The sequence below is a fragment of the Bombus bifarius genome, unplaced genomic scaffold (genome assembly GCF_011952205.1).
Source record: "Bombus bifarius isolate JDL3187 unplaced genomic scaffold, Bbif_JDL3187 scf7180000007975, whole genome shotgun sequence".
Lineage (NCBI taxonomy): Eukaryota > Metazoa > Arthropoda > Insecta > Hymenoptera > Apidae > Bombus > Bombus bifarius.
The window spans coordinates 37,207-280,999 of NW_022884361.1; the positions used below are offsets into that span (position 1 = coordinate 37,207).

At 31.0% G+C, this 243,793-nt stretch overlaps 46 protein-coding genes, 4 long non-coding RNA genes and 1 other non-coding gene across 106 annotated transcripts in view; 27 read left to right on the forward strand and 24 right to left on the reverse strand.

Moving 5' to 3' along the window:
* Positions 1-8,003, forward strand: part of LOC117217316 (sodium-dependent nutrient amino acid transporter 1-like) — an 8,472-nt gene extending 469 nt beyond the window's left edge. The window contains exons 2-10 of the mRNA XM_033464831.1: positions 1-80; positions 1,097-1,346; positions 2,319-2,556; positions 2,903-3,277; positions 4,245-4,434; positions 5,502-5,678; positions 5,768-6,044; positions 6,448-6,542; positions 6,870-8,003. The exon at positions 1-80 is cut by the window's left edge and continues 7 nt beyond it. Coding sequence (XP_033320722.1) covers positions 1-80; positions 1,097-1,346; positions 2,319-2,556; positions 2,903-3,277; positions 4,245-4,434; positions 5,502-5,678; positions 5,768-6,044; positions 6,448-6,542; positions 6,870-7,043 — 1,856 coding nt within the window. The 3' untranslated portion in view covers positions 7,044-8,003. The remainder of the gene's footprint in view (positions 81-1,096; positions 1,347-2,318; positions 2,557-2,902; positions 3,278-4,244; positions 4,435-5,501; positions 5,679-5,767; positions 6,045-6,447; positions 6,543-6,869) is intronic.
* A 4,671-nt stretch (positions 8,004-12,674) lies between these two features.
* On the forward strand, positions 12,675-16,061 carry LOC117217221 (endoplasmic reticulum mannosyl-oligosaccharide 1,2-alpha-mannosidase). 2 transcript variants are annotated; one of them, XM_033464650.1, is made up of 12 exons: positions 12,675-12,797; positions 12,885-13,070; positions 13,178-13,345; positions 13,421-13,577; positions 13,649-13,834; positions 13,914-14,062; positions 14,149-14,337; positions 14,418-14,605; positions 14,708-14,834; positions 14,907-15,071; positions 15,140-15,289; positions 15,368-15,677. In XM_033464650.1, the coding sequence occupies exons 2-12, from the start codon at positions 12,972-12,974 to the stop codon at positions 15,584-15,586; spliced, it is 1,797 nt and encodes a 598-aa protein (XP_033320541.1). In that variant the 5' UTR covers positions 12,675-12,797; positions 12,885-12,971; the 3' UTR covers positions 15,587-15,677. The 2 variants fall into 2 exon arrangements, with proteins under 2 accessions (XP_033320541.1, XP_033320542.1); XM_033464651.1 differs by having other exon boundaries at positions 12,708-13,070; positions 15,368-16,061.
* A 1,904-nt stretch (positions 16,062-17,965) lies between these two features.
* Positions 17,966-28,023, reverse strand: LOC117217222. Of its 8 annotated transcripts, none has more exons than XM_033464658.1 (3): positions 27,406-27,535; positions 20,419-20,631; positions 17,966-19,472 (listed from the first exon to the last, which is right to left on the reverse strand). In XM_033464658.1, exons 2-3 carry the CDS (start codon positions 20,496-20,498, stop codon positions 19,133-19,135), a joined length of 420 nt encoding a protein of 139 aa, XP_033320549.1. In that variant the 5' UTR covers positions 20,499-20,631; positions 27,406-27,535; the 3' UTR covers positions 17,966-19,132. The 8 variants fall into 8 exon arrangements, with proteins under 8 accessions (XP_033320549.1, XP_033320548.1, XP_033320546.1 ...); XM_033464657.1 differs by lacking the exon at positions 27,406-27,535 and adding an exon at positions 24,073-24,349; XM_033464655.1 differs by lacking the exon at positions 27,406-27,535 and adding an exon at positions 24,073-24,349 and having other exon boundaries at positions 20,419-20,729.
* A 537-nt stretch (positions 28,024-28,560) lies between these two features.
* On the forward strand, positions 28,561-35,385 carry LOC117217275 (probable ATP-dependent RNA helicase DDX17). 2 transcript variants are annotated; one of them, XM_033464771.1, is made up of 8 exons: positions 28,561-28,727; positions 29,157-29,507; positions 29,908-30,561; positions 30,639-30,811; positions 30,885-30,944; positions 33,948-34,190; positions 34,394-34,568; positions 34,669-35,385. In XM_033464771.1, exons 1-7 carry the CDS (start codon positions 28,711-28,713, stop codon positions 34,564-34,566), a joined length of 1,671 nt encoding a protein of 556 aa, XP_033320662.1. In that variant the 5' UTR covers positions 28,561-28,710; the 3' UTR covers positions 34,567-34,568; positions 34,669-35,385. The 2 variants fall into 2 exon arrangements, with proteins under 2 accessions (XP_033320662.1, XP_033320661.1); XM_033464770.1 differs by having other exon boundaries at positions 34,394-34,558; positions 34,669-35,377.
* A 227-nt stretch (positions 35,386-35,612) lies between these two features.
* LOC117217248 lies at positions 35,613-38,272 on the reverse strand. The gene is made up of 3 exons (XR_004489506.1): positions 37,932-38,272; positions 36,903-36,962; positions 35,613-36,835 (listed from the first exon to the last, which is right to left on the reverse strand). It is a non-coding gene; the product is annotated as an uncharacterized LOC117217248 (long non-coding RNA).
* On the forward strand, positions 37,872-43,688 carry LOC117217244. 2 transcript variants are annotated; one of them, XM_033464707.1, is made up of 6 exons: positions 37,950-37,975; positions 38,221-38,276; positions 40,652-40,955; positions 42,155-42,441; positions 42,826-43,020; positions 43,554-43,688. In XM_033464707.1, the coding sequence occupies exons 2-6, from the start codon at positions 38,268-38,270 to the stop codon at positions 43,590-43,592; spliced, it is 834 nt and encodes a 277-aa protein (XP_033320598.1). In that variant the 5' UTR covers positions 37,950-37,975; positions 38,221-38,267; the 3' UTR covers positions 43,593-43,688. The 2 variants fall into 2 exon arrangements, with proteins under 2 accessions (XP_033320599.1, XP_033320598.1); XM_033464708.1 differs by lacking the exon at positions 38,221-38,276 and having other exon boundaries at positions 37,872-37,975.
* Positions 43,689-46,847: 3,159 nt separating this feature from the next.
* On the forward strand, positions 46,848-48,751 carry LOC117217243 (rRNA methyltransferase 3, mitochondrial). Its single transcript, XM_033464706.1, has 4 exons — positions 46,848-47,414; positions 47,556-47,794; positions 47,886-48,041; positions 48,136-48,751. The coding sequence occupies exons 1-4, from the start codon at positions 47,107-47,109 to the stop codon at positions 48,687-48,689; spliced, it is 1,257 nt and encodes a 418-aa protein (XP_033320597.1). The 5' UTR covers positions 46,848-47,106; the 3' UTR covers positions 48,690-48,751.
* Positions 48,752-54,518, reverse strand: LOC117217245 (MAM and LDL-receptor class A domain-containing protein 1-like). Its single transcript, XM_033464709.1, has 16 exons — positions 54,247-54,518; positions 54,098-54,188; positions 53,772-53,939; positions 53,504-53,664; positions 53,251-53,407; positions 52,963-53,157; positions 51,849-52,255; positions 51,576-51,773; positions 51,153-51,510; positions 50,866-51,042; positions 50,383-50,809; positions 49,937-50,281; positions 49,649-49,870; positions 49,191-49,579; positions 48,961-49,126; positions 48,752-48,892 (listed from the first exon to the last, which is right to left on the reverse strand). The coding sequence occupies exons 1-16, from the start codon at positions 54,303-54,305 to the stop codon at positions 48,852-48,854; spliced, it is 3,561 nt and encodes a 1,186-aa protein (XP_033320600.1). The 5' UTR covers positions 54,306-54,518; the 3' UTR covers positions 48,752-48,851.
* On the forward strand, positions 49,085-49,877 carry LOC117217247. Its single transcript, XR_004489505.1, has 3 exons — positions 49,085-49,192; positions 49,271-49,503; positions 49,562-49,877. It is a non-coding gene; the product is annotated as an uncharacterized LOC117217247 (long non-coding RNA).
* Positions 54,519-54,731: 213 nt separating the features above from the next.
* LOC117217204 (OTU domain-containing protein 5-B) lies at positions 54,732-60,084 on the reverse strand. 4 transcript variants are annotated; one of them, XM_033464615.1, is made up of 13 exons: positions 59,940-60,083; positions 59,516-59,858; positions 59,316-59,408; positions 58,457-58,548; positions 58,181-58,314; positions 57,847-57,995; positions 57,611-57,766; positions 57,377-57,533; positions 57,091-57,302; positions 56,877-57,017; positions 56,649-56,804; positions 56,369-56,555; positions 54,732-56,030 (listed from the first exon to the last, which is right to left on the reverse strand). In XM_033464615.1, the coding sequence occupies exons 2-13, from the start codon at positions 59,651-59,653 to the stop codon at positions 55,885-55,887; spliced, it is 1,761 nt and encodes a 586-aa protein (XP_033320506.1). In that variant the 5' UTR covers positions 59,654-59,858; positions 59,940-60,083; the 3' UTR covers positions 54,732-55,884. The 4 variants fall into 4 exon arrangements, with proteins under 4 accessions (XP_033320506.1, XP_033320508.1, XP_033320507.1 ...); XM_033464617.1 differs by lacking the exon at positions 56,649-56,804 and having other exon boundaries at positions 59,940-60,084; XM_033464616.1 differs by lacking the exon at positions 59,940-60,083 and having other exon boundaries at positions 56,877-56,996; positions 59,516-59,653.
* Positions 60,085-60,146: 62 nt separating this feature from the next.
* LOC117217203 lies at positions 60,147-64,295 on the forward strand. Of its 2 annotated transcripts, none has more exons than XM_033464611.1 (6): positions 60,147-60,230; positions 60,334-60,521; positions 60,707-61,000; positions 61,193-63,852; positions 63,935-64,008; positions 64,174-64,295. In XM_033464611.1, exons 3-6 carry the CDS (start codon positions 60,916-60,918, stop codon positions 64,289-64,291), a joined length of 2,937 nt encoding a protein of 978 aa, XP_033320502.1. In that variant the 5' UTR covers positions 60,147-60,230; positions 60,334-60,521; positions 60,707-60,915; the 3' UTR covers positions 64,292-64,295. The 2 variants fall into 2 exon arrangements, with proteins under 2 accessions (XP_033320502.1, XP_033320503.1); XM_033464612.1 differs by having other exon boundaries at positions 60,334-60,403.
* LOC117217207 lies at positions 62,558-66,857 on the reverse strand. Of its 2 annotated transcripts, XM_033464627.1 has the most exons (5): positions 66,375-66,857; positions 65,747-66,226; positions 65,006-65,678; positions 64,677-64,914; positions 62,558-62,683 (listed from the first exon to the last, which is right to left on the reverse strand). In XM_033464627.1, the coding sequence occupies exons 2-4, from the start codon at positions 66,210-66,212 to the stop codon at positions 64,710-64,712; spliced, it is 1,344 nt and encodes a 447-aa protein (XP_033320518.1). In that variant the 5' UTR covers positions 66,213-66,226; positions 66,375-66,857; the 3' UTR covers positions 62,558-62,683; positions 64,677-64,709. The 2 variants fall into 2 exon arrangements, with proteins under 2 accessions (XP_033320518.1, XP_033320517.1); XM_033464626.1 differs by lacking the exon at positions 62,558-62,683 and having other exon boundaries at positions 64,528-64,914.
* Positions 66,858-66,953: 96 nt separating this feature from the next.
* LOC117217205 (glutamate receptor ionotropic, delta-2) lies at positions 66,954-74,129 on the reverse strand. 4 transcript variants are annotated; one of them, XM_033464619.1, is made up of 10 exons: positions 73,908-74,129; positions 69,539-69,909; positions 69,173-69,237; positions 68,918-69,094; positions 68,614-68,840; positions 68,420-68,529; positions 68,157-68,356; positions 67,938-68,043; positions 67,687-67,876; positions 66,954-67,532 (listed from the first exon to the last, which is right to left on the reverse strand). In XM_033464619.1, exons 2-10 carry the CDS (start codon positions 69,612-69,614, stop codon positions 67,040-67,042), a joined length of 1,644 nt encoding a protein of 547 aa, XP_033320510.1. In that variant the 5' UTR covers positions 69,615-69,909; positions 73,908-74,129; the 3' UTR covers positions 66,954-67,039. The 4 variants fall into 4 exon arrangements, with proteins under 4 accessions (XP_033320510.1, XP_033320513.1, XP_033320512.1 ...); XM_033464622.1 differs by having other exon boundaries at positions 67,040-67,532; positions 69,736-69,909; XM_033464621.1 differs by having other exon boundaries at positions 67,040-67,532; positions 68,157-68,272.
* Positions 70,939-74,822, forward strand: LOC117217206 (zinc finger protein GLI4-like). Of its 2 annotated transcripts, none has more exons than XM_033464624.1 (6): positions 70,939-71,076; positions 71,141-71,342; positions 71,895-71,995; positions 72,076-73,056; positions 73,288-73,416; positions 73,549-74,822. In XM_033464624.1, exons 2-6 carry the CDS (start codon positions 71,241-71,243, stop codon positions 73,835-73,837), a joined length of 1,602 nt encoding a protein of 533 aa, XP_033320515.1. In that variant the 5' UTR covers positions 70,939-71,076; positions 71,141-71,240; the 3' UTR covers positions 73,838-74,822. The 2 variants fall into 2 exon arrangements, with proteins under 2 accessions (XP_033320515.1, XP_033320516.1); XM_033464625.1 differs by having other exon boundaries at positions 71,184-71,342.
* Positions 74,823-75,560: 738 nt separating this feature from the next.
* LOC117217264 (iduronate 2-sulfatase) lies at positions 75,561-77,964 on the forward strand. 2 transcript variants are annotated; one of them, XM_033464746.1, is made up of 9 exons: positions 75,561-75,805; positions 75,895-76,072; positions 76,150-76,280; positions 76,384-76,555; positions 76,640-76,789; positions 76,872-77,009; positions 77,100-77,407; positions 77,531-77,640; positions 77,733-77,833. In XM_033464746.1, exons 1-9 carry the CDS (start codon positions 75,620-75,622, stop codon positions 77,743-77,745), a joined length of 1,386 nt encoding a protein of 461 aa, XP_033320637.1. In that variant the 5' UTR covers positions 75,561-75,619; the 3' UTR covers positions 77,746-77,833. The 2 variants fall into 2 exon arrangements, with proteins under 2 accessions (XP_033320637.1, XP_033320636.1); XM_033464745.1 differs by having other exon boundaries at positions 77,531-77,964.
* A 206-nt stretch (positions 77,965-78,170) lies between these two features.
* LOC117217257 (transcriptional regulator ATRX homolog) lies at positions 78,171-86,641 on the reverse strand. Of its 2 annotated transcripts, XM_033464730.1 has the most exons (21): positions 86,552-86,641; positions 86,352-86,482; positions 86,028-86,170; positions 84,696-85,919; positions 83,906-84,650; positions 83,518-83,825; positions 83,295-83,413; positions 83,084-83,229; positions 82,777-83,007; positions 81,798-82,017; positions 81,307-81,716; positions 80,922-81,220; positions 80,542-80,836; positions 80,203-80,483; positions 79,980-80,133; positions 79,555-79,902; positions 79,179-79,476; positions 78,906-79,103; positions 78,710-78,826; positions 78,476-78,616; positions 78,171-78,401 (listed from the first exon to the last, which is right to left on the reverse strand). In XM_033464730.1, the coding sequence occupies exons 2-21, from the start codon at positions 86,366-86,368 to the stop codon at positions 78,354-78,356; spliced, it is 5,742 nt and encodes a 1,913-aa protein (XP_033320621.1). In that variant the 5' UTR covers positions 86,369-86,482; positions 86,552-86,641; the 3' UTR covers positions 78,171-78,353. The 2 variants fall into 2 exon arrangements, with proteins under 2 accessions (XP_033320621.1, XP_033320620.1); XM_033464729.1 differs by having other exon boundaries at positions 83,906-85,919.
* Positions 86,642-88,108: 1,467 nt separating this feature from the next.
* On the reverse strand, positions 88,109-91,141 carry LOC117217261. Of its 3 annotated transcripts, XM_033464739.1 has the most exons (5): positions 90,910-91,141; positions 90,718-90,730; positions 90,442-90,612; positions 89,446-90,367; positions 88,109-89,370 (listed from the first exon to the last, which is right to left on the reverse strand). In XM_033464739.1, exons 3-5 carry the CDS (start codon positions 90,559-90,561, stop codon positions 88,298-88,300), a joined length of 2,115 nt encoding a protein of 704 aa, XP_033320630.1. In that variant the 5' UTR covers positions 90,562-90,612; positions 90,718-90,730; positions 90,910-91,141; the 3' UTR covers positions 88,109-88,297. The 3 variants fall into 3 exon arrangements, with proteins under 3 accessions (XP_033320630.1, XP_033320629.1, XP_033320631.1); XM_033464738.1 differs by lacking the exon at positions 90,718-90,730; XM_033464740.1 differs by lacking the exons at positions 90,718-90,730; positions 90,910-91,141 and having other exon boundaries at positions 90,442-90,702.
* LOC117217269 (LIRP-like) lies at positions 90,443-93,801 on the reverse strand. Of its 3 annotated transcripts, XM_033464757.1 has the most exons (6): positions 93,501-93,801; positions 93,244-93,367; positions 92,755-92,973; positions 91,954-92,236; positions 91,148-91,765; positions 90,443-90,500 (listed from the first exon to the last, which is right to left on the reverse strand). In XM_033464757.1, exons 4-5 carry the CDS (start codon positions 92,234-92,236, stop codon positions 91,593-91,595), a joined length of 456 nt encoding a protein of 151 aa, XP_033320648.1. In that variant the 5' UTR covers positions 92,755-92,973; positions 93,244-93,367; positions 93,501-93,801; the 3' UTR covers positions 90,443-90,500; positions 91,148-91,592. The 3 variants fall into 3 exon arrangements, with proteins under 3 accessions (XP_033320648.1, XP_033320649.1, XP_033320646.1); XM_033464758.1 differs by lacking the exon at positions 93,501-93,801 and having other exon boundaries at positions 93,244-93,410; XM_033464755.1 differs by lacking the exons at positions 92,755-92,973; positions 93,244-93,367; positions 93,501-93,801 and adding an exon at positions 92,315-92,421.
* A 594-nt stretch (positions 93,802-94,395) lies between these two features.
* Positions 94,396-96,457, forward strand: LOC117217270. Its single transcript, XR_004489510.1, has 3 exons — positions 94,396-94,860; positions 94,931-95,047; positions 95,115-96,457. It is a non-coding gene; the product is annotated as an uncharacterized LOC117217270 (long non-coding RNA).
* A 70-nt stretch (positions 96,458-96,527) lies between these two features.
* On the reverse strand, positions 96,528-101,428 carry LOC117217258 (protein O-mannosyl-transferase Tmtc3-like). Of its 2 annotated transcripts, XM_033464731.1 has the most exons (13): positions 101,237-101,428; positions 100,623-100,759; positions 100,329-100,410; positions 100,010-100,109; positions 99,789-99,904; positions 99,542-99,714; positions 99,184-99,439; positions 98,948-99,096; positions 98,549-98,861; positions 98,180-98,470; positions 97,911-98,093; positions 97,539-97,823; positions 96,528-97,451 (listed from the first exon to the last, which is right to left on the reverse strand). In XM_033464731.1, exons 1-13 carry the CDS (start codon positions 101,426-101,428, stop codon positions 96,705-96,707), a joined length of 3,024 nt encoding a protein of 1,007 aa, XP_033320622.1. In that variant the 3' UTR covers positions 96,528-96,704. The 2 variants fall into 2 exon arrangements, with proteins under 2 accessions (XP_033320622.1, XP_033320623.1); XM_033464732.1 differs by lacking the exons at positions 100,623-100,759; positions 101,237-101,428 and having other exon boundaries at positions 100,010-100,238; positions 100,329-100,416.
* A 1,244-nt stretch (positions 101,429-102,672) lies between these two features.
* Positions 102,673-108,928, forward strand: LOC117217260 (neurotactin). 3 transcript variants are annotated; one of them, XM_033464736.1, is made up of 7 exons: positions 102,674-102,917; positions 104,933-105,172; positions 106,150-106,344; positions 106,688-106,901; positions 107,027-107,522; positions 107,608-108,276; positions 108,366-108,928. In XM_033464736.1, the coding sequence occupies exons 2-7, from the start codon at positions 104,960-104,962 to the stop codon at positions 108,751-108,753; spliced, it is 2,175 nt and encodes a 724-aa protein (XP_033320627.1). In that variant the 5' UTR covers positions 102,674-102,917; positions 104,933-104,959; the 3' UTR covers positions 108,754-108,928. The 3 variants fall into 3 exon arrangements, with proteins under 3 accessions (XP_033320628.1, XP_033320627.1, XP_033320626.1); XM_033464735.1 differs by having other exon boundaries at positions 104,951-105,172; XM_033464737.1 differs by lacking the exon at positions 106,150-106,344 and having other exon boundaries at positions 102,673-102,917; positions 104,951-105,172.
* A 2,079-nt stretch (positions 108,929-111,007) lies between these two features.
* On the forward strand, positions 111,008-115,752 carry LOC117217259. The gene is made up of 10 exons (XM_033464734.1): positions 111,008-111,463; positions 111,976-111,985; positions 112,019-112,333; positions 112,403-112,606; positions 112,683-113,237; positions 113,325-113,500; positions 113,592-113,670; positions 113,745-114,571; positions 114,647-114,867; positions 114,949-115,752. Exons 3-10 carry the CDS (start codon positions 112,127-112,129, stop codon positions 115,218-115,220), a joined length of 2,541 nt encoding a protein of 846 aa, XP_033320625.1. The 5' UTR covers positions 111,008-111,463; positions 111,976-111,985; positions 112,019-112,126; the 3' UTR covers positions 115,221-115,752.
* Positions 115,753-115,943: 191 nt separating this feature from the next.
* On the reverse strand, positions 115,944-118,016 carry LOC117217266 (mannose-1-phosphate guanyltransferase alpha-A). Its single transcript, XM_033464749.1, has 5 exons — positions 117,875-118,016; positions 117,135-117,711; positions 116,784-117,060; positions 116,434-116,698; positions 115,944-116,361 (listed from the first exon to the last, which is right to left on the reverse strand). Exons 1-5 carry the CDS (start codon positions 117,915-117,917, stop codon positions 116,261-116,263), a joined length of 1,263 nt encoding a protein of 420 aa, XP_033320640.1. The 5' UTR covers positions 117,918-118,016; the 3' UTR covers positions 115,944-116,260.
* Positions 118,017-118,415: 399 nt separating this feature from the next.
* Positions 118,416-123,735, reverse strand: LOC117217267 (congested-like trachea protein). 2 transcript variants are annotated; one of them, XM_033464751.1, is made up of 6 exons: positions 123,508-123,718; positions 123,048-123,136; positions 122,479-122,593; positions 122,056-122,370; positions 118,953-119,126; positions 118,416-118,839 (listed from the first exon to the last, which is right to left on the reverse strand). In XM_033464751.1, exons 3-6 carry the CDS (start codon positions 122,576-122,578, stop codon positions 118,652-118,654), a joined length of 777 nt encoding a protein of 258 aa, XP_033320642.1. In that variant the 5' UTR covers positions 122,579-122,593; positions 123,048-123,136; positions 123,508-123,718; the 3' UTR covers positions 118,416-118,651. The 2 variants fall into 2 exon arrangements, with proteins under 2 accessions (XP_033320642.1, XP_033320641.1); XM_033464750.1 differs by lacking the exon at positions 123,048-123,136 and having other exon boundaries at positions 123,508-123,735.
* Positions 118,685-121,987, forward strand: LOC117217262 (insulin-like growth factor-binding protein complex acid labile subunit). Of its 3 annotated transcripts, none has more exons than XM_033464743.1 (6): positions 118,685-118,822; positions 119,709-119,840; positions 119,896-120,033; positions 120,099-120,922; positions 120,993-121,542; positions 121,615-121,987. In XM_033464743.1, exons 3-6 carry the CDS (start codon positions 119,935-119,937, stop codon positions 121,786-121,788), a joined length of 1,647 nt encoding a protein of 548 aa, XP_033320634.1. In that variant the 5' UTR covers positions 118,685-118,822; positions 119,709-119,840; positions 119,896-119,934; the 3' UTR covers positions 121,789-121,987. The 3 variants fall into 3 exon arrangements, with proteins under 3 accessions (XP_033320634.1, XP_033320635.1, XP_033320632.1); XM_033464741.1 differs by lacking the exon at positions 118,685-118,822 and adding an exon at positions 119,161-119,538; XM_033464744.1 differs by having other exon boundaries at positions 119,709-120,033.
* Positions 123,736-124,142: 407 nt separating the features above from the next.
* Positions 124,143-127,199, forward strand: LOC117217265 (5'-AMP-activated protein kinase catalytic subunit alpha-2). Its single transcript, XM_033464748.1, has 10 exons — positions 124,143-124,337; positions 124,731-124,844; positions 124,955-125,096; positions 125,168-125,406; positions 125,494-125,700; positions 125,770-125,875; positions 125,981-126,315; positions 126,423-126,586; positions 126,660-126,819; positions 126,901-127,199. Exons 2-10 carry the CDS (start codon positions 124,742-124,744, stop codon positions 126,990-126,992), a joined length of 1,548 nt encoding a protein of 515 aa, XP_033320639.1. The 5' UTR covers positions 124,143-124,337; positions 124,731-124,741; the 3' UTR covers positions 126,993-127,199.
* Positions 127,200-127,393: 194 nt separating this feature from the next.
* Positions 127,394-130,282, forward strand: LOC117217268 (adapter molecule Crk). Of its 3 annotated transcripts, none has more exons than XM_033464752.1 (4): positions 127,394-127,683; positions 127,955-128,135; positions 128,517-128,872; positions 129,050-130,282. In XM_033464752.1, the coding sequence occupies exons 2-4, from the start codon at positions 128,101-128,103 to the stop codon at positions 129,514-129,516; spliced, it is 858 nt and encodes a 285-aa protein (XP_033320643.1). In that variant the 5' UTR covers positions 127,394-127,683; positions 127,955-128,100; the 3' UTR covers positions 129,517-130,282. The 3 variants fall into 3 exon arrangements, with proteins under 3 accessions (XP_033320643.1, XP_033320644.1, XP_033320645.1); XM_033464753.1 differs by lacking the exon at positions 127,394-127,683 and adding an exon at positions 127,719-127,838; XM_033464754.1 differs by lacking the exon at positions 127,394-127,683 and adding an exon at positions 127,768-127,786.
* Positions 130,283-131,760: 1,478 nt separating this feature from the next.
* Positions 131,761-135,047, forward strand: LOC117217281 (E3 ubiquitin-protein ligase UHRF1-like). The gene is made up of 8 exons (XM_033464784.1): positions 131,761-131,959; positions 132,299-132,900; positions 132,978-133,332; positions 133,402-133,581; positions 133,660-133,816; positions 133,878-134,076; positions 134,150-134,578; positions 134,651-135,047. Exons 1-8 carry the CDS (start codon positions 131,876-131,878, stop codon positions 134,868-134,870), a joined length of 2,226 nt encoding a protein of 741 aa, XP_033320675.1. The 5' UTR covers positions 131,761-131,875; the 3' UTR covers positions 134,871-135,047.
* Positions 135,048-135,293: 246 nt separating this feature from the next.
* LOC117217282 (protein CutA homolog) lies at positions 135,294-136,489 on the reverse strand. The gene is made up of 6 exons (XM_033464785.1): positions 136,271-136,489; positions 136,128-136,187; positions 135,998-136,043; positions 135,880-135,929; positions 135,762-135,804; positions 135,294-135,678 (listed from the first exon to the last, which is right to left on the reverse strand). The coding sequence occupies exons 1-6, from the start codon at positions 136,432-136,434 to the stop codon at positions 135,604-135,606; spliced, it is 438 nt and encodes a 145-aa protein (XP_033320676.1). The 5' UTR covers positions 136,435-136,489; the 3' UTR covers positions 135,294-135,603.
* A 1,194-nt stretch (positions 136,490-137,683) lies between these two features.
* LOC117217209 (protein Fer3-like) lies at positions 137,684-140,063 on the reverse strand. Of its 2 annotated transcripts, none has more exons than XM_033464636.1 (4): positions 139,632-140,063; positions 139,113-139,257; positions 138,778-138,937; positions 137,684-138,424 (listed from the first exon to the last, which is right to left on the reverse strand). In XM_033464636.1, exons 2-4 carry the CDS (start codon positions 139,250-139,252, stop codon positions 138,272-138,274), a joined length of 453 nt encoding a protein of 150 aa, XP_033320527.1. In that variant the 5' UTR covers positions 139,253-139,257; positions 139,632-140,063; the 3' UTR covers positions 137,684-138,271. The 2 variants fall into 2 exon arrangements, with proteins under 2 accessions (XP_033320527.1, XP_033320526.1); XM_033464635.1 differs by having other exon boundaries at positions 139,113-139,267; positions 139,632-140,058.
* Positions 140,064-143,916: 3,853 nt separating this feature from the next.
* Positions 143,917-161,905, reverse strand: LOC117217208 (inositol hexakisphosphate and diphosphoinositol-pentakisphosphate kinase 2). 6 transcript variants are annotated; one of them, XM_033464631.1, is made up of 31 exons: positions 161,742-161,903; positions 161,288-161,386; positions 160,881-160,988; positions 158,323-158,523; positions 158,121-158,261; positions 157,951-158,041; positions 157,726-157,880; positions 157,362-157,654; positions 157,085-157,279; positions 156,909-156,995; positions 156,658-156,846; positions 156,490-156,575; positions 156,295-156,417; positions 155,518-155,547; positions 154,550-154,784; positions 154,272-154,480; positions 153,987-154,213; positions 153,790-153,926; positions 152,531-152,645; positions 152,229-152,468; positions 152,022-152,138; positions 151,798-151,955; positions 151,562-151,710; positions 151,204-151,251; positions 148,869-149,222; positions 147,708-147,929; positions 147,290-147,563; positions 147,041-147,132; positions 146,861-146,972; positions 146,427-146,792; positions 145,896-146,352 (listed from the first exon to the last, which is right to left on the reverse strand). In XM_033464631.1, exons 2-31 carry the CDS (start codon positions 161,318-161,320, stop codon positions 145,896-145,898), a joined length of 5,244 nt encoding a protein of 1,747 aa, XP_033320522.1. In that variant the 5' UTR covers positions 161,321-161,386; positions 161,742-161,903. The 6 variants fall into 6 exon arrangements, with proteins under 6 accessions (XP_033320519.1, XP_033320522.1, XP_033320520.1 ...); XM_033464628.1 differs by having other exon boundaries at positions 143,917-146,352; positions 147,708-149,222; positions 156,280-156,417; positions 161,742-161,905; XM_033464629.1 differs by having other exon boundaries at positions 147,320-147,563; positions 147,708-149,222; positions 156,280-156,417; positions 161,742-161,905.
* A 304-nt stretch (positions 161,906-162,209) lies between these two features.
* Positions 162,210-164,651, reverse strand: LOC117217210 (dolichyldiphosphatase 1-like). Its single transcript, XM_033464637.1, has 5 exons — positions 164,387-164,651; positions 163,917-164,017; positions 163,668-163,846; positions 163,362-163,589; positions 162,210-163,294 (listed from the first exon to the last, which is right to left on the reverse strand). The coding sequence occupies exons 1-5, from the start codon at positions 164,496-164,498 to the stop codon at positions 163,165-163,167; spliced, it is 750 nt and encodes a 249-aa protein (XP_033320528.1). The 5' UTR covers positions 164,499-164,651; the 3' UTR covers positions 162,210-163,164.
* Positions 164,652-165,047: 396 nt separating this feature from the next.
* Positions 165,048-175,355, forward strand: LOC117217240 (meiosis regulator and mRNA stability factor 1). Of its 10 annotated transcripts, XM_033464695.1 has the most exons (26): positions 165,048-165,163; positions 165,236-165,346; positions 165,628-165,951; positions 166,053-166,196; positions 166,297-166,578; positions 166,885-167,051; positions 167,804-167,898; positions 167,970-168,165; positions 168,433-168,604; positions 168,681-168,885; positions 168,957-169,036; positions 169,127-169,252; positions 169,336-169,488; positions 169,562-169,960; positions 170,205-170,380; positions 170,468-170,640; positions 170,717-170,928; positions 170,998-171,148; positions 171,220-171,395; positions 171,471-171,854; positions 171,921-172,124; positions 172,196-172,466; positions 172,544-172,917; positions 173,008-173,100; positions 173,179-173,551; positions 173,639-175,355. In XM_033464695.1, the coding sequence occupies exons 3-26, from the start codon at positions 165,667-165,669 to the stop codon at positions 173,692-173,694; spliced, it is 4,947 nt and encodes a 1,648-aa protein (XP_033320586.1). In that variant the 5' UTR covers positions 165,048-165,163; positions 165,236-165,346; positions 165,628-165,666; the 3' UTR covers positions 173,695-175,355. The 10 variants fall into 10 exon arrangements, with proteins under 10 accessions (XP_033320586.1, XP_033320594.1, XP_033320587.1 ...); XM_033464703.1 differs by lacking the exon at positions 165,628-165,951; XM_033464696.1 differs by having other exon boundaries at positions 165,078-165,351.
* A 697-nt stretch (positions 175,356-176,052) lies between these two features.
* LOC117217242 (NADH dehydrogenase [ubiquinone] 1 beta subcomplex subunit 10) lies at positions 176,053-177,075 on the reverse strand. Its single transcript, XM_033464705.1, has 4 exons — positions 176,871-177,075; positions 176,574-176,709; positions 176,346-176,485; positions 176,053-176,266 (listed from the first exon to the last, which is right to left on the reverse strand). The coding sequence occupies exons 1-4, from the start codon at positions 176,950-176,952 to the stop codon at positions 176,142-176,144; spliced, it is 483 nt and encodes a 160-aa protein (XP_033320596.1). The 5' UTR covers positions 176,953-177,075; the 3' UTR covers positions 176,053-176,141.
* A 383-nt stretch (positions 177,076-177,458) lies between these two features.
* LOC117217308 (60S ribosomal protein L3) lies at positions 177,459-181,447 on the forward strand. Its single transcript, XM_033464819.1, has 8 exons — positions 177,459-177,544; positions 177,903-178,095; positions 178,953-179,121; positions 179,382-179,517; positions 179,607-179,793; positions 180,420-180,622; positions 180,855-181,010; positions 181,193-181,447. Exons 1-8 carry the CDS (start codon positions 177,542-177,544, stop codon positions 181,388-181,390), a joined length of 1,245 nt encoding a protein of 414 aa, XP_033320710.1. The 5' UTR covers positions 177,459-177,541; the 3' UTR covers positions 181,391-181,447.
* Positions 177,755-177,833, forward strand: LOC117204017. The gene has a single exon (XR_004487004.1). It is a non-coding gene; the product is annotated as a small nucleolar RNA U43 (small nucleolar RNA).
* Positions 181,448-182,662: 1,215 nt separating the features above from the next.
* On the reverse strand, positions 182,663-184,296 carry LOC117217313 (60S ribosomal protein L23). Its single transcript, XM_033464827.1, has 4 exons — positions 184,188-184,296; positions 183,869-183,952; positions 183,227-183,355; positions 182,663-182,917 (listed from the first exon to the last, which is right to left on the reverse strand). The coding sequence occupies exons 1-4, from the start codon at positions 184,198-184,200 to the stop codon at positions 182,721-182,723; spliced, it is 423 nt and encodes a 140-aa protein (XP_033320718.1). The 5' UTR covers positions 184,201-184,296; the 3' UTR covers positions 182,663-182,720.
* Positions 184,297-184,883: 587 nt separating this feature from the next.
* Positions 184,884-187,011, forward strand: LOC117217310. 3 transcript variants are annotated; one of them, XM_033464821.1, is made up of 5 exons: positions 184,897-185,064; positions 185,335-185,472; positions 185,992-186,315; positions 186,417-186,848; positions 186,920-187,011. In XM_033464821.1, exons 3-4 carry the CDS (start codon positions 186,031-186,033, stop codon positions 186,567-186,569), a joined length of 438 nt encoding a protein of 145 aa, XP_033320712.1. In that variant the 5' UTR covers positions 184,897-185,064; positions 185,335-185,472; positions 185,992-186,030; the 3' UTR covers positions 186,570-186,848; positions 186,920-187,011. The 3 variants fall into 3 exon arrangements, with proteins under 3 accessions (XP_033320713.1, XP_033320712.1, XP_033320714.1); XM_033464822.1 differs by lacking the exon at positions 185,335-185,472 and having other exon boundaries at positions 184,884-185,064; XM_033464823.1 differs by lacking the exons at positions 184,897-185,064; positions 185,335-185,472 and adding an exon at positions 185,475-185,557.
* A 34-nt stretch (positions 187,012-187,045) lies between these two features.
* LOC117217314 (60S ribosomal protein L23) lies at positions 187,046-188,679 on the reverse strand. Its single transcript, XM_033464828.1, has 4 exons — positions 188,571-188,679; positions 188,252-188,335; positions 187,610-187,738; positions 187,046-187,300 (listed from the first exon to the last, which is right to left on the reverse strand). The coding sequence occupies exons 1-4, from the start codon at positions 188,581-188,583 to the stop codon at positions 187,104-187,106; spliced, it is 423 nt and encodes a 140-aa protein (XP_033320719.1). The 5' UTR covers positions 188,584-188,679; the 3' UTR covers positions 187,046-187,103.
* Positions 188,680-189,266: 587 nt separating this feature from the next.
* Positions 189,267-191,394, forward strand: LOC117217311. Of its 3 annotated transcripts, XM_033464824.1 has the most exons (5): positions 189,280-189,447; positions 189,718-189,855; positions 190,375-190,698; positions 190,800-191,231; positions 191,303-191,394. In XM_033464824.1, the coding sequence occupies exons 3-4, from the start codon at positions 190,414-190,416 to the stop codon at positions 190,950-190,952; spliced, it is 438 nt and encodes a 145-aa protein (XP_033320715.1). In that variant the 5' UTR covers positions 189,280-189,447; positions 189,718-189,855; positions 190,375-190,413; the 3' UTR covers positions 190,953-191,231; positions 191,303-191,394. The 3 variants fall into 3 exon arrangements, with proteins under 3 accessions (XP_033320716.1, XP_033320715.1, XP_033320717.1); XM_033464825.1 differs by lacking the exon at positions 189,718-189,855 and having other exon boundaries at positions 189,267-189,447; XM_033464826.1 differs by lacking the exons at positions 189,280-189,447; positions 189,718-189,855 and adding an exon at positions 189,858-189,940.
* A 34-nt stretch (positions 191,395-191,428) lies between these two features.
* Positions 191,429-193,062, reverse strand: LOC117217315 (60S ribosomal protein L23). Its single transcript, XM_033464830.1, has 4 exons — positions 192,954-193,062; positions 192,635-192,718; positions 191,993-192,121; positions 191,429-191,683 (listed from the first exon to the last, which is right to left on the reverse strand). Exons 1-4 carry the CDS (start codon positions 192,964-192,966, stop codon positions 191,487-191,489), a joined length of 423 nt encoding a protein of 140 aa, XP_033320721.1. The 5' UTR covers positions 192,967-193,062; the 3' UTR covers positions 191,429-191,486.
* Positions 193,063-193,660: 598 nt separating this feature from the next.
* Positions 193,661-196,560, forward strand: LOC117217309 (metaxin-2-like). The gene is made up of 4 exons (XM_033464820.1): positions 193,661-193,830; positions 194,101-194,680; positions 195,226-195,363; positions 195,864-196,560. The coding sequence occupies exons 1-4, from the start codon at positions 193,785-193,787 to the stop codon at positions 195,895-195,897; spliced, it is 798 nt and encodes a 265-aa protein (XP_033320711.1). The 5' UTR covers positions 193,661-193,784; the 3' UTR covers positions 195,898-196,560.
* Positions 196,561-198,651: 2,091 nt separating this feature from the next.
* On the reverse strand, positions 198,652-203,635 carry LOC117217306 (CTD small phosphatase-like protein 2). 3 transcript variants are annotated; one of them, XM_033464815.1, is made up of 8 exons: positions 203,019-203,635; positions 201,488-201,722; positions 201,015-201,155; positions 200,706-200,952; positions 200,064-200,620; positions 199,572-199,928; positions 199,389-199,484; positions 198,652-199,310 (listed from the first exon to the last, which is right to left on the reverse strand). In XM_033464815.1, exons 2-8 carry the CDS (start codon positions 201,698-201,700, stop codon positions 199,245-199,247), a joined length of 1,677 nt encoding a protein of 558 aa, XP_033320706.1. In that variant the 5' UTR covers positions 201,701-201,722; positions 203,019-203,635; the 3' UTR covers positions 198,652-199,244. The 3 variants fall into 3 exon arrangements, with proteins under 3 accessions (XP_033320706.1, XP_033320705.1, XP_033320707.1); XM_033464814.1 differs by lacking the exon at positions 203,019-203,635 and adding an exon at positions 202,740-203,012; XM_033464816.1 differs by lacking the exon at positions 203,019-203,635 and having other exon boundaries at positions 201,015-201,343; positions 201,488-201,628.
* Positions 203,636-203,855: 220 nt separating this feature from the next.
* On the reverse strand, positions 203,856-212,582 carry LOC117217303 (protein MON2 homolog). 2 transcript variants are annotated; one of them, XM_033464812.1, is made up of 25 exons: positions 212,463-212,582; positions 212,166-212,297; positions 211,881-212,063; positions 211,561-211,797; positions 211,368-211,493; positions 211,105-211,302; positions 210,780-211,032; positions 210,558-210,711; positions 210,234-210,476; positions 209,854-210,140; positions 209,404-209,774; positions 209,079-209,291; positions 208,830-209,005; positions 208,584-208,746; positions 207,659-207,806; positions 207,327-207,580; positions 207,106-207,240; positions 206,786-207,036; positions 206,538-206,700; positions 206,323-206,466; positions 205,931-206,244; positions 205,657-205,841; positions 205,327-205,570; positions 205,090-205,166; positions 203,856-204,967 (listed from the first exon to the last, which is right to left on the reverse strand). In XM_033464812.1, the coding sequence occupies exons 1-25, from the start codon at positions 212,580-212,582 to the stop codon at positions 204,798-204,800; spliced, it is 4,941 nt and encodes a 1,646-aa protein (XP_033320703.1). In that variant the 3' UTR covers positions 203,856-204,797. The 2 variants fall into 2 exon arrangements, with proteins under 2 accessions (XP_033320703.1, XP_033320702.1); XM_033464811.1 differs by having other exon boundaries at positions 204,798-204,967; positions 205,090-205,172.
* Positions 212,583-213,234: 652 nt separating this feature from the next.
* On the forward strand, positions 213,235-216,227 carry LOC117217307 (T-complex protein 1 subunit delta). Its single transcript, XM_033464818.1, has 9 exons — positions 213,235-213,629; positions 213,958-214,010; positions 214,091-214,180; positions 214,263-214,514; positions 214,601-214,696; positions 214,777-214,938; positions 215,024-215,368; positions 215,450-215,701; positions 215,796-216,227. The coding sequence occupies exons 1-9, from the start codon at positions 213,521-213,523 to the stop codon at positions 216,039-216,041; spliced, it is 1,605 nt and encodes a 534-aa protein (XP_033320709.1). The 5' UTR covers positions 213,235-213,520; the 3' UTR covers positions 216,042-216,227.
* A 130-nt stretch (positions 216,228-216,357) lies between these two features.
* Positions 216,358-222,480, reverse strand: LOC117217305 (folliculin-interacting protein 1). Its single transcript, XM_033464813.1, has 12 exons — positions 222,026-222,480; positions 220,855-221,026; positions 220,652-220,741; positions 220,486-220,568; positions 220,319-220,389; positions 220,094-220,213; positions 219,760-219,991; positions 219,346-219,675; positions 219,200-219,284; positions 217,831-219,131; positions 217,296-217,752; positions 216,358-217,177 (listed from the first exon to the last, which is right to left on the reverse strand). Exons 1-12 carry the CDS (start codon positions 222,124-222,126, stop codon positions 216,965-216,967), a joined length of 3,255 nt encoding a protein of 1,084 aa, XP_033320704.1. The 5' UTR covers positions 222,127-222,480; the 3' UTR covers positions 216,358-216,964.
* A 669-nt stretch (positions 222,481-223,149) lies between these two features.
* Positions 223,150-226,737, reverse strand: LOC117217216 (dnaJ homolog subfamily B member 13-like). The gene is made up of 6 exons (XM_033464642.1): positions 226,136-226,737; positions 225,684-225,905; positions 224,980-225,124; positions 224,525-224,702; positions 224,035-224,206; positions 223,150-223,713 (listed from the first exon to the last, which is right to left on the reverse strand). The coding sequence occupies exons 1-6, from the start codon at positions 226,234-226,236 to the stop codon at positions 223,443-223,445; spliced, it is 1,089 nt and encodes a 362-aa protein (XP_033320533.1). The 5' UTR covers positions 226,237-226,737; the 3' UTR covers positions 223,150-223,442.
* On the forward strand, positions 223,575-224,519 carry LOC117217217. The gene is made up of 2 exons (XR_004489495.1): positions 223,575-223,690; positions 223,937-224,519. It is a non-coding gene; the product is annotated as an uncharacterized LOC117217217 (long non-coding RNA).
* Positions 226,569-227,633, forward strand: LOC117217199. The gene is made up of 3 exons (XM_033464607.1): positions 226,569-226,608; positions 226,870-227,426; positions 227,550-227,633. The coding sequence occupies exons 1-3, from the start codon at positions 226,569-226,571 to the stop codon at positions 227,631-227,633; spliced, it is 681 nt and encodes a 226-aa protein (XP_033320498.1).
* Positions 227,634-232,892: 5,259 nt separating this feature from the next.
* Positions 232,893-238,501, forward strand: LOC117217212. Its single transcript, XM_033464639.1, has 6 exons — positions 232,893-233,073; positions 233,920-234,467; positions 234,805-234,940; positions 235,017-235,195; positions 235,448-235,591; positions 235,809-238,501. Exons 1-6 carry the CDS (start codon positions 232,893-232,895, stop codon positions 236,271-236,273), a joined length of 1,653 nt encoding a protein of 550 aa, XP_033320530.1. The 3' UTR covers positions 236,274-238,501.
* A 2,400-nt stretch (positions 238,502-240,901) lies between these two features.
* On the forward strand, positions 240,902-241,989 carry LOC117217214. Its single transcript, XM_033464641.1, has 2 exons — positions 240,902-241,029; positions 241,530-241,989. The coding sequence occupies exons 1-2, from the start codon at positions 240,964-240,966 to the stop codon at positions 241,839-241,841; spliced, it is 378 nt and encodes a 125-aa protein (XP_033320532.1). The 5' UTR covers positions 240,902-240,963; the 3' UTR covers positions 241,842-241,989.
* The last annotated feature ends 1,804 nt before the right edge of the window (positions 241,990-243,793 follow it).

A 243,793-nucleotide genomic window follows, 5' to 3' on the forward strand; every position in this document is an offset into this window, starting at 1 on the left:
ATAACAGTTCCTACAGCTTCGCCTATGAATTACAGGAAGATCGTAAATTGCCACTCTCTTTGATGCTTTCTGATGAAACAGTACGTTGATTAAAGCCTTTAGAAATTTAGCCTAGTAAATTAAAAATACTAATTTTTCTAACATTAATATTAACACTATATTCCTTTACTGTATAAAGGCTTATACCTGTTACAATGTCTCTGTACATGTGCACACTTGACACATTTTTTCTCTCTCTTAGTTTATTCTTTAAAGCTAAATCTTAATTCATTACTTGTTTAACTATATCTCTATCTTATTTACTATGCAGATTACTATATGTACATCTTCTGTGTCAGTCTTTGCTATTACTCTATTAGTTTATGCAGAAAGCTCTAAACTTCATGCTTCCTTTTATGAAGTTTGCCAGTTCTCAGATTTGTTTTTCTGTTATTATTGTTACTATTTCTGTCCATTTCTTACTTCCTAGTGTGACTGATCTGATTTATATATATTGTGCAGTCATTTGGTATGTGTTTTCTATTTTTTATTCCTTTGGTGTTGTATAGTTAACATATAATACAGTGATATATTTAAATACAGATAGTTTATTGCTTCCATTGCTACTACATATCCTTAACTCTTTTATGTCTCACTGCATATGGAGATTGTTGCTCTGTTTTTGTCACTTTTCCATAGCTTTTGTATATATTTTCTACTATGATTTGTTATGTCTTCTATGTCCTACAATCCTTATTATCATAATTTAATGTAATAATAATAATATACATAATATATACAGACATACATATACATATATACATACATTTTCTAAAATCCTTGAGTATAGTCTTCAGATATGGCATTTGTAAGCTCTGTGCTGGATACAGCTGAGCAGAAAATCTTCCCCAATTTCCAACTCCAGATCATTGCAAATCAAACATTGGTTTCGTTGATCCTAAAGAATAATTTAATAAAATTGTAATATATAACATGATTAATCTAATATTATTATCGTAATTTGATACTTAATATAAACATTAATCAGAATGTTTTACAAATACCGAGTCTCTTTTCTTCTTTTTTTTTTAAATCCCCTTTTTTCAAATTTTCATAGATTACAACGGAAAACGAAATGAAGAGAGATACCTGGGGCAATGGATTAGAATTTCTAATGTCCTGCATCGCCATGTCCATAGGTCTGGGCAACGTTTGGCGATTTCCATTCACAGCTTACGAGAATGGCGGTGGGGTATTTCTAATACCTTACATCATCGTCTTGTTCCTCGTTGGGAAACCGTTTTACTATTTGGAGATGATCATGGGACAATTCAGCAGTAGGTCTTCGGTGAAAATGTGGTCAGCAGGTGTGATATGAAACCAATATTTTCTAAATATTTCATCTATTATTATTATTATTTGATACATTCATTCAAATTAATATTCAATTTATTCTTTGATAAATAATATTAAAAGTATAGTTATACGTATAAAAAGAAGCTATTTTTTTATAATACTTGTGGAAACAACTATTCAAAGTGTTTTAGATTACTCATAATTTAACGCTTTCACACCCTTTGTATTTTAACAGACTATTTACCAACTAAATGTGCTTTACATGTGCTTTTATCAAACTGGTGTTCAATTTTGATACACTATACCTTCTTTACAAAATCAGCAGAAGAATTCGTGTTTCGGTTGTTAATAATTTATACGTAAAACGAGATTTTCCCGCGCAATATTAACAAAATTTTGAAAGAGTTAATTAAATCTTGCAAACTCTCGATCCCATTTCACGACGGGAATTGATACATGATGAACGAAGAATGTAAAAATTTTAGCAGGAAGTGCAACATTGAGGACCGGTTTCGCAAGTTAAAGTCGTTTGTTATATGGATCGTATACCGGTGTATGCTTCGTGTAACAGGTTTAAATTATGGGTTAAATTACGCCCCATAAGTCATTATTGTTTCCACTCGAGTATACTGATCCAGAATTCTCGCATTCTTACCACACGTCAATTGTTATCGAAAGATAAAGAAATCAGTCCTTATTTGAAATATAGATAAACTTTGGAATATGGGTCACTTTAAGAATTTAAATAGCAGAATTCGTATAATTTCAAAAGAAAAGATGTTCATTAATTTTAATATTTTTACTTGAAATTAGTCTTTTTCGATATTGGGTCTAATTAGAGATCGACTCTGAAATTCGATAGTTATTTCCAAAGAATTGAATTCTTGGAATTTAAATTTGGTTTTATCATTCAATTACAATGATAACAATTAATTTTGAAACATTGCCCACTTTAATTTTATAATTTCGACATTTAATTGCAGTGCCTGGATTTCGAGGTGTTGGCTGGGCGCAAATGTTCTCGATGCTCGCTGTAGGAACATACTATTGTTTTCTGATGTCGATAACCCTTTTTTACCTCATTGCAAGCTTCCAGTCCTCACTGCCTTGGTCCACGTGTTTGGAAGAATGGGGAAATTCTTGCGCCGATTCGGGAAGCTCCTATAACGTCACCAAACGAAACAGTACAAATATGACCAGTTCCGCTGAATTTTTCTTCAGGTAAAACCTTTTTAATCCCAACAACTCGAAAGCAATTAGATTTATCGAATATTTGGAATACTTAGAGTTTGATATATTTGGAAATTGCGATGTTTCGAAATTGGAATATTCTAATATCGCAAATAGAACTTGTTTGAATTTGAAATTTTGAATATATCAAGCACTTGGAATATTTGGAACAAGTATATGGAACGTTTAAAATTCGTAAACAAACATAATTCCATTAAACGAACAATCTACTGCTCCATAAAATTATAAAATAACATTAAAAGATAATAATTCCATTAAGATGACATCACTTCGTATTATAATAACAAATCATTCTTTCTTTCTCTCTTACGATCAGAAAAACTGTACTGAAAGAAAAACATACTATTCAGGATGGCATCGGATTGCCAGATTGGAGTCTGACGATTTGCTTGTTTATTGCGTGGGGCTGCATATTTGCTGTCTTGGCACGTGGCGTGAAGAGCTCAGGGAAAGCGGCCTATTTCCTCGCGATCTTTCCTTACATCATCATGATAAGCTTGCTGGTCAGAGCGGTTACCTTAGACGGTGCTGTGAACGGGATCATTTTCTTTATAAAACCGAACTGGGAGAAGCTGTTCGATGCACACGTCTGGTACGCGGCTGTTACACAGTGTTTCTTTTCACTGTCGGTCTGCTTCGGCGGTGTCGTCATGTACTCGTCGTACAATGACTTCAGGCATAACATATACAGGTTACTTATTACTTTTATTTTTTTCAATTATTTCACTCTTTTCTAGAAAATTCAGATGTTTAGCGAAACAGGTAGTTCAACAGAATAACTAACAATTCATGCATTGATTGCTTCAGATATGTAGTACAGGTTTTATTTATTGGATAATTCATTGGAACAACTAAAATCTTTTCTATTTTATTCGTATTTTATTATTCTTTCAATTAATGGTCTGCAATTTTGATCTGCTTTTAGTTCCTTCCATTATTTTTATTTTTATCGTCCTTTGTTAAATCGAATGGAAGGAAATTACAGATTACACGTGTCTTAGAAAATATCGACAAGTTCTTAGAATAATTGATATTGATATTATAGTATTTTCTTAATGAACAATTCTAATTTAATGGAAACTTTTGTTCGATGAAATTAAGGAGATAATACTCGTCCAGCTCTAAGATATCGTTCTACTTAAAGGATAACAGCTTACAAATCCGTATTTCATCTGTAAAAATTTTCTTAATAAATACTTTTTAAAAACAATGTGTCGTAAATAACCATTTGTTTTAATATTAAATATTATAACGAATATTTTACTTTTAGATATATCATATCCTGTGCACTTTTGCTCGTTCAAATTTCTTAAACATGCATCTATTATTCTAAAAAGATAAAAAAACAGCAGTAAAATAGCGTATACATACATGTAAACCAATTTGAAAAAAGTAGTCTTGAATCAAGATTTGCTTTTCAATTACAGTGATATTTTTAAAGTTCTTCCATTGAAACTATGAACTTTAGTAATTTCATTGAAAAAGGACATCATCGCGTAGATTTCTTTTCAAATCATTATCTTTCAAAATCAACGATTCTTTCTTATGAACGCTACTACATCTTTTATCAGAGTAACTCGATCTAACTCTCACGTTTGAGGTTCATCGTAGAAACTCAGAGTGAATGACATTTTTTTCTTTTCCTCTTTTTGCTCCAGAGATGTCTTAGTTGTAACGACGTTGGATACGTTCACAAGTTTAATAGCTGGCTTCACCATTTTTGGTATCCTTGGAAATTTAGCTCACGAACTAGGTACCGAAGACATCAGCAACGTTGTTCGTGGTGGAACCGGTCTTGCTTTCGTCTCTTATCCAGATGCCATTGCAAAGTTTAATGTTCTACCGCAAGTAAGGAATCTAGTACACGTTTAGTTGCTATATAACCACTATTTTTCCCTTTGCGCGATAAACGTGATTTCAAGTAAAGAGATAAAAGGATGTGTTCAAACGTAAAAGAGTTCTCCTATTTCGTTATTTCTGTTTCCTCTGTAGATGGTTTATATTCCTTTTTTATTTCTGTTAGGTTGTGATTCACTGAAAAAAGTGAAATATTTCATTATTACTTAGCTATTACCTGTTATGTGTATTTTATTATATTTACGATAACAATAACTTATTTGTACTTTTGTTCTATAGACTATTACAATAGAAAGTTGCTGAGTTCTTATTCTTTGTTTCTTACACTATATTATATTCCTGCGTTGGGTTCTTAGTTGCTATATTATACAACTGTTTTGTTCTATTATATTACGTTACTCTTAACTCTTAATTCTTTCTTAATAATTACCATGTCGTTATATGCATTATATTAGGCTAATATGGTATATCAACATAGTTTAATGTAGCATATATATATATAGATATACAGGGTGGTTGGTACAAGCGGAAAGAATAAACATTTTTTTTTAATTTTCTTAAAAATTTACAGTGAGATCCGTTATAACGAGACATGATAAAGTGCACGCGTACCGAGCGAAAATTCAAAGTCGATTTTCTCGAAAACAAAGCCTCGAACGAAAAATTCTTATTCTATATTTTCGACTTCTTTTTTCGCGTAGAATCACCCCCTTTCCGCTTGTACCACCAGTTACCAACCACCCTGTATATACACACATATCTCTATAATCCGCTTACAATGATATACAATGATGAGATCAATGATGAGGGTGAATTTGAAGACAGAGTGTTTATTTATATATTTCTATGTTGATATATATATATATCAAATAAGCCTCTTATAGTATATTGGATTGTATTATTATTAACTTGCTGTTATTATTGTTATGTTGAAATCTTATTATTTACTTCTCTGTCAGCAAATGAAATTACATAGAAATTAAATTAGATTAAAAGAAAAACGAAACAAAATTTCAAACCAAGTTTTATACATAACTTTTACTTTTCACAATTTTCAGCTCTTCTCGGTACTCTTTTTCTTGATGCTGTACGTCCTCGGGATCGGAAGTGCCATCGCATTGGCCGGTGCTCTTATCACAATTATCAGCGATCAATTTCCAAATTGGAGGTACATATACATAGTGACCGGTACGTGCATCATTGGATTTTGCGCTGGAATCATTTATTGCACGCCTGTAAGCAATACGTCAATGATCATTTACATTATCGTCAAAATGAACATAATGAATGTGCATAGTTTTTTTTTTTTTTTTAATACGTACAGGGTGGCCAGTTTATACTGGAATTGGTCGATTACTATGCTGGATCCTTTATCGTGTTTATTTTGGCTACTCTTGAGATAACTGGAATTTTCTGGGTATATGGCTTGGAGAATTTTTTGGACGACGTGGAGTACATGTTAAAAAGAAGGCCATCGGTTTACTGGAGACTTTGCTGGACTCTTGTTGTTCCAATATTACTGGCTGTGATCCTAGTGTATACCATAATCAATCTGAAACCTTTGACTTATAGTGGTATCTCTTATCCTGACAGTGCTCATGGTTTGTATTTGCTTTATTATTATTATTAGTTATTATTAACATTTAATTTTAATTAGTACATGGTCAATAACGTGGTTAACAAACCATTTAAAAAGCTGTTTTAAATTGAAACGTGTCTTTATATTGTCTAATATGACTAATGTTATCTGCATAATACAAAATATATTTTATGAACTAAGGTTACAGGAATAAATTAATTCAATTAATTCAATGATCTCTATTATTAATCGTTGAGGCCCAGTTTTCCTGCAGAGGATTAATACGAGTTTGTTATCATTACCTTTTTGCCATTATTATCACCGATGAAACCTTACAATGTTCTGCGAACAAACATAACTCATAATTTTCTATTACATTGCAATTTTCTATTTTCTAACTGTTATATTTACAATTCTAATTACAGTAGCAGGCTGGACAATTTGCACGTTTGGTATTCTGCAAGTTCCTTTCTGGATGATTTACGCTATAATCTCGAAAAGAAATTTATCTCCACTCGAGGTTTGTATAAAAAGAAGATGATTACGTTTAAGTAGAAACTCAAATCCCATAGAAAATTATTTCTATCAGAATTCCATAGAAGATTGTTATATTTGAATCAAAATTTTATAACATAGAAAGTTATCATATTTATATTTCAATTAAAATTACACAACAGGAGATTATAATATTTCAATTAACAACTTTATAATATAGAAAATTATTATATTTAAATTTAAATTTCATCGGAACGCGCCAGGAAATTATTTGGTTTAATTTAAAGTTTCATAAGAACGCCATTTAAATGACAGTTTCATTAAATAATTACCAAATTTCTAAATCTCACAGATGATCAAGTCGGCGTTTAAACCTTCGTCAGATTGGGGACCGAAGGATTCCAAAGAACTGGATTCTTGGATCGAATTTAAGGAGACCAAAAGGAAAATTCGAGAGAAACGTGAAGGTTCCAGAATTAAACAGTTCGTTTATGTAATACTCTGCTGGGAGGATAAGCTCGTGTAAAGATGAAGGAAAACCTTTCACGATAATTAACAATCTTCCTTCCGTCGACTGTTAAAACATTTGTCACGAAAGAGCAACTTCGAAAATGAAATTGTCTGACATAAACTTGGCACACGATAGATTTTGTTGAGAAACGAAGAAGATAATATACAATTACAAAAGTCATACACATCTATATTATATAAATCGATCTCGAGAAACCGTTTAATACGAAAAACATAACGAAATCACTAAGACACAATAGATACGTTCATTTTCGGAGAATTTCTTTCCATTCAACCTTGCCGTCTTAGAGATAATTCGTATCTGCGTATTTTTTCGCTGTAATTAGGTTGTAGACTTGTAGAACAAAACACGATTGAGTTCTTTCTTTTTGTAAAGTAACGACACTCTTTGTTAGTAAGAAAGCTTATTTTTATCACAGATGAACGAGAATTGACGAATATTTAACACTTTCACTGCTGCCAAAGCGACAAGTATTATTTCATAGTATTTCCTTGAATCTGTTAATATGTGTTATAAATTTTGTTAAAGAAATACGTATGTATTACATTAGATTTCTTCTTTTTTTAACACGGTTTGCTTTAACAATTGACACGATTAACAGTGGACCTGAAACTGAAGAAAAACTGAATCTTTCTCGTAGAAAGTATTTGCGGGTGAAAGGGTTAAAACAACGGTCAAGTAAACATAGAATTATAAAATGACAATTTAATAAATTAAATATACACCTACAAATAATTTGAATAATAAAACGTTCGTCGTTCTCGAGCGAAACATAGTTCCCTTCTGGTGTCATATACATAAATACAGTATTAATTATTATACAAGAGATATAGGACTCGTGCTATAAACTGCATTTAGGAAATATTTAAGCGAACGTAGTTTTATTTATTAACATTCGAATAGGTTTTAATCACAATGTATTTTAAAAATAAATAGAGATTAGCAACAATAAAATCTGTAATTAATAAAATACCATGGCTCTCCTAGGTGTGCATTTAGATGTTTCGTAAAAATACTTATTAATTTAAAACAAATTACTGGTGAAAATTATTACTAGTAAAAGCTGTTTGTGATATAATTTGAGGTGTAGGTCGTGATAGTGATAGAAAGAAACACTCGAGTGTATATTTTTTTTTATATTTATTAAAATTTACAATCAATTCTCGCATTGAGAATTTTCAGTGATTTTTCAGTAATTAATAAGTTAATACTTATTATAGATAAGTATTATAATTTGTAAGTAAGTATTATAAATAAGTAAATATTACTTAATTTAAACAACTAATTGAATCTAGCGTTTAGGTCCAGCGGATAGTGTCTCTTCAGCCTGCGGATCTGGTCCGACGTATCAAGTAGTCCAGTGATTAGGGGGTTCCGGTGTTCGTTGACTCTTTTGCTATATCTGTCGCTATATTTTGCTATTTCTGTTGAGGTTATTCGATGTGTAAACAGAGAAAACACTTGGATAAATTGTAAGGCAGAAAATATATTTAAATAGAAGTGTAATAAGTAAGAATACAATTTAAGCTGGTCCAGATCCGCACGCTAGCTGTGTTACCCAATAACTGAAAAACCCCGAAGCCAACGTCGCCTGTCTACTGTTTATGGCCTGACTTCGTCGCAGTCTTTTGTCTACGCACTGTCGATGGCTTCAGTGCTTGAGAAAACTAAAAAGACCAGATGTAGAGTTTTCTTAGAAGTGGTAACCACTTCAACAATTTCCTCTTTGACTGTGAGTATCTTGAGGTCGCGATGTATTGTTTCTTTGGTAACATACCAAGGTGCATCAATTAAGGATCTTAGAGTTTTCGATTGGAAGCGTTGAAGTATTTCGATGTTGGAGTTACTTGCTGTTCCCCATAGTTGGATTCCGTAGGTCCAGACAGGTTTTATTACGATCTTGTAGAGCGTAATTTTGCTCTGCGTGCTTAAGTTGGAACGTCGGCCAATGAGCCAGTAGAATTTTTTAAGTTTAGCCTTGAGTTGCTTCGATTTGTCTATGACGTGTTGTTTCCATGTCATTCTCCTGTCCAGAGTCATTCCCAGATATCTGACTAAATCCTTGTTAGGAATTGTAATATTGTTAATGGTGACCTGAGGGCAGGTTTGTTTTCGCAGCGCGAAGGTTACATGTGTGGATTTATTTTCCACTTTTTCATAGAGTCGAGACCTCGCTGGAGAGTGGAGGATACAATTATCGGGTCTGCGTGGGATGCTAATAGCGCTGTGTCATCAGCAAATGTCGCTGTGGTTATCTCTGTTAAAGTTGGTAAATCGGCAGTGTAGATGGAGAACAGCAGGGGTCCGAGGACACTGCCTTGGGGTATGCCAGCTTCTATTGGAAATGTTGCCATTGTGGCGTCTAAGTATTTAACCATGAATTGTCTATTGATTAGGTAGGGTTTTAGGATGGAGAGTAGGTGTGTGGTAGGGTTTTCTTTAGTTTGAACAAAAGTCCTTCACGCCAAACTTTGTCGAATGCCTGTCGAATGTCTAGGAATACCGCAGAGCAATATTTTTTCTTTTCTATAACCGTTTATTTTCAGGTAATTTTTGTCGGTGAAGTGAGTTTCAGATATGAGTATTACGTCGATTTGCTGTTGTTTTAAGGAGAATTCTAGTTCGTATTTATGTTGAGCTAAACCGTTGGCATTGCAAAGAGCTATGCGTATTGGTTTTATTTTGCGTCGGAGCGTATTAATTTATCCATGATGAGTGTTAATAATGATAGTAAGTTATTAATTTGTTCTGATTGTTTCTCGATTAATTTTTCGAGTCTAGAGAAGTTATCCGTGTTTTGTGAACTGAGAACATTATTTTGAGAATAATCCTTATTAAAGGAAAGGAACATAAAAAAAGAAGTAAAATATTCTATATCATATTTTTCTTTTTCTTTCTATTGAGCATTTGTTTGGAAAATAGTGCTATTTTAAAACTACAGCTTTTTTCTTTTTCGTGGAGGAAACCTTCATAGGCGCCCCGCGCCCTCCGGGGAGAGGGTGCCGGGTAGTGCCGCATTCGTACCGGCTAAAACCTCCACGGTGATCGTCCTGACGATTGGTAGGAGGGCCCCGTCTTTTCGTATTACTGCTGGGGCATTCCTTCGTCTTCTGCCTGATGGTGTAATCGGGAGTCACCCTTGGTTGATTGGGCCGTTAGGAGGGATCACTCCTAACACCAAGCTGCCTGGGCCGTCGTGCAAGTCCGAAGGGGAGACCAGACCCTCTCAGACTCCAAGGACCGCTCTAACCTCCCGATCCTCGGCGGCGAGCTGAATGCGCCACCGTTCCCAAGTCTCGAGCCTTGCCTCCCCCGGACGTCGCGGACCGACCTGCCGGCAGAGGGCGTATTCCCGACCGAGCACAGGCTCTGCAGTTGATGGTACACCCGTCGGAGCGCTAGGGCCTGGAGCTCGAACGGAGGAGACACCGCCATGACAGTCGCCGATGCATACGATATCGTCCGGTATCCCCTTACGATCCTGATGGCGGTCGTCCTATGTAGCCTCCTCAGCAAGAGTAGACTGCGTCGACTTTTCATCAAATCCTCTGCCCACACCGGAGCCCCGTACACGACCCGAGAACGGATGACTCCCTCATACAGTCGGTGCACTCCGACTTCTGCCCCACCGATATTCTGCAGCAGTCCACATAGAGCGTTGGCTGTCGTCGTCACTTTGGGAACCAGGAGCTTGAAGTGTGGTCCGGAAGTCCATTGACTGTCGATGGTGAGGCCCAAGTATTTCATCTGAGGTCCTACCTCAATCTCCTCTCCGCTTATGTCCAAACACAGGTCGGGCGGAGGAGTCCCCCTACGTCGATAGTCATAAAACCATATGGCATGCGACTTGTTCAAAACTACAACTAACAATTATTTACTTGTCACAGGTAAAAAATATGACATTAATAATAATGAAATATGAAAATATTTATGAATATTTTGTAATAAAACTAATTTCTAAAATTGATATTTTGGATGCCCGTCATTACAATTTCAAGTATATTTTCGTGTTAATACGACATGGCTATTTTTGTCAGTTAAACAAGGCTGCATAATGTTTTAATAATGCGATGCGCAGAACTATCCAAACAAGTCTCTAATTGCGACGTTTATTAGAAAAAGATAAACGACATTATCTTAAGGGCTTCAATATTTAAAAAAAATACATTTTATTTTGCGACTATAACGAATACCTCGAAAACTAAGGCCAGCTGACGGTTACATGTATAGGGAAAAATAGTTCGAAATGTTAGGCTTTACGATATATTGCAAAATCATCGAAATCGAAGAAGACGGAACAATTCTACAAGTTCTTCCAAACTTGTTTCCTATTCGACTTTATTCAACTGTTACACAGAGAATCACACAAAGTGAAGGAAAAAAGTCAAGGGGAGCAAAAGAAGCAAAAAAGAAAAGAATTTCATTCTAATAATATGTGATTTGTACTTCTCGATGTAGATAACTTTCATTGAAAACTAGTAATCGCGTCTATTCATATTGAAAAACGACAAATTGCTACTAAATTGTATTAGATTATGAATATAAAATAAACCGAATTGAGATGTTTACTATTTCGAAGCAATAACTCTGTATTGTATGTAAAATTTTTCACATTTATGACGGGTTCTCTGCAGTTCCTGTCAACTTTCAATTGACACCACGTGAAATGGTCTAATTTCAAATTTGAATTCCTATTTCCGCCACCAGGGCGCAGATGGCTCAGCTACGTATCATCAAAGTACTAAACTACTGAATATAGATAGAATATATATCAGTACATCAGAGACGAATAGACGAATATTTCCCAGAAAAAAGTAATTAGTAATTAACGAATATTCAATAAATTAGATGGAAAAGTATGTCTATCCTTGTCGCACACTATTACTCTCCTTATCTAACACCGTCTGAGATATCTTCTTGCTCATTCTATATTCTTGTTAACATTTCTCGATTTTTAGCCAAAGAACACTATATATCAAATAGGAACACTTATTCTGATAATGATTGATAACAAATAAAATACTTACCTTGAATTAAATCTGCGATTGCACTATAAAGGAATGCTCGGGTACCAATGTAATATTAACTGTTATCAATAAGTTATTCCTTACTTTATTAATGATTTATTAGAATCTATCGTTTTAGAGAATCTCAGAAGTTTAGGTAAAAAAAGCACAATTTGCAATCAGTTTTATTAAAATCTTTTATTCAACTTTTTAAATCCAAATACAAATTCATATTTAAATCAGAAACTAAATTCTACACTAAAAATTAAAATCAAGTGGGGATATCAATCTGGCAAGGACATTAACAATGAATCAATATTAAGTATAGACTTTCTTTTACTTTATTTTGAATCATTTACAATATACACTCCTTTATCTTAAAAAATAGAACACTGTTTACAAACATATAGCTATAATTACTTAATATTAAACATTCGTAAATTCTTATTAAGCTATAAATCATTCATAAAGCATTAATATTTAATATTATTTAATATTACAATGTAATGTCAATCATTCATTACTCGTATAACTAAGTATCACATTAGTAATTTATTAAATCTACTGATTAGATTATAATGCAATAAAATTTGATTAAACCAACGTACACGCATAAAATACGATAATGTGTATATAATACTCTTTGCTAAAATTATAGCTTACAGTTATCAATATTTGTAATCGTAATCGTAATATAACAGAGTTTGACATCACGGCATCAATGATTCGCGGTATTCGCACGGTGAGTTTATCTTGCTACGGTTTACCGGAAGAATAATTACCAACTATGTTTAACACGAACAATATAAATGAAGACCTTTATAATTAGTGAACAGTCGTGGGATCATTATTTTTTAAAGTGTTCTGGCTCTTATTATCATTGCGTTCGCCAGAACAACATAACCTCTAACAAAATATGTTTCCGTCGAAGGATCTAGGAAAATCGGATTATATCAGTTTAAATATCCAGGATAGTGCAACATTCTCGCGAGGATCATCACGTAGTCTCTGGAGGGTAAGTCATTAAAGTATTCGTTACCTATACAAATACTATAGATTTCTTTAAAATTTTTATTAAAAAATTGCTCTCAGTGTAAAATTAAAAATCTTTTGTTTTTTCAGCAATGGAATCAATTGTCAAGGTTTCAGAGAAATATTCTTTACTTTATAGTCATTACGATCATATTAGTTATATTTTATCTGTTACCTGGCGATAACAAAAATGGAGTTTTAGATGAAAGTGATTACAATAACATAGAGGTAGTGCAAGATACTCCTAAATATGAAAAGGTATGTTTATTTCAATAAACACTATTGTTGTTTAAAAGAATGTCTTTTTATATTCTCAAAAAATATAATTTCTAGCCAGTAGAAGATATTGTAGTAGATAATGTAAATCAGGAACATAAAGGAGGTGGAGAGGTCATTGAGGAACCTGAATTCCAACCAGAAATAAATCAGGTGGATGATGATCAAATTGGAGAACCACCTCAACCTAAGCCGAACACACTCAAATTTAATGGTAACTTTATATCTTTATAACATAATTGTTAAGCTGATTTTGTTAATAACATTATATTTATTTATTTTTAGGGCCACAAAATAATAGACAAAAAGCTGTAGTTGCAGCATTTAAACATTCATGGAATGGATATAAAGAATATGCTTGGGGATATGATAATGTGAAACCAATATCAAGAAAGTACTATGAATGGTTTGGCTTAGGGCTTACTATAGTTGATTCTCTTGATACTATGTACATAATGGGCTTAAATAATGGTAATATTCATGTTCTATATATTCTATATAGAATTGAGAAACATCCATAAAGTTAATAATACTTACCTTTTATCTACAGAATTTTTAGAAGCCAAACTATGGGTTGAGAAAAATTTAGTGTTTACTTCAAACAGAGATGTTAATTTATTTGAAGTTACGATTAGAGTATTAGGAGGTCTATTATCCGCATATCATCTTTCAGGTGACAAGATTTTCTTAAGTAAGGCTGTAAGTTGTCTCTGATTTTTTAAAGTTAAAATGATATATTACTGAAAGAAATTTGGCTATAAAAATTTACGTACTATAAATCGTAGACAGCGTTAGGAGAACGTATGATGCCAGCGTTTTCTACTTCATCTGGTGTTCCTTATTCCGACGTAAATCTTGGTACTAAAACTGCACATGGTCCTAAATGGGGTCCTGATAGTAGTACAAGTGAAGTTACTTCCATTCAATTGGAATTTCGTGATTTAAGTCGTAGTACAGGAGACCCTAAATTCGAGGTAATTACGGATAAATATTAGCTTTGAATGCGTTATTATTTGCATTATACGTAAGAAAGTATGCGATTGTTATCCTTCAGGAAGCAGTAGCAAAAGTTTCGGAACATGTACACCAGTTAGAAAAATACGATGGTTTAGTACCCATTTTCATTAACGCTAATACTGGACAATTTAGAGATCATGCAACAATTACGCTTGGCGCTCGTGGTGATAGTTATTACGAGTATTTATTGAAACAGTGGCTTCAAACTGGGAAGACTATTAATTAGTTAGTATTTCATCATCATTATTCATTGGGAATTTGTTTTTCTTGTTCTTGAACTTGTCTCATGAATTTATGATAATCATTTAAATTTGTAAATGCTTTTAGCCTACGAGATGATTATCTGTTAGGTATTGCTGGAACTCAAAAACACTTAGTAAAACGTACAGCAATTAATAAGTATCTTTTCATAGCAGAACTAGTTGGAGCACACAAAGAAATAACACCAAAAATGGTAAAATTTTAAATAAAAGCATTTTTAACAGTTTAATATATCATATGTTATTGATAATGGCTGTATTTATAGGATCACCTTACATGTTACTTGGGAGGTACATTAGCTTTAGGAGTACATCATGGTTTATCGTCTGATCATATGGATTTAGCTAATGAAATTGTAAAAACTTGTTATCAAACGTACGCGATTCAACCCACGTTTCTTGCTCCAGAAATCACATACTTCAATACTGAGGTAATTATAATAATTGTCTACTTGGATAAAGGTTATCATAAAAGGATACGAGGATATTATAATTTTAGAACTCAAATGAAGAAAAATCAATGGATATGTATGTGAAGATGAATGATGCACATAATTTACTCAGACCAGAGTTTATTGAAAGTCTTTTCTACATGTGGTATTTTACTGGTAATAAAACATTTCAAGACTGGGGGTGGCAAATATTCCAAGTAAGTAATTATGTAAAAACTGAAATGTGAAACTTTTATTGTGCTCTCAGTCATACATATATATGTATAATTTAATAGGCTTTTGAAAATTATACGAAAGTGGAAAAGGGGTACACCAGCATTGGTAATGTAAGGATCGTTTATAATACACCACAAAAAGATATGACAGAAAGTTTTTGGTTTGCTGAAACTTTGAAATACTTATACTTGTTGTTCGATGATACAAGGCAATTAATAGATTTGGATAGATGGGTATTCAATTCTGAAGGACATCCATTACCCATATACGAATCATAATCAAGTTTGGTCACAAAATTTCATGTATAAATTTGCACCATTAGAGAAATCTTAAATACCTTTTGAGGCCAGTGAATAGATATCCTGATGTCATACACAGATAAGAAATTAGTCGAATTAATGTACTTTAAAATACGAAATAGATCTTCACTTTAGGCTACAGAATCTTCTAGGAATAGTTCTTAAACATTACATTTTCATAAAAGCATTTTTTGTCCGTTAGTCACAGAACTTATGCATCTGCTAGTGATTAACTGTTTCTACTCAATTTTTTACTGATTTCCCAATTCAAAGGTGTATTTTCGAATTGATCGTTATAATCTATTTCATGACAAGTAACTTAATAAAAACAATACAGAACATATTCCAGATCACACTTTTGATAGTGTATAAGAATTGTTGAGTACAATATTTAAAAAAAAAAGTTGAAAATAATTGTTCTCTTACCTAGCCTGATATACCAAATCCTTCTCTTTTTAAGACAAGTAGAATTACTTCATATATTTACAGAATCATTTAACTACAACTTTATTTAGTTAAAAAAAAGACAGAAAACTCTGTAATTGAACTCTCTAATTGAACAAAAATTTTTAAAGTGATACAACCTTCACATAAGAAAAGTTACTTATACTTTACTCTTAAAAATCCTAGTCAAATTTTTTCTTTCTCCTTCCCTTTTTTTCTTCTTTTTTCTTGTTAACAAATGTGCAATATTCTATTTTTTGCATAATCTAATATTTAGTTTTTCTAGTTAAAGTAATTCATTCATAAATATGTATGATACTTGAAAACAAAGATTAATTTATTACTAAGTGATATAAATTGATGATTAGGGCGTTCTATTACTTTTTAGAATTTATTATAGAAATATCTTTATAATAAAATATTCTATACGACATACATGTATATTGTGTACTGAGCAATTTGAATTGTAACTAAAGATTTATAGTAATCTCAACTCATTATTTTTCATCATAATTTAAGTCTTATTTATTGCACATTTTTTGTATAAAATATTAACAAAAAATTTTACATCACTATTACAGATATTATTGAAATAAACAAGAGCAATCAATAAATTAAGATACTAAGAGATATATCATGAAAATATATCACAAAAATATATAACTGCTTCATTTATAAAAAAGTTATTGAGATAGTACTGAACTATCAACATTTAGTGAAGATATTAATGTAGATTTAATTGCATATTATCAGAATAATTATTTTACATTAAAGAGATGAAACTTTCAATTCTGCTTCTAAATTACAAAAAATTACAAAACATTATGGGATAAAAATTTAAACTATTCACATGTATACATCTCACATGATCTTTGAATTTATGTAAATTATGTAAACTAAACTGGATTTGTTAATGATTCATTTTTACTTGTATATAGAATGTTATACAACATGTGGTATCCTCAAGAAGAAATCTTTTTAAGAAAAATAAAGTTTTCAATTTTTCCATTTAAAAACTTGATTCAATTTTCAGAACCAAGTTAGAATATTATTTTTAGACATGCATACTTGTCCATGCGGTATAAAAATTTAGGTAACTTCAATGTTACTAAGCATTTGATAAAATTATCAAAAAGTAGTAATGAACATAAATTTTATCCTTCTAATACATATATATATATATTTGTTTGACGGTCTCATTCTTCAAGTGTACATACTTTCGATTATGCTGTACAATTCAATGTTTGTTCCACTTTACAACAAGCATAATTCATTTCACAGAGAAAATATAAATAGTAGTAACAGTAGTAGTAGTAGTAGTAGTAGTAGTAGTAGTAGTAGTAGTAATAGTAATAAAACTAATTAAGTCAGCTACATATGTTACACTATTGTGGATTATTAAATTGCACTTTGTGTTACTTTTTATTATTTAAATATGTTCTACTTGCAAGACAATCGATGATATGTATTCATATTTTTAGTAATGTTTAAAAAATTTTAATGCCATTGAGAAGTAAACTGTATGAATATACATTTCTTATTTAAAATACAATTATATATAATTTGTTAAATAATTTTACGATTGCGCTATAATCTTTACAATGAAATAATTTCATTATATCTATGTATCTTAATGTTATATACTAATGAAATATAATTTGTTATTATAAAAAGTAGAATTTGGAAATTTTATAATAGTTAAATTTCTTACATTTACTTTTTGTCAATTACTTATACAAATAGCAAGTTTGTATAAATGTGAGTTTTGTAAAGCCTTTTGAACTGATATTAATTGTGAGGCCACAGCAGTGCTTTTCATCTATACAGTATCATTTTGGAATATATTTACAAGATATATTATTTTTATTACTTTTTGTTCAAAATAGTTTGATCATATTGTTTTGGTTTATACGATTATTTTCAAAGTATAACAGGTGTTATTATAAGAATGTATCAAATTTGTTCATACTCTCTCTTATTTGTATAAATTGCAACTTTTATGTACAATTTTCTCCTTATGTGATACCTTAAGACTTTATACTATTTATAAATGTAGAATATTATTTTGTAGAATATTGACTTTATTCAAGTAAATTTGTGCTTTTAATCAAATCTCCTACACAATGAAGTTTTAATATTTAAATAAGTTTACGGCACTTAAGCAGTCTTTAAGGATAATTAGCATTATGTCTCTTCATTCTCTTTAATTTTATAATGGAACAATATGTATGGGTAACGAACTTGTACATATTCCAATATTATTTATATATACATATGTATATATATATAAAAAATTAGTGGCATTGCATGATTTTTAAGAAGAAAATACTATAAGTTAATAATCTATTTTTGATACAAACTATTATCTTTTAATGCTTTGTTTGGAATAATGTATGAAGCACTTAAAGACTAATATGATATCACTATGTAAAAATAGGAATGCATGGATAACTATCATGCAGAATTTTTCTATAAGATTAAATTAATTGCTTTCAGTTAAGACTTACAGCCAAATAATTTTTCTTTAACATTTACATGACTACATTTAATTAAAAATATAAATTTTATAAATTGGAATGAAATTTAACAGTCTATGAAATATCAGTGATTAAATTCTTATAATTATAAGATACTTGATCAATTTGTTATATTAAAAATGATGCACATACTTTCTAGATATAATATATACCTTAACTATAAGATTCTAACTTTTTCCGTTTCATGTACTTCATAAATTTTACAGAATAAATAATTATTTTATAAAAATATTGGATTCTTCAAGTATCATATCAAAATTTTATCATTCCCAAAATATGTTCCTAACATATATTTCAGATCTTTCTCTTTTTTTAGTAATATGTAGAAAATCCGAGATGAGCATACATTTCTTAAATGCAATATAGACATTTAATAATATTTACGAATTAATCATTCGATTGGCAGCCTGAATTATTGGAATTCTATCAAAGCTCAATAATTCGATGGGAAAAGAATTCCATATAATTGACATTCTTTTCGTAACCATGTTAAATCGTGAAATGAATATAAAATGTTTGCTCAACGCGAGAAGAATTCTGGCTGTTAAAGTATTACACACTCGCAACACTGCTGCGTGAAATATATACAATCTACAACGCAGGAGTCGTTTTCGGGTTGAGTGACTGGTTTTGTCGCCTCCGAGTCCATTCCATTCCTCTCAATTTTCGGCTGTGGCTCGGGAACGGGCAATACGGTCTGCGTGATCGGTACTGCATTCTCAATCATCTCCATATCGGTGCCGGCATTCGATAATTTACTCGTTACCGGAGTAGTAGGTGTGGTCGGTGTGATCTTACCAGGACGCGCTTCATCTGGTACATCGTAATCTACCAAAGGTATAGAAGTCTGCAGAGGTGGGGGTGAATCATTGGACATGATGACACTGAAACAAAACTTTCTTTAGATATTTTTTTCAATCTCTACTTTAACCTAAATGTTTCATTTTAACTCAGGAATGACACTGATTTTACATCTACAACAGATATATTTTGGTCATTTAGAGGTGTACATTTAAAATATGTAAACAATTCTGCGAAGATCATAAAAGACCTCAGTGTGCCATTCCAGGGTTAATTCTACTTAAAATCAAACATTTTTCGATGTAGAAAAAATGTTTCAAATGAAAAAGTATAAAATTATTTTGCTTATATCTTCATTTTAATAAAATGATTACGATGTGAGAGAATATGGTATAAATTTTAATTTTGATCAAGCTCGTTTTAGTTTGAGAAACGACGCTTCCTTAGCGTATGAGACATGAAGACCTCGGACTGATACTCGTGAAAAGTTCTATAGGAAAACTTAAAAGGTGTATACATTAAAGATTTCTGTAAATTAAATTCAAGTTATACATCGCCCCATTGATGTGGTCAACTGGTGCTCTGTTATTCAGGCTCGTCACGCAGTTGACCCTGGTCTCTTTACTATTCAACTCAAGTTAGTCTTACTCGTGCTTATCGCAATGCACCTAAAAAATCATTATTTAATTCGAAGTACACTGAATACTTGTTTTCTTGAATGAATTGCATCACGATTACTACGTATCTTGCGATTTATTGCGTGACAATAGAATTACTACTACATAGATCTTTACGTATTACTACTATACAATCAGCAATTATACAATCAATAGAAAAAAACTTTACTTTGGGGAATAACCAAAATAAATAATTAAATATTCGGTACAAAAGTATGTAATAATGATGATAATATGGACGAATACAATAAAGGCGTTCTTTCATTTACGTTACAAAGGGTTTCTGTCTTTTTCTCTCCCCCTCTCTTCTCTTTAAGTACTTCATAGAAAGTGTAAAGAAGAGGACACATACCACCTAGCTTTCAAACACGGTTGCATTCTATTCTTTTCTTCAGACGTCAGAGTGGAATAAAAAGATATTTGCTTGGCCATTTTGTGGATATCTCAGATTTCAACTGATTAGAATCATGCCATCTCACGTAAAAATTTGCTGCCTCGAGATTTGTCTTTCGAATCGTTTATCCTTTTCCATCAACGCTGCGAATAGAGCGTCACACCTCTCCTCCTGTTTTATTCCAAGTTCACACATCACTGATCACAGTTTGCGTTATCGATTTTTCGTATATATCAATCGAGCAAAACGACGAAATTTAAATTTTCCTCCTTTTGGCGTTTAAACATGCAGTATTACGGTGGAGAAAACAAATTAGTATGAAAACATATTAAATTTATTGTCCTATATCGAAAATATTTATGAGATTTTGGATTTAACCTCAAAATAGTATCATTGGATTATAGTTGACCATAGCAATTTATAATAGATTACAAAAATTAAATAATCCAACCCTAAATTGTTATAGTCCTCAATGGTCCAACGACAATAGTTAAGAAATATTAATAAATTATATCTTACTTTTATTATTACTATAAATTAAAAAATAGAAGAAAATTATTGTTAGGAGAATAAAAGCCGCGTAATTGTTACTTCGAGAACGAAAAAATGGAGATACTGCTGCAAATAAATTCCTGCAGCTAATCAAGACTAATTATATGACAGTAGCTTTTATTGATTAACTACATGCATTGTCCATTGAAATATATTTGCTTAAAATAAAACGGCTGAGCTCCGGTTTATGCATTCACGTTTATGTGAAACACGGTGGCTTTCACATGCAAAGTATGAAATTGGAAATTTTACAATCGAAATTGTTGAACTATTCGACAATAAATTTTCATTTACTATTAAAATTTCATTGAACAAAAAAATAAAAAATCACGTCCATATACGATAACATTACATACCTGATTTGCAAAATATAACATTTATTCGCGTTTGAAGGTTTACAAGAACAAGGTTCAAAGTTACAAAGAACATTTTCACAAGAAAAAAGCAGGCATAAAAAGACGTTACATCACGAAAAAAAACTGATCGTAATGAATAAATAACAGAAATAACATGTTTCATTAGCATGTTCAAGACAGACAATCTTACTTCACTTTATAAATTATGTATGTATATATTACTGTTTGAGTCATATAGAAATAATCGATAAAAAGATCGACAGAAAATCGCCGTATCATTTTAATTCTACTTACGATAATTCGATAACATCGATAGTTATCTCGATATTCGAATCACTATTGTTCGTTAAACGGAAAGAGAGTTCATTATAAATATAATTTCTGTATTACTGTATAAATTAATTAATCATTTTAATACATTATTTCATCAAACTCTAACAATAAAGCTGAAGAGTAAGGAATAAGGAAAAGGCAAAATTTAATTAAAACCACTTCATTTATGTAAGTGACAAAAATAACTAGGGAAAACAACTATTTTTAAATCCTACACAATTGAATTGTTAGAATATTTAAAAGAACACCAAATAATGTACATAGCAAACTGTGAACCTTTTTCCTCTTTCTCCTTATGTCATTAATAGCCTGTGCAATGGTGATGTAACCATAACAATCAAAGAAGAAATCTATCTTATCTTTATAAAAAATCCAGCATCACAAAAACCACAAAACTTCACATTTATGTCAAAATTCGTCTATACATCCACCAGTCACTAGCGCAAACATTGTTTAATAATTGCATTTACTATTTGCATTAGTACAGTTACTAAAATTTCATTAATATATATTTAGAAAATTATTTGTTGCAAATAAGAAAGAATTTTTTTATAGAAATATCCTGTATGCCGCGTAATACGAAGAGCTCCTGCTACGATCGAGAATCCACGTTGAACTATTTGATCTTACTTCTAATGCTCTCCCATCCCGCGTGTATAACAGTAGTGTCTCGTTAAGTGGATAGAATTTTGCTTCGTTAGGTGGCCATTTCTATTCCTACCACTTCTTGAGATATCTGGTGTTACGTCTGTCATATGTGAGTATAATAAACAAATGTGTCAGGTGTCGGTATGTCAGTGTCATTCACTGAAGAAGAGAGATACTCGATATTTGCTAGAAACATACATCCCTCGATAACTAGCTAGTTAGCTTTAGCGAAACACTATTGTGTATATACAGTCAGGTATAAAAGTCTACATTCCACTTTGTATATGTATCCCATTTATTAAAAGGAATTAAAAACGTACCTTTTTTACAGAGTTTACATCTACATATGATACAAAATGACATAGAATTTATTCGATATTATAATTTTCGTTAATTTGTAAATAAAACTCAATTAATCCAAAGAATTGCTGAAGGTGAAATCTATGTTATAATATTCAAAATTTAAGGAATGTAGGAGGACTTTCGTGACTGACTGTACTTTTCACGTGGGCCACAGGGACGTATCCTCCAACGAAAACCACCCCTACTTTTTAATCTAAGATCGGAAGAATGGTTCAGGTATAAAAACTCGAGAGGAACTTTCAGAACATCGTCACAGAATATATGACTGCTCTCTGATAATAAATTACTATAAAATATACGAATTATTGAAAACAAATGCAATTGTAAGAAATTTGGTTACGATAACATTGGTTTGCGATATAAGAAATGTAATGATAAATACTTTATGGATATATTATGTTTGACGAAGTATTTCAAATGAAATCTTCTGATATGCGATACGACATAACAATATCTGTAAAGTAAAAGGATCTTATTGGGGACAGCTTAAAAAGAATATTCATCGAATGAAAGTTTCATAAAACCGCAGGCGGGATTAGTATCACTTTTCAGAAATTACATAAGCGAAAAATCTATTATTAGAATTACGAATATAAGGAATAAACAAGTCTTACGAAATTATTCATATACAGGTTTCATCGCATAGTCACATTGAAACTAGTTATCTTTGTAATATATGTTTACATACAAAATTACCGTAGTACTCCATCAATAAAAAAGAATTATTTAAATCAAATTAAGTCGATTTATATTTAGTATTATTATTATGCTCAAATATTCTCTAGTAGATTAAATACTTGTTATAATACCTCAAATTTTCGTAATTGCAATTGGAAGTCACTTATCTCATTGCTAACATGAAGGGCAATTCACTTACTGGATTAGTTTTCTCTACAGTTAGCTACAAACGGATGCTAAAATCTCTAATTTTCAATTGAAATTATCTCAGGAACTATAGAATAAAACTAATCAAAATTATCAGTCTTAAAAGAATAAAATTTTTCGAGATGAATAGTATTATGTTCTTAAATTTTGCAAAAGAAAACATATAAGATAACGAGATCGTAATATCATATATAAATATTCTGTACAAATGTTTTTAATAAAATGGGACAATGTAAAGCTATTACATATAAATATTCTGTATGAATTATTCTAATAAGTGAGAAAATATAAAAATACATGTAAATATTCTGTACGCATTTTTCTAACTAAATATAGGGAAGTTTCAAGTAAAATCAATCGAACGGCGAACAAAGAAAGAAACGAGAACTAGAGAATCGAAATTGACCGGCAGAACGAGGGTGAGAAAAGAATGCTTAACCTCGAAATCTGGGAAATCGGCTTTTGCTGAACTTACTCGTAGGAGCCACGCTGTGGCAAAGGATTCTTAAAACGCATAACTTCGTGATCAGTAAGATAATTATTGAAACAAACTGGCTCGATTACGCCTGTTTACGTTCACAAATGACCGTACACGGAACCGAAATTATATAGCATCTCGATTTCAACGAGCGGCGAGCACGCAGACACACGAAAGACTGGCAAGAGACAAGCGAAGTATACACTAAAGGGGGAGCAGGTGAGGTAGAGACGAAGCTTGCCGGGTGAACGGCGCACAGTGGGGTATATATTTTGTAAAATCACGTTTAATTTAAATAAATTATTATTTTGATATAAAATAATTATAGAGGGCTAGTTTTTAATAAGAAATATAGTTTAACAATCGACCTTGCTAATTTTTGTTAGGAAACTATTTTTGCAGTTCTCCAAAGCTAACATTTCCATTTTCTTTTATTCTGGAAATCATACAGGCGTCATATAGTTTAAATTGTGACTTTACATAAAATATTTTATAGCTAAACGCTTAACAAAATGATTTTAAGATTCTGCAACTCTTTTTTTACTGATATTTCACTCTACAATTCCTGTATCAATTTAATTTCAGATGACGCTAGTGGTAAACGAAAAAAAGACGCAAGCAGTTATGGTAAAAAATAGCTGATACAAAAGTAAAAAGCTCGAATAAATATGACACAAACGTACTTCTGAAGATTCCATAATCAAAACTTGGCAGTATCATCTAAAAGTTCTCGAGAGTCATTTCAAACTTATGTCATTTCGTAGAAACTGTTGACTTCAAAGTATTGCATTACTTCAAAAAGTCGTTAATTTGTGATTTTGCAAAAAATGTCAATGAAGCAGAATTAGAAAAGTCGATCGCTAACAAGTCACGCAATAATAGCAAACGCGCGGTTAGCAAAACTTTTAATTCTCTCGAACTTTCTTCTCGAACGTGACATAGATCTTTTATAATTTGTTCATAATTGCGAAAAAAATTATCTGGTTTTATTTTCATTTATCTATTCCATTAATATACAACTAAGAAAGATTTATTAGTGACGTTAATCTATTATGATCGAAGCACTAGAGACGAGTATCGTCTAATTATTATGTAATAGGAACATAATAGTTTTATTAAACAAGGTTGTTTACAACGCGGTATACTACTAATGAGATGCGCGCGCAGTAGACTTTTGAATCTATCACTTATCTATCATCTATCTATCACAATATACATAATTTCTTTGTTTGTTTGTTTTTGTAATAAATATACATTTTTCATTTCTCCTTACACATTACACGACAGTATAGATTTTCTTTTAGATAATATACTAGTATAATTTAATGATTGAAGATATTTGATTTATGTAGATACAATTTAAATTACAAACGATTGGATACATATTGGTCGAGACCAATGCACCCTTCTTCTTGTTACTGTATCCCATTGCTTAATATATTCAAAGGACCGGATGTATTTTTACCATGGCCAACCTTTTCTCTCAGTGTGTGGTTATGAAGTTCCTTTTAACGGTCTATGAAACTTATTAAAAAAATATTAAAAGTACTGGAGATAATTATTTAATAAACACAGTAAAAAATAACCTAATCATTTTCTTTTTTTCTTTCTACAACGCATTAATTGTACATAAATTTAAAGTATTTAACGTGTGAATAGTATTTGTGGATTTTTATAAAAGTCAATTTCATCACACTTGTTTGCAAATGTATTGTTCTGCATAAAATATCATTAACCTTTTTAAATCGGTACACATTGAGATTTCGCCGAAGCATATTCTCTTCAGTTTGATTATTCCATCTTTTAATGTACATATAAGCAAGGCAACATAAAACCGGTTTTAAAGCAAGATGGGCACAGAAGAAAAAATGAAACCTTTTGTGTCAATAGCTTTCGAAAAAATTTACTAGACATATTATTAGATAAAACTTAGATAAAATTTCGATCTTGTACAACATGAGTACATACGAATAAATGGTATAATTATTAAATGTATCATATGATTAAGAAATTTTCAATCAATTTTTTCTGAAAGTACACTTTTTTAATATACATTGCAAGATGAACATAAAATGTTTATGATTAAATATATTAGTTTTAATCTTTCTTTTCTTTATTAAGTTTGCACCTCTATTAGTAGATTATTCTGCAGTGTTCAGTCTATACATATATCTGTATATGCACAAAATCTAGCTTTTCTTTGTTTTCATAAAAGATAGAAATTATAGAGACGAAAACGAATGTTTATTTTTGAAAGTAGTTTTAACACGTATTACTGGTGCATAAATTGCTCTACATGCTTATTCCGCTTACCTTCAAAGATAACAGATTAAATTACTCCTTTACCTTCGTGGAAGTTACTGGACACCACAAAGAGTCTGACACGAAAAATTAAGATTTGATGAAATGGACAGAAGGTCAAACACAAACATTCCATACAAACATTTTCATAGTTATTATCCATATTAATTACTACAACTATATGACATTAATAAATTATGATTACACTAAAGCAGATATGCAAATCATTCTAAATATACACATGAACATTAAAACTCCTCATTTTCCTATCAATCGAATTTGATTAAAAATTCACTAGACACTGAATGTTTATGCAAATTCTCTAAAATATTATACAGGTGCCATGCTTTGAATAATTTAAATTTGGAACATTATACTGGACATTGAACATTAATATTGAACATTATATTGAACATCTTTTTATTTCATATGCATTCTGTGCATTTTGCAAGTTTAAATTTTCCCTAGGCCCAAGCACATCCGCAGTCTATTGATCATATCCCATTAATATTTTCAAAATACGTTAGTCATACGTTAATATCTAATATAGATTAATATGTACAATTACATATTTATATATTAGCTTTGATCTTAGTTTTATATACAAGTACCAGAAAGAATTCTTAGATTTATTTCTTATAACTAATCAATTAGAATCCAAAAATTATTCCAAGAATTAATCCAAAAACTAAGAAATATCTGTCAAACATATCTCTGAATCCAACAGTAGTATGAACAATAAAAAGTTATAAATAAGTATTTATAAACAGTATCTTTTGATAAAAATTCAAAATATTTAAAATTATTTAAAATATTCAAAATTATTGTATAAGATAATTACGTAAATATTCTAATATACAACGTGTGGGTATACAGAGACAGCAGTAACATGAACGGCTGTCCACGTTACTATTTCAACGAAGGTGATACGAATGTTAATGACATGATAAAGTTATAATACCACAAGGCAAAATCAAAAACTGACATACTATTCCCTTAATCACTTTTTTGTAACAATAAAATGTTTACCTGTCAGATGTGCAAGGAATTTCTTCCGCGTAAACATCAGCACGCGTGGTTATCGTCCCGTTTCTCATCGTACTCTAGTTGTCGCATGACAGAAAAAGGAAGTCGATGTTGATCTTGCAAGTCAGTTGTCGTTGACGCCTCAATGATTCCTCATTGCATTCGTTTCATGAAATCATCTCTTTGCTTTGGCTTATTGGATCATGCATAGATATTCGGTTCTGATTACGTGTTCGATATTCAAGGCTCTCGCATGCATTCATTATCACTTTCCCGTCTTACAATTTTTCAATTGTCACAACATTTTCATATATTTCTTTTTTCACTTCAGTTATGTTTCATCGTAATGTATTTTGCTTCAAACATCAAGTCACGTACAAAGATGCTAATTTATAAATTGTACTTAATTATCGTTATTACATTTAATTATATAACATAGATCGTTCTAAAAATGTGGAAGATATATTTTAAAATTAAAAAAAAAAAAAGATAAAAGAATCTTATCGTTATGAAAGCTATAATTCAAAGTTATTTCACTGTTGTATTCTAAAATATTAATGCACAATGACAATGCACGAAGCGAACCCAACCCCACCTATCACTTCGATGGCTCGAAACCGACTAATGCCCAATGGCAAATGTTCTATCCTGTAGTCTTATAGAAGGACCACCATAATCAGTTTAAGAGAGTAGAAACTTGATAGGTTATTTCGTATCACGCAAGAAATAATTCAGACATTAACCAATAATATTCGCTTTCACCTTGCGAAACAAAACTTTGAAAGAAAAGCTAAATAATAATATAAAAGAGGAGAATGAAATCTTGTAAAGTGAAAATAGAAATCCAAATATAGAAAATATACTGAATAAAAATGAGGATCCTTTCGCTAATAACAATTTTTTATGCATAGATATTTTTTAATTCTAAAAGTAGTGATTTTACTACACAATTTTCAACGATAAATTTAAGAATGATAATATTTATGTTTTTGCGACAATATTAGTAAATTAGTGGAGTCTTTTTAGTGTTCAAATTTTACCCTTTAAAGGGTAAAAGTAAAAATACTAGAATCATTAAAATGAAGATTTTATCGATTGCTGCGCATGCGTAAGAAGCATTACAGTATCGTTACTTCTTGTGATTACGTTGTTTGTGGCTAAAGAACCGCTTTCATTTACTTTACGTCTTTTGATTAGAGTCAAATTTTACAACTTGCTGACATCTTGTGTTTTTTGTATTTAGACAATTATTATTGTTAGTAGAGCTTCGTAGTAAAAAAGAAGAAGGAAACTAAGAGAAAGTTAATCATGGGCCGCTATAGGAGGTAAAGTATACACGCATGTAGATATGTGGAAATATATGTTATCAATATGCTCAATGTTCAGCATTAATAATCGCATATTCGAAATGAATGCACTTGAACTGTAACTGTTTATGCATTAAAGTAGAATAGAATTACATTCAAAATAAGAAGTAGGAAGCAAAAAATAACTATTAAAAAATCCTATGACATTTATGATATTTTTGCGACAATTATAACCTTCTACGTACTTTCAGGTACATTCTGTCCTGGATTTTATATATTTCAAAAGCAGTATATAGCTTACAAGATAATTAAAAAATAATACAAATATTTTTATTTTTATTTTTATAAATCGAAATAAGTTTTTTGCTTGAAAAATGAATTTTATAACATAGAAATAGTAAGATTTATACTTGAGCATTAATAATACTTGTGTATTTCATTTTTTAGTCGTAGTCGTGACAGAGATAGGAGACGTAGATCTCGCAGTAGATCTCGTAGCAGATCACCAAGAGATAGAAGAAATTGGGGCAGTAGTGGAGGTAGAGATCGGGGTGGTGGCAGAAACAGCCGTGGTCAACCTGGAGCAAATTTAAGAAAACCTAGATGGGATTTAAGTCGATTGGAACCTTTCAAAAAAGATTTTTATGTACCACATGAGGCAGTTCAAAATCGTGATTTACGTATAGTTGAACAGTACAGAAGCGAAAAAGAAATCACTCTAAAGGGGAAAAATATACCTAATCCTGTATTCACATTTGAAGAAACAGGTTTTCCAGACTATGTTCTAAAGGAGATAAAGTAAGCATTTTTTTCAGGTAATAATTTTGTTCAAGACAAAAATGCTCCAAATGTATTAGTAGCTATGAAGTGCAAATATTTTACAATGGTGATATTAGAATTTGTTTCTTAAGTTTAGAACAAGTATCCAGTATGTGATGATATGTTGTACATTGTCAAGAATACTATCAGAACTTAAAACTTGCTTATTCTGGAAACTTTACTTTCATCAAATCAAGTAAGAATGGAGCTGAAATTGTTAGGACTTTAAGATAATAAGAAAAAAATACTAAAGAACTAAAATTAGTTAAAATGATTAAAATAGCTACTGAAAATTTTGAATTAAGATATCACGTATTACAGAATGTGAGCCATTGATATAACAGATTATAACAGAGATGTTGTTATTTATAATTTTCAGGCGACAAGGTTTTACTGAACCCACATCAATACAAGCACAGGGATGGCCAATTGCTTTAAGTGGAAGAGACATGGTAGGAATTGCATCAACAGGTTCTGGGAAAACATTATCTTATATACTTCCAGCAATTGTTCACATTAATAGTCAACCTAAGTTAGGACGAAAGGATGGACCTATTGCTTTAGTGCTAGCTCCAACGCGAGAACTTGCACAACAAATTCAGCAAGTTGCTGATGATTTTGGTCATTCCTCTGGTATTAGAAACACTTGTCTATATGGTGGAGCACCGAAAGGTGCACAGGCCAGAGATTTAGATGGTGGGGTAGAGATTGTCATAGCTACACCTGGTAGATTATTAGACTTTCTTGAATCAGGGCGTACAAATTTAAAAAGGTGTACCTATTTAGTATTAGATGAAGCAGATAGAATGTTAGATATGGGATTTGAACCTCAAATTAGAAAGATCATAGAACAAATTAGGCCAGATAGACAGACATTAATGTGGTCAGCTACATGGCCCAAGGAAGTAAAAAATTTAGCTGAAGATTTTTTAAAAGATTATGCTCAAATTAATGTTGGATCCCTACAGTTAGCTGCAAATCATAATATATTACAAATTATTGATGTATGTCAAGACTACGAAAAAGAAAATAAGTAAGAAATTAAACATATCTATAAAGCTGTTGGAAAGCTGAATGAGATTTTACTATTAATTTTATTTTCAATTATAGATTAAGCACACTTTTAAAAGAAATAATGGCAGAAAGCGAAAACAAAACTATAGTATTTATTGAGACAAAACGCAGAGTGGATGAAATAACGAGAAAAATGAAGAGAGATGGGTGGCCAGCTGTTTGTATACATGGTGACAAGACACAGCAAGAAAGGGATTGGGTTTTACAAGGTGAACATTGTTAATTGGATACTTACAATGTTTTGAAGTATAGTTGAAACTAAATTTTATGTTTAATTTTTAGATTTTAGATCAGGGAAAGCGCCAATTCTTGTCGCAACAGATGTTGCTGCTCGTGGTCTTGGTAAGTAAACAATTGTTATTATAATATAATAAAATATCAAGTGTCATTGATCATTTTCCTTTGACACGGAGAATGAATTGCTCTAAATCACATTTCTACCAGTGAGCTTAATAATTACTGCAGTATATGAGATATCTTGTTCTGACGTGATATTAAAAATATAATTACTGAACGGAGAATATGATAAACTTGTTAACTGGAATTAAGAAAATTATCCTAAATAAAATGAGGATGTACTTTTTATCATTTTTCATTTTTTTTATATTAATACAGATAACTTTTCATATAATCAGAACAAGGTTTCATTGATCTTTTGAACCACTTTATGACTGAAAAGAAAATAACTATAAATTTTTTCATTAAAGTATTGATAAGTAAAAGTTAATGAAAATTGTAGGAATTTTTCAAAATTTTAGATATTAAAAAATTTTATTCTTTGAAAATAAATTAAAATTATAGATAATAGATAAGTAGTGTTTTAAATGCATAACGTGGTTCATTCAGCATTTCTAATATTTGTGTTTATTTTGCTTCCTCACTTTTTGCTAAAGGTAATAATTTTTAAATAATACATGAGAGAAAGGTAGTAAAAACAAGTTGCAATTGATTTATAAAGGCAAGCTCTTGATTTATAAAGGTACAGAAGCAATTGATCTAGTTAAAGAGAAAGCAAATGAATTCTAAAGTCAGAAACAAGTACTTGTACAGTTCATAGTGGAGATGTAAGGCGTTACTTTCTTAAAGAATTGAATAACTTCATAAAATGCTGATGCACCATTTTATATTACTATATTTGTAATGTAATTATAACTTGAACTTAAGGTCAATCTAATAAAAATGTTCTATGCTTGCCGTAAGTCACAGATGATTAAATAGAAGTTTAGAGATATTCTTTCCCATAAAATCGCCTTCATTGAGATTATCAGAATTCTGTTAATAATAGTTGATAAAAAGAGATAAAACAAAAAATTCAAAAATAAAATGAAATACTGTAATACAAAATTCATATTGAACACAGGAAGATAATAAGATAAACATGTACCTAACGCGGTTGGATCTTTGTTTGTATTGCAGAGGCACATTGCGCGCAGACCTACGCCGGGTAATGCAAAGCAAATTGGGGGTGCCCGCCGCCTGTTTGTTCGGTGGTGCACTAGTTTGCATTGTCTGCGCTGGCTGCGACGCGTGCCTCTATACGTCAATTCCGTGAAAGGCCAGTCCGGGCCAAATCGGGGTCTACTTTACCTCCTACATACTGGATATCAGTTCTACGCTACGCTGTACGCCATCTGGGCTGGCCAAGTCGTTGTTGCCAGAATAGAATCCCCTGCGCTGGCCGCTCAAGCTAATCAGACCCAACAACGGTCCAATGAGGCGGTGGCATGGTAGCTGATGCCAGAGCCTCTAAGTGTGCCCTGTAGCAACAGAATGGCGGAGGCTGTAGCTGGAGCGAGCGCAAACAGCCAGGCCCTGCCCGTACGTTGCTAGCGACACTCACCCATTGCCTAATTTTAGTATAACAGTAATCTTAAATTAATTGCTATATATATATAGCTGTATAAGCCACCCAGAAAAAAGGTAATTTGACTGTATTAACATTCCCATTCAATGAAATCTCAGATAATTTTTTATTAAAGAAAAACTTCGCTCGATATCTGAATGTTGTGTGATTGTTTATTTGGAAGATATAATTGCCTAGTTGTGTAGCTCAATTAAAAATTGTAATTGTATTTGAATTATGTGTATATCTGAAAATTGATCAAAAAAATTCCATTAAGTGTCTTCTAAATTAAGAATTGCCCAACATTTCATTTAATCAAAAATATCTTAGATTTCCTTAAAAAGATGTAGTACAGTTCAAATGCATTTATCTGGGGGTCTCAATATGTACACTTTTTGCATATACATATGTAACAAAATGTTTTGTAAAATCTGACATACTGAAATGTATGAGAAGTTCTTGAATAAAAAACAAGATAATTCTTGATATCTTCTTGTGATCATCATTTACCAACTTTATATAATACAATAAAATTCTCAAAGATTATTTTATACATAAAATTATCTCCTATATATACATTATGTGAGAATTCAAAAAGTTGTTGATTAATGGTCACACAATACTGCCAAGAACTACCTTGTTCTTTTTCAGTTTAAGAATTTTGAATATTTTATAAAACATTCTATATGTGTATGTATATATATTTATGTATATTTCTATATACATACACACATGTATCACTTTTATATCCATTTGAATTTACATTTCCTTTATCTTCCTGAATCCTTCATGATAACTATATCATTACATATTCACATTATACTAACTATCATATCAAATAAGGTTCTATGTATATCAATTCTGGTTTCTTTTTATTTAAATATTCATATTGTTTTTCAATTATGTATACAAATTAAGAATATTTGTATGTATTTCAAATTAAATATATTTTTATGAAATTGAAATATACTTTTTTAATATAAATGTATATTAAAATAAATATTATTTTTGTTAGAGAAGGGAACCAGAATTGTTTTCGCGCGGAAATTTATTTCAGCACTTTATACTTTAGTTAAAACGCTCTCTAAAGACATAGTATTCTTTTTTGTTCCTTTGATCTTTATTTCATTTTATTATTTGAACGAAGTTAAGAACAAAAGCAAATATTTGTTCTTAAGAAATCTTTAAATGATACGTTTTACAAGATTTTTTATATGCGTGTGTTTCCTTTTCTTTATATATGTACATATTAAAACTTGCTTACAATACATATAGTCAGATAAATTTATAAGACACTCTTAGTTGAGGTGACATAGGTGAATGACTGTAGTACTACCTTTTGGAGAGCGTATTTTAATCTAAATATTACTTTAAAATAAGTGATTGAGATATTTAATACGATATTTTATATACGTCTTGCCATACTACTATCTTAACTGACGTCTGTCTGGGAGGCGGATGCTTTTGGTGATTAACAGCTAATACATAATGCTTTATTTCAGACGTTGAAGACGTCAAGTTTGTCATCAATTTTGACTATCCCTCCTGTTCGGAAGATTACGTTCATCGAATCGGTCGAACAGGTCGTCGACAGAAAACTGGTACAGCATATACCTTTTTTACACCTAATAATTCGAATAAGGCTAACGACCTAATCCAGGTATTAAAAGAAGCGAACCAAGTTATCAATCCAAAATTACTTGAACTTGCCGATAGTAAGAGTGGTGGATATGGCAGGCATAGAGGTACTCTTATATATCTTTTACCTATTAAAATAATCTCTTCTAACTATCATTTACACTAACTTTTTGTACTTCAAAAATCTCCTATTACCTTGAATATGATGAAATACTTAATTTTTTTCACTTAATATTTCCAGTTTCTTAGTATATTTGTAGTAGTTTCTACGTATTCAGAAAATATTAATTAATTGAGTGGATATTTTTAGGCGGAAGAAATAGATGGCGGTCTCGAGGTGGCCGAAACGGAAAAGATCGTAGTTATTCAAGAAGTAGAAGTCGAAGTCACAGTAGGGAACACAACGGTCGTGGTAATCGTCGTAGTTACAGTCGGAGTTATTCTCGAAGTCGTAGCCCTGTTAGCAATCGTACAGGTAAGTAACGGTATGTTCACACCATGCTAAAGCATTTAATTATACTTCAGTGATATCTGTGAAACATTTTCTCCATTTTATATTGTGTAAAATGACTTGTACGTTTACAGAAGTTATTGGTAAGAGCTACTGGAGTAGCGAGAGATGATCTTCCACGGGCAGTTAAAGGCAAAATCAATTGCGTATAATTAATGTTTTTTTACGTCTCTTTTGAAGTACCCACTTGATACATGTCATATAAACCGTAATATTGGTGTTCCACTAACGTAAACATCTAACTTTTTACGGATAATGCTTGTGCATTACAATAGATTATTTTAGAAATATAAGAAGTGTTTTCAACGAACGAGTATATATTCTTAAAATAATAAAATGATGCAATTAATTGAACACATTATAAAATATGTTGATTTTAAAAAGCTTCGTGATAAACCATCCAATCTATTGAAGTCAAAAGGACTCTCGAGTAAGGTTATCGTTTCAAAATGCAAATATCGATGTCGATCTTTGTTTATGTTCTAAATTTCAACTGTAACAAATAAACATAGACTAAGAATGTGAAGTTATTATATCCACATACGTATTGTATTACGTACATATTTTATAATGATCGTTGCAACATTCGACAACATTAGTTAAATTAAGTAAGCGACAATGTGAGTTTAGCTAAATGAAAGATTCTATAAATTGTAGATGATTAATTGTAGATGCATCTAATGTTTATCATCAATTAATTTGTAACCCGTACTCGTGCATTTAAAACTGATGAAATAATGTACAGTATTTAATAAAAATGTAATAAACACATTTTATTAACTATTTGAAAATTTATTCGTTAACTTTCTCTCATTCTTCCCTACTCTTCAAAAGGAAAGATATAAAAATGAACAAAATATTGTATTAGATTAGTTCTTTGAATATTACAAATTCCTGTCTAAAAGGAAATCCTAAATATTTCATTTCAATCATCGCCAAACAAATGTCTATTGAAGGATCTCTTCATCATTCCGACTGTGAACTGATTGGATCCTATATGGGTGAAGCTTATCTATAACACCATTATATTGGCTAGCACCCCACATTTCTTATATCATCAAACAGAAAGTCAAAAAAAGTTGCCTTCGCCAAGCAATCTTCATTCAAATATTGACATAAAACCGCACGATATTAAAACAGAAGTCATTTATCAATTTATTACCACGGAAAGAATATACACGGTATTCTGATATTCCCCGTAACTCAAGCACACGTGTCTTTTTTTCGTTACAGATTTTAATGTTTATAAATCCTACGATAAACAACAACCAGACGTAGAAATATGAAAATATATGCAATAATATACTTTAGACGACCAATAGAGGAAGAAACAAGCTGCAATCCCGAGTGAAAAGCAGCAAAGATTTATGAATGAACTGTAATACAGGTGGATGGGTCGATAGAGCGGCCCCCCGCAAGATCGCACGGCAAGGGCGTAGTAATCGATAGAGTGAGGGTGAAAAGGGATAGAAGCCGGTTCGAAGCAGACGAAGAGCAGCGGAGGCCGTGGAGGGCAGAGTCCATTCAGTAGAAGCAGCAAGGCTGCTATTGATTGCGTGGGTAGTTAGAGGAGAGATGAGTTACCCCCACTTTCGGTCATTCAGCAGCCGCACTGCTGTGACACGGGGTTAGCAGAGGGGAAGGGCCTTGAAAGATCGAGGGGAAAGGTAGAGTGAAGAAGAGGGAACGGTAGCCCGATTACTGGAATGCCGTGGGTGGCTAACAAGAGAGGGGGTTTCACCCCTGTCTTCGATTATACGCACGAATGTAGGCACAACCACTTTGCCCTAAAATTGACATTTACCCCTGTGCTTTTCCAAAAATTCATGCTTTACACGTTTTACGTAAGCTCGTGTCTTTCTGCCACCTCCTTCTCGTAATCGTTATTTCGAAAGATTGATGAATCACGCCAACAACATAAGTACCTACAAAGTTTGAAATTTACTGCTCTGAAAGAAATTGCGGAAATTTCGAAGTTTAATTGTGCCAGCCAAGAAGTCTGTTAATTTGACGTTCGATACCTGTATCAGAGAGTACTGTTGACGTCGTTAGAAGACTAAAAAGGCATTGTTTTGCGTTGATTATTCCATCCCGATAAGACTAGCTCTTCTGGGACAATAATGGTTCTTCATCGAGATATGAAGAAATGAGCGGTGTCGGTGGAGAAATATCGCTAAGTTTCTTTGTCTTCTAGCTTCATTCAATTCTAGATCTTGTTATGTCGTGTAATGAAAAATATATCTATGTGAAAGATAGCGAGGTGTTCATTTCAGTGGAATAGGTACGCATGTTATATGTATACGCATACCTAGTACTGAAGCATTAAGGAGTTTTATCGTACACTAGTCAGCCACGAAGGTCTCCAAGCCTAAAATCATTTTAATTAGTTTCACAAATCTTATAAATAAAATTTTTGATCTTAATTAAAATATCTCTGTTTTACATAAATTTAGATATATTTATGAATTTATTGATAAAATCAGAATTTCAAAAGTGAAAAAATTATAAATGAAAGAAATAGAAAAATGAGATATTGATCTTTCATTTAGTTTATCCGAAGGAACATTGGAAAGAGTTCAATGTTAATTTTTTGGTAAATCCGATAGTTCAGTGACGCAACTACTTCTCATTTAGATTGAGGGTACGGGCTACAACGATTTTAAGTCCCAGGGAGAAACTTGTTGCGCAGGCGGACCGGAACTTAGCGTAAGCTTATTCGTGATCTGCCACCCTAGCCGTACGACATCATAACCCTCAGGTCTGGAAGACTTACTGGCTCTAACAGAAACATAAGAAATTCAAAGACAATATATATAATGTACCGAAATTAATTTTACCTAGTTGTGATATTGAACAATATAATATTCATGGTATTCAATGAATCATGGAGTGAAAGAAAAAAGAATGAAGTCAAGAAGATACTATACAAAAGTAATCTCCAAAAAACAAAAAAATGGTATAGCTCTTCTATAACCATTAGCATAAATACAGTTCATTTTATATTATTAATTTTATTATGTTCAACAAATATAACGTCAAAAGATTAACTTCAAGAAATTGTAGTCTATAGGAAGGAGGATAAAATTATGCATATCTAAAATAGAGAAATATAGGAGATACTAAGGGAATTCTTAGAAAGGAACTTTTAGAAACAGCCAAACGTCCTGACGAAAAGCTCCTTTTGGAGTATGAAGAAGAGAATAGAGAGAAGAAGGAAGAGAGAAAAGAGAGAGGGGGCTCGACAGAGCCCGCGTAGAGGGGTTTGAAACGAACGAAGGGGTGTGCTGTGGAAGAGGGGGCAGCAAAGGAAGGCGAATAGTTGCCTCGATGATACCACCTCTCTCAGTTGTTCCTCGGTTTCCGGACTGCGTGGACTAGCAGGTTAGTGAATCCGACTCTCGTTCATTCACCAGTTTCTCTTCGTTCCACTCTTGACCTCCTTCCTTCCTTGGCACTCTCTCTCTCTTTCTCTCTCTCTCTCTCTCTTCCTCTCCCTCCCTCACCCTCGTTTTCCACCCCGTGTGTCCGCTGGTTCCATTCATGCGACTCGTTCTTTGCTCGCTCTCTCGTTCGCTGCTCTCCTTGATTTATCGAAGTTGCCAGTGAAAAACGTTCTTCCTTCGTAGCTCAGCTACTCGACCACCGATATCCTGTCAACGTGTATTAACGATCAATGTTACAGGTATATTTTCACAGTCTTCTTTCTTCATTTTTCACTTGATTTTTTACTGAGAACAAATTATATTTTAAGGGATGAAAAAACAGCTTCTATCGAATTTTCAATAAGCAGTAGGTGAAACTTATTACTTTACACGTATTTTCCTCTTTAATTAGGCACTTTGTAAATTCATTGGCTTCTGGTTTATTTTAAGTTTCTCTGAAGCAAAGAGTTTTTGCCAGAGTGGAATTAGATTTTTCGGACTTTCCATGTTAATTGCAGAATGAGACGGAGGAGGTAATTTTTCATATTTTGCTCAGCCACGTTTGAAATATAATTTGTCATGGGAGAAACGATGAGCAGGGAGGATATATTCGAGAAACAGCTGTTAGAGTTGGTAACGGAAAGCAGCTACGCGATCAGTAATCCTTTTCCTGAGAAAAGAAAAAAATATGTACATAATATACTAATAGTTTCAATGAAAATATATTTTTTGTTACGTACGTACTTTTTAAAATTTGAGAGAAAAATATAGCCACGAAATATGTAAGAGGTAATCAGTTTCTATTTGTTTAAGTTAGTTCCTTTTTTAGTTTACTTTTCTTCCAGCTTTTTACCGTGTAGTTATTAATGTTTCACTTGAATGATTCAATTGTCATATCCTTTAGTTTGAGTTTTTCATAGCATTTATAATGTGTATACCGAAAATGTAAGAAAGAAAGAGCTAAGTGTGTGAAAAATGATCGAAACTGATTAAAAATAGTTCAAATTCTTCTTTTCCTCATATTAAGAATGGGTATTAAATCTAAATATTCTGTTGAATTTCTTCATCTAATCGAGGAGTCATTGTTCTAGATAGCAATTAATTTCATATATTTTTATATTTTATACAAATTATATCTTTATATATATTTTGTACCTCACAACCGAAGCCGAGAAACAGAATACGAGAAGAAACAGCTATTCTGAATTATAGAATAATGTCGTTCAGATTGTTGCCACTATTCATTAAATTGTACAACTGATTAAAGACACAGAGGTAAGATTTATGTTAAAGAAAGAGGGAGCAGCCATAATAATCAGATGACGTAAAGTACCCAATTCCATCAAGAAACAGTCACTGGCTTCATTAAGTAATGATTAATAATAGTGATAATAATAATAATAATAATAATAACAGCAATGTAAAGAACGAAATAAATTGACAATATATAATAAAAATAATAGTAAAGAATACCAGTGTATAACGAGTTATCCACTTCATAAAGAATTATAGAAAACCCCACGTAAATATAATAAAAAAAGATATACATATAGGTACATATATTTAATCTTTTGACTAATATTAATCTTGCATCTATGTATATTAAAATTAAATTTTACGGTTCTCAATAAATGTTTTAGTATCCATTGTGACTTTTTCCGAGGATTATCTTTTGAAGTCGAAATTGTTAGTTTTTAAAAGAAATCCTAGAGTATTGTTTCAATAGTCAAGCGAGATTAAATTCGGAGAAATAAAGACTGATCCGAGCAGTTGATCTCTCTCCAGTATTCAATTAACAAGTTAAAGCAAGAATACACCATTCTTCATAGAAATTTCATAGCACGAGTGTTGGGAATGATTAAATTTTATGTAGCGCCATACATAAAAAGGAACTCGTAATTGGATAACTATTATCCATTAATCCGAGAAAGTTTAGTAATTCAGTTACTAATGGAAATTAAATTAATTTCGGGAATCCAATACATTCCGGTTGGATGCTATTTCAACATCAATATTAAAATAAATCAATTTCCGCTCATGATTAAATAATATATCAAAAATTACTTTAAACAAATCTATTGCAAAATTTCTTCACTTCACTTCAAGAAATTTCTTCAATTTCTTTAAATCTATTACAAAGTTTGTTCACAAATATACATATTTAATACAGGACTTATTCTTTTGAAAGAAAAGGGATTTGTTCAATACTATATTATATAATTTTTCTGTTTCCATTAATTTTTAAATTTTCCTTTTGCATCATAAATAAATCTTAATCGCTATCGCGCTAATTATCTAATTCAACTAAATTAATTTGTTTCCATCTAAAATTTGATAATCTGTTCAATCAGTTGGAATACTTGATAATAAAAAGAATAGAACAAATAAAAAGAAATATTGTTTAAAATGAGCATCTTAATGTTTTTCAAACACCTCATATGAAAAAGAAACCAGAAGATTATATTCTTCTCATATACTAATTTACAATTTACTCGTAATCCTGATAAGAATTATAATCTTTCTCGATACCAATAAGAAGTTTTTTTTGTATAGATAATAGTACATAAAAAAAAATCACCTTTTCTGTTATTTTGAATTGAATTTTGGATCTTAATTTGGACATTTTATTCCCTAGAAAATGCGTACTGTGGCTGTATGGACCGCTTTTGTATTAGCGTTCTCAAGCAGCCCGTTCGTGGCCGGTATACGATACATCGATCCGATCTCGCCGCAATCAGGGAACACCGGCGACATCGCCGAGAAGCGCGTTGACCTGACTGAGCCAACATGCGAGGAATTGAGGGCAATGTGGAGGTACACCAAGCGACAAAGCAGGGCTGCTAAAACCACTACCGGATACTCTCTTTATCCTGATCCATTTTCGTACAACGTCTGGAAGTCTTATCCTGAACGCCCCAAGTCCCTTCACACCCACCGTGGTAAGACGATCTTACAGGAGTTGCGTATAGCATTATGTCCACTCATTCTACTGTTTACATTATCTAAAAAAAGGTATAACGAAATTTTGTTAATAAGAGAATTACAGAAAAACGATTATAAACAAAAAAAATGCAAAATATTTACTACAGAAAATTTTATATACAAATATCTTTAAATAAACGTATTGTAAAGGTAAGCATAAAATGAGATAGATTGAATAGGGTATACTTAAACTTTAAAGAGAGAGATTTTGGGTTTTTATTTTAATTAAGACAGTTTGCAGTGGATGAATGGAATTTGATATATTTGCTTAGCTTTTTCTATGCGGAACAGGGTTGTAAAAAAATTAACTTTATTGTAAACTGAATGAGAAAATTTAAATTGACAAATACTTGCTTTTTATTTTTTTCTTGTTTTCATTAAACTATTGTAATATTATGTTTTATTTTATTTGCTGTTATATTCATTCTAAGACGGGGAAATTAAATGATTTTGAAGTTACATGTTAATTTGTTACCGTATGGTTTGTTCGCTTAATTAAGGCCTAGCTCTGTGTAGTTCACAATAGAGGCCAAACATAAGCAAAGAAGTAAAATAATCGAATTATTGATGCCTGCCTATACATTACCTTGAGTGCTCTCTGACTTAGACTTGCTGCAGAAAATTCATAATAAAATACGAAGACCTAACTTTATAAAGAACTAAAATAAGTGATACCACTTATTATACAAGAAATATTCGAACAATTTAAAATTAGACTATTCAGAAATGTAATAGAGTTATTTCCTCCTAATACTTATAACATTTACAAAAATTATTTTCAAATGTTTGTTTACAATTTAAATAATTCGATAGATAAATAAAATCAGTTTTATGTTATAATACCAAGTAATACAGAATAATGTCTGACTTGTCCTCTACTGAGACTACTACAATTCAAAGTGATCAAAGGGGCGCCTATGTTGAAGCAACAATTACAAAGAAAGCGTACAATATATGAAAATAAATTAATAAGGAAGTATACAATATTTAGAACTTCTAATCCCATTACAGAGGTTTAGTTTTAATAAAGGTACTTTGAATTTATGAAACATTTTTCTCATTTTGGTAAAGTTATATCTAGAACGAAATTCTTTTATTACTGAATATTATAATCTTTTATTAAATATTGTTCATTCTACCTGGCAATAATGTGCAGGAAGGTATACGGGAAGAGCACGTAACCGTGCAGGAAGTAGTGCTCCAATTTATGGGAGGATGGTACATAAAGCACCAGCAAGCAGCAGATTAAGAAATGGAATGCGACCTCCGGCACGGCCTTTCGACAAACTCCCGCGACTTTTCGGAACAATCAATTCGTATCCGTCGAATCGACATCCAAACATGAAATACCGTACGATTGTTGGTTCCCCTCAGGTCCCTCAGGCGGGCAGTTTTCGGCATTTGAAGGAATTACTCCGCGCTGAACGAGCTCGTGAACTACAGGTTAATAACCAAGTTGAGTCAAATATACTTAAATGTTTGCTAATCGAGTGAATTGCAAAATTAATGAATTCCATTTTAGAAAAATTAATAACATGAAATTGGGAAATAAAATTTGTTGTATCTTTCTAACAATTTTCTAGGAAAAGATTTCTTAAAAATAATATAATATTATCAAACGATTGGCAATATGCTAATTATTCATAACATATTGTTTAAACTGATACTTCAAACTTAGTGACAATGAAAATATCTCATAAATTAGCCAAGTTTCTTACTCGTCTCCAGATAATTTCAAACATTAAAGTAGTACAAATTATTATTTTTTTAAATAAGGAATATTTTTCTATGATTTTTCTTTTTCTTTGACTAAATTAAACATTTTAGGAACAACATAAAGCTGAACAACTCGCAGAGAAGACATTTACCTTCAAGGATACCGTTGACAACGAGCACCCTTTTCATATGCAATCTCGGAAGCAATTTCCGAAGCCGACACTACGAATGCCGACGAAAATTAATTATGAATTCGGTCAAGGTCGACATACATCGAACGTGCCAAATATTGGTCAGGCTTGGACGGTGAGTAACAAATGGCAATGGAATCATTCCATTCATTAAAATTAATAGAGAAACGGAAAAAATAATGTTTCTCTAATATTCATAATTAATAATGTGTTAATGAACATACTTAGTTCATATTTTTCCTTTTCCTCCGTTAATTTTATGTCTTCTCCTTAATTGTATGCATAGTACACTCTAAACGCTTTAAATTACTAAACGCTCTATTAGCTTCGTTCCAAACCTATAACAACTCAATGAAATTCCGGCTTCAAATAAATGAAATCTCGCTCCACATTTTTATATCGATAATGATGTCCTTATACTGCGGATCTTTATGTAGTTTCATATTTTTATGAATATAAATAAAAAAATAGAGCTTAAATGAGGATTTATTCCAAATATTAGAACGAATACTTAAGATATTTTCTATGATTTTGTATATTATATGAATTCTGTATATTTTTGCATCTCTTAATTTTTTAATAGTATAAATATCCTCAGTCTAGCTATCATATTGTATGTAAATGGATTATAACAACTACCTTTTGCAGAGGAGCGGTCCTCAGTCTCGTGAATACTTGTTGCGTTAGTATCTCGACGGACTGCCGACATCTCCAATACGAAGAAGCTATCCTAATGATCAACGTATGAATTCCTTGAATACGTTCGCACGCGACAAGATGGAAAAGATTCGCATTTGCTTTCTTGGCAATCTCCGATACCCCGAAATTTTCGTAAGCCAAATCCTTGCGTTGATAGCAGTGAGTATCGTCCCACGAAAGGGCTTTTCATTTTCGTTCTTCTTCCTCCGTCGTTATCGAAAATTGTTCTTAAGGATTTCATTGTCCTTCATTGAAATCTCGGACCTCGATCTCTGCGTTATCTCGATTCAATCAACGTGTGTTACCTATGCCCGAATAAATGTAAGTCAATAAATGGAACGAATCGATAGAAAGTCGTAACCGGAAGGAAAGAAGTTTCGATATGTGGCAACGCTACAAAATGTATATTTTCTTAATTCGTTTAAACTCGCACAGATTTAATTACGCGGCCGTACCCGCTGCCTGTGTAGAATCTTCCAGATATATAAATTTAATACTATTTCTGAAAATATGGCTGAGGCGGCAACGTAATCATACCTTTGTGCCGCTGAGCGGAGAAAACACGAGCAAAATGTTGCATTTTCCTTTTTTTTCAATTATACTAATATTAGTTATTAGTATTTTTAATTATGCTAGTATTAGTGATGCCATAATATATAAATACTATACTAATATTATTTCTCCCAAATTGATTGAAGATTTCAAACGAGAAAGAATAACGTTATAGCTTATTTAGTAATTATTGTTTTATCTGGCTATATGATTTTATGACAATACTCTTATTGGCAGCCTCTTGGTTCCTATAGTAGACTCTATTCTTAACGTGGTTAGTCTAAAAAATATTTAGACACTTTTAGATAAGAAAATTCTCTTTTATTTTATTTACAGACATCAATATAGTATCGTTTACAATTATTTGAGCAAATATTGGAGATAAGTCGAAGTTGAGGATTATTCGAATTATAAACGATACTTTATGTCTATTACAATTTTATTTATTAACTATATTATTAATTTAAATTTCAATAGAATTAAATAATGATGGTAGTCGTACCTATTCGATGATTATCTATTATGATATCTATTTCTTCTATCAGGATCTTCGTTTATGTTCTTCGAATGTGAAACCGTTTAATAATGGCTGCAACGGTAATCGATATAATACTATAATCGATATTCCAATCCAAGATAGAAATTAAACTATTATGCTCTGGTTTTCTCCGCCTTATTTGAACTTGACAATAAAATAGAAAGACTAATATTTTGAAAATTTTGACAATATATATATATATGTATAAATATATATATATATATACATACTTAAGATAAGAGATAAATAAAGCATAATCAACGGAACTATACCGAAGACAATAATTACTGTTAAGAGATATTCTTGTAATCTGTACGTGCAATCGACATGGATGCGATTTCAATTTTGCGATATATGAGATGTAAAGTGTTATAGTGTATTAAAAATTATAATAATTAAATACTTACATATGAAAATGAAATTTTTGAAAAAACAAAAGGAATGAAAACGCATCAGTGGACATCTTGTTCAACATACCTATTTAAACTATATGTGTATCGATTACACGTACAATCAATTTGACTTTCGACCCTTAAGCGCTCGGCCGATTGCCCGCAAAATTTGAAAGTTAGACTATAACTCACGATTGAAATATTTTGATTACTTTTTCAACATAAAGGTTTTTGTTAGACAAACATATCAAGAACAACAATAATTATGTGAATAGAAAGAAATTTCTTGTTCATGCGAACCAAGAAGACAAAATATTTCAAAAATTAGTTGTTTTTATCGCGTTAATTTATTAGGAATTATGAGACAATAAGTAATAAGGGCTTAAGGGTTCTAATTATATAAAGACAATAAATATAAACGTTTCTTGTAATCGTATAACAGAAAAATAATGAAGTAGGTTAAAGATATTTACGTGGCTTAATCCATATCTCATGCTGAGATTTTAATGACTTTCAGCTCCTATGACAGCGTACAAAAACCAAAAAAAAAAAGAAAAGAACTTCTGAATAATTATATGGAACGGTTTGATACCAATCGCGGTTCTAATATTTGACTATAAATACTTTATACTTATATACATCTCTTTGAATACGACATGTGCGTACACTGCATATAATAACACAACAGAAAAATAACACATACACAAATATTACATCTATGGACACACATAAAACTACGCGTACATTACATGCATATCAGATTACACAAATATATAATAATATATATTTGTTATGCTACTATGACTATTACTATGTTGACTGTATTGATTAAGTTTTAAAGAATGGATCTTTCTGGCCAAGATTCTTCAATAGTGGAATCAGTGCCTGATATCCAAAACTAGAGACTGGTTGAAATCTCTTTGGATACAGATTATGAGCTATATATATTATATATTTTTACCTTATTTTAAACTATTTTAATGTAAGAGATTCTGTTCTTCAAGTGTGTACAGCGACATATAAACATGTATACATGTGAAATTACTAAAAAGAAGAACTATATCTTGGATGATGTTAGAAATAGTATATTTATGTAAACTGAAACGAAATTAATTTAAGATAAAGACATTATTTGGGTCAGAGTATCAAATCTTTTCTAACGTAAATTAATAGGGATCATGTACTATAATAATTTATTTTGTTTACTCTGAATTTTAATGCATGTATTTTGAATTAACATTTGATACTTAGACCCTAAAATTGTCTTTGGCAATTCCAATTAATAAATTAGAGAAAATATGCTTCGAATTTCCTGCCCTATAATTGTTTAATTTGCTCTATATTTTTTCTTATGTTTGAAATATAACTATGATAATATTAGCTATAGCAAATTGAATCCGTGACTTTTTACATTAAATATGTTATCCCAATCATCATACTTATCCTATTCAATTATTTAATCATCATAGAAATAAATGTTAGTAAAAAATTTACGAACAAAAATTGATATTTTTTGGCGGGAATATTTCACTTAAATATTTTATATGATTTGAATCAGTTAGCGGATAAATAGAGGACAATTCTTAAAACATTTAGAAATAACTTTTATAATTTCATTGCAGTGTTAATAATTTCATCAATTGTGAATGACACAAATTAATAATTATTCGGTGACCATAACATTTATAAGTTCCAAAGCACAGAACAATGTTTCATTGACACGTGTCGACATCTAGTAGTTTAAATTTTTATAGCAGGAGTTTAACGAGTCTCGTAAGGCCCCGAACTTTCTAATTCACGCTATTGCTGTTTTTAAACTCTTTGAATAAAACACGCGTGTACATTTTTTTAAAGTTAATTATTAAGTTAATTTGTGTGAATAGTATAATATTTTAGAGAAATGTTTTCATCAAAATATACGTGTTCGGTGCTCTGCACAATTAATAAAGAACTATGCAATGTTTAGAACAAAGGTTATAAGTAATAAAAATAAATATTTTGTATTAAAACGTGAGCAACGATGGTATTTCTAAATATTGCACGTAATACTATTCAACCAATTCGATATGCTAAACAATTAAAGACAGTTAATTTGTGTATAATACGGACGTATGCAAGGTGGAATAGTCGAAGACCGATTGCAATTGTTAACGAAGATGAACTTTTCGAAAGTGAAGATACTACTCAGCCGCAGATTCGCCGAGAAAGGATTTCTGCGAGAAAATCGAGTAAAAAGAAACCCACCCAAGAAAAGAAAAGTGAAAAAACTGAAAACGCTGCGAAAAAGAATTTATTTACAAAACTTAAAGAAAATGAAAAAATTGTATCGTAAGTTGCTTATTTTTGATTTTATTATAATCTTGAATAGAAAGTTATATGTATAAAATATTGAATCTTGAATAGAAAGTTATGTGTCAAAGTTATATGTATAAAATAAAAAGAATTATTTGGGAATTTTTATGCTTATAGATCCTTGATGAGTAATTTAAAGTCACGAAAGAGGAGGGAAAAAAATGATGAGATAGTTTTGGAAGGAAAAAGACTAATCATAGATGCTATAAAATCTGGTGCAATACCGCATTCAATAATTTTCAATGATTCATCTGACATAGCTGCATTAAAACTTCCCAATGAAGTTAAATTATACAAAGTTCCATATACTACAATACAGTTGTGGTCTGCTTTAACCACTTCTCCTGGTTTGTTAGGTAATAATATTGTATATTTTAAACATGCAGCTTTTGTATTAACAAGTTTAATACTTTGATGGTTTTGTCTATATTTCTTTTTGTAATGTAGGAATTTTTAAAACTCCAAATGTACATAAGAATGAACCAGCTGATAATGCATTACCACTTACTATTGTTTGCGATAATATAAGAGAACCAGGGAATTTAGGATCTATTATGAGGGCTGCTGCAGCAGTAGGTTGTGAAAAATTAATCCTAATGAAAGGTATTAGACCATGAATTTATGACATATATATAAATGACATTAGTAATTTTTTAAATAAAGGAATAATCATTAAATTAAGATTCAATATCTTCAGGATGTGTAGATTTGTGGGATCCAAAAGTTCTCAGAAGTGCAGCTGGTACACATTTCCAACTACCTATTCATGCATTTCCAACATGGGATGAGATCCCATTGCTAATTAGTGAGGACAGTAACATTTTTGTAGCAGATAGCACTTTTGGTGATGAGTTTTTGCACAATTATTCAACTGAAATACTTCAAACAAGTTTGCAAATATTTGATATTGATCCAGAAGATTTGAAGTCAAAACTTACAGTGGATACTAATAAGCAATCAAAAGAAGATATGGTACCAAAAAATAAACACCTGATGAGAGATTTCATGTTAAAACTACCTATTCTTCCATACTATTCTGTAGATTATACAAAAAAAGAATCTGTAATTGTTGTAAGTGGAGAAACTGAAGGTTTGAATTTTAATTCCTATAAATTCTTGAAAGAAAAGAACGGTATTCGTATCAATATACCTTTAGTAAAAGGAGTGGATAGTTTGAATGCGGCTGTAGCACTTGGTGTTGTTATCTTTGAAATTAGGAGACAATTTTTCAAGAAAAAGAGCCTCCTTTGATACAGATTTTTTGATAGATGTTACACAATTGTATAAATAAATCCTTGGCTTTTATTTCTGAATGAATTGTGCATTTATTATTTACAGAAGCTTACTTCATATAAGTTTTGTAAGAGATGACATAAAAACAATGTAATATAGATCATAATGAGTTCTAATAGTTTAATTTCCATTATTAACGGGTTGAGCAGCAGCTGGTCGAACTACAAAATTAGAATATCAAAGTATGGTATGTCTCTTTATTTTATTCATTTAGTAAAAAGAATCTTACTTGTACAACTTTGAGGTTGAAACTTTATGTCGTCGATCGCAAAACCTCCATTACTAGCACTTCCTCTTAAGATGAGACGATAAGATGCACGTGCATCTATTGTTACCTGTGCTGCAGTCCATACAGGTCTAGGATTGTTAAATCCTTTTGCTGTTAATGACCATAACTAAAACAAATAAAATATTGATTTTTTAGGATATCCTAGATCTCAAAGAATTATAAATACCTACAGGTTGTTGTTTTCCATCATTCTCTTCATCGTTGCCTACTTCTTCGTCGATATTCATTTTAATAACTTGCAACGTTGTAGATTCTTCAACACCAAAGGCAGCGAACCAAAAAGTGAAACAAACCGATTCTTCGTCGGGTGATGTTTGAATTATGGGAGATCGTAAACGTACATCTGTGGATTGTTTATTTATAGTAAAAATATCAAAGAAAACAAAGTCTCCGGTTGCCCCAAAAGTTTTATCCAATAGCTGAGCTGGACGATGAGCAAGAAACGCACGCTGCCAAGTGACTGTACGCTCATTCTCAGAAGAAGTAATATTTTCCCAACCACATAACCCTTTCTCAAAGCTACAATCTTCTGGTCTCACAGATGCACCAGGTGGTTTCACTACAAACCAGTAATAACATAATTAGTTTGAGGTAGAATTAGAAAAAACAGGATTTATTGAAAGCTTACCAGAACAATTTCCAGTATAGAAAGCAATATCGTCAATGCCAATGCTGCCACTAGCACGATTGGGACCCCAAGTACCCTCGAAAACTACGTTGAAGTTCTTCCTTTCGTTTATATTGATTTGTGCATACCTCCATGTGGGTCCTTGGTTACTATACAGTTGCCAGATTGATCTTGATTCAGTTGATGATTCTTCTGTTGTTTGTATAAATACACGGAGTACACCTTTGAATTTGCATCATTATTATAGGCATATTAGAATAATTAAAGAAAAAAATATAAAATATCTACCTAAGCTTGGTCCGATAGAATCAATGAAAGACTCAAACATAAAGTACCAGAAGGTAACACATAATGGCTCATCACTGCCTTTCATTTCCCGACTAACGAGTTGCGCTGTTCCACCTCCGGATGATCGAGGTCCTCCTCTTGGACGTCCCAGATTAAGGAAATACTCATTTCTTCGATTAACTGTATATCCATTGCTGTACGATTTTCGTTGGTTCCTGGGATTCAGCACTTGTATAGATACTCTTTCCCACTCCACTCGATCAGGATCTCGAGAATTGATCCAGTCACATTCGTCGACTTCGAAGGTGCAGTCTCGTGGTGTAGGTACGGCAACTTGAGGTAAAGCTGAAAGTGTACATGAATGAATATTCGAAAACCAACAGTGATCTCTATTTCGTTTTCAATCAGATCTCTGTATGTATTAACTATTTTTTATAAATCTTTACCTGGACAAGCACCTTGTGTAAAAGAGATGTCGTCAATGGCAATATCTCCCATCTCAGTGTTACCTACAGATGCTTCGAAAAGGAGTTGAAAATCATCCAGAGAGCTAATTGTAATTTGAGCAACGAACCACGTATTTCCAGCGTTTCCGTTCAGACTCCAAATTTCTCGGAGAGCTGCATCCAAATTACGAAAATGACGAATGAACAGTTTTAAAGAACCGATGCCAGAGCCAAACATGTGGAACCAAAAGTGCATACACATAGGTGTATCGGCACTTGATGCGGGAAAGCTGGTGCTAACGAGCCTGGCTCTGTCTCCTGGTCGACGAGGAAAAGAAGAATCTATATACGCATATCCTCCAGCTGTTGATTGGTCTATCGAACTATCCATTGCGGGTCCAGTTGTGGGATTCCCACTTCCACGACTCTATACACGTATTTATATATATTATAGCGTAATAGTGAAATTGATGATAAACTTACAATTGTCCAATCGAAATCATCCTCTGCGTCATTAGCCCAATCACAAAATCCACCAGCAAAATTGCAGAAACCGATACATGAAGTACCTGGCTGTAAATCTATGTCATCTATGGCTATGTAGCCCCTATATAGACGGGCTGGATCGGTAGAATCCACAGGAATTCCTTCGATGATCAACTAAAAATAAATACCATGTTTCTATATGATAATCATAATGTTCTGAATATGAAAACCATGATGCTTTTCTCAAGGAAAATATTAATTCGGGAAGAAAGTTATCCAATTACCGAATGTAACTCGGGATATGTGTATAGCATTTGTGTTTGCTGCCAAACACCCAGGGTATAATACTGAGCATTCCAAATGACACGTTCGTCAAAAATTTCCAGTGGCTTGCAAGACGGTATAGTCGCATTTTCTGGAGTGATTTCTTCAGTTTGTTCTTTCTTAATAGAATATTCATCTACACCTACATGAAGTAGAACTCTCAGACCAGCGACGCTGAGGCCATCCATGCTATACTTAAACATAATACAAGTTCCAACAACTCCTGTACTTCCTAGTTGAGCACTATGCAGCAGTCCTCCTGGAGTTTTTGTTTTACCATCCTTTTGTGGCAGTTGTGATGTTTCAAGGAAGGCATATCTAATTCAAACTTGAGTTACTATACAGACATAGAATTGGAAATAAATATGTATATTGAAGCATACCCTCCTTCCATAGTACCAGTGGTATAATCACTTGGGGGACCACCCATCCAATTGGTACCCATGCCAGTTCCAGCTACCCAGTTTATTACACTATCACCATTTTGCCACTCACAAAGTGTCTGTGCTGGAAATGTTCCAAAGTCACAAAAAACTTCATCTATTGATGCTGTAGATAGTGGTGGTGTGATTGGTGGGTACCTTAAAATGAAAGATACATTTTAAAGTGATTGAACTTTAACAGGTCAATTTTTGTTATATCTATAAATTTCTTACCTCTGCGTTGATGAATTTCTTTGGGCAAGAGTAGGCGGATTAAGTGGCTTTCGTGGCAACGGCATCTCTGTGGTTGGAGGAATAATTGTCCGAGTATATACAATATCTGGTCTAACTGGCCAATGCCTGGGTTCGATATGTTCTACCTCGTCCATAAGATCATGATCTCGATCAATGGAATTGAATGGAAACTGCGTCGAGTTGAAAGCATCGTTGGTGACAAAAGTATCAAAGACATCCTTCGTCTCGTCATTTTCCATACTTTTGGTCCAATTGGGAATGAAACTTTCGTTTTCGCCGCCGACGAGATCTATTTGTTCTCCGAGCATCGGATTTAAAGGAATCCATGAAGAAGCACATGTTAGCCAGTAAAGGCAATTACATACTAATAAAATCAACCACATTTTCTTAATATTTTAGACAATTTTTATTTCATGAAAAAAATAAGATCTTAATATTGAGGTATTATATAAAGAATGTTAAGCAGATACACAATCACATGTTTCATCATGGAAACAACTGAGGATCTTTTTCTATCTTATGTATTTTATTATAAATTTTTCTGGAATTTAAAGTATTTTAAATACGAAAATAGGAAATTTTACACTTTAAATTACATAGCAAGAAGCTAACACTTAACTTCCAACACGGTTTCCTAATAAACAGAAGTTAGAAGTTATTGCGACGTTTATACACGCAGAAGAATGATAACTAAACTAAATACGAACTGAACGGTTTTCAAAAGGTATGCACGTGATGAAATAAAACGAACATTCCGCAGTTCCGGTCTTCGCTTCCTGTCGTTACGCTTTTGATCCTAGTACAGAGAGTCCGAGTTCGATAACCGTTCCCTGTACAATTTCATTAAACTGACTACCTGCAATAATTATCAGTAATTATTATAAAGTACATTATACTATAATATTTATTATGTACAGAATTATATAATAATTATATGAATATAAATATAAAAAGTGACTACTCTATGAAGAAAATCTATATTTAAATATATAACTTTTAGTGTCTAATTTTTAAACGTTATTTACGATTTTAAAAATTTCAGAAATATTTCCGGATTAAAATTTCCATTATTCTTGTTAGTAATACTCATAACTCGTCCTAAATTTAAATATATCCGAATAATGAAAGATACAAGGTAAGGGCAGAGGATCAATTGATCTATTTTCGGCCGACAAAATGGATCTTTTCTCAACATTTTTGATATCAAGCTAACAACAGACGTTGATGTCCCTCGGGGAAGAGGCCGTGGTTTTTCTTCGCAAATCATTTTTATGATTTCTGTTAGACTCTGAAAATTGGGATACATACCATACGTATAAAAAATAGAATAAAGTCAAAAATTACATTGATTAAAATCCGGATTAAATTAATCTAACTTTACCATAGCGGGAAAAGGATGTCTTTTTGAAACCATTTCATAGAGAATGACGCCCATGCTCCATATATCGCATTTGAAATCATAAGATTGGTCCGTTAGCATTTCTGGAGCCATGTAACAAAATGATCCAGCGCGACATATAATTGATGGTTTCGTTAATCTGTACAATAATGATAATACTCCATAAAATTATATAAAAATATTGAACATAAACTATTAATATTTCATAAAGTAAGTTTTTCACAATGAATAATACTCTTTAAAATTTTTCGAGACGCCGAAATCTCCGATCTTTACGATGTCACCGCGGCTTCCGGTTAGCATGATGTTTTCCGGTTTCAAATCACGGTGAAGAATCTTTTTGAAATGGATGTGGTGAACTCCAAGAACGACTTGGGAGAATAAATACAGCGCATCCTAAATTAACATATGTATTCATTAGTATTAACATATTAATATTATATCAAATGTTTAAAATATCGTAGACGAAAAATAATGAGATGTAATGTTTCCCAAGTTCTTACTTCCTCTTTAAGTGGTGTCTCATTGTTTTCTAACAAATCTTTCAAAGTGCCTCGCGTTGCATATTCCATAAGAATGTAACTGTGATTGTCTTCTATCCAAGCTCCATAGTAAGCAACTATATTAGTATGTCTCAAAGTGTGCAAACATTTCACTTCTTCTGATATGTTCTGAGCACATTAAATATGCATGCAATCAGTTATAGTATATAAAATTAAGCATAGAGACAATCTTTTATGTACAAAAAAAAGTTAATTAATAGGTACATCTCCTTGATATGGTGACACAACAATTAATTTGGCCTATTTCAATTAAGAAATTTCCTCACCTTAAAAGGTAGTGCGTTTACATTATCGAGAATTTGTTCCTTAACTACGAATGGTTTAGAGTCTTTCTTTCGTCGTACTAAGTAAACTGATCTAGAAACAATAGACGATGAGGAAAAATAGGAAAATTTAATTTAGCACGAATACATACCCGAAAGACCCCTGTCCTAACAATGTTTCGAATATATAATCATTTATATGCATGGACATTTTTGACAAAAATGATAAAAAACGCGAATAAAATCGAATTATTAATTCACAAAATTAATTTAGCTAAGAGTACTAAACATCAATCAATTTGTTATGGTAGATCAATATAAACAGTTAGTCCAATAAAGTTTGAATTTTTTTCTGGTATGTCAGAAATGTCTATTTCCAATCAGATATTTGAAATTGAATAATATAATTAAATATAATAATTAATTAAATACATTTACTTTTTAAGAAGAGCTATTTTTTTACAAAAAAAAAAAATACAATGATTTTTGATTTGATTAGTTTCGTATTTAATGGCGTACTGTTACAAATTAACAAATAAGATCATATGAAAATCATAAGGAATTCGTTGTTTCTTCATTTATGCTTATAACTTGGAATGCACAAATGAAATCTAATTATATTTCGAGAATATGCATATGACGTGCATAGATTGTGGATTTATTATTATTCATAAAAAGTGTTTACAAAAACGCATTCTTGTTTGCTCACAATTTATAAAGTATTGTTTTAATACTATTTAAAGTCTCTAAGATTCGTTAGCAAACATTCTCTATACATATGTATTAACGAAAGCACATATGCAAAGGTAGGGAAAATTCGGGCATTAAATTACATGTAGTAGTTTTATTCTTCTTTTTTTACAAATAACGCAATAAAGATTTTTTTCCTAAAGCGTTTAGATGTATTATATCATACCACAAAAAAGGATGTAGTGACGCAGTTGACCTGATTGAATTGCATAATTCACAATAGTAAATGCTGCATTCAAGAACACGCAGACAATTTAATATAGATGAACAACGACAAAAATGGGTTATTTTTTAAGACTTGATTGTAAAAAAGTTCCTGTCCATAAGGTGAAACACTGCTGGCAAAACAATATGGCTACTCTAGTTTTTCAAAAAGTGTGCACGTTAACGCGATGTATGTACTCTTTTAGAGTACTCGTGCACACATCAACAATTCTTGAATTGAACGATGCTCACCAAACATTTATTTCCAATGAAAAAAGCAAACCACCTTATACCCTAGTGCAATGCAGAATTAGATGATACTGCAGTATGTACAGAGTATCCCATAAGATGCATTATCAAACTCATACGTCAAACCAACGAAACTGAAGAAAACAATTCTTGATGCTTTTACGTGATCATTTCTTTGTTGATTAAATTTCTTGTTATTAATAGAGAAAAGCAGATGCATCCTTAATAAACTTAAACACTTAAACACTTGTGCTAATATTTGGTAAAGTTATAATCCAACCACTTCTTTGGAAACTCGCTATATGCTTCAATTCATATCTGATTTAAAGTACACAATAACTTCAGCAGAAATTAATGCGATACGATTTGCAGCCGGTAATTAAGTTTATTAGGCATGCATTCAACATAACTGTCGATGACTCTTAGTGACTAATGACCATGTGATAACACTAAGAATTGCTTCATTTTTTTGATTTAGAACTATCTTATTTTTCGGATATATCACATCCTATGAAAAACGCTGCATACAAATGCATATACTTTTGCTTCAGTATTCTTTTGAACTTTATCAATAACGATTTTAAAAATTAACTATTACTAGAATCTAGTATATTGTTAGTATCATTTCCAGAAGAGGCAGAACTCCGTGATTGTTTCAAGCTGTCTAAATATTCCTGCTGTGATGTAGCCAAAACTTGCGAGAGTATGTCACTGTCTTCCCAATCAGTCAAACCTAGTAAATTACGAACATGTTTTTGCATAGCAAAAATTATTCTTCTTGATCAAAATATTTAAAATTAATTATATAGTGTTTCATTTAACTGAAAACAGTAGAATATCTCATGAGGGATTAACGTAACCTAAAAAGTTTGAATAGAAGTTGTTTGGTAAGAGGTATGATATGATATCCTCCTTCAAATCAAACAACTTTTGTTAAAATATAGCTTTAATCCCTCGTGAAATATCCTACTGTTTTCAGTTAAACGGAACATCCTGTACCTATATTATAATTATATATCATAAGGTAACTTAGTTACTGACATTTAATTTAACTGCTAATACTTGACTTACCAAATACTTCGGGAGGAAGACGATTGAATAACGAGATATCCGGTGAAGCATGAGCCTCTTTACTACTACCTGGTACAGGTTCCTGCGAGATTTTAGATTCAAAATCTGAGGCAAGGTGAGACATAGTAGATCCTTGTGTTGACTGGTGTTGCGGAGACCTTTTATTGTATCTTACCGAATCATTTACCTGAAATTATAAATTAAAACATACAAAACATAATATACAACATAATATATATAGGCTACACTGTCTTAGTAACATTAATAACTAGAAACGAACTTTTGGAGAATTACGCAAATTATCTTGGCTAGTTTGAGTCGTGGTCGGAGAAGAAGTGTGGCTTCGTTGTTGACCACGACCTCCATGAGGGTGAAAATGTGCGTGACTGTGTTGCGCACTTGTTACTGTACTTGTACTGCTGCTGCTCGCTGATCTCTTTATTAAATCACAAGACAATGTTTTACTTTACTCGTCTAAAATAATAGACAAAAATTGCATGGAACTTACAGCTTTTCGCATTTCATTATCCCTTAACCATTGCAAATAACTTTCCCTAGCAACTTGTTCTTCTATGGCTTCGTTTGTTGCTTCCCAGTCAGTTGCTTTTATTTTATCTTCTAGCATCGTCTGTGCACAAAAATAATTGTTCTTTTCATTTATTGTAGAAGTTTAAAGTTTAAAACGATATTAAATAGAACAACTAACTATAGTAATTCTTCACCTGCTCAATGTGTAATTCTTCGCTTTGACGAACTGCATCTGATATAAGTTGTCGATCCGCAGCACCAGGATTGTATGAAGGTAAGCCAAGACCAACACCAATTGTAGCTTTATATGGGTCTACTATGCTATTATAATGGCTACCACGTTGATAAGACAATCGTATCGGTTCATTATCACTTTCGACCATCGTATGGAAAATATTAATTGGTTCTGTGTAAAATTACAAAAGCTAATATTAAAAGTACAAAAAGATTAACTTTACCAAAGCGCATATTGACACGGACCAGTACTGTAGCAATATAATTGAATGCTACGATTATACATTTCAGACATAGCTTGCATCTCTATATGATTTCCATGTACATATTCTTGTCGTTTTCTATCTACATATGTGCTAAAATCTTCCGCTACAAAGTGAGAAAAAAATTCTTGATTGGAAGCCTAGAAAATCACACCATATAATTAATAAATTTATTTTTAAATAATGGATTTCTATCATTCTTGTGTTCAATACTTACAATATAATCCATGCAATGCTTCCGAACTACACCATGCATTTCTTGATCACCATAAACTTGATCTGCAACAGCTCTAAATAGACATGCTCCATCCTCACCCATCTTTTTGACGATAAATCCCATTTTTCGCATTCGTTTTTCAAACCATCTATCTCGCTGTAAAAAAAAAATATAATCAAAAAATTTGACAATAAAAATTATCCATTGTCATAACTATCTATCATTTCATAACTAACCTCTTGCCATTCAGCCAGTGTAAGATTATTTCCAGTTCTGCCAGTATATTCATCACCACTATTATATCCATTAGCTAATTCATGTTCTATATTTGCAGCAGTCCCGACAATAGCCATTCGATTATTGGCTATGACACTACCATCTGTAGCTAAGTAAAGTGTATTATTTATTATTTATTTTACTAAGAAATGTTTTCTTATTTTATATAACAAAATTTTAATATCACAGAAAAATGTCTTTTTCCAATATAATTTAAGTTGATCTATGCTTGTTTTAATATTAAGTGATAAATTTAATATATGTATGCATAGAAGAAGCATTACAAATATGAACCTTGTAAGCCACTGCTAGATGCAGTGGGAGGTGTAGCTTGTCTTTCACGTTCTCTTTCTCTCTCCCTGTCTCTTTCTCGGCCCCTATCTCTTTCTCTATCACGTTTTGAACGTGAATTTCTTCCAATACAGCCACTGTAAAATAAACACTCAACATAAAATACAAAACAAAACATAAAATTCTGAATACAATATACTAGACTGAATATATCTAAAATGATAGATAATACAATGATATAAAACAAATTTAGGAATTTTTTGGTCTTTCATACACTACCTATGTGGACTTGCTCGTTGTCTGTGGCGTTTACCATGACTGGGACCACTTCCTTCTTCAAAATGTTTATCTTCTCGACGATCTACACTTGACTTTAATAGAAGAACACATATAAGTGTTGAATACATTATAATATATTTTTATTAACTATAGAGAGTTATTATATACATAGCAAATGACAAATGATATTCCATAAAAAAAGGATAATTTGAAATTCAGGGTATTTATATAAAAATTTAATAATAAAAAAGGAAAGAAAAATACCTAATGTAATGTTAATTCCTTAATTCCCATAGGCACCTATAAATATTACTTTCTTATTTGTTCTATAACATAAGCAAATCAATAGTTTATAGGTTCTAATGCATTCCAGTAAATCTAGTAAGGCTAGTAGTCAATTTAGTATCTATTCCGATATATTAATTCATAATATTGTTGATAGAATTTTGGTTTCATTCATTTTTAACAGTATCTTGAAAAAAAGTATGTTTTGTGTTATTTGGTTTGTTTGCTATCATTTGAGATTTTATGTGCATCTGAAATATATGAATATATTTCATACTAATATAATACTCATGTCCAAATTATAACATATTTTTTTTGTGTACTAAAATAATGAAATGTATACACCAACAAAAGATGTGTAATTTATAATAAAAATAAAAAAGTAAAGTAAAATATATTTTACATGTATCTCAGAGTAAACTCGTAAAACATGTTTTATATCAATAGAGATAGAAATGACAACTGATGAAAATGAAATGACAATGAACAACTGATGAAATATTTCCAATATTTTCTCATAATGTGACCTATGGGAATTGGGGGTTAAAAAAAAATTAGCTTTTATGTTTCCTACCTCGTACGAGCTCCCTGTAAGAACGATAGAACCAGATCCGTGATCAGTTTGAACCCCGTGTAGATCGACCGCGAAACCGTTCGCTGCACGTACCTGTCACGGTTCGCAAAAGGTTGTTTTAAGGTTCACTCTTGCAACTATTTACAACTAGAAGTATTTGTGCGAGTAGTATAGTTGCAATAAAGGGATTATTCATTCACCTGATATGGGCTATTAGGTAGTGTGATGGATCCGGAGGTATGCTCGTTTTGCACTCCGTGAACATCGACTTCGGAAGTGCTGCCTCCTTCTCGTCTATCTTTCGAGGCGTTCGTCTTCTTCTTCGACAGAATGGTCATCTTGCGTAATCGATCGTCGGTGGTCGTTCAGACGCGACGCTCGTTTTAACAAGATTTCAAAAGAGAATCTCGCAGGCTTACGCTCACCGCGCCTTCAACCCCGTAACTTCCTTCCTGATCCACAATTGCTCTATCCACTTATTTATTATTATTCTCAATGATGATCTACCAAGTACACCTCGACGTACGTGGATGCGAATCGATCCTTTAATAATATGTCACTAATTAACTCTTCGGAATTTAAATCAGGACAATATAGCGCTTTGTAAGAAATACAGCATGATACCTTTGATAACCAACTACTACATTAATTCGTGTTATTTCGAATGTTTTGTCAGACAGCCATGACTACACTTGCACACACTACGAGGCTACCTATTGCCAATCTGTCGCGTGGTATTTCCCCTATACCCGACCGTAAAAGTCCCTACGCTAGATATTTATCAGTTGTTTTAAAGAATATGAACTCTATATTGCCTAGGTATATTCGAGGTTTTTTTTCGAATTTTTAATATTAATGAATAAATGTTACATACTTCGATCAGTCAAGTAGAAATTGATAGGGTTAATTTTTCAGGTAAAAGTTTGAAGCGACATTCTCGATAGATTTCTATTATATACAATAGGCAGAATGGAAAACACTGACAAAATTTAACAAATTTCCTTTGCTACACTTTTAGGGAAATAATAATAAAGTTGATTGAATATTTTTACTACAAAGCACACCTGTTGTTACTAAGCTAACTTTACGTATGTATACATATAATACAATACTAATAACATACTTCACATGTGTTGTCACGCTTTCTTGAAAATTTCTACGGTATCATGAGATAACATATGGACAATATAGAAACTGAACTATGATGTATGTATGTATGTATATATATATATATATATATATATCTGTCACTATGATATCAGATTTGTAATAATGTATGTAAGATAATTGTTGTAAAATGTGCGATAAATTTTCTGTTGTCGATATAATCAGCATCATTGACTGAAATAAAATATTTCGTGGAAAATATAACCTCCATCGTTTGTTTATAGAAAGTTGCATCAACACTTCGAATTTCAACCCTCTGTTCAAAGGGTGGTTTAAAAGAAGTACAAAGCACATGGTCGTCATTTAAATTACAAGTACTATAAGAAGAAACTGATATTAACGATAAAACAGTTTTTTTATTACATATAAAATACAAAAAGTAGGTTTTAAATATTTTACCATTTAATTATACGTTCGAAAACAACTATGGTAAATGAGTGCCTTAAAAGATCAAGATCCCGATTACGGGCCATCCGATGCAAGTGATGAAAAACATCAACGAATTTACGAAGAAAATGGTATATATGAAATTTTTTATCAAATTTACGCGATGTTTCTATTGTATCTAACCTGTTTATACTCCATTTATTTTAATATTAAGAACTATCTTTTTGTAACAACATCACTAAAAATTGAATGTGTACAATGAATAAAATATACAGAATTAATTGTATTTATTTGCATTCGCTTTTATTGTTATTTCATTTTAGCACGAAGCAGTACAGCAAGAAAAATAACTGCTATTATTGAAAGGGAATTTTCCCAGGAAATTAATACAAAAGAGAAAGAAGTTTTAGAGTTACAAGAAAGATTGCATAGAGCATCAAAAATCCTTCATCTTTTGCGTTATGTTATTGTTGCTGACTTTTATAATCGCAAACAGTGTCAAAATTCACAAAATGGAGAAGCAAAACAAACTCAAATTCATCCTGCAATAAAACAGCTAATTGGTAAATCGCCAAAGTTATCCGACAGTTCCATTATTTCTACGTCAACAACATCTAACAAAGACAGTTATTTTACCACATCAGAATCAATTTCGATATACTCATCAAGTACCACTGGTGATGCTGCAGTAAAAATAGAAGAAGCTTCTGAACATTATCGATTAGAGAAAAGAAGGAATGAAACGGACGAAGATCCACGGCCAAAGAAAATTCCACGATATATTCCTCCAAAAAGTGAAGTCCCAGAGTCTCAATGTCCATCGAGAGGTATTAGGCACAAAGTGAGGAAACGTATAATTATTGGAAACATTTCAAAATGGATTCCTCCAGAATGGAGAGAAGATGCAGCTAGTCACAAGTGGACAATGTATGTTAGAGGAAATAAAGAAAATCCTGATATTAATGATTTTGTTAGCAAAGTTCGATTCTTTTTACATCCTAGTTATAGACCTAATGATGTTGTCGAAGTTACATCAGCACCATTTTGTCTTTCAAGACGCGGTTGGGGTGAATTCCCGCTAAGAGTACAATTGCATTTTAAAAGTGCTCTCAATAAGCCAATGGACGTAATTCATTATTTGAAATTAGACCGTACTTATACTGGTCTACAAACTTTAGGATCCGAGACACTTGTCGATATATGGATCTATGCAGACTCCCGAAATTCTAAACGAAATACGGGTAAAGTAATTGACGAAGATTTTAATGAGAACGAGCATAATTACGATGTGAAGCTAGAAAATGATAAAGATTCTAATCTCATGTCTGGTTTTATAAGTAACAACATAAATAAAACATTAGAATTAGCAGATAAGAGCAGTGAAGTGGTAGTTAAGAAAGAATCCTCAGAAAATATAGAAATTAATGAAGATTTAATAAATGTGAAAAAACTGTTATTTTATGTAGAACTTGATCATGATTATTGTGGTTCCAAGTATTTAAACAATTCTGAAAGAAATTTAACTATTGATCATTCATCAACAACATTAACTAATTCATTTTTACATAAGATTGTCACAGTAGATAATCAGCAGAAAGAAGATAGAGAAGAGGACACTGAAACTAATAACACAATAACAAGTGAACTTTTAATAAATGGATATTTAACAGACTTAAAGGTACAAGAGGAATTAACAAGCACAAGCATACCTTTGTTAGATGAAGTTAATCGGAAAGTACTTCCTCTAAGTTGCTCCAGAGTTCACTCGAACCTTCGTCCTTTGAAAATTTCTATTCCTCCATTGTTTGAACCATCTGGAAATAGACATGTCTTAGTTCTTCAGAACAATAAAACGATTCCTGTAGATATTGCAGGTATGAATTATGCCCGTAATAATGATTCAACAAAATCAAGGATAAATTTAACTACTTCTCGTGGTATTAGTTTGTTGAAGAAACCTTTAGGTACAGAAACTAAAATCCAAGAACAAGATCCTAATAGAACAAAGGTACAACAAGGATTAAAGCTTCAAGTTTCTAAAAGTATTCTCTTAAATGTAAATTCCAATATACCAGTACTAAAGATAGCTGAGAGAAGAAATTCACCAAATGATCTTTCTTTTAATTTTGAAAAAGAATCAGCTACTGAACAGATGTTAAAAGTGAACAATCAAGAATCGAAGGAATTCAAGTTATCACGCCAGAAAATCACTTTAGGCAAGGATAAGTACAAGCTCCAAAGTAAAAAGGAGTTTTATGACGAAATTATCCGAACAATTGAGGTAGCAAATATTCTGAACGTTCAAGGCCTATTGCGATTCATTGTTAGAAGAATGCCCTTGATAACTCAAAATGCTTCCGACTCCGATTACAGACGACTCCATCCTTATGCCTGCACGAGCGAAGAAGAATTTTTTAGCTATAGTATAGCGAAGCGAAATGCCTGTGAATGGAATCGAGCAAGGATGATACGATATTTTATGAAGAAAAAGCCATTCACGGAGGAAGAATTATGGACCATTAAGGAAATAATGATTTGGGCGAGATTGCACGGTTATACGCCTCTTTGTCCGAATTTGACTATTCGGTCAATAAAACAGCAGAAGAGTTTACCTGTTTCCACAATCGCCAAAAGCATTTCTACATGTACACAGCCTGATACTTTCTGCAAGTGGCTTCAAATTTATCCAGATCAATCGAATGATAATTTGCTTAACTCTAATTTACATCAATCCAATGAATTGGACATTGAGGTTGATGTTGTAAATACTGATGTTGCACTAGAAAGCAAGAAGGGACTAAAAGAAAGAAAAGAGCATAAGGAATTTGTAAACACGAAAATTACAGTATTGGAACTTGAAAAGAAATTAGTGCCGTTTTATAATTTTATTTGTGAAACTGCCAGAGAAATTGGTATTAAGCTAATTTCTGAAGAAATTGTACCTACTGTCGTACATGGCGCAGCTGGTCGAATGATAATGCGGGTATGTTTTACATATATATATTTTTACACAATTTAAAAATCAATGAAAAATTAAATTTCCCACATATTTTATATTTTACTAGGCTGTTGAATGCCTTGCAGAGGATTTAGTCAGAATGTCTTTGGCAAAAGCTTGGGAAAGATGCAGTGATAATGGGTAAATATACTTTTTCAATCAGGCTACTTGTATATATATACATATATTTCGTATAAAATTCACAACTTTTTATGATGCAGATGTCAAATATACCTATTATATACATATATGTATGTATATTATTATCGCGGAATTGTGATAGACTTTTTTTTATTTTATTTGTAGATATCCGAAGGTGATCGTTTTGGACGATGTACGTGGAGCCCTTCTAAATCGTGAAGAATTTGATATTTTTACAAATCACGGATTAGGCTCAAAATATCGGTTAACGGCTACAGATTAGCTTAGAAAAATATAAAATCTAGAGAATTTAATGACTGAAGGAATATTTAATATTAAGGAAATTTAAAAAATTCTGCCGTATTTAACACTTAAATAACATAGGTCTGCTGCAACAACGCGCTCCAATACAGTTCCGATAACGGAAGCCTCGCACATGTACAAATTTATAATTTTGAATAAAGTATATGAAATTTTGTACGAATCAGTAGGTTCAATAAAATTTAAACTAGTTCCTGACCTCTTCTCTGTTATATCTACATATAATTGAATTAACTTCAATCATGCCTCATCTTTTATATTTTCTTCCGAACATGTATATATGTATTTAAAAAAAAATTTAAAAACGAAATTAAATATTAGGTAGCAAATATTAACAGATTTCTCACGAGAATTTGTTTACTGCACAATTGATATCCTGTCTATCGCATAATAACGTAATCATTTTCTTGTAGAGCCGCTTGCATTTCTACTAACGTGATATCTTTTAATCGAGGTGACATGGGAACGTAATTAGACTCATCTGTTATTCTTTGGAATCCTAAATTATTTTTCTCGATCAGTACAGAGCTTTTATGAGATGTTAAAGGCAAACTACTAGGTCCAGACGCCCGAATATCTTGCAACCTTAAAAAGACATATATATGTATATAATAAAAATAAATGTAATATTAAACAAGCATAATATTGAATGAAGAAAAACTAAATGAATACAAACCTGCTTCCTTTCATGGACTCCGAAGCGCACCTCTGACGTGGAGGCAAAGGTGGTGGCTCTTCTGACAGTCGATTACAAAAGAGATTTTCCATATAAAAATTTGAGGCAGCCACTGCACTCATGTCGGATTCATCTGGAATTTCTTCATAAATCCCAGAAGTTGCCGAAATATCAGAGTATCTTCTAACATGATAATGGTCATATGGTTCTGGTTGATAAACATCCTCATTTATTTTACCAGACATTCTATAGCTTATTTCTTCATATCTTTCATTAGATTCTCTTCTCTTAGATAATATTTTTAACTCCATTCTTCCAGTTGTTACTGAATAACTTCGTAAACGTTCATCATGGGATATTGCTCTAATATCACCTTCACTTAAGCTTAAAGGTCGTCCATTAGTTTGCTTGTGTCTTGGACCACGGCCCTGAGTTACCAAATCTTGCAACAATTTACCAGCTTCTAAACAAAACAAATGTAGTTCACCAATTCCAGCACGGAATTTTTTTGATGTATGAATCACACAAATACATTTAACGTCATCTGGTCGTCCTGCCGTGATCAAGTGAAACTGATTTAGTTCATCCCACTCAAAATTCTCTAATATTTCACCAGAATGAATATCCTTTATTATTACTCCTAATGTGTTTGTTATCAAATCACCATACATCCCTGAAAGAAGTTCTGGTAATTAAACTTCAAAAAGCACAGATTCTTTCTATGAATAATGACTTAAATACCTGTCAATCCTGATGCTTTGGAATGTGGATTGTCAACCATAGATATTTTATAAGATCCTGGTGCAAATTTAAGCTTTCTAGGTCTTAATAGCTGTCTAATATTTGCCATCCACCGCTGTGACTCTGTCTCTGAATTACCAGCTAAATAGAGCAATGGTTTTCTATCTTTGATAGGAAATATACCAAAAGCAAATTGCTTAGATCTAGATTGGGTACGGCAAATAATGGCATCCAATGGTATTACTATGAAATTCTCTTTGTCATTTGATGATGAACTATTATCGTTGCCAATACAATAATCAAGATTTACTCTGACTCCTAATTCAGAATCTAACTTTTGAAAGGAACACCAATGCCTTTTCCAAACTTTCCAAGGGCCCAATGTTCTCTTTTTTACCTTATGAACTTTGGACTTGTTACCACAAAACTTGACATCTAGAAATCCACAGATTTCTTCTTCAGCCATTTCTCTCTCCTTTTCTAGAAGATATTTCATTGTTAATATTTAAAAAACAATGATCATTTTTATTTTGCATGAAAGGAAAATATTTATATAATTTGGAAACTACCTAGTACAAGAATAAATGATAGAAGATATGGTTAACATATTATTTTGTGAATTAATTACCTTAAGCTTATTATCAGATGCGAAAGAGAAATACTTTTTCATAAAACAAAATATAATACAATAAGAAATGTCTTTAATTTTCCACAGAAGAGCCAAATCAAGTAATTGGCTACTTTTGATTTCCAATACTAACTATAAAATTTTATAAATACAGAAGAACATAGATATTTACAAAAACGCCCGGGCAATTCAATCAGCAGTATTATTTGTATTGTTTACTAACTTGCTCACTCCCCAATCTTAAACTCAGTACTGCCAACAATGTGAGAAATTGATCAGTCAGTTGTTACGAAAATCAGAATTCCCTAAATAAAATTTCTGATATAATATGTTCAAATATAAATATTATTAAGCCGTTAATAGTGTAATTTAATATAATTTAATAAAAGTTTCCATCAGAAAAAAAAGATCGCGAAAGCTTTGTTTAGAAATACAAAACATCATAAAGATTACATTTTTCTTTTTTTGCCATATTCCACAAGGTTCATATAAAAAGGTTCAGTATAAAAAAATTTTGATCTATGTAATCTCACATAAAAAAATTTACATCCAACGTATATTTTATTAATTTTATAAAATTACAATTTTTAAATAATTTTAGCATTTCAATATGTAATGCTACATACAAAAAATATTTTTGTATTTCTTACATATTTTTAATGTGATCAGGCTGCATATTGAAATAAAAAAGCAGAAGGAGTTCTAATAGGAATTAATTTTCGATCACCGTATGGATTAGTAACCACATAATAACTTCTTCCATTAATAAATTGTTGTTTTCTTTTTATCAAAACATTGCCAGGATATTGATAAATCGCTGGAGGACTTCTTTTTAACATCATCATATAATTTTGTGCTGGAAGATTGCTATTTAAAGGATTTTGTGGTTTTTCGTTTGGACCACAACAAGGCAGATAGCAGCATACTTTTCTTTTACCATTTTGTACTCGGTACAATATAAACGCGTAAATAAATTCAAATAAAAAGATAATTGCAGCAATTGTATATCCACCCACGACAACTTTGTATGTTAAAAGAAGATCAGTATTTCGCAATTGTCTCTCGCTTGAACGAAGATCAACTGGACAGATTTCAGCTAATGGCAGATCTTCTTTCTTCGTACGATGTATGATACCAGTCTCTATTAATCTTAACAGCCTGTAATTTAAAACAATAAAACCTATATTCAAAAAGTTTCTATTAAGAACTCATTTCTATTACAATATTCCATTAAAAAAAGATGGGAATGTAAATAACCATCTTTATTTTTAGTAAAACTTAAGTTAGTAGATTGAATCCAATTAAAACTTACAATCTATTGATACGTTTTTCAAAGGTTGAACCATGGGGAAAACCAAAGGCACGGCTGGTTATTAAAATGCTACCAGGCATTATAACATACGTACAACGCGAGTTATGTTGTAAATGATGACGCGTTTTATTCATATAGTCTTTGAATATTAAAGTTTGCAAGTAATGTGCCTCTGCTAGGAAAAGTCTTTCTAAAAGGAGAAAGTATTACGATCATTTCTTTCTATGTATATTAGGATATTTAATACATACTGGTAGTAACTGATTCTAAAATAGCTCTTGAATGCTCATAGTACTTAAAAACGCCTTTTCCTTGCAATTTGCTTACGTTCAATAAACTCAAATCGTTCTCCTGATTCTGAAAACGTAACAAGATTTAATGTATTATTTTTATACGTTAAAATGTTTAATATTATCAAAAAATAATTCAGTTTAGCATTAAAATATTAGGAAGATCGCTTTACATCTTACTTGAGAAAGAAGAAAATCAATCGTTCGTCCCTTATAGGTGATCCAACTGTATCCCTTGTGAACAATATCTTGTAGGGAACTAATAGAGAGCGTAAATTGAGGCTTTGTAAGAAACGCTGTGAGATTTGCCGTGTAAAAGGATGTCAAAATCAATATAAAAATCCACCATGTAGCGAAAAGCATTCGTGTTGAATCTGCAACTCCAATTACAATTTTTAGAAATTGTAATAACAATGTATTTAAAATTAATCAATGCATTTTACCTGTTGTGGCAACAATATTCGTTCCTTGTTTCAACAGAGAACTATAAACGAACCAGAAGCAAGAGGACAAACTGAAGTTTTCAGAACTTGGATCGTGCCATAATTTTGCTCTATATATCAAAAGATTAAATTAAAATTTATATTAATTACTGATTATATTAGTTATAATAATTATTAAAAAGTTTTTCAGAAACCTCATACTGGCGAAAAAATAAATAATTGGCCCCACAAAAATTAATGACATTAATACTAATAGCCAGACGGTTCTTTCGAATGGTGCCAGAAGACCGGAACCTGTAGCTGATTCCTGAGGTCTCTTCATCACAGCAGTTAATTTCGTTTCATCTAGTGGAGCGCTGAACGTACAATATTGTCCGATTTCCGGTAATACGGGAAGGAACGCAACAGCTACGTCTACTTTCTATAACATGAAATAGATTTCTTTAACAATTAAATCATTGTATTACAATTAAATCAATTATAAAATCTAAATAATACCTTCTCGTAAAGTAAACCAAGAATACCACTACTTTTATCACCCAAAATATGTTCTTTTGGTGGAATAATGGTATAGGTGAAATTTAATTTTGTACTGAGTAAATCAAAAATGTAAAATGCATATCCTTTACCAACCCACTTTCCATTTTCTTTTACAATTCCTGAGAAAGGCATGTCCTACAAAATAATAAACATGTTGTGCATCTTTATAATTAAAAAAGGTAAAAAATACGCTGAATTTTGGATCTAACTTACATTCCAAGATGTTACTGTTAGTTGCGACGGCATTTCTTCATTATTTTTATTATTTGCCACATTATCTATTAATAGAAAATAATGTAAAGAATAATTAGAAATATTTTAAAACATTTTTATTTTATGAAGATAATGGCGACTAACATATTAATCAATTCATTTACGTTTCTAACTCAAACATAGAGAATAATTAAATCAATATGCTTTTTGAATTAGTATACTTCATCAATAACATTTAAAAAATAACGTATAAGCTATTTGATTAAAAGATAAAGAAAAAAATTCTGAAAAAGATGAGAATATAATTTAAAAATTAACATAATTTATTGTATTATTATTAAAAAAGAGTTGGACATATTTACGCACCTTCACCATGAACATACCGAGTATATTCTTGAATGAAAAAAGATGCTATAAGAAGTAACAAATAAACAGTGTGCATCCTTTAATCTAAACTGGAATTACATTGATCTTAATCGATTCTAATTTAATGATCGTATATTATGTTATAGACAATTATCGCTTCCACAATAAAACTAACACCTGTGTAAATCGATACCGACGTGCAGGTCACATCCTAGCTAATAGTGACCCGACCAACGTTTACGTAGTGACTGGTATACGCATTAACGCCTTCGAGTAGTATAAACATGAAAATCGACCCGCTTCTAATAACCTTGCAATCTGCTCATAGTAATCAGTCATTCTTCCGATAAGTTCAATTGTTTCGTACTTTCCTAAAAAGTAATAATGAATTATAAATTATATGTCATATTTTAAAATGAATAGAAAGAAAGAAATATCTATGATCAATAGCGGCATAATTATTTGGAATTGATAACATAAATTATTTTTGTCTTCAAGTCTTTCAAGTCCAAAAAAATTAATTCTAGAGTGGAACGCCGAAATTTTTCACGAACTCAGCAAAATATTTTATTGAAATAAATAAATAGTAATTTAATTTATCCAGTCATATCTACTCTCCAAAAAAATTGTTCGCGTTGAATACATGGTATATACGAAAACATATATGTACATTTGCTCTATATTTGATTTGAATGTTTTACATAATTTAGATTTTTACAATGGACGAGTAATTACAAGGTAATTTTTAAAATGATTAGCCATGGTTCTCATAACTTCAAAAATGATTAATTGACTATTCTGTACAACTCTTTGAAGTTCAATGAAAATTACCATGGATGCAGATTTTTAATATTCAAGAATTTGAAAAATTACATGCAGCTAAATTACAAAAAAGAAACAAATGCGTGCTTTGCTCGTGTATTAGAGATGAAAAAACATACTATTGTATAGAATGCAGTAAATCTATTTGTGAAAATTTTCGGAGCTATATTATTAAAGATTGCCGCCACATATAAGAATTCATCTAAACCACATAGATATTTGAAAGGATATATGTACAATATAGAGTGAAAGTACACTGGAAGTGTGTATTTCAATAGATTCTTTTACGTGATTTACGTACATAAGTTACGAAACAGTGCAGCATTTGAAAATCCACAGTAAGATTAAAAAGAATATGTATACGTTTCAAGGATGAATTCAAATAAACCATTGTTTCCTATCAATAACGTTCTATTTATAATTTCACAATCAAAAACTTGCAAGTATCTACTAAAAATCATATTTAAAAAATCGACAAATGTTTACATCGAGTGTAGTCATTATCGATGTGATTATCGATATGTTAATCTTAAACCTATATGAAGGTAGGCGCAATAAAAGTCGAAAGGTGGGCAGAAAGACTATGGTGAATACGTATTCGCGATAGTAGCTTGAGTATATTGAAATGACAACAAATGATTGATATTATTGGGAATGGTATAATATGAGGTGAAAAAGGGAATATATTCCGGCGCGAACGGGAGCGCACTTTGTTGGTAAGTAGCCCGACAAAGCGTCCCGTTCGTGGAAATGATTGTGTATTTGGGACTTTCATTCAAGGTGCTAGAAAAATTCCCTTCTGAATTCCTGTTGGTGAATGCAGGTTATGTGAGCATCGAAACGCGTCGTTATTCACCGTTTTTATTGCATATTGGCCAGGATGGGCCAGGGTACGGATACATGCACAGATAGGCCTGCTGAAGTTAGCGTCATCAGATTCGTATCTAGGAATCGTACTATCGAGGAAATAGCCCCCAAAAAGGTAAAATCACCGGAGGCATTTAATGGGTTCAATGACCCCTAACTCAAAACAAGTCACTCACCATTTACCTTTATTTGTTAACTTACTACTTTATATAGTTAAAGGAATCTTTTTTATTGATGAGATGTAATAATTAGACTGTGGATTTTATGAAAACTAATATTTTTGAGAATATAATTTAAAAAATAGGACTTCTGTGGAACCTCTTTTTCATACTTAAGCATTATAGAAAGAATTATACATTGGATATTTTCTATATTTTTTCATGTTAGGTGCATTTTGTGCAATTTCACATTTCCAAATTTCCTACAAATACATAAAAATCTGCAGTCTAGTTATAATTTAAATGAATGAGATTAGTAAAACAATTTGATTTTGTATTATAATTTGGATATGAAATGTTTGATGATTACGGTTGAGCTATTATCATCAATATTTTAGGAAGTTTTTGCAAAAATTATTATCTTTTTGTTTATTATATAAATGAAATGAAAAGATTATGTATATTCTTAAGTTATTTGTAATAGATACTTAATCAAATTATGTTTTTAGGAAGTATACACTTGTAAACAACGGGGCTGTGGCAAGACATTTACCAATCAAGATGAATACAAAACACATGAAGCTCTCGAGGCTTTAAAAATTAGGTTTATGTAAGCTGGCTTCATTTGTTATAAAAATTGATTATGAAATATTAGGTAATAGTATAGTATATTAATAATTATATTTATAGCTGTCGAGAACCAGGATGTGGAGAAGAACTGTCTGATCCTGGAAGCATGTGGCGCCATTATCAAGAATGGCATAATAATGAAACAAATGTATTTATATGTCCATACACAAATTGTGGATCTTTACATACAACCAGTATCAATCTAGAAGAACATATCGAAAACTGCCATAGACAACCATCAACGTTGCCCACTGAACCAGAAGTAATATGTTTTGAAGATCCTGAAAATGCAATGGATGAGGAAATTGTACAAAGCACAGAGGAATGTTATGAGAAGAGAACAAATGAATCTTTTGGGATAAAAGTATGTCAGTATGATGATAATAACGAGCAAAATCTTCTCAGAAGTGATACTGCACAGCAACAAAAAAATGAGGTTTCTCATGATCAAAATACTGCAAATGATAGTTCAAAAGAAGATTATTCTTCCATTAGTGAATCTTTAAATGAAGCAGGCACATTTTCTATGAATGAAAATTTAATTCTAAATGCAGAGAATTTTCTATCTAAATACGAGAATAACACAAACAAATGTCTAGAACTGCAAAGTGAACATTCCCAAGAAAAAATAAATGTAGTTTATGTAAATGGTGATATTACCATTACGAAAAATACGAAAAATGAAATGTGCAGTATAAATTCTAGAAATCAAGACCATAGAATTGAACTAGATAATCTAGAAAAGATTTTCAGAAATGAACTTGATCGTGATATTTCAAAATCCGAGGAGAATACTATGGAAACAAACAGTAATTGTTCGGATGATGAAGAATACACTCCAAAGAAGCAACGTATGTCTAGGTACAAGCAAGAAATTTATAAATGTGCGGTTAATGGCTGTGGGAGAAAATACAAATACATATCCCATTATCGTCATCACCAAGATAGTCATAAATTAGCTGCCAATACAATTAGTTCAAATTCTAGCAAATCAATATTGAAATTAAAACAAGGGAAAGCCTCAACGGTCAGTTTTTTCTTGTAAGTTTGAAGCTATTAACATCTACAAGTAAAAGCAGTATCTTTTTTAATTCTTTATATGTAAAGACAGATACGTGTTATTCATAATTTTAAATGCTTTGTCAAATTTATCACATGTGATTTTAAATTCTAGTTTTTATATTGTATCTTTTGCATCTCAGGTAATTACTATTAGTATAAATGTTATCAAAAAATTAATTTCTCCATTTAATTTTATTTTATATTAATTAGATGCAAGATCCCTGGCTGTGGAGCTCAGGTGAGCAATGTAACTGGTTTATGGAAACATTACCAGGACAATCATGCTAATTCAAAACTGCCAATAGTACAAGAAACTGCTAAAAGCAATGAAGTATTTCGGTAAGTTATATTGTCACTTGTTTATGCTTCACATATTATAGAACTGTACTTATTTACATTTTTGATTGAGTATTCTTGAATTTACTGCTAGAAATCTGTTTTGATAGATTATTAAAAGAAAACATGTTTCAGTTGTAAAATACCTGGATGTGAATCGGAGTTTAGTACAACACTAATGCTGTACAAACACTTCACTGAAGTGCATTCAAATGGCATTGGCAATAATGCTAGCACAAATACAAAGACTGGGAATGGGAGTAGTTTTCATTATACTGAAATATTTAAAGATGATACTACTAACCCACAAGCAAATTTTAAGACTGACTTTAAAGCAAAGAATAATATTAATGTAAATGACTGTACGATAAGTACTAATGATCAAAGATCATCATCAGTTGTTAAGAAGGAAACACGGGATTGACTTCAGATAAGTTGGTATTACACGTAAACGTGAAGATAAATAATTGTAGCGGTGAATTAGAGTACTTTACCGGGGCCGCAAACATTCGAATTATAAAGTAAATTATTTTTCCTCCTTCTTTACAAACAGAGATGCGTCTGTCCTTTATTATCCATCTGTTTAACTAGTCACTTTTTATTACGCTTTTATTACTGATTTTATGGGGGACGGCCCTCGTTAACTACTCAAATCTTCGTAATTATAACTTTGAATTATAGGAATGCTAAATAGAGAGATAACTCTAGGGTTATCAGAGTTGTTTTTCTATGAATTTTAATTATTTCAGTGAAGATATTATATGATAACAATTTCATAGCTTTCGATGTTGAATTAAATTTCCAGATTTGCTTTTATGTAAATATCTAAAAATTACTAAGAACTTTGTAATACCTAAAATTTACTTCTTGTTTACGAAACGGCATTATATTACAAATTTACAATGAAAAAAATTGAAAAGAAGTACATTTTCAATGTTTTCAAATATATTTTACTGTTATTATTGTAATGAAAAACAACATTACAGCTATTATATACAAAGTAAATATTAAATCAACTCATTTGTAATCTCTACATTTTAAAAAAAGATATGAAAAACAACTCGAACAAATTTAAAAAGTTAAAACTTAATATTCAATCAATACAACAGTAAATGCAAAGTAAAGATACAATTCCGTAGATTGATAAGCCTAGTGTGGCAAATTTAAAAATAAAATTCTTGAAACAAAAGACCGTTTACTGCAGTAATTTGTGCGCGTGTTAATATAAAACTCTTGACTTTCCATACTAATTTTTACTATTTTATATTATTGTATCATTTTAATGTAATTTATGTTAGGTCATGTCGTAGTTATTGTAGTAGATATTGTAGGTAAATAAGCATTACGTAGCATTTTCATTTATATGTCTGTACATTGAAAAATAAAGTGCAATAGTAAGTTAAAAAGGAGGTTCCATTAACTATAAAATACTTTATTATTTCGTTAATTGAAATATTTTATTTCTTACACACAAAAGACTGTATATGATATATACATGTCGGAGAAGGAAAGACAGCGGGATTTCCCGTCCGGAATGTTGGGACAAACCCCAATACACTAGTCCAGACTTTTACTATAGCCGCCCTTAAGTAATAAAAATAAGAAATAGTCTTAATGTTCCAATCTGACTTTATGACAATGAGTTTGGGCTCGAAGTGACATGGCAGGTCACCGGACGTAGCCACGGTCACGAAAGGGACATGTACCAACGTGCTACTCGATTTGGGTAACTTCCCGATAACTCAATCGGCAATTCGTCCAACGACTCACTAACAAACTAACTAACTCTAACTCTCTCTCTAACTCTGTCAATCCAAAAAAGGCTGCCCTTATATACTCCTGTCCCCGCTTCTCGGGTTAATCTTTGTTTTAAGGAGAGCCCTATAATCATTTCATACCTCTGTCAGGTACATGTCCCTCCCGTGACCGTGGCTATGTCCGGTAACCTGCCATGTCACTTCGAGCCCAAACCCATCGTCATAAAGTCAGATTGGAACATTAAGACTATTTCTTATTTTTATTACTTAAGGGCAGCTATAGTAAAAGTCTGGACTAGTGTATTGGGGTTTGTCCCAACATTCCGGACGGGAAATCCCGCTGTCTTTCCTTCTCCGACATACATATATTGTATATATATAATCTAATCTCAATTTGAACAAAATTACTCTCCATACTGCTATCATTGTATCTTTTAGTGTGATTTATTATGCTTTTTACGTTATGGTTTATAAATTTAATCGTTTGGTGTACAGCTCAGAAACAAAATTTTCTTTTAATAATCGTCGATGATTTAAGAACTGCTTTAGGATGTTATGGTGACGCTAAAGCGTATACGCCAAATATAGATCGCTTAGCGACAGGAGCTGCCATTTTTTCTCAAGCATTTGCTCAGGTTAGTATTAAGCTAATAGTAAGAAATTAATACCGAAGCTTATACATTAATTAAAAAATGTATATATAGATATAGTAACGTCTTTTTAGCAAGCATTGTGTGCACCAAGCAGGAATTCATTTTTAACAAGCCGAAGACCAGATACACTTCATCTTTATGATTTCTATAGCTACTGGCGAAAAGATATTGGCAACTTTACAACATTGCCCCAACACCTAAAAAATAATGGTTATATTACTAAATCAGTGGGAAAAGTTTTTCATCCAGGTTTTTACTTTTTAAGATGCGATGTGTGGATATAAATTGTTTTACATCATTTGATATGATTATGGTATGCTTCACAGGAATTAGTTCAAATAATTCTGATGATAGCCCTTATTCATGGTCAGAAACTCCCTTTCATCCATTTACAGAAAGATATAAAGATGCTCCAATGTGTCAAACGAATATGCAGATGTTGCCTGCACAAAATCTTGTAATATTTGTAATATAATGAGCTATTACTTAAAGAGTATTGAGAAGATTGAAAGAGATGATGATATCTAATAACATTATAAATTTTATTTTTCATATTTTAGTTATGTCCAGTTAAAGTTTCATCAATGCCAAATAAAACATTACCAGATATAGAAATATTGAGGGAAGCTAAAACTTTTCTATCTAATCAAGCAGGAAATAGTAGTCCTTTTTTTTTAGCAGTTGGATTTCAGAAACCACACATACCATTTAAATATCCAAAAAAATATTTAAGTATATTTAATTATTATTATTAATTATTATAATCATAAAGATTTCTAATTAAAGAAGTCTTTTTTATAAAAAAATATTTTGCAGAAAACCACCCCTTGCACAAATTTGAAGTACCTAAACCTTACAAATGGTCAAATAATGTTAGTAGTATTGCTTATAATCCTTGGAATGATTTAAGAAAAAGGGAAGATGTTGCTGCTTTGAATCTTAAATTTCCATGGGAAAAAATACCAAGTATAGTTAAAGTGATATGTGAAAATTTATTTTCTTGTGTGTAATGCACAAGGATATATGTTTATTTCTTTTTAATTTTTAGAAAGTTTTGCTCGGTTAATTATTCAATCATATTATGCATCTGTAACATATATTGATGATTTAATTGGTACATTAATAAATCATTTGGAAAGGTTGTCAATTCGAGGAGATACTACTATTATATTAATGTCTGACCATGGTGAGTTGAAAAATCTTCCAATTAACTATTATCTAAATTTTTCTATCTTTTAAATTATTATTCAATTTTTTACAATTAATATTTATGTAGGCTGGTCACTAGGAGAGCATGCGGTATGGGCAAAATATAGCAACTATGATGTTGCTTTAAAAGTACCATTGATAGTATCAATACCTGGGCTTACATATGAAAAACTAAAAGAAAATACGAACGTAAATAATTCGTCAAAAGGGAATCAGATATTTATAGATTCAATAGTAGAATTAGTTGATATTTTTCCAACAATTGCAGATTTAGCAAATATCTCAATACCTATTTGTTCAAATGAAAGTATGCAAATTACCTGCAGCGAAGGAATTACTTTTATACCACTTATAAGAGCTGCTTTAAAAAACGAGGTATTATTAATTTACAAATTTAAGTTTTATAGCTTTAATAATATATAATTGTTGAAACTGTTTATCTTAGACATTTGTAATAATTTATAGTATATAATATTTATAATATAGTATAATTTATAGGTAATATTATGGAAAAAGGCGGCATTTGCACAATATCCAAGACCAAGCATTGAACCTTCGATACATCCAAATAGTGATGAACCACGTTTAAAAGAGATTAAAGCAATGGGGTATACTCTAAGGACAAATACATATCGTTATATAGCATGGTTATCATTTAATCCTGAAACTATGTCACCAAATTGGAACAATATCATTGCAGAGGAGTTGTATGATTATAGTTATGACAAGGGTGAAAACCAAAATGTAGCATTTCTTGAAGAATATGCCAAATTAAAGGAAAAATTAAAAATTTTATTGCAACATGGTTGGAGAAATATTTTATCAGCTAAATCTAATTTTTAAATTATAATTATACTTGTTTAATTAATTTATTATCACTTTACATACATTTGCAACTTTAAATCAAATAAACTTAGTATTTTTATACATAATTGCAAGCAATATGAAATTTACTTATTTGTTTAATATAAATTTATCATTAAATTAATGTTAAATAAATTATATAATTCATTAATACTCTATTTAAGTAATCTAAGTCAGTATAAAAGTTTTATGGTTAGTATAAATATACAGTTTATAAACACATATTTGTCTGTATATATATAGTGAAAAGTTTATCAAATAAAAAATGCCAATGTTCAAGTAATAATTTTATGCTAATTACTTATAGCAACAATATTATTCAGTTTCATCAATACTGATACTACCATAATACAAGTATAACATACTAAAAATGTAGATGAAAGTATAAGCGCTTAATATATTGAAGCATTTTTACATTATATAAAACAATATAAAACTTTACATTGTATAATTTTATTCATTCCTCTTGATTTTTATTTTTGTTATTTACTGTGGTTGATATTACCTGAAATTGTATCAAGTAAATTTTACATTTAATAAATATTTAACTTTAATTTCTTGTTAATGTATCCACGTTACCTCTATAACATCATCATCAACATCTCCAGATCTAATATCAGTAATCCTATAATCTTTCTGTTGATTGGTCAAATTTTTAATTCTATTCGGTACTGAATAAGATGTTTGAGCCATATTGGGTACTGAAGTTAAGTTTGGATTCTAGTATTCATAAATCCTCAGTTAAATTTTATACAAAAAACATGTTTTATATTCGAACGTTATCAATGGAAAAATTGTAAGTTATTGAAATACCTGATCGATTATTGAATTTGCGGTATTGTAGAAAGAATGTTGTTCCATGTAATTGTACATATTTGTTAATACATTAGCAGTCATCATTTGTTGGGTTTGTGGTGTTGCATTAGGATACTATAAAATGTAAATTATTATAAGCTAATAAATATGAGCAAACTATTTGAGTTATTGACGAAAAACATCATATTCTTACATCCTTTTGAAGAAGTATTCGAAGTTTTTCATAATCCGTACCAATACCCAATGGTGGCGGTATCTTATATTGATTTAACATCATATTATTTGGGAACGCCATTGAATATGATGGCATTATTGGCGGTTTTCCTTTCTTTTCCTCTTCATATTCTAACCAAGCTTGCTTCCTTTCTTCTTCATTCAGTTCTTCCTCTGCCTATTATTAAACAAGATTATTAAGAATATTTATTTTGAGACAAGCAGATTACTGTATTATGTAGCTACAAGTTACTTTATTTTCCAAAAGAGAATCATGTTCATGATAGTTCTCCACAAAATTTTTATATTTTAAAAATATTTCTGCTAATAATCTATCTTTAGGCAAATTCAGAGTAGGTTTCTCTCCATTGTTTCGTTCAAATGTGTACAATTCATTTAAATTTTGATTGCTATAATGACGTTCTATTTGTTGCTCATCGACGACTCTACAAGAAAGTGATAGTTTCGTCACTTGTCGATTGTAGATCTTTTCTTCCATCGTTCCAGCTGCTAGAAATCGATAAACGTAACATGGTTTCTTTTGACCAAATCTGTAAATTATATATATTTCAGTAATTATGAAATCTTATTATTATTGATCACAATGACTTAGAATCACAGGCACGAACCTGTATACACGAAATATACTTTGGACATCATGAGAAGGATTCCAACTTGCGTCAAAAATAATAACACGATTGGCAGCGGTTAAATTAATTCCCAGTCCACCTGCTCTGGTTGAGATTAGGAACAATCTTGCTCTTGTATTTGATGGTTCATTAAATATTCTGCACCATGCGTTTCTATTTTCAGCGGATGTTTGACCATCCATCCGAAAGTAGTCCAACCCTAATGACCAACTTCCAGTATGTCCATCTATATATTCCAAATTTTCACCGTTTTGTGTTGTATTATCGATTTTTTCAAGAAACTGCTCGATTAGAGATAATGAATACAACGATTGTGAAAATACCAAGCTAAAATAATTAAGCAATTTTTAAAGATAGTATGTAAATTATTGTAGACTTTTCTAAAAGTAATATAAAAAGCATACACTTTGTCTCCGATTTGTTCACATTCCTTCAGGATTCCAAAAAGAAGTATCAATTTGGAAGAAACTCTCATATCTTCAAAGTGTTCAAGTTTAACAAACTGTAACCACCATTCCTCTTCTTTCTTTTCAGATTCTTCAGGAATTATTTCAGCTTCTACATATAAAATAAGAACAATATATATATATTTTATAACATATTAGTTTAACGTAAATATAATCTTACCTGGTCTATTATTTTTTGAATTAGTTCTTATATTTTTTGTAACATTTGTATCAATGGTTACAATATCATCATCTTCTTCAGTACTCATACTGGTCGTAGTCTCTATTTCGGCATCGTCAATAAAGTCTTTTAAAGAACCCTCCGAATCACTGATTTCGAATTTTTTTTCATTTATCTTTTCTATCTTTTCTGCATTCATTCGCAAAACCAAAGGATGTGTCCATATTCTTTGTAATGATTGAAAATCTGCGAAAAGAGATCCATTGGCATTGCGTATTCGCCTGAAATAGAAAATACATATTAAATTTTGAAATTTCATTAAAAAGTCATTTCACATACCTTGCAAAATTATCCAAATAATATTGATACATATTAATTTGCATTTCAGTTAGACTGACAAAAATTACATATTCCTGTTTCGGTGGTAAAAATGGTGTTAGTACAGAATAATCAAACCTTTGTACACAACCCTTTAACATCTTATGTAAAACGTATGCTCGTTTTTTCATTAATGTAACATCATATTCGGTAGAATCATCAAATTGACCATTAGTTATTGGATTCCCAAATCTGTTTGAAAATTCTTTCTTCGTTCCTAAAAGATTTGGCTTTACAAACTGTACCATACAGTGATCTGTAATATATCAGTTATAAATGTTTAATCAAACGAATACTGAATTATTTATATATATACTTATTTAATATTGTTCAAGTTTTACATTCTATTAAATTATTTTGGAGTGGTGTTCCTGTAAGTACAATTCTCCGTAATGTTTTAATCTGTTTCATTGATTTACTGAGAGCAGTATCCTCATTTTTTAGTAAATGTCCTTCATCGCAAACTACGACATCTGGACCAGGATTTATTAAGTACTGTAAAACTGCTTCTTTGATATTTTTTCTCATTTTATTATTTGTGCCACTTAGATTCCTAAACATTTCATAACCAATAATGAGTACACCACCAGTTCTTTGCCAGCTTTCCAATTGAAACTTTCGTTCTATATTTTTCCTTAATCTTTAACAAATTTATCAACAATTATTATATGACCATTTGTTCATCATTATCTTAAATGTATTTGTAAATATATTTATGGAACTTACTTAGTCATTTCGTAAATCTCGATGTCATGTTCTATATCCTTTAACCAATTCGTAAATTCATTTACCCAATTAAGTACCGTGCTCAAGGGACAAACGATCATAATTGTTTTAACACCAGTTTTTTCATGTGTTAAAAGTGTATGACCCAAGGCAATTACTTGAAGAGTTTTACCTAGACCCATACAATGTGCAATTATACATCCAGACCCGTTAGAAGAATTTACTCTTTCCAATGATTCAAAGCATGCGTCCCACATGAATTTTATTCCTTCAGCTTGATGGGGTTTTAAACGCTTTACTAAATTTTCATGGACAGTCACCAATTCCTCTTTTGTTTCAGGATCAAAATCCAATACCAACTTATCTACTTTTTCTTCGCCAGCCAATCTTGCTTCATACATCTCATTGTACTATAATACAAAATAAAGAAATGCTTTTTCTTCGTTCTTATGGAACAGAAAATTAGTTAAGAATTAATTAAAAATATGTACCAATTTTTGTCTCTCAGCAATACGTTTAAGTCTTTCTTCCTCTTCTTTGGCAGCTTGCTTAGTATCACTTGTAACTTGCTTATCTTTCATTACTTTTCGGATATTTTTACGACCTTTTTTTCCAGGTGTTCCTTGAGAATTCGTAATATCAAGGTCCTTATCGCTATTTTCATCACTATTACTGGACATATTTTTAATGCGTCTTCTCTTTGGTTTGGTTCTAGGAATTTATAAGGAATATATATGTATAGGAATGTAAAAACCAACATAGAAAATTACTATAAATTTTTTTATACGATTTTTTATAGAAATTGATAGCTTCATATAAAAGGAAAGCATTAAAATAAATTATAGAAAAATATACAATAACTTGCGAAAATTTTAAACCACTTATCAGACGAAAATGTTATTTGTTTAAATGTTATTTTATAAATGAATGTAAGAATATATTAAGAATATTATTTTATCTTTGTTGTTATTTCTAAGAAAATATGTAATTGTAGAATTGGCAATTAGTTTAAAAAATATATAAAAATAGTCTTAAATAATTAATATTTGCTCAGCATAATCTTTTGCTCAGTAGCAGTAGTTCTTTTGGATTAATTAATAAAATAAAAAATAATTTTTTAATACATTCAGCACTATACTACTTTAGTAGAATAGTACCTCAAAAATTTTTCTTTTTGAATGTTCTTTTTCTCCTTGGGCTGTTCTACATAATCTCATATACATTGTAAAAAATATCTAGACTAGAACATTGAACAATTTTCAAACATTTCTAAATCATGTAAAACTATAAATGAATAACACAATGAAAGAAATGAAAGAAATTAATTTTCATATAGTAATCTGTGAGCAACCTCTACACATATGTATTTAATTGCTGTTACGAAATCAGTAACACTGATGGTATAAAGCTTTGTATAGTATTGTATATATATATATATATATATATAAAAGTAGCTATTATAAAAAATACCTTTTCTCTATAATCGAAGAGTCAGAATCAGATGATTTATGTGTCTTACGTTTACGCATCTTTTTTGGTTTTCCTACTGAAGAATCACTATCTGAAGACATATTATCTTCTGACATGGCAGATTTATTTGATTTTGTATCAGAATTTATCACCTGCAGATCTGAATCAGAATCTATAATCTGTCTACGATTTCTTCTTTCGCGTTTTGCAACTTTGATAGCTGAATGTTTGCTATTTCAAAAAATACCATGATTTATTTAATATATTACATAGTTTATTTATTAATTAACCATGTTAAATAACTCACATATGACTTTCTTCTGCCTTTTCTGTCCCTTTTTGTTTCTTATTCCATTTTTCTCTTGCAACATCAGAATCTGAGTCAGAGGAGAACTTCATTGTTAATAGTTTATTTCGCCTCCATTTATTTTTCTTCCATTTGTCATCATTTTCCTAAGTATAATTGAATTAATCAATATCTTAATCTAAAACAAATTAATTGTCATCTTAATTGTTACCTTATCACTACTCTTTTTTTCAACTTTTTGAGTTGATCGTTTTGAAAGATCCTTTGATTTAGTTTTACTTTTGTCCTCCTCACTGTTACTGTTTTCAGAGGTAGATTCTTTTCGTTCACCTAAAATAAGATATATAAAATTTAATTTTATAAATAAATTTAATATGTAATGCTAATAAATAAGAAATGACATTAAATTTAGAAGAAGCTAGTCTAATATTTACCAATATCTGAGTCGGAAGAATATAAAAGAGCTTTCTTAGTAACTGCATCTGCTTCCAACATTAATTCTCTATTAGTTTGGAAATTAGCTTGTATTTTTGCGATTGAAATATCATTGTTTATATCAGAATCTTCCCCTATATTTTCAATTATATCAGAATTTTCCTCTGCATTTTCGTTTTTCAAATGATTCAATAGGGAATCTTCAATTTCCTTTACTTTAGTCTTTTTTGCTTTTCTAGATAAAGAACTTCGTGTCGAGCCAAAAGTATTTTTACGATTGTTTTGTAACCTATCCAAATCAATTAGACTGCAAAAATAAGTATATATATAAGTAAATATATAAAAATTTTATCCCAAGTAATGAAAAATAATTTTTTTGTTTTGTACCTTCTAAGCTCTTTATTCTCTAAATATTGTCGAGATTTTTCTAACGCATTCTTATACTTTTTAAGAGCATTTTCTGATAATTTTTCAACAACAACTTTACAAAATATTTTTAATTTTTTATCTGACCCAGTATAACTTATTTTAGGTAAACGTGCTGGTTCTCTAGAATCCAATGCTTTTTTGTTTTTTGTAAGATTTTTATCTTCATCTTTATTTTTCTTTGAAGAAGTATTTATTATTAGTGGTTTCAATGTAATCATTTTATCATTATCAGAACTTGAATTTTCACTACTGTCACTGGAATAATGTTTCTTACTTAAACTTTCTTTTTTATCACAAGGACTGATAGAATCATCTGAATTTGACTCAAGAAGTGCACGTTTAGCACAAACTTCTTCATTAATGAGTTCATCAGGTTTGTCTAATAAATTATTTTCATGAATAGAATTACTTTGTGTCTTATCTTTTTCTTCTTTTTTATCACATTTTATCTTTTTCGATTGCGATACGTCTTTCTCTTCGAAACTATCATTTGTGCTGAAACTTTTAATAAATTTTTCATTCAGTGATTCATCATTTGTGGGTGTTTCTGAGTCCGATTCTAACATTGCCCTCTTAGCTTGTTCTTCGGCATCAATATCATTTAAAACGTCATTTTTCTTTTCTTCAGTTGATTCTACAATTTCATCAGAAAAAACTGATTTAGATTTTGCATTTTCAATTTTCGTAGAGCACGAGTTTTTATCTGTAAGTTTTGTATCTAATTTTTCATTTGTGAAAGAGTTTTTATCTTTATTATCATTATTTTTTTCAAGTTCTTTTAATTGTAAACCATTTTCATTCCTACATTCATCTCTGACTTCTATCAAATCATTAATGTCTATATCTTCAGGTGTATCTTCAAATATATCATCTATGGATTCGTTCATAGCATGTTCATTTGTAGATGTCTGATATTCTTCAGATGCCTTCTCATTTGCATCAATTACTTTCAAATCATCTCTTGTATAAGTTTTATCTTCCTTTTTGTTGTCTAAGATGGAAGAGATAATTTGATCACTCTTTTCATTGTCACCTATTAATTTTTCTGAAACTTTAGTTAATGTATTGTTTGTTTTGTTTTTATCAACGTTTATTTTCGTATTACTTGTTCCTTCATCAGAAAATATTTCTTCATTATCACATTCAGAAACTGCGCTTGCTGCATTCGAGCTGTTCTCGGATTTATTGGATTCTTCTGTATCCTCTCTCTCTTTTGCTATTTCGTTATCGCTTAAAGAACGAGCTATGTTTTGTACTTTATGACTTTTACTCCATTTTTCATAAAAATTTGTTAATTCTTCTTTTTGTGCATTAAGTTCCATTTTAAGATTGTTGATCACATTTTTTGATTTTTCTATAACATTAAATGCTGATTCTTGGTATGTTAATTCTTTCTTAAAATATTTCCATTTTACATGTTCCATCTGTATTTCATATTCTGAACAAATTACCTTAAATTGATTAAAAATTTTCACAACATGAGACTTGAACTGTAAGCTTTGTTCTTTACTGATTCTAGTCTTTTTTATTAACTGTGATGTGGATTCTTGATTTGACTCAGTGGATATTACTCGATCCTTCCCAGTTTTTTTCATGACACTCAAACCACTAAGAGAAACTTTTGATTTTTGGAATTCTTTGTCAGAACTAGAGTCTGTTTCTTTTTGTTTTGACTTTAATGATGAATGTCTTTTTGTCTTCTTTTCAGCAGATTTCTCATAAATTGCATCATCTGAATCACTAGAAACTGAATTTCTGGTTTTATTCTTTTCTTTTCTTATATTATTAGAATCAACTTTCTTATTTCTCATAATCTTTTTGTGCCCATCATTTTTTAAATGTTCCTTGCCTTTCTTTTGTTTATGATGAGCAGTTTCACTCTCCTCCTCAGAGGATTCTCTTCTAGACCTTCTTGTTTGTTTTGGTCTGTTAATGCCATCTTCATCAGATGACCTTTCAATTGAATTATCACCTAGAAAATAATTAAAGTTAATTTTTCTGAATCAGAATTACAATTTTAACTTATTGTAATAAACATTTCTAATTTCCTTCTACAATAGACTTCTTCTATTCATCTTACGTGAATTTCCAAATTTATAAAAGAAAGGTCGTACATCTTCAGGAGTACTGGAATCATTGTCACATAATGACTGTATTGATTTTTTCATTTCTTCCACTCTTGCAAGCCGTTCTTTCATATATACTCTGTTTTTAGTGTCTCTTCTGAAATCAAATATGTGCTTTTAAATTATTATATTATTATTACATTCTGAATATGTTACACAAAAACAGAAATTATATTAATTATACTACATAATTAATTTCACATAATTTCACATAATTTCCCACTAAAACTATGCAGAATTAACATATAAGAATTTATTTTTTCTTTGTATATACTTACTTGAACAAAGAAGACATAGTGATTGACAAAATAGTTCTCTATTTCCAAAAGGACCTTGAATTAAGTATAAAACATTTTTATTTTCCAATTTCAGAACCCAAAATGTCAGATTAAACTTGTTATATATGTTTCTGGAAACATAAATTTCTATTTTAACACTTGTGAATTAAAAGAATTTTTATTAATGTCATATCACCTACACTATTATGTCATATTATCTTATCTATTCTGGTTTTATTAACCATTCAGATTACTTTAACAAATTCACAATCTCCTGCCCATGTATGGGTCATTGTATTTTCCACTCACAAGTCCATTGACCCATCCATGGGTTAGGAATGTTTAACATTAGAAGTCATATAACTCTTGATAGAGGAATACCTTGTGTTTGAATTTCTGTGTAAATAATTAAATTGTAAATGTTTTACATGCAAGGAATAATTCAAATGAATATTCTAACAAAAATTATTGGGGAAACAAAAATTATTATAACTAATTAATTGTTTTGAAGCAGTTAATGCAAAATGCATGCATATCGCTTTCTTAGATATATGGAGAGGAAGTATATCTTTTAGCATGAGCTGTGAATGTGTTAATCTTTAAACATTCAGAGACATTATCTAATTGCATATTATAGCAATAACAAACAAAGAAGATAAAGTACTTATAACATGTACTTTTTATTTGGTCCTTCTCAAAATTGTATCTGTAAAAAATAGTCATAGAATTAAAATAATAGAAAAATATTAAAAATGCACATTACAAGATCTTTTATTTTATTAATTCATGTATTTTCTCTCTGTGTATTCTACTTCTATTCTAAATTCTAACCAATATTACTCTTTAATTAAATATTCAATAATTTTAAAATCAATTAAAGTCATCATACAAATGTTTAGCATATTATCTATAACAAAAATATCGAGCAATCACTTATAAATAAAAGTTGATGTAATTTGCAAGTCTGTTTTTCCACTATGCATATATTAGGTATGTAAAATTGTTTTAATCTCAAAAACGAAAAATTGTTACTGTTTTATTTTTATAACATTGAAAGTAATTACATTTACGACAATATGACTTTTTTGCTCTGCAAATGAGTGCATAATCGCTATTGTCATTTTTACACGTTGATTCTTTAAGATTAAAATAAAGTTAAAAATTTGTATATATTAACTATTTATTATTATTTACTTATTAACTATTTCACAGGTTCATATTTACATATGTATAAATTTAAATCATAACAAACTGGTTAAACAACATGGAGAGACCTTTTTCACCTGACATTCTTTTATAAATCATCTCAAACTTTCACATATTATTATATTTAAATTAATAAAAAGTACAATATTTAAATGAAAAAATACACGTAGGAATGTAACAACTCTGACTGAATAAACTCTGACTGAATGGTCTTACTGAATAAACTGCCCTCTGGCAGTAGGACATCAAACTATATTTAAGTATGTCAAATATAAATTAGTTAATTGTTAATTTTTATACATATGTTTTTTATAACAAATATGAAAATATTATTACTTACATATTACAAATAAATAGGATATGAACATATAAGCATGTGGAAAATGGGTTGGAGAATTTCACAACAAAATTCTTTAAAATATCACTTTTATTTACTCATTATTGAAAACATATTATTTAACAATAAATAAATACATAGAATTATATATTTATCTATATATACATATATACACTTATATATATATAACATATATATATATATGTGTGTGTATGTATATATATATATACACACATGCAGATAATTTATAATTTAAGTAATTTATTACAGAATAAATCACTTAAGAAGTTAATATTTTTCCTGATGGAGGCCTAATAAATTTTCTGTTGATCCAGGAAATATTATTTTAAATCTTGAACGACCTATATCATTTATTACTAGATATATTTTTATATTTACATGCTTAAGATTCATCAGCAACTGTATCCATTTCTCGATCTTCTGACATCTGTAGAGTATGACTTTGTAAACTGGACAAACTTTTTTCTTTCGGAATATAACATTTTGTATTCAGCACTCGGTTTTCTTCAAGTGCAGGAACATCACAAAAAAGACATCTTGTTTCTTCAAACTCTTTTTCCAAGCATGGATGAAAAATTAAACTGCATATTGGACATGTTCGGTACTGCATGGTAGTTATTTGCAAGAGGGTAATAGGACACCTAGGTAATATATGGCCTTTTGAGCATTTGGTAACTTTCCAAGGAAGTTCATTTATAATTTCACCACACAGATTGCAAGTCTCAATATTACTTAAATTGAGTTTGCATGTTTCTTTTAAAACGTCTTTAATATGTTTGTAAAATGGTGTTACTTTTTTATTTTCTTCTCCAGTCAAATATGCTTCTAAATGCATCTTTAATAAACATATGGAAAGCTTTTGCTGTTCTGACAAAGAAGATCTGCTTTCAAGACGCATAAGATAATTGCATGCAGAGTGAACAAAAATTAAGGGTTGTGCTTCTGATATTTCTCCAGCAATACTACCTATTCCCTGAATGACCTTTTTCTTTTCACAAACTTGTATCATCACAGATGTCCACATTACTACTCGTAATTCATGCAAAGATAAAGATTCTAAATTGGATGGTACTTTTGATAAAAGAATCGTCGGATTTAATGCTCTTGTTGCTTTCATCCTAATCGCTTCTAAACAATCCCATAATTGCTCTAATCTCTCATGTTTGTTCTCATTTAAAACAGTTAATGGGTCCCAGTTTTTATGTTTTAAGCAGAACATATATATTTTGGTCGGTTCCTTCATTACTAAATGGTCGTATATAGTGTTCGGACTAGTTACGTTTATAAAAATTACAACGCTTGGAGAATGTGCGCAACCTAAATATCGAACATGACTTTGCGATAATTTATTGTTTACCTTCTTTTTTAAAAATTGATTTCTTTCCGTATTAACTGAAAACATTAAGCCATTTTCTGTAGTGACTAATGCATAATTTGTGCTTATACAAGTCATTCCTAAAAATTATTAATTTACTTATATTAATATTGTATGTTTTCCTGTAAATTGTATAGTAACGCAATTTTATTTACCCGAGATCGTGAAGCCTTCTAATTGCAAATGTTCCATAGTTTTTAGTGTACCATTTTTCTCAATGCAGAATAAAAACAAAAAGGGACCTTTTGCAACCAAGATTTTTATGTTCAAGTCATTTTGAGGAAATATTCTTATAGCGCTAATAGAAATACGATCTTTATAATCGTAATATTTCTCAATAAATTTTAGCTCCATATTCTGATCATGATCTTCAATATTAAGACCATGAATACGTCCATCAATATATCCAACAATAATTAAATGCTTTTTTATGTCAATTGTAACCCAATTTAAAGCACTTATTTTTATATATTCATTTAATCTTATTGTTCCTATAATCTCAGGATTTGATATTTCATTATAGTCGGATATTTTTGGAATTTTATAGATAATTATATCTCCATTGAAATATGCAACAGCAAAATATGCAAAATTTACAAAAAGCTTGCTCCAAGTAAAACAAGAAGCTTGTAATGCTTTTAAACAATTTTTAAATGTTTCAAATAAAGTTGAATTATTTTTAGATTCTTTCAGTTTTGTATTAATTTCTTGCTCTATAAAATTATAGCGTATAGAAGATAAATCATATGCAGGATACCAGTCTTTAGAAATTTTATATGCTATTGTAACAGCACCTGCTGAAGTTAAAATTGCAATAAGACACTTGCTGGGATGTATTAAGTTCTGTGGTGACCAAGTTAAGTCAATTATTTTTGGTACCATTTCTTTTAAATTAGATAATTTTGGAGTTAAACTCTCCTCCATTATAAATGAATAAACTGCTTCACGTTGCATGCCCCAAATTTTAGATTCTATTTTGTTAGATATATTCTCTGTTGGAAGTGTTGAAGGTGCATAAATGAAAGATCTAATAAATTTTATAGTTGAACAAGGAGACATTGGAGAAGGTATAAATTCCTGCAAAAGATAACGTCATTAGGTATATTATATTAATTCCACATATAATATTGATACTATTAGATTAAACTTACGAATATGTGAATTCCTCTTTCAGTAAGAATTGATATATGATTATCTGTAGACCATTGAACTGAAAATTTGGACGTAACTAATGGAAAAATAGTGAGATTATAAATTTCTTCCATCTCCATTGTTTGCTAAATATTTATTCACATAATATGAAGGTTCCGAAAATCTTTCGCCTGAAGAAGTTTCATATTTGATATGAAGAATCTTTTTTAACATTTATACAATTATACGCATACATTTCGTTTCTTTATTTTTTAAATTATTTTGTGTGTACTTACATGCATATGTAACCTAAATACAAGGATATATATAAAGTGAATACATAAATTATTATAATTCAATTTACAATTTAAAACAATATATTAAAATTTATAAATATGTATTCATATATTTTATAAATAATTTGTACGTATATATATATGTATATATATATATATATCTTTTAAAAAATTAAATCTATAAAAACTAACCTATTGATTGTTATTATCGTTTTTCTTAATGATTGTGTATTTTTAAATAACGACACATTGGTACATGAAAACATATTTAATAATTAACATTGAATTTAGTCTTACACAATATATGGTTAAGTACAAATGAGATCAGATCTTTCAGTAAATTTTTAAACATTTGAGTCAGTTGAGTCAACGCGATTAAAGCTGACAACAACTCTTAGTAAGTTTTCATCACATATATATAAGTACTCACTAGCTCTTAATTTTTAAAATTGATCATATAACAATTACAATCTCTTATACAATTGATTACAAGCATGTATTATATATCACATATATACTATTCGTTATCACGAATAAGGTATTCACTTTGGTTAAAGCAACATCGTTCGATATTAAAGTCTTTGTATATTTCATATAGTACAATAAGGAATGAATAAGAATTAAGAATAATTGTATAAATTATATTATCACATAAAATTGAGATAAGTAGATCATTTCTGAATAAACTGTTTGAGCTAACAGTTTTAAATAGATCTAAGATTATACAGAATATCATGTTGCTTTTGCTGAATTATTACATTGATTGAAACATAAAAAATGGCTATCGAAAATATGGTATGTTAGTAAATAGGGAAAACATTACATTTAAGCATTTCCTCAATCTTTTGCTTATGTTTTAAAAAATGATTCTCTCATCAACGAGCACCGCAATAGGAGCGCAGCTCTTCGGTCGTACAAGATTTTAAACAACATTCCTCGTGAATTCCCCGTCCATTTCTTCGAAATCTAATCATTTTTTTCGCATTCTTGATAGACTTATAAGGATGCAGATCGTAACTATAGGCCATATAATCATCCATCTCCATTTCTAAAAGAAAAAGAAAGAATATATAATATTTAAATGAAAATATTGAAATTCCTATAATTTTCCTCCATTTGATATCGGTCAGTAGTAGCAACGTTTTTAACTATATTTACATACTTCCCTTTCCTATCTTTTTCTTGCAACAAATGATTTAGGAGCAATATGCTTTTTGCAATGTATGATCTACTTACCTTGATTGCTTTTTTTAAATCGGCTATTGTAAACACTACCGCATATTATCTGTAAAGTACTTGACAAAATTCGGCCACAATATTGGTGCATTTCTGTCATAGATTGATCTCGAGATTGATCTCGAGATTGATCCCTAGATTGTCCCTTTTGACCATACTGAAATACATCCGATCCATGTATGTTCCGCTGCTTGTATGTATCCGATGCATGTTCCGCTACCGGTATTAGGATCACTATCACGAGTATTAAACTCATGAGCGCGTATAATCGATTTGCGTACATCTAGAAGCAAAGAAATATTTTTGCAAATTTTTACATTTAGTAAGATTCTGTAATAATAATAATACTATAGTAGCTTACTCTCATTGAAGAAAATCATTAATCATATTCTATTATTACAATACAGATATTTATGCAAATTTATATTTTCATGAATGCAATTAATGAAATAGCACCTAATATGTTTGTTTTACTTTGTATATTTTTGTATATTCAAGTTCTCTATAAATTCATAAACATCTGCAGCTTATACATTATAACAGTATTAGTATCATATAGTACGATACTATTAATATAATATACAGTACTATATAATATAATTAGTATGATATTCAACTACTGATAAATTAAAGGTGTCAAAGAACTGTAACATCTATTCGTAATAGAAAGAATGTCGACTGAATTTTTGTAAATCCAAATGAGCTAAACTTAAAAGCGAACACTTGTACTGGGTGAACTCGAAATTCAAGTATCATAAGTGGATCCTCTCAAGTATGTCTATTTAAATCGCTTTTATTAACTTTTATCAGGACTTATCAATAATGAAGCCCCATGCTGTTGCTGTCGCGTACCAGTCGTCGAGTAACGACCTATTTTTAGATATCATTCGTGCAAATGTGAATCTTGTACTGTAAATGTTTCCGTGTTAAAATCCTGGATCGAATGCTTTTCAAATATCTCAAGAATTCCCCTTATTCATCCACGCGCGAATATTTGAAAAAGATTATCAGGAAGGAAACCTGTGTAAAAGATCGAGCAACATTATATCATCAAAGAATTATTCCTTCACCTTTTCCGTATTATCTACTTTAAAAATTTATTTCAATAAATACACAAAAAAGTTGAAATAATAGCAGTAACATTTTTTTAAGATAAACAATACTAATGGTATTTTATAAAAAGTTGATAAATAATTAAATTTAGATAGAAATAATGGTCATAGGAAATACTGACGATTGTTTTTAAGATATTAATTATCATACTGGAGAATGATTCACGATTCAACGTACCGTGCTGATATAACTTCCTTCAGCAACATAGATATTATTTAACTATTATTTCCCACAGTGTAACATTCTATTCACTCTCACAAATTGTTGCGGTTTTTCTTCTTTTTAATTGGTTAAGAATGAACTATATAACAAAATCGTTTTTAAACCTCCAATCGATGTAAGATAATAATTTGTACATTATCGAAAAATAAATAATGAAAAGATCAAGCTCTATAATAAAAGGGAATATATTTTATTGTAATAGAGTTACTTACTCATACATCGACAAGATAGAGATCAATAAAGTATGTATATATACATATATGTATACATGTATAGGAATATTATATGTGTATATCACGATGTATCACAGGTTGGTAGATTTCTTTTTCTTCACAATCAATTACATTAGTCGAAGGATAGCATTTTGAATAGTCTAAATATATTCTTCGCGGTTGAATTGTGCAGGTTGATAAAGAGCATGAAACATAAATAAAAATTCAATAAGCAGGAATGTATTTTTCTTTGCACGTAATCATACAAGCAAAATACATACATTTCGAGAAGCAACGCGAAATAAAAAATAATACGCGTGATAATTATTGAATGCAAAAATATTCGTTATTGTAAGAGTTCACTTTTTTTCTATTTCGATAAAATTTTAAGTTGTATGTACGTAATGAAAACAAATGTAGATAATATTGTCGCTGAACACACTGATAAGAAATAAACTTAAGGCTTCAATTTAAAAATATCTGTTTCTCCTGCATATTTTTAAATTGCAATATTCTAAATCTAAACTGTATATTATAGATTACCGTTTCGTATAGATTATATTTATTACTAATAGGTATAAATAGATAATATCAATTCATATAGATTTTATTGATTGTCTTGCTAATTGACCAATTATTTAGATAATCTGGTCAGTTAATAAGAGAAGATCTATGGCATTAATTCTGTCTCGATGTGAAGTGAATAGAGAAATAGAATAAGACAGTGATATCCGATACTTAACCCAAGTAATACTGAAATTACTCTGAGATACTGAAATTCGAAAATTGATAGTTTATAGTTTATATTACATCGTCAAATCGCTATATAGAAGAGTTACACAATTAAAAAAAAAACAGTAAATTTACAAAATTATTTGAATAGGATTTAAGCCTTCATCGTCACATCACATTTCGTATATGATATCATATATTATATATGTTGCATTATTGTGTTATTAAAATATTGATGTAGCAGAAAACTACAAAATATTGTCTTAACAATAATAACTGACGAAATCAGCGTGAATCGATTGCAACGAAAGTTTGAAAATACCATAGACTGTAAAAGGTTAATACTAGAATTAATATTAGAGCTAGAAAATTAGTGATTATTCAACTATTTAACAACGAAGGTATTTTTTATAGTGATCGTCAGTTTGCAAGGCAATACTATGTATCGAATATATCGAATTGATTGATATCGAATATCTCATATCATGAATCGATAATTTCAATTTTATTTTGCATGCCGTTATATATATGAATGAAAGGAATTAGTTTATATAATTTTGGACAGTTACCTTTCGATTAACTCTAAGGATAAAAAATTTCTTCACAATCTTGAACATTGACATATACAGTAAGTATTTTATTCATATTCTCCTTCCCTTTTCTTAATTGTCTTTTTCTGTAATATCGTAAATTTTCAGAGCGTAGAAATGGAACTGTCTTAATGGTTCTGACAATTGCTTATTGATCTATTGAATTATGTAATCGGTAAGAGATAATCGATTATATTAATTTATCGACATCTTCCAACCACTCTGGTAAGATCGAATTTTCAGCAACGATTTCAAATTAAATTAAAACAAATATTGTAATCGCTTTGTTTAGGTACTTCTCTCATGAAAATGTTCATACTTCCATAATCCGTAACCAAAGATGACACAAATATCCTTTGACCAGATGTCGACGCTTAAAACGAACAGAAATGATCGACGCAAAAGGGTAATTCGTAATAATGCATTGTTCTTTTTTTCCGTTTATTTGTCTTCATTTCATTCGGTTCATCGAAACAATTAAACACCACCGTTTCCATTCAACAATACCCTTCCATCTTTAAAATTTGAATACACGTTTAAATACTGAACAATTACTATGTACACCTGACGCGTCTACTTTTTCAGAGAACATCTTTAATACACTGAAGATTTTCCAGATCCACTTGAACACCTTATTTTTCTCTTTGATTTTCTTTAAGCAAGAGTAAGGAAAAAAGGTCTATAGATGGAAGAAGAGAAAAAAGAGAAATATAACATTGAGGATAGAAAGAAGTGAAAGAAGAAGAGGAAAGAGAGGAGGTCGTATTCGATTCTTGATCCACCGATTACTAGTTACTTTACTCTGTTTAAAATCGGCAATCCCAGCAATATGCATATAAGCTCAGTCCCTACTAACACAAGTTGGTGATAGAGATGGTAAACGCGCGAGCAGCCACATATTTCTACTTTGTTCTTGTTTCTTTTTTCATTTTTTAGCCAAGCGTTGTAGTTGTATTCCTGGCTGATTATCGCATTACTTTATTATCTATCACTACTACTTATTACTACTATCGTTATCCACGTTATTGACAAGAAATCCGCTTACAGTGATAGGGACCTAAGTTTAGTTTTAAATCTTGAGAAGAGGTGAACATGAAACTCACTGATCTCAAATTATCTTCTTCTTTGGTTTCTTTTTAAAATTTACCTTTGAAATTAACCTTCTTACTTTTTTAGCGCTAAATATATATTCTGTGTATTATATTTATTTCTCATTTAAATGTAAGTTAATAAAAATACAATATACAGATGGAAATGCAAATTATACGTTAAGGGATGTACTTACCGGCTCGTGAAGAAGCTCGTGATTCACTAAGGAAAAGCAGAAAAAATATGTTAGCAAAAAAGGTTGCTGAGTTCTTTATAAAATTGTAGAAACATCTCTAGTAATATTGAACACATTATCTTTTGTTACATTAAATGAGATAATATGGTATTTCGCTGCATATCAATTTCTCATTTCTCTTTCGAGCACAATCAAACAAAATTTATAAAATGATCTTTAAAAAGAAGATATTGGTATCAAAATATATTTTACAGGAATAAAAAAGATGATGTTCAAATACTTCTTTAATTGAAGTTGATAAAAAAAAATAACGTATATAATAAAAAATATATGAATGTTTAAAATATAGAATGAGGAATCATAATTTATGAGCAGAGGTAAAAGCTCTATTCGTATTCGATTATAAAGACAAAACCAAAGGAATGCACATTTTTTAATATATTTTACAAAACGTTCTATTCGTACAGCATATAAAACAATACTCTGTATTTATTTTATATTCACACATTAGCTCTATACGACTGTACCACCATATTCTTTCGTTATATGTAGAATATAACTTTATACAATATTCGGCGCGATTTTCAAATGTCAGTACTATGAAAGTGCGGTATCTTTTTGTCGCGTGGTTCCAGCATGCTTTTCGCCAGTTGAAAATGCCGGTGTAGCGCTATCGAACTTCTCCGAATTACTCATTTTAGTCGTACGTTCCCGATCGATTGTCAATTCCGTTGCATCTGAGCTCACGCTTTTACCAAAAACCTTTCCAGGCGAAAATTCTTGCTGCTCGTTCGAACTTGCACTCGTTTTCAACGATCTGTCGTGATTGATGTGCGTATCTTTCACTTCCTGCTTCACTTCATTCAATGGAACTCTTGCAGGTTTCGATGAACTCTTCAGATGCACAATATGATTATTCATTGAGTCCGTGCTGCTCTTTTTATGGCCTATATGATTATGGTGATTCGAGAATACAGAATCCGTTTTGCCTAGAAATTGGCTACCGCTATTTTCCATATTGCCGAGACCATTTGCGCCACTAGTACTTCCAACACTACTGCTGCTGGAAATATCTCCCATGTTGAAATTTCTTTCCTTGGGACCAGTTTGCCAAAAGGAATCGTCGAACACCTCTGTGTCGCGCTGCTCCGGAGGTAGTCTGCTGATACGAGCCTTGACAATAGCCAGGTGTCTATGCACGTAATCCTGATGAGGTGCCAGGGCTGCAGCTCTTTCCAAACATTGAGCAGCCAAGCCTAACTTACCACGCTCAACCATTACGACACATAAATTGTGAAGGCCTTGAATATTTGTTGGGTCCAGTTGCAGTATTCTACGGTAACACTGTAACAATTAAAAAATCCCCATTAGTGTTTCTATGGTGCATAAAATATTTGAAAGAATTTTATGACTTCTATCTCTCTAACTTACATTTTCAGCAGCATCCAAATCCTTTATATTATTTATATAAATATCACCTAGAAGGATTAATCCTTTAACGTGGTCCGGATGAAATCTAACTAGTTGGTTTAAAAATGGAGCAGCTTCAAGGGGGCGTTGTTCATCTGCTAGCAAAAGAGCCAAATTGAATAATGCTGAACGGAAATCCTCTTTAAGAGCAACAGCATTACGAAACCATCGTTCTGCGCTTCCGCTATCATGGTCATCCATAGCCAGCATTCCAAGATTAAAATGAACTCGTTCATTGTTAGAATCCTGAAAGTATCAATACATTTATGATGTGAAGAACTATTTTGAAATATTATCTTTACATTGTGTATGAATAAATGTAGAGCAAAATACTTTTCGTAAAAGTTTTAGAAGTCTTTCTCTAGCTACTTTTCGTAATTCAGCACGTCCTAGCTCTTGGAGTAAAATAGCTGAATTGAGTAACGCTTGTTCGTGTTCTGGATCAAATTCGAGAGCCTTATCAAGATATGCTAGAGCTTGAGATGCTTTCCCTTGTTCAAGAAATACGACCCCAAGCTTTAAAAATTAAAGCATTATCATATTAATAGTTTATTTTTTTAATAAACATTGGTAACATTAATGATTTCATTCTTGATATTTACGTTGTAATAAATGTCTGGATTGTTACTATCGTAAAAAAGGGCCCGTTCATAAACTTCTTGGGCTTCTTTGGTACGATTAAGTTTAATTAAAATATCGCCTCGATTAATATACGCTTGCGTGTAATCGGCGCGCATACTAATGGCTTGTCTATAAAGCAGATCGGCTTCCTCTAACCTAGTTGCATTCTTCGCTATTAGGTTTGCTAAATTTACGAAAACGTTCAAATGATTCGGAGCTATTCGCGCTTGGTACGACTCTCCGGGTTTTGCTTTTGGTAGTAAAGATTTTGCCTGAAAGAAAGTTATCAGATAAACTTAATACTTTATCATTACATTCTAATAAATACATCACTTTAACTATGCATTTACCTTCAGATATGCATCTTCAGCTTCCTTAAACATTTTCAGATGATTATAGGTTCTACCCACGTTAATGTGTGCACCAATGTCATCGCCTTGAACTTGCACAGCCATATTAAAAAAATTTAATGCTTCCTTGAATCTTCCTTGACTTTCCAAAGCATGCCCCACATTATTGAACAATTTAGCATTGCGAACATTCACTTTTAATCCCGACATGAATATAGAATATTCGTCCAACCAATCGTAATTCCTGATAAAAGTCTTCGTTGTGTGTGCAGCCAAAAGAGTTATTAATAAAAATAGTGTTACTTTCTTAAATCTGCAAATATAAGAAATGAAAATTAGAAATATGTTTTTGAGAAAATTTTGAATACTCAACGATATTTTCTTTTTAGCGAAGTTTACTTTTTATCGGATAAAATGCTCCATCCATATCCAATGAGCATACAAAATCCCATAGACGGAGCATACAATACTCTTTCCGCAATGACGAATCCAACTGGGAAGAAGAGATTTGAGGCAGGTAAAAATGGGAGTATCATCATAGCCAAGCTCTATACAAAACATTCGGTTCATATTACTTCTTGGAAATAATACATTTACTTTAAGCGAAAAACAGTTAATCTACATTTGATACTAACCATTATGAGAATAATGGAAGTTTGTCTATTAGGTGTTAAAATTGCTGTTACCAACAATCCTAATATGGTCGTATGAGTTGCTATAGTGGCCAGATTACGAGGATCTGTAAAATTTTCTATTAACGGTATCGTTCCCATAGTCCAATCACAGCATAAATCGCTTGGAAGAAATAGCAGCCTTAGATTAACTGCTGCGAGGTAATTATAGGTAAGCTGCCTTATTGGCGTTGGGGCCACAGATGCGGGATTGTCAAATCTAAAGTGTCATTAAAGAATTATTTTTCTTTGTTTTACTATTAGAACTATTATTTGCAAGAATAAGATTCTTTGATATCTTTTAATTATTATTTATAGATACCTGGTAAATACAGGTAACTTTGAGCCCATTACATGTAGCCGAAGGATAAGTAAACTAAACGTGACAAGCGTAAGGACTGTCAATCGTTTTGTACCTTCACTGGACCAAGCAAGTGATATTTTCTTCCCACCAAAAGCTGCCTTTAACGTTAGGAAAATATCCATTGCTCTTACCTAAGCAGGTAATGAAATATACAAGTTGAAATAAATATTTAATATTAATAAATATGGTTTACATATACATTTACCTTTTGCACAACAAAAATTTCATAGAATACACAAACTGCAGTGGCTGTTATTCCTTGTTCTTTGCACAACATGGCAGTGAAAACAAAAGACATAGATAATATCAAAGATTTCCATCCTAAGAAAAATATAAAAACATTAATATCTACTTGAATGAATAGTAAGTTGTAGTAGTAAATCTATTAGGAAATAAGGATAAAAAGAAACTTTTAAACATTTTTACCTGTAGATCTTCTACTTCTACAGCATTTAGTGTACATGATTAGAGCCGCTAAATAAAATAAAGAGGACAATGTTTCTGCTCTTCCGACCACTCCTGTAACCTTAATACACGATTATCCACTGACAATGCATCTAAACACGAACTAGGAACTACGACGCGATCGATCGCTCGACGTCGACCCTTTGAATCTGGACACATGATAGATTGTCGCCGAAGGGAAGAACAAGGACTAGAAATAATTATCAAATAATATTCTCATATAATTTCAAGGTAACGTCGATCGATTCGATCGATATGGAAAGCAGTCTAAACAACTTACTGCCTCTGTATGTATAGGATGAACCGCAAACAGAAGAGAAGATACAAAAGTTGCAGAATCAGATAGAAACATCAAGCATGTCCTGCAATGGTGATTAAGACACACTTTATACTGATTTGTAACTACTTTATAAAATGAATGAAAACAATTTCAATGATATATAAATAAGTTATTAATGTTGTGTTACATTCCTTCAGTATCTAATTTTTAATTTGCCTACTATTTGTGGGACTAAATCAATTAATTATATAGCAAAGTTAAAAAGGAGAAGTCTTAGTTTAAAAAAACACACACCTGAAATATAATAAGCATACTCCAACATGTAGGATAACATTAAGCAGGTGATATCCCATAGGATCCAACTGGTGAATCAAGTAATTCCATCGGAATGTGAGAACGCACAAAGGTCTATATGATTTGTGCGACTGCTCCTATTTGCAAGAACAGAATTCTTTCAATATTTTGTACATAAGATAATCTTATACAACTACATAAACAATAAAATATTTTAATTATATATTTCATAGGATCATACATAGTGAAACATAGCAAAATAAACAGAAAGTTACTCTAACGTTTTGCGTTTATTATACAATTTTATTTAAGAGCAAAATAAACGAAAAACATTATCTTCGTTGAAACGATCGGCAAGCAACAAAAAAAGCAAACTTCTCTGACCAGAAATAAAGTCGACTGAAAAAAAATATTGATTCTATCCATGTAAGAAACTTAAATAATTCGAAATGAAACTAAAAAATTGACTTGGATAAAACTGATTCGAATCGAACCAAATCGAAAGGGAAGGGAAAGGAGGAGAAGAGTTGAACGGATCAATACACAAGAAGGTAAAGACAAGAGTAAAAGGGGGAAGGGGGAATCGAAACCACCTCTCTATCGTATTCACCCACCTTATGCATCGGAGTACCCCAGAAATCATTGTAAAAAACGTTTTTTAGAGGTGTATGAGGCCTTAAGTCGCGATTATCTTTTATCGCAGAAATGTCATCGAAAACGAAGCCGCAATTAAGGCTATTTAGATAGACAGCGAACGCGCTTATGGCGACAATCGCCGCGAGTGCTCCCCGCGCAGGCACTCCCATCACAAATAAGACATTGATCGGCCGTATTTTTCTCACGATTTTCGACTTAGAAACCCTAATCGGGAACCTCTTTCGATTTCGCTACCGACGTTATTTTTTGTTCGTTATATTTTTCCCTGTTTTCTTTGCTAACTATTTATGTTATCTATCTAACTAGCTATCCTGTCTGTCGAGCCGAGAGTTTAACCCCGCGATGTCCAGAAGAGACGCAGGAATCTTATCTCTAGGCACGTAGACGTTGGTACGTTCCTCTTCGAACACATTATGGACGCTTATGTATCCAGTACTGTGGAATACAAGCGGGTTTCCTCACAGGCCGATCTCCGGAATTCGATGAAAGACATGTCAATGGCAAGCAGGTTCAAACGTTCCTCAAAGGAAAAATTTTCAACACCGAATAGACAAACCGGCGAACCGGAATTGTAGATTACTGTGTGCGCGCGTTAAAATCGAACTGTCAAACAGTAGACGTGTATACGGCTGTACAGCAGTGCACGCTACGTACCGTGAAACGAGTACAACGCAAGTACGATATTACGACGGCGACGACGCGAATTTACTTCAGAAAGAACGCGCATGCGTGTTGCTCGACTAAGCGCGAACTACCACCTTACACATCTTCACTGACGTATAATTCAAAATATCCTTATTCTTGAAATATTTTTTCTTTAGGGATATGTATATGATATTTATTATCTTTGCTTGTAGCAAGTGATTGATCCAACAGATTCAGACATTATGTGATAACATTAGATTAAGTCTTGTAGTAGAAAATTTTATGTTTGGTTAACCTAACATATATACCGGTTATTTAGATTACTGTGCTATAATTGTTAAACTTGTTTAAACATCTATGGAAAATATGGAAGATATGGAATCTTTTTTCGCAATCCCAACATGAATTCACTAGAATTCGATAATGTGAATTGATTATAAAGAAATCACAAGTGTAATGTTATGTTATTGCATCGTTGGTTCTTAATGAGTTAGTTCTATTCATATGTGTTATATAGCTAATAAATACATCGAATAAAATATTTTTATTTCTATCTTTATTTGTTTTATAAAAATAAGCAAAGTTTCAGTTGTATAACAGTGTTTAATAACAGGTACAAATAAAGAAAAGAGTATATGATATGAAGCATTTAAAACAAAGCGACCGCGCATAGTTAAAATCGACCAATAGGAGCGTCACATCATATAAAAATCGTGGTGGGGGAAAAGCATCGTAGACGTCTCGTAGGGCGACAGTCGAGGTAGGCATGCCCTAAGTTTCGTTTGTGGTGATATTTGCGCTGTTTGAAATAGTTTTCTCGTAAGGTGCCGAATCAAATTTAAATATCTTCTCACGATCGATGAAGTGATCATTATCAGCAGCATCAACACGATCATCTCGAGATTGCCTGGCAATCCGACAGCTTCTCAACACAGAAAAGAAGCAATCTTTCTGCAAAATTCAGTAGCGTCCTTTCCGAATCTGCTGAAAAGAGTGAGTATTTACAACTTTGTTTCTCTGTTACCTACGGTATCGAAAATGCCATTCACACGATTCGTACAATGAAAGATACGTTGAACTGAATCGTGGATAAAATCAAGTAAATTTGATTAATAAAAGGGAAAACGCGAAATAAGAATAAACATTGATCGAATTGTTTTTAAATAATAATTCCGAATTATAAATGGCTACCTAATGTGTATAATATAGTAAATAAAGGAGAAAGATAATTGCTTATCTTTAGGAAAAGATAATTGATAAGAAGGAGAAGATAATTGCAGCAGAAACAGTCTTTATGGATATTTTAAATACATTTTGTACGAATAATTTATTAAGTTCAAACGAAGGAACGGATAATATTATTGGGGAAAGAAGGTAATTGTATGAATCGTATCCACGAAAGAGAAAGTTCAACGTATTTGTTTCGGAACTGCGCGACAGTGGCGATGCGTGAAACATAATATAAAGGGGCTGCAAGCTAGGGGAGAAGTACAAAGAAAAAAAATCACTTTACTTTTCGACCGGTATTTGTTGGATCAAATTTGTCTGTATACTGACTACCTCCATGTCTTCGTATTTGTAATGTTAAAACTATATTATTGCGTTCATATTTGTAACCTTTCTCGGAATAAAATTAATCATATACGTTTTTGGAGTAAGATTAATCGTTTTTAAACATATATATACGATATATTTGTCATTATTGTTTTAACTAACAATATATAAATTGCAATTTGAAGAAAGAGTGAATAGTGGAAATTCATTAGAAAATATGTACATATTAAATAATTATTATATAGTACGAAATAAACGTTGTTCTAGTCTTTAATTAAATTCAATATTATTTCTTATTTTACGTTACTTCTTTATATTCTATATATTCTATATATACTTGTATATAAAGTATTTGTCACTTAAGAAAGAGAGTATAGATAAAAAGTGTATAATTCTATGACAGTCCATAACGTAACAATCCATGCTACTGAATTAGAATCTTTTAATTTCAGTTCGATGTTTTAAATTTGAAAATTTGAGTTATTAAGATATATTAACATATGATAGAATATTTGCGAATTTTAATCTAATTTAAATTCTAAGTTACCAAAATTATTATTTGTTTCATTTTTATTCTACCAAAAATTAAGTACTTTATTTTCAAATATTTGTAACTCAAATGTTCATGTATTTATATGTATACATTATATTGGTCTATGATGTTTCTATATTGATAATGTAAAATAATTAAAAAATTAATACAATTTGATAGAAGGGTAAAAGCTTCTGTAAAGCTACCGGAAGTTATCGAAAAAATAGAAGTGAAGTAACTATGTATTGCTAGACTCCTCGGGGCAATAGGCTCAGAGAGCAATGCCATCCGATCGATCGGTTTACGTCTGGGCGTCCCGACGCCAGCTGCAATGCTTAATACGTATACAGGGTGTTCACTCCAACGCGACGCACAATTCTTCAACCATTTGCAAACATGTAACATAAAACTATTATTAATCAAAATCTATCTATATTGATGAGATATCTGTTAATTAATGGTACAACTAGAAAAAGATTGATTCTTTATCAGAAAACAAGTTGAAACATAAACTAAATTTGTTTATTACATATTATTTTTCTGAAAAAATTGTCTTTAAATATTTTCATGGTATCTGTCAGATTATTGCTCCTTCTTATGTTTGTGTATTGAATTTGAATTGAATTGGAGTAAACACTCTGTATATGGAGTGATACAAATTGTGACGTCCCCACGCGTTTTTCCTTTGATTGCATAAGCTTAAATTTTTCATTATGATATTTCTCCTTCCAATTAAAATTTATATTCTTTCAAATTCATTAAAAAAGGATCCTCTTTTACTTAATAACTAAACATTACTATCAAAAGAATAATTAAATAATTAATAAATTATGTCTGTGGATATGATTTATGTCTATTAAAAAACGTTGCAACGTATTTATATATTAAAAACACCGATCTGTTAATATTTAATTGGTGTTGGGTTTAATCCGATTTTTAGGAGTAAAGCATGAGTCAAGAGGATCAGGAGAAAAGCATGGATAAGAAAGAAATTGCAGAGGAAGAGAGAGAGAAAATGTTGAACGCCGAGAACACGAAACATACGGTGGCATCGACCGCTCCAGACGCGGAATCCGAAGACCAGAAACCTAAGAAGAAAATTCCAATTGGCGGTATTAAGATGCCCGGCTTCTGTCGTACAAAGAGCAAGGAGTTGTGTAAAGTAATAGCAAAGGAATTTTCTCTTTAATTCTCTTTAAACTGCCTTTCCTTTTTGTTTCAATAATAGTATATTATCAGGACTGTCTTTTTAAGTGGCCTTATCTCTCTGACAAGATATCTAGGACCTTAAGAGTTTCAGCTTGCTTTAAACCTTACTCCAGAATGCTTTGCAACATGCTTCCTCAAGAAATCCAAGTCTGATAGCTAAATTGCAGATGTTTATGTAAATTCGAATTTTTATGGATAAAAGATAAATGGAAATTTGTTTCATCCTCTAAATATTACGTATTTATATATTTAAATTTCCTATATATACATACACATTCTCAGTCTACTAATAGCATCCTGCATTTTTTCCTCCCTATAAAAGATGTAATGCATAGGGAAAGCGAATGTTACTTGCATCCGCAATATTTCATTCATTCTTCAAAATTATGTGAAAATCATTGTAATCGTGTAATCGTTTTGTATGGTGTACGACTGTCATTGAGATTCATTTATTCTATTTTAAATAGCTCGCTGCACGCGCTGGTAGTCACGCAAACATTGCCGTGGGCGTTTAAATAAATCTCTATAGAACCCGTGTAGAATATGATTATACCAATTGCATCGAAACCTTAATTTAAACGGATATAAACATAGATGACACCATGAATATAAATCTTTCTTTGCTCGATTGTCTGTTTACAAAGAAACGATGTCATTCGAAAGAGCACAAGTTCCTGGAGCACCATGGCGTGTTCATGAGGGGTGTTCATAGCCCCGTAATGATTTTTTTCCAACATTAAACCAATGGATGACGTCAGACGAACAGCACACCTGGCATTATTGATTATGTACCTTTTAAATAATAAATATCGGTACAAAATGATGATGATAATAATGATGATGATTTTTTAATTGAATATTGATGTTATGCAAGAAACATATATTGTATAGAGAACATACACCAAATGCATATATAATTTCTATTGTTAGGAGGATGATTGTAAGCCTACTGAAATTGGAGAAGGCGATTCAACGGAAAAAACTGTTAAAGAAAGTGATCAAAATGTATCATCAGAGAAAACAAGCACACCGAATAAAGACGCAAAGGAAAAGGAAAGCCGCAAGAGAATTCTCGACACCATAAAGTTACCCTTAGTCTCTGTTTTTCCTAGAAAAAAAAATAAGGTAGTTAATAGTTAATATTTTTTTTATATTAATTTTTCTTTAAATTATTTTTTTTTAATAAGATTCTTAAACAAAGTTCCAATATAATATGAAATTTGTGTCAACTATCTATGATAAAAATGAAATATATCGAGCGAAACCCTATACAGTCTTGAAACATAATTTACCACACTCAAGCACGTACTGCCTTTTACCAAGGTGTATGCTTCGCCGTTAATAGCTGCTTTATTCGTTTTAGTCAGTAATATTTCAACATACGAAAATGCAAATATTGTCTTATAAATTTCAATACAAACAAAAATTAATTGTACATTATTTTGTAATATATTATAAATTATTTTAGGAAGGTGAAGTGGAATTGGGAATTACCGGAGCTGCTGGATTGGCGAGTGTTGAAACTCTTGACGATGTTGTGACGGAGAAAAATCCTATCAGTAACGAAGATGGTATGGAAACTGTTCGACTCGATGGTGATGCTCCAGACGGAATTGAATCTCCTAAACAGCATTTTCTTGTAGCTTGTATATCCGCTGCAAGGAGAAATTTATTTGCGCTAGGTACGAAATTACGACTTGGATTTGAATCTTTTTATTTTAAATTTAAAATGTTGAACAATTTCAATTATGTAAATTTAAATAATGTAGGTAATTAATTTTTTGTGTAATGTATGTGTTAATAATAGTGACAACATTGTGTATCCTGGTATCAGTCGTGATTATCGTCTGTATCGCTTGCATCGGTCCGAGAAAGAATGTTTCACAGTTGATAAAGGATGGAAGCTTTGTCAAAGCAGTAACTTCTTGCGGACCTGTGCAAGGTGTGTCAGAAGATGGTGCATTCGCATTTCGTGGGATCCCATATGCAATCCCACCATTAGAAAATCGTCGTTGGCAACCTGCGGAACCCCTAAGAAAAATTGAATACTGTTGGACTAATACGTATCAAGCACACAATTCCTCGAAAGTTTGTTGGCAACGAGAGGCTTCAGGAAGGATTGTCGGAAGCGAAGATTGCTTATATTTAGATGTTTTCACGCCTGAAGTCAGATATGATTCGCCTTTATCAGTGGTCGTTATGATTGGTGCTGAAACCCTCAGTGGTGGTTCTCCAGGTGTAATGCAGCCTTCTGCAAAACTTGCTCGTGTCCGTGATATGGTGTTTGTTAGACCTAACTTCCGGTTAGTCTTAACTCCTTAACTTGATTTTGGTAACATTGTATAATTTATATAAATATTTTAAGCGTTAAGTTTTGTTATATTTCAGGTTAGGAATCTTCGGCTTTTTAGCTGCAGATCAACTTTCAAGAACATCGCATCCTCTCACATCCGGAAATTACGGGTTGTCGGATATCATAGCAGCGCTTCAGTGGGTTCATCTTAACATTGAACATTTCGGAGGAAATAAATCGGCCGTAACTTTATGGGGTCATCGGGCAGGAGGAACGCTTGTCACAACTTTAGTTGGCATTCGGCGAACAAGGGATCTTTTCCAGCGAGTGTGGATTTCCAGCGGTAGTGCGATATTTCCCGGAAGAGAACTAGAAGTTTCCGAAACACTTAATGAACTATTTTTAAATTCTACAAGATGTAATGACGCCGCTTGTTTGCGAAGCAAAAGTGCCGAGGAGATAATGGATTCAGTTCCTGAAACATGGCATTTAGGAAACGTTGGTCTGCCTGAAACCAGAGAAGCGACAACAAGAGATAGGAGACATGAATGGTTGGTGCTCGATCGTGCCATTCTTCAGGAACCCGTAGGTCAAATTTGGGCAAGGGATGAATTTTCGGTGAAAATTGTAATGGGCACTACTGCACATGCTGGAGTCCCTCTTAAGTATCTCACTTCCAACGCTACTCTCAATTCCACACAAGTAGAGAAAATTGTAAAGGAGTCCTTATTAGGAACATCTGGTTTAGCGGACGAAGCTCTCAGGTTAGAATCTTTTATTTATTATATATTTCATTATTAATCAAAGCTAGAGGTTGGAGATCGAGAAATATAAGAAATTGAAATTTCTTTAGACGTTATAACGCAACATTGAAAGGTTTACTAAGCATGATCTCGGACGTTCGTGTGGTATGTCCATTGCTGACAGTTGCCAGAATGAAGACCAATATTCCATTCTACGTAGCGACGCAGCCACGGGGTCATATTGCAGATCCTGATTGTGATGCTGCAGCGATACTCGGATCATATGCTGCTCGTACTCCTGCTGAAAAAAGACACGTATCTGCTATGCAGCAGCTTTTCAATCACTATGTTTGGCACGGCGAGGTAGCTCAGGCAGATGCTAATGGTATAAAACGAGTCTTAATTGTTGGACAAGATACGCTTCCTGATCGTGACTATCCTAATTGCGACTTCTGGATAGCAAAAGACATAGTTCCATCTTATGGTCGAGTCGATTGAATTCTTTTTTTCTCCTTTTTTTCTTTTGGAATTATATGTTTGATGGTCATTCCAAGATCTCGACTATACTTGAGATGTGCTGTACTCGAATGATCTTGCTTTACGAGCTTTTTGGAAAGACATATCTCTTCTTGATTTTGAAAAGTGAAAAAATAAAATTTTAAATTGCTATTTTTATTTATCTCTTTTTTATAATAATTTTTATATAATAAGAAGCGTTATTATGTTTTACGAAAAATTGAACGAAAATCGTTAAGATATTTTATTACAATTTATTGATATAATGATTGAAATACTCAATCATATCATAATAATTTTATAAGATAATAATAGAAGCGTGAAAATAATGCACGTTACTTATTTTTCTTATTAAATTGTAAATGCAAAATAACTGATAGTAATTCAGAGGTCTAGATTCACATCAAAAAAGTATAAAGAAAATTATTCTTTTAGTTCCTTTTCGTTCTTTTTCTTTTTCTTCTTTTTTTTAAAGAATAGCTATTTTTGCGATCAAAACAGCATATTCTGTTTTCCAATTCTATGATTTACATTATCTTTAAAGAAACTAGTATTAGTTATTGTATAAACCAGATGAGTACAGCGTGACATTTTAATTCTGAAATCATAAACCTGTATTTAACCTCATATGTGAGATTTGAGAGTAAAAGATAATTATTTATTACTTTTTTGAGAATATTTTTTTCATAAAGTGCGAACTCAATCATGGGTTGTCCAAGCATTTTTAGGTATTAAGAAGCACTTTGCATTAATTTACCTGAATGTATTGTTTTTTAGCACATTCGAGAGAATATGTACTGTCATTTTTTAATAAGCTGCCAGATATTTATACGTATAAAAATTCAAGCATTTCCACGGAGGATACTCGATATTTTCTTCTTTGTACATATATTACTGTTGCTGTTTTCTCTTTTTGTTTCAGTATGCTTAAAGTATTCCTATCCCCGTATGAGTATAGAGAGATATATACATGTATATATATCTTCAATCTGATTTTTGAACTGTAAGACTGATTTTACAAATCGGCATTTCATTTCCGTATGAATGTCTTTTTATGTTAGTTTTAACTGTGAAAATAATTTTATAATGTAAAAGATCTGTTTCTCTAAGCAAAGTTTTTATCATATTGCAAATGAATGAGATGTGCAAGAGATTTTCTTTAAATATGTCGGCATTAATGTATATGTACTTATAGAGTTCATGTTTTTTATAATATTAAATTGCACCGTGGCACATACTTATTCCTTTAACTTGGAAACTTGTATAGATTTAGGAATATTATGTACATCCTGATAACACTACCAATTAAAATATTGTATTCATTTTGTACTAATTTAGAAAAAAGAGCGGTTATAAAAATGTATGGTAAAAATATAAAAATTTTCGATATTCCTAAATCTATTATAACTTTAATGTTTGATATGATTTTTGGATTGTTGTGCGTCCGAATGTTTGTGTGATATTTTGAGAAAAATAAAATGTAATTCGTTTTTCAACCTTTATAGTTAAAAATGGATCATTTATTACGATGGAATATACGTAATAAGCATTATTTATTAATATAATTATTATAACAAAATAACTTTCTATAATTTAATCGCCATCTTTCACTTATTAATTGTAAATTTAATTCAATGAGAAAATAAGAAGTGCGATTTTAAATACAATTATTAATTTACGTAATAGTGAATATTTGACCAAACTAAAAACTTAATGACCTTAGAAAAAGTGGCCTTTTTTAGGGAAGACAATTTTATAAAATTTGATAGTGTATATGTAAAAAAATATGAAATGTAATGGAAGGAAAATTCAATTTCTGGACATTTTTGTATTCGCAATTTTTAATCAATCTCCAAATCAAGATCTATTTATATAAAGATCTACAATGACTTAAATAAATAATTATCAATTTTGAAGTTATATAGATAGTTTTTCATTGTATAAAGACACTAGGAGAAATTATTTATACGATTATAGTCACATTCTTCGAAAAATACTAAAAGAAGTCATGGAAATAAATGCGTGTTAACATCAATGTCCATATTTTCCAATATTTTTAAATTTTTAAATATGTACACATAATACTGCCTTAATAGCGGTCTATTTTATACGAAAATAGTTATAAAGTCTAGATTATCAGAATTATAAATACATTGTTTATATACATTTTATTTATAATATTATTTTCGTTATATTAACAATATAGTTGCAGAAATGAAATGAAATAATAAAAATATGAGAACCACTGACGAAGAATGTGAGAGATTGATTAATCATTTTACGCAAAGTTGTCGATGAGAACCACTGCTTGGAATTCCTGACTACTTGGTCGACAATCTTGCGTTTTAGAGTTAGTGGAGCAACGATAAGTGCAATGTTACTTTATTACATTGTTATATAGTAATCTATATATAGTTGTCTCTTGAATCAACAGGTAGATTGAACTAAAGTTTGTTTGAAATAAAATAAGCGGCCTTCTTAAACGTGAATCGCCGGAAAATGTACCAACACAATCAAAAAGCAACGCAGATCGTGAATAGTCGGTGAGGAAAAGTTTTATTTTTGAAAGCGTCCGCGAAGTATACAGAGAAATTCCTCGCATTCCAACGCTGGTCCAAGCTCTTGCGAGCCCAGCATCTAGATGAGAATGTTACTTTTGTGATTACTCATTCGGTGACATCTGAGGAATGTGGTAAGGCAATTTGCTTCCTCCTACGCTTCACAATATTTTTTAATTTTATATTTTCATTATATTAATATTTTTATTCCAGACTATCGAGATTTCTATTTTCTTTCTTTCTATTAAACAACTGACACATTTTAACCAAACATACCAGTTCGTAAAAAATTGATTTTTCATTTTCCAACTTTTTGAATATTATTGTCAGTTTCTTATTACAATATTTTATTGTCTACTCCAGTTTTTATTTTAAATTTATACTTGTAGTTTTCCGACGTTGTCACATGTGAATAGTTAAAAATGTGATTTGTAATATTTTCAATTAGTGATAGACATACAAATTTATTTATTTGAATTCATATGTATCAATTACAGAGCAATATGCTATAAAAATTATTTTTATAGTAAAAATATGTATATAAAGCAATTTTTTAATTTTTAAATAAAATCTTTTTGAATTATATTTGGTATTCTATTAGTTTAAGATTTTTGTGTAATATTCATATATCATATTATATTGAATATTAAAATAAATAGGTAATTTATTAACAATTTGTATTTCAGTTAGCTTTCTTCACCCACTGTATGAGACAATTGCTATATTGTGGAATGTGTGGCATAGGTTGACAAGAAGAAAAGGTGCTGGATAATCCAAATGGATAACAAAAGCCCATTATGGCCCAGCATCTGCAGACACAGCATCAACACGAATTTTTACCATTGTGTGATGTATTATTCAACATAATCTCCCTTGCATCATATTTTTGTGACGTTGTTTTTGACTTTGCAATGGTATATGCTCTTGCCCAACATTCTGTAGCTCCTCCAATTCTCTTTCCCTTAAGTATTGTTCTTATAGCAACTTCATTAATTATTTCTCAGGTCAGTATCCATATAAAGCATTGAAAAATTTCTATTTGTCATAACTAATATATTCTTTATTAATTTCAGATTATTAGTGTAAGATGGTATTTGTGGGGAGCCAGAGGCAAACTAACTGGTAACAATATAGCAGATTGCAATATCAATGGAAAGAAAGAAAATGGGAATTGGACAATATGGTGTGTTTTATTGCTTCATTCAACTCAAGTTGGAGTATTATGGAGATACTTCAAATTATTTATTCCAGTTAATTTAACTTATGTTAAACATGAGGTAAGGTGCAAGAAAAAAATAGCTTGTGTATATATTTAAAATAATTTATCTGAAATTAATGATTTTACATCATTAGGTTAGAGAACTTTGTGTATTACGCCTTATTCATGCCTTCTGTGAAGCTGCACCAATGTTACTTCTGCAGTTATATCTCTTGTCTATTGGAGTCAATAATGATTCAAATACAGATGTTGGAAAAACAAAGGAAACTGACAGAGACAGTGATAAGTTAGCAAAATTAACTGCAGTATCTGCTGGTCTATCTTTGTGGAGTGTATGTTGGGCAGTTGCTAGTTTTAGCAAAGGTGCAGCACGTCTTCGTAATTTAGAACGTTTGGTATTGACATGGCTAGGTGTGCTGGCACAACTAGCTTGGCGTTTAGGAACTGTAAGCGCTAGAGTAGGAGTATTGGTAGCTTATGCTTCACTTTACGGTGGACAGTGGTTGCTAATTGTCATGGCTCTCCACTGGCTATCAATGTTGATGTGGTTGCTACTCACGCCAGATGGTCTTTTTCACGGTGGCGAACATTTGCCTATTTTAAGAAAAACGTCTTTAGCCTCACTCCTTGCATTTGTTTATATATTTGCGTATGTAAATTTACACGAAACAAATCATCGTCAAAAAATGGTGAGTTGTTGATGTATGTTGCTTCCTTAATACTAATATTTAAAGTTAATTAAATCAAGTGTATTCAATTCATTTATATTCTTTTAGGTAATTTTTTACACAGTAATGTTTTTGGAGAATAGTTTACTCATTGGTGTATGGATAGTTGGTGTTAATAGAACAGATCTTCTTCCACACCAACATCATCCAAACCCTGTAACTTTAGTACTTACACTATTAGCCTTATTTTTTGGTGGTATGTTTTTCATGGGGCTCTATTATAGGTAGGTATAAGTTCAATTTTATCAATTCATTTTGCGAAGATAGATATTATTTAATGATAGTAATTGTTAATGACTTTACATGGAACTATAGATTTTTTCATGTACGGAGATTAAGGTATGAAGCAGGTGGTAGAATGACAGCTTCGAATCTCACAGCTTTGTCAAACCAGGTATTACAAATTAAAACCAAATTTTTAAGGGCAATATAGTAAATATATCTCTAACAAAGGAATTGTGTATGTAGGATAATCTGGAAGAAAAACAAATAGAATATACAGAAGATAAAAAATTAAATATGAATGTAGGAGTAAGGAAAGTTAAGTTGAGTAATGGTGGAATACCAGGAGTATTTAATTGTCGTTTTACGAATCCAGCTGCAGTAAATCCAAATCGAAAAAAGAAAAAACCAACAACATTCGTACCTCCTCCACCACCACAGTCTGAAACTGGAACTGTCACAACTTCCATGAACACAGTGACTGAATCGAAACAATGGCTTGGCGTGAATAATAATTCACGTCAATTAATACCGTTTTGGAAGAAATCTGTGAATTCCGGCATGATACAGAATGATCATTCAAATGAACAAAAAATTGGAATGGATGCTGCAACTGCTGGCTCTCTAAGTGTAAATTTAATAAGAGAGAAACTTCAAGAGAAGAAGCAGCAGCAGTTGCGAGAATTAAGAGCAATTCAAGAAGAAATAAAAGAAGGAAAGTTATTTCCTCCGCCATCAGCTTCAGCATCATCATTTTCGTCATCGCCTGCATCAAATCAGCAACCACCACCTAATACAAAATTACATACTTCCCCCAGTTCTCCTTTATTCACATCTGAGCCATCAGTAGGTGATCAAAATGGAGGACTAGCCTTATCTTCGTGGCCACCAGTGAAAATGCACTGTCTTTTACCTCCACCACCATCATCTTCCTATTACCCAAACATTCATCCTTCGAATTCATGGAGAACAACGCAAAGAGAAAGAGCGGACACTCCAGAAATTTTACTCGCACCGCGCTGTCTTCCTCATCATTATTCCCATTGGACACCGTCTACTCATGTTAATCATCGGTAATTAAAGATTAAAATATTATTAAATAGTATATATTAGTTATAACATATATTATAATATATTCTACGTTTCAGTCAAAATGGTGGAGAGGAAAGTTCTAAAGGCGAGGGAGAGGTAGAAGGAGATCTTAGCGATATGGAAGGTAGTCAAGTATCATTGCCCCGAAGCTATACTCTACCACGCGAATTTAAGTATCATCACCCAAACAATACTGCCAGAGAACGAGAACGACGTGTAGGAAATAACAAAGTTCCAGCCTCACGTTTTTACTTACCTTCTACTAATAGTTCCGATGGTGCGTTCTGCTTAAATTTGTTTGAATTCAGTTTTATGAAATGCATTTACTCTTATGTGTATTTATTTAATATCTTTCCAGGAGATGTAGATAGTGCGGATAATGAAGAAGAGACGGATTCTGAAGTACACTATCGCATGAAAAATAATCATGAGTCCAACAATCATAATGAAACGCAACAGCAGCAACAGCAACGATTTGCGTTTGAGGATAATAATAAAAATGAATTTTTAAATCCAGATTCTTCAGCAACCGTTATCATGTCTGGAAATTCTTATTTAAATAATTCTCAAGGACTACTTCGACCAAGTCAATTGTTCAGAAACAGGGTTAAACATGAAACGAAGCTTTGAAGCTTCTGTTTTTATTCATAGTATTTTAGGAATTGTATAATAGCTAATTGAAGGTTTGAAACAAGAAGACTGTACATGATCTATTTTTATAAAATTATTAATTTCTTATGCGCGTATTTTTTAACATTCTTATGATGTTCAGATTAACATTTCTAAGGGTTAGATGCTAACCATAAGAATTGTACATAAAAGAGGAGTGAATATAGACTTCATAGACTTTTATATACTCTATAAACTTCATAGGCTAATGCTGTTACATTTGTTCCTTGTAAATGATGATACAACTATGTACAAAAAAGCATGTCAAACAACCGAGTATATGTTTATTTTTACGATCTAAGTAAATACATACGATCTGAAAAGTTTTGATATTTTTTACATAACATACAATTTCTTTTTCAATAAATTATTAATTCTCTTGTATTCTGGAAGAAAATATATAGTTTAAACTCTTCATAATGTTAATTACTTTATAAATATGGTACTTTTTGATACAATGGATTATATAAACAGATAAGATATTTGAACTCATTATATTTATTTTATATTAAAAAATAGATATGTATTTAAATTATACAATTATCGTAAACTATTGTTTAAATTATTTCAGCCTTTTTCTTGGTAAAGAACGAATTAACAAAAAATATTCTTCACTAATTATTAACTTATTAGTGATTAAGGTGTTGAGTTTACAAATATAAGTCAAAAATACAAATGGAAAAATGGATATACAAGTGTCGAAAATGTCTATTTTCTTCATATTGTACATGGTATATCGTTATATATATTAATATATAAACTAACAATTGTGTGTAACAAAATCATTAGAAAATATTTATATCCATATAAATACCTTATATAAATCTGTATATTGTGCATCAGTATCAGTTTCTTAGAAAACTGATTTTATATTAAAGTCACTATTTTATAAATTGGCAATTTCAAACATACAATAGAAGTTAACGAAATATTGCACATATAAATTAGTTAACAGAGATATATTTTCTTAAATATTGTGATTTGCATTGTATGCATATACCTTATAGAATAATTTCATTTTTAAAGTTCCTAGTCAGTTCTTTGTGCGGTAAGACAATCGAATTTAACACTATTTTCTCTGCTGCCAAACGTACGCTCGTGCCTAAAATATAAATAGTAAAAATATATACATACTCATCTTCTTGTGTAAATAATCAATGAATAGACTATTTACCGAGGATTGTTATAGAAGGATTCAATTTTCCATTAGTGTTAAACAAGGGCAAGTTTTCCATTTTCGCAAATGGTTTGTCAGGATTAGGATCACATGGTGTTCCTTCTATCCTTGCCCACTCTCCCACATAGCTGCTTTTCCCAACGATACTGTGCAATACAATAGAATGTGCCTGAATATGAGCATTGGCTAATATAATTGACTCCCTTATTCTAACACCACGGGCAATGACAGCATTTGGGCCTATGCTTACATTTGGACCTAGCTACAAATCAAATATTTCATGAAATTTATATTTAATTAATGTTTTATGATTTTATAAGAACCAAATATCTATAAGAGTTTTTTACCACTGCTGTTTCGTGAACAGTAGCAGAAGGATGAATATAGATATCACCAATAATCTGAAAAGTTCCATTAACTGTAGAAGCAAGACGGTCTGGATGTTTTGCTTTATACAAAGCTAAATAGTGACGATTGGCATATATAGCAGAACCTGCAGTCTTAACTTGTGACCACCATTTTAGAACAGGTAAAGCAAATAAACGACCAGTTCCAGCTAAACGCATTAATATGTCTTGTTCTAGTGATATATGAGCTGGATCTTTACCATTACCATTGAATTGCCTATAAAATAGCAGTATTTAGTCAAAATTCTTAAATACAAAAAACTTTCCAAAAAATCTTCTGAGGTGTCTTACGTAAAACTTTCCTGATTTTGTCTTGCATAAAAGACATCAGCCATGGTTTGAAAGATATCTAAGGAAGCAAGATAGATTCCACAATTGATTAAAGTGGAAACAAATGTCGATGGCTTCTCTACATAATGAGCAACCTTTCCTTCTTTGTCAAGAACCATACATCCAAAATTCAATGATTGCTGTCTAGTTGCTTCAGTGGCCATGATAGTAAGCAATGCTTGTTTCTCTTTATGATAATCTACTATTTCTTGCAAAGAAAAGTCAGCACATACATCACCATTCATTACAAAAAAATATGTAGGTCCACCAGAACGTATTTGATCACGAAAGTGATATAAGCCACCAGCTGTTCCTAATGGAATGAATTCTTGAAGATACCTAATGCTTATTTTATATATGCTTATCATTTCCTGAATAAATTGAGACAGATCACTTGCAAGGTATGATCCAATTATTAATATTTCACTAAGATTGTCCACTTTAGAACATGCTTCTATATGGTGCTGTATTACTGGTAATCCAGCAACAGGAAATAATGGTTTTGGTATATCTAACGAAAGAGGCCTAAATCTAGTACCTAAAAAATATATTTTTGAATTTAAAATATCCTGTGGATTACTCTCTTTTACTTATTATTTAATTCAATGCTGTAAAAAATGAGTAAAATCATATTTGAGGTTATATTTTTATACTGCTTATAACAACTATGTTAGAAATATTCATTTATGCGAAACACAGACCTTTTGACGGGCCTCCAATTAATATAACAGATTTTAATATCATCTTTATAAACAATATGAAGCTTTATTACAACTTAAAACAATTCTCTTGCTATAGTGATAAAAAGTTAATGTACTGATAGGTTTAGGAACCCTTCAAAATTTCCAGTTTGTAAATTCCAATTCAATGGGCAGGATAAGATAAGAATTACAATTTTCTGACAAATAATACGGTAGTAAACTTAACTTAAGCAAACATCAAACAGAATTTGTATGATCATTAGATAAACATAAACAATCATTTCTTACTTTACTTAAAGGTGAGAAATTTAAAATCTTACTCAGTAATAGAAAAAATGGTTTACTTCTGCGGATTTTTTAAATTCTTATGAAACGAAACTATTATTTGAAAATTTGTATCTTTAAAATGTAAATAGATTGAAAAGAAGATGATCAAAATTAAAATTGATTCTTCAAATCCGTTGTTTATTTACCCTTATAAAAAGATATATTAAACATTACAAAATAGAAATTCAACAATATAAAAAGATGATAAAGATTATTACATTGTGTATAAGCTATATTTAAAAAATAACTTATATAATAGCATTAATGACTAAGATAAAATAGATTAACAGTTCATTGCAAATTCATCATGAAATCATTAAGTGAATGCTATTATAAAAAAATATATTATTATATCTTTCATTAAAGATAGAATACTTTACGAATATATTATCAATTCAACATATAACAGTGGTAGGAATACTATCTGCAGATATTTTATACAATTTTAAATTATGCATTAGGTAGTAGCCAATTCAAGAACTTTATAGCAACTTCAAACCCAAGGAAACATGCTGCATTTGCCGGAAATGCACGAAGCATCACTGGTACACATCCTTTATACAATGCTTTTGGTCCCTCTTCTTTCATTAAAACTACGAACACGTCCCGAATTCCGTTTTTGTAAGTACCATCTGGGGCTAAATAAGATATGTAAAACTTCAATTAATATCTTCCATAATTTGTTGTTAGTCAGATTTGTGAACATTACTTAGAATTTAATAATAAATTGTAATAAATTTATAATAAATACCACTTTGTAAACGACTTTTTAATACATCAGGTGGCATTCCAACAATCCAATTTGCTATACCAGCAAAACCACCAGCAACAATTGTTTGTAATATTCCTGTTTTGCCGTCTTCAGAGGACATCCACTTTTTGAGACACTCATATGTCATAAAGTACATTCCACTAGCAGGAACATCTAAATGTTAAATTTAAAAAATGATTAAGAAGATATATAAATTACCTGTATGGAAGACTTTATAAGATAAAAGCTTACAGATTCAGACAATTTTACATGTAAACAAGTAATAAACATATTATAAAAGATATTTATGAGATTGAAGGAAGATCAAGTTTCACCTGAATGTATATAATTAAAGCATTATGTGGAAACGTTATTTATAATTATAAGGCAAGAATAGTGTGTGTAGGTTGCTAGATAGGAAACATCCTGTTTGATAGGGCTCATCAAGGCAGATAGATAACAATTAACAAAATTCAGTTTCCTTCAAACCAGCGTACCATCATTGGTTTTAAGATCTGCTTTTCTTCAACACTCAAATTTTATTCTAATTATGATGGTTATTCTAATACTTGTCCTCACTTTGCTGGTATATAACTCTTTTCTTTATTTAATATGAAGAAGTGTAAGAGAAAAAGATTATTTTTCTCATAATATTTTTAAATTTAGTAATTTCTCATTGTAACATAGAGATTCTTAAGAGTGACTTTGCATGTATATTTAGCTGAATGATAAATTAATAAATAAATGTATGTTTAGAATGAGTGCTTTGGACAAATAATCGATATTGGCGATGTTTGGGAGGTAAAATGTCCACCAGGCTGTTCATGTGAGGTACAGAAATTTATTGATTTACCTTTGCATCGATGGATCAAAACGAGTCAAGATCAGGTATGAAAACTAGCTAACTTTCTTTTTGACATTTAATAATCTTTTTTCTCAACAGAACTTGACTAACGAATGCAATTTCGAATTTGGATTGAACATGGACCACTCTATGATACCCGAATTTTTAAATGTTGCAATTTGCGCTGTTGCCGAAGATTATGAAGAACTATTGGATAAACTCCCATCAGACATTCAGGTTGGTGTTACAGAATTGAACAGCGTAATTTTTTGCTATTCGAAAATAACGTATCTTTGTCTTAGGTGTTTACAATTCTTGAATCTGGTATGGGAAACTTCGAGATTCTTCTACAGTCTACAACATTTCAACGTTTTACAGATTTAATATCTTTAGACATTCAAGGAATAGATTATGAATCTGTAAAAAAAAGCTCGAATGTTAAACAAGGAAAACAAGGAGGAATCATTTTATCAGTTGATTCATTGTATCCATTAGGATTAAATCTTCTTTACCTAAATTTAGAACGAGTCAGATTGACAAGCCTGAGTCCAATGAAAAAAAATAAAGCTAATCTTGTGGTTAAACCAATGAATACAGTTACCAATGATGAAAATAATAACAAACAATTACTAAATAACATCAGCCAAAGTACAGGGCACAGACTGATATTTTTAAGTCAACAAAATAGTGGAGAAAGCGATGACAAGGAAATACTTCCTTATGATGTGTACAAACAAGAAATGGAAGGTTATCAAGAAACTGTTGGACTTTTTACTGGTTTAGGAGCTTTAACTCACTTAAGAGTTTATGATTGTGATTTAAAAGATATAACATGGCATATGTTTGATGGTTTGAATAATCTTGTTCATCTCTCACTAGAAAAAAATAGTTTGAAGTTCATCCCAGAATTTTGTTTTTATGGCACCCCAAATTTAAAAGTATTGTCACTTGCAAGTAATCAGTTGTTAACACTTAAGAGTGTAGATTTAGCTGGCTTATTAATGCTAGAAGATCTTGATTTAAGAGGGAATAATCTAACTTTTTTATCAGAACTATCTTTTCCCCCTTTCCCAATGTTGAAGATTGCAGATTTTCGGAAGAATCCTTTGGATTCTATATTCCCAAGGTATTTTAATTACATACATATTTTTATGATAATAAGATGTGAAATTAACATAAATATCTTCTGATTTCAGTACTTTTGAAATCATGAATACAACATTAGAACTTTATTTGGGAGGTGAAGATTCAAAATTATATCTACAAAAAAATTCTTTCTTAGGATTATGTCGGCTTCAAGCCTTATATCTGTATAATTTAGAAATACCAATGTTGGAACGTTTTGTATTTCAAGGAATGCCAGAGCTGTTAAAATTAAGAGCTCGTGGAAATATTTCAAGTATCGATCTTGATGCTTTTGTGGATTTAATCAAATTAGTAGATCTTGATTTAAGTTCTTGTCATATTCGTAAAATATCTATGGATGCATTTTATGGTTTGCAAAATGTTAAACGTATAGATCTATCAAATAATGAATTAGAATATATTCCACCTGGTTTATTTGGAGTGCAACAACAGAAGCAACTTAAAGAAATTATCCTTTCAAAGAATAAGCTGACATCACTACCTATAGACTTTTTCAAAATGCTTCGGATTCCAAATAAACCACCACAATTTTCAATTGTAAGATTAGATAGCAATCCATGGGATTGTACTTGTTCGATGATTACATGGAATCCTTACTTGGTAAGTATAAAGAAGCTATTGTTTAAAGCTATTTTTAACCACACAATAATTATAATTTGATTGAAAAAAAAGGTAAACAGGTTACGAGAAATAGCACCAAGATGCTCAACTCCCAAGAAGCTGAAAAATTGGGGAGTTTTTCATGCATTACGCAAAGGTGGTTTGCAATGTAGAACCTTGAGGAGAAGGTATTTAAAGAAGTCTACATTGGGAAGAAATAATTATGAAGATAATATCATCAGTTAGCTAATATATGTTTTTAATTTACAATTAATATATGTGTATAAAAAACAAGGAACAAAATTAGACAGTTCAATTTTTCGTCTTTATAAGATAATTCTGCTTTCTAAATTTATCATAGTTGTATAATAACACTGTGTATAGATATAAGTTAGATATATAAGACTTAAGGAAATTCACAATAAAAAAGAGTAGCAATTGACAATTTCATAGTCTCTATATTTAAATTATTATAAAAATAAAATAAAAAAGAACATTTTTGATATTACATACCTCTCAAAAGAGTAGCACAGGTACCTTTAAAAATATTCGTAATTCCTCCGTTCTTATAAAGTTGCTTTGTACAATCAATAGGGCCATTATATCTGGGTTTTGCATCACCCTGTTGTATTTGTAAAAGACATTTTATTCTTTCACCAGGAGCCATTATAACAGTTGTAAAGATGCCACTAAAAGCACCAGCATAGAATAGTTGCAAAGGAGACAGTTCAACATTGTCAGATCTCTTTATCAATTGCTTGCCAAGTCCAAATCCATAAAAACTTATGGCAAATATTGGAGCTACACCACATAAAGGTGCACCCATACCTAAAAGAAAAATATTGTAGATAATCTAATGAGCAAATATTTTTTAATAAGAAGAAAGAATTAATAGGATATATTTATACATGTTTAAGGTACAAACTATCTACCAACCCTTATATAGTCCACGTATTCCTTCTCTCGTGATTGTTTTCTTAGCACAATCAATTGTTCCATTATACAATACTGCTTCATTTGGACCTGGTAGGGGCATAGTTTGAAGGCGGACCTATTAACAATAATGTCCCTTCCAAACACTTACTTTGGTATAGAATATTATTAACAATAATTGAAAGGAAAACAAAAAAATGTCAGTACAAGCAGTTTTGATAAATAGAAAGAATGTATGGAAAACATTAATTTCATTAATTATTTATTTTTGGTATAATATAATTGAACCATATACCTTCTCTTTTAATTTAATTATTTTTCATCACAATAAAAAAATTACAATAATTCCCATGGATCCTAATTTTTTTATTATATATGAAAATATTTTATGTCTTTATCAAAATATAAAATATTTAAAATAATGAACCACAATTATAATCATAGATAATTGATTAACATAAAAATTTAAAAGAATAGAAGGACAAAAAATAAAAAGAAGACAATAAAAAAGTAGATTCTTAAATAAAAAGTTATTTACAAAATCTAATCAGCACATATTGTGTTTCTTTTACCTAACATATCGAGCCAGTCCTCTTCAGAGAAAAACAGTTTATTCCTAAGTAGGATTTAATAATCCTACTTATAATTAGACTAGGTACAGCTGAAAAATTGGGGGATTATCTTTTACATTTAATTTTATAGAATAACTATTCTACCCCAAATTTCTATTTATACTGTATTATATACAAAAATTTTTAAAATGCATTTTAATTCAATTTTTTAATATTATAAAAAATATTAGCAGGTTAAAAATGATTTAAGAAATTATACTTTCTACTTGAATGTTTTATATATCAAATTCTGTTACACTTCAACAATGAAAACAAATGTTTGTTTTATTTGTACAAATTATAAAATTTATACTGCTTTGTTTATATACATATTTATTGCTATAATTTGTTATTGTTTATAAACATTGTTGTTGTTATATAAATAATTCATTATTTTTTATATTAATTAATGTAACCTTACTTTTATCGTGTCTAGGGGATGACCCACCACGATGGTGCATATTCCGCCGAATCCTCCACTTAGAAAATATTTAAGAAGGCTTATCTCATTTTCTGACATTTTAATGATAACGTGATTGGTAAATTTTACTTCGAAATAAAATAAAGAGTACAAAGATCAATATTATCTCTTAGGCGGTTCTAAAATCCAACCTCGAGTCTTGTTAAAAAGAGAAACATGATGTTCGAATAAAGTAACAGCATTAATTAATATATTAATTCCTAAAATTGACACCTATAATTGCATAAACAATAATTATTCACAATAATGACTATCTCTATTAAAGTAAATATTAACTTTTATTTTCGATAAATTAATTATAAAATAAAAAAAGAAATATAAAATTAAAGTTTAAAAATAAATGAAATTGAAATGATCTTTTGGTATAATTAAAAAATTAAGAAATATATTTGAAAAAATGTATAATGTTATTCATATGCATATTTAAAAATGAATCAAATTAAAATATCTTTTATGTGGTTAAACAATTGGGTAATAAATTTAAAAAATTATATATATACTCTATATATTTCGTATAACAGATTTGAAAAGAAATTTTATATATGCCGCCAGATTAATTCGTGATAGCGCTATATACGTATACTTACTGAACATAAGATATTTTAGCATTATGAAGGCTCAATTTTCCTATGAATCAAAAATATCAATATAAAATTTATCACTAGCTTTCTAATCTTTGAATTTTGTGATAAATGATTTAACATATCCTGTTAAATGTCTGTGTAGTGGTATCTTCGAAATAATGTGTCAGAACATGTAAATAATATCAGGTGATTAAAGTTAATCATCTAGTTTATAATATTTATGACAGAGTTTATTTTATTATTTTAAGTATTTTTATCTTCATATTTCTCAATGTAGCTATTTTATTCCTATCACATCTTAATGCTGGTAATTTAGCATTCTATTTGACCTTGCATTAAATGTTAAACAATTTCTTGGATTTGTGTAATGTAAATAAGCAATTGTAATAAAGTGCCAGTAATTATCGACATTTTAACTTCATTGTTTCTACATAAATTTATATATTTTTGAGCTGCAACTTATGATTGTATTTTGCTTAAAGTTATTGTCATTGTAAGAATTCACATTTAGTCTAACTAATCTAATTTTATTAACATTATATTTTGTATTTGACTGGTGATGTTTGTTACATATTATAGAACTAACAACAATGTCTGAGAAAATTCCATCTAATCAACCACAGCCAATTGTTAAGATTGGCCATTATACACTTGGTCAAACATTAGGTGTTGGGACATTTGGTAAAGTAAAAAGTACGTAAATCTTCTATAAATAAACCTTTATTACTTTTATTGCTTTTATTACTTTTTATATTAAGTAATACCACAGCATACAAAATGCTTATAATTTATGTTTTTCATAGTTGGAGAACATGTCTTAACAAAACATAAAGTTGCTGTGAAAATTTTGAATCGTCAAAAAATTAAAAGTTTAGATGTGGTTGGAAAGATTAGAAGAGAGATACAAAATCTGAAACTTTTCAGACATCCTCACATTATTAAATTGTAAGTATTAGTAGCATGCTCTATAAAATATCAATTAATATAGAATATATCAATTTTTTGTTACAATTTAGATATCAAGTTATAAGCTCACCCACCGATATATTTATGATAATGGAATATGTATCAGGTGGAGAGTTGTTTGACTATATTGTAAAACATGGCAAACTAAAGGAATATGAGGCACGAAGATTCTTCCAACAGATTATTTCTGGTGTTGATTATTGTCACAGGCATATGATAGTTCATCGTGACTTAAAGCCAGAGAATCTATTGTTAGATCACAATCTACATGTAAAAATAGCAGATTTCGGTATTTGGATATAGTCAAGATCTTACTAACAAAGTTTATTGATTGAATGATATTATTCAAATAATCTAATAATTTATCAAATTATAGGTTTGTCAAACATGATGATGGATGGAGAATTTTTACGTACTTCTTGTGGCTCCCCTAATTATGCAGCGCCAGAAGTAATTTCTGGTAAATTATATGCTGGTCCTGAAGTCGATATATGGTCTTGTGGAATAATACTTTATGCTTTACTTTGTGGCACTTTACCATTTGATGATGAACATGTACCAACACTTTTCCGTAAAATTAAATGTAAGTAATAACAATCTGTATAACCTTTGATTTTAATGATTCATATAAAATTTCAAATATTTGTTTCAGCTGGAGTTTTTCCCATCCCAGAGTACCTGAATAAAAGTGTTGTAAGTCTTTTATGTCACATGTTACAAGTGGATCCTATGAAAAGAGCAACCATTGAAGATATCAAGTATATTCAATTTTTATTATATGTATTATGCATTACTTATAAATTTAAAAATTTTAAACATTTCTTTGATACAGTTTGAAATAATTACAAATATTTTTAATTTAGGAAACACGAATGGTTCCAGAAGGATTTACCTTCATATTTATTCCCGTCGCCTGTTGAACAAGACGCTTCTGTAATTGATATAGACGCAGTAAACGAAGTTTGCGAAAAATTCAATGTGAAAGAAGCAGAAGTCCATTCTGCATTATTAGGTGGAGACCCTCACGATCAACTGGCAATTGCCTATCACTTAATAATAGATAATAAAAGAATTGCAGACGAGGCTGCTAAAGCTGAATTAAAAGATTTCTATGTAGCTTCTAGTCCACCCCCTGTTGCTTTTAGCCCCAATGATACCAGTAGCAGTCCTTTGAGACCACATCCAGAGAGAATAGCACGTAAGAAGATAAACTAATGCTGTATCTTTAGAATTTAAAAAATTTGTTATTGTTTTCATCACAGAGTTTATGAAAACGATATTTGATATACTTTTTGTACATGTCAGCGTTTCGAGAAAGACAAAGTTCTCAAGGAAGTACATCGTCCTCGATACAAGGCGCTCGTGGTACGCCAGTAAAACGGGCTAAATGGCATTTAGGAATCCGTTCACAGTCTAAACCAAACGACATTATGAATGAAGTCTATCGAGCTATGAAAGCTCTCAATTTCGTAAGACTTTTCTTATAAACTAATCTATAAAGTAACAAATTTAATATATATAATAATACATATATATTTTTAGGAATGGAAAATCATAAATGCTTACAGCGTTAGAGTACGCCAAAAGAGTGAATTAACAGATAGATATAGTAAGATGTCGTTACAACTTTATCAAGTTGATTACAAAAGTTATTTATTGGATTTTAAATCTTTATCAAATGAAGAAGAAGATATTGGACGAGGTAAAGAATTTGAGTCAACGCTAATGATTTTTAATTGATGATTTATCTCAATATATTTTATTGTAAATATAACTGTTTTAGATCCTACACTTCCACCACCTCAAGCGACAGGTCATCATACAATGGAATTCTTCGAAATGTGCGCAGCATTAATCACGCAGTTAGCTCGATAAATTTGCTGTACAATATGAGTCATCATTTTTCAGAATTATGTTAATAATGCGTTTTACTTCTCGTTGTACTTTACACAACGTGTATCAGTGCAGTTCATAGGATAAAGGGAACATTTAGGAAGGAATATTTTAGGAAAATAATATCAGTTTCATAAAAAAAATTGAATGCAAGGAGGGGAAGAGTGTAATAAATCTGTAGAAAATCAAGTAATATTTCTTTAAACCTAACCATTTTAATATTCTGTAAAAAAAAATCAAAGAGAAAGCGGTATTTTTATTTTTAAAAATATATCGATATCTTTGTACATACTATTGGTAAATTGGAAAAAACAAAATACATATATATTTTTTTAAACGGAAGATTTTAGTTCCTCCATTGAGACGACAGAAAGCGCTAGGGACGAGTTTCTCAAGATTCTCGGAAGTTCCCACTCTACTCGCCACATACTCACAATCCAAGAAACTTCGGCCTGATCATTATTATTTCTGTTTTTATGTCACAGATTTAAGTGGAATATGCTGTTTGTAGCGTTAACGAAGGTGCAAATTCGAAATATTATTCGTCTGCTATTGGTTCACGCATGAAAGGAAGTTGCACTTTTGCGCAATCTCAGTAGACAAATTGGGCAAAAAGAGTACCACTGACGATATTCGACGTGAGGTGAAGCCTAAGAACACGAAATTAGAAGAAGTAAGGGTTTTACTTCAAACATGTTTGCAGTTGTTGAAACAGATACACAACTTCACACGAAACCCATTGACAAGTGATTCTATTACTCGAGTTCATCGGCGAGGTCGAGAACGAAAGTTTTTCAAATATATTATAATATATCATATATGTTATATGTACGGACGAACTTAAAGGATGTTCTTTTGATTTAGAAACATGGCTTTTTAAATACGCTGCATTGAAAGAGCCTAATGTTTGAAAACACTCTAAGAACAATGTTTTTATATTGCAGGATTTACAGAGAAAGAGAGAGGGAGGACTTGGGGACCTGTATTCAGGGGACTTGAACCCGGGCCTCCTCCGACTCGGACAGGGGCGCTCTTCGTTGCGCCATCAAGGCCCTGTTGCTGGAATTAATACCGATTACTTGCTAAAACAATGGCTGCTGCTTTCAATCAATATGACAAGTACAGGTAAATAAAGAAATGATTTTGGTCTTGCTGTTATGCGTCATGAAATCAATTGACGTCGTCTAATAAAGTAATAAATATGATGTTGTATCAACGATTAACCTTTAAAGTTTTATTTAACTGATGTTGAACAAATTTGTAATAACCTCTTATGAAAATTATATTATAAATAATTTGATGTATTTAAGATAAGCGAATGTTATTTAAAGTAATATTTGTATTTTTTAATATTTTGGTTGTTGATATGTATATTGTATTGTATTCTTATTTACTAATATGTATATGTATGCTTGTTTTTATAAATTTATGATACTTGATGTGCAGAACCTTAAATTTGAATCTTTTGTGGGATTAATTATCTTTTTATTGTGGTGTCTTTTTTAGTTGGTATTTTGGTGCAATGTCACGACAAGATGCCTCGGATTTACTCATGGGTGAAAAAGTAGGCGGCGTATTCTTAGTTCGTGACAGCACATCGATACATGGAGATTTTGTTCTATGTGTACGAGAAGACAACAAGGTTAGCCATTATATTATAAATAAAATTCAGCAGGGTGATCAAATACGTTATCGGATCGGAGATCAAACGTTTCCTGATATTCCCAACCTTTTGGCTTTTTACAAATTACATTATTTGGATACAACACCACTGATCAGGCCTGCATCTAAAAAGACACAGAGGGTAATAGCAAAATATGATTTTGAAGGCAATGATCCTGATGATTTACCATTTAGGAAAGGTTCGTAGGTTTTAATTTTTATTTTAAATATTTTAAGTATTACTTTGAAAGTGACTGGTTAACATATAATGTCTCTTATATTTTTAGTTGATTGCAATTAATAATTTGATTAAGCAATGCAATTTTTAAAATTGTAAGTTTTTATATTTTGTATAAATTCAATAATGTTATTTTTAGGAGAAATTCTTACAATTATATCAAAAGATGAAGAACAATGGTGGACTGCTAGAAATAGCCTTGGTCAAACTGGTTCAGTTCCAGTACCATATGTTCAGAAGTATGAAGAAGACAATCACTCTGTGATTGAGAATAATTCATGCCCAGAAAGTGGCGGAAGTTCAACTACAAATTCTAATTCGGTTTCTGCTTGTCAAATGTCTTATCCAGAAAGTGGACAAGGGACTACCCGCAGATCAAATATTCAAAGAACATTGCCTGCTTTTGCAAAAGTGAAACAAGCAAGGGTACCAAACGCATATGATAAAACTGCTTTAAAATTAGAAGTTGGAGATGTGATAAAAGTAACAAAGACTAATATAAATGGTCAGTGGGAAGGTGAATTGCATGGCAAGGTTGGCCATTTTCCATTCACACATGTTGAGTTTGTAGATAATGAGACTGGAGAAGACAATCAGGAAATTTAATGGAAGTCTTCCAGGTGTGATGAATAAAAGAAATTGACTTGGAAAGTTCTACATTGGCAGTTTAAGTTTACATTAGCAGCTATTCTGTGTACTGGTACATGAAATCAGTCTATTTTAAAATTCTGTATACAATTTGTAACTTCAAACATAACGTCAATTTTGTGACGTTTTTATTAATTATATAATACTTTAAATATACAAAATTTATGTGAATATTTTTACAACTCGTTTAACTTTTCTAGTCATAAAATAATAAATAATCATGTACGATTACTGATTAATATCGATTCAAAAGTTATAAAAACATTCTTTTCATTTAAGTTTTGTACTGGTACATACATATTGTGCTGCTTAGCCATAGGTTGTGCCACAGATGGAGCAACATTTTCTACTAGAATATTCTATTTAATGATGGAGCTGTTAACCATATTACAATTGTAATTATATATAAATTACGCTAATTATATATTACTATGTAATTATATAAGTTCTAATTGATTAGTAACTCTTTTAAGAGAGCAGAATCTGTGAATTTACGTTTATACATGAATGGTATTATATTGTCATGATTGTAAGTTATGCAAATTACTTGTTAATATGTAATTATACAAATTGCAAGAACATTTAGTTTTGTAAAAATAGTAGCAACTTTAAAGTTCCGCTTTACGCTATATATACATATACATATTAGTTTTATCGTAACAACAGTCATATATGAGTTATTGTAAATTATATATTAGTATATATAAGTGAAATATGTCCTGAATTTTTGTAAGACTAATAATTTCCTCAATTTATTCGAAAAACTTTTGTTCAATTTTAGAAATTAGTATAGAAATATAGTTATGTATGTATAAATACATTTTAATATATATTTACATATTATATTATATTTGTAAAAATTGTAATTTTATCGTAAACTTCAATCGTTTTCCGATATTTTTATATGAGAAAAAACTGGAAACTTTAGAGTTCTGCTCACAATGATGCGTATTAATCGTGTAATTAATAAATTAATTAAATAAATATAATTAATTAAATATAATTATGTGTAAGTTGTATGTACGTTATGTATAGCTGTGTGAGAACAGGATTGCAATTTTTTGTATTTTCAGAGGTACAATTTACGATTGGAATTGTTTCTTTTTTATGAATCCGAAAAGGTACTTTCATTTTAAATCTTTACTAATGAAGATTTAGTAATTAAGATAGTACAAAAATTGTATAATTTGTATACAACCCTCAGTGTTTATAATTATATCGTATTTTCTAAAAAATCTAATTTGGATTAGAGATTTTATTTACACATAGAAAGCTTGATATTAATATGTAGTTATATATATTTCTTTATGTATAAAAATTTCTTATCAAATTGATCACCATTGTATATGAATTGTACAAGGAACTGTCTAGGTATACATTTGAAAAGTTAGTTTCAGAATTAGGACTGTGGATAATTTACCAGTTCCTAAATAATTACAAGCTATTAATTTTCAATTTAACCCTTTTTTTTTTGGTTTTTCGGTTTTTTATAAGATGTATAATTTATTAAATTTCACATAAATAGTACAATTTTAAATTGTTAACAACCAACTGCACCGAAAGATTATATATTTCAATTAGCTTCGTCAATAGATGTGAATAACGGAGGAATTAAAATATACTTATTCATATAATTGCATGCATATTGATAAAGTAAGCATTAAGACCGTGCAAATTTTTATACTCATATTTGTAACACTTTTATATGATATATATTTTAATTTTTAAAATATGTAGAAACTAAGAGTACAATAAATAAAAAATTAAAAAATAAATGTTTGTATAGATTTATTATGTTAAATATATATTGGACAATTTAATTAATATTTTTACATATTTCTATCATAGATATTCAATAGTATTTATTTTAAACCTATTTATTACTATCTTAATATGGTACACAATATTATTTAAGATTTAGAATTTACAAAATAAAATATAAACAAATATAATAAAATTTTTTACAGCTGATAAATTTTATAAAAGCAAATTGTCTGATTGGCTCATTTTTTTGTTTTAATGGAAATGACCAATGACAACGACGTATATACCTGAATGTGATTGCTTTATTGTTCTATCTCTTTTTCCGCCATATATACCCACGGTCTGTTCCCGCCAAATTTCTCAGTAGTAAATGCCAACAAGTGTTGAAGTTACTCACGACTGATGACAGTCACTGTTGGTTTATTTGCACTTCTATGAATGTTAATGATTTTTGATTTTTTTTTTGATTTTGCACACGTTGATCGTTGTGTTAAAGAACTAGGCACAAGATAACGCATTTTTTGAAAATTTTTGACTGAATAAACATATTAAAATGTACGTTAAAGTGAGAACAATGGATGGTAAACAGGAGGCAATATTAACCATCTCCAAATTGACGGAAGTGGAAGAGTTTAAGGTAAAATAAATGTAGTATAGGAAGTACTAATTTCAGATAAAAAATACAATTTTTTTATCTTTCGTGAAAGTTGTGATTTTATCTCTGATATTTACGTTTAATGCTGACATTCTTGAAGTAAAAAAATCTGACTTTATTAAATATTCCATTATTTTATTAAAAACATTTATTTAATGTTAGTTACAATTATTTAATAATAATAATGTGTGAATAAAAAGAAATTGTCTATTTAGAGTATAGTATTTCTATATTTATATAATTCTATCTATTTGAAGTATTCGTATACTTATTTAATAACATTTTGTAAAATCTTTCATTTATAAAAATATTATTTTGCAGCGTGAGATTGAAAAGGAATTGAATGTAAAAGTGGATTTACAACGGTTATTCTTCCGTGGGAAACAATTAGAAAATGGTTATAAGCTATATGATTATAATGTTAATTTGAATGATGTAATTCAATTAATGGTTAAAATACAAATCAATGAAGTAGAAAGCCAAGCTACTTCGAGTACTAAAGTTACTTCTAGTTCTATTATTAAAGAAGAAATTGTAGATAATTCTAGCAAAGAAGAAAAGTTGTCTGAAGCAGAAAGTTTATATTATAAGGTTGGAGATGCGGTAGATTGTCTTGATCAAACTTATGGAGCTTGGTTTGAGGCAATAATATTAAAAATCTTTAAAAGAGATGATAATATTATTTATAATATGCAGTGGGAATTTGATGATAAAGCTCCAGCTTTCAATGTACCTGAGTCATCAGTAAGACCACGTGCAAGGCGTTTATTAAAATTTGATAGCTTAAAAATAGGTCAAAAAGTGATGATCAATCACAATGTTGATGATCCCAAAGTAACAGGATTATGGTATGATTTTACAATATTGAAAATAGATAAAAAGAAGAGGGTACAAGAACTTATTGGGATATTGCATATTGGAAAGTAAGTATTGTATAATTCAAATATTCAGTTTAAGTTGGTATAATGTATGATTAAAATATGTGTATCTATTTAAATAGGGACCAACCACTTGAGAATCGGAAAGTAAATCCTAAAGGAGAGATTTTTGCCATAGAAGAACCAAAATTTCTTACAGACAGAAGTTCTGAAGATGAACAACATATGGTCAGTAGTGGTAAACGAAGACGTATACAAGCTTATTGTGATGCATGTTTGGACAATCCTAACAAGGAATGCAGAGAATGTGGTTGTAGAGTCTGTGCTGGGAAAGAAGATGAACACAATCTTCTCTTATGCGATGAGTGTAATTCCGCATATCATTTAAGTTGTTTGAATCCTCCATTAACATCTATACCTGAAGAAGATTACTGGTATTGCCCAGAATGTAAAAATGATGAAAATGAAATTGTGAAGGTTAATTACCACTTAATAATACTTTATTTTGTAATATTTATAAAATTTATAAATCATTATTTTTTAAAGGCAGGTGATAAACTTAAACAAACGAAAAAAAAAACGAATGAAAACAATAGTAGTAAGAGAGATTGGGGTAAAGGAATGGCATGTGTAGGAAGGACAAAAGAGTGCAGTATAGTTCCACCTAATCATCGTGGACCTATTCCAGGAGTAGAAGTTGGAATGTGTTGGATGTACAGAGTACAGGTAATTGAAATTTTTAAATAATCTTTAATTTTAATAACTTTTGTGTATATAAATAAATCAAGGATATGTAAATGATAGGTGTCTGAAGTTGGAGTGCATAGACCACATATAGCTGGAATTCATGGGAGAGAAACAGATTGTGCGTATTCTATTGTATTATCTGGAGGTTACGAGGATGATATTGATAACGGTGATGAGTTTATTTATACTGGCTCTGGAGGCAGGGACCTATCAGGTAGAATATTTAATTATAAATAAATTTGTTATGACTCAATTAATTTGTTATATTTATAAAGGAAATAAAAGAACAGCTGAACAAAGTTGCGATCAGATGTTGACTCGAATGAATAAAGCATTGGCTCTAAATTGCAATGCAAAGCTCAATGCGACAACCGGTGCTACAGCTGAAGATTGGAGAGGTGGTATACCTGTAAGAGTTGTCAGAAATTTCAAACTCGCTAAACATAGCAAATATGCACCAGAAGAGGGCAACAGGTATAATAATAATCATTATTGTTATTTTTATATGTTCTAATATTTAGTTTTTGCAAAAATATTTTTATTTTAGATATGATGGCATATATAAGGTAGTAAAGTATTATCCAGATACAGGCAAAAGCGGATTTCGCGTATGGAGATATTTATTAAGGAGAGATGATCCAGCAGCTGCACCATGGACCGAAGAGGGTAAAGCACGTATAGAGGCTCTTGGTTTAAAACCAATGTATCCAGATGGATACTTGGAAGCAATGGCAAAAAATAAAATAAATAAAACTAATAAGACAAATAAAAAGCGAAATATACTAATGGAAGAAGAAAATTCTACCTCTTCGAAAAAAGAACCACCAAAGAAGAAAAAGAAACTTGAGAGTTATGAATTAGAAAGTGAAGTAGTGAAACATATTGAAAAAGATCAAGCAAATATAAAATTATGGGATGAATGTCGTAAGACTTTACCAGATGGAAAAACTGCATTTTTACAACAAGTTTCAGAAAGGTATGTTACTCATCAAGTTTTTAGTAAATATATTTGTTATATTTTCAAATTTTTATAATTTTTAAATTGCAGATTCACATGTCCCTGTTGCTTGGAACTTGTTTATAATCCTGTCACGATTCCGTGCACACATAATATTTGTCTTAATTGTTTAAAACGTGCTTTTTCGTCGGGTGTCCAATATTGCCCGTCATGTCGTTATTTATTAGACAAAAATTATAAAATGAAAGTTAATCAATGTTTATCATCTGCTCTGTTATCGCTTTATCCAGGATATGAGGGTGGCAGATAACATTAATTTTTAGTAAAATAATACTTATATTTCAAATACGAATCTACATACACACCTAGATTCCATTAAATAATATTTTAGATACAATTTATGGTTCACGAATAAAATGTATTAGTGATTTTGTTATAATACATACTTATAGGGTGGACAACACATTCTGATAGTATAAAAAATTTTTGTTAGTATACAAAATTTATTGTCATGATTCACTACAATAACAATTAATTTTATTATTACAACATTTACATTAATAAATATAACAATTAATATTGTTATTATAATATTTGCATTAATAAATTGACTGCCAATACTAATAAGATAAAAAAAAGAATGAATTTTCTTTCAGAAAGAGAGAAACGTTCAAGAAATGAAAATATACATAGTTATTGTAGTACTTATTTTTATATTGATTTTTGTTTTATACAGTTTCGAGTTTTATATTTGTATGTAGTATAAGATTTATACAATTGACTATACACTATAAATGTTTGATCATTTATTTGTACATCTATACGCGTCTACCGATGTGTCCAAATTTAAATCAACTGTAATGATTCTAGTTTGCATTTTTGTTAATTGTATTGTTTTTTCTAATTAGCATAACATAACTTTTCATGGTAGTGAAAAATTCATAAAACAATTCATGTTATTTTATAACAAAGTAAATAAATGTTTTTATTATAATATATGACATTAGAATCCTTTTAAATATGGATATAGAAGAAAAGTTATTTTATTGCTCTCTTTGATTGATAGGTGGAACTATCTCGCTTATCCATTGGAGATATTTGTGACTTCCATTTTGAATCTATAATAAAACATTGTTCAACTTTCATCTGCATTATATTAGAGTACATATCCTATGTTAAAATATAATTAAACAATACTTACAGGTAATGAGATTACTTCACAAACTTCATATGGATGGTTCTCCCTGTTCAAAGCCAGTTCAAAATTAATTTTAATCGTATGTATATAATAATTCAAAAATATCAAAATATGTACTTACATTACATATTTTGTTAGGGCATTTACAGTATCAGTCCTAGTTTTTATCATCTAAAATAAAGTATATAAAGTGTGTATCAATAACTTTAACCTACTAACATTACTTTTTTGCTTCTTACCAGTAGAAGTTCATTATCTTCATTAATTTCATTTTTCCATTCATATCTATAATATATAAATAATATTTCTAAATGAAATTAAAATATTTTAGTCTGCATGCACAATGAACAGTACATACATTATACTTACACCGATGTAAGCCCTGGTATAATATTAACGCAAGCGGCTAATTTATTCTTCACCAAGCCACTATAAATTAAGTATAGATTAATTAAAGTAATAATTTTTATTTTTTAGAGAATTAATTTTCAATAGGTTATATCGATCCTTACTGAGACAATTTTTTAGCGACTTCTTGTGTTGGAACTGTTACGTATGCAACAGAATGAACTCCAGCGAGATCGCTCATGTTTCTATAAGTAGTAGCAGGAACACCTCTAGCGAAACAAAAGAGCGTAATTATTCCAAAAATCGGTTTGCACAATACAAGTGACATTTGTATCCAATTTTTGTGGAACCGGTACTTTTTTCACTAACTTGAAGATTGCTTCAGAAGTACCAACTTAGGGTACATTCTCGAATCGCTGTTTGAGATCGATTAATCAGTTTTCAGAAATAAATTATTTAAAGAACTAAGGAAATGACGGTTTTTTATCGAAAACATTTATTATTAAAAGGAATCAATTTTTAAATAATCAGGCTTACAAAGATTTAACAAATTAAAATATCATAAAAATCATATGCTACTTTGTAAGTAACTTTATAAGAAATAATGTGTAAAAATTTGAAATTTATCTAATGATTATTCTCGAACATTACTGAGTATCAGATTAAAAAGTATAGTTTCGAAAAAACCGCATTTAACCCTGCTGCGATCCTTTGATTCTTTATATTCTTTCAATTGTGTTTTCGTTTTAATCGAATAGAGGGCTTATAACGTTTTAAGAAATTTTTAGTATGTTATTACTATTACGTTATTATGTCATTGTTATCATTATTATTATCATGGCATTATGTTATTATTATCATTATTATATCAGTAATGATTCTTTCTTATTTTTCTCAAACTTAAGAAATTTTCTAATAAGAGAGGAATACAATTCAGTAAAAAATAATTCAAAGAATGCAGTCAAGTTAAAATTTTATACAAAGAAATTTCTTCAATCTTTTAAAACAGACAAAATGGTGTACTAACGAAAGATACATACTGTGATAGTATTTGTACATCTTATATTTAAATATAATGATAATATGTAATAAGCAGATTTACATAAATTATGGAAGACACGGATTTTTATCTTATTTCGTAAAATCACATAAACATTAAGTGTTAGTTAATGTTTTTTCGAGTGGGTTCTTAACTACGCTTACTGTAATTTACTTAATACTCGAATTGTAACACTTATACGTATATGTGGATGCATTAATCTTACTTAATTTCAAACATATACGACATTACGTTCTTAGATGTATTTTGCACTCGATAGTTTTGTTCATATGAATGATTATAGTATTTCGACGATTTACTTATCAATAAACTTAAAATATTTGTTGACAATTTTTAGAAGTATTCGAGTATGTGTAAGTTACTTCAATTTATGTAATTATTTTATTAAATATCCTTACAAAATCAAATTTGCGATGTTTAATTAAAAAATCTTCTTTATGATTTTTCGAAAATAAAGAAATTAGATGATAATCTATAGACTGCGAATATTTATGTAAATTCATATTTTTGTGGAGATAATTAAAAAAATGTAACCTAAGTAGAAAATTATTTTATATACTAAATATTATAACGAATACTATACTGTGGATATTTTATATACATATCTTCGCGTATTATATGCATTTTGTGCACTTCGGCGCAAATTTCCCATAAATGCATAAAAAATCTGTCATCTAATAATGTACTTTGATTTCTGTATGTATTTTGAAACATGTACCGTGAGTTTGAAAAATCGAGTATCTATTAAAATATTAAAGAGAGGATTCGAATGAGTGGAGGTCAATGCTAGATTTGTTAAGGTTGTCATCATATTGTTTTCTTACCAGTAACCAAAGTTATCATTCAACCGCATGTACATACATATGCAATTTTGTTAACTCAATATTTTCCAGGAAATATATCCATTTGAAATAGACCAAATTGAACTTTTTAATATGTAACCAACCGTTTACCATGTTTTCTTACGCATATCACAAGTTATGGTAATTTTATTTCTAAAAATACCAGACTGCTGAAATTGTAAAACGATTTACGTATAAAAAATTGATTTTTGATCAAATTCTTCTGTTTTAGGTTTTCATATGAATGTTTACGTATTATAGGTTTAATTTGGCAAGTAGTATTCCCTCGGGATGTATTCTGGTTTTGGGCTACTCGGTTCAATTCCAAGCAGCTCTCCCATAAATGCAATGTAAGTGATGGCCAAGCGCAAAGTCTCGATCCTCGAGAGTCGTTTTTCGTAAGCAAAAGTTGGCACCTGAGGAATAAAGGTCGTAAAATAATTTTAAGCAACATTGGTATATCAATAGAATGCAGATATCTATGGATTTATGAGAAATGTAAAATTGCACAAAATGCACATAATACGCAAAAGTATACAAAATGTTCAAAGTGAAATATTTATTATAATATTCCCTGAATTCCTTTAGTTGTGCTCATTAAAGTATATACTTGGATAAACATTCGCTAATAACTAGTATAAAAATTAATTGTACAAAATTATACAAACGCATAATACAATAGTAGCAAAAGATAATCATTCTTATAGAAGTTAGCAATATTGTTATGAGATTCAAGAATAGAACAAAAATCTATGCATATACAACTCACTTTTCTGCGTAACTTGTCGAAAGCTTCGTTTAAATTGAACATTCTGCGCCTCTCACGGATGTTTGCTGCTCTTCTTTGCGAAACAGTCGCCACGCGACGCCTTGGTTTCTTTGTGGTGGACGATGGGAGATTCGGAGATCTACCATTAGGCGTGTAACGACTGAAATTATTTTATTCATTGACAATTAATTAATAAAACGTCGTTGTAAATAATTCTCATTTCTTTCAAGATTTGAAATCTTTAAAGTTCAGAATTATTTCTTCGATTTATCGCTGCGTAAACTAGAATTGTGACAAGAAATTTAGCTATTGCTATAGCACACAGGGATAATTACCTTTGATGTAATAATGCACAGGGTTGTCTATATAATCCGTGTTCGTTCACATGAGAGTGCGAAGGAGGTGGTGCTTGGTATAAGACAGAACTGTCCCACATCGGGTAGCTTCCGAGTTCGCCGCTGACGTACTGCGACATATCCGCTGTAATCACCTATTTCATTTACTTGCGTTTACTTTTATATGCACGCTATTTCTTATTAATGCAAAAGAAATATCATCATTCGTGCTAATTATTATCTTTCATTATTATACAAACACAAATGAAAAATTAAATATTAATATTATATATTATTGTATTAAATGTCGAAAGAAATATTAGAAAATTGTTAATCAAACTTTTCATTCGTGTTCTATGGATTATCACAATGTAATAATTTTATTTAATCAGTAAATAAGTAGCATTCTGAACAGTATTGTAGTAAAAGATGTGTTACAATAATACTAATTTATTGATCTTATTTCTATACTATATACCTTTGTAATTAAGGGATTCACTTTTAATTATTTATACTCACTGGTGCTTGATTTCCATTGATCTCCCACAACGGTTCGGTGTAGCTCATATCCCGGGTTCTATCCAGGAGCAAATGAGTTCAGGAAGTACCACCCTCGTATTTCAATTAAAAAAAAAAATAATGAAAAAGAATGTCGATACACGAGTCAAATAAAACGTTTGTTGCGGTCTGAGTGTCACCTTCAATCTGAGGATTCCACTGATACCCTCATCCAGGGAATCGAACTCCTGGAGCTTGGTACATCTCGAGCCCGCCCCTTTTTCAAAGCAACCCTCTGGAACCACTGTTATTCACTATTCTCGGACGCTTGCGTCGTCATCCCTGTTCCAATTGGAGAATCTCACCCTTAACCAACTTGTGTGAAACACGATCGTTGGACAGGTGGTTGTGAAGGGTGGAGCTTACGGACAATCCTCATGGTTTGCCTTGTTTCGTAGGAGTTGAGGGTTGAACAGTATCGGAATTATCGACCCTGGTATGTTAAAGATGGACAAACTATTTGTTGGAAGCTTTTTCTAAATGTCTACATTTCTTTCATTTCTTTTAATTTACTTCTTCTCTTTGTAATTGCAAAAGTTTTGTCTACATTCAACACTTCATGAAATAGATATTGATAAGAAATGATGAAATGAAGGGAAAATTATTTAATAATTTATTATTGTTCAAATATTTTTGAATTCAAAACCGATATTTCTTGAACGAACTTATCATTTTATTGATTTTCACAATGAACTTCTTGATATTGTCTGTCACTTTTTATTATGACATGCAAACTTACTTATTAATTTTGAAAAAGCGAATAGCATTGTATATTTTAAAGAACGATTAACAAATTTTCTTTTATCTCCCTTCAGGAATCATAGCATTGCACGTGTGCTAAATGGAGTGTAATCATCTGGTAGAGTTCTTCTGTCAACGTATTAAGCACAATCAAAGTATGAAAATTGATGCTAAAATATTATGTACTACCAATATTATGTACTACTATTATACTATTGTGATGTTTTTCTTTAGAAGTAGTATGAAAATCCTTTATTTTTCATCTGGCAAGTAAGATTACTTTATTATATATGTAACAAAATTTAAATTAAAATACAATTCATTCACTGATGATTAATGATTAAAATCATGAAAGACACAATTTTCTGCAAGTTAGGATATTACGATTTCTTTACGATCATTTCGAGACAAATTGCTCCACATATTGAGGTCGTAACAGGATCACTCAAAAGACCATGACAAAGTCTCCTCAGAAGGGTAACATATTGTTAAACCGAGGGTGTGTTCCCCCAAATTAATTAAATAGATATTAGCCGATTCACTTGACACTAAGTTCTCCCTTTGGACGCATATAAACATCCAGTGTGCTATCTGCGTGTCAAATCGCATTGTGTTTGCTTTGAGAGTTCGGGGGTGCATAAAGTTATTAATATTAAGCTACGAGCAAGCAGTCTTATTAAGATCATTCTCTCTTCTTTTTATTCTCTTACTGTCACTTTGTTATTGTTTGCATATAAAAAAAATAATTTAGTCGCGTTCTTTACTTTTCTTTTTTTGACAATTTGAGAATTATTATCAAGCATATTTATTCATCTTCTAACACCCTTTTCTATATTTAAAAAATTTTTCCAGAATAATAAAAAAATAATAAGATAAGAAAAACACTTCTTAGAACTTAAACGATGAAAAATATAAAAGAAATTATTTCATAGTACGCTAAAAAGGAAAGGAATTTTATAAAAATTATATCAACTAAACACGATATGAAATATGCATTTTTAAATTTTATTTTGTATTTGTACATGCAGTAAGTATGCTACTTAAGAATGTCTTATAATAAATGCGATAAAATGCGAGAACGAGAAACGTATTAATTTATATAACATATGATATATATCTTATAGGTTTGTATCCATTAACTGTGTCGGTGGATCTTTAATTCGAGTCTGGTAATATGCACTATATCCATAACTGCAAGCTGACGCTTTGGATCGATGCTCTGAGCGTCGGCGCTGAAATGCTTCATAACTGAATTTTGAAGCTTTTCTAGAATGAAGGATATTCGATATAATGCAAAATGAAAGGCAATTTACCCACCGTAAACACGTATTGGGATAAAATCAGTTAATTCAACAGAAACCATTAAAACAGATTAGTCAGTTACATATTCTAAAAGTTTTTATTTTTTTATATTTTCATTTTTGATGAGTTCTAGTAAGTATGCAGCAGTTAAATGCTATAAATGATTATTTCTCATATTGAAAATATTAATTTTCTATTTAATCTAATTTAATTTAGTCAAATGTAATATTATTTGTCGAATACACTTAAATAACTCAAATAATTGCATTATTACAAGAATTCTAATAAATTGACGTTTTCCTTTGTTTTTCAACAATTTATAATGTTTTTAGATTATAACTTATAATATAATTTATAATATAAGACAGTAAATCATCCTAACTTTTCGTATGTTCTGATTTTATAAAAAATAACTGACAAATATGTGGGATGACGTAAAGGGTGTCAAAAATCAGATTTGGGTTCATCCCCTCGTGGTGCACGTGTTCGTTTGTGATCTAATTCTGATGCGATTCGAACAATGGATGCGCCTTCCGCAACAGGGTCACGCCATTGACAGCAATTACGTGATTTCGTTACAGAGATTTCCATCTTCTTGAATAACACGTCGTCATATACCTAATACGGATTTATCACAGGGTTTCACTAAAATAGGGAAAAATTCGAACAAAATCTGTTTCTTTGTGATATGATAAGACTTAGATTTTCAATGAACATGTAGTTACGAAATAAAAATAACAATATATAGATATGAATTTTCATTAAAATATTGCAGCATTCTATGCTGTATTACGCTTTATTTAGGTATATATAAAATTATAAACAAATGCAAACAATTAATTTCAAGAAATATTAAGATAAATATATGACTAATTTAATATAGAAAGCTATCAATTTGCAGCAAAATACTGCAATATGTAGTGTTACAACATTACGCAGGCATTATATCATATTGCATTTTATTTAGATATATATAAATTATAAATACTTCGAGAAATAATAAGATAAACAAACGAATAGTTTAATATCATATTTATAGAAATCTTGGAAAAATTCTTAAAAGATTTTTAGAGAAATGTCGAGAAGATGTACACAATATAAAAAGTTAAAATAAAAAGATAAACTAATTTTGTTATAAGAATATATAATTTTTTATACATAAAACGTTACATTAAATTATAATATCAAGTTATATAGTTAAAGTAAAAGACGCCTTTTTTTGAATTCTTAAAAATATTTGTATGTCACGTGATCTCTTCTTTGATCAATCATAACCCTTGAGTAACTCCACGTACAATCATCTTTGAATTTTTTTAAAATTAATGTTCCAGTCGTGGTTAAATCACATCATTGTTATCATAATCGAAAATAAATTTGTTCGTACAATCTTTCTCGTATATCGTGCAATATGAAAAGGTACATGTTTAAAAAGGTAATAAATCTATTTTTCACGTTATCCAATTAGAATTTGTCACTTTCTCGGGAAAAGATGTACATAAGTTGAAAGTATCTCTGCTATTTCGCGAGAAATATAGTATAGATTTCTCACATTGAAGTGTATTTTTCTTTTATATATACATTTGCAAAAATTGGAACATAAATACATTTTATAACTTAATTTATTTATTAATAATGCGAAACAAATCACGATCGCCAAACTTTGTTTAGTCAATCATATTTGATCTTTTACTTTTTAATTTCAAATTTCTTTCAATCGTGTGCTTTTAGTTAAAAGCGTCTTAAAAGAAAAGTTGAGATAAATCTATGTTTCGCATTATTTGTTTAAACAAATTAATAACAGTTATATGGATAGCAAAAAATTGTTAAAGTATATTTACCATTCATTCATTCACAGAAATAATCACCGATTTAAATAACAACGCATTCTTCTTATCTATATGGAATTTGGAAAATATATATTTCTGTTCAACATTTAATACATTTTTGCTGAATAAGAAAGTAAGAAAACACGTTAAATTGTAATAAAAATTTGCTAACGTATTTAGTTTTTGATATTTATATCACAAAATTGAATACATACACACATAAGTAAAAATTTTCAATCAATTAAATGATTAAATTTTAATTAAACATTTTATCGCTGTAAATAATGATAAATCATTATCACGAATAATATTATGTCTATTAACATTTACTGATAAGGAGACAAAATCTGATAACATTCTTAATAAAATTAGATAAATTCCATTTTTAACTTTTTTTATTGTAATCTGTCATTTCTTACATATACATTTATGTTTTACATTTCCTTCTTTACAACTATGATGGTGTCAATGAATATGTCATTAATAATTGTATCATTGCACTGGTACTGGTGATAGAGATCTCAGGATAAAATATTTAACATTAACTTTTATTTCTTGTATAATAATGAATGCTTTACTTTAGAACAAAATTTTTTATATATCGAAAGAAAATTATATATGTTAAGCAAAAGGTACAAATATCCTACCACAACTATTTCTTTACAACATCTTGCAAATTCTCTACAAATTAGTGAATGCTTAATTCTGTAACTGTATCTATCTACTAAAACTTATATTTATATATATAGAAACGTTTCTTCACTAAAGTACATTTTGCACAATATGGTTTCTAAAATGTCATAAAATGAATCACATCTACAAAAATCAGCTAATTTATATTTGCAAGAATCACAAAGTATAAGCCTTTTAACTTTATCACTATAAATAATATTGTTACAAGAATATTAAACATGATTTCATACATTCTTCCTAAAAGATTTTGAATTTAATTCACTTATTGGTAAATTAGAAATATTATCTACTGCAAAGGCAGAAAAAATTGAAAAAAGAAATAAAGAATAAATTCCTATTCTTTCCAGGATGAAATAAATAGTTTATGTGATAAACTAGTACATCCTCTATAGCCATATGTGTGATGGTTTTATTCCTAATGTTAGAACTATAAAATCAGTTAGGAACATAATAAGATTGATTGAAAATAGCACCTTGCATATTTGGAATTGATATAAAACCACATTTATATTTATATAACTTTAGCTTGTATAGCTTTTTAATAAGAAACATTCTAAAACCACTTATAAGAAAGGTAGCATATATCCTCTATCAGATTAATCTGTAAGGCATTTACATCAATTCTTGAAATGAGCATATTTTGTTATAGAGCAATTATTGTTTAATTATTGTAATTTTAGTTAATGTTTGATAATTCATAGCATTTGTATATTCATAGAAATTTTCTGATAATAATTTTATATTATATCCCCGTAAAATAAAAGAAAATTAATATTAAAGTCTAATAGTGATACTTTTGAATAAATATATAAGGTACTTGTTCTTGAGTCTAAAGAAACAATTTCATGAGAAGTACATGTCATGTGTTATTTGTATTAGTAATACTATGTTTATAAGATCAAAGAAGAATAATACCATTTAATATGAAAGGAAATTTTAAACCTTTTTCCTCTCATGTATTTAGTTTAGCAAATGAGGTATATTTTGAACTTGTTGAGTCATAGGAGATCTACATATGTTTCATATTCGATTATTAAAAATCTCGTAATTTATATATGCCAAATATTTTCTTGAGGCAAATTTCTAATGCTTTTCTCTTTTGGACTCAAATTCATTTTGCCTTATATTCTAATACATTATTAACATTGGACATATATTATCTACAAAAATACTATTATACCATTACATACAAGCGTCAATTCAAAAATAATTTAATATAGATACAATCTGGTAAGTACATTATTAACATAGAGAAATGCTATTAACGTTGCTTTAACTTTAATAATATTTCCTCTTAATAAGCAATTCTTAACTCGTCTTTTTAAAATAATGCTCCGGTATGTTCACATATTGGAAAAATTTCTTAATGTTTGCACCTTTATCATGTTATGCACGCCTTAAGTATTCCTAACAATCTTAATGAATGTAAAAAAAAAATACCAAAAAATGTATACAATTTTGTGCCAGAAAACAAAAATCAAAAAATTTTCTCTTCATAAAATTTTATCAACATAGCCAGTATTTAACTCATGCAATACCAATTTTGATTTGCTCATAACAATAAACGTTTCAACAATTTCATATGCAGTATCTTATTCGTTATATTAAGGAAATGGACTTAATAAATAAAATAACTCTGGTAATCTTTGAAAAAGTAATACTCTTAAAGGTCAGGTTCTTCTTTTTTTTCACCTTGAACATTAAAACCTATTGTCACGCTAGAGTTACCTGTCATGCTACTTGCTACAGTCAGAATTGGCTCCTCTGCCTTCATTTCTATGGAGCAAGGATCTTTTGATTCCATCATGCTCTGCTTCCAATTCTCCAAATCTTTATCTGACATATTTGAAAGAGAGCTTATCTTTGAAGTACATTTGTAGCTGTAATTTGATTCTTGCTTCTGTGTAGGAGTTTTTGGCATAGAAACACTCTGAGATCGAGAAAAATTCTTCTTCTTCTGTTGCTCTTGCATAACATCAGTACCATCTTTACTTTTTTGTATTTTTTCTATATTAAAAGATTCAGTTTTCATAGAAGCAGGTGATTTTGTCTTGTCTATATTATCTGCTTCTTTAATCCTGACGTCTTCATCTGATATTTCCATGCTTTCAACAAGGAATCTATTGTAGAAGAGATAGTAAGGTAGAATAATCAACTTCATTCATTTTTTTTTAATTTTAAAACAAAAACTTACCTTCCAATTTTCTTATAGCCACTACTAGATTTTGTGCTTGGATATTCTTTCTGTTCAAATATTTGTTTCACATCTTGCTTTTTTTGCTCTTCAGTTTGTTTTAAAGTTATGGTATGGTCCTCATCATCATCCATATTGTCAACCGGAAGATCATCAGTACGCATGATCTTTTGTAAATTAGAATTGAAGCCTGCTCCAAAACTACAGTTTCGTATTTGACCATCTTCATTGCTATAATAATCTGTATATGATACACTACCACGACTCTCTCTGTGCTCTTGATCAATATTTATACAAAATTCGTTAAAATCCACATCCAAGCAGGGAGTTGTAGAAAATTTAGGACCCACATTAAACGATTGAGCTCTATAAAAAAACAAAAGAATATAATTCTTAAATATAATACAATCTTTTTAATATTAAATATTAATTACCCGTCATTGCTGATTAAGCTTATAGACATACTGCATTCTCCTGTTGAAGTCGGTGCAGGAGATGAGGGTTCAGAAGAGAGAAATGATTGTGGTTCACTGCTCCATCCAGTACCTAAATTACACGTTAATTCATTATTAAAGAACAAAATTAAAATAATAATATGAATAAGCGACACTCACTATTAGGGCTGGTTGGCGACAATTGATTTCTTATATCACAAGATTCTCCATCGTTCGAAGGTTTATACTGTATGGGTGTTGGCGTGATGTACCTAAGAAGAGAATCAATGTCTGCATCTCTAACGAAAAGTATGCATCGTCGTAATTAGAAAGAACGAGAAACAAGGTACCAGAGAAGTCAGTGCAACTCTCCTTAGTAAAAACACTTTGATATATATGAGAAAAAAAAGAAAAGAACTCAATACTCACAAGGATGGTTTACTTAATTTCTTACGGTACCTGACAGCTTCCAGGTCGGAAGAGTGGTACTCGCGACTGACTCCTCCAATATTGATATTTTGGTTAACCGATTCGTGTGTTGATCCACCAGGTGAAGGATACTTTGGAGGCGAAGAAGCGGGTGTTCGAAACAGAGGTGCACTGGTCATCATTTCCAAAAAGGAATCCAATTGACGTAACGACAATGCATTGTGAAGAGTTTCCAAAGGTCTTATTGGCGGTACACCACCAAAACCTTCTATTGCTAATGAGCACAAAATTGAATTAGTTCCACGAATAAAAATACTGTTATATATGCTAACGATAAATGCCAAAAGAAGTAAAAACCTAAGACATATTTTATGGCAAAAGGCAATAATGAAGAAGAAGAAAAGAAATTGAGGCTCACCAGCAACAGCAGAGGCATGAGGTGGTACCATATCCTTGAGATTTGGCGCACTGGAGGATCCACTGATAACAGCTGTGCTGAACAAACTGTTTGCTGATCCAGTCAACTTCTTGTTGATGTTGTAGCCCAACAGCTTGAAATAACTCATCTGTCCGGAGATACTGTGACGGTGGCGCCTTGCTGTGCAGGTAGGGTCAGGTTGAATGATCGAAGGTCGTGTGTCTGGAGATGAGAAGGATCGTTGAGGCTGGAGTCGGGAGAACGGTTCACGTGGACTCTTGGAGCGATAGTAATACTTGCGAGGAATCTCGTGATCGTCGTGAACATCATTACCGTGCGCAGGGGACATATGATAAAGCATACTACTATGATTTGGTATATGTACCAGGCTATCGTGCCACTGGAAATTCACATTGGGACAAGACCAGCATCTGCACATTTTTGAACAATCGGTAACTTCACCATTTTCGTCTGAACAAACGGAATCAACACAAGAAAAGTCACCAGGTCTCACATTGGGACAGGATAACTTCCTGAATGGTACACGTGTATTCCCAATTACACTATCACTATTCAATTTTCGTCTCATTATATTCTTATCAAACCTCCACTTTTCTTTTTCCTTAAACAGCATCCATTCACTGCGATCGTGACTCCTTGACTGATGTTTGTATATGACACAATGATCGACCTTTGACTCTAAACAAGGAGCAGCACTCTGTCTCTCAGGAAACACAAGAAGCCTATTCTTTAGATATACAAAGGGTAAATCAGGATGATCTAGTCCGGTGATTCCTCTGTGACACCCATAGCTATCATTGAAAGAAACACTACGAGGAAAACGACTGGGTACATCCTGGAGGCTCGAGTAACAAGAACAATTGAAAAACTTATGTGAGAGCGAGCGTGCAAAGTAGATATCAAAGTTGAAACGCTCGACAGGCGGTAGATCTCTGCTTCTCAGAATCAGCTCCGAGACATTACAATTATAACAAAGACATTTAGGTACGTAAGGTGACAATGAACGAGAACGTTTGTCTAGTTTGATCCGTCCCGCGGATGTCACTGTCTTTGGGGTTCTTTCGTGCAAGGATAACGAAAAAAGGGATCGCTTTAACCACGGATAGCTTAGTGGCGGTTTCGAGGAATCGATCAACTCACCGCTACGCTCAATCCCAGGAAGAATCGTCTCTGAATTAGAACGTCCGTATTTCTTACTCTGAGTAGGTGGATCGAAATCGTAAGACTGTTCGAGATCGATATTGAAAAACGAAGAACGAATCGTGGGGATTGGTAACACTATATCCGTCACATCACAGCTCCGGCTGTTCGGTGAGATTAGAGGAGATGTGTGCAAAGTCACCAAGGGTGTTGATCTCAAAGTGGAGGTTTTTATCGAAGGAACTGGAAACTCCGGTGAACTAAAGGAGTGTGGCAGGCTGAATTTTTCCGTTGGCACGTTCAACAAAACCTGGCCAGATCTCTCTAAGTAGCGTTGCTCTGTTACATGCTTCTCTGTGTAGGGTGTTGCATGCGTAATTTCGTGAATGATTCAAAAGAGAGAATGGTGCAATTAAAATGAACGTATGATAACGATGTAATAGTGGGATCAGGGTACAAAGGAGGGAAAGAAAAGAAAAGAAATAGACGATTAAATAAACCCATCACCGAAAAAATCAAAGTAACATTGGTAAGAACCTTTGGTCACGTCGTCGATGCTTGAAATTAAAACATGTCAAAGTCATTTTATCGTCACTGTATAATAAAAGAATTGATACTTGGGATTTGCAAAAATTGTATATTCAAACAACAATTTTTAAATGAGTACTTTAAAGATAATAGTGAAATATGAGAAACTTTTAAATAGTTCACATTGTAATAGCCTATGGACTTAGAATCAGAGATGCTAATGCAATTGGATTTCGTTGAAGACGACGTTACCAATGAAGGAATAAAATAACTGAAATACACAGGAAAAAGACGACATATACTTCAATTTACTTGTGTTTAGAAGGCGCGAATTTGGTTAATGTTACACACCCATGGCACACGATAGCCATGCAACCAGTAAGCCAACCAAACAACAATTTAAGTTTATGAACATTTTATTGATAGTTAGTTAATATGATTATGGTTTTATGCAATAACAACGATCAAAGATTGTAAAAAATTTAGTAGTAGTTGTTGTATTTCATACATAAAACTGGTATTCAAACATGCAATTGATAATTATAAAATTTTTAATTTCTATTAGAAATTGATTTGTTTAAATAGAAATATGAAAATTAAATTTTATTTGCTTGTATGTGCTTAGAATTTCTAACATCAATGGGACGGTAAAGTAACATTTTAATGGTGACAAAAAAAGAAAAAAAATAATAAAAATCATCCTACTAAGAAATACAAATATTTAATTATCTTTGTAAAACAGAAACTAATACCAAATCAAAAACCTCTCTTTTTTTAATTTGTATGTTGGTATGAAAGTATTACATACATGTGATCCATATTCATTCATATAAAAATTATATTTCTAAAAATGCAATATGAATAGTAAATAAAGCATAAAAGTGAATGATAAAGAACAAAAATGTAATGTAATCACATATTAATGGATATGAATGAAACGGCTGCAGTATGATTTTAGAAAATAACTAAGCACTAGTAAATTGTGAATCTTAATGGAACAATGACTTAGGAATGAAGGAATTAGGATAACGACTGAATAAGTTACACCATTTGTTAATATGTAACCCAAGCAGTCGTCCATAAAAATTAGTTGGCTTCCACGCGCACAACTATCGCAGAGCAAAGAGTTATTTCAACTGAATTTTCCTATTTCCATCTAACATCGTGTCCGTTTGTTAAATTCCATTAGCTAAGCTCTCATTTGTACAATGTGGTTTTAATTGGATATTTATCCAACATCTATTTATCCATTGAGGTATCAAAATTTAATCTTTGGTAAGAATTTTACAGTGTTACAATACTTACAACAAAAAGTAAACTTCGCTTGTAGGCTCTATTGCACACAAAACTGAATATAATACAAAAGAAGATGGTACATGTAGAATCACAGAAAATAATGCAACATTAAGGATTAGACATGATACTGAAGACTATTCTACGGAAAATTATGCGTGTTTACTATTGATAGTAACTATAAGATAATGCTTTCTATAGAAGTATTGCAATACCAAGAAATATAAAGAATGCTTTATATTTTATGAAAGAATTAAAAGATGCAAATCACAGTGATCAGCAGCTACAAAAATTACTATCTCAAAAGCGAAGAATAATTTGAACGGTCAACTAAATAGTTAACATTTCTATGAAGATAACTAAATAAAAAAAGAAAAGAAAAAATTGTAAATCCTGATTGTATCAGGGTAATACAATATATTGAAAGTTTAGATGCTGTGGAAAACCTGTAATGATCACCTATGATAAGACAATGCATTATAACCTGCTGACGTTATTATAGGAACTAACATACCTTCTTTGTTGACAGCGTCCAAGCTCTGATACTGCAGCTTGTCCGCAGCTATAAAAAAAGACACGAAAAACACCAGCCTTTCTGATAAAATCTGACTGTTAATATTAACCATATGTACCCAAGAAGAAAGATGTTATTAATGAAATTAAGTGTTTACAATGTTCTTACAATACATTACTGTATTTTTAACAACATATTGCCAAGCTATCGTAACGTTTTACGACATTAATATTTACAAATATCCTGTGTAACCTTTTTGTTAGAATTCACTTCCATGCATAATCAGAGAATATTACTATGGGCCTGTTATTATATATCAAACATGTACTATAATATTAAAGACCTAGACGTTACTTACCTTTCTCAGGCTTGTCCTGTCTTTGGTGATCATAACTGCGAGCACGTGGTTCAACAATTGTGCCTCTTTCTGCATCACGTCGCTGACGTTGACTTGCAGCTAATTGACTACCAAGTCTCGCTGCTTCATGACCAGCTACGGTTCTAGCACTAAATGTTGTACAATATTTTATAAAAGATCATCGATAGTTAGTTAATTTATAAAAAAAGATTCATTGAAAGTTTCATACTACATACCTTATTGGAATGGGCGCAGAACTCTGCAAAAAGCCACTATCAAATGGTTCATCCATCATGTTAGGATGTAAGTCCATCATATCAACTCCTCTACTGGTTGTTGGACTATCCATCATTGCATCTACAGTATCTGTTTCCATTGTTCGTGGAGGTGTTTCCTAAGTATTAAATAAAAAATGCTAATTTATTTATACTCCCTTTTGATTAAAAACATTTATACATACAGATTGCAATGGTGGATTCATAAAATCGTCTTCCAAAATTCCCAACTCTACATCTTCTTCCTCTATTCGAGTGCTACATTGTGAAATGGTATCTTGAGCAGAACCACCACTTTCACCCTGAAAATATAAAGTATGTATAGCTTTGTATTTCAAAATATTTCTTTGATCACGGGTAAAATAGAAGTATTAGCTATAAGATTTACTTACTACATTATGGCTACTCTCATTGCGTGAATGGGGTCTAAAACCTGGTCCTGGTGGTAAATTCTTTTGCACACAACAATTTACACCAGGACTGAAATGCAATTCAACGTGAAAACGTTCTTCGCTGCTAGGATCTTTAGTTGGATCTTCGTACAACATAACTACAATTTGAGACATGTAATTTAATTCTGAAACCATACTAACGTACTCCATAGCTCGACGCCATTGTTCATCTTTCATTACCTGTGTAATTAAAACATTAAAATGTGTTATACATTGCGTAAAATAAATATGTAGATACATACATCAAGTAAACCACCATAACGTAAAACAGTCAACAAAGAATGTACGTGGCTTTCACTTGTAAAGTAAAGTCTTGTGCGTACATGCCGACCGGGACTAGAAACTCCATGGGAGTATCTAAAATTATAACAATTATCCATTACATTTTACCTTACATATATATATATATATATGTCGGAGATGAAAGGACATCGGAACCTTCCCTTTGGAATTTCGGGAAAATCCCTTAACACTTTAATCTAGATTCTACCATAGCCGTAATTAAGCAATTGTTGTCATTCAATCCGATTGTATTTGTTCGAGACTTGTGATAATGAGCTTGGGCTCGAGGCGACAACCAGTCGCCAAGCGTAGCCGCGGTCAAGGGATGAACGTTTTGTCTAACAAAGGTATGGAGTAATAGTATAGCTCTCCTTAAAAAGAAATAGTTGTAGCGGCACTCGATAGTAAACATTCCAACGGTTTCTGTCCCGTGGCTCGCCACACGCAAACCCTATTCTTAGGGTAAGATGATTACCAGATGTCGACGCATCTCCACAGTACATGTTCAGTTAGCCTGAGGACCCGTTACAAATCTTAAGATTTAGTTAACTAAAGTCCTTCAAACAGACAAACAGTCTTTGTCTCAACTACGGGAAGATAGGGGAAATCTATTTTTCTCACGAGCGACGCTTCCCGCTAGCAACTTTCCCTCAAGGGCGGCTAGCATCCTTCTCTAACCACCAACATGGAAATTGACCAATTAACAGTAACGTCAACTTCCCTCACTTTCCGAACGAAGGCATCCCTCCACGAATCCGATAATCTCGTGTCCCTAGACACACCCCATCATAGTTTTCCTCTGCAGCATCATCGTGACGGAAAGTCATTCTCTCGTGAGGTCGCATTAGCGAATTACATAGCGTCTTTGCGCTCGGTGGATATTCTATGTTTTAACAAAGAGTTAGTTCAGTAATACTTGTACCGTAGACAAGAAAATTGGGTACAACTTGGACTTTGGAAGAAAGTGCATTTTGTTATCCCGTTGACCGCGGATTCGTTATTGAACCTAGGATCATTGTCATTAGGCATCTCGAGTATCTAATTATCAATATCTTCTCAATATCGTCAATATCTTCTCTATTGCATAACAACAATGTCTAATCCAAACGAAGATTCGTTTCACGTCCCTAACCCTAATCATAATGTGAACCCGACATATATATATCATATATTGCACACATTATACCTCATATATGACACACACAAATGTTTAATTTACCTCGGATTGAGTCTATTAACTGTTTCTTCTCCAGTTTCTTCAATATTTCTCTGCAAATCTGCTCTTATCTTTTTTAAAAGAGGAGTGCAAATACCTTGGCCTATGGTGAGCTTCTCTTGCACTGTTAATCCATATTCCTATAAAAATTTTTAATTAAAGTACTTTTTTAAAGAGATAAAATTTATTGAAATTCTCACCTGTGGTATCACTATATCTGCCAGATACTTAGAATAAATGTACAATTCCTCCGCGTGTTCGAATTGCAACGTATGATTGTTATGTTGTAAATCATACTTTATACAATCATAAATATCCGGGATTTTCGATATGTCGAACCTCTTATTTTTGGTACAGAAATCCTTCTCAATCTTTCCCCATCGACGACCCATTAATTCCCACGTTTCACCATGATAAAGAATTGCATCTAAATATATTAGATAGATAAATATAATTTCACAATAAGATTATATATTACATCATACCTTTGGTTTTAGGATCATCTTTCTTAATACGAACAATGTCCATTAATTTTTGAATCAAAGTATGAACATGCTGGCAGCAACGAACAGGATTTTTAACAAAATCCATGGCTGCGTTAATGCTCAGTGCGTTACCAGGATTTATCTGTTCCCTGTCTTCACACGTAAATTCTCGATCTTGTTGTAATAATTCATGAAGTCGTGTTTTTACCCTATAAAAATATATCGTTAGAATTTACTCAAAATTCTACAACAATTCTTTTGTAAATTGCCTTACATACATATTTTGGTATTTACTGCTATCGCAATCATTGTCCAATAGACCATTAGTATTAGCACTCTTTACCATCTGCACTAATATTGGCGTTAATTCACCCTCTAATGCGAGTAAACCTTTTGCAAAGGCTGCTGCTGTCATTTGAACTCTTCCTTCATCACTTGCATAGATCTTTAAGTCATGTCGAAATGTTGAATGAAGTCTAAGTAACCCTAAACCTTGTGCACCAGCATAGTCACCTATATATGTATAAAAATACTTCAGAAGAACAAAATGTAATAAATACAAAATATATCTTTCATTTTCAATAAACATAAAGTACATATGAGATTTCATTGAATGATCTATGTTCTGGTAAAAGGATCATGAAAGATTGGTACAAAAATCGCTGATCGTACATCAATGTACTTACATCTAGAAAAGTCTAATTAAATGTATATACATGATTTTTTTGAGATGTTACATATTATTCATGTTACTGTTCTTTTAAATAATGCCATCAAAATTATTCTATATTAATATTTATCTTTGATTTTCTTAAAGTGAAAATGTAGTTAAAACTACAATAGAAAATGAAGCAATATATATAAATTTGCAACATATATGTATGTGTGCATAAGTGTATGTATATGTCTTTTAGGCATTACTGCATGGATGACAAGATGTATGAAACCTATTGAAAAAAAAAAGATAGAACATATAAACATTTAAGGCCACAAACTAAATAAAAGCAACTATCCTTAAACTGTCAAGTGTTTCATTGCAATAAAGTGGAACACACTGAATTAGCATAGAAACAGCATTTTCTTCTACATTTAACAATTTTTGTACGATCTTCGCACAAAAATCTGCAAAATAGCAAGAATTTTCTAACAAGAACATATTGATAGAATTTCTAAATTACTATTTCTATGCATCTATAACACTACACATAGAACTACAAAAAAGCATTGATTCAGAATAAAAAGTTACCGTGGTTTGGTAACATCTCTGAGTCTTCCTCTGAAATAATATTTGGAATTATCCATGAATCAAAGATTTTCGTAAAGGTATAAGATATTTGCTATCCTTTAACCAAAACGAAATCATCGATAGTTTAATTAAAAGCTTGAAATTTTACGCTCTTATTTTTAAATAAAAAACAAGTTACATGTTAACATATCCAACTGCCTAATGCATACATACGAGTTTTATTTCAGTTAAATTGTCTGAAATGAGTATATATATATATACATATGCAGGGTCATTGGTAACTGGTGGTACAAGCGGAAAGGGGGTGATTCTACGCGAAAAAAGAAGTCGAAAATATAGAATAACAATTTTTTTTTTAATTTTTCCATCGAGATAACGATCTACAGTGAGATCCGTTATAACGAGACGTGATAAAGTGCACGCGTACCGGGCGAAAATTCAAAGTCGATTTTCTCGAAAACAAAGCCTCAAACGAAAAATTTTTATTCTATATTTTCAACTTCTTTTTTCGCGTAGAATCACCCCCTTTCCGCTTGTACCACCAGTTACCAATGACCCTGTATACATACATATGTATATGTACTGTGCAAGATAAATAGCAATATATGTATTATGCATACGCTCAATTGAGCAGTCCAGATAAATGATAGGTCCAGCCGGAGTTCAGCCAACATAAGAGACTTATTAAATAAAAAATCTCATTATAAAGTATAAATTAACTCAAGAGTGAGCATGATAAGCGTATGAACATAAGATACGAACCACTAAGGTGTCTACCTTGACCACCAGGATACATGCAGCGAAATATTCTTCCTAACTCCTCTGCCTGAATACGGCCGGCTGGTGTTAGTTCTCCACCCCATTTTAATATCAATACAAGGGAAGGTTCTCCAAGTCGATCTAATAAAAATATGTGATTTACAAATAATAGACATCTATATTACATGGATATAATATTCTATGCTTTGATACCATCATCTGATGAACTTCCTCTTGGTCGACCTCTTGGTTGATATTTCATTTGTACCTTGCGATTTATCCCTGAGAAATGACCGTACCTGAAAAATATGTTACATATAGTCAAAGTTAATATTCGCAATTAAATAAAAGATTATATATAAAAAAACAATGTTTACACACATTTCTAAGACGCTTTTCAATTGTTCTAATTTTCCTTGTTTTTCTTCCAATTCAGGTCCAGCAGCACGATGTTGTATTTCAGCTAATAAACTACGTGCGGTATCCAATATTTCTTGCAATTGCTTAGGCCTCTTTAATTTAATATGACCATGCTTGTAGCCGTCGTATTTTGCGAATATCTCGAAAAATCTGTATGGAATAGAATATGTGAGATATTGTTCTTCATATATACCTTCAAGAAATACACTTACTTCGGGTGACGAACTTCTACTTTCATTTTCTGTTTTGGCGTTCGATCTCCATGCCTTATAACAGCAACTACACATCGTAATTCCATCCTAAAGTAAATATAGAAGCATTGATATAATTATGATATTTAAAAATAATCTGAATATATTAGCATAATAAGAAAGTAAAATTTATTTACATTTTCCCAAATGTAGTAGGCACAATAGGCGGATCGTCCAATTGAAAAGGTACACTCCATGGTATATGTAAAGTGGGTGCCAATTCTCTTAAAATCATATTTCCCAAGATCTTTGCGCAGTCATCATAATATTTGTTAGAATTCTTTACAAAACTAAACCCATTTACGTCACACACAAATGACTGCCCGTTTGCTCTAAAATATTACACATGATTAGTATAATAAAGAATGGATTATTACTTCTTTTAATCTCACTATATTTAAAATTTCAATATACCTAAGTAAATCAAAACCACAAACTGTTTGTTTAAAAGCTAAGCACACTTTTCTACTAATTAGCTTTTCAGCATTACTTAGTATAACCGGATAGCGAATTTCTTTCCCTTCTGAATCTCTTTCGACTTTACCATCCAATGCAGGGCTTTTTCTTGCCTCTGCGTGAGCATAATCTGGACCCACGGTATAAACCTTAACGTCTGTACCGTCGGTTGGCATAAAATCTTCGTATATGTAAGAACCTGTTTTACGAACTCGAGATTCTGGTGAATATACACTACTACGACTTCCAATCTGTAATATTATGAATTGAAATTTAACTATGCCAAGTAAAAAAAATTATTTTTGTTGAATTTACTATATACCTTCCTAAATAATCTTTGACTGCCTCCACCTGCAGATGTAGGATAATAAATGTAAATATTATGATCCTCTGCAGACACTGGTTTTTCCACAAATGGTTTGTTGAATGTAACACCATTAACTTCGACATGATCTTCTGATTCTACTAGTTCATGATCTGAAATGGATTTTCTGTCATAAATCTCCAATATAAAATTGGATCAATATAAATGATAAGCATCACATACGTTTTGGATCAGACGAGTCTCTATCCAGGACAGCATATCTCGGGATTTCAATACCTTCACTCTCTAAGATAGCATAGACTCTCCTACGATCCTATTAAATTGGTGTCATATAAAAAATAATATGTTTCATCACTCAGAATATTTGACAATATTTATCACGAATTACATACCTGAATATCATATTGCATGGGTAAATTATTGATGATAAAAGGATTTCTAAGATTAGCATAATTTATAGCTTTATCAAGGGGAAAGCCTTTACTATGGAAGCTTATTAAACAATCAACAATTGGCCAATCTTCTACAGACTCCTGTAAATACATATTTTCATACATTATAATTGAAACATTAAATATTTTCTACTGCCATTACCTTTAAAATAACTTCTTCAGGAAATACTACTATTTTAATGTACTCAAATTCTTCCAATCTTGTTAAAATTTCCTTCATTGGTTTACTTTGTGATTTTTTTGCCATCGCACAGATTCCAACCAAAACTTGCTTCCCTTCTCCTTCCAAATCGCTTCCACCCATGCATCCATCATCATTGCTGCACCCGTCCGACAGTTCGGCCTAAGTGAAAGTTTATATTAATTGAAATTTGTTTTCTGACTTGATTATTATTCTTTTTGAATTATTTTTGCTTTAATCTTACTATCTTTGTACTCACCTAATATCACATGAATTTAAAAGGAACTAATAATAATATACAAAATAAAACTAAAAAATGTATTAAATTTTTACTTATATGCAAAAATTTATAAAATGTTTATTAATAATTGTGTTAAATATTGCTCATCCAGTACATCTTTAAGCAGGATAAAAATCCAGTTTTGTCAGGAGTTTGTTTAGAATAGTTTTCAAACAATCTCGATCTATTATTCATTTCTAGATGATTACAATAAAATGTAAAAAAGACACATGCATTACTTGCCTACATAAAAAAGGAAATATAAATTGAATACTAAATATAGTACTTTTACAAATGTATTGTATGTCTGGGTGATAAAAAAGTAGTAAAAGTTATTAGAATATCAAATGATTTGTCATTCTACATTTTTCAATAAGTTCAACTATCAATGACTGAAAATTATATAAACTTAATTATTACAATGATACATTTCTAAAACTGTCTAACAAAATTGTATTATTAATAAAGAGACTCAGCAAATTTTAATCATGTGTTAATAATTACATACAAAACAATCATCACAGTAGCACTCCATATCCAGATGTATATCTTCCATCTTAAAGGTAGATATAGAATTGATTTTTATCATTACGATAATACCATTTTTCAAGAAGCCACTAGTCTTTTAATTATATGCACTTCATACAATAGTAATTTTTTTCTTACATCACATTTTACAGATCAACACTCATTATAATATTATCTTTTACAGATAAATACAAATTGTATTCCCTATAATTTAATTTTTTGATATATTTTAAATTAAATGTTAGATTTATATTGCATCTTATCTTTTAAAATTGTGATAAGGAAGAAATTAACTTAAAATACTTTAACAATTAAGTATAAAATATTTTATCAGACCACTTATTAAGAGTTGATTAGAACATAATGAAAAGAAGCGTCTACTAGCTTGGAACTAGTTTGCAATTTGTTTAATGTTAACATTACTGAGCAATTGTATGCTGAACTGAAAATAAATGGAAGCAAACTAATAAAGTACTCTTTGTTTAAAGATAAGAAAGAACTATATCTCTGGAAGAGATATATTTCATAAATCTATCTTGAAACAAGAAAATTTTTTCTGCATAAAGAGTAAGTGCTACAATGATCATATATAGACTTCAGCAAATAAAAACAATATGAAGACAATTTTTTATTCTGTTACATTAAATATTATGAATCTACTAACAGATAATAACTAAGAAATTAATTAGAAGAAACTCTACCATTATTTGCCAATATGGTTCTGCTTCATTATCACAATCGAAGATGTAAACATCAGGAATTGTGGTAGATGACAAAGGATTTGCATTTTCCATTACAAATTTAATTTCGAAGTACCATAAGCTAATAGCATAATTATATATAATGATAGCCTTAAAAAATTTGCACTAATATTAACATTAACATTAAATACCGAATCTTAGTTCAATAATTGAATATTTCACTATATAATATGTTTAATTCAGTTAATAATGATTAAACACTATATACACTAAACAATATTAAATCAGATATTCCTCTTTAGACCATTATATTGTAGAACATCAATTGTTTAAATTAATTTAATAATTATAACAAACATACAGCTTATGCATTGTATATGCAACTATACAGCCAAGTACTAAGTCTTCTACCAATTTATTTTTAGACTATTAGAGTACCAAAGACTTTGTGAGTCATCAAGTTATTTAAAAGTAATTGAAACATTAATAAGTAATTAATGAATTCATTAATTTACACTTAGTGAAATATGTTTGTATGTACAGTTGAAAATAAACAAAATTATTAAAAATTCCAATTTCATATAAAATATGTCTTCCCAAAATATATATATATATATATGATATATGCAGGTGCTGTATAGTATTGTATAAAACAATACTTTTTTTTAAACAAAACAGTTTTCTAACCTTTCTCACATATTGTTTACTAATTTAAAGTAAAATAGAGTTGGTATGCAAACATACAATATAGTTCTTAATTCACAATATCTGTTTCTGCTTGTCTCTACATCTTATTCTCTTATTGTCAAGTTAAATTAAATGAAATAAATAAATTCTAAAAAATCTTAGTACATAATCAGTCTTATGCGAATTATGATGTAGATCAAAATCAAAATGTAAATTTATATTTTATATTACTGATAAAACTTATAATCTATTTAGGATTATCATTTTGATATTTGTTTGTTCTTTACATATGATATATTGCACATGGAAAAAGTATAACTTACTCTTTTTGATGAACGATATATAGAAGAAGCTACAGGACCCACAAGGGTTGGTTGTACAGTATTTAAATCTCCTACATAGAAAATTGGTCGGCTGGCACTCCGTAGACCCTATTGATTAATTATTATCCATCAAAAATTTATATTTCTGATATTTGATTACATAAAGAATTTATGATATACTACAAAACTTTAACAGTATATTTATTGTTTTAGATTAGTTTATAAGATTATGTGATCATTATTTTCCTAAAGCAAAATAAATTTAAAATTAAATAAAACAAATTTCACGTTAAATTTCTTCTAAAAGAATCTAGTTTATAATTGTTTCTTCTATTTCAGTAAAATATTAAAAGTCATAAAATTGTTAAAAATAATATCACAGAAATAAAAACTATTTCTCTGTTTACCTGATAACCATGTTCCAATTCAGTGTAAGACATGACAGAACAGGTTTCATTGAGGAAAATGAAACGGTTTCAGCTTGAACTTAGAGAATTCGCTGTGCCCTAAAAGGATTGTTATTAAACATAAACCAAAGATTCAAACGAATGTCATTATTCAAAAACTTGAACAATTATTTTCATATAATAATTAAAAAACAACGTAACAAACTATTATAATTATTGTAATTAATATTTTGTGTATGCATAATTGTCACACTAAGAAAAAGTAACCTTGACGATCAAATATTTCTATATTTTTTACAATAATTCAAATTTAATCAATTTACAATAAAATTAAACCAATATAATCATGACTTAAAATAAATAAAGCTAAGTATGATTTAATTCTAGACAATGTTGCGACTTATTTTGTTTCCTTCTTTTTCAATGTAACATCGATGATTTCAATTAAACTCACTAATATTAATTTCGAATGGATCTAAAGATTCGACGATAAAGACAACAATGCAGATTTAATAAACAATATTGGATCTCTAGGTAATTAAAAATTTCCACTTTAATATCCTTCAATTTTCGGACATCTTGTCAAACTTAAATCTCGATCTCTCGTATCGTTCAGAAATCGCTCATCCGGTTAACTATACGTATGTATAAATCGATCGATATTACCAGATATTACGTGTCGTTGCATGTAAACATGTAAACAAAATATTTTTAAAAACAAGGTATTGAGTAAAACCACAAATTGAGTTATTAGAACAGAAAAATCTTTTGCAAACACATATTTATAAAGTTTAAGATATATATAACAATAATAATTTTATTTCTTCTTTCATACTTTATAATACAAATTTTTGACTTTTTAACGGCCATTTGTATATTATTTCATTTAGTTTATCACTTTAAGAGATATATAAAACGCAGATATTTTTTGCACTGTGCATCACTTTTATTTAAATTTTAGTTATAAAATGTTATTGCGTATTTACATCATAATAATTTCGACCCAGGAATTGCAATTTTTGCTTATTTCTCGGTACCAAATTTTGTATTTGTTACAATGTAATCGTTATAACAACGATATTTAGTTGAGCAACATAATGAAGATATAATTCTAACATTTTATTTTTTTCGTATATTCAATATAAAACAAAATTAATATACATTGTGTACAAGCATAAATAAACAATTTATCATTCTTCTAGAAACTATCTCACTTAGAAATCAACAGCTAAAATAATCACTGACTAATTTTTGTTTTTGATTTCGCGCATTTAATTGAAATACTAACTTCTCAATTCAACTGCTCACTAATTCTTATCTTATATCTTTTCACTTGCAACTGTTTTAATATCGAGATAAATATGCAGACTCTAATATTATTTACTTAAATATACTGCATTAAAAAATCTTTTACCCCTCCATCTTTTTTTTAGAAATAAAATATAGACGTACTATGACATGATTAGAAAGTGTATAAATTCCCATCCTAGATTTATCTTTCGTTTAAATTAAAAATTGATCAACTTTCATAGCTAGAGAGAACATTTTGTCTTTATGAAATAGAATGTAAATATAAAAATTAACAAAGGGCAATGACGTTTATCAAATACGCGTTATAAATAATTTATGCGAAGTTATAAAAACTTAATTGAAAAAACGTACACGACCTAAAGCTATTAACATGAAAATTCATATGCAAAATTTGTACTAATATCTTATGTATTTAAATATTATCAGTGGCAAAGTTCAGTGCCATTGAATCTTAATTTAAATGAATCTTTAATTTTTGTATTTCATCTGACTGAATTTATCCACTTGATGTTAGAATGATTTTTTATATCCTATTTGTTGTCAGCCCATTGGCCAGACATTAGGCGTCATTGCGATTTCATTGATACTAGTTTTCTTGAACGTGCTCGCGCCTCTGTACGAATATTTGTATATTCAAACCAAAGAATATTAGGAATTAATGTTGTATCGCGTAATAACAAATATTCTGATATCCGCCTGAAAATGATATCACATGTAATACTATTTTTCATGAGATTAGGAAGCTTTTTTAACAATAACTTACCATGATACAATTACAGGAAAAATTGGTGTAAGGACTACATATGTGATTGTAAACCATACTGTCCCTAATATGATACCTATGAATGTACCCCACAGAACCTGAGATTTGCTGTGGTATAATAAATAAACTCTACTGTATGTGACTAAAATAGCAACAATTATACAAGCAGCTATGATAGTGATCCTCCAGAACTTTTCTGAGATGCTGCTGTTATTATTGTGATGTAACCTACAAATATATACATATATTTATAAATATAGATAAAAGATATAATATAATTACCTTTGGAAAATAGAAGTAAATTACCTGATACATATAAAAAGTATGGTATATGTAGCAAAAAACCACATGAACTGTGCATGCATCGATGGCATACCATATTCAACATAAACAGCATCACGTCTCATTGGCCTTGCTTCACAAATTGTGTGTTTTAAAATAAAATTTATCCATTCATTAAATATAACACCGCTAAAAAAGGTAATCTGAAAAAAGAATCAATCTTAGATATTAAAACCATAAGCATATTGAATTACCTATAAAAGTTGTACTTACTGTGTGTAAATCTCTTCTAAAGAGAATCAATGTTATAAAACCAATTATAATAACAAATGGTACTAAACTTATCAGAGCTAAAAACTTTCCAAATAAATCACCTGCAAATTAAAGAAAATTTAAATAAATATATCTTTAATAATCTAGATAAACTAAATTTAGGTATGAGTACATAATATTCCTAAACATCAAGTCTCATATTTTTTAATGAAATGTATTGTTGAAATACATGTTCTTGTTAAACATATGCAAAAAGTTGAAGTAAACAAAAATTATTCGGCACATGGGAAAACACGCTAACTAAAAATTCTGACTGAAAAATATATACAAAATTGGATTGAAAATATTTAATTTAAAGATACAACATTTTTCAAAAAAACACCAAGCATATTTATGAGACAAGAAATTTTTACATAATCACACAATGAAAAAAACAATTAAATTATACTGAAAAATTTTGAGATACTCGCCTTGTGGATATTCAACTAAGGTAAGGGACAAAGGGACCCATTCTGATTTTTGGACAGTATCGACGAAACGCGATTTAATTTCATAAAACGAGTCGTCGTCTGACGATGCCATGTTATCGAAATATTTGAAGTGACCATAACTCGGACAACTCACCGCGCAGCAACGATCATGGAATTCGAAGGATAGTGGGAGAAACCTGACAGAATAATTTCAATGTGCATATAATTTAACAGAGATCCGGCAAAAAAAAAGTAATTTTCGTTATTTCTTCTAGTATGTACTTATTTGTTCAATCATATTCTATATTATTTATACTCATTACAAATTTGATCAATTATGCGATTCCATTTAACATTATAGGAAATATGTTAAAAAGAATTGAAATCACGCACAATTAAGAATTCGTGAAAATAAGAATAATTAAGAAGTACATTTTCTACTCCAAAAATATTGTGTTACATTCATCTTGAACGTATTAGTAATACATATTTTTAAATTGTATGAATAGTAGAAATATAGAATACGTATAGTGAATAACGTATAATATAACATTGTTAACAATTTCATATTATTTAATTATTTAATAATGTTTCTTAATGTATAGAAAATAAATATACAGAATGCGAAATTGAATTATGCAAATTCAACTAGTGTCTTAAAAACGTAAAGTTACTATCTGAGCTTGCAAGATGCATTGTGCAATGCGTAAGAAGCGGGAGAGGTAGTGAATTGGATAGTTGCATGTTACTTTGATCGATGTTTGCTTCATGTTTGTGGTACTAATTTTATTCAAGAGTCGATACGATGTATGTGTTGTTTGTGATTTTAATTTGCCGATTGTTTTGTAGTTTTTCTAGAACTTTTTAAGAAATTTCGTTTATCTTACGTTTGGCCACGTCCTGTATGCCCGTACAAGCCGACAACAATTTTTTAAACTATGTGATGGATTAATGTTTTAGGTAACGTTCGATTTTTTGTATATTATATCATATATTGAATATTATCTGTGCAATTTTTTAATATTATTTGATGATGTTCATAATAATAATACTAATACATTATTAACAACACAAAATATAGTAGTGATATTTATAAATTTTGTTAATATTCATTTTCTCTTCATTCTCTTGTCATTATTAGGCTTTATTTCCCTATCGCACGTAATTATATATTAATAAAATATTGCTTCTATTTATTCCCATTGAATATATATTTATTATACGCATTATTTTGATCGTAGATTTTGTATTGGAATGTTACATGACATTCTTTGAACCACATGGCAGACCAAGATAATGCAGATTACTATGCACTTTGTACAAATGACCAAAATAAGACAGAAGGTCTAAATGAAAGGCTAATAGAAACGAGCATATCTCAATCATTATGTGACCTAAATAGTAGGAATAATAGCGTTACAGTTGAAAATGCAGCATCTGTTTCTCCATTACTAAGTCACTATAAATATCATCGTTTCTCGCATCATGATAGTCCAGTTAATTTTTCATCTCTACCAACGTATCTTCCACCCATTGGTGTATTTTGGGATATAGAAAATTGCCATGTTAGTATTAAATCTTATAATTTTATATTACTGAAATGTATTACATAATACTATAGTTAAATATATTTGAAGATATAAAATATTTCTTATGATTATTACAGGTACCAAAAGGAAGGTCTGCCATGGCTGCAACCCAAGTAATTAGAGAAAAATTTTTTGGTGGTTATAGGGAAGCAGAATTTATTGTAGTTTGTGATGTATTAAGAGAAAATAATCGGGTTATGAAAGAATTGAATAATGCTCAGGTAAGTTAATCTGTGTATCTTTTAAAATTATAAATTATTTAATAGCAGTATTATTTTTTTTATACTATAATGTTGCATTTATAAATCTTGTGTTTCTCAGGTTAATTTAATACATGTTGCTAGAGAGTGTAAAAATGCTGCTGATGAAAAACTCAAACAATCTATTAGAAGATTTGCTGATATTCATGGAAGTCCAGCAGCTGTGATTTTAATATCTGGTGATATTAATTTTGCTCCTGATCTCAGTGATTTGCGTTATAGGAAGAAAATTCATGTGATACTTTTACACATGAAAAATACATCTGAAGCATTGATACTGTGTGCTAATGAGCACTATGATTTTTCAGAACTTATGGAATCACTGCCATCTACAACAATACAGGTAAATATTAATTAATTTTTAATTTCATATGACATTTTTCTAATTTTTTCTTAATAAAAAATGAAACACAACTAGTATTTGTAATTGAAGCTTTGTACAATAAGTTATTTCATTATAATAGCTTTTTTATTCTATATAAATATGTATATTAATTTGTCTGTTAATATTAAAATATTTTTGAGTTTGTAGTATGTAAATTAGGTTAAAATATGTACTATCTTTATAAATGTAAAATATGAAAATGTTAATTATCTCCATATATGTGTGTATGTTTTGTAGTATTTTGTTAAGTTATATACCTTCCAGGTTACTGCATATTGCGATCTCCTAGTTAGTAACCTTCCCGAAGATCAGGATATTATGTCTATTAAATGTTATCTTAAACAAATGTTCGAAAGCTGTGGTGGTCAAGTGATGGAAATTCAGTCAAATACTGCAATTGTACGCTTTATTTCAAAACCTTCTGCAGACAGGTATTATATATATGTATATTTGTTGTCTTCTTACTATTTCGTAAATTTTGTTTAATTGTATACAAAATAATAATTGTATGTCTCAAAATGTAGTATAGTGTGTATTCATAATTTAATTATACTATAAGTAATATATGATATCAGACGTAGCTTTATGTTTGAATAACCCGCCTATTAAGTGACCAATAATTTACTCCTGTGTACAAACATTCTATTGGTCTGTTTAGCATTAACAAAAAAGAGCTGTATTTAAAGTATGTAGTAGGGATAGATACATAAATAAGGTAGAGTTCAAATAGTGTACAACAATGTAACGAACCTAATGGCACTGTAAGAAGATTATAATTTTGATTTGTATAACATACCTAGTTCATATATGTGTATAGTAGTAATTAAGTGTTGAAAAATTGTTATTTTCTGATATATTGTTATTATTTATCGTTTTATTTATCTATATTACAATGTTGACACAAACTGATAATTTTATTTATATATAAGGTAAGATAAATAATATAGCTGCTAGTAAAAAATTATTACTGTGAAAAATACAAGCATTTAGTGAATTATATATACTAATTAAAATGCATCGAATTTCTCTGAGAAATAAATGGACATTATAATTTGTATTATACATGTGTTTATTAAAATCTTCAAGGTCATTTATAGACAGAATTGATTATCTTGTGTACTGGCCCTTTGTAATCACAGTTAACCGACTTTGCTTAATAACAATGTGACTTTTTTTTTTATAGGGCTCAGAAGCGTATGGATGGAAAGATTATTCTTGGTTCGAAAATTTCCGTAAAATTTCAAAAAGAGAAAACAAGTAACTTTCAGCAAATTCGAGGTAATGTTGTTATTTATATAACGTAATATGTATGTATGTATTATTTTTTAACAATATTCTTACATTTTTAGCAAATTCTATAAATAGAAACGGTACTGTAAGTGAATCAGAAATTGTTACCAGTTCTCCAAGGCAAATGTACAGTGCAAGTGCTTCGTTAACGGGTGGAAGAGCCCTTCAGATTCCACATTATCAGCCATCGTCGCCGGTTATTGGAACATATTCTGGATGGAATGCTCATTGTGCTTCTGCTTCAGCACCAGTAGGGTAATTGTAAATTACATTTAGTGTCCTTTATCCATATGTATCAATAATCGTAAGAATGATGAACATCCGAGAAAGAGTCTTCGAGTCGCAAGGAGACATTGCCTTTGCTTGATTCGGATTTTGGAGTCGCGAATAGACATTGTTCTTGCTTGATTCAGGCAATGAAATTAGAAAAGCTTTGATCTTATCTGATAGAATATGGAACAAAGTAATGACAATTGCTATAAATATTTCAAACATTAAGATCGTTATATTTATTTTTTACAGGATGGTTCAACCATCATCCGTTTTTGTTGGCAGATCATATCCAAATAATAGTAATAATAATAATGTAACTTTTAATAGAACTTATAACGAACTTGCAAGGGCCCAATCTCCATTGTTTTGGCAAGTTTCTGGTCCCCAACAATTTGGTCATATATGGGAAGAACAATATAAGGTATGTAATTTCATTGAAAGTTCGTTTGTGAACTATGTTGTGTATAATTTTGATTTATTATTTATAATAATTTAAGGTGGAAAAAACGAAAGTACTTAGTAGAAGAATTCATATTCCGCAGGCTCGGGAAAATGGAGTTGTAAATAATAATACTTCTCGAAATTCTGAGGGTTTAAGACGTATTAGAGGTACGCAAACTTCGTTTGTTCAACCTCCAGAATGGACTGGTCCAAGGCAACAATATCCTCCATTGAATGTTCCTGCGAGTTTGAATGGAACTGGTATGTAGATCATTTCCTCTTTTTTTCTAAAAAATCTTAAATTGTAATTAATAAATTTTTAATGCGTGTAGCTCAATCAAATTTTAAACGCCGAAGTCCATCTCCTATGTATGACTTGCAATCACGAGAGAGAAATCAGTGGAATGGACAGGTATAAATTAATTTAAAATGTAAATTAACAAAATTGAAATGGATTTACTTCTTTCTTACTTCTTTAATACTTCTTTCCTTTAAAAATTAACAGAATGCGTCTGTACGTAGTACTAGGACACCGTCGCCTTACGAAAATACAGTACAAACGGTAAGCCAACAAAGTAATCATACCTCACCTTATCATCCAAGTGATACGGAAAACGAAGAAGTTGAGGTACTTTTATCTTTTTCTACTCTCTATGTGTTCGCGCTTCTTTATTCTTTTCTATATTGATAATTTGTTTTTCAATACATTAGAATTTTTTCAATCCAATAAATAATCATAATGGAATATCAACGAATAATGAAACGTGCACGCCAATTGAACTGCAAGTAACTAATTTAGACCAAAGTATTAATCCAAAAAAAATGAGACATATGCTTGTCTCTATTTTTATGGAACATGTGATGGTAAATATTTAATATTACAATTGCATTATTTTAATTTTAAGTAACTTTCGCTCATTTTTAATTAACATTTTAGGTGTTAAACGTTTCTATTTTTACACAGTCTGATGGTAACTTTGCGGCAAGTGTCAAAGTACCTTCTTTATCAGACGCACAATACGCGATTTCTCAGTTACATCGTCGTAAAGTAGGGTATAAACGTATTTTAATATCGTACGCCCATAGTGGTAGAGCAAGTCCTCAGGTTGTACGAGCGCAAATTGTGATGCTACTGCAAGAAGTACCTGGTCATAAACTCCCTCTTTTTAAGTTTCGAGAAATGTACGAGAGTCGTTTCATGATTTCCATCAGCGTTTCCGAGTTGTACAAAATGAAAGATGTTTGTATTATTACGGAAGATCCTGGTGGTAGAATGGTTTCTCTTAATCCAGATCATAGAAATACTCCATCGCCATGTTTTAATAATACAAATCAGGTACCTTAGATCTTATATATTGTATACTATTATATAGTAAATTCTAGGTTCACGATGATGTATATCAAGCCGAGTTTAAGCTTTTCCGATAAGAGTAGAGTTATATTAATTCCTCTTATCGTTGAGGAGCGATGACGATTATCTAAAAGCGATTAAAGATTATTCTGAAATAATGTAAAAAATATTTAATACGTAAATATGTAAATTACATATGAAATATAAACGAGTAAGTGTAATGTTTTAGGAGGAACAAGTAGAGTTACCATATTGTACTATTCATACGTTAAAACCATGGTCTGATAAAGGATGGGCTGAACAAAAAGTAGCATCACTCCCTAATGTAAAAATTTCTTTAAAGGTTCTCGATCCACGTATACACCAATTACTAACGACGCATAACGGAAGTTTACCATTGCCCAGGTATATTGCTATATCGTAATTTTCAAATAAAACTTAATTTTGTTTCTTTTTCGTTTAATAATTTTCTTCGTGAAAAATTAATTTTAGTTTGCCAAATTGTTATGAAGCTGAATTTAAAGAAAAATTACAAGTAGTTGAAAATGGAGTACCCTTAGAACATCTGGTATCTTGCTTATCCTGTGTTGAATTGAAACAGGGTATTGGTAGTGTAAAGTATCTTATATGGACAGGAAATAAAATTCATGAAAATAATCAGGAAGGTAAGGTTCTTTAATAGTGATTGTTAAATTAATCAATGATTAATCAACATTAATATAATTTTCTTTTTCTTCTTAGAGAATAAATGTGTGACTTCTCCACTTGCAAATCAATTAGCACTTTTCAGTCGTGAATTAGTTGATCTTCTGAAAACTGCTCCACACTGCCAGTTACCATTTAACCGCTTTATACCCGCATATCACCATCATTTTGGAAGACAATGTAGGGTCGCCGATTACGGATTCACCAAACTAATTGATTTGTTAGAAGCACTTACTCATACCGTACAAGTACGTAAGAAAATTTAATTAATTTAAGATAAATTATTTCATTAATGAAATATTAATTATGCAATTTAGGTAATGGGTGAAGGAAACAATCGTGTGGTCACATTATCTCATCGTGCACAAGTACGTCGTTTCACGTCTGATCTTTTAAGAGTCTTAAAGTCAAAAGCCAGTAAACAAGTAGCACTTTCAGAATTTCCAAGTGTTTATGCTAGAGTAATAGGTAAGGATCTTTTATGATATTAAATAATTGAAAAATACAATGCATATATAAGAGAAAAACATTTTTTCTAGCTAAACCATGGGATATTGTGGATTATGGAGTATGTGAAATCGAAGACATTCTCAGTGAAGTATCAGAAAATACTGTGGTTGTCACTGTGATTAATGGAGGAGATAAGATGATAGCTATTCCCAAACGAGAACAAACTGCAGAAGAGATAGAACGAACAAAACAATTTGCTGTCGAAGTATGATATAAACAAAATCAAAAATGTAAGAAGCTAATTATGTATTTATGTATAAATATATTTATACCCTTTTAGGTTGTCGAGTTGTTACGACACGCGCCTCAGTGCAGAATGCAATTTAATAAGTTTGTGCCATCGTATCATCATCACTTTGGTCATCAGTGTCGAGTATCAGATTACGGCTTTACGAAATTAATTGAATTATTTGAAGCTATACCGGAGATAGTTAAAATAGAAGACGATAATTCCGGAGAAAGACAAATTTCTTTAACAGAAAAGGAAGGTCTTCTTGTACTTTCTGAGCAAATATCCAAATTAATTACTCGGTCAAAAGGTTGTCTTAGTGTTTCTAACATTGCACAAAACTTTCTACGTCAATTTGGCTATGCGTTAAAACCAGAATTATTCGGTTGCATCTCTGTGTTGCAACTTATGCAGAAACTTGGGGACACTGTGAAGGTATTAAAAAAGAACATTGAAATTATTTTCATATATATTCAATATTTTAATTTATTAATTTTTCAGATTGTATATTTGCCAAGTAGACCTGTAGTTATGATGGTAGATAAGTCTCACGTGCAGCAATTGATCTTACAATGCCGTCGATTACTCATGGATAAACCACAACATAGAATGTCACTTCAAGAGTTCCAACACTTATACGCTCAATATTATTTAAAATCGTGTAACATAGACGAACTAAAGCAAAATTTATCCAATGTAGTTCGAGTAAGTTTTAATTCTATTAAATGAACATATCTTTATAGAAAACTTGTAAAGCTATATATATATAATTTCAGTTTACAACACTAAAGGATGAACAGTTCATAGAACTTACTCCATTACATTGTTTTGCTTGTAATGTATATCGTGTAATGATGAATTATGGTGGAGCACTAAAACTTTCGCAGTTCGAGGCGGCATATTTATCTACTATAGGTTCCGTTTGTAACCCTGTAGACTATGGATTTCCAACACTTTTTGCACTTTTGCAAGCATTACCTTGTACGGTAACAATAAAATTATCACGGCGCAAGAAAAACATCATATATTTAAATAAAAAGATTACTGGTAGGTAAAAGTAGTTATTCACAACTGTTTAGGAATATCTATTATAAAAATCGTATAATTCAATTTACTTCTATAAATAGCTGTAGGTATAGCATTACCGCCAACATATGCATCAGGATCATCGTATTGTGATACAGATTCCAGTAATGAGTCGTTTGAAAGCGATTCATCCTCTCGTGTCAATGTTTCAAATAATTCAACTATACCAGAGCAAACAAAGTGGATAGAACAAGTTTCTGAAAATCAGGATTCCTGGAAACAAACAGATACAGACAATCTGTGGTTAAAGGACCCTAACAAATCTTGGATGACTTCCAATTCGGAAGATAGATTGGTTAATTGGTCGTTACAAGAAAATGGAAGCGAAAGCTTTCTCAAAAACCTAATACAAACACCAATTATGCTACATGGTTTTCCACCTGCACCTCCAAAACCAGATTCTCCACCTGAGGTACTTTCTTTATAAACTCTATTATGTGTCTTTTATTTAATAATATAATATAATATAGCATAATGGTAAATTTTATCTTTTAAATTACAGGAAGATCTAGATAAGGATCAATGGGAATCATCAGTTTGGACGACACCAACGAAATTTGCATATCTACGGGACGAACATACTACTAATGTACATGTAAGTATTACCTGCATATGAGTACATTTAATTATTTTTGTAGTACAACTTATTAGTATACTTTCTTTATATTAATAGGTTCCTCCATTTACTTTACCTCTTTCTTGGAATCACATCACATCCTGTGATAGTAACTTACTATCACCAACAAAGAATTTATTAACTGCTGCAGCCAATCCTTTAAATCCACGTACTTCACCTTTCTTCTCTTCTAAACGTAATTTGGTTGTTGCCCCTCATCCTTCTGAATTACCGCTTCCATCGTTATCATTAACTCCCAAAAAGAACGTGTCTTCGGAAAATATTATAATTGCTGAGAGTTTTACAAATAAGCAAGAAAAAATTGTTAATAGTTCTCTGGAAGACATAAATCTTAAAAATAATGAAAATGATAGCAGTAACATGGAAGGCAATGGTACTAAAGAGAAACACAGTACTCCTACACAACAATGTAAATAATGTACTTCTCTTAATAATTAATTATTATTTCATTTAAATTGTAGCATATCATATATTGAATAATATGTTTTTTTTACAGTATTTACAAGCAAACGTCGTTTAGCTGCTCAATTCAATCGACCTATTGAGTCATGAATTCAGTGTGAGGACTAAGAACATATTTACATACACTGCAGAAGCAAAGAAGCTGATATCTGAACACATTTTGTACCCATATGATGTGTTAATGATGTTAATAAGGAAAGGAACTGTATTAGCATGTCGGTAGGCTGTCACACAGTGGGTTCAAATACCTATATGCCATTTTCTAAATGATGGTAGGTACCCTCCCCTCATTTATATAAGAATTAATTATGATAACAATATATCAATTTGATACATACGGAATAAAAAACAGAATTTATTTTCAAAAGGTATGAAAATATACACGTACATAAATATCTATATACTAAGTACCTATAATTTTTGGTTTAAAAATTATGAATAAGTGTGCGGCGTTTATACCGAGTGATCTGTACTGATTGTATTGCGTGTCAAATTCATGTAGCATTTTTCATACTGTGATATAGAATAGAAAAAGAGGAAAATGAATGCAAATGATAGTGCCTAAGGATGAATAAAAAGTGGGCAATAATTGTACAAATCGTATAGGATTGGGCCAAGATCCTATATTGAAAGCTACTATTTGTTATAATAAAATTATACCTTAGTAAAATTTTATGTAAAGCGAAAATTAAAATCGAATTTTTTGTTCATTAATAATGTAATTGCTAAGCATTCTTTTTTTAGCTTTATTAAATGAACTGTTTTCTATGATGGAGATTTTATTGGCTCAACCCTATCAATTATTGTAAATTATTCTCATAAAAAATGAATTGTACTAGAAAGATCAACATATAAACCGTTAAATTATTGTTGCTCAACAATAATCTTATTCTCAATTATGAAATCCAATACAATTCATTTTTATAATTTAACGTTAACTTTATCTTCCATTCGTACAATTACTTTTCTCATTCGTGTCAGAGAATTCCTTTTATTAATATCTGTTCATTTTTTATTGCGTATACGATAATACTTTGTAATTCTATTACGAATGAATGCGTTTTGAGAATTCTAATGGTAATTGAAGTGCAATGTATGGTATTTGGAGCTGTCATATTACTTTTTTGTATAAATGAAATGTTTTTAATTAAGGAATTATTAAGTTTAATGTTAGTAGTCAATATTGAGTAACTCAAACTTGCAAGAATGGATGAAACAAACATGATATACGAAATGAAATTTTACGAATTCCATTTAAATTCATTAAAGGGATTGTTGAATAGTGATAGGCAATAAATATTTTATCGAAAATGAGACAAATAAGAAGTACACCTTTGTATCGATCAGGTTTCAAACTTTAATGTTACTTTTAGTAATGACAATATTATTCTACGAGATTTTGTTTTCAGCGTCAAATGAGAACAAAGAGAGAAAAAAAGATATTGATCATTATCTACAAAAAATATGATTAATACATTTAATATGTGATATGAATGAATGGTAAGAAATTGCTCTCTTTGAATTATATGTGAATGATCTTGTTGATCTCATATTTTATTTTATTATTAAGAAGTATTTTATATTAAAAATAAAATATGTATACAATTTCGCGAACAGAGGGGAGCCTGGATCAAAAACATTATTATGAATTGTTAAATGAGTTGCCACTGAAAAGATTCTACTGCAGGTTCGCTACATTGCTTAAGGTATTATTAAAAAATGAAAGAATCATGAATCGACTTAATCGTACTGTATTAATATTTTTACCATGTTTTCTAAATCTAATTTGTATTAATTTATTCAGATCAAATGAGATAGCTTTGTTACATGTTGTATATTTATTATGTAGGCATGTGGGTTCTATCGTATTTTATATCTATGTGAAAAGAGTGATAATTTTTACTTTATTTTTTAAATTGTACGAATTCGTCATTTTTGATTTTCTATTAGTCATTACAAGATTTCTTTTTATATTTTAAGAAACTTTTATTATTTGTGAATCTAAAATATTTAACATTATGCACTTATATTTTTCGTAAATATTGATTGTTTAAAACATTATTTATAGTAAATTTTATTTAGAATGGTTCTTAGTAACGTTCTGACTAATAGAGAATTAAATTGGTCTTTATGCAAAAAAATGTCAAAACGTGTGAAATACTGTAATAATTGCATAAGAAAGTTTTATTGTAATAACAAATACAAAGAAAATTATCAAGTATAAATAATCAATGGAATCTTCTAAACAAGTATTGAATAAGATAATTTGTTATACAATAGATTACAAATTTTCATAAATACTGTTGTTATAAGCGATAAAAATGAATCAGTGTATGAAATTTGAAAATTAAATTTGTGAGGTACAAATTTTAAGTATTAGTTGCGCAATCATTTATATTTTTATTCATTGTACAATAGTTCATAATATATTACATTAATTTATTTTATCATCTTTTATAGAGTATGTATTCATGTAATGATACAAACTCAGCTATAATTTCAAACTAAGATGTGTAGTATGAACGTGAATTAATATTTTATATCGCATATCTTTTATTAGTCATGCCACTACCGACTGGACCATGACGCCGTTCCCAAACCATGCGATGTTTTTGTTTCATGAATGCCTCAACTACAAAATGCTGTCCACCTATGTCTCCATCTGTATTTCATTGATACATTAGAATTAAAAATAAAACTTAGAATAAAGTAAGAATGATAATTTAAAAAATGTTATATACATTTTGCAAACCAAGCACCAGATGCATCTATATAAGCATTATAGTAGTCAGTACAAAATTTATCTTTGTCTTCCCCATAGTACCACCCACAATCTTCGTATCGTTGTCTTAGTATACTAAGAATTTCATCATCAACCATCCTAATTTTGATCAAATATTTAAGTATTAGTGCATTTAGTCGATAATGTAAAAACATATAACATTATATTAGCATTTAACGAGATGTACTTATCACGATCAAATTGATATTGCGCTTCTGTAATACAAACAATGTCATGTTTGTAACATTCATCGATTGTTGGAACTCGGCGAAATTTTTGATGATACCATGGATATTTCTTCTGATTTGGTACAACGATTTTTTCTGTTAAAACAAATCATATATATATATATATATGATTTGATATATGATATGATATATATATATATATATATGATTTGTTTTAATGTTAATATATAAAAATATACACATACACCGTCGTTGATTTCTATAATGACATAACCAAATAACTGATTAGATAATACCTCGGAAATATTCGACCGGTGCGTCCCATAAATAAAATATTTTGTTCATTATTCGATAGAAGGTATTTTGTTCCGGATCCATTTTTTTTATATTAACACAATATATACAAACTAAAAATTATTTAATTTGTTGAAAACCTGTACATACAAAATTGCAAGATCAACTCATACAAGGATCATACAAAGAACTACACACTGGCAACGAGAGAAAATAAACTATATAGCTATATATGTATTATCTAGTGATCATTAATTACATATAGTACCTTCTAATAATTTGATATTTTTAAACAATATGCAATATTAATCTTGCCTATTTCCTTCAATCAATTGTTATATTATCATATTTTTTAAATAAAACGTATTACAAATAAACCCTAAATTTAACCGTGTAATAACATCATACTTGAGTGTTTCTTTTTTTTTGTATAAAAGATCTTACTATATACATAAAGAAATTTGATAAAAAAATTTCACAAAACATCATAAAAAGAATACTTCAAATCTGCTAGTATAATACAGGTAAATAAATTATTTGATATTCCTAGTTTTTAAACACTTCCACATCTAGTTACCTTTTTATTGAAAATGTTGGTACAGCTTATTTGTCCTAGAAGTATAAAACTAAAATTTTAGGAAGTGGCTCTTCCATTTTCATCGTTGCAGTCAAGATGGTAAGTTTGTATGCTATTATCCTTCGTAAAAGTTAAGCAGATTTGTGCATTATGTTTTACATTAATGCGAGAAACAATTATTTTATCATAAAATATTTTAACAATGGCATTGTTACATTTTTCGCAATAAAAGTTAGTTAAAATGTTTTATAAAATAATCAGAGTAAGTTTCTCATACACCGGCCACGTGTTTCACTTTAATTACGTTTCATGATGATCACATTTTTTAAATGTTTATGGTTATTAAACTGAAAAATTTTGAGGATAAACTCTAGGGCGGTCTGATATATAAATTAATTGTATTTTTTTTTTACTTATATGTATCGTTCAATTAACATGAAAAATATGCCTTTTATAGTCGCACAGAAAATTCAGCGCACCCCGCCATGGATCTATGGGATTCTATCCCAAAAAAAGATCTCAACGGCATCGTGGTAAAGTTAAGGCTTTCCCCAAAGATGATCCGAGCAAACCTGTACATTTAACGGCTTTTATTGGTTACAAAGCTGGTATGACTCACGTAGTCAGGGAAGCTGATCGTCCTGGATCAAGTAAGTAATATTTTCTACTATAATTTATTTGTTTTTTTAAATACAATAGATTAAAACTATACATAATATCTATTACCTCTGTTAATTGGTTGGGAATTTGCTATACTAAGAAGCGATCACGATTTCCACCATTTTGTTGCTCAGTAGAGACAAAAATTTTGTCGCGTATTTCAATAGTCTACAGGATTACGTAAAAAAATACAAACAAGCATATTCATAGAAATATTACATGTACTTTGTATATGTTGTACATATTTATATAAATATGTACATGATTATTGCATATATAGCCATAAACCATAAAAAAAGGGTGTAGCAGCATGCGAGAAGAGATCGCTTGTCTTTATGAAGTCTTAATAATGCCTTTGTGCAATGGAAATCTGGCTTTATGTATATTTCTTTCAATATTCATGCCTCAGATATCCAATTTTAATTAGTTTTCTGTTTTTTTTTCGACTGTTAATGCTAGTTTCTTCAATTAAATATTTGGTTTTTCTTGCTCTGTGTCCAATCAAATCTAATTTTGCTCTGTAGTCAGCTAGCAAAGCAGTACTGCATGTCCGACACTATGGCCTTAGTTTGATAAATGCAGAAATGTGTTGGTCAACTTTGGTTGCGGTAAAAGAGCTGCTTGATATTGTGCAGTATGGTCTGGACCGCAGTGTCGAAAAACAACTCTATGCCCTGCGAATGCAGAGAGCAGGGAGGCACGGCATATTCCATAACCTCTTTGGAACCCATTGGGTGATGATCATTGAGACAAACCATGCCTGGCACAGTTCTATTATATTACTATAACTTTTTGTGGTACCTGCATGAATACACATCTAATTTTATATTTTGCTTTCTTTATTTAGAGGTGAATAAGAAAGAAATTGTGGAAGCAGTTACCATTTTAGAAACACCACCTATGATTGTAGTTGGTGTAGTTGGGTATATTGAAACTCCACATGGATTACGTGCCCTGACTACAGTATGGGCGGAACATTTGTCGGAAGATTGTCGTAGAAGATTTTATAAAAACTGGTAATGCTTTTATGTTAACATATATTAAACATCTGTTACGTAGTGTTATGGAGCATATTAAAATCAATCTGAAATCAGCTCTCCGCTCATTTCGATGAGAGCATTTATTTGGATTTAACCTCGAAATGAAAAAATCTTTTGATAAGGTTGATCCAAAGTGTGTGCAGTCTCCGCTCATTATGATGAGACTGGCACGTTACAGATGCGGTTATTTGTAACTTGTTATCAAAAATACAGCCATTATAGTTACTTTTGTGTAGGTATAAGAGCAAAAAGAAGGCATTTACAAAGGCTTCCAAGAAATGGCAAGATGATCTTGGCCGTAAATCTATTGAAAGTGACTTTGCAAAGATTATTAAGTACTGCAAAGTTGTGCGAATTATTGCTCACACACAGGTAATTCTATTATATAAAATGTATTGTTTATTTATAATATATTATAAAATCTTCATTTAGATATTATTTATTAAAATTGTTAATTATAGATGAAATTGTTGAGGCAACGTCAAAAGAAAGCTCATATAATGGAAATTCAGCTAAATGGTGGAACTATTGTAGACAAAGTTCAATGGGCTCGTGAACATTTGGAAAAACCGGTCCCTGTCAATAACGTCTTTGCTCCAGACGAAATGATAGATGTGATTGGCGTCACGAAAGGAAAAGGATACAAAGGTATGTCTAATATAGATCATTTCTCTATATGATTTTTAACCCTTTGTGGACGGGACGGTTCAAAGTCAACCGTACCCGTGAAGACCGAGCTGCTGCCGCGATAGTCATTTAAAATTACCAGTGCACCTTTCTGCTTAGACGTGCTTTTCGTTCATAAATGTCAAATTCTACACATGTACATGCACAGATTCTCCACAGGATAAATAAACTGACATATTTATGAGTCTTTTGCATATACGCATACATGAGATATCAGTTTTTCGACCATAGCGACAAGTTTAAGTGGGACACATATGAATCTTTCGGCTCTATCAGTTATCTTTGCCAAACGCATATATGAGTTCCTCGGCCAGATTGGTGGTTTACGCAGAACGCATATATGCGGCGGTAGTCCACAAAGGGTTAAAAATTATGTACGTAGTTTAAAGAACATGGACTAAATGATGACAAAGCATGATAAGATTTATCTGATTGTTTTGAAGATATTTCATGCTGCCTTCCTACTGAAGTCCTTACTAATATTAAAAGTTATCCTTCTAATACTAAAAGTTACGCTTCTATTCTTTTGAAGCTTGTTCTTAATGAACATAGCATGTAATATACGTATGTATGTTCAATCTTTACAGGTGTTACATCACGTTGGCATACAAAAAAGTTGCCACGTAAGACTCACAAAGGTCTAAGAAAAGTGGCTTGTATTGGAGCATGGCATCCAAGCCGTGTCTCTTTCACTGTTGCCCGTGCTGGTCAAAAGGGTTACCATCATCGTACAGAAATGAACAAAAAAATCTACAGAATTGGGCAAGGAATTCACACTAAGGATGGCAAGGTACGTGTCTACTTTTTATGATGAATAGTGCCTCTTCCCTATGTTATTTTCTTTTTCTACGAAGGTAACTTTATGAGAGGCGTACATGAATAACTTGTAGTCATAGTATCTAAAAGCCATCGATCATGATACTTTAGATCTCCAAAGCAAGTAACATGTATTATATATTAATTTATTATAAATTTCTATTGTCTGTCATGGAAAACTTAAATAAATTTTCAATATTTTTCAGATCGTGAAGAACAACGCATCTACAGAATACGATCTTACTGAAAAAACTATCACTCCTATGGGAGGTTTCCCTCACTATGGTGAAGTGAATAATGACTTCATTATGATCAAAGGTTGTTGTATGGGACCAAAAAAGCGTGTAATAACATTGCGCAAGGTAATACGCTATGACCGGCTTTTTTTAGTAATTTTACTAATATTTTCGTGATGAAATTCATAGAGCCGTTACTGTTATGAAATTAAAGTGATATTTAATGATAGGACTGATATGTAATCAGAATTATAATTATCTTATATCAAATTGATGTAATTATAATACAAACATGTATTTCTTTATAGTCTTTACTGGTACATACCAAACGTTCAGCATTGGAAAAGATCAATCTTAAATTCATCGATACCAGCTCCAAATTTGGACATGGTCGTTTCCAGACCGCTGCTGATAAGGCTTCGTTTATGGGTCAACTTAAAAAAGACCGCATTCGCGAGGAACAGGCACAAGCTACTACCTCGGCACCATCAGCTACAAGTGCTTAATGGAGCACGTTGCATACTCAAATCTGTACGCAGTGGGAAAATAAAAAATTGTATGAGGAACTTCACCGACTTTTAATTTTGTTGTAATTGAAAAATCATATTTTCTTATCATATTCCTTTTAGAATTTTTGAAGTGTTATAACCAAATATACAAAATATTTTTAATACATATGTGTTATGTATTGTTTAATTCTATTGTATTAAATTGCATATAATTGTATTTGTATATAGGGTTATGAAATTGTGGTACATTTCTAAAAAGCTAACTTTGATGCAAGACAATACAAATACAATTCATTCTATTATAAAAATTTTGATATATGCGGTATTAAATTATTTACCTGAGTGGAGATTTAAATCATTTACTTAATATAAATTATCGAAGACGGATCAGTTCCACCGTTACCAGATCGTGAGAATTTTAACCTTTTGCGGACGGAGAAGTTCAAAGTCAACCATGAACGTGAGGCCAAGCTACTACCACGATAATCACTTAAAATTACCTGCACACATTCCTGCGTAGATGCGCTTTTCGATCATAGATGTGAAATTCTAGACACGTACATGCACAGATCCTCTACAGGATAAATAAAATGACACATGTCTCTTGGTAGTATTAGTTGGTTTCGCCCAAAACATATATGAGTTTCTCAGCCAAATTGATGGCTTACGCAGAACGTATATATGTGATGGTAGTCCGCAAAGTTTCACTCTGCAGCGATGAAAGTGAATCTGATGGAATCAAACACAATCAATTGGAACTAATCGCAAATTGAATAATGCTCAGATAAGTTAATCTGTGTATCTTTTAAAATTATAAATTATTTAATAGTAGCATTATTTCTTTAAATACTATAATGTTGCATTTATAAATCTTGTATTTCTCACGTTAATTTAATACATGTTGCTAGAAAGTGCAAAATTGCTCCTAATGAAAAATTCAAACAATCTATTAGAAGATTTGCTGATATACGTAGAAGCCCAGCAGCTATGATTTTAATACCTTTCTTTCTTGGTTCGAAAATTTCCGTAAAATTTCAAAAAGAGAAAACAAGTAACTTTCAGCAAATTCGAGGTAATGATGTTATTTATATAACGTAATATATATGCATGTATTATTTATTAACAATATTCTTACATTTTTAGCAAATTCTATAAATAGAAATGGTTCTGTAATTGAATCAGAAATTGTTACCAGTTCTACCAAGGCAAATGTACAGTGCGAGCGCTCCGTTAACGGGGTATAACACGGTTGTATACAATACAACACAATATGACAAGAAAATACTCAAATTTATTTTATTAAAGGGCAATAGTTTCTACAGAATGTTTACGCGATACTGCTGGCGTTGGATGCTATTCTCGGCCACAAATCTGCACATTCTTTTGCAACGGGTCCTGTAATAGCTGACCCTTTCATTTCTCCCTTATTATTGACAATGACTCCTGCATTGTCTTCAAAATATATGAAAACACCATCCTTCCTTCTAAACGGTTTTCGTTGCCGTATTATGACTGCAGGCATAACTACAAAAAAGCAGTTTAAAAACGTTATCAATAATGTTACTTGTCTCTATTTAATCATACAAATTATATACTTTCTCTTAATCATCGCAAAAGAAGTATAGAATGACCATGTTTGTATCTCTTGATAATCGTATAAATTAATTAATAATTAAATAATAAAAAACAAGAATTCTATATAATTAATTTTGAGAAGTTCTTTCTATAGAAAAAAGTTACTACTTTAACATTAAATGAATAATAAAAATAATAGAGATACTAGTGTATACATGCTTTGAGATGAATACTGAATTACAAAATGGTTCCAATTACCCTTTTTCCTAAGTTCAGGTTTTCCCTTTTTGACAGTAGCAACTATCATATCGCCTGATCCTGCAGCTGGCAAACGATTTAGCCTGCCTTTAATACCTTGAACTGCGATGACATACAAATTTTTGGCACCTATAAAAAAAACGTTTATATTACAAATTCAATCTAATAAAATTCAGAAGCTTTTATGGAAAAACTTGAATTTAATCAAATAGCAAGGGTGAACGATATATTGGTTGAAATTGCATAAATGGATAATACATATTTCATAGATTCGTTGGCCTTCTCCATTTATGATCATTTCAGTTTAACACACTTCTGTTAATGGTATTAAATAATAACTACATAGTTTTAATAACACTTTTTTGCTTGAATAAGCAATTTAGTTACTAATATTTATTCATATAATGATATGTGATAATGTTCAGTTTAAGTAAAATTTCAGAAATTTATTTACAAAACTATTATACTAAAGAGCTTTAGTACTACTAAATAACTGTTTATAATATTCGAGGTAAAATTAAATCTATGAGAAATAATCAAGAAATGTCAGTAACAACCGTCAACCACGTGTTGTTTTTGTTCATAAAATAGCCAGTTTTTTTAGGTTAAGCTTTATTGTTATAACATTTTCTAAATACTTACCAGTATTATCGGCGCAATTTATGACTGCCCCAACTGGTAAGCCCAGTGATATTCTAAATTTTGCTCCGGCAGAACCACCACGTCCTTGAAAAATAATAATTCCACATTAGTGATTCCTATTAATGTGCATGTCTAACGGGGTATTTTTCTCCAATGCAATCATCGATTTATCCAGGTTCTGTTGCTATTAGTGAAAAATTATTTTTCCAACTGTATATTACAAGCATTCGTTTGACATTTGTCCATTTCTTTTTGAATTGATGGCTAACACTTTAATGGATTTCGTTGCATTTTCGTTGGATTTGGAGAAACAACTTACCTCTCTTCGACATCTTGCTGTGTTTAAAAGGGAAAGAAACTGCTGTTTATCGCGCATTAACTTTCGCGCAATCACGAATCGCTTCCGACGCGGGGTATTTGCAGTGTTCAAATTTCAAATCAATTCTTTGTCAAGAAATTATGGTAATTAATTTGACACAGCTAAAAAAGTACAATTCTAGTATTCTCCTTCCATCGTGTTATTAATGAATTTTTTATAATATATTTAATTTACTATATATACTTGTATAAAATTATCTCTACTATAAATTGTTTAGTTCTCATTTAAGAAAATGAGGAATATTTTATTTTAAATATATGTATACATTTTCATCCAAGTAGTAGTAGTATTTCAATTAATTAAGTATCATTAATCTATATATATTTAATACTATATACATTTTTGTTTTGAACTATGTTACAAATTAGTCAATCTTATTTGTATATATGTAATTATAATTATTATTATAGATTTACAATTACTTGTTTTTGCCGTTATATAAGAATGTTAATAAACATATAATGTATAACAATTAATTAAATATTTAATATCTCAAATTAAAAATTAATAAACATTAAAGTAAACATATAATGTAATTACATAAATATTTAATACATATACTTTATTTAATGGCTATTTAATTATAATGTAATTGCTTTAAGAAGAATACAATATTATATTATAACAATTTCACTGCATTAATTTTTATTATAAAAAAGAATCGATATTCCCTTATAACCGATTTTCCTTGTTCTGTCATTTGATGTAGCTCAGAGTAGAGCAAAGTAATTAAATTCCACGTTGTTATTAGTATTACACTTACCAGATAAAATGCCTTGTCCCCTGTTAGCAGATTCTATCACTCTAGAATTGGAAGGTAACTATTAAAACTTTATTTCAATACATACTTTGCGTTTAAGTTCTGACTGCCATGAAACTTAACCTTATCTCTCAAATTTACGTTATTTATTCACTTTTTTTTATGCATCCTTAAATAATGGCTAAACTTTCACATAAAAGATACTATATTTCTTTTGTAAAGCTTTTTTTAGTTTCACCATTTTTCTTTTATCTAATGTTTTTCTCATAATTATGCAAAACCTTAGTATTATTGTTTAGAAACCCTAATTAATACTCTTTTCTTTAGCACAAGAGCCATGGCCACAGCCAATTACTTTGTATCAACCATATGTTATATCGGACAAATTCAATTAATGACTTAGAAACATAAAGCTATTATCTGAGCTTGCAAAATGCATTGTGCACTGCTTAAGATGCGGAACAGGTAGCGAATTGGATAGTTGCATGTTACTTTGATCGATGTTTGCTTCCTGTTTGTGGTACTAATTTTATGGAGGGGTCGATACAATGTATGTATCGTTTGTGATTTTAATTTACCGATTGTTTTGTAGTTTTTCTGGTACTTTTTAAGAAATTTCGTTTATCTTACGTTTGGTCACGTCCTGTATGCCTGTACAAGCTGACAACAATTTTTTAAACTATGTGATGTATTAATGTTTTATATAACGTACGATTTTTTGTATATTATATCATGTATTGAATATTATCTGTGCAATTTTTTAATATTATTTGACGATGTTCATAATAATAATTCTAATACATTATTAACAACACAAAATATAGTAGTGATATTTATAAATTTTGTTAATATTCATTTTCTCTTCATTCTCTTGTCATTACTAGGCTTTATTTCCCTATCGCACGTAATTATATATTAATAAAATATTGCTTCTATTTATTCCCATTGAATATATATTTATTATACGCATTATTTTGATCGTAGATTTTGTATTGGAATGTTACATGACATTCTTTGAACCACATGGCAGACCAAGATAATGCAGATTACTATGCACTTTGTACAAATGACCAAAATAAGACAGAAGGTCTAAATGAAAGGCTAATAGAAACGAGCATATCTCAATCATTGTGTGACCTAAATAGTAGGAATAATAGCGTTACAGTTGAAAATGCAGCATCTGTTTCTCCATTACTAAGTCACTATAAATATCATTGTTTCTCACATCATGATAGACCAGTTAATTTTTCATCTTTACCAATGTATCTTCCACCCATTAGTGTATTTTGGGATATAGAAAATTGCCATGTTAGTATTAAATCTTATAATTTTATATTACTGAAATGTATTACATAATACTATAGTTAAATATATTTGAAGATATAAAATATTTCTTATGATTATTACAGGTACCAAAAGGAAGGTCTGCCATGGCTGCAACCCAAGTAATTAGAGAAAAATTTTTTGGTGGTTATAGGGAAGCAGAATTTATTGTAGTTTGTGATGTATTAAGAGAAAATAATCGGGTTATAAAAGAATTGAATAATGCTCAGATAAGTTAATCTGTGTATCTTTTAAAATTATAAATTATTTAATAGTAGCATTATTTCTTTAAATACTATAATGTTGCATTTATAAATCTTGTATTTCTCACGTTAATTTAATACATGTTGCTAGAAAGTGCAAAATTGCTCCTAATGAAAAATTCAAACAATCTATTAGAAGATTTGCTGATATACGTAGAAGCCCAGCAGCTATGATTTTAATACCTTTCTTTCTTGGTTCGAAAATTTCCGTAAAATTTCAAAAAGAGAAAACAAGTAACTTTCAGCAAATTCGAGGTAATGATGTTATTTATATAACGTAATATATATGCATGTATTATTTATTAACAATATTCTTACATTTTTAGCAAATTCTATAAATAGAAATGGTTCTGTAATTGAATCAGAAATTGTTACCAGTTCTACCAAGGCAAATGTACAGTGCGAGCGCTCCGTTAACGGGGTATAACACGGTTGTATACAATACAACACAATATGACAAGAAAATACTCAAATTTATTTTATTAAAGGGCAATAGTTTCTACAGAATGTTTACGCGATACTGCTGGCGTTGGATGCTATTCTCGGCCACAAATCTGCACATTCTTTTGCAACGGGTCCTGTAATAGCTGACCCTTTCATTTCTCCCTTATTATTGACAATGACTCCTGCATTGTCTTCAAAATATATGAAAACACCATCCTTCCTTCTAAACGGTTTTCGTTGCCGTATTATGACTGCAGGCATAACTACAAAAAAGCAGTTTAAAAACGTTATCAATAATGTTACTTGTCTCTATTTAATCATACAAATTATATACTTTCTCTTAATCATCGCAAAAGAAGTATAGAATGACCATGTTTGTATCTCTTGATAATTGTATAAATTAATTAATAATTAAATAATAAAAAACAAGAATTCTATATAATTAATTTTGAGAAGTTCTTTCTATAGAAAAAAGTTACTACTTTAACATTAAATGAATAATAAAAATAATAGAGATACTAGTGTATACATGCTTTGAGATGAATACTGAATTACAAAATGGTTCCAATTACCCTTTTTCCTAAGTTCAGGTTTTCCCTTTTTGACAGTAGCAACTATCATATCGCCTGATCCTGCAGCTGGCAAACGATTTAGCCTGCCTTTAATACCTTGAACTGCGATGACATACAAATTTTTGGCACCTATAAAAAAAACGTTTATATTACAAATTCAATCTAATAAAATTCAGAAGCTTTTATGGAAAAACTTGAATTTAATCAAATAGCAAGGGTGAACGATATATTGGTTGAAATTGCATAAATGGATAATACATATTTCATAGATTCGTTGGCCTTCTCCATTTATGATCATTTCAGTTTAACACACTTCTGTTAATGGTATTAAATAATAACTACATAGTTTTAATAACACTTTTTTGCTTGAATAAGCAATTTAGTTACTAATATTTATTCATATAATGATATGTGATAATGTTCAGTTTAAGTAAAATTTCAGAAATTTATTTACAAAACTATTATACTAAAGAGCTTTAGTACTACTAAATAACTGTTTATAATATTCGAGGTAAAATTAAATCTATGAGAAATAATCAAGAAATGTCAGTAACAACCGTCAACCACGTGTTGTTTTTGTTCATAAAATAGCCAGTTTTTTTAGGTTAAGCTTTATTGTTATAACATTTTCTAAATACTTACCAGTATTATCGGCGCAATTTATGACTGCCCCAACTGGTAAGCCCAGTGATATTCTAAATTTTGCTCCGGCAGAACCACCACGTCCTTGAAAAATAATAATTCCACATTAGTGATTCCTATTAATGTGCATGTCTAACGGGGTATTTTTCTCCAATGCAATCATCGATTTATCCAGGTTCTGTTGCTATTAGTGAAAAATTATTTTTCCAACTGTATATTACAAGCATTCGTTTGACATTTGTCCATTTCTTTTTGAATTGATGGCTAACACTTTAATGGATTTCGTTGCATTTTCGTTGGATTTGGAGAAACAACTTACCTCTCTTCGACATCTTGCTGTGTTTAAAAGGGAAAGAAACTGCTGTTTATCGCGCATTAACTTTCGCGCAATCACGAATCGCTTCCGACGCGGGGTATTTGCAGTGTTCAAATTTCAAATCAATTCTTTGTCAAGAAATTATGGTAATTAATTTGACACAGCTAAAAAAGTACAATTCTAGTATTCTCCTTCCATCGTGTTATTAATGAATTTTTTATAATATATTTAATTTACTATATATACTTGTATAAAATTATCTCTACTATAAATTGTTTAGTTCTCATTTAAGAAAATGAGGAATATTTTATTTTAAATATATGTATACATTTTCATCCAAGTAGTAGTAGTATTTCAATTAATTAAGTATCATTAATCTATATATATTTAATACTATATACATTTTTGTTTTGAACTATGTTACAAATTAGTCAATCTTATTTGTATATATGTAATTATAATTATTATTATAGATTTACAATTACTTGTTTTTGCCGTTATATAAGAATGTTAATAAACATATAATGTATAACAATTAATTAAATATTTAATATCTCAAATTAAAAATTAATAAACATTAAAGTAAACATATAATGTAATTACATAAATATTTAATACATATACTTTATTTAATGGCTATTTAATTATAATGTAATTGCTTTAAGAAGAATACAATATTATATTATAACAATTTCACTGCATTAATTTTTATTATAAAAAAGAATCGATATTCCCTTATAACCGATTTTCCTTGTTCTGTCATTTGATGTAGCTCAGAGTAGAGCAAAGTAATTAAATTCCACGTTGTTATTAGTATTACACTTACCAGATAAAATGCCTTGTCCCCTGTTAGCAGATTCTATCACTCTAGAATTGGAAGGTAACTATTAAAACTTTATTTCAATACATACTTTGCGTTTAAGTTCTGACTGCCATGAAACTTAACCTTATCTCTCAAATTTACGTTATTTATTCACTTTTTTTTATGCGTCCTTAAATAATGGCTAAACTTTCACATAAAAGATACTATATTTCTTTTGTAAAGCTTTTTTTAGTTTCACCATTTTTCTTTTATCTCATGTTTTTCTCCTAATTATGCAGAACCTTAGTATTATTGTTTAGAAACCCTAATTAATACTCTTTTCTTTAGCACAAGAGCCATGGCCACAGCCAATTACTTTGTATCAACCATATGTTATATCGGACAAATTCAATTAATGACTTAGAAACATAAAGCTATTATCTGAGCTTGCAAAATGCATTGTGCACTGCTTAAGATGCGGAACAGGTAGCGAATTGGATAGTTGCATGTTACTTTGATCGATGTTTGCTTCCTGTTTGTGGTACTAATTTTATGGAGGGGTCGATACAATGTATGTATCGTTTGTGATTTTAATTTACCGATTGTTTTGTAGTTTTTCTGGTACTTTTTAAGAAATTTCGTTTATCTTACGTTTGGTCACGTCCTGTATGCCTGTACAAGCTGACAACAATTTTTTAAACTATGTGATGTATTAATGTTTTATATAACGTACGATTTTTTGTATATTATATCATGTATTGAATATTATCTGTGCAATTTTTTAATATTATTTGACGATGTTCATAATAATAATTCTAATACATTATTAACAACACAAAATATAGTAGTGATATTTATAAATTTTGTTAATATTCATTTTCTCTTCATTCTCTTGTCATTACTAGGCTTTATTTCCCTATCGCACGTAATTATATATTAATAAAATATTGCTTCTATTTATTCCCATTGAATATATATTTATTATACGCATTATTTTGATCGTAGATTTTGTATTGGAATGTTACATGACATTCTTTGAACCACATGGCAGACCAAGATAATGCAGATTACTATGCACTTTGTACAAATGACCAAAATAAGACAGAAGGTCTAAATGAAAGGCTAATAGAAACGAGCATATCTCAATCATTGTGTGACCTAAATAGTAGGAATAATAGCGTTACAGTTGAAAATGCAGCATCTGTTTCTCCATTACTAAGTCACTATAAATATCATTGTTTCTCACATCATGATAGACCAGTTAATTTTTCATCTTTACCAATGTATCTTCCACCCATTAGTGTATTTTGGGATATAGAAAATTGCCATGTTAGTATTAAATCTTATAATTTTATATTACTGAAATGTATTACATAATACTATAGTTAAATATATTTGAAGATATAAAATATTTCTTATGATTATTACAGGTACCAAAAGGAAGGTCTGCCATGGCTGCAACCCAAGTAATTAGAGAAAAATTTTTTGGTGGTTATAGGGAAGCAGAATTTATTGTAGTTTGTGATGTATTAAGAGAAAATAATCGGGTTATAAAAGAATTGAATAATGCTCAGATAAGTTAATCTGTGTATCTTTTAAAATTATAAATTATTTAATAGTAGCATTATTTCTTTAAATACTATAATGTTGCATTTATAAATCTTGTATTTCTCACGTTAATTTAATACATGTTGCTAGAAAGTGCAAAATTGCTCCTAATGAAAAATTCAAACAATCTATTAGAAGATTTGCTGATATACGTAGAAGCCCAGCAGCTATGATTTTAATACCTTTCTTTCTTGGTTCGAAAATTTCCGTAAAATTTCAAAAAGAGAAAACAAGTAACTTTCAGCAAATTCGAGGTAATGATGTTATTTATATAACGTAATATATATGCATGTATTATTTATTAACAATATTCTTACATTTTTAGCAAATTCTATAAATAGAAATGGTTCTGTAATTGAATCAGAAATTGTTACCAGTTCTACCAAGGCAAATGTACAGTGCGAGCGCTCCGTTAACGGGGTATAACACGGTTGTATACAATACAACACAATATGACAAGAAAATACTCAAATTTATTTTATTAAAGGGCAATAGTTTCTACAGAATGTTTACGCGATACTGCTGGCGTTGGATGCTATTCTCGGCCACAAATCTGCACATTCTTTTGCAACGGGTCCTGTAATAGCTGACCCTTTCATTTCTCCCTTATTATTGACAATGACTCCTGCATTGTCTTCAAAATATATGAAAACACCATCCTTCCTTCTAAACGGTTTTCGTTGCCGTATTATGACTGCAGGCATAACTACAAAAAAGCAGTTTAAAAACGTTATCAATAATGTTACTTGTCTCTATTTAATCATACAAATTATATACTTTCTCTTAATCATCGCAAAAGAAGTATAGAATGACCATGTTTGTATCTCTTGATAATTGTATAAATTAATTAATAATTAAATAATAAAAAACAAGAATTCTATATAATTAATTTTGAGAAGTTCTTTCTATAGAAAAAAGTTACTACTTTAACATTAAATGAATAATAAAAATAATAGAGATACTAGTGTATACATGCTTTGAGATGAATACTGAATTACAAAATGGTTCCAATTACCCTTTTTCCTAAGTTCAGGTTTTCCCTTTTTGACAGTAGCAACTATCATATCGCCTGATCCTGCAGCTGGCAAACGATTTAGCCTGCCTTTAATACCTTGAACTGCGATGACATACAAATTTTTGGCACCTATAAAAAAAACGTTTATATTACAAATTCAATCTAATAAAATTCAGAAGCTTTTATGGAAAAACTTGAATTTAATCAAATAGCAAGGGTGAACGATATATTGGTTGAAATTGCATAAATGGATAATACATATTTCATAGATTCGTTGGCCTTCTCCATTTATGATCATTTCAGTTTAACACACTTCTGTTAATGGTATTAAATAATAACTACATAGTTTTAATAACACTTTTTTGCTTGAATAAGCAATTTAGTTACTAATATTTATTCATATAATGATATGTGATAATGTTCAGTTTAAGTAAAATTTCAGAAATTTATTTACAAAACTATTATACTAAAGAGCTTTAGTACTACTAAATAACTGTTTATAATATTCGAGGTAAAATTAAATCTATGAGAAATAATCAAGAAATGTCAGTAACAACCGTCAACCACGTGTTGTTTTTGTTCATAAAATAGCCAGTTTTTTTAGGTTAAGCTTTATTGTTATAACATTTTCTAAATACTTACCAGTATTATCGGCGCAATTTATGACTGCCCCAACTGGTAAGCCCAGTGATATTCTAAATTTTGCTCCGGCAGAACCACCACGTCCTTGAAAAATAATAATTCCACATTAGTGATTCCTATTAATGTGCATGTCTAACGGGGTATTTTTCTCCAATGCAATCATCGATTTATCCAGGTTCTGTTGCTATTAGTGAAAAATTATTTTTCCAACTGTATATTACAAGCATTCGTTTGACATTTGTCCATTTCTTTTTGAATTGATGGCTAACACTTTAATGGATTTCGTTGCATTTTCGTTGGATTTGGAGAAACAACTTACCTCTCTTCGACATCTTGCTGTGTTTAAAAGGGAAAGAAACTGCTGTTTATCGCGCATTAACTTTCGCGCAATCACGAATCGCTTCCGACGCGGGGTATTTGCAGTGTTCAAATTTCAAATCAATTCTTTGTCAAGAAATTATGGTAATTAATTTGACACAGCTAAAAAAGTACAATTCTAGTATTCTCCTTCCATCGTGTTATTAATGAATTTTTTATAATATATTTAATTTACTATATATACTTGTATAAAATTATCTCTACTATAAATTGTTTAGTTCTCATTTAAGAAAATGAGGAATATTTTATTTTAAATATATGTATACATTTTCATCCAAGTAGTAGTAGTATTTCAATTAATTAAGTATCATTAATCTATATATATTTAATACTATATACATTTTTGTTTTGAACTATGTTACAAATTAGTCAATCTTATTTGTATATATGTAATTATAATTATTATTATAGATTTACAATTACTTGTTTTTGCCGTTATATAAGAATGTTAATAAACATATAATGTATAACAATTAATTAAATATTTAATATCTCAAATTAAAAATTAATAAACATTAAAGTAAACATATAATGTAATTACATAAATATTTAATACATATACTTTATTTAATGGCTATTTAATTATAATGTAATTGCTTTAAGAAGAATACAATATTATATTATAACAATTTCACTGCATTAATTTTTATTATAAAAAAGAATCGATATTCCCTTATAACCGATTTTCCTTGTTCTGTCATTTGATGTAGCTCAGAGTAGAGCAAAGTAATTAAATTCCACGTTGTTATTAGTATTACACTTACCAGATAAAATGCCTTGTCCCCTGTTAGCAGATTCTATCACTCTAGAATTGGAAGGTAACTATTAAAACTTTATTTCAATACATACTTTGCGTTTAAGTTCTGACTGCCATGAAACTTAACCTTATCTCTCAAATTTACGTTATTTATTCACTTTTTTTTATGCATCCTTAAATAATGGCTAAACTTTCACATAAAAGATACTATATTTCTTTTGTAAAGCTTTTTTTAGTTTCACCATTTTTCTTTTATCTAATGTTTTTCTCATAATTATGCAAAACCTTAGTATTATTGTTTAGAAACCCTAATTAATACTCTTTTCTTTAGCACAAGAGCCATGGCCACAGCCAATTACTTTGTATCAACCATATGAAGTTGAACAAATATTATTACCTGACAATGCAAATTGTTTAGCTGTACAAGCTTTCCTTAAAATGTGTGGCCTTGATTTTCAAATAGAACCAAGAAGCAATGCAGAATATATGTCCCCATCTGGCCGTGTACCATTTATTAAATGTGGGGCATTTTTAATATCTGAATTTGACAATATCGTATCATTCATAGGGAATAAAGGCAGAAGTTTGTCAGACCATTTATCTGCAACTTGCAAAGCAGACATGAGGGCTTATATGTCATTAGTGAATAATGTTTTTGTAAATGCTGAGCTATATATCTGTTGGGTTGATGAACCAACTTTGAATGAAGTAACTAAAGTAAGGCATGGTAGTGTATATCCATGGCCATTAAATCACTTTTTAAATTGGCAAAAAAGAAAGGAAGTGATAAAGAAACTCAATGTACTTGGCTGGTATAGTAAAACTATAGAAGAAGTATGTAAGGAGGTTCAAAATTGCTGTACAGCATTGTCTGAAAGATTGGAGGGTAGTGATTATTTTTCTGGAGAGAAGTAAGTATAAGTTATTAATTTAGATTGCTATAAATGCTTTATTTCTTTTTGTTAATTAAAATTAAACATAACAAATATCTTATATCCATTTGAAATTTTTTCATTGACAAAAGTGTACTGTGTTTTTTGTTTAATATCACTGATGTTTTGATTTTTGAAAAGACCTACTGAAGTAGATGCTCTTGTATATGGTCACATATATTCCTTGTCTTCAATCACTCCTTCTCTCCCACCTACTGTTCGAGAGATTGCTGCAGCTATACAAGATTTTCCTAAACTTCTTGAACATGCATCAAGAATTGGACGAAATTACCTGAATAATTGTTTGCTTGAACCTCCTGTTTATGATTTTGAAATCTGTGCATCTTCTTCCAAAGAAACTCTATGGAATTATTCTGAATCAATTGAAGCGTTACCACCACTTTCAGAAGATTCTTTCGAAATTCTCCTTTTAAATCCCTGAATCCTTGTAACAGTGCATTTGTTGCCATAGTTTAAATACATGAAATTTATATTTGACAATATTTTTATTTAATTATATTTAGGACACCTAATGAATTGGATGCCCTAGTTTTTGGACATATTTTTACGATAGTCACAACACCGCTACCTGGTAACAAACTAGCAAATATTGTCCAGAGCTATCCACTGCTAGTGCATCTCTGCAAACGCATTGAAACTAGGTATTTCCAGCGTTCAGAAGATTAGGAGGAATTTCCCTCGGGCTCTAGATACGTCGAAATTATGTACTCTGATAGTACTGATATGAAGTTCCTGTGCTATGCACGCACTCTTGATAAAGATCAAAGTAAAAAAGTAAAGCCAAAATTATGTAGTATCTTATAAACAACTGTCTAAAGAAAGATAAATTCCTTATACTATTCAAAATGATATACAAACTGTGGTTTTAAATAATTTTATTAAGGTATTATGTTATGTAACGCATGAGGCACATATATTGTATATCATAAATATGATACAAGTTACAGTAAATAAACAAACGTTCAATGTATCTGAAGCCCGAGTCCGAGAACTAGTAAGAAATAGTAAACTTTATAGAAAATAAAGAAAAGTATTGATAGTTGTTGTAGCTATTAAATATGAAAATTATATTAGCGTTGAACATGAAGTATCGTTGAATGTATTATTCTAAATATATAATATTACACGTGACATTTTTCAGCATTTTTTCTCCTCAAGAGATACGGGTGAAATAAAGTAACAAAATGTTGGAGGCGAGAATTAAGTAATACGACTTTGGAGATTTCTAAATATATGTTCTTGGAAAACAACAGGAATGCATAACCGATAAAAGGTATCCGTAAATTAGGCGTTTTACAAAAATATTTGTCAGATATTGTTAGAAACGATAATGTTAAATCATTGTTTATTTCTCCAATGACAATTGTTTTCAATGTATTTTTGTCAGCATTTATTTTTAACTTAAATCATTGAAGAGAATTATGTACAATAACAACCATTCTGATATTAAGTATAACTATATATGTGTTAATTGACAATAAGTATCTTTTTATCATAAAAATTGCATATATTTAACTAATAATATTTGTTATTTTGTGTGCATTTTAAATAACTTATTCACATTTTGTTTTAATTTTATTTTAATTGAAAGTTTATATTAGCTACATGAACTAATTTATACTTATGTGTAAAAAGTATTTATGTCATTACTAATGTGCATTGTTTTCAATGTACATCTGTATTACATAGATATCTTTTACACGTTATAATAAAACTCTACTTGTCTAGTCAGTTCATTATAGCATACTTTTCTGTGTGAAATTGTAAAACATTCTTAGATATCATATGTAAAATAATATAATTATGTATAATAAGAGCTAAATTAAATCTAAGTTATTGGAATAATGTTCGAATTATTTTTTTTTTTCATATTCTTAATTGAATTGGAAGATGAATATTTAATACTAATTACGCAATTATGAGTTATCTCGTATAAATATTAAAATATGTCTGTTACATATTTCTTGTCTCCAGCGTTTAGTTACAGCAAATACTAATTATATTCACCTTCAAATTTTTTATTAAAATTTGTATACTTAATAGAGAGAATGTAAATTTTTTGATTTCTTTCAAAATATTGTTTACAGTTCAATGCTTTCACATATAGGAATATCGTTAAATAAACACTGTTTATCTCCTTATTGCAACAATTTATATCTGAATATATTCATTTTTTAGTGATAAATAAAAGAATAAATAATATAAAGACTTTCTCCATACATAACAAGCATGTATTTTCCTCCCTACTGTTATTATTTTTATTTCTTAATAGTATCTTTCAATAACAAATACTATGTAAGAGCTACTATTATAATATGCATGAGAATACAATTTGATTATTCTAAAGAAAACATAAGCAGTTTGCAATTTGTTATTCATTGAAATTATAAAAAGATATTATGTAGAAAAAGAAAAATACATACAGCGATTTACAATGATAAAATTAAATTAGTGAAGTCATTTCCAATATTGCACGATGTGATTCGTAGAAAATTATAATGATTATCTTGATTGAGGCTTGTTAGATAATGATCTAATCATTATCTTATGCTTCAAAGGAACTCAAAAAATTAATAGAAGAAGCAAAAAAATTTATCCAATACAGGACAATTGAAGTTTTACATCTTTTATAATAAAGATTGATATTACACATCTGTAAATTCGTGATGTGAAGTGTGCATACAATCTTGAAGTATAGTAAACACTACAAGATGTAACAAGTTTACAGTTTTACTAAATTGTGGCGTTTTGATATAAATTTCTGGCTATGAATTACACGCAATTCTTTAATTCTATTAGATATAGCAGGATATAGCGATATAATTGTCTCACGCACGTTTATACAGATACATACACATCACATGTACTCGTAATTAAAAAATTATGAATATATGTATATATGTATGCACTTAAAGAACTTGTAATCTACACTGATTTATACTTGCAGTGCTCAACTGAAAAGTTTAAACATTCATACTTTCAATATATTGATTAAAAATAATCAGATTGAGATCATATTTATTTATAACTAAACTTAAATATAGAAGACATTACATCTTTCCAGAAGACTAATTGTATTTATATATAGCTATATAGCAAAAAATATTATAAATTTAACAATAATTATTTGCAAAATGACAACTGTAGACAATAATAATCATTTGTCGTATGTTTAAAATTTATAGAATATCATTTTATGTAACTAAAAACAGAATTACTTGTGCGAAAATATTTAATCAAACACAATAAGTCTGAAGTTGTTAATTATAATTTTGATTAATGCAAAAAGTAGTTTTATTCTGAAAGTATAAGTTTAATATTCCTATTTTCTTTCTTTTTCTTTTTTACTTTGTTAATAGGTACGACTTCTGCTATGTGTGGACTATGCTCAGAAATAAAAACTAGCGATAACGGAAGTTATTCGAAAATGGAAGTTTGCATTTTATTCATTTATGTTTATCCTATCAGTATATTTTGTTTCTATTCAATGAACTTACTATCTCTTGGAACAAATAATTGAATTAACTATTGCAATAATTTCATCTCATAGATGATATTAGATTTTTACTTAACTTACTTTATAATTGGATAAATATATTGAATGCTTTGCATATTTTTGCATACAATGAATAATATGATTAACTTCATGAAGTAAATAGTATCACTTCCAAAAAAGAAGAAAAAGAAAACTCGAATGCGATCGATCTTAATTTCTTAAATAAAATTTTAATATCTAGTATTTGATTATTTTGACATCTCTCAATTTAACATTATGCATATTTTATATATATTTTGTTTAATTACATTTTATTCATTTTCTCTACAACTAAGAATATGAAGAATATTTAAATTGAGAGATATCTATAATTTGCTATAATGTATCTACTAGAGCAATTTAATAACAAGTGTATAACCTCATTTTTTAATAATTTAGATTAGAATATTATTTATGAAATTTTCTCACAATAACACATAAGCCCTGGCAGTCACTGGTATCAAATCTTGATTTGTCTTTATGTGATTCGTAAAGAGAGAGTTTCATTATTTATTTATTGATTGGTACCTGCCCAAATATTTGATAAATATAGATTCTAGTAACTGCTATGTTGTGATATTTCTTAACAATATTATGTTAAGATGTTAATTTTTCAAATGTATTTTTACACTAATCTTTTTAACAAGATTGATTTAAGTTCCTTACAAATAAGTACAAAATTTATTATATTTAAATAATAAATTACCTTTTTTTTGAAATTTTATAAAAATCATAGCGCAAGAATTATCTCAACTTTTATCGATATAACTATATTTTGGTTTTTAATAATTTCAACGATGCCGTATCGAATATTATTAACAAAACATTATTGCAAATTATAGAATTTTCTTTTGGCGTGTGTTATTGCACGCTTTGTATGATATCTTACATTTATCTGCTGAATATATCCGTAAGATATACTATACATGTACGTACTTATATAGGCTAACAGCTTTTGAAATGTTAATCTTGTGTTTATGAAATGAATTAATCTGGTGGTAAAAAACTGAAGAGTCGAAATTGTTCTCTAATACGTGGTCTAACATCTCCACCCTAAAATGTTAATTAACGTTTATTTTATTATCAATGTTTGTTGCAAATCACCTAACATAAACTTTATTAAATACTTACCCAATTTACTAAATTTTCTAAGAAAGGTAACAATTTCATTAATTCATTATCTGAACGATCGGCAAACCAACTTTCTATAGGAATACCATTTTCTAACTGTAAAAGAAATATTTTATTAAAATCAGAAAATATATAACTGTTCTTTTTTTCAATATTTTAAATATGACAAAGCCATATTCTTACTTGGTATCCAAATGCTTGTGGACTATTATCGATAATAACAGTTTTAGATAAATCTCTACCGAGTATAGATAGATCCTTAATATAATTTCCATTTACGCAAACACAGTGTTCTCTGAACAGACGATACTTAATCAATTTTCGTGTTGGATCTAATAGATTCATTAATTTGTTTGCATAAACTCGTTTACTTGCAGTAAAAAGGATCACTTCATACAATGACGAGACATGTTCTAAAAATTCACGAAAATAGGGTCTTGTTCTGACGAACACCGTGTATGTTACATCTTGAAAGACGACTGGAAAGCGGAATGCTGCATCCGAAAGTTCTTGCAAGCTACAGTGAACTAATGTTTCATCCTGTATAAAAAAAAAAATCTTTTTATATCCCTTCGTTCATTTTCTGTAATATTTTTAGATTTTATTAAAGAATTATTTTGTTACTGTATTAATTTTTATTATGCATTTTTTTATGATAATTCAAAATATTCGTACCAAATCTAATACGAGACTAAATTCTGGACTACTGCGTGTTTTAAGAGGAAGAGCAGGACACCTGGCTCTCATCGCTGGAGTCAAAGGTGGTAAGTGTTTAATGAAGACATAAGGATCAAATGGTTCCCAATCTTCTTGAACATGAGTAACCATATTTTCCATATCACAACTTTCTACTATTTCCTCACTTCCAACTTCCATATATTCAACGTCATGGTAATCGTTCTCAATATCATCGGAATCATATTTTTCAGTAACATTCCCGTTTGTATCTGGCGAATGATGATGGCTTAGACTATACATGGTTGTAGTACCATACTTTGTAGTAGTAAAGTTTGATTCATATTTTGACAAATGGGTGTCAACAGAACATTGAGTTTTTGACGAATTACTATTGTTCGCATTATTATTGCTAAATGTGTACTTTCCATTTGGACAATACTTTTCTGATGAATAAGAACGAGTTCCATACATGGATGTAGAATGCATTAATCTATAGCATTCTTCAGATGCTTTTGTTTGTGTGCAATGTGCGGAATAATACAGCGAACTAGTATCTGTAACAAAAGGAATGTATTAGTTGCATATGTGTTACACAAAGCCAAATAAATTATTATAAGCTATATTTGTAAGTATGCATACCAATACTTTTGCTTTCTTCATCATCCAATACATATGAAAGGTTTGAATTTGAACCTATAGATGCAGGAGGCATTAGATTTGATAGTGGTGATACACTCGGAACGGAAGATTTGATGTCATTTACACTGGTTATGGAAGAACAACATGAGTCTGTGTTTAATATAGATGAGTACAAAGATAAACTAGTTGTATTCCAGTTTTCCTTAGATTCTTCAGAAACTTTTGATACTGTTGCACATTTTTCTGGCTAAAAAATTTATATTTTTTATTATTAGTTATTCAAAAACAAACTAGTTCAAAATAACTTACAATAACTGCATCTTTTGTAGAAGATCGGTGTAAAGGAGTTGAAGTAACCATTGATCGTTTTATGCATTTTCTTCTACGAGGCCCTCTCTCTCGTCTATTAGGTGTAGATTTTACGAAACGTAAAACATTTTCTTTACAAGCCTACGAAGATAATAATCTTTTTAACAAAACTGAAGTGAAGTCTTTACATTAACCAAATGACTTCGATTGTAGTTCTAAGAAATCTAAGTGTATAACATCCTTGAGAGTTAGTCAGTCACTCATTAACCGCTGATTAGTTAGAAAGTATTTCTTTTTAAGGAATAGTGAAGTTTGTTTTAATAAATGACCTGCAAAGATCATTTACATAAGCTAATAATAATAATGTAGTTTGAAATATCATAATTGAATATCAATGTTTTAGATAGCAACACAAAAAGATACAACAGATGTGAGAAGTTAGGGTCAAAGGAAAAATAGATACTAATGCATACCTCTTTTAAGAAATGAGTACATCTATGTTTCCATCGTGTCAGTCTACCACATTTGTTTGGTGTATTAATGCGATAATTATTATTATTTACAGATGGAAGTTTTCGTAAGCTGCTAACTTGTACCCGATGGTGAGATGTTTTAGTTCTGGATACACAACTTACGTTTAAACGACCACGTAGTCTTCTACTAACATGCTCACTTCGTAACCACATTTCAGAGAAGTATCTAAATGGCCTAAAACAACATGTAACCATAGAATATTATTGTACTATTTAAAAATATTAAAATTATACAACTGTTATATTAATCAAAATCAATAAGTAGCATGAATCAATTTCTTGTTAATCAACAGAAGGAAGGTAAATAAATATATACGCATAATATAATGTATACTTATAGAAATTATTAGAGATTTATTTATTAATATTATTATATCTATATATATATATCCATTTCTTTTGTAGATACATTTTTTTATAAAGAATGATCTAATAATACCCTATTGTAACAAATAAATTTAAATATAAAACAAAATTTATTTTTATATATTTTAATTATATTTAATTTTTCTTTTTTGTTTTCAAGCAATTAATCAAAATACATTTTCTTAACAACTATTTTAAATACAAGTTTCATTGTAACAACTGACATAAAAAATTCTATTTAAATTCAATGGGTATTTTCAACAAAATTATACATTTACAACATCCGAGATACATATTTCTTAACTTTTTACATAAATAATTTATCTCTCCTAGATTAGACTGAGGTATATGAAAAACAGTGGTTTGAACTAAACATAAAATTTCATGAAGGACAAAATTTTTCTAAAGAAATAATAAAATCTAAATCGTAATCTAAAAAGAAAAATCAGTTCATACATCAAACAAAGAGAGATCAGAAGATCAGAAGATCAGAAGATCAAAAGATCAAAAGATCAAAAGATCAAAAGGTCAAAAGATCAAAAGATCAAAAGATCAAAAGAAAGATCAAAAGATCAAAAGATCAAAAAGCTATCAATTATTAATGTTTGATCGTGTCTTAGAAATTGCGCGGGAAAGAAATTCGATCATATCGTAAAAAAGGGGCGTTCCTGATCCACGGTTTCTTGTAGTGGTTCTATATACGTATACATATACTCGTATAAGCGTCACACTACGCACGCACGCACACAAACACGCGCATACAAATACACATAGATGCACACTTAGAAGTATATATCGATTTATATGCAGTGTGATACTTGGTTACATTTTCTAGTATCTTCACAGAAATAGTGTAGATTTGTGTGCACAACCGAATAATCGGCGAGATGTGAAATGAAATTTATATTACATGATAAACCGTGCACGATGCTCATCTTATTCGATGGTACTGTATATCGGACATAAATCGATCGAAAGTTTGAAAGTGCAATGTTGTGCCGCGGAAGCGGCGGCACCCAACAATTGTAACGCCTGAAAATTCCCGCGAAAACTATCCCGCGTGAATAAATGCTTAACTCATGTTTCAACTTATGATACCGCTTACCATATCTCTTAATTAACAGACACACTTATTAAATACAGAAATAAGTCAGTATGTGTTGTGGTCACACGCGTTTCATTCAAATCGGTAGCTCGCATTCACTTTTCATCCCCCGAAACTAAACAATCATGGCTGCGGCGTCACTCGAAAATACATCATGAATCAAATTCAACACTACTTCGTTAACACATATTGTTTCTCACAAATATGAATCAAATTTTTCAATTCATTTTTTAAATCAAAGTCATGTGAAAGATAATATAGTAAAAATATATCCTACAACTATATTTTTTATTGAAATTTGATTAATTCTACAAGTTTTCCGGTTACAAATGCGACATCTATGTTTTAAAGACACTTCTTTTTAAGGCGCTTGTTCATTAAGAGAAATCGAACCAAGTACTTACTGTTTAGCCAAAATTAATTAATTGTCCAAATATTTATAATTTATACGTAGATAAAATTCATATCAAACCTTAGTATGTGCCATAAAACAAATTTAGAACGTCAAGATGTTGTTATATGTAGATAATCCTTTCCTATATACTGTTCTATATACATACACCATGAATATACATTTGTATTACACAAAATTAAATGTTTTGGATAAAATGAAATAATATGACGAATAATTATATAAAGAATAGAAATAATTTATGTATATGTTAATTAAATAATAAAAAAATATATTTTCAAAGATAGACTTTACTGGTTTTGATTCTATTAAAAAATGTTTTCAAGAACTTAATATAAAAAACTGTTGTGCTATATTACAAAAAATATTAAAAAGTACAAAGCCTAAAAATATATGAAGGCACAATTTCTATACAAAAATAGCAATAAATATTTCAGACTTTTATTGAATTTTTGTATGGCTATTTACATCATTATATCATAGTTTATCAATATTGTATCATTGTAAGAATAGCGAATAGTAATTTTATATTATTTATAAAATCGTACTATATGCTCTAATCGCAATTAATTCAATATTTACATTATGTATTAGAAAAGCCAAGTCGTACATAAACTATGTACAGCAGCATGGCATATGTGTATAATTTGTAGTCAACCAATTTGCGCTTAAACAAATACATATTTAACATAACTTTTGTATACTTGCTTCGACTTCCTAAGTCTACATGTTTTTATGTGTTATTTCACTCAAATATAAGACACCATGTTATATTACTTTTGTTTTTGCTCATTATAGACAATATTACTAACTAAACCAAAAATTATATGCAGCCATTTATAAATATTACGCTATATATAGCAGTTCTCTGTTACTTTAAAATCTTACGATAATAAACTGTATAAAAAAGGAAAAAATTTTATAATCATATTTGTAGAAATCAAAATATTTGAAAGAATGGAAGTTCTTAAATTGTCAAATAAATATTTAAGTGATTATTGCTAACACTTCAAGTGTTAACATGCTAATTGAATACATTATTCTATAAAAACCTATTGCAATTTACACAATTAAAATATTTATATCATAAAGATAAAGATGATAGATAAAGATAAACATGAATGTTTTTTACCTTTGTTATATGGTAATGAAGAACTTCTAAGATTTGTATGGTAAACTTTTCGGCAGATACATAAATTAAAGATTTTCAAAGATACTTCACCTTAGATTCTTTACCTTGTAACGTGTACGCGGAAGTAAAAATTTTATGACAAAATTTATTGCACACGTAACCAGTTATAGAAAGTTTACTACTTGGTTGCGTAGCAAACATTATTATCTTGAGTTAAGAGCAAAGAATGCAATGGTCAAACACCATTAGATGTTGTGGAACTATGAAGCGGTGGTCTCAATAGATCATGATATTGTAGTAAAGCTTCCCGTAAAGATCTTGATACTTGACCTGACGCTGTAGCTATTGTACATTCTACTAGACAAGGATATAGTCCAATCAGTTGTTCCCAAACTGATCTTTCAACTAAAAATAAAATTTGTATTCCATTGTCTTTCTTTGCATAACGTTGTTTATAAATAAAACATAGGAAGTTATGTATGTTGTTATAAAAATTAAAATCAAATATATCAATTAATAAAGATTACCTTTGTTAGGTGGTGCTTTTTTCAGAGAAACCACAAGTGTTGCAACAGCTTTCAAAACAAAAGAAATTTCTGATAATCTGTACCTAGAAAAGGTTTATATAATAAGTACTTAAAAATTAATATATGTATATATTACATTTATCTCCAATGGGATTGTACAATGTATTTTACTAATATAATAAAATGAAATCAAGTGAAAGAAGAGGTAAAAAAATTTTGTTTGAACAAAACCATTACCTAGGTAGCGGACATTTTCCACTTCGCCTCTCATTTTCAATATATCGTCGTAAAACTTCTTGAAACCTATGAAGGAGCGCAGTGACTGCTAACCGTCCAGCAACACCTCCTTCATCGTTTTCAGGACTTTTGGTTGTGTCATGATCTGATTCATTATTTAGTCCATCCAATAGAGAAAACTGAAGTAATGTTTCAAAACACGTTTTTGCGAATTCCTCTCTTAACTTAGTTTCGCCGCTATTTTCTACAATAATAAAAGGTAATTTTACAGCAATGAAAAATAATTTTATATTTAAAATTTTTCCTTCAATGAACATAAAAGAGATTTACCAATATTTGTTGTAGTCGCTGAGTGTATGGAGCCTTTGTTTAATAACATAACTACTCGCAAAATAAACTGATGAGGTATGTATTGAGAATGTGGTAAAACCTCATCTCGTAAAAGTTCCATAACTTGACAATCTACAGCTTCATCCGCTTGAATTTCTTCGACACCTCGTTCTATATTTAATATACTGTAGTAGAACACCAAAATGTTAATTTTAACAATCAATGGTTACAAAACAACAAAATACAAGTTTATTGCTATGCTATATCGAACCACCTTTTCGGAAATAGGAAATCATCTAATGTATTCGCTAGTTCCGGCCACATATTTTGAAATTGTTCTGGATATTTCCTGGCTAAAGGTAAGCCAGTATGTAAAACGGCAAGCAAACTAGTAACAGCCAATTTCCAAGTTGTTGGTGACGGGCAAGCATACTTCATTGACAAAGGTACATGCAACGCTTCTATAATATGCTTTAAAACTTGTCCATCTATAACTGCCATTTCAGGTGCTGTCTTTTGATATAATGTTACAACCATTGATAAAGCTTTCTCTCCAAAAGGAACATAATTCATAGTCACCCAATCAGCCTAAATAAATAAAAGAGCTAAATAATATTTCATTAAAAATAATGTCATGGTTAAATACAAAAACTAAAAAATACGCACAGATACGCCTCTAATTTGAGAGATGTGTTTCGTTGGGATTTTACCATAGGTGGGAGCTTCACAAGCCAGCTTTGAAAAACTCAAAAGCTGAAGAAATATTAAAACAATCATTGTTCGCAAATTATCGGGTCCATTTAATGCTTCCTATTAAAAGAAAAATTAAATTAATGTTGAATAGAGAAAGAATGATTTTAATAATGAAATAAATTACATACTTTTTGTAAAAGCTCCATTGAATGAAGTACACCATCTTGTAAATGAGTGAGAACTACATCTGGCATTGTAGGCAAAATATATGGCGTTGATTCACCATGTACTGGAACTGCAACTGCATTTTTTAACACAATGCAAAGTTTTTGCAAATCTGGGCCAGTGAATCTGAGAAATAAAAAAAAAGGATATACACTTTCTTTTTTAAAATAAAAATTTAATTACATGAAAAAATTATTAAGTATAAATATACTTGTTTCTGATGTGTTGGAAAACAGCTGGAAATATATGAACCAATGCTGTTAAAAATGCTTGTGATGGTACATAAGGTTCCGTTTCCCCTTCTTGAGGGGGTGTTGTACTTTCCATTCCAATATTCAACCACACACGCCATGCAACGATCCATAATGCTTCGGAATCATTTGACTGAATCACTTCGTTATTGTCACTTCCTTTTTGGAGATATAAAATCTCTTGAAATGATTTTAAAGCTGCCAATGATACCTAACAATTATAAATACAAAATTTAAAAAAGTAATTTTTTATAATTACATATATTGTATACATACACACCTCGTTATTTTTACTAAGTGCAGAATTTTCTATAAATTCTAATAAAAGAGACCAAGCTCTAGGAAAATCGCCCAACATTTGCAACAACTGCCGCTTGGTATTAAATACTCTGCCAACACCACTCAAAGTCAATACCTATAGAATAATAATTAAACAGATTAATTTTATTAATACATATATTAGTAATATATTAATGTAAGTATTAAATAAATATATATTACCTGCGTTTCCGCCCACTGTTTCTGTGCTGTATTTCTGCTGTGATGAATAAGTATGTTTCCACTAGTATCTACCTTCTCACTACTGGCGGAGTTAGATAAACTTCTTACTTTATCTAGCAATGGAAAAAGAACCTGCCAAAGTACAGCTTGCCATGTCGGCTGATGTAACAAACTACCATGTGCAGATATTGTAGAAAACAGAGTTTGACTAGCTGATTTGCGCACGGCGGGCCGAGGATCCACACATAAGTCACCTTACAAATATAAATGCAATAGTAATATTTCAGAAATGTTCTATCTCCTATATAAAGTTTTATAATAAAATATATTACCTAATCTTGCATATAAACACATCCAAAGTTTGTCAAAAGGTGGCATATTTGTTGTACCAGGAAAGTCTGGAAACACCGACGATGAATCTCCTTTCAGAGATACACAAAGCTTCTCTTGGTTTTGATAAAAATAATCGCTTATATTCCACTGGAAAAACAATATATAAATATAAATACATTAAACTGACTATATTTTATAAGACCTATAAAATCTACTGAATTGACCTATCAATCTATTTTTTATGTGATATAAAAAAGTATTGTAATAATACATCTAAAATAAACTTGATTTGCCTGATTGTCTTGATTTTAATTTTTTTCATTCAAGACATTTGCACTTCAATTTTAACAATTTTAAATGCTCCTAATTTCTTCTACAACTTAATGTATGTTCATCTTTTAATTATGAGTTCCTGCTCTGATGTACTTGTAAGGAATTCCATAATCTGCAATCGAAAGTTTCAACCAAAAGTTCCGAATTCGCGTAACATGTTAGGTACCAGGTCCTTCTCAAATTAACACCTTGCCATACTTTTATGAGTCTGAGTTATGCTGAGAATTTTGAGCCAAACCTGAATACCACGAGTCAGGCCCGTGGTCTAATTTCATGTCAAACGTGAATATCACGAGTCTCACTCGTAGCTTAATCTCAGGCCAAGTATGAATGTATCGAAAGGTGTCTTTTTTCTAAACACGGGCGCGGCTATCTACGTACTCAGTCGCACGATCTCATGTTTCAAGTTCCGACACTCTGTCTTCGTCGCTTCGGCTCTTTTCCTGACCATTCGGGCGCAACGTTTGGGCCCGGATTCTTCCGAGTTAAATGGTATGGCAAGGGGTTAAAAAAAGAAAAGAAAAACATATAACAATACTAAGATTAAGAATAAAACGAACGTATAAAACATTTTTGGTCGTTCATTCTTACCATTAATCCGACAGCAGTTAATGAAATATTTAATTCTTGCGTCTGAGAACCGAATTTTGCGGCTGTGTCAACACAAAGTGGAAGACATCGCCAAGGCATTACTGGTAGGAAATCAGTTACTACCAATTGTAAACATTGAAATGCTATACGAACTAAAGCTTCTCTGTAAAATACATTAATATACAATTAAAATAAATGATACTTTTTTATTAGATTGGGCTTTTATTACTATATAAGGATATTTACCCGTGATGATCAGATACTGCTCCAATAATACCAAGTACCAAAGGCCAGCCATGATATAGTGTTTCTCCTGCTCCATGTAACACTTGTAAAACGCACTCTAGCTGTCGTTGTCTTACATCTCCATGGCGAACTGATGATAATTCTGATAATGGTCCTAAAAGTAAAGTCTGCAATTTCTGTAATGAAAAAAAAATAAATTACATTTTCCATATTCAATTTATTTTCTTTTAATCAAAAAGTTTAACATACTTGATTATCGCGCAAAGGTTGTGGATATTTGTGCTGAAGTGCCATTTTTACAAGATATGTAATAGCTTCGACCCCCCATTCTCGCATACGAATATGCGGATGTTGACAAACTTCCAGCAAGTGATTTGTTAATGGTCTCCATAAAACTTCTACCCGTGGTAAGTTTACCAAACCAGTTTCTAAAAGTTTAGCCACAGCAAACAGGGAGGGTTCCTAACAGAGACGTTGCAATGTGACTGCACTTTATATTTAAGACTTAAATGTTAAAGCTTTAAATGTTAAAGTAAATCTGACGCTTTTAATTGAAAATCAAATTCACACTCACTCTATTAGAGTAAGCTAATTCCATAGCTTCGTGGCTCAACTTGCAAAGTGCGTCTATCAAGTGATGTAAAGCTACATCATCAAGATGTTGACTACTTTCGAATAGCCTGCTAAGCATGGCGCTAAGTACAGGCAAATCTGCCATAACTGCGTTTGTAAGTACTGCATTTGGATCGGCAGCGGTTCTTCCTGCTTTTAAGGATCCTCCAGTAGAAGGCTTCAAACCAAGTATCCAGACAAGATGTTGTAGTGTTGTAAGTACCAAATGCCATGCACCACCAAGTATGCTTCCATGGCAATGTGCAAGTGATAATAATGCACGCATACATTGTAAATTTTTTGCCGTTAACATAACTGGACCTTGATGTGCACCTACATTGGCGCAAATAGTTTTTCATTTTATTCAGCTATAAGCAGTTTCATTCAGCAATTTCAAATCATTGTTACACACCAACTGGTAGAGACGCAGTGGGTAGAGGAGTACCAACAGCTACAACCTGTTGTCTATAATCTGGTTCACCAATAGTCACATTGTACTGAGTGGATTCTTGTTGTCTTGCACTCGGTATACCTTGAGGAGCATTGTATAACACAGTCAATGCGTAATGAGGAGGCAATGATGCTTTACATATTGCAGTAATGAAAGCGTCACGCGGAGTCTGCAACTCTAATTGTCCACACAGCGATGCAAAAGTTTGAATAGCTTTTAACACATTTTCTGTTGCAGATTCATCGGTGCTAGAAATTCCAGAGAAAAAAAAGATTTTTATACACAAAAAATAAATTTTAATACTATATGGGTAAAATAATCAATAGCTTAATCTTTCTTACCTTGCATCTATAAGAGGACTTAATGCTGCTAGCAGGCCACACCAACTAGAATTAATGAGCTGAGTATGAAGTTTCCGTTCAAATTCATTAGGTTTATACAATTGATTTCCAGTTACAACTTCATTAGTACCATTGATTGCGAGAGCTATGGATCGTATAATATCTAATAAGCATGCATATGCTACACTTATTCCATAACCGATAGGAATCTGTGGCGGTTCGACCTTATCAAGCATGTCCAGACTAAAAGTTAATTAAATCACTTGTATTAATTTTTTACAAAAGAATTATGCTATAAACAACAAAAAAGGTTCTAGTATTTACTAGGTTGATTTAGCTTGACCACTTGTAAATGTCGCAACTACCGGCAACCAAATGCCGCGTGAATAAAAACCAGGTTGAGGTGAAACACCAGGACCTATAGGCATTCCCGTAAATAACGGAGAAGCCGTACTTTGTGGAATCGTTGTACTTGTCGCTAATATTAAAAAGATATTGACATTATTAATATTTTATTGCTATTATAGTAAATTTTTTAAAACTTACTTATATTGGTTTGGTTCATCATTTGGGGATTAACAAAAAGACTATGTACATAGGCACCTAAACTATTGACAATATCTTGAAAAATGTTGGTTGCATGAGGTTTTAAGTCATAACATTCACAGAAATTTGTAAGAAGATCAGATTGTACTGTCATTTTATGTAAAACTTCTAAAGCTAAGGCTCTTTGCCATGTTGGTTTATCAGGATCCAAAAATTTAACAATTAGGGACAAAAATATCTCACATTCTGTCACCTGAAAAATTCAAGGCTGTATTATAATATTTTTATTAAGTTTAAAAGTTTTTGAAGTTTATAGAATATATACCAAAAGAGAATGATATTTTTGTATCAAAATAGAAACAACTCGAAGGAGCCGCATGCTAATAGGAAAATAAGGTTTATCTAAAGGTGTAGCTTGTTGTAGTGATGCTGGTACCGAATTGCGATATTTGATATTAGGGGAAAATAATTTAATTACAAGGGCACACACTCTCTCCTTCAGTAGAAAGCTAAATTCTGGATGCTGAAAAAAACGAAAAATTAAATAATTATAATTTATATGTGAACTCATCACTTATGATTAAATACCTTAAAAAATACTGATGAAAAATTTGTTAGAACAGATTCTAGCAATTCTAGTCCAAAGGTACGTGTCATTTCTGTAATCCCAATTAACCAGTAAGGTTGATCTGCATTTACTAATTGTACTAAGTCCTAAAAAAATTTTATTCAGTAATTAAATTTTATTAAACAATGTAATAACTAATATAAATAAACTTACTTGAAACATTAAATATGCATCAGCAGCACATGGTCCTAAACTTTTAGGTGCCTGATTAGTAGGAATTTTTAATTCCTCCAAATTTATTTCATCTGAATCTTCCTGATCAGGACTTTGTTCATCTTCTGCAACTACACGCTCAAATACTAATGACACTAACTGTCTTACTGTGGCTCCTGCTGTGTTAATTGTTGTAGAATCTTTCGTAAAATGTAAGCGAAAACACAGAACTAAATTCTGAAAATAACATTATTTTTTTCAAATTACTCAAGATGTTAATGACATAAATTTTTTATTCTATAAGTAATATAAATTATTACTCTTGCAAGTGTTTCTCCATGAACCACAGTGTTGCTAGTTAGTAAAAGAGTTACAGTTTGTAAAACTTTAACTTCTTCCGTTCCAGATTCCATTAACATCCATAACGTATCTGTGATATAACGGGCACCTTTTTGATCAATAGCTTGTTGTGTAATTAATTTTTGCATCATAGTTAAACAAAACTAAAATAAGTAATATGACAGAAAATTATTATATTGTTTAAATATAAAATATTATATATTTAAAAAATAAAATACTAAAGAATATATCTGTTTCTTACATACCTTTATAATTTTTACATCTTTACTCTCACAACCTTGAACCAAAGGATATAAGATTTGATTAACGATATAATAAATTGGAGCACCCGAAGTATTCGAAGCTGTCCTTATTTTTGCAATTCCTTCTTCGCACGACTGTAATAAAATGCACTATTCAAACATTGTTTCCAATAATTTTGTACTAATCTTCATGGGAAAAAATAAAGCACTTTAAATTAAAAAACTAACCTAACTCTATTTAATATTACATAATAACGTGTAATATATTACTAAATATTAAAGTCAATAATAATAACATACTTCCTTGATTTGTGGATATTTCTTCTTCGTCTCAGAGGCGAGAACTTTCAAGTCAGTTTGTAACGATTCCAAAAATTTTGAAGTATTTTCCGAATTAGTTCCGATAGCTGAACTCGCCATCGCGTATCAAATTCTCTTTTTTATAACGTTATCATAAAAATCTATATCATCGTAAGTTATAAACAGTTTCTCGAGGCATGCATATTGCCATATGAATATTCGTATCTATCTAACAGTAGGTGAGTTGGCACATCCCATACCGATTATCAGAAATGACAACGGGCAGGTGACAATTTAGTGGGTTTGTCTTCACGCATTTTTAACCTTACGTCATTTCAACGACTCTATCAATCACTTAGAGCTTTTAGCAGAATTTCGATTAAACTTCCTTAAAAACCGTGTATTTTTACGATTATTAACTATTCGCATCTTAATCGTAACACGTTCATGTAAATAATAAACTGTAGCTTGCAATGGCGACAATAACTCGTATGTATATGTATTGCAATTTACCATCGACCTCGAATCAATTTATAAACTAGGGTGGAAGCTCGTACTATAATCAAACGATATACCATTTGAGATTACGCTTATACATTTTTATAAATTTTAGGTTATGTTATATACTTTAATTAGCCATACATCGTTATAACTTAAATTAAAATAAAATGACTTTATCTATATTAGTTTCTAGAATATTGTATAAGATCTTAAAATAAGAACTTGTAAAAGTTTTTTCGATGAGCCACTACGTGGTGCTGAACAACGTTTTTGACATGTCTTTGCCATTATAGATCCATGGTTCTTGTTACCAATGAATAGTGTTACCCGGCACCCATTCTTACGAATTTATAATCTAAGGTTTCCAGTCGTTTCTTGAGCGTAGCGTGTTTTAACTCATTGAGAGAATTAACTATTTCCTATAAGAGTTTAAAATATTGTAAAGAAAAGTGTCGCGAGAAATCATCTCCAATACTCAGAGGAACGAAGTTCCTTACAAACTCGCGTACAAACTTCGTAATCAACCGGACCTAAAAAACGTGACCAACTTGTCGAGAATGACGGCAATAACGGCAAGCGGCGATGGACGAAGCGCCCATGGACAGGCCTATAAAGATAAAAGTAAACCAACAGATATTCGTAGCAGCAATATCAATGCTGCGAAAGGTGAATAAATAATGCTACTGATATATTTTTGAAGTATTTCAATTCTTATTAATTATTTCTTAGGCCAACAAAAATCTTACCTTATATAGTCATGTTCAATACACCGTAACCGAATTATTTTGTCATCGTTAATTTGAAGAAAAAGTTAAAATTTATCACTATATAGCTTACAGAGTGCAGTTTTAATTATTTAAAAACACTTTAAATATATCTAAGTAAAATTGTAGGCTATGAATGTAGGTCCAATTTTACATTTTATTAACATAAAATATCCTTTGTTTCGCCCATTTTTGTGAATGGGAGTTTCATATTAATATCAATATTTCAGCTGTCAGTGATGCAATTCGTACCAGTCTTGGTCCTAGAGGAATGGATAAAATGGTAAAATTCATACATTAGAATTAAGTTTATTGACTTAATTTGTTTATACATAATTGAAATATTTCATTTTGTATGTTAAGATTCAAGCTGGGAACGGAGAAGTTACAATTACAAATGATGGTGCAACAATCTTAAAAGAAATGAATGTTGTACATCCTGCAGCAAAAATGGTAATCTTTTTATTAATATCGGAAGCATTAAGAATTTTCTAAATAATTTTTATGCGTTTTTCATTTGTTTTGATGTTTTCAGTTAGTTGAATTATCAAAGGCACAAGATATTGAAGCTGGAGATGGTACTACAAGTGTTGTTGTTATGGCTGGTTCTCTTCTAGAAGCTGCAGAGCGTTTGTTGCAAAAGGGAATACATCCTACTTTAATCAGCGATGCTTTCCAAAAAGCTGCAGTTAAAGCTGTAGAAATATTGACAAATATGTCTATTCCTGTTGATTTAAAAGACAAACAATCACTGATTAGAGCTGCAGCAACCTCTTTAAACTCAAAGGTATATCTTAAGATGTATATATTAATTATAAACTGTAATTCAAATACTATTATGAAATTGAAATTATGCAATTCTTTTCTTTTAAGGTTGTCTTTCAACAATCAAGCCTTTTAGCACCACTTGCTGTAGATGCAGTATTAAAAGTTACCGAAGAAGGGAAAGAAATTGCTGTAGATCTTAATGTAAGAAAATCAGTATACAAGTTAAATTACTACAGTAAATGTATTAAGTTTATATCTTAATAACACTATTACATTTATAGAACATAAAAGTAATCAAGAAGTTAGGAGGTACAGTTGAAGACACCGAACTTGTAGAAGGATTAATATTTACACAAAAATCTTGTAATGTTAATGGACCGAAACGCATTGAAAAAGCAAAAATAGGTTTAATTCAATTCTGCATTTCTCCACCTAAAACGGACGTAAGTAATTTGAAATAAAGAAATATGTACATGAATTTAAGAAGCTTTATACATAAGTATAAGTAAAATTCTTTTATTGCTTCAGATGGATCATAATGTAATCGTATCCGATTACGCTGCAATGGATCGTGTTTTGAAGGAAGAAAGAACTTACATATTAAATATCGTGAAGCAAATTAAAAAAGCTGGTTGCAATGTACTCTTAGTACAGAAATCCATTCTTCGCGACGCTGTCAGTGATTTAGCTATACACTTTTTAGATAAAATCAAAGTTATGGTGATTAAAGACATTGAACGTGAGGATATTTCATTCGTATGTAAAACGTTAGGTTGTAGACCAATCGCGTCATTAGATCATTTTGTCGCTGATAATCTTGTTAATGCAGAATTATGTGAAGAAGTACAGACTGGAAGCTCTAAGTTTGTTAAGGTTAATGGATTAAAACATGACTATTTTTAAAAATACTAATGTCTTCTTTTATAAATATTTATTTATTTCTTTTTGTTACAGATCACTAAAATACAAAATCCTGGACCAACAGTGACAGTTCTTGTACGAGGTAGTAATAAATTGGTCTTAGAAGAAGCGGAACGTTCATTGCACGACGCATTATGTGTAGTACGCTGTTTAGTGAAACAAAAAGCTCTAATTGCTGGAGGAGGAGCACCTGAGATAGAGCTTGCACTAAAATTAGGAGCATATGCACAAACTTTATCGGGCGTTGATGCTTATTGTATTAAAGCTTTTGCAAATGCATTCGAGGTGAGTTATATCATTTTTATAATTTGTATTTGCTACTAAATATACGTGCAAACTTTTAACATATTTTTCAAATATATGTTTGTGAATATTATAGACAATTCCGTCAACCCTAGCGGAAAATGCCGGATTGAATCCTATTGCAACTGTAACGGAACTTCGAAACCGACACGCTAAGGGTGAACATACTACTGGTATTAATGTGCGAAAAGGTTCAATTACTAATATCTTGGAAGAAAATGTGATTCAACCACTTTTAGTTTCTATAAGCGCCATTACACTAGCTTCGGAAACTGTCCGCAGCATATTAAAGATTGATGATATCGTGAATACAAACCAGTAATTTATAGAGAATATGAATTTTACATCTAAATTGCACTGCAAATATTTTCTCCATTAAGAAATGCTGCTGAAACTATGTTGACTTTATAATCTACAATTTGTTAAATTAATGAAATCAAATTGCTTATTAACGTTCTCAATTTCTTTTATTTCTTTCAAAATAAAGTCAATCTGCTTCTAAAAAAAACTGTCCTATATTGCTCTCCTTAATATAGTGCTTACTAGAAAATATATGAAATTATGACGACTAGAAATAATTTCTTTGAAGATCTGAAAATCAATGATGAAAAAAAGATTACAATGTTTTGAACAGGACATATGGAAGTATAAAAATTAAGTTTTATTATCCATTCTTACAGGGTGTATAAATCAAAATTCTTTTATATGGTGTAAAAAAACAAGTATAGTTCCCATATATATAGCTATTTTACAATAATATTAAACATATAATTCCGCAATTATTCTAAAAAAAGACTATATTTTGCTTTTTTTGTACATTAAATATCATGTTACTTCTTTATTAATGAACCATGTGTTATCCGTCCTTCGAATATTAATATATTGATAATTTAAATAATTTTTAAACATTCTCTAAAATCTTTTTATTATAAAATATATATTCAAATATTAACATTTAAATGCAAAAATTAGATGATTTTACATATTGCACAATAAATTAAAACATTTTAAAACATATACAAACATTTGATCTTAATGTAGTTAAAAAAGTTGTTTAAACATTCATATATCTTTTTCACCTAGAGAACGGACCATGGTTTATTGGGATATATTACCCAATACAACAATAACAATCTACAACCATATTTTATAAAGAAATAGTGAAATACTTTACAGCTTTTGCTATATTGGACAGAAAAGGATTTTATACCCTAAAGTAAAAATCATGATAAAAATAAGATATAGTCAAGTAAGTGTAAGACCAAACCTCTGGCCTATCTCAGGAGAGTGGGAAGTTGCAACTGCGAGCAAAAGTGGTATATCTGCTGCATCGAGATCGAGAGCGTGTGTCAAACTTGCAACATTGGCATCGCATACTTCTGTTGCTAATAACATCTCAGCCAATGTTTCACTTTTTAGCCACATTTCTCTTAGTTTTGCTTCCAATATGCCTATACACTATAATTTAAGGAAAAATAGTAAAAGATGAATAGAGTACACATCGTGTTACAGCATCATCTTTACGAGTAAAGCATTTTTTATATAAACTAATAATCGAAGTCAAACAATTTCTTACTTGTGAAGCTGAATGATATTTCCGCCATAAATAAGCAAAGCCTTCCAGCATATTGGCAACGAGCCTTGACATCCCAACTGGTAACGGTGCAGTATGTGAAGGCATATTATTGGATATGATTCCAACATGCCAAGTATCTAAATCCGCTAAAATACAAAGTGATTCGGCAATTGGTTGATCAATAGTCGGAAAACGTACACTGGCAAGACATTCTTCACGTATGCAGTACCACAATTCTTTATCTATTTCATAGTCATTCCTATTTGCTTCTTGTTGGACAACTTTCTTTCTTCTCCTCTTTTTCTTCTTTGGCAAACCTTGTAGAACTAAACCCCATGTATAGGATGGTTCAGAATTATTTAATCCCTGTGACTCTGTGGGTTTTATTGTGTTTTGTAAGAGTGTCTTTGTAAAGCCTGTGTCCTGGTGTGAACCAGTCTTCTTCATTTTTTTTGTCCTGTAATTACAAATTTTTGATCTTCAGTTAATCTCATTTACTGCTATGTAAATGCTTATTGTAGTCCATGACACAAACCGCGGCATTGGCAATTCGACGACACTGTTAGCTTCCATCAAAGCTTCTAGACTGTTTGATCTAGATAATCCAACACTTCCATCACCCACGGTATTACCGCAAGTACGTAACACTTCTGTTGCGTTAGTAGGGGTTTCTAGAACTTGTTTGCAACTATCATAATTTTGTGGAGGTACGTAACCTTGCCTATTACACCTTTGACAAAATCCCAGAGATCTTGATACTGCTCCTGGTGGATGAATACTCTTGGATGATTCAGGGAAGTTCCTTTGAATAATTTTTCTCAATACATCTTCCGGCAACTGTGCAGACGTGCTCGGTACTCGTGTGAACATATATGAACACTGACAATTGTATCCAAGTCGCGGTCGTGATAATGTTTTCACAGATTTTTCTTCATCACCTAGAGTGAAGAAAACATGGGAATTTTTCATCTCGTTATCTGTACTTTGACCAGTTTCAAATTCTGGTCTGCTAGAGTATAATTTCAATGTATCAACACATGTATCGTCAAAATCTTGAAAAACATCTATCTTAGAATTCGTATATGCTTCATCCAAGTCGTTATCTTCCACCTTCTTTTCAAAATTACGTAGCGAAAATTCAGGACACTGTTGCATACCAGTCTTGCTCAAGTCGACATCTTGTGGTGCAATTTCGCTCACTACTATTTTAACTTTGCTTGATGTACAAGTTCTTTCGTTGACGGTGCTCTTTTCATAGCCGTCATCATCGCGAGGAAGTTTCTTCAAAATGAATTTCGTGTCTGTTTCAGGTTCAAATGTTTTCAGCATAAATGAATCAAGATTTGATTCCATCGTGATGCTACGTTTAAGAGAGCTAATAGATCCTTCTACTCTTAATCTTCCCTCATTGTATTCAGGATATGAGCGTTGCATAATAGCGTTATCATCTTCTGCATCATACGAAAGCTCTTGTACGGCAATTTTTTTTCGAGCAGATGTGCATAACACACGTCGGGAAATCATAGACTCTCGATCGTTAGTTGTTGCTTTCGTAGTGAATAAATGTGGGCGTTTTATTCTCGCTTGTTCTAAAAGACTTGCAGCTTCTTGAATGTCTTCTTCAGTAACGTTACAATATTCTTGTCGTTTCTGTACTACTCCACTACGGATGAAGTACGACAAGAAGGATAAAACAGAATTAATCAAATCGACCTTTTGAGGATCGCCTGCAACGACTGTATGCGCTACCCTGATGGGATTACTTAGTGCACCATATAAATCACCTAATTGAACCCATAGTGGATTACAAGGATACCAGGTGCCTAATTTTTCCATCTAAAAATAAATATGTAATTGATGCATTTTATATAATTCAATTTAAAAAAAAGGCCCAAATTGCTTACCAATTGTCGATCATGGATTGGCAGTGTAGTATATATCCAACCAAGATGATATGTTAGAACAGCAGTGACGACAGTACTTAAAAAACTAAAATATATAAATGTTAATTTAGATTCGAAAGTGTGATATCTTTCCTTGAAATACTTACAAGTTACTCGATTTTGTATCGATATTATCCAACAATTGACACATTTGTTCTAAACTACGATGCAGCGCACTTATCTTATGCTCTACTTTCACTGAATTAAGTAGCACATCATGCCATAGCAAGGGTGTGCGAGAGTTTAAATCCGCATCAATATTTGTAAGTAAACGCAATAACGAAACAATGAATTGCGAAGATCTATAAAGCCGTTCAGGAAGCTGCATTCCTTTATTTTGAGCACTGATACTAGCCGATTCAATACAGAAATATCGTAAACGATCCAGCATTCCTTCCAATAGAGCCATGTGCTCTAACAGACAGGTCTCTATTCTTCTGTAATGCAAACCAGAGAAATCCAAGATGAATGAAATTAATAATTAAAACATTCATTATAATAATCTCTAACTAAATTTCAACCTCTCATGGCCTTCGGCTAGTTGGACCAACATCGTTAATCCGAGTCTCGTTTTATGACGTTTAGTATGAATCTCTTTATTATCATTTCCATTCTCGGTCCAGTACTGCATTCCAAATGTATCATCAGAATCTAATCGGGCTAAAGAAGTGGAAGCAGCTCTTAACCACCTTCGACGTAAACTCGAAAGGCTACCGATACCAGAGGATCCATTGCTCTCCAACGACTGTGAACCTGAATTAATATCGTATTACATTCCGAACAATAAACACCTTTCGATGATGGATCGCTTCTACTTCGGCTCAAATCGATATATTTGGCTTGAATTGAACTTACTCCCTGTCGGTGGTGGTATGTCTATATTCCACCCACTACCGGTGCTAGAGCAAGTAGAATTTTTTCTGACACCAGTGTTTAATTCGGATCCTGATAGATTTCCAGAACTTGGTCGGGATACTGGAAAATGAAGTTTTTACATATGTACATCAAATCCTAGTTTCAATTGGATTGAATTTAATCCACAGTGATATTAGTTCTCAGTGATATTAGCTTGCTACCTACAAAGTGTTCGCATACTGGGGTTAGAATCCAAGTTCACGGAACGACCCAATCCTTCGTCCGAGACTTTCTCGCTGAAACACGATTGAGTAATAAATCAAATATTTGTATCAATATATCAATCGTAACATGAAATCGATAACTGTCTTATTACGAACGCATATGCTTACGTCTGCTGTTTGCATATGTTGTGTTCTGTAGCAGGGAAGACTTTTGTGCACATGATGCAAGATGATGAATTCATTGAATGGATCTTAAAGATAAACATAAAAATTAAAGTACTTAAAATGTTGATGGCACACATTTTATATTTTTAATATTAATATATTATTTTACCTTAAATGATGATCCTCTGTACGTCATCGCCACAGTACCGAATACCATTTCGCTCAATAAGCTTACGTCGTCTTCGGCCATTCTTTCTTGCTAGAAATTTACAACTATGCATATTAAGCGTATAATACATCATATATTTAATTATAAAGTATTTAAAACCTGACTAAAAATTGTGTTTCTCTTTTTCAATTATTATTTGTTACCTCGAACATCGAATTGCCGGTATTCTTTTTAAGATTAATCGTGGCTGTTTTATTTTTACACCATCTTTTCTCCAAGGAAAGAGAATCAAAAAGGAGTTTTCTCCCGCGCCATTCACACTCTCGGAATAGTAAGATCCGAACTTGACCTGCCCCAATGTATAACGCGGAGTTTCTGCAAATATTCAAAATCACACGATAATGTGTATTTGACACAATAATGTAAATAAGTAGAGAATTAGTTTATAATTCATAAAAGAGATATGGTAACAAACAGTACAAAAATAATATATTTTTATATCGAATTATAAGTATAGTTAAACAATATTATTGCTTCATATATGACTATACATTTAAGAAATTGGAGAATGACTTAACAAACAATATCTTAATCTTAACTTGTGATCTTCTAATATTATACTGAAATAATATAGTTAGTTTTTCTTACATAACTTTTTAATCTATAGCAGGTGTTAATTTTAAATGTTATAACAATCTCATGATTGTTTGCCAAAAACAATTTTCTTATTGTACATACAAGATCCAAATAATATTTAATACATAATCTATTTTTGTTATATTTTTGTTTAATATCCATCATAAACCATACATATACATATGTAGTAGGATACATCTCAACAAAGATATAATCTCTGTTTTATTACAACATAATATAAAAAAATAATTCAAATGCGTGTGTAAATGTTTAAATAAATGAAGGATGTTCACAAGAAATATTCGTAAAGATATATATAATACAGAGGTCAATTTCATGGTTCGATATATAAGCCAAGTCACGAGTATGTCAGCGACAAGATTATGTCTCCCGCCAACGGTCAAATAGAAATGGACCTAACGGAAAATAGGTTAAGTTAGATTAGAAACATAATCCTTACAAAATTTTGCGACCAAAATATTTCTTGTTTCTCTTTTCAATAAAAATCAATCATCTCGTGACAAAAGTCGCACGAAATAACTGTAAGGACAATACAGAAGGCAACCAAGAGATAGATGATCGATATACGCTATGTCACTAATAGATATCGATGCAGTGAATAAGATCGATAAATATAGAGAAATGACGATGTACAGAGGCCCAAACGAGCAAAATGAATGAAGAAAAATAACGACGTATACCTGAAAATGAAAAAGAAAGAAAATGGGCTGTTCTTACCTATCATTTTCTTCTGTTTCGACGTTCGATGCTACGATGGTTTGTACTTTATTCCTGAAATTCTTCCTCGAAGGAAACAGCTTATCAAACAAAGGCATCATAAACCAACGACCGTTTATAGCTACCGCATTGCTCGTTAACTTTGTTTCGTTTTCGGTCTATCATGTCACAGGGAACTGCACCATACATGTTCGCGAGTATCAGTCAACTGTAAATAAAGTCACGTGCGGAGGAGTCATATGATTGCTCGAGATTAGCGTGTATCGTTTGGTCGACATCCGAATGGAATGTTTTCCCGGCTGTTCCCGTCCTCCGCTAACACAATTCATTGGACGAATTGCGGCTCATGAAACCGGTTTGTTGGAATGTCGACAAAAATACCGATAAAGTGATAAGCATGGGAGAAAAAGCGAATTTGTGAAATAGGGACCCGATTACTGACTGCGCACGATATACTTTACTATGATAGAAGTTATATATTGCACCGCGAGAGCGCAGTACTAAGGCAATTAACAAAGTTCTGTTGCGGCTACGTTTGAGGATAAGGATTGCAATGATACGTAATTTTTTTCTTTTTGGACTATCAAATGATATTTTTAGGTCCTTTAAGTACAGTGTGAATATCGCGAAGTTAAATCATGTAAAAGATTTGGGAAAAGTTTATTGAAAAGTTCCAGATAGCTGATTTAAAATAATTAGCTATTTAAAAAAGGACTTAAAAATGTTTAATATTTACAATTATTATTGTGAGATATAGTAACAAAAGTTGGTATTTTGTACCATCGTAAGTACAAGTAAGTTTGTTGTAATCTATATAAAACTATAACGGCTTTTTATTTTCTTTATGTGAACCAAATTCGCATGTTTTTTTAAATTCAATTATATGTTACTTTTCAGATTCTAAGACTCTTTAATTGATCTTTGAAGAGATGTGAAAGGTAATTAATAATTCGTTTCCAGAATTGAAATTTAAAATAAAATTATTAAGCTTATACGTATATTTTTCAAGTCAAAATTTATTTATTTATTTATATGTACAGAGAATTTTATTGAAATCAAAAAACCCTGATATACCATTGTATAATGGATTAAATATTTGAAGCAAGTTTACAAGAAAAATTATATAAAGAAATTTTGATAAAAGAGTAAAAAGATGTTGGAAAACTAATTTTGTAAACAAAAACAAAGACTTTAAAGTTACACAAAGTTTTGCATAATTATTGCGTAGATATCTATTCATAATAGGAAACGCATTCAAATAGTAAATTTATTTCTAATAATGTAAATTGCATATACATCCAAAATCAAATTTCATTTGAGATTTCAATATTCCTAAAAAAATTAATACTTCAAATCGACGAGTTAAATTATTTGAATGAAAGGAATAGAGAAATTAAGTATTGTATATAACGTCTAATTATTTTTCCTCGTAATCGTCGGTATATCGACGTATAGGAACATCAAAATCTACGTTTCTACGCATTTTATTGGCCAATATAAGACGGTGAACGTATTCCGTATCTTTGATATCTGCGGACGTATCAAACGCTCGTTTAATGTAATTTTTATTTGATACCGGCAAATATACCGGATATTCAATATTAAACGATATGATTAGACTTCCTCTTTTCTTCGGACTTTCCGGCAGCGGCAATCCTTGGCCAGGTACGTGTTTCTTGTAATCTGGTCTAATAAGAAAAAAGAAATGTTATGTATTATTTTTATAACCCGCATCAAAATATTTATAAAACATGAAGCAATTAAAAAATAAAAAATGTGGAATAACGAATGATTAATCCTTGAATTTTAATTGTTTTCCAATTTCTATACAGCAATTGACGAATATTACTTGTAATTATTTTCATGATTTTTCTTTTCAAAATGAGTTTTAACAATTACATTTATTTGTAGGATCGATTTTGTGAAACGTAAAATAATTATTCAGTGAATGAAACAAAGAGGAGAAGTAGAGAAAGACTGGATCAGGGGAGGAGACGGTAGACACGTACGTGATGACAGACGTTAGTGGTATTCGAAGGGTTCTGTCGTCGAGCGTGTTGACGGTGACCACTGTTCCGGTCAGTGCCTCTCGCAGAAAGATATCGACCGTCATGTGCAAGTCAGAGCCCTCTCTTCGGAAGGTCTCGTGAGGCCGGTCCTCCGTGATGAAGATTACATCCGCTACGCTGACGTGCTTTGGACTGAGTAAAGATATTATGCGAGCTACTACGATTAACCCATTTCTGTCCGATATGAAATGTACGATGCATTTTAAATGTATCCTTTGCGATATCCGAATCGACATAAGCTAAAAGGTTATAACGAACTTTCGTGAAGAAAAAAGAAATTATTGATAATTCCATACAATTCGATTCTACCTCTGAGTATATTTCGAAAGGAAATGAAAATCTTCATTTAACCAGACAGAAATGTTCGAATTATATCTTGTTTATGAAATAAAAACAAAGTTATTTTTTCTTTTAATTATTATAAATTTACCAGGAATTTTTGTGGGTCCTTGATCACCTTCCTCTGGGAACACTATCCTCGTTCCCGTCGGAATGCCTGGTTTAATGGGTATCGTTAAAATTTTTTCCTTCGTCACTGTCTTAGTCTTATCGTCCCCTACCAATACTAATCTTTGTATCTTCATTTTCTTTATCCCTCCAAGAAAGACCTATTTATATAAATCAATGAATTTATAGATCTTTCAGAACTAAAGTGGCGGATCATTTAGTTTGATGAGTGTATTTGGCCAAATATATGTGTAAGCAAGAAAATTAATAAGAAAAGTGTTTAGCATAATAATGAATAGTAAACTATTAATGATGGATACAATGGATTTATGAAAATATGTAAGTAAAATAGAATACTGCGACGAGTCGCACGTTGTCTACTCGGCGATAAACATTGAGAGAAGAAAATTATAAATAAATAGAACGTCGATATGATACCTCCAGTAGGGTTAGGTACAAGGTTTTTATCAGAGGTTCTTCCTTGCGCTTTATACCCCGCCCCTCGGGAAATTCGAGCAGAGACGAAGACTGCGTTAGTACGTAGAGTAGATCAGCATAAGGACTTTCGGTACCGAAGAACTCCCTGCAGAGATACTCACGATGAGAGAGATGTGGATAGATCGGATCGTAAATATTCAAAGTTTTCAAGTGCTTGTTAAGTTTAACTGTACACAATTTTAAGTCGTTGGATAAAGTAAAGGATTATCATAATTGATAGCAACATTAAGTATAAGAAAATAGGGGAAACGTAGAGTACATGCAAGCAATATACAAAAAAGCATATGTCTTTGTTGTAATACTTACATTAATTCAATATAATATTTATGTAATGCAATTTTGATGTGTTATCACTAGAAATATCAACAGTTACGGCGAAGTTATTTTTTAGGTATTAAAAAATACCTAATAATAGAATATTTTTATATTTATTCATTCATTACTTTATTACAAAAGGAATTCCATGTTATGTAGTACATTTTTGGTATTATTAATCCATCTGGGACCATGGTCCCTAAATGAGGATTGGCACATTTATAAAATCGTAGAAACAGTCATTTTGACTGTTATGATAGTTCTAGTGTTATTTGTTATATATAGTGTATATAGTGTTATAATAAAAAGTAATTATTTGATTAATGTACCTATACGTTCTCATCGGTTCTCCGTGATAAGTATACGGTTGAATAAATCCTTCGGCTCCAGGCACGCCATTTTTAAGACCTTCCTCGCCGAATTGATCGTATATGGTTCTTTTAAGGGGATCTGAAAGCACATCGTATGCTTCGGCTACTAAGGCGAAAATAGTACATAAACATTCATCTTTCGCTCTTTTAGTGTTATATCGTAGCGCTAAGCGTCGAAATCTGAAAATAATAGTGAGATATTTACATTAGCCAATTACAAAATTAATTATGCACGTATTGAAATACAATTTTTACTTTCATACTAAAAAAATAATTACGGAATAATTTAATTGATTAATATTTTTCAGCCAAAAGTCTGTTAATATTTTACAACACGGAAATATCAATGGATTAATTGATGAAGAAGACGGGGAAAAATATACATCATAAAGTAATAAGCTCTTACTCACGCAGCTTTGATCTCCAAATCGTCGCAGTCTTTTTTCAACGATAGTACGCCATAGTAATCTATACCACGTTTATTACACGAACAAGCTTCATCGCATGACATGATATTCCTTATTTTTTATTTCTATCAATACTTTCAAAATTATCCCATTTAAAATTAAAACAAACACTTACACGACTATCTTCTGTTATGAATTCATGGCTGATGTCATGTAAGAAGGCCGAAAAAATAGAAGGGAGAAAAACGTATCGTTTCGCAACGATTTTTCAAGTGTTTTCAACAACCAACGCGCCCCTCTCGACAACGGAGTACAATCTACACTCGTGTGTTAGCTTTTGTAATTATTAAACGTCTCACGACCGACATTTATTGTTGAACACAGAACCATTATTTAATAGCTATTCATTGGTACTCCATATGAAAGGAAAGGCACCATGGATGCTTCTGAATTGATTTTGAACCTCGTGCAGAAAGGTGAGATCTAAAATAAGGATTTCTTTTACGAATTTGATTCTCGTCATTGTTGCCACAATTTTTATTAACGTATAAAAATACAATTAGACATAATACTTATGTAATTTACTTTCAAATAGCCGCCATTACAACTTTTTACAATTTCTTTTTCTGTTTAATTCAACTTGATAAATGATTTCTAATTTTATAAATAAAAATTGTGCGAAAAATATCGATTTTATTAACAAATATCGAAATATTAACAAAACGAAATATTTCTAGCTGCGATTAAAACGGCAGTCAAGGAAAAGAATTTAAGCGACTGCGAACTTTTTTCCAATCGTGAGGATAGTTCATCTTCCGGTCAACATGTAATGAAGAAAAATTCCTTTTCCGGTGGTGTATCCGAAAAATCGTGCGGGGATTGTAAAAAGGAAAAACCTGACGAAGGGATGTTCAAGGTTTCCTTGACGACGAACGATGAAGATTTGGAGAACGATAAGGAGAACGTGTCAAGGAAGAAGATACGCGTGGAGGCGAGGCAGATTTGCAGCAATCGCGAAAATAGCGACGAGGAGAAAATCTTCGTGCTGCAGCAACTCGGTCGATCGCAGATACGTCCAGAAGGATTCCCGGCATTTCTATGCATCGACGGGAGGATTGCCAGTTCAAATGGAGTTAAACGAAAAATCCCACGACCAGCTAACGCTTTTATGCTGTTCGCCAACGAATGGCGTAAAAAGCTCGCTGCGGAGAATCCTCGCGAGTCTAATAAGGACATTAGCGTTAGGCTAGTTTCCCTACATCCATTTTTACATTTGCATCTAGTAATGGAACAAGTTCTTTTGTATGAAATATTTTTTCTTCTTCATTAATACACTTGCTTATTTAAACATTTTAACATTTTTAATAATTTAAAAACACAAAGTATACTGTAAATTAGAATATTTTATATCGTGCAGATTAGGCATCCTTTGGAAGAACATGGCGAAAGACGTGAAGGAAAAATACTTTGCCCTGGCCCGGGAAGTGGACGCGGAGCATAAGAGGAAGTATCCCGGTACGCTTTATACCTATAGTCTCTTTTCAAACCAATATGACCTCGTTTTCGCGTTTGTAGCGGCTCGTCGAAGTTTATCGATACGACTGAATGTTCGTGCCCCGCGTTCGGTAGGTACATGATAGTTCCTTGTATCCTTACAAGCACGAAAAGAAAGGGTAACATCAAGGGTAAACTTATCTATGAAATGAGGTAGATGCATGCGCCATACAAAATCAGGTCTGATGATAAACTTGCTAAATATTTCTAAATCCTACAAAAAAAAAAAGAAAAAACTAAATCTGTCCTAAATTTTCCAATCAATTTTTGACGTTCCACTTTTCTTAAAAGCTTCCTTTTTGCCATAAACCTTCAATTTATTTTTATTTTCAGCATCAACCGAGTTCCATATTTTTCCAAGCTTTCCTGGTAATTTTGGCTCGTCCAATATTTTCCGCGAAAAAAGATCGCGCTGGGGTTGCAAAGAGAGAAAATACGAAGCTGCGAATGTGTTAATGATCGACGTTAAGTATTTAAGGAGTTGGCACTGATTTTGCAGTGGGGGACCGCGTGCAGCTAGGCCGCGGAGGACATTTAGTCGCGTGAATGCTCAGTAACGCGAGATATGTGAGGAATAATCGCGCTTGTCGGTGGGTGTAGGTAGTAGGTAGGTAGGTAGAGCGCGGTCGTGTATCGGGCAGGTTCCTAGAGTCGCGTCGCAATCAATACCTCCGGTCTCTACTGTTCCCTCCCGCCCGTTCCCCGTCACTCACCCGAGAATATTTCTCCGCCTGCCACCCTGTGCCCTGTACCTCGACCCGCAAAACTCGTATCGCTCTGCTATCCCACCCACAAATCGACGAGCTATAATCGCATTTTAGCTCCCCCGCGATCGTTCGCTCTCCTCTCTGCTGGCTAATCACAGTATTCAGGACGAAAAAGTGCAAGAGCGCATATACGTTCGTTCATCACGAGGACGATAACTTGTAGGAAGAATAGAAATCGGACGAATTATTGCCTATGGCTTAAATATTTTGACAGAAACAGAATTTTGAAATATTCAGAGACAACTCATTTTCTTTTATCTATTTACATTAAAAACGTAGCTTTTTAAAATAGCAAAAGTTGCGCTTTTTTAAAGGTATATCGTTTCTTATAATTGTTTAGATTATGGATGATTTATATTGATATTGCCATACTTTGTAAAGTCCAAATTTGTACCCATTTATTTTAATTTTGGTAACATGGTATCGAAATCAATTGATTCAGTCTAACTATTGATCATTGATTACGCTGTTTCTACGATTCAGTGCATTGGTATCAGTTTAGTTGCACGAATTGAGTGACATTAGATCGGCTTCGTAGGTATCACAGGATACGAGAGCGTGCATATTCAACTATTGTAACTGTTTTAATTAATAATCCATAAATGCTGTAGATGAACCAATACACTGGGCGCAAATAGTAATTGCATATTAGACAGATCGATCGTTTGAACCGATACCCGTTTTACTCTTAACATAATCGCATTCTCTTTCCCATTGTCGTAAATCCACCGCAGAAATTAAAATTCAACGATTGAATGAGAACTCTTCTTTTGAATAAATGCAAGTTCCAATATCGTTATATAAAAAAAAAATTAAAGTTTAAGCCTCTCCATAGCATGTGAGAAGAAATGCCTCAACATGTGAAGTGTAACGACTATACGTACAATTGAACAATTGAAAAATAAAATTTACAAACCACAAGAAAACGATCAAAGAAGAGTTTTAAATTATTCAATTGCATATTAAGGTATGAAAAATGTCTACCTTCAAACAAAAAATTTAATATGTATACATAATATTTTCTATTCTATCTATATTATCTTCCGTTTAATACTCCAATTCTATCTAAAAAATATTTCACAAACAAAGTTTTTATACTATAAAAATTGTAAAAGATCTCGATATTAAAAATTTCTACTCTTTTCAGAATCGAAATTTAACGTGGAAATCCCAGGCATCAGGACTGGTGACCAAATCAAAGAGAAAAGAGGATCAGGCGTTCTCAGTAAAGGTTCTGCTAACGATAGCCAGCTGCAGCTTGAAAACGCCGAAGGGGTGCAAAGAAGGCTAAATTCACCGCTAAACGGTAGTCGCGCAATCGACGGCGGGCCAACGCGTAGCGAACAAGCCGAGTGGTCAATTAAGATCACCGGAAAGTGTCGATATGTTCTGCGCGAGCGTCCGAGGACGCGGGCAAGCGGACTAGCGTGCATCTGCGCGACTGCATCGTACGCGTGACAAGGAAAAAGAGGGGTGACGCACGGTCGCTCCAAGGGAAGCCGTCAAAATGTCGAGGCTTGTGCATCCAGCGGGCATATCGAGCCAAAGACACGCGGGGGAGGAGTGTCCCCCCTCTCTCTCTTTCTCTCTTCTCTCTGTGTGTAGTGTGTAACGATCGTCGGTCATCGATCCGCCATAGCATCGACGCGATGCTCGGTTGCTCGAGAAAACGAGAGCCTCCCGTCGTTGTGAACGTCACGCGAATTTTCCTTGAAAAGTACGCTTAGGATCGATCAAATGGTGTCTGTCTTATGTTTGATTATGGCTGGAATTTTACAATTAATGACCAGACAGCAGTTAACGATGAAAGTAGACAGAATTAAAATATATGCTTTTAACAGATTAACTCCATCGAGTCTAATCATTATTTTTTAAATCGTATATTCTAATACTAAAATTGGAAATTTTAGAAAGCGAAATTGATCAGTTTAGTTTTTCAGCGGTTAATATAAAATAAGTTAGGATAGTTATGATCTAAGAGGAGGATAGGACGCGAATAAGAATTCTGAGATTTAGGAAAAGATTATTGCGGCAGAATTTGTAGGGTGACTTCGTAAAGCTTCTCCCAAAACTGTTTGGTATATAACTCCCAAAGAGTACAATAAGTGCTCGTATAGCGCGATAAAAAAATTACCGCAGACCCCGTATAACAAGGAGGAAGAATTGCTGCAGTTCTCGTAACGGGGTAGATAAATTTCAAAATGCAGCAAAATGCAGGGATCTCCACTTGTGCACGAATTCTCCGGTGGTTAAGTATTTTACAATAAAAAATTCCACACTCCATAAAAAGGTACTCTATTTTCCATTTCTAATAACTTTTTAAATTCCAGCTTATGAATTGTAAATATGTCGTCAGTATTTTTCGAACGAAGAAAGAAGAACCAAACAAAATCTACATTTTAAAGATACCATATCCATTTAACAAATAGTGCATCCGTGGAATTACGTTTCAATCTAAAAAAAAAAAAAAAAAAAAAAAAAGAAGAGAAAGGAAAAAGAGGCGATATGGACCAGCATACAGCAGCCGGAGCAAACGATCCATTTAAAAGGCGAGTTCAAACTCTGGGTAATCGATGATAGTCGCCGAGTGGAGGGATGGTAGCAAGAATAACACGACACCTCGATCAACTGTTCTTTCCTGAACAAAAACACGTTCAATTTCAAGTGAGACGGATCCTCTGACGAACGATTAACGAGAGGAAGCTTGTGCGAATCGATAGGCGGCGAAAAGGGGGTTTCTTGGGATATTTTGCGCACACCGCAGAGACGTTGGAGGCCGGAACTCTTTTCGTTCACCTCGTGGTTCGAACGCTCCTCGCCTCTCCGGGGTAGGGAAAAAGCCACCCTCTTGTTAGACCGAGCCCTCCCCTCTATCCCTCTGGAGCTCCGTCGGATTCGTCGATGACGAAACGCACACGTAAATTCGTGGACGTGCACGGTGCTGCCGCTCGCAAAATCAGTGCGACCCAAGTGCACCGCGAGGCAGGAACGCGGGTCTCCCGTGCGCGGCCTGTCGTTCCCGCTTGCGGCACGCGCGCCTCTTCCACAGGAGCATCAGTCAGATAGCGAGAGACACTCGCGTAAATAGGTCGTTGGATACCGCCGTTGATTCGACAGTAAATAGCCAAGCGAAATTAACGGATAGTGGTCGACGTCTCGAGAGAAGTGACAATGGAAAACGTCAATCGAAAATAAAAGAAGCATATAGTCGATACGAACGTGTAATACATGCTGACAACTGACTAGAGTGACTAACGCTTAGATTTAGTCGAGGTGACTAAACAAACGTCGTGAAAGAGGAAATGATTGGAATGGAAAAACGATCAGTGCGTTAAACATCGCAGTTTTGCATTGGAGATTAGATGTACGTTGTTGTTTTCTCTTTTTCTGGTGAATCAATCAGTGATGTTGAGTAAATAAAATGTGGATGGATGGAAGAGACTGATCTGTTTAAATGGAAATGAATCTTACATACGACTGTCATCAGGATTGATTAAACGAAGAAAAAATAAATAAATAAATAAAAATTATGAAAAACAGAAGGAGAATCTGAAACATAGTATGATGGAAGAAATAAAATTGCAGAATATAGATACAGACTTTCCTGTTCAACAGAACTAACTTGATTTCGAAAATAACTTTGGATTGAATTGTCTACGATAAGCACGGAAATAAACCACTGATATCGATTGTCGACAGAGAAACGTGAATTGGAGATGCGTGGCGGTCGAACGAACTAGAAGAGAAAAACGGGCGTGCGGGAGGTGTTGAAAGAAGAGAAAAAGCTTTGAGCATCGATCTTGCGGCTGATGCAGCTACTATGACGCGGGTTGTCCGATACATTCAACTGTATCCAGTGTGGAATCGACGGGTCGCGTGGCCCACGAGACGGGATCTACGGGGCTATAGTTAGTAAGCTAGGCCAGTCTTCGCGAATTGGATCAGTGGCTACGGTCGGTGTAAACGATGACGGCGAGGAGGACGAGGACAACGTCGGCGGGTACGACAATGACGCCACGCGCGACGAGACTAAAAACGCTGGGTCTTCCCGACGGAATGCAGGAGGCCGATCGAACGCCTCCCGATGTACCCTCTTTTTACGTGGTCTTCCCACGTAAACTCTATTCGGTGACGTGTATCATGAAAGAATAAAATTCAAGAAAGATCCAACGAAATTACAAGAAAGGGGAAAAAAGAAGAAAAAAAGGGGCCAATTTTCCGATTCTTCCAAATAATAAAGAAAAAGGAAACAAACAAAAGAAAATAGAAAAGAGACTAAATTCGAAACTCGGTTCGAAGCTTCCGTGGAAAATGTAAATTCGCCTCTGGTTATGTGTTCAAGGCTTACTTGGTAGGATTTAATGTGCAATCGTGGCTGATAAGCTTCGGGAAGTAAAGTCGTTCTTTGCGGCGCGATAAGGACCACATTGGTCGCAAAGATGGACTGCTGCAACTACGTCGAGGCTTACGCGGCAGGGAGCCACTTTTATCAACAACAACATTACTTTTGCTATGATAACGCGAACACCGATTACGGTGGCTATGAACCGCCGCCGATTTCCAGCGCGATCGAAACTACTGCGCGATACAACGGGACTGTACCGCCTGCGTATCCGACAGGTAGATGTTTTAGAAATTTTCAACAAGCACGGCCAATTTTATTCTTCGTTTAAAACATTCGTTATATCTCTTTAGACTTGACAATTGTTTTAACACTTATCATATTTCTTTAGAACTGTGGATTATTTCAAGTGGCTCTTGTATGTATAGATTGTCTTTTGGAGAAGAATTATGTCAGTATGAATGCGTCATTAAAATTGTAATAGTACTGATAGAAATTGATAAGATTAAATTCAATTTAGGTGTATCGTGTTTTAAATTTGAAGTTGAGAATGTTAGAAAATACAGTAATAATAAGATCTAGCGCGCCTGCGTGGAAACTACGACAATAAGTATTATGGAAACATTGCTTTATATGCTACTGTCTTCAAATATGTTATATTTCTACATAGTTAAAAGTATTTTATATTCTTTTATAGCAAAGTAACTGAAAATATGATGGTATCAATGTCAAAGGAGTAGTATTTTTATAACACAAAGTTCTATAGTAGTGAATTATTGAAAATTCCAACAGTAGTTCTTTAAATAAAAATGAAGAACCTGCATTTATTCAGGGAGAGGCTAAATCTTGTATGATTTGCATTTCTTATCTAGTTCTTCGGGTGGCAAGGATATACAGAGTGACTCAAAAGTATTCATTCATTATCATTACTATTTCATCATTTCACATGGGATATTGTATATATCTATACTCGATACTTTTCATATAATTTCATATTTATACTTACAAAAAATAACTGTCCATGTGAATTAAAATTTATATATAATAAAATTTATTTATTTGAAATAAAATAAAATTATAATTTCTGTAATAAATAAAATTGAATACATTCACCTGTTTGACAGATTACGTGTATAATCCGAAGGAGGCGAGGCTGCGGAAGGCGATGCGCGAACAGAGTCGCGAGCTATCCAGGCGATCGATCTTGCAGAGCGCGATCGCTCGAGCGGGCGTGATCGCTGGTCCAGTCACATCCGGCGGTTTCCTAGATCATCAGCATCGTTTTGGCTGCGTGTCCACAGTCAACTTGCCTATGAATTCATCCGTGGAATCGGATCGAGCCACGGAACCGTGGTTCCAGTCGACGTCTCGTCCAAAGCCGATCCATTCGCCCCGAATGACCGATTGGTACGGCAACGTGACTGATCCTATCGAAAGACTGCAAGTAATGGGTGCGATGCATCAGCGTGGCCTCGATAAATGCAAAGACGTGATGAGGAATCAGGCTGCGGCCAGCGTAACCAATACCGTGGCCGCTGAATGCGGTGCTACATTTTCAAATAACGGATATCCGGTTGATTTCACCGATGTTAGTCGGGAAAGGGACTTACGTCGCCAAGAGAATATGGAGTACAGCGAATTTCCTGATAGTCAAAAGTGGCATCCTTATCAGGTGAGGATTGTTTCCGGAATCATCTGGAAAGAAAGTTATGTAATTTTAAAGTTTGTCAGGAGTTAGGAGTCTTTAATATTTGGTAGCTTCGCAGAATTTTAATTGATAAAATACATTAATGTTATTTGTCTTCTCGCAGAAATCTGTAAAGTATAAAATGATTTTAGAATTCTTCTACCTCTTAAAAGCTATTTTTTATATCTAAAATCAAAATATATTGATATACTTCTTTTGTTTCTTCTCTCATAGAAATCTAGAAAAAATCTTCTACATAGATTTCTCAATCCTTCTTTTTAAATGATATATTTTCTTCAAGAGTTTCTACAAATCATTGCAGAATGGCGAAGGTGCTCATCAACATCCCAGAACTTCTCATCCTTCTCAGATGAGCAACATTCTTCACCCAAACATTCAGAGTCCAGGTTCACACGGACACGAACCATGGGGTCAATTTTGTCATGGCGTGCTGCCACGTAAGTAAAGATAAAATCCAATAGAACGTTTAGAAAACTGCCGGAGAATGTATTATTTTCTAATGTAATTTTATAGACACTCCGCCTATGCCTCGAAACGTTGGAGTCCGTGGGCCGCGACACACTCTGCTGTTACAGGATCGTATGCCCCCTAGACACTGTGAGTTTTCCGAGGAAGCACCGCGAATGATGTATCATCCAACTAAGCTCGATATCGAGAACGTACGAGCATCGTACACGCCCTCTGAGCACCAGGTTTCTCCTTTTTCTAATTTATATGTACAATATAATATGAGCTGCTCGGAAAACAAACTTTAACTAGAGACCAAAGCTAAAAATTTTACATTATACTACTGTAAATTAAAGAACGTAAAGAAATTTGTTTTGTCTCATTGACACACAGAAATGCAGTAATTTCTAGATTTTTACAGAGAATTGTTTCATTCTGTTATACACAGGAATTTTCATCTAAACCTAATACGTAATAACAATAGAAATATTTTCTAGATGCCGAGATTACTTGAAACCTCAGTAAATTCTATCGTGGATTCTGCGTCCACAATAAGGATTCGTCGTGAGGATGATGGCCCCAGGTGGGAGCCAAGCACTATGAATAACAGAATGTCTATGGATAATCTAGTTCCAACAACGGTATAACATTCATTCCACTAAATTAATATTAACCCCTCAGTCTTTATAAGTGAGCCTCTCAAAAGTCAAACTGATTAATTCTATTGTCTGTCAATATTTTAACTTTATTAAGTCGATATTTAAGAAACAAATTACTACTCACTTCCACGAGCGAGAGACCATTGAGAGGCTCAAATACTATATAATTCAATAATTACTAAATATTTTGAACCATCAGGAATCTAGTATATCACGCGATAAAGAACACGAATCTCGTCGATCAGCTGAAAGATTCGAGCCAAAGAAGAAGAGTGTCAGTAAGCAACCGTTGCCTGGTTTTCACCAAGCATTCGGTTCGACGGAGATTGGCAGGTTCTCCAGATCGGAGTTTTTCGTGAACATGGTGGGCGAGAGCGGCGGAAACATGGAAGTCGCCGACACGGAAAGTATTACCGTAAGTACGGATCGTATGTCAGAGGTAAACGGATCGACAGTGACCACTGCGACGCACGGTACGTCGGTAATCACTACGACCGCGACGACGACCGTTAGGTCTTTCGACGGCGACGAAAGCGAGGAGGCGAGTTTCGACGAGTCGAACAACGACCTCGTCGCTCCGACGTCGATGGGTATGTATTGCAGCCAACCAAGTATTCCTCGTTGGCATAGACCTCACATAGGCGCTATAGGTAGCGAAATTTAAAGCAAATCATCAATTCTTTCGCGGGCTAACGTGTTTCCCAATTGAAAGTCTGATGGAAGGGAACTATGTAATTCTAATCATTTTCAAAAGTGCGAGTATGCCACTGGAGCATTTTCTCTCGCAATTTTCTTTCTGGATACAGTGGTTTATGAAAGAATTTTGAACTGTTGCGTCCAAAAGAACGAAGGAAGAGCGACTGAACAAATCTCTACATTATGTGATGTATACGTAGATATTTGCAAAACTTGATCAAACGTATTTTCAACCTTGTGTGTATGATTCAATTATGAATGGAGTTGCTCTTTGCCATGGAATTTTTTTACGAGTCTACGAATGCTGCGTTTATTTATAGATTCTAATTAGCCCCCGAAAGGAATTAGCAATTCATCAAGGACGCGAATTGCGTCCAGTTGTCTGTAGGATTAAATTATTCCCTCCGATGTTCAAGTTACCCGATAATATTCTGTACGTGGAGAGAGAATCGTCTGTTATTCGTAATTGATAACTCTCAGCTAACTTGTTCGAATGGATTTCGCGAGTAAGACAAATTTCTCCAATTTGTACAAACATTACGCGTTAGACTTTGACTCGCCGGGGAATATAAATGGCGTACGAAACATCCCGGCAAACTGCACACACGTTTGTCGAGATTGTGCCTTTAAGAGATCTGTGGAGCTATTAAAGGTCTTCAAAATTTTTGATCGAATCAAAAATATAAAATCAAAAGCAGCACGATATTCGCGGGTCTCGTACGTCAACTATTAAGTTGAGCAACTTACATCGATGTATTATATTGAAAGGCTAGAAATTTTGGCGAAAGAGATATCTCATATCATCTTTAAAAACAAACGACCTTTTTCTTCGACGCGAAAAGTATTTCAAAAATACTAAATATTGTTTAAAGTATTTTTTTTAATAGCAAATTTATTCTGATAACACAAAGACGTTGTAAAATATAAAGAATTTTGTGGGTTGCTCAAACTTGGTAAAGAAATATAATCAAAATGTGTCGATGGAAGTATTTAATCGGCACCTTCCATCAAGTTGTTAGATATCGCCGATGATACACTGAGATTAGTGTACCGACGATGAATTATATGATTATATTAAATATATATTTAAAAAAGTAAATATATATATATATATACATGTATATATATATATATATATTGTACTTATATGTATAATGGAGGAACGAAAACGCGCGACGAAAAGGTATTTAAGTTATTTAGTAGAATATTTAGACGACACGTATTGCTGCGCGGAGAAACGTATGAATAAAAGTGAACATTAATATCGCGAACGTAGGAAGTCGAGAAACCGACGAAATACACACCGTTCCGCTCCTGAAAAATATGTTTTTCCTGAGGGGGATGCACGGTATTTTTGCATTTGGAACTCCTTTTATTTCTTCACTGCAAAATAATATGAAATATTTCAAAAATACAAGAAGACAAATATCGCAACTTCGGTATGTTAATGCATTAAAAGATAAGGAAAAAGGTTGGATTGTATAAGAGAAGTTTGTAAGTTAAGACTGTAGACAGTAAGACTGTAGTTATAATGTAAACTCAAAAATATGGCATGTAATTTATTGAAACTTTTTTATATATCCATTTTAACGTACGTTTAATATTCGATTTATTATAGTAACTTTGGGACCTTTGGAAAATATACCTAGAAAGAAAAAATGTTTTTAGAATCTGCGCATTAACGTTCTGACAAGTGCGATATTGTATAGAAAAATGCAAAGTTCACCTTATTAATTATGTTCTTCTTATATGTGACATTCATACTTTTGCTATTCAATTTCTATTTCATTAGAACTTATGTTTCATTAAATTTAAAAATTGTTCTCGTGTAAGAAACGATCTTCGATATTGTCTTGAGTGAGAATGAAATATTTTTTATTATTTCTATCTTTCTTTTCTTTTTGATCGAGTTCTGAGTCCCGTGCAGGCACCTATGACTCGTGTTGATTGATCTATCGGTACATCGACTTAACATAATTCGTGCCAGCTACCCTGTACCTATAATGGGACCAAATTAAAAGAGAAGCTTTTATTTCGCGTTCACCGTCGCGCTTACGTCCCGCGTATTTTATCGTGTATGAAAACCTTCCCCCGTTCCGTTCGATCGATTGCCTCGAACAAGAGGCAAAAATTTGTATTGAAACGTGAAATGTTCTTTAACACGTTCGATGTTATTTCAAGCAAATGGTTATTAACGATCTACTTAAAAATTACACTGAATTGCGTTCAATTGTATTTCAGTCTTTTATCTTCAACTGTACCGAAATCAATGATAGAAATTAGAATTTTTAATGTAATGAAGATAACTTTAAATGTAGAAATGTTTAATTTTTTCTTTGCCTCGAATTCTGTAAATTCTTTTCTAATGCTATTTTAAATTAATTTGCGTACTAAGATGATTCATTTACCATGACATGGAGCGTGTTAATTGAAAATCCACGTGAAAGTAAACGAATTCACGAGGAACGTGTTGTGCTGTTTAGCAAGATGAATTAGTGTTCCATCGATCAAATACATTGTTTAAATATCGTGTGATCATCGTTTATAATGAATATCGTTCGAGCGTAATAGAAATACTTAACGATGGTAATTCAACATTCGACTTTTTTGTTCTTGGACGTATAGGAACGTTCAAGAAGCATGGAATGATGTAAATGCTGTGATTTGTTTTAAAATTAAACGAGCGTAGTTTATAGTGGTACACAGTGGGGGAACGCTGAATATCGTCGCGACGTGAGGAAAGGCGAGTTGTGATAAAAAGAGAAAAAAATTCTGTAAGAAATTTTGACGATACACGTAATTGTCTGTCTAGTACGATCGATCATCGGGGCCCTCTTGCACGATGAAACTAATGTTATTAGCGGAATTTTACAAGTTATCGGTGTGGATAAATTCTTTAACACAGTAGCAACAAGATTTGTGTTAAAACGAGTAAAGTGTCAATTTTGCAAATTGTAAGCCAATCAATTGCCCTACTTGACGTAATGCTACAAAAGTATGCAACAAAAGTTTTTAATCTTTACAACCTATCACTTGTAAGTTCGCTAATGTTATTAATTAGATTATCGTGCATGAGAGCTCAGTTGTTTTAACTTTTGGATTATTAGTAAGAGCACAAACCACTCCAACGAGGTCCAATCTTTCGAAACGTTTCGTCATTAAAGAAATTTAGGGATAGTCGAAGAAAAATCCTTTCGCTGTGCGGTGTATACTTCCATAATTTATTTCACATTTTAACTCTTCAAATTTTATTAACATAAGATATTTATATTTATTAGTATAAATATGACTACGAAGAAATGCAGCGATAGTAGGGGGAGGGGAGGAGGAAATCTTTCACTATATTATTATACGTGTGTATAATGAACTTCAAGTTCGAACAGCGATAAAAGATGGACCTAATACAGCAGGAAATTGCCAGCATCTCGTGGATGGAACAAAAGTTAAGACAACCGAGGAAGTTTCTTGGATTCTATCACGCCAACCTCGTCGTCTCCAAAACGTGAATCCTATGACGAAATTTTAGCGATGCGTTAATTACTTGGAAATTTTAATAATTTTGTTACTTTATTGACTTGTCTTGTTGGCGATGTAGACTGTAACATAGAATTATGACTTACACGTCTTACGATTAAGGACGAATAAACCATAATCCACGTTTCATTATTGGCAACGATATTAAACGTAGAGGTAGAACTGGTAAAAAAGAAGGAGAGGAAGAGGAAAACAAAAAAAAAAAGATGTTCAGTCAGTGATAGAAGAACAAAAAGAAAGGAAAGAACAACGTGAAAATGATTGCGACTAACAGGAAAACGTAACCCGTATTATAACTCGTAAACGACTTTCTGTCTAATTATTAGCTAATTATTATCATTCTAACCGGTAGGAAACCGTACTAAGGGATTGAAATGTACAGAAAAACGATTATGAACCACCGTACATCTCTTAAATCCTACAAGTGCCAAGTTGGTGAGAAAAGTCCTTACAAAGGCTCGTGTTATTAAGTATCAAATTCGAACGCAAAAAGGAAAGAAGTATATTTCGCGAACATTTAACTCTATCAGTTTTCATGTAATTAGATTAGAGTTCAATTCAGGTTCTTGTATTATCAGATTGATGAACGTCAGTGGCTCGTTGGTATTCACGATGTGAGATATAAAATTCGAGATACGTTTCATTTAACATTGATTCGAAATGAAATCTATTAAAGAATAGAACTGATAGAGTTAACGCAGACAGAATGGAACTTAATGATGACGAACATGCTTTTATTCGCGTACAATTATGTACATGGAACTATAACAATACCGGTATTATTGAGCTTAAATTCACTTTTAATTCGAACACGTTACCAGCTTAAGGAACGAAGTTCTTTAATGAGATTCGACAGACAAATAATGAAAATGTTTAAATGAAGATCGAGCGTAAGCAGTGTAACGAAAATAAATGGACGTCTATACGACAGTATAGAAGTAAAAAAAAGGCAAAAAAAGAAAATTATGAAATTATGAAGTCTGTTTTATTTTCCTCAGTTACTCCCGAAGACTTACCTCTCCACTCCTGTCGCCTTTCCTTTTTCATCGAGATCCTGTGGGATCCTGGGTACCTCGGCTGCTATTCATAGAATCACGGAAAGCAGAGAAATTTTGTCGCGAATCATGCAGGAGGAATGCTGCTGGTTCGCCACTCAATCCAGATGTTCCAGGATTTCGGATGACGTCGTGGTAAGTATGATTCGATGAACTGAAACTTGAATGGACAAAATAAAATAAGTCAGATTTGCGAAATAAAAGTTCTCTTTAATGCGAAAAATATTTTGCAGACAAATGAGACACGTAGAAGGTAAATTGGTCAACTTCATTCAAAGTAATCGTTCAATCTTTGCATAATTAAACTAATCACATACATACACTCTGGAACTAATACAGAGAATCTTTTGAGATGTAGTAGTTGATCATTGGCTTCTTAGTGACTCAAATATCGGATATATATAGTATTTATACAAAATGAAATTAGTAGACAAATATCAAACATCTATATAAAATGTTAATTTAGTGGACTCATTAATTTTGCCACGCACTTTGGTCTTATTTTTACCTATAAAACTTGCTAACAAGATGCTTATAAAGAGAGACCTAAGTCTTCCTAATTTAGTATAATCAATACAATTTTAGTACAAATTAAAAATGTTACTACAAAAAAATCAATTCACCTAAAACCATAGAATTGCACGGCTTTTCTGGATTGCTCTCATCACGCAAGAAATAAAGAGTGGTACTGTCAAAACAAAACGATGACCCATCCGTCGGAAGTGCTACGTCAACGAGAGAATTACGACTCTTTTGTCAACGAAAGAGGTGATGGAGGCTACGTAATAATCGGCACATCTGCCGATGGAAATCGAAACAACAGCAGTAGTACGGAGGACGATGAATATGCTAACGAAACTCGTAAGCAAATGACTTTGAAGCTGGAGAACACTGGTACTCCGAAACGTTCGAGCTTTACTTCCGAGAAGGACGATGGAAACGTTTGACAAGATTACTTCAGAGGTCATAACGTTTTATAAAGAAATATCAATCTTTATTGGTAAGAGTGACATTTCTCGAAAAATATAGAATTTTTGGAAAATACAGGAAGACAGTGAACAAGTGGTTAGAAGGATACTGTTTAGTTCCTGGCTATTAAGGAATTATAAAATCGTTTCTTTTAATACGTTCTACTCTTAAATAACTTTCAGTATATTAATAATTTGGAAATATTAAAAACAATACGTGTACCATGTTCTCTTGTACATTCGTCTTAAGTTGACAAAAATATATTGTTCGTAAATTGAAAGAGCGTCATAGAGTATCATTCTTCGATTGTACTATGGAAGCGTAATTAATTAATCTTTGCAGGAAATATAATATGAACCTTTCGCAAACAAATCCAGTCAGCTCCACATTTTGTCAATTCTCTAATTTCATTAAGTACATAAGTACAGCATTAATGTTCAATTCTGAAGAAAAAAATGTCAAAATAAACTTAAGAAATAGTTTTCGCAACATTGTCACCTTTTCTAGGCTTCAATTTATGAAGTTGATCAATGTGGCTTCTGAACAGCTCATATAATGAATTGCTATACCGTTGTGAATAAATTCTTTTACAAATAGTTAATTTAATACTCGACAATCGTACGTGTGCATATTACTTATCTTAAAATAAAAAATAATTACTTTTCTCTTAGATATCTTCGTCCCTTGACTAAAACTAGCGAGATGGTTTAAACGTGTAGGTTGTTTGATAAGAAACGAGTGGATGAATTTGTAATAGTCGGTGTATTAAAATTCGTATAAGTAGAAGAGATAGTGTACGTCAGTTGTAATCGTCGCTCGCTCAATACTCTTATGCCGATCGCAGAAAGGATAACAATTCGCCTGTCCTAGGGAGCACGTTCATACATTTATATCGATGGACGTTACCACAAAAAATTAAAAGTTACAGTTCCTATGACTAGACTTTGTAAAACAATCGTTAGGATTCAAAGGCACTGTAATATGTGTCTCTCCCAGATTCGAATTTATCGTTGACTTTTTCTACGCTCATGTGCCGCTACACTAGGATTAAGATTAATTCCACTATATATTTTAGAATGATTTCATCCTCGAATTTCATTCGTCAAACGAAAGAAAAGGAAAAGCTTTGTTTGAAGCTGTCGGTGACCGGTAAAAGGAATTGATCGCTTCCGTTTGCGTGTAAGGATTCGGTAGAATGCAATTTGTAAATAAAGGAACAAAGACCCATCCGTGGATGGTTTATCACGGTGATCGTAATCGTGGATGTTTGTTGTAGATGAGCCAGGAGAAGGCGGCATTCTTCAAAAGCGATGGACGAACATCGTGGACCTCCCAATCCGTCAGGTGAGCTACCTAAAACCGGCAGGTAGTGACGGACAGGATATCCATATCGTAAACGAGTTGTACAGACGTTGAACATCTTGTAAAATTTTCGAGATAAAGCGTCTCTTTTTTTTTTATTGCCACCGTTGATGCATCTGAAACCCGGAATTGCAACTGTGAGATGTAGTATCGGTAACTTTTCTGTTGTTTAATTAGACATAAGGCGTAATAAAGCTATAAAACGATTATAAATAGGAATTAGTAACGCAGAAATGCGTCATACTGGACGTTTTAGCAAATACTTAATTATTTACAAATTTTTTAGTCTTTCCAGATATTACGTTTGAAAATAATTCTTGGGATCCTGGACTGAAAATGGAAGGTTTCTTCTCTAATTTTTGGTATGATTATTTTACCCATGGTAATTGGTCTTGTGCGTTCTAATTTCAAGGAATATCGAAATTATTCGCCGCTTCTTTAGCGCGTGTAAATATCAATTTTACAAACCGAAGGAAGATTTCTTCTTTAATTTTTGGTATAAGAATCATCTTCATTTCTGACCAAGGATCCACTGGAATTATTCATAAATTTTCTTATTTATGCACTC

What these genes read in the sequence shown, in the direction of transcription:
- LOC117217259 (XM_033464734.1), top strand. Translation starts at nt 112,127, where the DNA reads ATGGCCCAGCATCTGCAGACACAGCATCAACACGAATTTTTACCATTG. An exon ending in TTCATGGGGCTCTATTATAG is followed by an intron (nt 113,501 to 113,591) that starts GTAGGTATAAGT and finishes ATGGAACTATAG; the next exon opens with ATTTTTTCATGTACGGAGAT. An exon ending in TCACAGCTTTGTCAAACCAG is followed by an intron (nt 113,671 to 113,744) that starts GTATTACAAATT and finishes TTGTGTATGTAG; the next exon opens with GATAATCTGGAAGAAAAACA.
- LOC117217240 (XM_033464695.1), top strand. Translation starts at nt 165,667, where the DNA reads ATGGCAGACCAAGATAATGCAGATTACTATGCACTTTGTACAAATGAC. An exon ending in TATGGGAAGAACAATATAAG is followed by an intron (nt 168,605 to 168,680) that starts GTATGTAATTTC and finishes TAATAATTTAAG; the next exon opens with GTGGAAAAAACGAAAGTACT. An exon ending in AACTTGGGGACACTGTGAAG is followed by an intron (nt 171,855 to 171,920) that starts GTATTAAAAAAG and finishes TTAATTTTTCAG; the next exon opens with ATTGTATATTTGCCAAGTAG.
- LOC117217212 (XM_033464639.1), top strand. Translation starts at nt 232,893, where the DNA reads ATGGACTGCTGCAACTACGTCGAGGCTTACGCGGCAGGGAGCCACTTT. An exon ending in ACACGCCCTCTGAGCACCAG is followed by an intron (nt 235,196 to 235,447) that starts GTTTCTCCTTTT and finishes AATATTTTCTAG; the next exon opens with ATGCCGAGATTACTTGAAAC. An exon ending in ATAATCTAGTTCCAACAACG is followed by an intron (nt 235,592 to 235,808) that starts GTATAACATTCA and finishes TTGAACCATCAG; the next exon opens with GAATCTAGTATATCACGCGA.
- LOC117217275 (XM_033464770.1), top strand. An exon ending in GACTACGAAAAAGAAAATAA is followed by an intron (nt 30,562 to 30,638) that starts GTAAGAAATTAA and finishes TTTCAATTATAG; the next exon opens with ATTAAGCACACTTTTAAAAG. An exon ending in TGTTGCTGCTCGTGGTCTTG is followed by an intron (nt 30,945 to 33,947) that starts GTAAGTAAACAA and finishes GCTTTATTTCAG; the next exon opens with ACGTTGAAGACGTCAAGTTT.
- LOC117217264 (XM_033464745.1), top strand. Translation starts at nt 75,620, where the DNA reads ATGCTTTTTACGTTATGGTTTATAAATTTAATCGTTTGGTGTACAGCT. An exon ending in ATATCCAAAAAAATATTTAA is followed by an intron (nt 76,556 to 76,639) that starts GTATATTTAATT and finishes AATATTTTGCAG; the next exon opens with AAAACCACCCCTTGCACAAA. An exon ending in GAGCTGCTTTAAAAAACGAG is followed by an intron (nt 77,408 to 77,530) that starts GTATTATTAATT and finishes TATAATTTATAG; the next exon opens with GTAATATTATGGAAAAAGGC.
- LOC117217308 (XM_033464819.1), top strand. An exon ending in AGCTGATCGTCCTGGATCAA is followed by an intron (nt 178,096 to 178,952) that starts GTAAGTAATATT and finishes TTCTTTATTTAG; the next exon opens with AGGTGAATAAGAAAGAAATT. An exon ending in GAAAGGAAAAGGATACAAAG is followed by an intron (nt 179,794 to 180,419) that starts GTATGTCTAATA and finishes CAATCTTTACAG; the next exon opens with GTGTTACATCACGTTGGCAT.
- LOC117217245 (XM_033464709.1), bottom strand. Translation starts at nt 54,305, where the DNA reads ATGTCCATGCATATAAATGATTATATATTCGAAACATTGTTAGGACAG. An exon ending in TATATTTAAATTTAGGACGA is followed by an intron (nt 52,256 to 52,962) that starts GTTATGAGTATT and finishes TAAAATATTAAG; the next exon opens with AAAATGTGGTTGATTTTATT. An exon ending in AGAAATTCATCAACGCAGAG is followed by an intron (nt 51,774 to 51,848) that starts GTAAGAAATTTA and finishes TTTCATTTTAAG; the next exon opens with GTACCCACCAATCACACCAC.
- LOC117217209 (XM_033464635.1), bottom strand. Translation starts at nt 139,679, where the DNA reads ATGAGCTACACCGAACCGTTGTGGGAGATCAATGGAAATCAAGCACCA. An exon ending in TGTGCATTATTACATCAAAG is followed by an intron (nt 138,938 to 139,112) that starts GTAATTATCCCT and finishes AAATAATTTCAG; the next exon opens with TCGTTACACGCCTAATGGTA. An exon ending in TCGACAAGTTACGCAGAAAA is followed by an intron (nt 138,425 to 138,777) that starts GTGAGTTGTATA and finishes TTTATTCCTCAG; the next exon opens with GTGCCAACTTTTGCTTACGA.
- LOC117217210 (XM_033464637.1), bottom strand. Translation starts at nt 164,498, where the DNA reads ATGGCATCGTCAGACGACGACTCGTTTTATGAAATTAAATCGCGTTTC. An exon ending in CTTAGTTGAATATCCACAAG is followed by an intron (nt 164,018 to 164,386) that starts GCGAGTATCTCA and finishes TTTAATTTGCAG; the next exon opens with GTGATTTATTTGGAAAGTTT. An exon ending in ATACTTTTTATATGTATCAG is followed by an intron (nt 163,590 to 163,667) that starts GTAATTTACTTC and finishes ATATATTTGTAG; the next exon opens with GTTACATCACAATAATAACA.
- LOC117217315 (XM_033464830.1), bottom strand. An exon ending in AAATTGCGCCGATAATACTG is followed by an intron (nt 192,122 to 192,634) that starts GTAAGTATTTAG and finishes TTTTTTTTATAG; the next exon opens with GTGCCAAAAATTTGTATGTC. An exon ending in ACCTGAACTTAGGAAAAAGG is followed by an intron (nt 191,684 to 191,992) that starts GTAATTGGAACC and finishes GCTTTTTTGTAG; the next exon opens with TTATGCCTGCAGTCATAATA.
- LOC117217205 (XM_033464619.1), bottom strand. Translation starts at nt 69,614, where the DNA reads ATGCACACTGTTTATTTGTTACTTCTTATAGCATCTTTTTTCATTCAA. An exon ending in TAACAGTAACATCTTGGAAT is followed by an intron (nt 69,095 to 69,172) that starts GTAAGTTAGATC and finishes ATTATTTTGTAG; the next exon opens with GACATGCCTTTCTCAGGAAT. An exon ending in TTGATTTTCTTCTTTCTCAA is followed by an intron (nt 68,044 to 68,156) that starts GTAAGATGTAAA and finishes TTACGTTTTCAG; the next exon opens with AATCAGGAGAACGATTTGAG.
- LOC117217221 (XM_033464650.1), top strand. Translation starts at nt 12,972, where the DNA reads ATGTTTCCGTCGAAGGATCTAGGAAAATCGGATTATATCAGTTTAAAT. An exon ending in AGATTTTCTTAAGTAAGGCT is followed by an intron (nt 14,063 to 14,148) that starts GTAAGTTGTCTC and finishes TATAAATCGTAG; the next exon opens with ACAGCGTTAGGAGAACGTAT. An exon ending in GGGGGTGGCAAATATTCCAA is followed by an intron (nt 15,290 to 15,367) that starts GTAAGTAATTAT and finishes ATAATTTAATAG; the next exon opens with GCTTTTGAAAATTATACGAA.
- LOC117217207 (XM_033464627.1), bottom strand. Translation starts at nt 66,212, where the DNA reads ATGGCTGAAGAAGAAATCTGTGGATTTCTAGATGTCAAGTTTTGTGGT. An exon ending in CAAAGCATCAGGATTGACAG is followed by an intron (nt 65,679 to 65,746) that starts GTATTTAAGTCA and finishes AACTTCTTTCAG; the next exon opens with GGATGTATGGTGATTTGATA. An exon ending in GAGTCCATGAAAGGAAGCAG is followed by an intron (nt 64,915 to 65,005) that starts GTTTGTATTCAT and finishes TGTCTTTTTAAG; the next exon opens with GTTGCAAGATATTCGGGCGT.
- LOC117217257 (XM_033464729.1), bottom strand. An exon ending in TCTTCGATTATAGAGAAAAG is followed by an intron (nt 82,018 to 82,776) that starts GTATTTTTTATA and finishes ATAAATTCCTAG; the next exon opens with AACCAAACCAAAGAGAAGAC. An exon ending in GAGATTTACGAAATGACTAA is followed by an intron (nt 81,221 to 81,306) that starts GTAAGTTCCATA and finishes AATTTGTTAAAG; the next exon opens with ATTAAGGAAAAATATAGAAC.
- LOC117217216 (XM_033464642.1), bottom strand. Translation starts at nt 226,236, where the DNA reads ATGTCATGCGATGAAGCTTGTTCGTGTAATAAACGTGGTATAGATTAC. An exon ending in GAACCGATGAGAACGTATAG is followed by an intron (nt 225,125 to 225,683) that starts GTACATTAATCA and finishes GTATCTCTGCAG; the next exon opens with GGAGTTCTTCGGTACCGAAA. An exon ending in AGGACCCACAAAAATTCCTG is followed by an intron (nt 224,207 to 224,524) that starts GTAAATTTATAA and finishes ACGTCAGCGTAG; the next exon opens with CGGATGTAATCTTCATCACG.
- LOC117217243 (XM_033464706.1), top strand. Translation starts at nt 47,107, where the DNA reads ATGGTATTTCTAAATATTGCACGTAATACTATTCAACCAATTCGATAT. An exon ending in GAAAATGAAAAAATTGTATC is followed by an intron (nt 47,415 to 47,555) that starts GTAAGTTGCTTA and finishes TTATGCTTATAG; the next exon opens with ATCCTTGATGAGTAATTTAA. An exon ending in AAAATTAATCCTAATGAAAG is followed by an intron (nt 48,042 to 48,135) that starts GTATTAGACCAT and finishes CAATATCTTCAG; the next exon opens with GATGTGTAGATTTGTGGGAT.
- LOC117217309 (XM_033464820.1), top strand. Translation starts at nt 193,785, where the DNA reads ATGCCTTGTCCCCTGTTAGCAGATTCTATCACTCTAGAATTGGAAG. An exon ending in TATCACTCTAGAATTGGAAG is followed by an intron (nt 193,831 to 194,100) that starts GTAACTATTAAA and finishes TCTTTTCTTTAG; the next exon opens with CACAAGAGCCATGGCCACAG. An exon ending in GATTATTTTTCTGGAGAGAA is followed by an intron (nt 194,681 to 195,225) that starts GTAAGTATAAGT and finishes AATTATATTTAG; the next exon opens with GACACCTAATGAATTGGATG.
- LOC117217268 (XM_033464752.1), top strand. Translation starts at nt 128,101, where the DNA reads ATGGCTGCTGCTTTCAATCAATATGACAAGTACAG. An exon ending in AATCAATATGACAAGTACAG is followed by an intron (nt 128,136 to 128,516) that starts GTAAATAAAGAA and finishes TGTCTTTTTTAG; the next exon opens with TTGGTATTTTGGTGCAATGT. An exon ending in TGATTTACCATTTAGGAAAG is followed by an intron (nt 128,873 to 129,049) that starts GTTCGTAGGTTT and finishes TGTTATTTTTAG; the next exon opens with GAGAAATTCTTACAATTATA.
- LOC117217310 (XM_033464822.1), top strand. Translation starts at nt 186,031, where the DNA reads ATGGCAGACCAAGATAATGCAGATTACTATGCACTTTGTACAAATGAC. An exon ending in GGGATATAGAAAATTGCCAT is followed by an intron (nt 186,316 to 186,416) that starts GTTAGTATTAAA and finishes TGATTATTACAG; the next exon opens with GTACCAAAAGGAAGGTCTGC.
- LOC117217214 (XM_033464641.1), top strand. Translation starts at nt 240,964, where the DNA reads ATGCAGGAGGAATGCTGCTGGTTCGCCACTCAATCCAGATGTTCCAGG. An exon ending in GGATTTCGGATGACGTCGTG is followed by an intron (nt 241,030 to 241,529) that starts GTAAGTATGATT and finishes CTAAAACCATAG; the next exon opens with AATTGCACGGCTTTTCTGGA.
- LOC117217313 (XM_033464827.1), bottom strand. An exon ending in AAATTGCGCCGATAATACTG is followed by an intron (nt 183,356 to 183,868) that starts GTAAGTATTTAG and finishes TTTTTTTTATAG; the next exon opens with GTGCCAAAAATTTGTATGTC. An exon ending in ACCTGAACTTAGGAAAAAGG is followed by an intron (nt 182,918 to 183,226) that starts GTAATTGGAACC and finishes GCTTTTTTGTAG; the next exon opens with TTATGCCTGCAGTCATAATA.
- LOC117217199 (XM_033464607.1), top strand. Translation starts at nt 226,569, where the DNA reads ATGGATGCTTCTGAATTGATTTTGAACCTCGTGCAGAAAG. An exon ending in TTTGAACCTCGTGCAGAAAG is followed by an intron (nt 226,609 to 226,869) that starts GTGAGATCTAAA and finishes AAATATTTCTAG; the next exon opens with CTGCGATTAAAACGGCAGTC. An exon ending in TGCATCTAGTAATGGAACAA is followed by an intron (nt 227,427 to 227,549) that starts GTTCTTTTGTAT and finishes TATATCGTGCAG; the next exon opens with ATTAGGCATCCTTTGGAAGA.
- LOC117217314 (XM_033464828.1), bottom strand. An exon ending in AAATTGCGCCGATAATACTG is followed by an intron (nt 187,739 to 188,251) that starts GTAAGTATTTAG and finishes TTTTTTTTATAG; the next exon opens with GTGCCAAAAATTTGTATGTC. An exon ending in ACCTGAACTTAGGAAAAAGG is followed by an intron (nt 187,301 to 187,609) that starts GTAATTGGAACC and finishes GCTTTTTTGTAG; the next exon opens with TTATGCCTGCAGTCATAATA.
- LOC117217282 (XM_033464785.1), bottom strand. Translation starts at nt 136,434, where the DNA reads ATGTCACTTGTATTGTGCAAACCGATTTTTGGAATAATTACGCTCTTT. An exon ending in AAGATAATGAACTTCTACTG is followed by an intron (nt 135,930 to 135,997) that starts GTAAGAAGCAAA and finishes ACTTTATTTTAG; the next exon opens with ATGATAAAAACTAGGACTGA. An exon ending in GTGAAGTAATCTCATTACCT is followed by an intron (nt 135,679 to 135,761) that starts GTAAGTATTGTT and finishes GTTTTATTATAG; the next exon opens with ATTCAAAATGGAAGTCACAA.
- LOC117217242 (XM_033464705.1), bottom strand. Translation starts at nt 176,952, where the DNA reads ATGGATCCGGAACAAAATACCTTCTATCGAATAATGAACAAAATATTT. An exon ending in ACCGGTCGAATATTTCCGAG is followed by an intron (nt 176,710 to 176,870) that starts GTATTATCTAAT and finishes TTGTTTTAACAG; the next exon opens with AAAAAATCGTTGTACCAAAT. An exon ending in TATCAATTTGATCGTGATAA is followed by an intron (nt 176,486 to 176,573) that starts GTACATCTCGTT and finishes GATCAAAATTAG; the next exon opens with GATGGTTGATGATGAAATTC.
- LOC117217204 (XM_033464615.1), bottom strand. Translation starts at nt 59,653, where the DNA reads ATGACCATTCTGTCGAAGAAGAAGACGAACGCCTCGAAAGATAGACGA. An exon ending in CAACGAGCAAGTCCACATAG is followed by an intron (nt 58,315 to 58,456) that starts GTAGTGTATGAA and finishes TTTATTTTACAG; the next exon opens with TGGCTGTATTGGAAGAAATT. An exon ending in ATCTAGCAGTGGCTTACAAG is followed by an intron (nt 57,996 to 58,180) that starts GTTCATATTTGT and finishes CACTTTACTTAG; the next exon opens with CTACAGATGGTAGTGTCATA.
- LOC117217281 (XM_033464784.1), top strand. Translation starts at nt 131,876, where the DNA reads ATGTACGTTAAAGTGAGAACAATGGATGGTAAACAGGAGGCAATATTA. An exon ending in CGGAAGTGGAAGAGTTTAAG is followed by an intron (nt 131,960 to 132,298) that starts GTAAAATAAATG and finishes ATTATTTTGCAG; the next exon opens with CGTGAGATTGAAAAGGAATT. An exon ending in TGGAGGCAGGGACCTATCAG is followed by an intron (nt 133,817 to 133,877) that starts GTAGAATATTTA and finishes ATATTTATAAAG; the next exon opens with GAAATAAAAGAACAGCTGAA.
- LOC117217307 (XM_033464818.1), top strand. Translation starts at nt 213,521, where the DNA reads ATGACGGCAATAACGGCAAGCGGCGATGGACGAAGCGCCCATGGACAG. An exon ending in TACATCCTGCAGCAAAAATG is followed by an intron (nt 214,181 to 214,262) that starts GTAATCTTTTTA and finishes TGATGTTTTCAG; the next exon opens with TTAGTTGAATTATCAAAGGC. An exon ending in TTTCTCCACCTAAAACGGAC is followed by an intron (nt 214,939 to 215,023) that starts GTAAGTAATTTG and finishes TTATTGCTTCAG; the next exon opens with ATGGATCATAATGTAATCGT.
- LOC117217265 (XM_033464748.1), top strand. Translation starts at nt 124,742, where the DNA reads ATGTCTGAGAAAATTCCATCTAATCAACCACAGCCAATTGTTAAGATT. An exon ending in CATCCTCACATTATTAAATT is followed by an intron (nt 125,097 to 125,167) that starts GTAAGTATTAGT and finishes GTTACAATTTAG; the next exon opens with ATATCAAGTTATAAGCTCAC. An exon ending in AGAAGAAGATATTGGACGAG is followed by an intron (nt 126,820 to 126,900) that starts GTAAAGAATTTG and finishes TAACTGTTTTAG; the next exon opens with ATCCTACACTTCCACCACCT.
- LOC117217260 (XM_033464736.1), top strand. Translation starts at nt 104,960, where the DNA reads ATGAGTCAAGAGGATCAGGAGAAAAGCATGGATAAGAAAGAAATTGCA. An exon ending in TTTGTTAGACCTAACTTCCG is followed by an intron (nt 107,523 to 107,607) that starts GTTAGTCTTAAC and finishes GTTATATTTCAG; the next exon opens with GTTAGGAATCTTCGGCTTTT. An exon ending in TTAGCGGACGAAGCTCTCAG is followed by an intron (nt 108,277 to 108,365) that starts GTTAGAATCTTT and finishes AAATTTCTTTAG; the next exon opens with ACGTTATAACGCAACATTGA.
- LOC117217267 (XM_033464750.1), bottom strand. Translation starts at nt 123,606, where the DNA reads ATGTCAGAAAATGAGATAAGCCTTCTTAAATATTTTCTAAGTGGAGGA. An exon ending in ATCCCCTAGACACGATAAAA is followed by an intron (nt 122,594 to 123,507) that starts GTAAGGTTACAT and finishes TATTGTTAATAG; the next exon opens with GTCCGCCTTCAAACTATGCC. An exon ending in AAAAAGTCGTTTACAAAGTG is followed by an intron (nt 118,840 to 118,952) that starts GTATTTATTATA and finishes TATCTTATTTAG; the next exon opens with CCCCAGATGGTACTTACAAA.
- LOC117217266 (XM_033464749.1), bottom strand. Translation starts at nt 117,917, where the DNA reads ATGATATTAAAATCTGTTATATTAATTGGAGGCCCGTCAAAAG. An exon ending in CAAAATCAGGAAAGTTTTAC is followed by an intron (nt 117,061 to 117,134) that starts GTAAGACACCTC and finishes GCTATTTTATAG; the next exon opens with GCAATTCAATGGTAATGGTA. An exon ending in TCCTTCTATAACAATCCTCG is followed by an intron (nt 116,362 to 116,433) that starts GTAAATAGTCTA and finishes TTTATATTTTAG; the next exon opens with GCACGAGCGTACGTTTGGCA.
- LOC117217208 (XM_033464628.1), bottom strand. Translation starts at nt 161,320, where the DNA reads ATGTCTTACACTGAATTGGAACATGGTTATCAG. An exon ending in GTTATGGTGGTTTACTTGAT is followed by an intron (nt 152,469 to 152,530) that starts GTATGTATCTAC and finishes TTAATTACACAG; the next exon opens with GTAATGAAAGATGAACAATG. An exon ending in TCTGCGCCCATTCCAATAAG is followed by an intron (nt 151,711 to 151,797) that starts GTATGTAGTATG and finishes TACAACATTTAG; the next exon opens with TGCTAGAACCGTAGCTGGTC.
- LOC117217262 (XM_033464741.1), top strand. Translation starts at nt 119,503, where the DNA reads ATGATGGTTATTCTAATACTTGTCCTCACTTTGCTG. An exon ending in TACTTGTCCTCACTTTGCTG is followed by an intron (nt 119,539 to 119,708) that starts GTATATAACTCT and finishes ATGTATGTTTAG; the next exon opens with AATGAGTGCTTTGGACAAAT. An exon ending in AACTCCCATCAGACATTCAG is followed by an intron (nt 120,034 to 120,098) that starts GTTGGTGTTACA and finishes TCTTTGTCTTAG; the next exon opens with GTGTTTACAATTCTTGAATC.
- LOC117217203 (XM_033464611.1), top strand. Translation starts at nt 60,916, where the DNA reads ATGAGTGCCTTAAAAGATCAAGATCCCGATTACGGGCCATCCGATGCA. An exon ending in CTGGTCGAATGATAATGCGG is followed by an intron (nt 63,853 to 63,934) that starts GTATGTTTTACA and finishes ATATTTTACTAG; the next exon opens with GCTGTTGAATGCCTTGCAGA. An exon ending in GAAAGATGCAGTGATAATGG is followed by an intron (nt 64,009 to 64,173) that starts GTAAATATACTT and finishes TTTTATTTGTAG; the next exon opens with ATATCCGAAGGTGATCGTTT.
- LOC117217269 (XM_033464755.1), bottom strand. An exon ending in ATTTAAAAAAAGCAATCAAG is followed by an intron (nt 91,766 to 91,953) that starts GTAAGTAGATCA and finishes TTTTTCTTTTAG; the next exon opens with AAATGGAGATGGATGATTAT.
- LOC117217258 (XM_033464731.1), bottom strand. Translation starts at nt 101,428, where the DNA reads ATGGGAGTGCCTGCGCGGGGAGCACTCGCGGCGATTGTCGCCATAAGC. An exon ending in AAATTTTTGTTGTGCAAAAG is followed by an intron (nt 99,715 to 99,788) that starts GTAAATGTATAT and finishes TTACCTGCTTAG; the next exon opens with GTAAGAGCAATGGATATTTT. An exon ending in AAGTTACCTGTATTTACCAG is followed by an intron (nt 99,440 to 99,541) that starts GTATCTATAAAT and finishes ATGACACTTTAG; the next exon opens with ATTTGACAATCCCGCATCTG.
- LOC117217222 (XM_033464658.1), bottom strand. Translation starts at nt 20,498, where the DNA reads ATGGCCAAGCAAATATCTTTTTATTCCACTCTGACGTCTGAAGAAAAG. An exon ending in CCGTGTTTGAAAGCTAGGTG is followed by an intron (nt 19,473 to 20,418) that starts GTATGTGTCCTC and finishes GTTTTGTTTCAG; the next exon opens with TGTCATCATGTCCAATGATT.
- LOC117217244 (XM_033464707.1), top strand. An exon ending in GTCCCTTCACACCCACCGTG is followed by an intron (nt 40,956 to 42,154) that starts GTAAGACGATCT and finishes AATAATGTGCAG; the next exon opens with GAAGGTATACGGGAAGAGCA. An exon ending in AACGAGCTCGTGAACTACAG is followed by an intron (nt 42,442 to 42,825) that starts GTTAATAACCAA and finishes TAAACATTTTAG; the next exon opens with GAACAACATAAAGCTGAACA.
- LOC117217311 (XM_033464825.1), top strand. Translation starts at nt 190,414, where the DNA reads ATGGCAGACCAAGATAATGCAGATTACTATGCACTTTGTACAAATGAC. An exon ending in GGGATATAGAAAATTGCCAT is followed by an intron (nt 190,699 to 190,799) that starts GTTAGTATTAAA and finishes TGATTATTACAG; the next exon opens with GTACCAAAAGGAAGGTCTGC.
- LOC117217305 (XM_033464813.1), bottom strand. Translation starts at nt 222,126, where the DNA reads ATGATGCCTTTGTTTGATAAGCTGTTTCCTTCGAGGAAGAATTTCAGG. An exon ending in ACAGAGGATCATCATTTAAG is followed by an intron (nt 220,569 to 220,651) that starts GTAAAATAATAT and finishes TTTATCTTTAAG; the next exon opens with ATCCATTCAATGAATTCATC. An exon ending in CCCCAGTATGCGAACACTTT is followed by an intron (nt 220,214 to 220,318) that starts GTAGGTAGCAAG and finishes TTCATTTTCCAG; the next exon opens with TATCCCGACCAAGTTCTGGA.
- LOC117217303 (XM_033464811.1), bottom strand. Translation starts at nt 212,582, where the DNA reads ATGGCGAGTTCAGCTATCGGAACTAATTCGGAAAATACTTCAAAATTT. An exon ending in GTGTTTATATGCAAGATTAG is followed by an intron (nt 207,581 to 207,658) that starts GTAATATATTTT and finishes TATATTTGTAAG; the next exon opens with GTGACTTATGTGTGGATCCT. An exon ending in AGCGACTACAACAAATATTG is followed by an intron (nt 205,571 to 205,656) that starts GTAAATCTCTTT and finishes TTATTATTGTAG; the next exon opens with AAAATAGCGGCGAAACTAAG.
- LOC117217206 (XM_033464624.1), top strand. Translation starts at nt 71,241, where the DNA reads ATGGGCCAGGGTACGGATACATGCACAGATAGGCCTGCTGAAGTTAGC. An exon ending in TCAACGGTCAGTTTTTTCTT is followed by an intron (nt 73,057 to 73,287) that starts GTAAGTTTGAAG and finishes TATATTAATTAG; the next exon opens with ATGCAAGATCCCTGGCTGTG. An exon ending in AAAAGCAATGAAGTATTTCG is followed by an intron (nt 73,417 to 73,548) that starts GTAAGTTATATT and finishes AACATGTTTCAG; the next exon opens with TTGTAAAATACCTGGATGTG.
- LOC117217306 (XM_033464814.1), bottom strand. An exon ending in CTACAAAAGATGCAGTTATT is followed by an intron (nt 200,953 to 201,014) that starts GTAAGTTATTTT and finishes TAAATTTTTTAG; the next exon opens with CCAGAAAAATGTGCAACAGT. An exon ending in TAGAAAATTTAGTAAATTGG is followed by an intron (nt 199,311 to 199,388) that starts GTAAGTATTTAA and finishes TTAACATTTTAG; the next exon opens with GGTGGAGATGTTAGACCACG.
- LOC117217261 (XM_033464738.1), bottom strand. Translation starts at nt 90,561, where the DNA reads ATGGAGATGGAAGAAATTTATAATCTCACTATTTTTCCATTAGTTACG. An exon ending in AAAGAGGAATTCACATATTC is followed by an intron (nt 90,368 to 90,441) that starts GTAAGTTTAATC and finishes TATCTTTTGCAG; the next exon opens with GAATTTATACCTTCTCCAAT. An exon ending in AGAAGGCTTCACGATCTCGG is followed by an intron (nt 89,371 to 89,445) that starts GTAAATAAAATT and finishes AATAATTTTTAG; the next exon opens with GAATGACTTGTATAAGCACA.